At 42.7% G+C, this 237,279-nt stretch overlaps 9 protein-coding genes across 11 annotated transcripts; 3 read left to right on the top strand and 6 right to left on the bottom strand.

Moving 5' to 3' along the window:
• Window positions 1–3,306: 3,306 nt before the first annotated feature.
• Window positions 3,307–35,013, top strand: LOC138603416 (ras-related protein Rap-2a-like). Of its 2 annotated transcripts, XM_069675179.1 has the most exons (3): window positions 3,307–4,011; window positions 33,849–34,025; window positions 34,451–35,013. In XM_069675179.1, the coding sequence occupies exons 1-3, from the start codon at window positions 3,698–3,700 to the stop codon at window positions 34,620–34,622; spliced, it is 663 nt and encodes a 220-aa protein (XP_069531280.1). In that variant the 5' UTR covers window positions 3,307–3,697; the 3' UTR covers window positions 34,623–35,013. The 2 variants fall into 2 exon arrangements, with proteins under 2 accessions (XP_069531280.1, XP_069531279.1); XM_069675178.1 differs by having other exon boundaries at window positions 33,849–34,574.
• A 1,832-nt stretch (window positions 35,014–36,845) lies between these two features.
• mrpl39 (mitochondrial ribosomal protein L39) lies at window positions 36,846–50,527 on the top strand. Its single transcript, XM_069675388.1, has 10 exons — window positions 36,846–37,000; window positions 39,018–39,224; window positions 39,310–39,449; window positions 41,397–41,496; window positions 41,604–41,671; window positions 42,245–42,357; window positions 42,437–42,502; window positions 42,585–42,738; window positions 44,588–44,635; window positions 50,367–50,527. Exons 1-10 carry the CDS (start codon window positions 36,964–36,966, stop codon window positions 50,439–50,441), a joined length of 1,008 nt encoding a protein of 335 aa, XP_069531489.1. The 5' UTR covers window positions 36,846–36,963; the 3' UTR covers window positions 50,442–50,527.
• A 6,228-nt stretch (window positions 50,528–56,755) lies between these two features.
• On the top strand, window positions 56,756–80,599 carry jam2a (junctional adhesion molecule 2a). Its single transcript, XM_069675266.1, has 11 exons — window positions 56,756–57,165; window positions 64,538–64,603; window positions 64,767–64,877; window positions 66,343–66,492; window positions 66,573–66,760; window positions 66,928–67,030; window positions 67,388–67,495; window positions 67,660–67,675; window positions 69,655–69,726; window positions 79,214–79,247; window positions 80,228–80,599. The coding sequence occupies exons 1-11, from the start codon at window positions 57,117–57,119 to the stop codon at window positions 80,264–80,266; spliced, it is 936 nt and encodes a 311-aa protein (XP_069531367.1). The 5' UTR covers window positions 56,756–57,116; the 3' UTR covers window positions 80,267–80,599.
• Window positions 80,600–87,511: 6,912 nt separating this feature from the next.
• atp5pf (ATP synthase peripheral stalk subunit F6) lies at window positions 87,512–91,489 on the bottom strand. Its single transcript, XM_069675502.1, has 4 exons — window positions 91,412–91,489; window positions 89,984–90,153; window positions 89,418–89,542; window positions 87,512–87,613 (listed from the first exon to the last, which is right to left on the bottom strand). The coding sequence occupies exons 2-4, from the start codon at window positions 90,151–90,153 to the stop codon at window positions 87,585–87,587; spliced, it is 324 nt and encodes a 107-aa protein (XP_069531603.1). The 5' UTR covers window positions 91,412–91,489; the 3' UTR covers window positions 87,512–87,584.
• Window positions 91,490–92,542: 1,053 nt separating this feature from the next.
• appa (amyloid beta (A4) precursor protein a) lies at window positions 92,543–147,688 on the bottom strand. Of its 2 annotated transcripts, XM_069675596.1 has the most exons (17): window positions 147,480–147,688; window positions 121,035–121,202; window positions 116,249–116,378; window positions 115,998–116,110; window positions 115,673–115,863; window positions 115,071–115,402; window positions 114,392–114,559; window positions 108,596–108,729; window positions 106,290–106,364; window positions 106,035–106,193; window positions 104,440–104,568; window positions 104,219–104,318; window positions 101,320–101,532; window positions 101,131–101,184; window positions 99,282–99,373; window positions 96,394–96,540; window positions 92,543–94,875 (listed from the first exon to the last, which is right to left on the bottom strand). In XM_069675596.1, the coding sequence occupies exons 1-17, from the start codon at window positions 147,537–147,539 to the stop codon at window positions 94,774–94,776; spliced, it is 2,367 nt and encodes a 788-aa protein (XP_069531697.1). In that variant the 5' UTR covers window positions 147,540–147,688; the 3' UTR covers window positions 92,543–94,773. The 2 variants fall into 2 exon arrangements, with proteins under 2 accessions (XP_069531697.1, XP_069531698.1); XM_069675597.1 differs by lacking the exon at window positions 114,392–114,559 and having other exon boundaries at window positions 147,480–147,686.
• A 289-nt stretch (window positions 147,689–147,977) lies between these two features.
• On the bottom strand, window positions 147,978–160,128 carry cyyr1 (cysteine/tyrosine-rich 1). The gene is made up of 4 exons (XM_069675533.1): window positions 159,754–160,128; window positions 155,831–155,930; window positions 152,556–152,716; window positions 147,978–149,438 (listed from the first exon to the last, which is right to left on the bottom strand). Exons 1-4 carry the CDS (start codon window positions 159,839–159,841, stop codon window positions 149,305–149,307), a joined length of 483 nt encoding a protein of 160 aa, XP_069531634.1. The 5' UTR covers window positions 159,842–160,128; the 3' UTR covers window positions 147,978–149,304.
• A 4,434-nt stretch (window positions 160,129–164,562) lies between these two features.
• On the bottom strand, window positions 164,563–170,664 carry adamts1 (ADAM metallopeptidase with thrombospondin type 1 motif, 1). Its single transcript, XM_069675205.1, has 8 exons — window positions 169,674–170,664; window positions 168,539–168,879; window positions 168,277–168,409; window positions 167,719–168,176; window positions 167,374–167,560; window positions 166,980–167,158; window positions 166,553–166,728; window positions 164,563–166,448 (listed from the first exon to the last, which is right to left on the bottom strand). The coding sequence occupies exons 1-8, from the start codon at window positions 170,293–170,295 to the stop codon at window positions 165,707–165,709; spliced, it is 2,838 nt and encodes a 945-aa protein (XP_069531306.1). The 5' UTR covers window positions 170,296–170,664; the 3' UTR covers window positions 164,563–165,706.
• A 3,514-nt stretch (window positions 170,665–174,178) lies between these two features.
• Window positions 174,179–194,610, bottom strand: LOC138603527 (A disintegrin and metalloproteinase with thrombospondin motifs 5). Its single transcript, XM_069675355.1, has 8 exons — window positions 193,328–194,610; window positions 183,291–183,423; window positions 182,882–183,049; window positions 182,102–182,385; window positions 179,725–179,908; window positions 179,464–179,639; window positions 179,201–179,376; window positions 174,179–178,126 (listed from the first exon to the last, which is right to left on the bottom strand). Exons 1-8 carry the CDS (start codon window positions 194,423–194,425, stop codon window positions 177,433–177,435), a joined length of 2,913 nt encoding a protein of 970 aa, XP_069531456.1. The 5' UTR covers window positions 194,426–194,610; the 3' UTR covers window positions 174,179–177,432.
• Window positions 194,611–199,301: 4,691 nt separating this feature from the next.
• Window positions 199,302–236,090, bottom strand: LOC138603737 (sodium- and chloride-dependent GABA transporter 2-like). The gene is made up of 15 exons (XM_069675634.1): window positions 236,050–236,090; window positions 222,074–222,309; window positions 221,569–221,703; window positions 217,176–217,316; window positions 216,004–216,094; window positions 215,786–215,918; window positions 214,182–214,316; window positions 212,555–212,658; window positions 211,991–212,115; window positions 210,302–210,414; window positions 210,081–210,218; window positions 209,889–209,991; window positions 205,384–205,484; window positions 203,918–204,088; window positions 199,302–203,837 (listed from the first exon to the last, which is right to left on the bottom strand). The coding sequence occupies exons 2-15, from the start codon at window positions 222,276–222,278 to the stop codon at window positions 203,682–203,684; spliced, it is 1,851 nt and encodes a 616-aa protein (XP_069531735.1). The 5' UTR covers window positions 222,279–222,309; window positions 236,050–236,090; the 3' UTR covers window positions 199,302–203,681.
• Between the last annotated feature and the right edge of the window lie 1,189 nt (window positions 236,091–237,279).

Here is a 237,279-nt window from a genome sequence, read left to right as displayed (position 1 = left end):
CAGCCTGTATAGTGCTGTGACTGTAACACTTCAATAGATTTAAAGTCATCAATGTTACATAGATTATATATAAATATATATATAAATATATATATAAGAACTAAATAATCTATAAATTAATAAGTTGAGATGTACAACTCTCCCCCCGACAGCGGACCTTTAGGTTCCACATTGAGACATTTTATTGGTATGTATCACTAGAGTTAAGATTGCACTTTTCATATTGTTTAAAGATGTGATCTGTTTTGTTTCCTTTCAAGGTTTCTGCCCCGTAATCAATCAAAACGACCGGTAAATCCAACATGTTGCATGAGAACATTTTCTTTTCTTACTAAACGATAACGTGCTGAATGTTTCTAGTGAAAAAAAAAAAAAAAAGAAGTCTGTACACAAAATGTCCTTATTTGGTTACCCACAATGCCCTTGTGTACGTACGGCATCCTCTTGAGATGTAATGTTTTTTCTTTATAGGAAATGTGTCGGCAATGATTGACTGATGGTTTAAAAAAAAAATGTAAGCACTTTCTGAGCAGTTGGTCAACTGAGCAGACTCAGCTTATCCAAACACTTTGCCTTATCTTGAGTCCATCGTGCTTAAGGTTTTATGTTTTTAAGAGCTCTTGTGAAATTTTACTAAAGAGGCCTGAACGCGTCTCTTTTCTCGAACCCCTTCTCAGTTTCATTTCAAATATCTTTATATTAAAAGATCATTTTTTAAGGTTTTAATATGCGCATTACACGGCCAAACGGGGGCGGCTGCAACAGAGGAATCAGTCATAACTCTTTACCTCTCGTCTCCTGAATGTGTAGTGAGATTCGTCCCATTGCCTTACAATGGAACTGTTTGGATCATTCACAGCTTTAGCCAGCAGATGGCGCCACACTTGGAGACTGCAGGTTATGGAAAGTGACTGCCTGTGCCATCATTTTTGCAGTGTACACCCTACAAAGTAAAGTTATAATTGACAAAAAGCAACCCTCTGGATTTATAGTTTCAATGTAATCATTTTTAAATGTATTCGTTTTTTTTTTTGCATATATTTTATGTTTCTATAGTCAAATGTTTCTTTGGTTCCAGCAAGATAGTGTAAAATCTATTGAAAGAAAGAAATAAAGAAAATCAAATGAAATGTTTCCGCCTGGATCTTTTATTTACAACATGGACAATTTGTGTGGAAACAAATAGTGCACACATCTTTTGGGTTTAACGTCTGTGCTCCCTAGTTTTTCCTCTAGGTTCCCCAAAGACCCCTACTTGTGCCATTTTTGGAGCCACTGCTAAAAGGTAAATAAACAGATCACACGCTAATGTAGCGCTGTTGATCCTTAAAGGCGCTGCAATAACACGACACAAAGATTTTAATGCTGCGTTCATTAAAAGTCTGAGACGATAGATGTGATGATAAGGCCTCAGAGTGGAACAAACAAACTATCACATTTGTTTCTTTGTCATTTCCTGTTACTGCAGTGGAGCATTTTTAAAGCTAAAAAAAAAACATCTATATGAGGGGTCGCTAATACCACTATTTAATGTGACTGTGTTAATATTTAAGCTAACTTTTATATGTGTGAAAAGAGCCATTTCTTATGTTGACAGCAGGGAGCATGAACGGACTACTACGACCTGCAAGGTGAGTGTCACACACACACTTTATATAATCGATATACCTACCATGACGTCTACTACCGTTTTTGAAGCCTTCAAATTTGGCAGTTGGGCGTGGCCACCTTGATTTTTCTCTATTCTGATGCAAGAAAGCCCCGCCCTAAAGCATACTTCCATACATTATCTATGCCGCTTACCCTGTTCAGGGGAGCTGGAGCCAATCACGGCTTTCACAGGGCGAGAAGCGGGGTTACACCTGGACTGATCGCCTGTCAATCACAGGGCTGATAGACAGCGACAGACAACCTTTCACACTAGCATCTACGGGCAATTTTATAGTCACCAGTGAACCTAACGAGCACAGTCTTTGGACTGTGGGAGGAAGCTGGAGGGAACCCATGCATACACGGGGAGCACATGCAAACTCCACACAGGAACCGGGATTCGAACTAGGAACCTTCTAGCTAAATGGGAACATAATTTATATCATAATTTAAATCAAGTGAAAATTAGGCTCGTTTTCTCATAGACTTGTTTTTGCAACCAGTAAAGTCGCCCCCTGCTGGCCATTTGAAAGAATGCAGGTTGAAGGCACTTGGCTTCACCTGTAAAACAAAGATCCACTTCTTGACTGGTTGCAGATAGAAGTCAGATTGCAAAGAAGTCAATGACAAAATTAGCTCACTTGATGTATTACCTCAGGAAACATTTTTTCTTATTAGTTTATTGCATTAATTTCTAGTTTTAAGTCTTCCTTAAATTCCTTAATGTTTTTAGCAACTACTATCCATGAAAAACGCCACTAAGAGGCTAAGTGGGCTCTTTACTGTGACGTGTTGAAGAAAATCCATAAGTCAAGGTGCGTTTTAAGGTGTTTATTAAAGAAAATAACTTGAATAATCAAAGAAAGAACTGACCCCGCTGCCAAGTGAACCAGTAAATAACATGAAAATCACACCCATGTGACAATTAACGCAAGTGATGGTCATCAAAAGAGCGTGGACAGCCAAAACAAATAAACATTTTGGCTCCTACAATGTTATTTTTCTTTAAATTAAGGTCACGTCTAGAGTAAAATAGGGCGTGGCTACCTTATGATTGACATTTCATCACAACTGCAACCTGAGAAATCTGTTCTGCATTCAGCTGTACTAAAAGACACTCAAAGAAGTCGGCTGTACATCTTTCTGGTAATCATATTTTTGTCTTAAGACTGTTTTTATGCTAGCCAAAGCATAGCCATAGCTAGCATTTAGTAATATCCCACTTAATTGTATTTCCAGATGCACCGCCAGCCAAGCTAACGTTTGCTTACCCCTCTCCTCTACAGTTCCCCTCCTGTCCATATGGTCACACATTTGGAGGAAGTTTGTAACTGTGCTTCATCTTGTAGTATAATTTCCCTCTCTGGTAGGTGTGGTGTCTTCATTTTTATTGTAATTTTCCAAAATGAGGAAAAATATGAAGATAATTTTCTTAAATGTTAGTTTAATTTCTCTCGTAAAAAGGTTGCTTCTTTTACAGCTTTGTCACAAACCTCCTTTATTATTTTATTCTTCTTCTCTTCCTTTGTGGCACTAATCACTCTCCATATATTCCAGGAAACAGCAACATCCAGTGGATGCACCGACTCCAGAGGCGTGGATTCCCAGCACTGAAGCCTCCTTCAGGATAAATAGGCTCTTTGCCTTTAACTCGCCTGTACCCCACTGTGCAGAGAAATGTGTTAGTGTTAGCCTTCTGTTTTGTCGGCGCATAAAAAGATGTGCCGTCTAGTTGTTTCTAATAATAGCCAATCTTATTTTTACCACACCGACGCCTTATTGCATTATGGATGCCTCTGGAATGGTGTCCCTGCAAGATAGCGTGGGAATATTTCAGTAGAGGCTGTGGCTTTGTATCTCAGGGCTAAATGCTACAGCATCTTGTCAATCTGCCCGCCTTTGTAGCTGCAGGAGCATCTCATTTATTGTAAGCTGTTACTGTGTCATGGCTGTAGCGTAGTGTGAGTCCTGGATACAGAGCACGGGGATGCGTTTCCTTTATCCGCTGCTGTAGACTTTATTCTCTGCATGCATCCAAAGGAGCGCTATGCGGGAGTATAAGGTGGTGGTGCTCGGCAGCGGAGGGGTGGGGAAGTCCGCCCTGACGGTCCAGTTTGTCACCGGGACATTTATAGAGAAGTACGACCCGACCATTGAAGATTTCTACAGGAAGGAGATCGAGGTGGACTCCTCGCCGTCGGTGCTGGAGATCCTGGACACAGCCGGGACCGAGCAGTTCGCCTCAATGAGGGATCTTTACATCAGGAACGGCCAGGGCTTCATTCTGGTCTACAGTCTGGTCAACCAGCAAAGTTTTCAGGACATCAAGCCCATGAGGGATCAGATCATCAGGGTGAAACGGTGAGTCACCATTATAACCCACCATTGTTTTTGTGAAGGTATTCTGATGCAATAGGAAAGAGCTTATTCATTATTTTAAGGCCTCTTAAGGGCAATATGGACACCAAAAGTTGAGTGTTCGGTAAAAGGGAAAGTTCTAATTAGCTTAATCATCCTTTAACACCCTCTAATTGATTTATAGTAAGACAAAATGTGAATCGAACTACTCCTGATGCAGCAGGGGTACCCCCTGGAACCTCCCTAGGGCCCCTAAAATTTCATAATCGCACCTAAAAGAACCACAAAAAAAATTTGATTTATTTCACAATCCAGCCCTGGAATCGTCTCAGACTCGCATCCTCTGCTCTTCCTCTCCGTCTTGATCTTTTCCAGCGCTTCCGTGAGAAGCCGCAACCAGCTCATATGTTCTTCATAAGAGGCCCAGCTGCGGCTCGCTTGTCATATATCAACCCGGCTGACCTCTCACTGTCTCTCACACATGACTAACTCTGGATGGCTTTGATCACTTCAGTCCATTACTCAACAAATCCACTGAGCTCATCTCACGGCTGGGAGAGAAAGAGAGAGAGAGAGAGTGGGAGAAAAACTGTGATCTCTCTTTTCGTAGTGACATATTGGTGCTTTTGGCTTCGAGCCTCGCTTAATTTGTTTAATGACACTGATAGAATCCAGATATGACTACAGCCTGCAAGTTAAGAATGTAGGCTTGACTGGATTATGTGGAGTAGTTCCTGTGCCACGTCAGGACACTTATTAGACAGATATGATCACACCACATGAATGACAAAGGATATTTGGTTAAGACCTCACATTAGAGGCATTTCAATCAGCAATTTTGAAGATATATTTGAGATATTCTGAGGGGTTTACAAGACCCTTTTTTGAGTCCTCTTTGGGCCCTGTGTTGAGGCTCGGGCTGGTTAGGTGCTATTTGCACCACCTGCACAATGGGCCGGTCCATCTAGTGGGCCACAACACCACGACCAAGCTGTCTCCTCCCCTCACCCCTTCCAGTGGATCCTTTAATTTTATGTCAGAGATTAGAATAATAATCTTGAAGATTTTCATTTAAATAAATGTGTGTTAAAGGTATAATAAGTAGGATGTTTCCTTGCATTTTGTCAACAACACATTCAAGCTAGGCTCCTCCTCCTGGGCTCGTCATCACCAGAAGCTCACTCTCACTCTCTTGTGCGAGAACACGCCCACACCACCGAGCTAACACAGACAGCATCACGGTTACCTTTGCGCTAGCATGCTAACCACCAGTTAGCTTGTCCTGCCCGGTTTGAGGCATCTACCTGTCCAACAGAAAGAAGGCCAGCTCTACATCACTCTTTCGCCATGTTCGTCGGTCTGATTGGGGCCCAGTTGCTAATTGGAACCACTCCCACACTCACCTATACGCTGTGATTGGCTCAGGGAACCACAACAGCGCCCCTCCTGTAAACGTCTCGTGCAAAGCAAAACAACAGAACAGATGCAGAGGGAAGGGTCTCACAAGGGTCTGCACACACACTCACCAACACATATGTACAAAGGCCCTTAAATGATGATTTATATTGTATTGTATTTGGTACTTATTATACCTTTAAGCAAGAAGTTAGATAAAGACACAAAGAGTGGAGTTGAATGAAACTAAAGGAAAGGATCTTTATGGCCCAAAAAAGCGAATAGAGTTGCATAAAAGTTAACGAGGGCAGGGGGCGATTGGTTCTGGCCAGTCCAGACAAGAACCCTAGCAAGGGGCAAAGTTGAATCCCAGTCCGACCCAGCCCTCTATTATCACAATAAAAGCAAAGATAGAAGATTTAAGTATTTAGGAGCCCTTCTGTTAATATTTTATATCCACAACGCTTTCAATTACTTTATGTTTCAGTTTTCCATGTGGAGATGCAGGACAGTTATCATATTATGACTATTTTGGGGCCCTGTATTCCCTATTTTATTCATCCAGCAAAAGTGCTAAATTCCTGCTTTGTAGAGTTTAAATTCTCTTCTCATTTGTGAAATATGTAAAAGAGTTTTCAGTTTTAGCACACCTTGGATTTTATCTGTGTATTTTTATTTACATGTAAGTCGTTGAAAGTTTAACCTGAATAGAAATCGGTCTGCAAAATAAGACCACGCCCACATATCACTTTTATTCATGCAGTTGCAGCCAGAAGGGTAGCTTAGCTTAGCATAAAAACAGAAGCAGTGGGAAACAGCTAGCCTGGCTCTGCTTAATTATGAACATGTTTAGATGGACTTCAGTAAAAGAAATGTTGTGATAGCACAGCTCTGATTTTGGAAATAGAGGCTGAATTTTGCAAGCTCTTTGTCCCTTGCTGTGCTACTCTGATTAGCCGTCTGTCTTGTGCCATTTGCAGCTTTTCATCAGTTACATAGCACAAAAACAGAACGTTTAAACACCTTTATTTGTCTAACAGCATCTTGTGTAAAAATGATTCATAATTTAACCCCGTGTAGCTTGGTGCAGTGCTTTTCACCTCCATCCTCGGAGTGAACTGAATGCTCCCGTAGCTCAGACGTCACAGGCCGACTTGGAAGCAGCAGAGCGTCACGGCTGACGCGGCGCAGCGGGGACGAGTGCATGAGGGAACTCCTTTGAAATGAGGAAAATAACGATGGGTTAAAAAAAAAACGGAGCTCTGCTGCCTCTAGACAGCCGCCACCCAACGCAGCTGCCTACACTGCACCAGCCATCCCTGTCCTCAAGTGTATGCCTATGAATATTTCATAGTGTTATTTTACCCTGCTCTGGGCCTGAAGCAGGGACTGTTACTGTATGTCCAGTGCTGCAACGAAGCTCTTGAATTCTCACAATGACCAAAACCCCTGTAATAAATGTAGGTTTGATGTGTTTGATATCTTGATTGATGGTAGTTTATTCATTTTTACCTTATGTCCAAGCAAAAAGGGCCCAAAATATAATGTTTTATGCTTCTGTAGAGTGAAGATTTGCTTCTTTTCTGTGTTGTGTAGTCACAAATTATATGTAATTTAAAAACTTACCCTTTTGTGCTACACTTCTGAGCATGCAAGGAGACATTTGAAACAGTAATCACACTTTTTAAAGACATTTCTATCACGTAGTTTGAGTTTGAGCATAGACCATAGACTGTATAAAAAGATGGCCGACATGACAGCGCCCTAAAAGTGAAGCCAAACCCTCTCTGTCGCCCCCTGCTGACTGGCTGCAGTATAGCTCATAAAGCCCGCCTCCTCCATGTTAACAGGTGGGACATGAGTCAAACTATAAAATCAAAAGGCACACCAAATACAATTTTTCTCAAACATGGTTTCTGTCATTATAGTTAGTTCTTATCATGCTGATTTATGTCCAAGTGAGAAGTTAAGTTTTAATTAGTTATTTCATGCTGTAAAAAGGGGGTGTGACCTCATGATTGACATCTCTGTTGACAAATGGGGCTCCTGCAGCCGATCTGTTCTGGATCAGCAGAGTAGAGGAGGAACGGCGAAAGGAGATGTAACTAACACTAACACTAATCATTGAAGTTCCCATAACAGTGAATGTCTGCTTCAGACCAACACAAGAAGCTGTTCTGCTGTTAAACACGCCGACATGCAGGATCCTTTCTGTTTTTTTCCGGTAATTTAAGTGTGTTTTGGTTAGCAGAAGTGGCTACATCCTCGCCGTCTCTGCACCAGATGGCAGGGCCCGCCTCGGAGGTATTTTGGCTTCAATTTTGGACAATGAGAGTACATGAAGAAGCGTCGTCCATCTTTATGTACAGTCATTGGTGTAGACTGTTTAAAAGAAGTGGGCGTAACCATGGCGACTTCACCCATTGCTTACCTGACTGTTGTTCTGAAGGCTTGATTTGGAATTATGGCTGCGGGAATCTTGTTTTTTTGTTTTGGAGCCAGAAGTGATGGATTTGGAGGAGAAGGTGGAGAGGAGTGAGAGGTTGCAGACTTTCGGACTTTACTCTGAAAGTCTGGTTCGTTTGGACAGGAGTGAAGACATATTCGAACTCTGGTGCGGACCAAACTACAGAACCATGGTCCGCCAGAAAAAAGAGACTCGGCCCGTTTCCAAATGAGTGTGATTGAGGAGTGTGCTGTCTCTCTCTTTGTTTACTTCAGGGAGTTTTCCCACGTGGAAATTCTGACCAATCAGAAAGCAGTTTCCAACACTGTAACAATTTGGTCTTTGATTCAGATTAAACAAACAGACTTTAGGTGTGAAAGCAAATGCTAGTGCTAGCTTCGTTAGCAAGGTGCCTTTGTAGTTTATGGTTACTGTGATATTATGTTGGATGCTTTTGGATGCCTTTTGTAGCCATAGCAACTTGGTAGCCACGCCCTAAATCATATCTGCTTTGTGAACTATTTTACTGTAAATGGGCCCATAATTTACTAAATGAACATCATGCTGTATTATAGAAGGCTTGAAATTAGAGATTGAGACCATAAACTGTTTAGGAAAATGCTTACTGAGCTGATGAATCAACAGTAGTAGGCTAATTTTCTCTTAGACTACTATTGGCCATTAGTAAGGATGCCGGTTTAACACCCCTCCACACCGGGTGCACTTTTCACAGCAGCTGTAGGCTACGTCCACTTCTTACATACAATCTATACAGCAACATTCATCTATTCTGTGCTCAATATCATACAATAAATATAGTGCAGGACTCATATAGTGCAGAGTTAGGACTTCCCGCACTCATGTACTCACCCCTTGACCATCTGAGGATGAGTCAGTCTCCTGACACAATTGGCGATGTCACTCAGAAGAAATGGAGGAGTAATCAAAATGACACAGCTGACATGTATCTCATAGTTCTAACTGTGGTGTAGTTTATATAAAATATCCAGTAATTTTCCTTTAGACCAAATAATTATTTGACAAAAAAAAGCTGATGTTTAGAGATATTGTTGAGGCTTTATTTCTATACCCCATGGATGGGGGACAGTTTATGTAAGGGCAGGCTGGGCTGGTCATTTAAACATATACAGACATCCACTGCGTGTCCATTTTAAGCAAAAAAAAAAACCTCCTGGTCTCCATTAGTGGTCTCCAGGAGATCAGCCTCCCTCCTCCCAAACTTCTTGCTGAGGCAGCAGCAGCACCACACGGAGATATAGTATGTGCCCACTCACCAGAACGTAATGGGATTGTGTTGGGTTGGAAGCCAAGAAGACATCAGGCCTCCATTAGGGAGACATATAAACCAGAATGCTTATGCAGGGCTCTCTGTGGGGGAAGCATGGGAAGGGACCTATATCTTACTGCTCTGTGGGGTGCAGGTGCTAGAAACCATTGGCCGCTTGCTGTGATATTCCAGCAGTCCACATATCACTTACACTGTGTTGACGTACATTCATGAGGAGGTGCAGCGAGAAGCAGGAAGCACACTTAGAGCAGAGTGATACTTGGACATTATGGGAAATACACTTAAGAGTTAGATGAGATGATTGATACCACTCTCATGCCTGTACTGTAAATATTTTATTGGAGTTTGTGGCCACTTAGCTTAGCCTAGCTTAAAGACTCTAAACAGAGGGAGACAGCTAGCTTCCCAATATGTGTTCAAAAACTAAACGTTAACACTGACAATAACCAGTTTGAAAAGGGGTTATGTGCATGACGACAGCATTTCTTGGCTAGGAAATAGTCAGGCTCGTGTTTTAGCTAAGTTAAGTTTAGATAACCAGATGTTGTTTCAGCAGTTAATGGCAGAGTGTTGTGATAAAGGTGTGAAATATTCACGCTAAATACAGACTAAAAAAACATGTGTTTTGGTGCTGCTCCCATCCACAGAAGTACATAGCTTAGCGTCCAAACTCCCAGGCCAAGTCCAGACCAAAGCAAATGCTAGTGCTAGCTTGGTTAGCAAGGTGCCTTTGTAGTTCATGGTTACTGGGATATTATTTTGGATGCCTTTTGTAGTCATAGCAACTTTGTAACCACGCCCTAAGTCATCTATTTTATTGTAAATGGGACCATAATTGACTAAATGAACATCATGCTGTATTGATGAAGTTAGGAAAATGTTTACTGAGGTAAAATTATTGAGTGAGAAGTAGGCTAAATTGGACTTCAATCTGCAGCCAGTGGAAGACACTTCCACATTGGCTGCACTCTTTTTGGTACAGAGAAACTCCAGTAATTCTGTCCTTGAATTCTCTTTGACAAACAAAAATCAATGTTCACGCTTAATTTCTTCACCCCATGGATAGCCTTTCCTGCACATTATGATAAACCTGAGCGTGTAAAGCCCATTTAATGCATCTCAGAGAACAGTTTATGTAAGGACAGGCTGGGTCCTTACTTAGCGTCCAAACTTTGGACAAGTACCTACTAGAACCCCACCTCAAAAACGCTGAACTATGCCTTTAATTTTTTTCATCCAATAGCAAGACTATTTAAAGAAATCTGTACCAGACGCTCTGCCATGATGATTTGATGTGCTTTTCCTTTCATATGTGCATAATTGATGCATGTTTAAGCCAGAACACACTGTCTCTGACATACTTTCTCCTCTGCAGGCTCTCTGTAGACCAAAGCGCCTCTCACACTAACCAAATAAAGCCTATGTCAGTTGCTATCTGTGAAAACAACATCTGGGTGTAGCCCTCCTCACAATCTAATAATCTCCTGGCTTGCATGTAAAGGTTTATAGTTCTGTTTGCCCGGGAGGAGGAAGACAGTTCAAAGCAGGCGAGCTGCGTTTTCACGCTGCACTGATGCTGTGTCTAATAGCAGGAGGTGAGCATCACGCACCGTTGAGTGGGAATAGGCTAGAGAGACCAAAACTACGTATCCCAGGGGGCACTTTGGTGTAGGTACAAAGCAACTTCCTGACCTCAGGCTTTTAGTGTTTGGCATCAGGAAGGAGAGATATGCTAAAGCAGGCAGCTCGGTTTAAAATGTGAGTTAAGGAGAGACAGTAAAGTGCTCATTGTGTGTGTGTGTGTGTGTGTGTGTGTGTGTGTGTGTGTGTGTGTAAAGTGATGGAGCTTAACATATTTACTGCACTGTGCTTGTGTAAGTGTTTTCTCCTTTCTCCGCCATTTATCATATTCAGAATTGATTTGTAGCTTTCTGGCAGCTCTCAGATATCTGTCAACACATCTGTGCGTTGTTTCAACACAATCTAAGACACTGTGGGACAAATGTGTCCAACTTTTTAGGGGTATTTAAAATAAGGAGATCATACATGCAACCCGTAACTGTTTTATAGTATTACAAGACAAATATATCCCTCTAAATACGCAGAAAAAAGTGCAAAAAAATCTGAATTTCTGCAGGAAAAAGTTCTGTCGCTATGATCTGATTATCACCTTCAGCCACGGACGGAAAAAACAGAGATTCCTTGTGATTCAAGATCCTCAGGGAATGTTTACAGAGTCATCATAGTCATCATTGCCTGGTTTATGACGACTTTTTTCCAACTGTCCAAGTTGTAAGTTAAGTTACAGAAATCCAACAGACCTTAAAAGACACGACTGTGGTGTTTTTTTCTGCTAGTTCCCAACAAGAAGCATCTTCAGATCTTGTTAAAATAATGTCTCTCCATCGTTGTGACCTGCTCTGAAATCCACTTTCTATTGTTTTGAGTGAGTTGGAGTGTAGGCATTACTAACAGTAGAGGCCTCCCTCCAACACTTCTTCCTACTACTAGTGGAAACTGCACTCCCTAACACTACTGTTTCCTGGGGTTAATAATAGTATTACAGTAACTTGTCTCGCTTAACTGCCAAACACAGGAAGTAAGACACACTCTTCTAATTATTGACAATTGGTGGCAGTAATGAGCCAAGAAGAGTACAGAGCAACTGGACAGATAAGGAGGAAGAAGAATGTAAACACTGCAGGTTCCAAACGTAGAGGCCCAATCTCGAAATCAACACTCACGGACTCACAGACTTTGAACCGCTAAGTGTGCGAGAGCTTAGGGCTGTCCCACTGTCAAATCATTAAGCGCATGAGAGCTCTCTTGCAGACTTCCTGAGCCCTTTTTCGGACTTTCCGTAAGTCCGCATTTCTGCAGACTTTAGCTGTGTCACGATCCAGCGGCCGCAGCCTCTGAAGGCCGATTGCGTCAGAGAAGTGCGTTGAAAGCTGTCCCAATTCGAAGGCTCCTTCAGATGCGGCCAACAAATGTGTCCTCCCCATCCCCGCGGGTGCATTCTTCACGGCCCATCTTATCCCAAGATGCATTGCATGCTAATTCAAACAAAATGGCCTTTAAAATTTAAAAGTTTTTGGTTTCAACTCAATTGAATAGCCAGTGTTGCACATGTTTAAGAAAGCGAAAGGGCCCTTGAAACAAATTATCTTTATGATAATAGGTTAACTTACTCACTGACGTTAGTTATGCTAGCTAGTTAGCCCGCTAGCTACCTGTTGCTCGGCGACAGGAGCGGCGTTTGGTGATACAAGGGTAGACCAGACTGTCTCATTTCAGTTCGGGTTTAATGGTCTAAGCAGGCTCTGAATGGAGCATCCTCCATGGACCGCCTCCTTCAAAGGCTGCAGCCCCTGGATTGGGACACAGCTTTTTCCTGAGGGAATTACCCAGAGTTCATGACTGACTTTTGATAGTTTGTCAAAATATGTAAACACTGTAACACACACACATGCTGGAGATCGGCTTTTTTTCTGATTAGATTTAATGGCCCATCTGGTTTCCAGGCAACATGTGTTGCCATGATCGTGCGTCCCATTCCTCATTCTTATGCGGCGCCTATCACTGGGGCTATTTGGCTTCAATTTTGTGCAATGAGAGCAGATGGAGACGTGTCGTCCTTCTTTATAAACAGTCATTGCTCTCAACACAGACTGTTGAGACTGATACATGATTGGTCAATACTACTTGGACTACAAACGTAAACATTTATTTGAAACAAGCCCAAAAGCCAACTCTTTATTTACCTGCTATGGGAATATGGATGTTAATAAGCATTCTTGCTAACTACTACATACCTGTGTTTTTATAGTGACGTTCATTACCGTTCTCACTCCGTATAAAACAAATAAATAAACTTAAATCTCACATTAAGTTCCTGTTTATTTACTGCACAGAACAACAGCAGTAATAAAAACTAATGAGGACTTGTCTTGTGACTCCCATACTGCCTATACTGTCTGTGCATCTGCATTAAAACAAAATAAGATTATGGAGCAGCGCTGAGCTCAAACATTAAAGATGGAAATTAAGCTTGGGGTTTGAACATAAAAAAGACTCCAAAGACTCGTCTCCATCTGCCGCGCAGGCCCTCTCTTTGTCTGTTTATCACAGGAATGTTTGCGGTTATGTTGTTTTCTCCTTTATGTAGCCAAGGTGCTACAAAACATTAGCAATAACTTTGTTTTCCCGCTAAGACACCCTTTGGGAGTTTAGAAAGTGTAGGCGCTGTATGTTCTATGTCCATTTCAACAACAGATACATGCGTTAGCCGGGCTGTCACACGGTGTAGCTGCTCCAACTGCTAATTAAGAGCAGATGCAGAGAGCAAAGAGGCGGCTGCAGGCTTCATGTGGGAGACTCTTTTGTGTGTTGCATGTGTTTGTTTGCTCTGTGAGGCTCGTGAAAATGCTTTTGTGACGTCACTGCAGCTATTTAGCACAGCAGGTAGCTTTAATAAGGCTGTTGTACCTCGAGGCAAAGTGGAAAATGTAGAGTCTATCTCCTTTTTTTTGAGGAGATATAAACACTGATTCTGCGTGTGTGGGTGGGTTTGTGTTTCCCAACAGTTGGAAAAACACCCTGCAGAGGCAGATGGCGGTTGTGTGAGCTCTAAAGGTCAAATGTGTATCAGCAAAAGTTATTCGAGACGCCTCGTACATTTATGAGGATGCAGCATTTCGACCTGTGGCTTTCTCACAAATGATGCCTTCCAAAATCTGGAGCTCAGCACTTTACCATCTTTTTTTTTGTTACACCAAGTTCGAATCAATTCAGCTTTTACCGTCCATGATATCATCGCATAACTTCATAAGCTGTCGGCCACCTGCTGTTGTCTGTTCCATAAATCCGACACAACTCCTCTCCCACTGACTTTTCGAAAACACAAAAGCCGCATATTCACACAGCTGGTAGTGTCAGCCGAGCAATCCAAACACATTCCAACTGTGCCGATAATTCCCATAATGCACGGGTGCCAGCTCTCATGCTGGACGAGGAACAAGATAGCTGTGTTTGTTATTTTCTCCTACTTTATATTCATTCAGTATGTAGAGTAAAAACACTCCAGGCAGAAAACAAACAGTAACCCGAGAATAAAGCTGTGATGATCATGAAGAACTGCTTTATTGAGACTGTGGGAATAACAGTGTCTGTTAAATGTTGTACTTATATTATTAGTATATTGTTCTCAGTCACTTTTTGTACTTAAACCTACACAAAGCAGTTCCTTTGTGAGCCAATTTAGAGGTCTTACCTGAGGCGTAGTAAGGCGGACTGTTTCTGCACTGCAGAAGACTTGGGTTGTCTTATTTAACAAGTAGTTTTTAGCCTGAACCAAACCAGACTTTTCATGTTAACATCGGTAAGAAATTAAGCCATAAAACAGGCACCAAAAGGTACCTTGAAACAGACTCTAGACAGCTGCAACCTTGTGCGTCAAAGAGATGCCAAAGAGGGTCTCTGACCTTGAATGAGACAGCCTTGGATGTTCATAGGGTTACGCAGAGAAAGAAATGTGGATAGCTTTTTCTAAAATACGACATGAAACCTTGTATGAGTTGCTAGGGACAGCGGTGGTTAAAGGGACGCTACGGCATTGCGCACTTCCTATCGTTGTAGCCCAGTTGTCTACTCCTGCCATAGTCAGTACAATGTCAGAGTGTAAGCAGGTAATATACGTTTTTCATCGTATTTGTCATTTTGTTTATATTCTACCTTTAGTAGTTGTATGGATTATTAATATATTTCTTAAAGATTTGTTTGTTGTAGTCATGTGATCCGTTGCCAGCAGCAGTCAGGAACAAATCGTAGCTTAGTGACATTAGATTTCTATCACTATGGCAACCTGTTGGAGTGTTTCACAGGCTGTAGCCGTCCCTCAGCCGTCGCTGCTTAAAGTCCCTAATATGGAAGCCCTAAGCGGACATGCATCCATACATTTTATTGGCTCTGTTTTCCTGTGATAACAAGTAATTCCCGGTTGTTTTCTAGAGATCACGACTTATTTATCTCGAGATAACAATGCTGCTCCACCGTAACGTCAGATGGTAACTCATATTCCCAGAGTTTCAAAAGCACAAAACAAACATAGAGACAGGCTTAACTTGCGTCATCAGTGTGGGCAATGGCAGCATGGCATGTCCTGCTCTGTAATATCACAGTGACCAGTTGCCATCTGTTATCACGAGAAAACCAGCTTTGTTATCCTGAGGTAATGAGACAAATAAGTCTAGAGAAATAACTCATTATGACTGGAAAACGAAGTAAATAAAATATGTGAATGCATGTCTGCTTAGATCTTCTGTATGTTAAGGGCCTGTGTCCACTAACGGCTTTCTTTGCTCTGGCAGTGCCTGTTTTTTTATACAAAATCAATGCGTTTGCAGCATTTAGCACAGAAACGCACTGGGCGTTGGCTGTTTTTTGTCTCTGTGCTCTCAGTTGAAAAAAGTTCAACTTTTGGAACACCGCCGCGCTCATCAATGTCACTTCTCCCTCATCGACCAATCAAAATCAAGAAGGGGCGGGACTTACGATATCATCTTTGTAAACAACAATGGCAGAGGAGAAGCTAATCCTTTCTTTTTTCCGAGGGTACAATTTCCAAGTGTAGAGCTGCTGCTAACGCCAGGACACGATTCCTTTACCCTTTTTTAATGTTTTCTTTGTAATAAAAGCAAATATGAGGCATACAGAGCAATTTAAAACAGACTTAACAGTCACTACCAAGGAAGCCGAGGTGCCGTGAGACTACCTTTGTAACCTAGCAACAGTAAGCATCAGTGAGAAGTACTCTGAAATTGAAGTTGTGGGTGCTGCTGTTAGTGGACACAGGCCCTAATGTAGTTAAAGCTGCAATTTTGTTTGGCTAGTTTAAGTGGAACAAGCTAAAAACATTAGCATTAGTTGTGTTTCTGTCTTACCTACAAATCCGGTCTTTACTCTTAGTTAAGCTCTATTTCGTCCCCACAATTTCCTGAGGAAAATATCCGCTTATTAATTTTGCTGCTAACTGCTAATGCTAATTTTGTCTATCTGCTGTTTGTAGCTGTACAGGTAGCTTTTACCGCTGGAATCAGGGTTAATGAGAGCAACCAAAACAGTTACGTTTCAAGCCATAACACCAAAACAATTAGCCAAAAAAGGCTAACAGGCTAATTCTTAAAGCTTCATGAAGTCAGGTGAAACTTTTCATTTTACACATTGTCATTTGTTTCATTGCAATGCAGAATTTAGGCATGTGCAGCTTTAAACTTTCAAAATAAAAGCACTCCAGCTAGCAAAACTGTAATGTAGAAACAGTAAAACCCAAAACAGTGACTGACATTTACCACAATATTACATGATATTAGCCAGGGGGAACATCTCTTCCTGCTGTTTTGAGTAGTTTCAGTTTCTCCTCATCTGGCGTGGAGGCAGGTGGTAGTTTGATGCTGCAACAAACAATCTGTACACAAACTCCCCACCCATTGCACCCCACCCCAGAGAAGCTGGCTCTCCCTGTGTCTTTGTAGTTATATATAGAGTTTCTCCTGCAAACCTGTCAGATTGCATTTGTCTGCATGGTGCTCTCCTTGTTCACACTTCACACCCTCTAGACTCTAGCTTTCCAAACACACAGGCCATGCAAGATGCTTGTCCTGCTGAGGTCAGCTGCTGTCTGTGTGTGTTTGTGTGTGGATGTGTGTGTGTGTTGCACAGCGCAGTGGCTCAGGGGGGAAAATGTCAAGCTGTGGGGAAGTCATTGGCATTTCAAGCGAGTTTCCTCTGCAAAGAAGCCTGAAAGCATGTTGACCATATTCACACAGCGGCCATTTTTCTCTGATATGTTATGCTACAATGTTGTACTGCTCTGTTCCTAGTTGTTAGTTTTATAGATTCAATGTTTCTGACTTCCGGTTACGCAATGGCGAGGTAGGCTGCACGACACCAGAGCTCCCAACAGACCAACGAGAAAATATCCCCAAAACTCAAAATTGTTAAAGTTGTGCAACTATTTTGTTGGAATGAGTGGGGAACAGAGACAGAAGGGTCAGAAAACTTGGAGTACTTTCAACAAAAACACGGAGAAAGATGAGGTGGACGACACTGTTGTTACTGCCGAACAAGAAGAAGATGGCTACCGTGACAATACCGTCCTAGCTAGCTGTGACACAGGAATCCACTCTGGGCTAGAAAACATCAGCAAAGAGACCAGAGGCCTGAAATCAGAAATGAGGGATGATTTCAACGCATTTGGGCAAGCTCTGAGGAGCAATGTGAAAAAGGACTTAGATGATCTTAAACACGATATTCATCAGAGACTCGCTTCCCTTGTCACCGAACAGCAGCGTCAGGGTGCAAGAGTGGAGGAAGCAGAAACGCGCTTGGAGAAGCTGGAAAACTGCTCTGGAAGCTAATGACGCTCTTATCCTCTCCCTTGAACACCAAAAAAATCTACAAGAAAAGCTCACAGATCTGGAATCTAGATCGAGGAGAAATAATATCCGACTCTACGGTGTGGCAGAAGGGCAGGAGGGGGAGTCCGTTGTTAACTTTGTTGAAAACCTTGTTAAACGTGAACTTAAACTACCGATTGACTTTAATCTGCACATTCAGAGAGCGCACCAATCTCTGGCACCGAAATCTGCAGTTGGAGCCATGCCAAGACCAATTATTCGGAACTTCCTTGAATTTTCCACCAAGGAGAGGATCTTGAGAGAGGCTTGGAGCAAGAAAATCTCCATGGGAAACAAAACTCTCTCTTTTGACCATGACTATGCTACTGAGATTGTCCAAAAGAGTCTTAAAAGAAAAAGGCATCCGGTTCCAGACACCCTTTACCAAGATGCAGATTTTTTGGGATTCGGGAAACCCGACCTACAGCACTGCGAAGGAGGTAAAGGAGGAATTGGTGGTACGCGGGCTTATGGAGGCGGCTCCAGCTACCACAGCGGAGGATTCGACACCGGAGTCTCGGCTCCGCACAGCGATAGAGTAGCGGCGCAAGGAGGGGACCAGGAGATGCAACACAGCAGTGGCACTTCGAGCAAAGGGAAAGTTACAAGAATTTCAACGATCCTCTGATAAATAACTGATGAAGCAGATTTTTTGAGTTACAAAACCGGTAGGGCTATTATTTCTTTTTTCTCCTGTGTTCTCTTCATACCGAATTTAATGTGATGACCCGCTATAAGTTTTTGTCTATTGGAGTTCTGTGTTTGTTAGTTTTATCCCGAAGAAAAAACGTTGGACTCATTTAGGATGACTGGGAAAGTCATTCCTATATTAGGGCCCTCTTTATTTAAGAGGCTTTTCCCCTGATCTCCCAACGGGAGCAATATAGAGGAGGGTAAGAAAACTCCCTTTTTTTTGGAGGTCAACTGTTCATTTTGTTCTTCCTATTCTATACCAATGTTCTGGTAACGCTTGTGGGGTCACTGGTTTTATTATTTTTCTTGGTCCATTAAGATAACACAATACAACAGTGTGAAGTTGGCGTCCCTTAATGTCAATGGTTTAAATAACCCTATCAAAAGAGGGGTAGATTAATATCAAGAATGGCATACCAAAAAAAATCAAAGAGGAAAACTACAAGGAGCTGGTCAGTAAATTAAGAACACTTGAACAACAACATAAAAACAACAAAGATAAGGCAACTTTACAAAATATCTCAATGATAAGAAAGAAATAGATAACATTCTTGCTAATAAGATTGAGAAGAAACTAAGATTCACGAAGCAAACCTATTACGAGTCGGGATCAGCTTTTAATTGGGACTTCTGTACTCGCATGGAGGTAATTAAGATGAACCTGTTGCCAAGACTGTTATACTTATTTCAATCTATCCCTAACATGGTTCCAGAGTCACAGTTCAGATACTGGGACAAATTGATATCAAGATTTGTTTGGGCTGGTAAGAGACCAAGGGTGAGGTATAAAACGCTCTTGGTAAATAAAAATGAGGGTGGGTTATGTCTGCCTAACTTGAGGCAGTATTTTTATGCAGCTCAAGTGAGATTCCTGGTCTGTGCATGTTGCCCTTTTTACCAGGCAAGATGGAAGGACATAGAAATTAATATTGAATCTTCCCTACTTCAATCATCACTAGGGGACAAAATGAATAGGTTGTGCCAAAACTGTAAGAATTCAATTATCAAACATCTGGAGCAAGATTGTAAAAGAGTATCATTTGGAGGGGGACATCAAATTATTAACCTGGCCTGCCTTGGATCCTCAGTTTAAACCCGGTCTCTGTGATTCTGGATTCAAGCAGTGGTGGGATAAAGGTGTTACAGCTGTATGTACCTTAACTCGGGGTAAACAATTCAAAAGTTTTGGCGAACCATCGAGGGAATCTAAACTCCAAAACAAAGATTTTTTCAGATACCTTCAAATAAGAGACTATTATGAAAAAAAGATCAAACCAGAAATAAGTGAGGAGGGCAATCCAGTTGTAGATATTTTGGTAGAAGCATACAGAGAGAATAATAAGAAAGTCATTTCGAAGCTATACCAGAGTTTTCAGACACAGAAAAGGAACAACACAGTTTAACACATCGAAATGGGAAAAAGAACTCAATCTGGAAATACCAAGGGAGGACTGGTGTTCATTGTGGGACACACAGCATTCATTCACAAGTTCAAAGAAGTGGAGAGAATTTGGATGGAAGAATCTAGTTTCTTATTTTATAACACCACACATTAAAAGCCGACAATCTCAATCTCATCAACAATGCTGGAGACAGTGTGGGCACGTTGACGCCAATCACTCCCACATCTTTTGGACGTGTCCAAAAATTCAAACATTTTGGGTTAATTTTTGTGTAACGCTGGAAAAGATTTTTGGTTATGGAATACCTAATGATGTAAAGTTTCTGTATTTTGGTTTGATAAGCGAGAATTTTATTATGCAAAAAGACTTTGTAAGATACTGCTCATTGCCTCTAAAAAATGTATAACAAGGAGATGGTATTTACCTGAGCCTGATAGTAAAAGGAATATACAAAATGGAAAAGATGACTTTTTCTCTAAAACTTAAAGGAGTATCCCTTAAGAAGAAGTGGGAGAAATGGACGGACTTTGTCTCAAAGGGGGATGACGCTATCTTCTTGTGACTGTTGAACATTAATGGACTTCAACTGGAAATGTATTATCTTCAATCTTGATGTGCCCCAACTATGTTTTATTTCTTGTTTTTGTCTTTGTTCTGTCATGGTGTTTTTTTTCTTTTTTTTCTTTATAAATTTAAAATTTGACTAAATAAAGAGTATTATAAAAAAGAAATAGATTTAAAATCATAATCTGTAGTTTAACTCTGGAAAACACAGGTCCTGTGTGGTTTAAAAACAGAGTATAACAACGGAGTGAGACCTCCCATTTGTAGAAGCATCTTACTATTTAAATAATGTACCCTTTACATGGGGCGTAAGATAAACTTAGACTTTATTCTGTACATTTTAACATTGTTGTGGGTTGTTCAAGTTTATTCATTACATTTCAACTTTTTTTTTTTACATAACTTTATACGTTACATTTTGACTTAATTGTCAGCATTGCAAACGAATTCGCAAGATGCTAAAGAAAAAAAAATCTCTTTTCTCCTGATTTTTATTCATTTTTATTCAACAAATGATACAGTCTTTTCATATCTTCTTATAAAATATGAATTAAAATAAAAAAAAACTATCTTCTTATAAAATAGTTTTTTAAAATTTTTTCTATAACAATTATAATAATTTGTAGTTACACATACTAATTATATTTACATAAATATTCACATATACAGTCTTTGTACTATCACTAAATTAACAAAATCAGAATTCACACTTAAAATACAAATGTAAAAATACAAATTAAAATTCAATAATAAAAACATAAAGTTAATTTGTTTATTGTGAAGTTTTGTGCAGTTGTTCTAGTGCACATGATGCAAAACAGCCAAGTAAAATCCGTTAATGTTCAGTTCCAAATAAAGTTATTAGAGTGTGCAGCACAGAAGACAAAATCGTGATGATAACTTTATTTCTACAGCACATAAAAAACTATGTTTACGCTTTCCACACACACATATGGACCATATATGAAGTACACGCGCATCATTCAGAGACACAAATTCAGAACCGATCAAAACTATAAATACAGGTATAAAGTAAAGGGTAACACAAGACAGCACCAGGAAATACAATATACTACTTGGGTCACCTTGTTGAGTAGGCTGCCACCGCGACCCAGCCCCGGATAAGCGGGAGATAATGGATGGATGAATGAAAAGTTTTTTACCTCGACCTGTTGATACCTATGTTTAATCAACCAAAAGTGAAGGCTGCAGTTTTAATCTGTACTGACCTATACCTCAACTTATCTGTTTGACATCTTTTAGTTTTAGTTTGACACATAAATACACATAAAACAAGCATAAGTGTTTTTAAATCAGATACAATCAAATCAAATAATTTTTTTTTTTTTTATTAAGAAAGGAAGGAAGGAGAAAGAGTGGATTTAAAGGACTTGAGTTGAATGAACTGAGTGCGGCCAGAGAGGTAAGATGTGAACCAGTCTAATGGAGTGTGGGGGAGTGGGCGGAAACCGGACTGGAACTGTTCATACAGGTTATTGTGGGATAGGTGAGAATGGAGTTGGGAGGCAACTGTTTTTTCGAGGATTTTGGAGATGAAGGGTAGAATGGAGATAGGACGGAAGTTGTTGAAGTTGGAGGGGTCGGCGCCATGTTTTTTCAGAATTGGGGTAATGGCAGCAGTTTTGAAGGATGTAGGGACAGTTCCAGTGGTGAGAGAGGAGTGGATGATGGCAGAAATGAGGGGGACCAGAGAGGGGAGGCAGGTTTTAACAAGTTGTGTAGGGAGGGGGTCCAGTTGACAGGTGGATGGCTTGGATTTCTGGACGAGTTCTGAGATTTCTGAGAGAGTGGGGACCTGGAAGAAGGTGAATGGGTGTGTGGATGGGTGAAAGTCGGCTGAGATGCTGAGGTGAGGGTTTGAACGAGGGTGCTGGTGGATATTCTTGATTTTTGAATTGAAAAAGGACATAAGGGAGTTGCAGAAGGTGGTTGTGTACAAGTGAGGGCGGAGAGAGTCCTGGGGTTGGGTGATATTGTTAAGCAGGGAGAACAGTGACTTTGCGGTGATTATACTGTAGTAGTAGTAGTAGTGGGTTTTAGTGCTGGCAATGGAGTCCTTGTAACGTAATATGTGGTTATTGTACATTTCTTTGTGAATAGTGAGACCAGTTTTTCTGTGTAGTCGTTCGAGTCGCCGACCTTCGGCTTTCATGAGGCGAAGATCGGGGGTGAACCAAGGGGTGGAGACGGAAAAGGAAACAGATCTGGTTTTAAGCGGAGCAAGAGAGTTGAGAATATTATGAAGTCCAGCGTATGAGAAACCAGATTGTCAGGGGTGGATAGATTGGGAATGTCAGGGAGGCAGGAGGAGTGGGTACTTGAAGTGAGAGTGACGGGGTTAATGTTCTTTATATTCCGGAATTAAATGAGACGTGGCATCTTGGAGATGGAGAGAGTGAGTTTCGCTGTAAATGAGAGGAGAAAGTGGTCTGCTACGGGGAGTTCATCAGCTGTAAGGTCAAGGGGGGTGACACCAGAGCAGCAGATTAAGTCCAGAATGTGAATGAAAGAAATCAATAAAGAAAGAAAGAAAGAAAGAAAGAAATCAATAAAGAAATAAAACATGAATAATAATAACAACAATAGTTGTTATTATTATTATTATTATTAGGGGAGGGGGTCTAATTAGACCAGGTTTGTTAAACACTTGGTAAAGCAGGAACAGATAAAGCAGTTTTTTTCTGCTTTCTGGCACGTCTTCTTTTAGGCTTCACGCGTTGGCGTCTAGGAAAAGCAGGACGACGACTTTGAGAGGGTTGAATGACATGGTGCCGCCGGTCATTCCCCACGGAACGAGACCCAACATTTCTTATATTTTGGGACTGCTGGTGGGGGTTTCCAAAGTTACGAAGAGGTGGAGCAGGAGGATAATGCCCTGGCAGTCTGACCACGCGCGGCTGCTGGTCTGTTCTTTTTTGGTGATATCCATTAGGGATGTAAGGACGCCCTGTGTTCTTCCTCTGCTGGTGGGTGTTTCCAAAGTTACGAAGAGGTGGAGCAGGAGGATAATGCCCTGGCAGTCTGACCACGCGCGGCTGCTGGTCTGTTCTTTTTTGGCGATATCCATTAGGGATGTAAGGACGCCCTGTGTTCTTCCTCTGCTGGTGGGTGTTTCCAAAGTTACGAAGAGGTGGAGCAGGAGGATAATGCCCTGGCAGTCTGACCATGCGCGGCCGCTGGTCTGTTCTTTTTCGGCGATATCCATTAGGGATGTAAGGACGCCCTGTGTTCTTCCTCTGCTGGTGGGTGTTTCCAAAGTTATGAAGAGGTGGAGCAGGAGGATAATGCCCTGGCAGTCTGACCACGCGCGGCCGCTGGTCTGTTCTTTTTCGGCGATATCCATTAGGGATGTAAGGACGCCCTGTGTTCTTCCTCTGCTGGTGGGTGTTTCCAAAGTTACGAAGAGGTGGAGCAGGAGGATAATGCCCTGGCAGTCTGACCACGTGCGGCCGCTGGTCTATTCTTTTTCGGCGATATCCATTAGGGATGTAAGGACGCCCTGTGTTCTTCCTCTGCTGGTGGGTGTTTCCAAAGTGATGAGGAGCCCCTGAAGCAGGTGGGTGACCCGTGGTCACCCGTCGCCGCTTGTATGAATTTTTCGGGCCATTGTCATAATCGAAGGAAGGGGACCCGTTTTTACTCCTATGTAGGGACTTCCTTTTCCTGTCCGTGTTTCCAGAATTAGGTACAGCCCCCGGAGTAGGAGGATGGCGCTGTGCAAGGCAAGCCACCCGGGACCGCTTGTTGCAATTTTTGCGGCCATCTGAGAAAGGAGATCCAACGTCACTCATACATTGGAACTTCCTCTTGTTGTTGGTGCCTCCTAAAGCTCCTACAGCAGGGGGATGAGGCCAAGGTGATGGAACCGACCTGGAATGGTTGTTGTTAACATTTACACAATTACGCTGAGGCCCTGCAGTTGAAGGGTAAGGCTGAGGCAATGCAAACACCTGTTGAATCACCGTCCGAGTCAAAACCAAAGAAAAACTAGGGTACTGCGGGGGGAACAAAGGAGGAGGATGTGAAATGTCCCCATTATTCATATAAGGGGATTGTATGTCCATAGTGTCATCATCCATCCGATGAAACAGAGCCACAGCAGAACAATTACTCGCAGGCTGAGGCAGCAACAACGGAGGATCTGAAATGTCCTCATCATTCATAGACAGAGAATCAGTGTACCTAATGTAATCAGCCATAGTCGGAGAATTAATGTCCATAATGTCATCATCCATAGGAGACTGAATGTTCTTCTTCTTACAAGTGCACTTCCTGTGCTGAGTGTCTTTCCTATCGGACAGAGCCTCAGCAGGAGGTTCACGTGAAGACGATGGAACCTCCTTGGGCAACTGGTTTGTGTCCTCTTTACCGCTGTCGTCATCCAAAGACAGAATTCCAACATTGCTTAAATCTGCATTCTTCTCATCAGTGTGCCCAGTGTCCAACACGGCATCAACTGGTGGATGGCTTGAGGGTGATGGAACCTCCTTGGGCAACTGGTTTGTGTCCTCTTTACCGCTGTCGTCATCCAAAGACAGAATTCCAACATTGCTTGAATCTGCATTCTTCTCATCAGTGTGCCCAGTGTCCAACACGGCGTCAACTGGTGGATGGCTTGAGGGTGATGGAACCTCCTTGGGCAGCTGGTTTGTGTCCTCTTTACCGCTGTCGTCATCCAAAGACAGAATTCCAACATTGCTTAAATCTGCATTCTTCTCATCAGTGTGCCCAGTGTCCAACACGGCATCAACTGGTGGATGGCTTGAGGGTGATGGAACCTCCTTGGGCAACTGGTTTGTGTCCTCTTTACCGCTGTCGTCATCCAAAGACAGAATTCCAACATTGCTTGAATCTGCATTCTTCTCATCAGTGTGCCCAGTGTCCAACACGGCGTCAACTGGTGGATGGCTTGAGGGTGATGGAACCTCCTTGGGCAGCTGGTTTGTGTCCTCTTTACCGCTGTCGTCATCCAAAGACAGAATTCCAACATTGCTTAAATCTGCATTCTTCTCATCAGTGTGCCCAGTGTCCAACACGGCGTCAACTGGTGGATGGCTTGAGGGTGATGGAACCTCCTTGGGCAGCTTGTTTGTGTCCTCTTGGAGGTTGGAAGGAAATGCATCTTCTGGGATAATGTCTGGATGCTTTGTATCAGTGCTGTCATCCAGAGAAGGAAACCTGGTATTTGTCATGTCAGGGTACAGCTTCTCATCAGACCCCATGTCCAGCACGTCATCAGCGGGTGTAGGACTTGGAGGCAGAGGAATCTCTGCTAGCAGACTGAGGGGCATCAGACCAGGCACTTCTTCTTTCACAGCAGGAAACAGGCAAGGCAAATCTGCAGGTTCAAGACGTCGAACCTCAGAAGCCCTGATGTTTACATGCCGGGACATGAAAAAGGCCTCTTCATCATCCACTGATGGAAACCATACATAACATGTATGCAGGCGCAGTTCTTCAATCGGCGGAGGTGGCGGATTTGGAGGCCAGACCTCATCTGGCAGGTCATCTGGCAGGTCATCAAGGTCGCTGTCTTCTGGCAGTGGAACCTCCTCAGCAGGGAAGTAGCGATACATCCTTGGTGCAGTCGTGTCTGCCGTTTCATAAAAAAAAACGTTCACAGCAGGAAACGGGCAAGGCAAATCTGCAGGTTCATGTCGTCGAACCTCAGAATCCCTGATGTTTAACTGGGACATAAGAAAGGCCAGTTCATCGTCCACTGACGGAAACCCTACATTGGATAAATGTGGGCGCTGTAATTCAAACGGCGGAGGTGGCGAATTTGGAGGCCAGACCTCATCTGGCAGGTCATACTCAGCAGGCAAGTGGCGATACATGCTTGATGCAGGAGTTGTCATGGCTGCCTTTTTAAAAAAAAAACTGCTAAATTTTCTGGCTTTTGTCAGACCAAAGATCCTTGCTGGATTCAGTTTGACAATTGCTATTAAATTTCAGTTTTTAGAACTATTCTTACAGTTTCTTGAAACAATTGACTGCTCTGAGTGAAGTGACGTGTGCGCTCGAGAATAGACTCAGGTGAACTGACACAGCTCTAGTTTATAAGCTTTTAAGTTGATCCTATGACATTTCAAAGCCCAAACAGATCAAAGCCAAAACAGATCAAAGCCCAAACAGATCAAAGCCCAAAGTTCCAGAATGCACAGAACTTTGTTTAAAATTCAAATTCAAACAATAACAAAACCATTTCTGAGGAATATGAGCTGATGTTTCACTTAAAAATGTGACTAAATGTTTTGTAATAGCCCGAGTGATTACACAACACATCTGTACACTGTATGTTGTTCATAAATACACGACAATGCAAAATCAAGTAGCATAAAGTGCAAGGAATACATACAATATCATTCATACCAGCAATATAACACAATGCCTACATGAGTGCAAACATTAAGGCCCACAAAGAAAACGGTTGAATAAATCCACATTTAAATCATCTCTAAAGGCTGTTTCAAGAGGTTTTAACTTCTGTGTTTCATCAAATCACGAAAATATTTTTACTTAATTCTCAGCATTGCAAATTAATCGACAAAAAAAGCAGCAGTTACCTGACAGTTCAACATCCAGTTTACCGTTCATTGTGTAGTTTTTTGCAGTTGTCCTTGAGGTAACGACCAAGTAAAATCCATTAATGCTCAGTTACAAATAAAGTTATTATATTGTGCAGCTCCAAAGGCAAAATCATAATGATAATAACTTTATTTGTACACACAATAAGACAACAGCACTGCAACAGTAAATTAAATGATGGGTCATATAGGAAGTACACACTTTATTTAGAGACACAAATTAAGAGCAGATCAAAACTATGAATACAGGTTTAAAGTAAGAGTAAAGGGTAGAGCTGCAGGAAATACAATATACTACTTACTACATGCTGAGGATCTAAGCCTACCAATCCAAACCACCTGTTGACTTCAGTAGTTTATAGTCAGGTCTATGAAAGAGCAGTGTATCAGGGAAATAAAGCAATTATGATCTTGTAATCAAACTGTAAACAGCTGACACCAGTCAATAAAACACGACTACCTTCATACTCATGCTTCAAACATGTGACAGAACTGCCACAAGGCCTGTGTTCTTAGGCAACCCTCTTCTAAGTTTCGGTCGACAGAGTGCCAAAACTTTATTGACAGTCAGTCTTGAAACCCAAATGTTGTAGTAAAACAACACAGCCAGGGTGCTCTGATTACATAACAGACACAGAAACAGCTGATAGCTGTGTGTCTAAGGCGCAGACTACAATTAAGATCAAATCTGGCACAGCCCTCCAATTAGGTTGGCTGAGAAGTTTGATGGACAATATCTGTAGGAGACTTATCCAATTCTATTTTATTCATAAAGCAAATTTAAAAGCAACAGGTGACAAAAGTTAAAATATCAGATACAAGCAGGAAATAGGCGTTGGTGTATTAAGTAGTAATCGTAATAGGTGTTTTAAGACAGGCAGTGTAGGGGGCATCCTTAAGATGCAGAGGCAACACATTCCCGAACTGCAAAAGAGCATTTCTACACCATAATATAATGAACTTTTTATTATATGACGACAGCTGTGCTACCAAAATATGAAGGAGAGAAGAAACTAATCCCACGTCTCTCCCTTAGTTTCTAACTCTAATCTAGGAAACATGGCTGCCGTTAAATGCTTGTCGACTGGACATGTTCTTACTTCTAAGCCGGTTACCCTCCTACAACTGAAACAGTTAGGAGCCAAATTGCAGAATCATCTTGCAGATTGTGACATTTTTTCTAATTGACCTGATTAATCAAGAGCAGAGACTGTCTCAAAGAATTAGACGTAGCCACTGTGACGGTCCATTTGATGACTGTTTGCAAGCTCAAGTTTGTCATTTTGGCGGTTGCTATCTTGGATTTTTTGGAGCTTGAAGAGGCCATATTTGGAGAAGAATTTGGATGCACATTACTAGAACTGTTATTAATCTATAATAAATTCTGATCACGATTAAATAATAATAATATTTTTTTATTAAGAAAGAGACCCAACATGAATCCACCATGAGCAGCGGTGAGGAAAAACCTCCTTCAACAGGCAGAAACCTCGAACAGAACCAGTCATGGTGAACAGCAGTCTGCCTTGGCTGGATGGGCAACTACAACAACAACATGTAATACATCAATCAATCAATCAATTTATTTCAATTGTCTTTGTGTACCGCCAAATCATAACCAGAGTTATCTCGAGACACTTTACAAAAAGAGCAGGTCTAGACCGACTCTTTGTCTTTGTTTTGTTATTTAAAGAGAGGCCCAACATGAATCCACCATGAGTAGCACTTAGCAATATTCGGCACATTGGCAGAAAAACTTCCTTTTAACAGGCAGAAACCTCGAGCAGAACCAGACTCATGTTGAACAGCCATCTGCCTCGACTGGATGGGCCGAAAATGGGATAGAAGGAGATGCAGGACAGAGACAGGCAAAGAGAGCAACAACAACATATGTCCTTGTTACATGAACAACAACAGGTCATACATACTTACGGTTACAATGCTAATAATAGTGGTACACTAGTGTGAAGATTAGCAAAAAATTAATTAGCGCGAGAAGCAGAGTAATGATAAAGGCTGTAGTAATGGTAATTGTAACAGTTGTAATACATATTTACAAAAATTATAAAATAAATGAATAAATAAAGAAATAAATTAATTAATAAATGAAATAAATAAAGAAATAAATGAAATATATATATATGTAACATATATAATACAATATATGTCATATATTACATTTAAAACGTTTGTCATAGTCATAGTAGTTATTTATACATGCAGAAGCTGCACTAAAGTCAGCATCTTTGTCGTCCCGACCGTGTTCTAACTCACAGCGGAGCACCCCTCTCGCCCGGAGGCTTACTAGCTAAGAAAGTGCTTGAAAGCTAGCATAAGCTGTTGTCTAAGGCTAGCTTATGGGTTATGAAATATGTTGTTTTACTTTGATATATGGCCAGATTTCAACTATTAATTGTCTTTTCAGTTGGTCATTTATCCATTGAAGATTTTTCAGTTACGCTACATTTACAGTACGACCTGCAACCTGGAATACACTAGTAGGACATTATAACAGCATTGAATTTCTCCTCTGGGATTAATAAAGTATATCTTCTTCTTCTTTCTTTCTTCTTCATCGAGCTTCCCACCCTGAGTGTAACTTAAGCGGAAAGTGGCTGCAGTGTGAATATAGTGAGTTAGGAAGAAACTGCAGACATCATTTGTAATTATTTCCCATTTTCACTTGTTGGAAGCCATTTTTTTCTCTCTTCAATTCCTAAAACTTGTAGGGTGTCCAGCTTGAGGAGACATCGCTCAAGCGTCCTCCACCTTATTCCTCCTCCCTGCTTCCTGCACTCATTTCCTGCAGCTTTCCTCTGGCCCTGCTTCTCTCACTGAGACGGTTGCCAGCTCTTTTCCACGCCTCAGCTCTTCTCCCAGTCGACTGGCGTGGCAGCAGGCCACCAATTTGTAGATAAGAGCCCATTTCTCAATAGCACCAGCAGATCAATAAGCCGGGCTCGGGATGCACTTAGAAATGACTGATGGTGGAGGCCATTACACGGTCTGTGCCATTACCTGTTGTGAGAATATATTTGCTCTGTAATAGACGTTCTGTAGTTATTTAATCAGAGAAAACATGAAGGGCGTCTCACTGAAATAAAATATCTCGTACCTGAACAAAAGTATTTGTAATAGCTTTATTGCGCTAACATGTTAGCGAGACATCTGTTGAAAGCACACTAGTGTTTGAATATTTTTTTATGTGAAGAAATATAACCAATGGACTGTGTCAAAGACGTAGATGTAGAACCATGTGCCGAACGGTGACGCCGCCTGTATTCTCTTTAATGGCCAGCAGGGGGCAATTTAACAGGTCGCAGAAAGAAATCTGATTTTATAATATTTAACACTTGATTTATAACCTCAGCAGTTAATTTGCTAATAAGTTTATGGTCTGAAGTGTTTGTTTTTAAGTCTCCTTAAAAACAACATGATGTTTATTTTGTAATTTTGGGTCCATTTTAGAGACAAATAGATGATAAAGCAGGGTATGCCTTTGTGCATGGCTCCCTTATGATTGAACATTAGCTGCCGCAGAGGCCTGAAAAAGTCTGTTGTAACACTTTGTTTTTCATTTTAGTTGTACACCATCACAGATGAGGACAAAAAGATGCTGATTAAGAAAAAGACAATCACATAGTTGCCAACTCCACATCCTGTATTTCAACGACAAGACATATTACAGGGGACTCTTTACATCCTAAATACACAGGTGTGGGAATGTATAGCAGGGGATCATGGCAGCAATACACATAACTAAACAATATCTTCAAACAGGGTTCTCACACGTTCTGGAAAACCTGGAAATTTAGAAACTAGTTTTCCAGTCCTGGAAACACCTGGAAATTGATTAAAATGACCAAATATCCTGGAAATGTTTTATTTACTTTAGCCCCTCACTCGTACATAAACCTAGGTGCTTATTTTTGTTTGAAACTTGACTGTTGGTAGCATCAGCTGTGCGGTAAGACAGGTTTGCCCTCACCTGGCGCGCAGTGTCTCCTCCTAGTGATGGCTGTATTTTTAACTCATTGCAATTCTGAGTTTTGACCCTTTGAGGTTGCTGTACCTGGTTATTGTGCAGTACTGAAGCAGCAGATTGTTAGCAGTGTAAAGTGAGCAGCTAATAGTTATACTCAGTATGAGCACACACGTAATTTTATGCAGCATGTGAAGTAAAATGGATTGTTTGTGAAGTTAATTTATCGCGATGCTATTATTTATAAGAATGTCCCCTTAAAGTTTAAGACTAGATCCTGGTAAAAATACAAGTTATTCAGAAAGCATCTCAGCCCTCAAGAGAGCTCTTAAGGTGAGAAACAGGAGTAGTGAGGAGGACTTTTAAGAGGCTTAAGAGTTTCTCAAGCAGAAGAGAAAATGGCGGCAAGACGGAGAGATAGGAGAAAAGTTCTACAAAAACTGAATGACAGTGAGCTTATTAAACACTACAGATTGGATCTCATTAGAGATGTGTCCTCCCAACGTGATATCGCCAGAAATGAAATTGATCACAACTTTAAGATATTTAAAAATGCAAAGTGCAACAGTGATGACTTGGGTCGATTAGGCCGATCGATTTCACTGTCCTTCTATGCCCATTATCACTAAGAGAGCTTTTTTTTGGATCAACCAATCACAGCTTTTGAAAGAATGTGTCACACCTAGCAACGGGGTCAACCACGCCTCCTCACTAAGATAAAAGTTTCTGTCCCTTCCTTGCGATTTTAAAGGGAATGATAATTTTTACGTCATTATTCTCATTTTAATTGAAAACCATATTAAAATGGTGTGATTTTTGGGATCTGTACCAAACAAAGATGTTTACGTCTGTGTATGATGTGTAGGCCAGAACATCTCTGCAGCACAATATTTAAAGTGCTAATCTCGAAGTTTCGTTCTCTTTGGCGGCACCTATGGCGATAAGCGGTAATAGCAGGAGCACACTTCCCAGATATCCTGACAGTGTTGCATGTGTGACGTCCACGGTTGGCTCCGGTTGTAACTCTTGATTTTCCTGGCTGACGGTCGCTTTCCTTTTAAGACTGTTTGCTTCATCTGAGCGTCGAGTTTGTTTCTTTTTCTTTGGATTTTCACTTCTTGTTGAAGTTGTATCTGTAGTCATCCATCTTTTCTTTGTTTGTTCAGCCATAGTAGATTACTGTTTACTCGCAACACTTGCAGAGAGCGGAAAAGCAGCTGCTTAGCTCCGCCTACCCTCTCTGGCAGACCAACCACTGCTGGCTGATGGAGAACGTGTCACTAACTGGGCGCTGCTTGGGATTTTTTTTCCAAAGTCGCCACACACACCCAGTGTGTAATACTGCAAATGCAAAGGCTTTCATCAGTGGGCCATAGGCTTACTCACCATTGTGTTACCTCATTTGATGATAGATAGATAGATGGATTATTTAAATGAAAATCTTCGAGATTATTACTTCAAACCCCTCAGCTGTGACCTGAAAGCTACTAATAAGCTCCATAAAGTAAAAGATGCACTGTTCATGTAAAAAAATATATTGATTAAAGACCCTTTAATATTTCCATAATAGGAGTTTTCCAAAATTTGTTACACATAGATAACAAACATAAATAACAAAACATAACATAACAAAGGCAAATACTACAACATATATTACATCAGACAACACCCCGTGCTCAGTCCACACATGAACCCTGCGGCCTACTTAGAGCCCAAACGCTGATTTAATAACTTGACAGACTGAGGGCAGACTTCTGTTTGATGGCAGAAGCTGATAGTCGTCAAATAATAGGGGGTCAGATGTAATATTACTTGCCAGAGGCAGCGTTCTTTTAGTATATGCTGCTTGGATTCAAGCATTTGACCCACTGTCTTTGAGCAGATACGTAACAGTCGAGTAAGTTGGGCTTTAAGTTGAGCAGAAAGACAGCTACACCAAGCACTGATTCCAAACTGCATTACACTCTGTGTTATAGACTGGAAAAATAATCTATATGTCAAGTCAAGTTTATTTATAGAGCACATTTAAAAACAACTCAACTCAACAATATAATACAAAGAATGAAATTAATAAGATAGAAGAATAAAACAATTAGGAGCAGCGATAAAACCGAAGAATTGCTGGATGTTTTAAGATAAAATAGGACCGGGACTTTTCTATAAACTTTATCCTCATTGTTAAGTTACATTATTTAAAAACACATTATATATATTCCATAATTAATTAAAACTGTATTTGTTTATTTTTATGCACACTCTCCGACACCAGGAGCATTAAAGCTGTAAACTTTCAAATAAAGGGGCACACAAGATCTAAAGCTCCGTATATTAAGTGGAAAATAGTTGTTTTGGATGCACAAGGCCGACGCTCATGTCCCCCCGTGTGAGAGCAGCACATTAGCTTTATTCAATTATTCAATAACCTATACCACTACTCTGCCCAGCCTGGTTTCCTTGTATTGATGGCTCAGAGGGAAAAAGGACTGGGATCGTCAGCCGCACGCTGGGGAAGAAAGCTTTTGATCCGTTAAGACATGATGGAAACGATGCAAAGTGGAGCGCTAACGATTTTAAACAAGAATTGGAGGCCATTAAACGTACAGCTTGCATGCCACGCAGACGCATATATAATGTATCGAGGAATAAATAGAGCATTACGGCGTTGTTACTTTTTCAGCGATGACGGTTTTGTAAAGGGACCGCCTACTGATATTAGACACCCGCGGAGTGATGGAGGCCTCCTGGGAAGCTGCGGCTGAATGTAGCTGTTTATCCCTCTCCTCTTGCTCCATTGTGCATTGTTCAAAACCTTTATTGTTCCAGCATCTAACAAATACAGTATGTAGGGCAACAATGCACGCACACACACGCTGTAGCAGAGTTTAGTCTCCCTAAGGATGTTCCTGACAATAAAACACTCCCAGAGGAGGAGAAGAAGGCAGTAAATTCCTCTGTTCTCATATTACTTCCTGTTTCATTCCCAGGTATCAGCAGGTGCCGGTGGTGCTGGTGGGGAACAAGGTGGACCTGGAGGAGGAGCGGGAGGTGTCTCCAAGCGAGGGCCAAGCGCTGGCAGAGGACTGGGGCTGCCCCTTCATGGAGACGTCGGCTAAAAGCAAGACGATGGTGGACGAGCTGTTCGCCGAGATCGTGAGGCAGATGGACTTCTGCCCTCTGCCGGACCGGAGGGAGGCGTGCTGCCCCGCCTGCAGTGTGCAGTAGCAACCGATGCCTCTGCTGGAGGGTTGATGGATGTATGGGAGGAAGTTAGAAATATAAAAAAGAATAAATGTTAGATAGATTGAAGATGGAAAGGGAAAAATCACTCTTTCTTTTTTTAAAACTATTTCTGCCCGGTCTAGCAATGCTTTCTGGGAAATGTAGGAAGCAGAGATAGAGGTTAAAGGAGTTTCAAACACTCCTCGGACACTGAGTGGATTTTCCCTTAAAAGAAAAAAACAACACTCAACCTCCCACTTGCATCACCCTCCTCCTGATCGACGGGCAAATTTCCGAGGTTTCCCAAAGGCAGCACGGTGCCAAAACCATCTTAAAAAGCCATCGATGAAGAGGATCGTATTGCGAAACGCTCCTGGGAAACCAGCCATAGGTCCAAGCAGGGATGGAAGAGGAATCTGCAGTGTAATCTGTCCTGTTTGATGGTCTTCTGTTTTTCTTTTTGCACTTTTAGGACTTTTAAAAAGGTGCAAAATAAAATCACAAAGTATCAGAATGGATGTCAAGTAACACCACTGTGAAGGAGTAATTCAAAAAAACAGGCCCGCCTATCTATGAATGAATGATAAAGATGATCGAATGTTTCAAAAGGAAACCGCACCTTTGGGGAAATTCATCCAGAAAATCCCAAATGTTGACATACTGTGGATGACGCGTGCATGAAGTTGTACTGCCACACTGACATTGAGTACAATCAATCTCACCCAAAGAGACAGTGTCAATGAATCAATCAAATCAGTCATTAATACATGTGCGGACACTTGTCTTTACACTTTACAGATGATACAAATGCCTTGTTACATTGTATGACGTGAACATCAGTGTCAGTGTGTAGTTCATTTATCTTAAGTCACACCAGATATGTTAGTGGTGCAACGTCAGAAACACTTATTTTCAACAAAAAATAAATCTTTATGCACAAACGTGTCGAGCGTCTTTATTGATCGTATTGTGTTATTGTGTTTCTTGAATGACAAAGAACTTCTTATGTTTTTCTTTTATCCTTTTTAGCGTGGCGGCTACGACACTGGTCAGATATTTGGAAGCCATGTTTAACCATTCAAGTTGTTTGATCAGGTCCAAACCAACAACAAGCAGACACCAAAAGTGTTGACTACATTTCCATGTAGGTTTATTATTTGTATGTTTTTGTAATTTTGAGAAATGTCATCCTAAATCCAAAATGGCGGAAAGAGGAGCTGCACCACATAGCCTACACTCAGGAATAAGACAAAAAGCCAGGAAAGGTTCAGGTCCAATTAATATTTTTCTTGTACATTTATTTCTTTAAATAAAAATAAATCTGTTCAATCCTGTAGGAGGTATGCACCTAGGGGTGTATACTGCATTTTTGCACCTTTATAAGACACATCTTACCTTGTTTGTTCAATTTAAAATCATGATAAAATCAACACTTTTGTTTCGTCGTTCTCAGTTTCGTTCTATATGGCGATAAACGATGACGGTCGCTTTCCTCTTTTAGACTGTTTGCTTCATCTGAGTGTTGAGTTTGTTTCTTTTTTTCACTTATTGTTGAAGTTGTATCTGTAGTCATCCATCTTTTCTTCGTTTGTTCAGCCATAGTAGATTACTGTTTACTCGCAACACTTGCAGAGAGTGGAAAAGCAGCCGCTTAGCTCCGCCTACCCTCTCTGGCAGACCAACCACTGCTGGCTGATGGAAAACGGGTCACTAACTGGGCCCGGCTTGTGATTTTTTCCACCAAAGTTGCCACAGACACCCAGTGTGAGAAACTGCAAATGCAAAGGCTTTCATCAGTGGGCCATAGGCTCAATCACCATTGTGTTACCTCATTCAGCGATATAGACTTAGCAAATATTAATTTACATGAAAATCTTCGAGATTATTAATTTAAGAAAAACAGTTTTATTAAACAGCATAATCAAATAGACTTTTTTGCAGTGTAATTAAACAGGCTTTAGATTTCACAATGCTTACAGTCATTATTTATAAGCTTACCAGTACGTTGATGCATGTGTGTCTGTGTCTTCTACAGTGGACGATAACTGACATAAGAGGGGTTTTAACAAAACCCCTTTTAAATTAAAGTTACCTCTATTCTTTTACTTTAACCTCCAGAGGTCATTATGAAAACACCCTTCCAGCTTTCCTATTCAGCACTAATCTGGCTCCATCACGGCCTGCGTCGAGATGATTTATGATGTTTTGGTTCTGCGGCTGCGTTTCCTGGCCCAAAGTCCTGCCACTCCCGCTGCTGCCATTAGTGCCAACACTTACTGCCGATTCTGGTCCTGAAAAATACAACAAGCATTTGTCAAATTCTGAGTGCCATTAGAGTCCATTAGGGGATGAAACCGGGGACATGTGAGACTTTAGAGCCAAGATCCTAACTTTGGATGTCATCCAATCAGCATAAGAGGACAGTCTTTCAACACTCTGGAGACAGAGACTCAGGTAATTGAGAAATTAATTGTAGAGTGATGCGATAAATATCCAAACTTTAGTGCAAGTGAATAAAGGAATATCAAATAATATACAGAGCTAATTTATGTTGTTAGGGATGTTGTTGTGGTCTTAGTTTAATTTCCCTTTCTTTCCAAAGACTACAGTAATTATTTCAGGGTTTCCTTTACATAAGCTCCCTTTTAAGTATTACCAACAGCGACACCTGCTGTCATAAACAGGAACAGCATCTCGTCCTCTAGGTCACATGGAACTTTCCAGACACTGACTACAGTTCCTACCCGGACCCAAATGTTCGCTGCGCATGATACAGGCATGGCGTCCTTCAGCCACAGGCACCAGTAACAAACATTTCAATTGCCTTCATGTGTCTACTTTAAGTTATTTTTTTATGTAGTTGTGGAAATATTCTTCACAATGGCGACCAAGACCGTGTGTCAAGTTCTACAGCGCCGTGAGTAGCTAACTGTTAGCTAACGTAACCGATAGCATTAACATGTTAGCTAGCTAGGTAGGTTGACAAGTTGTAGCTGCATGCTACACCTAATAAATACACCTGGATAAATACACCTTTTCAAATCATACATTTTGGCTTGACATATCAAGAAAAGCTCATGTGTGTTTCAAACGTTAGTTATGTGTCCAAGGAAGCCGCAGAATAACGTTAGCTAACGTAGCTCCCATACATCTCCCCTTGAATTGAAGGCAGCCATCATTGACTAATTAAATACACCTGTTTGTCCTGCTACAATAATAAATGGCTGACTTATAAAAGTTCGTTAGAGGTTGTAGTATATCTCAACATATATAAATTCGTCTTTTATACTCAACACCTCAAAGTAAGCAGTTACTTTAAATTAAATAATCTCAGTTATAAGGCTGCTGTGAGTGTGAAGCTATATATATTCACTTATATTAGTCGTATTTTTTTTGCATTTCTCTAATTTATACTGTATTTTTTGGGCTCTCTGGCGCCGTAATTTCCTTCGGGATTAATGAAGTTCTATCTTATCTTAAGTGCAGATGAAAGTTAGTCAAAAGCCTCAACTTAATTTTCACTACTTTTATATTACAAGCATGACCTTTGAAAGTCTAAATGTTTAAGTATAATAGTTTGTAGTCACATTAACATAATTTCCCAAAGCAAGTTTTCTATCCTGCACTTCGGTAATAGAATTCTTGTGTATAATACAGAACAACAGAAAGCCTATGTATTAAAACAATATGCATTCAGAAAAAAATTGCAAGTGGAACTTAATCTAATTGGAATCTAACATTTAAAACAGCAGCTCAAATATAGCAATATAATAATCGTACAGTCATTAAATAAATCTATATACCTAATAAAAAGTTGTTGTTGTAGTTAAGGAAAAGGAGAAAATGAGAACTTTATGAGTCTACCATTTGTACCTTGCAGCAAAAAAAATGTGTTTGTGTTTATTTGCCTTACTTTACATCTGATGTATTTCAATGTGACTATTGCACATGCAAACATTGCATTCTACATGCTAAAGCAATATATTTTGCAGCACCAGAAGACATGTACATGTCCTAAACAAATAAATATAAAGAATGTCAAGTAATTAAATTAATTAATTAAAGCAACTAAAATAATATGTATTGGGTTTTTTTTTGCTGATATGGACATATGTGTCTGAAATAAAAGATTAGTAATAGTAAGGGTGGTAAAAGAAGTAATTAATTGTATTCATCAGGCTTTGTGGTTTATTCGTTAAATTATTGCAATGCATATACCAATAATATTTGTCAGAAGCATAGCATCACATGTAGACTTACTCAATCTGCATCACCTTATTTCTATGTGGTTATTTCTTTCTTCCACATTTTATTTTATTGAATGCGTTATTTTGAGAGCCCCAGTAAATACTGCGCTTTGTACAGGTACAAACAGTTAGTAATTCTATTATAGTATGCACTGTAAGGTAAACTGTGTAAATGAGCATAGGAAGCCAGTGCAGTAGTGTATGTATGCTTATTGCACAGTACCAGTAAGTATATTATAAGTATGGCAGGAGTAAAGGAGTAGGGTGACATCCATGTGAGAAAAGTAACATTGTGATGAGCCCAAGAGTTCAATATACGGCCTGATGAGTCTTCCTTGAGCCTGGAGGTGCAGAAACGGATGCTGTCTGGGGTGATCATGTTGGTCTTCCTCCTTCACCGCTGGGCGTAGAGAAAGTCCTCCGTGGATGCTAATGCCTTACAGGGTTAATTTTTAGACTTCACAGAGCTCATAGGACTGTTTTAATAAGCTGGATGGTACTCCTTAAGACTCTGGGGTGTAAAATTGCTGGAGGACCCCTTTGAGTAATAGTATAACCAATAACAAAGTGGTGTCAACATGATATAAGCTTCCCAAGATTCCCAAGTTCAGCGATCAGTTAATTTAATGGTTTCTTGTGTTGCACCTCTTTTCTGATCCATCCATCCATTCTCTTTCCCCTCCGCAGGCTTTGCATCTGCAGCAGCAGCTCTGCGTCCACCAGCCGCTGAGGTCCGCAGCCAACGCAATGCCGTCTTCTCCAGGGAGCAGGCGCGGCAGAGAGCTCTGTACCCCCGCATCGAGAAGATCGAGGTGTCCATGGAGGCCCCGGGGCTGGAGGGTACACTGCTCGTCATGAACAGAGGACTGTCCACTCCGCTGAGCTGTGCCAGACGTGAGTGAAAGGGAGGGTGGATGATGTGATTCCCGTGAATGTAGGAGTTTAAACCCTGAGATGAACTCCTCCGTGTTTCCCTCAGACCTGACGGAGCATCATGTGACCAACTCCGTACTGGCCCTGGTGGACGGAGAACCATGGCATCTCCATCAGCCCCTCACCCGGTCCTGCTCCCTGACTCTGCTCACGTTCAAAGACAGTGACCCAACGCTGGTCAACCAGGTACTGGTACAGCAACAACATGTAAAATATTTAAAAAGGACATTACATCTTTATTAGGTTAAAGCTTATTTCACAATTTAATTGTGCTTTTTTTCCTCCATGTTTAACTTTGCTTCCCTCCAGTCTTTTTTTCCCACACACACACACCTGCACCTTTTGTCTCTGCACGCAGCGGCTTGTACCACCTCTTTCTCTCTGTACGCTTCCACTCTGTTGACTTTAATCATCATCAATATGATTTCTAAAGTCGCCAAAATAAAACACAACAGTTTGTGCTGTGCGTGGACGAGGCTTGTTGTTAATTATGTACAAAAGGCACAAACCAGATAGACTGCAAAGCTTTTAAAACATTGTGTAAGAAGGTTCATTTTAAACAGGAGACATTTCAGCTCAATTGATGCATTTAGGGAGGGACACAGCAGGAGACGTCTCTTTCTCTTGTATGTTTGTGTGTTTCTCTGCAGAGCGGTGGTGAAGATCCTTGTTGCAATAGATCCGGGTAGTGAGAGCGAGGGGAGGTTGTCAACAAGTTAATCAATTGCGGATGGCAATGTTGGACTGAAAAAAAACTAAAGTTGTTCAGATAGGTCAGAAAATAAACTTGATTTACCTGTGCGACCCACCAATCTACAGTCTTCTTCTGGGAAACCCAGGGGCTTCTACTACGGAGCGAGTTCTACATACCCAGGGTCTCTCTTCCTGATCTGGCTTCACTTAACCTGACAAAAGCAATCACGCTAAGCGGTCACACAACGCTGGTTATCAACCCCATAAATCAACCCAGGGTTTCTATGAGCTGGTTCATATTAAAAGGGCGGAGTCTGCAGCGTATGGCCAATCACGCATAGGTACAAGTCTGCCGTCAGCTGATTGCCGTCAGAGCAAACTATGATTTTAGAAAGATATGAAGAAGTTAGTCCAGACTGAAATCCACTCAGCAGCTGAATGCAGGAAGGACAACAGACTGTGTGAGTGAGGCCTGTAATATCACTGCTCCATCATTATGTGTTACGTATTGATTATAATAACACCTGTGTAATTACATTAGAATAATAAGTTGCACTGATGTATTATTATGGTGTTAATGACAGATTTAGACTTAACTGTATCAAACTATGGAGCAAATTTAACCACATTTTAAAGCTTACTTTCATGAGTACAAAAGTACTTCAGGATATCAGTAAAGCACGACAAATATCTGTCATTATATTTAATAAAATCAGACGATAAAGTGGAAGTGTTTCACTGCTCTCTCGCCCCTCTCACCATCTGCTCTCAAAGCTCCTGAATCAAGAGACCTGATTGGTCAGTAGGTGGTGTTTAGTTCAGGTTGATCTCTTATCTCGGACATAACCTTCTCCAGAGCAGGTTAGGTGTTCAGCATAAGTCACCATGGCGATCTACCCCGGTAAGAAGTGAACCACCTTCGTAGTAGTGAAAACCTGGAGTTAACCCTGAAGTTACCTCGACAACCGTGAATCCTGCTTCGTAGTATACCCCCAAGGAATTGCCTATACACAACAAACTCAAATTGATATCTTGAATAAAAGTGGGTCAGGTTGGCTTACCTCGAAATTTAGACATTGTGTATCAAGATGAATAACTTTGACGTCTCCATGATTTCATATCTCAGGCTGCCAGAGGGCTTATTTACATTGGCTCAACTTTAGAATTAAATTTGTCACCATCACTTTCATTAAAACTGCTTTTAGAGTGGATATCTTCGCAGTTGGTTTGAACAACCATAACAATAACCAGTATTACTGCACCAACCCAATAAATGTGCTATGAAACTGATTCATACCTCGACTGTCTCTTCAGAAGTCCTTCCTGCCAGCTTTTACAGCGACATGACTTCATGATTCGTGTAAACGTAGTGAAAAATATAAATAAGTGATGTAATAAAAACAGTATTTGGACAGTCTGTGTTCTTGTTTCCCCGATCAGGCGTATTGGCGTTCCTGTGCCGCCTTGCTCGGTCAGGTGCTGGAGACGGCGTTCAAGGACGACTTCACTGTGGAGCTGCTCAGCACGCCTGAGGTGCCAGGTAGACAAGCTTTATACAGTCTTATTTTTGCCTGTTGTAATGTCGGCTCCTTTAAAAACATTTGTAGTTTTGTCTCGAGTTTACGGTTGTGTTGTTTTCCCCTGCAGTCACTTCAGGAGCCTTCTGCTGTGATGTGGTGCTCGACCCTCAGCTTGACTCATGGACTCCCTCTGAGGTGTGTGTGGATGTGTGTTTGTGTTTGTGTGGTGAAAACATCAGTTCTGTCTCTGCAGTCGTGCTTGTTTGCATCGTCAACATTTTCACAAAGGGTGTTGTTTTCATCGGCTGCATGAGCTTTGTTTTACGATCCAAATGTATTTTAAATGTTAAGTCTGTGTCACGTGTAATCGTCGACATCCCTGCAGCAAGATGAGAATTTTAACCATCAGAGGTCAGCAAAACGGCCAAATTTAGCTTCTCTTTAAAGCCACATTTCACCCAGAATCCATCAAATGCTTCGGCTCTCCTGAGTTCCTGCTGTGCTAACACCCTCGTTTGAACTTTCCTCTCACTTCAGCCACATTTTCTCTAAAAACGGGGGAGTTAGAGTCTTGTGGGGTCTATTTTTAAACGTGTATTTGCGAGACGGAGAGATAGTGTGTGAATTTTAATTATCACCTTTGAAGCGAAGCCTCTGTTTATTGTTCTTCAGTTGCAGGGAAGGAATGATTAGCAGCTTTGATTGGTTGCCCTGTACGTGACCCTTTGTGAGTGTAAAACACATGTATTTACCTGTTTTTCCTTCCAGGAGTCGTTGCGGTCTCTGACCAGAGGAGCCCAGCAGATCATCCACCAGGACCTGGCCTGGGAGCCTCTGGAGGTGACGCCCTCTGTGGCACTAGAGGTCTTCTCACACAGCAGGTAGACTGACCTTTTACTTGCCTGTTATTTTGTCACTTTCTATATCATCTGGTGTTGAGCGTTTCAATGTCTCTTTTAGGTGTAAACAGGAAGAGGTGGAACAGAATGCATCACAAAGTCCCAAAGGCACAGTGACGCTCTACAGGTGATGTTTAAAGCACTCACTCTGGTTTAAACCTTCACCCACCAAACCTGCAATACTCATATACCCTCTTCTTCTTCTGTAGATGTGGTGACCATGTGCTGCTGAGTGGGGGCCCCCTAGTGGCCAGGACAGGCCTGTGCTCGCAGTACGAGGTGACAGCCGTCCACAGCCTGGGGCAGGGACCATTGGGCCTCCACCGTCGAGCACAGGGCCTCTCTCTGCCTCTGCAGCTGCAGGTAGGAGCAGGGGGGATATGGGAACTTGAATACAATAAATAAGTTTCACTGATAAGTTGAACCACTGCTTTCCTATGGATGTCAGTTTTAAGCTTTTATGGAACAGGAGCTTAATTTAGTCCTATGATTGCCTTCATTTTTAAGGGAATATACCAAGATTTCTGTGCGTTAAAAAATTGTTGTGTGTTAATTTATTTAAACTTAATTTTAGGCAAATACAAGTTTCTGCTTCACAAAGAAAAATGTTAATTTTTTTACTTACAAAAAGAGAGTTATGAAAGGATCAATTTTGCTTTTTGTTAACCTGTTCAAAACTTTTAGAAGTGATCCTCTTGATCGTCGCTGTCATTACAGCTGCTAAAAAGGCTTTAATGACTGTAAGGTATTGGGGCAAATTTGCAGCATGAACATATGTCATCTAAAAGTTCTTGTTTCTGCCACTAACAGGCTCAGATTGTTACTTTATCTGTCTTGCAGCATTACAGAAAAGATCCCTACAGAAATAGACCTTATTGTTAAAGGAGCAGTCCGCCCCTGGAAAAAGCAGTCAAAGCTGGTGTTCTCTGTAATCAATAGAAGCAATAATATTTGAAATTGGCGCCATAGCTGTGGAGAAAGTTGTACAAACATCTCGTGGTTTCGCCCATTCTACATTCCTACAACACCCAGCATGCATTGCGCCCCTCCCTCTGAAAGGAACGGCCCAGCGAGAGACGCTGGAGTGAAATAGTACCGTTTTGCTGCAGGCGACGGCCCAGAATGGTACAGAATCTGAAATATGACGAGAGTATACCGGTGGATCGTCTAAAAAATCTTCAGGTCTGCAGTCTACATTTCAAACCTGACGATTCTGAACGAGACATGACATCGGAGGCGGCGTCCTAGATTGAGGAAGTGTAGTTAAGCGAGCGCCCTGGCCTCCGCCAGATGACGCGTTTTACGTATTCTGGCGGAGGTTTTCCAGGGCCCATTGGAGAAGCAGATAGAGTCCTCCAAAGACACAGAGTGAAATTGCATTTCTTTCTACCATAATGGCATTAGCTCCTCATAATAGCATGACAGGACTGAGGTCGAACTGGCCCTTTAATGTACGATTAAATCGCTTTCTTCAAAGCCACCAGACTCCATTGACAAAAATAGCAATTTAACCTCACAGAACACACAAGATGCTGGTCTACCGCTGCCTTGAGTTGTTAGTTTTGATGTGTTTTTTTTTCTGTGCTTTTGTCTTTATTTGAAAAATTACTTTAAAACCAACTCACTTATAAACAAAATAGGCTAATCGAGTGATGCAGCAGAACACCAGCAACACCTGTGTTCTGCGAGGTAAAATGACTGCTTTTGTCAATGGGGTTTGGTGGATTTGTAGAGATGCATGTAACGTCTGTTTCTGGCTTCAAAATAAGCATCTCTCTCCGTAACAAACAAAGATATTTTTGGAAACGTTCTTGCTGTAATGTTGTCAGACAGTTTTAATATCAATGTGAGTCTGTCAGTTGCAAAAACAAACACTTTTAGCGGACGTATTTTGATCAGGCGCATTTGCCCTGAAAGGTTACATTGCTGCCTTTGCAATATACCTGCCTGCCTGCTGGAGCAATTCCTAAATCTAATACTCACAAACCCAAAAAATGAACAAAACTTGAATTCCCCTTTAAGCCGTCTGCAGCAGTTTCCCTTAAGACTATAAATAGAACGGGCGTTGCCAGGGGACAGATAATATATGATATTTATTTGTTCTTTAAAGATCAAAGCTTGTCCCATAAAATCGCACAGACGTATGCGGCGCAGTAAAAGTACTATCAGTGTCTACATGAGCCTGTTGGTCACGTTGTCCTCCTCTCTGCAGGCTCACCACACAGTCTGGAGGAAACTGAGGCAGCGGGCACAGAAACTGGTAAGAACAACAAGTATGTCTGCTTCCAAGCTCTCACAGGCGTCCAACAGCAGGGACATCAAAGCTGCAGCTCGGGGCCAGCTCAGGGAAGGAGGGCCCTCGGTGTTTTGGGGCAGTGGTCTGGTCTAGATGCTGGATGCCGGAGCCAGCCCGCTCCCTGGCTGCAGCATCACTTCACATTTCAGAGAGTAGCCAGAGGATAAGATTTAACGCGGCTATTTTTACTGCTTTGCATTTATATTTTGGTATAAACAGGGAGAGGAGCGGCGTTACAAAAGCATCCTCGTTATGAAGGACAAACTTCTGTTTTCTGAGCCGACATCAAAGACGCAGACACTTAACTCGAGATCCAAGCAGGAAGTATTTTTAAATCTCTCAGGTTCATTGTAGACGTTGTGCTTCATGACACTTGCGCTGTTAAATCTTTCTCCCTCTGAGCGCTGCTTTGACTCAAAGACGAAGCATCAAATCTTCAAGTTAAAACTAGGCTGCGAGTTAATTTTGGATGGAGCCCGTCTAGTCGGAAATATAGTTTGCTGCAGCTTTTCTGGCATTCTCTGAGCATCACTGATTGCGTAATGAAAGGGAAAAAAGTCGCACTCATTAATAGACACGCTCGATTTGGCGGCTGATGACATACTGTGCACTGTGGCCTACATTTATCTGCACAGATTGAGTCCACACACTTTATTAAAGACAAAAGTCTGGACGTCACACAGGAAAGTGGACGATATTTGGATCACGTCTTTGGAGTTTTACAAGCACAGTTGGCATTCAGAGCGGCTGCAGGACGTCAGGTTTATGATCTTAGAGGACGCTGTTCCATATTATCACCTGATGCACTAATGTGTGTGTGTGATGCGTATAGACGTCCTGTCCTTTTTGTCCTGTGTATTAACAGAGCATCACCGCCGCTCATCAGGAGAGCAGCTATAAACTGAAACAGGCCCGGGACGTCTCTGAAGGACGTTTATACTGCAGGATGTTTACTGTATGTTGGCACATAAAGCCTGATGCACAAATACGCTTCTCTTTAACAGCTCAGACTGGTAGACAGAGATCATTTAAGACCAAATGATGTTTCTGTTCTTCCTATAACACAGCACAAAGATGGTTTGGCTTGTCGTACTTGATGTTGGATAAAGCTGTTGTTATAGATATCAAACTAAATTAACAAACATCCGAGGACCGACCCCCTTAAAGTCGACGATTCCAAGAATCATAGTCGACTCGCTTTTTGTTAGTAAATCTCTGCGCTTTTAATTTGAAGCTTCGTCATTGTAAGCAGAGCGATCCAGGAGTGTTTGTCCTTCATGTGCTTAATGGGAGCCGATTTCTTTCTCTTAAAGGGATAGTTTAGGTTTTTTAAAGTGGGGTTGTATGAGGTATTTGCGTGTTGGCGCAGGTTATTTAGAAAAAGACCCACTTGCCGATTGTCCCATTGCCAGTGAAGTATCCTCCTGTCGGTCTCTTTTCTGCTGCATCACCGTCTGACGTCATACATGCACGGGAGAAAGGGTTAGTAAACAGTGAAGATGTTACGGTGGTTAGGTCTTTATTGTATCAATTACTCATTCAGTCTGTTTATCAAACTCAGCGCCAAATTTGGAACGATGTTCGAGTGCTGCTCGGATGGAGACAGGCGGAATTTGTAGCAGAGATGACAAGGAGTCTCAGAAGTTACCGACGGAGCATAGCATCGGGCCAGAGAGCGGGTGGAGATTAGCGTGTCGACACAGGTTTTGTGTTCCCATCAATGCCGATCGGAGCCGAGGCGATAATTACCCGGGTCTACTGCAGAGTCATGTGACCCAGGTCTGAATGCTGATTGTAACCTTTCCAATCAGCACGGTCCCTGTTAGGAGAAGCTGGACGGAGTTTCTACACAGAAGCTGAGCTTAGCAGCACTGCGGATGGCATCACAAGTATCACGTACTTTAGCCACTTAAAAAATCGTACAAATAACCAAACATTTCAGTTTAAGTAAACGCTGGAGTTTAGTCACAGCTTCACATTGGCCTCAGACAGCCCTTTCCCTCAGCACTGTGTCTCACTCTGCACAACGGCCCTGTGCACCTACACATGAAGCACATGGTATCAGATCAGCTGTTTGGAGCTGCGGTTTGTAGAAGAGACAACAAATAGAAGAAAATAAATTATGTAAACGAAATCACGATACACAGCACACTTGCTATTGATAACCTGAACTATCCCTGTGATTAAAACCAGTGAAATTACTGAATGAAGCAGTTTCATGTTAGAATCAGTGTTTCAGCTGCAGTAAAACATATTCAGTTAAAAATGATGATATGAAACAATAAGTGGTTGCCTGGAAATGTTTTAATTGATAAATTAAAGAAGCACCTGCCAGATACAGGTCAGGTGTTGGCTGTGGCAGGTAAAAAGTTAAGACCTACCACAACACGAAGTAGGCTTTTCCTATATTAATAGATATTATTTTTATAAAGCAGGGATTATAAGATATATTTCATATTTATTCTGTCAGTTACCAAAAGCTTAATAATTATATTCCTGAAACGTTGTACTCTTGTTTACGACGGCGTGTTAGGGCCATTGTAAAAAGAAACAGAGCCGGAGGAGAAGAGAAATACTCAGAGAATTCTGAGATTAAAGTCGTAAATTTGCCAGAAAAAAATGGCAAAGTCATGAGATTTGAAAGTCATACATTTGTGAGAAACAAAAACTAGTAAAAAAGTGTTTATAGGAACATTTTTGAGCCTCCAAAAAGTGTGTTGTGGTTCACGGCCCCCTCCCTCTGATTCACCTGTGTCCCTCCTCTGCCCTGTTGGCTCTGCCGCTCACACAGGCGTGCATGGCACGGAGCTCTGAGTTTTCTCTGCACACAAGAAGCAGACTTCTTAGAGGAGACCCTCTGCTGCAGAGACGCACGTTTCTATGCTCCCCGTTTACCCCAGGGGTTACATCACACATCTCAGTTAACCTACGACCTCATGATGGATACTGAAAGGAAACAAACCTGCATTACAGACAAAAAACAAACTACCTTAAACACTATTATACTAGCTTAAGTTTCTCACAAATTTATGACTTTATAATCTCAGGATTTTCCATTTGTTTCTTGGAATATTACTCTTCTCGTCTGGCTCCGTGTTTGGAGGCTGATCCAGAAAAGTTGGAAAGAAAAGGAGCAAATAGATGCATCTTTGTTTGAAACAGCCAGATCTGATTCAGAGTGGGTTAAACCCTTTAAATTCAAAGGAGTTATTGGCAGGAAAGATTCATAAAAAGCATTAAAGCAAAAAATAAATGGACAATATATGGATTTACAGTTTTACAGCGTGTACCGTTTTCATTTATAAAGCCTCTGTTGGCAGACTCCTCCAGAATCTGTTCTTAACTTGGACAGAAAACATTTCGGTCCTGCTCGCCCAGAGCTTTGAGCAATTTATTATAAGATAAACTTTATTAAGGAGGCTGCTTTCATATCTTATCGTATCAACACCACGTTCCAAGAAAGTTTGCTAAGTCCTCAGCTCAGAGTGTAACAGCCTGTACGAGTAGGTGCTCGCTCAGTGTTTCGTTGCTGCCTCTAATGTACAACATGTTTGACTTTCAACTGTTGGGAAATTTGTCCTCAATCCAGGGAAAACATACAAGATATTATGGTTGTCAACATTTTTTAAAACGTTCAATAGTGCCACCCAAAACCTGCCACGAGCAAAAGAGAGAGAGCAGCTGTGGTCGAGCAACATAAACAGGAAATTAAGAGAACGAGCGCCGTTAATGTAAATAAAGCAGTGAAACAGAAATAAGACGTCAGATTGTTTCACAGCAGTTAAACAACAAACTAACACGCCTACACCTCCGTACGACCCCGCACGAGGGTACAGGGTTTACTTTCTATACGCCGAAGTCGACTGTGCGTCTGTCTGCTCCGCCCTCCGTCACACCTGGAGCTCAGCAACGACACAGCGGACTGTTCTCATACACAGAACGGCACATGTAGACATTTCGTGAACACTCCTGGCGTCTCATAAAGATGCAAACGATGCAGACAGACAGAGAGCAGAACAGAGAGACAGCCACGTCCAGAAACGTCCCAAATACAGCAGAATAATAAGAACAACAGAAACACAGACGAAGGGCAGACACCAGCTCACACTTCTCCTGAATGATGAGTGATGATTAAGCCTCTGCTTATCAAGCCTTTCATTACTATCAACAGTCTGTCAGATGAGCTCTTCTGTGTTTCGTGACTTGTTTCTGCACCAGCGCCGTGTGAAGGTGGGAAATCAAAACAAGAAAATTACCTCATTTTTTGTTCCTAGGACTTCTATTTCTGTTGCTGTGGTAACGAAAAAGGTATCGAGCATGGTTTATTTTTTACTAGCATCGTATTGAGGTTTAAAATTCTGGTATCGAGACAAAGGCACACAGACTGAAGTACAGAAGCTAACAGACATAAAGTGACATCAGGAAACCGAGACTGGAGCCCCTTTCACACATCGATCCTCACATTTTCCTGACAATTTCAGGACCGTCTGACCCCGACGTTACCCAGAGTTGCCCTTTAACACATGTCTCTCACAGCGGGAGATTATTCCCTGTCGGAGGCGGGGAGTGGGGCCAAGTATATTTGCCGACTAATTGTCATCGTCATCCACGATCGATTAACTTCCTGAACACTCTCCCCTCACGTTCTGTCTCTCCCATACCTGGAGCAGCGTCTCCCACATGCTCATCAGAAAAACGCACGCACACACATTCACTCGTCTTCTCTTAAATATGTGGGTGAAAAAATACCAAACCCAGTTGTATTTTTTGGGGCGATTTTGTCAAACGTGCAGCTCATGATGGATGTAAACAGCAGACGGATAGGGAGGGGGATACAGAGAGAGCTGCTGTGTGCAGTTAGGTGAAGGTGTGTGTGGGGGGAAATAACAGTCGTTTTGTGAACAAACACTAACATATGGTGGAGAAGAGTGAAGCTGCAGTACCCACTGCACCCTCCCTCCCCCCATCACTCGAGTATTTCCTGCTGCGTTCACCACACATCAGGCAACCCGGACTTTCTCCCGACATGATGCTCGCCTGCTGGCAGGAGAAAGTCAGGGTCGAATTTTGGCCGTTTGCATTCACACATGCAGCCCACCGGGGTAATGTCCGGACATGTTCAGGAGTGCAGTGCATGTGTGAAAGGGGCTTATGATAAACCTGTTTTTAAATTTAAATAAAGGTAATTAAGGCTGCATGATAAACCTCTTTTTTCAGCGTCATTGCAGTTTGCACACGTTTATTAAATGTATCACAAAAGACTCTCTGGATAGCGATGAATAAATACCGGCTACAACAGGACTTTGTTTTCTTTTTATAATTAGTTTGGAAGAACGAGAGGTCAAATAAATGTGTAATAGTGGATAACCTTAAAGGTTTCATCAGCCCTACAAAACATCTACTTTCTATTCTACCTTTTGTTTGTGCTGCGGTACACAACTCTCCAGAAACATGTTTATTAAAGCAGCGATGCGTGGGCGGCATTTTGTGAGCCGGCTGCAGGCGGCAGGGAAGCATCTCCCCCGTCTGCCTCCAGCTGGCGCTCCAAACACGGCCACCCACGCTCCAAACAGATGCCCCCACACCCCCCTAACATCTCTGTAGAAATGCGCTTCTGCACATTTGCAACAAGTATTTAAAGAAATGTCGACATAATCCTTCAATGTATTTAACTTTTGCTTGTTTTTTCTCTCAGGTCGAGGTGCCGAGACCTAAAGAAGTGACTCCTCCCTCTCCTCCTGACTCAACTCCACCACCGACCAGCCAGTAAAGACCTCTGCGTAACCTTCCACACACACATACACACTTTGACATGTGTCTAATTGTATTTTTTGTTCAATAAATGTGTAAAAAATATGTCACAAAACACTTCAACCTATCTCTTTCTTCAACCACGGGAAAACACGGGCGTCTTTGAACACCTCAGGGAGGGTGGAGGGCTGCTCGGGTTAATAACTGTCGAGCTGATTGTGGGCGTGAAGGAGCGAGAGTGAAAATGGAAACCTGTGGATGTGCGCTTGTGTGTGTGTGTGTCAGCAGTTTGCTTAACAACAAAAGCGGAGTGTGTGCGTGTCTGTGCGTGTATCCTGAAGGTCAGGCAGCAGTGCAGCTGTTGCGTCTGTCACTCGTCAAACAGGTGGCCCTCAATCCTCAGAGTGTGTTTTGCAGAAGTGTGAGAAAGTGCGAGCAGGCCGGAGGATTGGAGGCCATGAGGCGGGTTTCTTTTGACTTCTCCTTCCCAGGATTCCAGGCGTTTTCACACATTAGACACAAACTCCTCGTTGCTGCAGGAGAGCGCTCTTTTGTCATCAAACAACGCCCCTGCAGCTCTTCATCATCACTGCGAACAGAGGCTCTGAAGCACAGGCTAAAATAGTTTGGCACCACTTTTTATAGAAGCTTTATTATAAGATCTAATTATTATATGTGATCAAATACTACAGATATGCTATACATTCTACTTAAACATAGCTTATAATTTCTCACTTCCTGTTGACACTGCCAGAGAGGTTATAACGTTACTTCTCCTGTGTAAAATCTGGGTTAAGACGTTTTAGAAGTTCCGTTTAACACAGCTTTAAACTATATCCTAAATTTTAAAGACTTACATGTATATGTGTCTCCGACAGCATCAATCAAAACTGACTAATTGTTATATTTGTAAAGAGAAAATTCAACTCAGAGCTCTAGTGCTGTATGGCAACAGATTCCACAGTTGTGCAGGACTTAATTCAGTCGTTTCAAATGGTTTCAAGTAATTGGGAAGAGCTAAGACCGTTATATATGACTAGATTGACAATCAATAAATTTGCAACCATTTTGCTGACAGAAATAGACGTTTTTGTTGAGCTGAAATCCTTCATTTTTATTATAAAAACCACCAATTACATCGCTCTTTTCAAAGCCACCAAACTCCATAGACAAAAACAGTAATTTTACTTCACAGAAAACAGGGGTTGTAAGTTTGTTTGTGTGATTGTTTTTCTACTCCTGTGTCATAAATAGTTAGTCCCGTCACAGCCATAATATGTGTGCAACACACACTTACTGAACAAACAACTTTTTTATGTTGTATGTTTCACCAGCGTCTCCTATATTCTTCAAGGTTAAATAACTGTTTTTGTGAATGGAGTCTGGTGGTGTTTAAAGAGAGCGATGTAACAGCTGGTTTTAAGGTTTTCTGGTTTAAAGTAAAGCATCTTACGGCATAGTAAAAAGGTCTATCTCTGTAGGGATACTTTCTGTAATGTTATCAGACACTGAGACAAACTGTCTGAGCCTGTCGGTGGCAAAACAAGAGCTTTTAGGGGGCGTACTTTGATCAAGGACCAAGGATTAGTTGCAGCCATTACAGCCCCGTCCAGACTGAAGAAGCCAACTGGAGCAAGTGAAAACTTTTTGTTCCTGTTAGTCCTTCAAACCCCAACATACATTTAAAAATACTAGCATTACATCGCTCTCTTTAAATCCACCAAACTCCATAGGCAAAAACTGTCCCTTTGCCTTACAGAACACAGGAGTTGTTAGTGTGTTTGTGTGATTGTTTTTTTACTTTTGTGTCTTAAATGGTTAGTGCATCACAGCCACAATATTTCTGCAACACACACTTACTGAAAAAACAACTTTGTATGTAGCATGTTTCACCAGCGTTTCTTGTGTTCTGCGAGGTTAAATGACACGTTTTTTGAATGGAGTTTGGTGGCATTTTAAGAGAGCGATGTAAAGGCTGTTTCTGGCCCAAAAAAAGCATCTTACTCTTTAATTAAAAGGACCAACTCTGTAGGGCTCCTTTCTGTAATGTTATCAGACACTTAGAATAACAATCTGGGCCCATAAAAAGAACTTTTGGTGGTCGTACTTTGATCGGGGACCAAGGATTAGTTGCAGCGATTACTGCCAGTCTAACAGCTGCTGAGTGAAGAAATCTACTGGAGCAATTCCAAAACTTTTTGTACCTTTTAAAACACATTTTTAAAAAACCTCATTATCCTTTAACCCTTTCATCGAGCATTAGTTACACTTTGTAAAGGACGCCTTATTAGAGAGCAGTACCAATAGTGTAAATATCATGGTTCTGTGCGCCCACCATTTGTGTAACAGTACAGGTGGTTACAGACAGCTGATGATTTTTAATGACCACCAATGACAAGGAGAAAATTGAGCAGCCCCCCCTTAACTTTTTCCCCTTTCCCCCTCCCCCAATGTACATTACAGATCCCTGTTTTTATCGGAGCTTCTTACACTTTGATAAATAGCAAAAAAACCTCTTTGTTGAGATAATTCACAGAGTAGTTTTACTTTCTTCAAGCATTTAAATCAGAGTCCAACTGTATCATCCCCACCAGGAGACGGCTGAAGGAAACTTTGCAGCTGTTGCTCCCACTCAAGCATCCCACTCCTGCAACCCCCACACCAGCACAAACCGACAATGTGTGAGACACACCCTGGGACATATGCCTCGGACTTACACCCAGTCCTCCACCGAGTGAGATGCTTGAGTCGGTGCCCTGAATTCCTCGCCGCTCCTGAGTTATTAGGAACGACTGATGTGTCCGTGACGCTGCTGCTGAAACATGATTAAATTTAAATCACGGCTAAAACAGTCTGGAATAATGCATCCCTGAAAATGAATATTTTATGTGTTCTTGTTCTCTAACTGACTTAAAGCTGTGCAAGCGTTTGCCAGGCGGTGTCTTGCTGTTGGCCAGTGCGGCCTTAACACATGTTTAGTCAATAGTAATTCACTGGGGAGTCATTGATCTGCAGGACTACAGTTAATGAAACCGTCTGATCTCTAATCTCTGCACTGAGAAACTGCAACAATTAGTGTAACTAACCTGTTTCGAATCAGAGGTTTTTACCAAGACATGTTCTCGATCTTCATGCTTGTCTCTTGTATTTTTAGAATACCAGAATATACAAGAGTTGTGTCCCAATTCGCGGGCTGCGGAGGATGGGTCATCCTATGTAGACGCTAAGGCTGACCTGAAATGAGACGGTCTGCTCTACGGAGGATTTTCTGTTTGCGTCACCAGCTGTTGCCACCCTTACTCTTGTGTCACCAAATGCTGCTCCTGTCGCCTAGCAACAGGCAGCCAGCGGGCTGACTAGCTAGCATAACTAACTTCACGTAACTATTATTTTAAAGATAATATTTCAAGGCCCCTTTCGTTATTTTCTAACATGTGTAACGCTAGCTATTCGATTGAGTTAAAACTTTTACATTTAGAGTCGGCCATCTCGCTTGAATTGGCGCGCAGTGAATCTTGGGATACTGCACCCGATGGATCCTTGGTTGCCCGGGAAAAGGAGGACGCATTTGATGGAGCCTTCGAATTGGGACAGCCTCCGATGCGCCGCTGTGAAGCAATCGGCCTTCAAATACGCCCTCCAAAGGATGCAGCCCCCTGGATTGGGACACAACTAACATGTCTCAGCTATTTCAAAGCTTTTGGTCATGTTTCATCTTCATATTGTACAAAACGAAAACAGTTTAAAGACCCACAATCAAATCAGAAAGTCTCCACGTGTTCAGAAACGTTTATCTCATCAATGTGGGTTTTAAATTTAAAGCTGTATTGGCATGAAATGTTCAGAAATTATTTGTACAAAGCATAAAATTAGCGACGATTACAATTATTAATGTACAAGACATGTTATCCTCCATATGATGCAAAATGGTTAGTGCTGTCGCCTCACAGCTAGAGGGTTTTTGGTTGGAAACCCAGTTCAGACGTAGGAGGCCTTTCTGTGTGCAGCTTGCATGTTCTCCCCGTGCATGCTCCAGCTTCCTCCCACAGTCCAAAGACATGCTCGTTAGGCTCATTGGTGACTCTTAAATTGCCCGTAGGCGTGAATGTGAGCGTGTAAGGTTGTCTGCCTGTGTGATTGACTGGTGATCAGTCCAGGTGTAACCCCGCATCTCGCCCAGTGACTGTTGGGATAGGCTCCAGTCCTCCCGTGACCATAATCAGGATGAATGAATGAAACCTTACAGATATATACATAAGAAGAATAATAATATAGCATTCATTAATCCTTCCAATGCACCCAACCCCCCATTTAAAAGTAGGAAATTAAAGCGACACATACCAAACAATGGAGTACAAACCAAACAACAAACAGCACCCTCCTCACAGCTTGATAAATCCACACGCCGTCCCAACTGAACAGTTTCTAAAAATAGAATAAAAGGCGATCAAAAGCACACCACAGTTTTGCTTCTCCTGAGTTAACAGAACAATAATTTATTATCGCTGATGAAGAGATAACCGTAAAGCGAATGTCAGAGGAGCTTCGTGCTTCCATGGTGTAAAAGAATCCTTTTTGCAGAGCAGGTTATCGCAGTGTTTATGTTATCTGGAGACAAAAACAGCATCTTGTTTTGGCCTTAAGAGAGCGTCAAACCTTCGTCTCATAAGCCTTTAATTCTTTCTGGGCTGCACCTCTCTCTGATTTCGCTTTGAGCGCAGCATCTCGATCCAAAGGTAGACCTATTTTTGGCATCTTTTACCTCTTTGGATCAAAATACTTCAACCTTGAGAATGTTGTGCAATGAAGAGGCTTTCTTAAGTGCCAACTATCGCTTCATATGCAGCGAATATTAATAACCTTTGTTTGCAGCTTCTGCTGTATATACCTACTGTGCACATGTCTGCTTTATGCATACATCATTGTGCACCCTTTATAGAGTTGTTACAGTATAACCATTATTAAGAACAAACTTATGGGTTGCCAGGTTTTAAAAAAAAAGTTTTTTCTGGTATTTCTGCTGCTATAAATGTTGATAGTGCATGTATAAATGTTATTAATACACTGATCTCTCTACAGATCATGTGCAGCATTTTTCCAGCAGGTAAGTGGACATATTGCACATACATTATATATCATGTTTAAAGGGATCTTTGGTGGCACTTTCAATGCAATGTAAGCACGTTCATATGACATTATAATGTATCCATAATGCCCCATTAAGCTCCTAATGCATGTTTCTATTCATGCCTGATGACTGATAGTAAGGTCTATACAGTGGATGTTTATGTATTATAGGTTTCAGCATTCAGAAACTGGAACCAGCACACAAACCTCATTGGCCAGTGGTACAAAGCTGTGGTAGTATTGGAGCGTCTCCCAGGACAGGTGTGATTGTGCAACAGAAGCAGAGTGTAGGTGAGAACGAGCGCTCTGCCAACAGTATGAAACAAAGTCTCTGTAGAAATCCCAGTGAGAGGCTGTCATCCACCTCGAGCTGTCATGCGTGCTTACAATGTATTATAGACATGATCTTCACTCAAGGTGTTTTTTATTACAACAAGAAGGTTGCCTTTTAAGTTGTACCTTTATTACTTTGGACTGTTTCTAATAACTTGTAGGTAAATCTGTAAACTATGACTGTTTAGAGGGACGTTTGTGTCGACCATTTTTAGGGACAGGTATAAGAGGAAAAAAGGAGAAGGATGATTGCGGTATTATTTCATATTTGGAAATTAAAGCTGAAATAGAGAGAATAAAGTTGATATTTTCAAAATAAAGTCAAAATGTCGAGAATACAGTCCAAACATCTTGTCAATATGTTGAGAATAAAGTCAAGCTGTAACTGAAAGGGTCTAATATATATATATATCAAACATCAAAGGAGGAAGCTATTACATTTTTATAAACCCTTCAAAATAAAAGCTTCTCCTCTGATTTAAACCATATTTCTCCTCTTGTGTTCTTTCATACAAGACTTTTACAGCAAACAGCATTTCGACTTAACTCTAGATATGGACTTAAACTCATCCTCCTCTGATTAATTTTCACATATGCCTGGCACGAAAGCTCTTCCGGTTGGGATTTAAACGTGTTCCAAATAATCTGTGGACTCAATCTTTGCCTTCCAGTAATATTAAAAAACTTTCGGGTCAAACCGGGTCCCACTCGCGCTAAGGTATGATTGGTGCCACACCTTGATGCCATACCCAGTTGCCTCTCGTTATGTGAACAGTTGGCGGTGCAGTGCGCGTCTTGGACACGGCGCTGCGCTCTCGGCGCTCCGCCGCTCTGCTCGTCTGTAAAGAACACCCCGCCCTCCCTCCACCTCCATCTCCACCTCAGCCAGCGCCGAGACCGCACAACAGGAGGAGAGAGGACGTTCACATCGCGTCTTTCGTAGTAACAGAGGCACTCTGATCCCAGACAGACCTCTCACCCAGGACGCCGGCGTCTCTCAACGAGCAGTCCCGGAGGTGCGCCCCGCTCTCTCCCGCTATCCGTGCCAGAACCTCCGCGCCGCGCTGTTCCGCGACGGTCCGGTCCGCTCGCTTCCCCCCCTTGGAGAACAGTTTATTCCCTGGAAGCTGGATGAATAATTGGAGAGTTGCGAACAAGTGCGAGAAGAAAGCTGAGGCTCGGGATCTGCCTCCTCGCTGCGCCCAGGGAAGAGAAGCCGGAGTTGTGGACGAACATGGAGGGGACGTCCCTGTATCTTCCCATTGTCATTTTACTGATGCAATGTAAGTCGCATGGAAACTATTCATCCTCATCGACCAACTGTTTACTGTTTGTGTTTCTCTGCTGCCCTGCACGAGATAAAGCTTTGGGAATAGTAGGCCAAGCAGCTTTAGAGTATTTGATTTGATCTTCTTACTTTTTTATTTCGATTGATTTGTTTTACAGTAGCTGCCCCTGGATTTCCTGGGATAACTTCTTTGCAGAAAAATCTAATTATTTAGAGCTCTGGGCAAGTGGAGAGAGTTTGTTCTTGTAGTTGTGCTTTTATGAAGTGACATTTTTTTAAAAGTTAATCTGTTTTTTCTCTTTTCAGTTTCTTTAACAACAAAGTCATTAAAAAAATCAGATATTTTATTTAACAATTTAAAAAAATACGTTTTAGAACAGAAATCTCCATTTTGCCTGCTTTTTGTTGTTATTCCGCAGTCCCACAAAGCCCCTCTGTGAGAATGGGCAAAGGTGACGGTGCAGCCAGGCTGGGTTCCTACAAGTTGGCCCTTAAGTTGCCCTTGGCCGGGTGCCACCTAAGGGTGTGGGCGGCATGCCGGTGGCGGGTGGGCACCAGTTTGGCAGAGGAGGCGGCAGATCTGTGCATGAGGTCAGCTGTTGGAGTGCCACCAGACATATCAAACTGTTTGTCCTCGTGACGAGGTGTTTTCCTAGCGGGGAAACAAAACAGGACGACAGAAGTAGAAATGAGCAATGTCTGTGTCTTCCTTCCCCTGCGTGGAAACCTGTGAGACATGCAGGAAAAGAGAAAGCAGTTTACGTGCTGTTAGAGCTTCAGGGGAGCTTGAGATGGATGTGATAAGACAGTGAGAGTGAGTGACGCACGTTTTACTCCGTGTTGTCCACATTTTGCCACCTGTCAGCCTGCCGGGTCACGAGTTCACAGAGGTGTGTGTGTGTGTGCCGTCCTGCTGTGGACAGCCTGACAGACATCACTCATTGTGGCACGCAGACAGCGTCAACAGTTTAAGAGAGCAGCATCAAATCTACCTCGGCTCTAATAACCGCCTGTGGAGGGTATTGTTTAAAAATCCAGGAGGAAATGTTTTGGGTGGGACTCTGTGGCGAGAGACCCAACATCCCCCCCATCTCAACCTTACACACACACACTCACACCGGCCTGACTGAGACAGCTGTTGCTCACAGTCATACAGAGAGGCTTTGTTCAATGGAGAACACACACACACACACACACACACACACACAGACAGAGAGTCCTCCCCCTGTTGTCGTCTGTACCCCCACAGCCTTGAAACGTGTCTGCCGTCCACATTCACCTTATCTATATCACACAGCCAGACAGGATACGTCCTATGAGTCCATCTCCTTCCTCTCTCATTTGTTAATTTGAATAAGTGCCTTAATTATTACTGCGCCATGCTTTTGACCTCGCCACAGCCCTGGCAACACCCACCCCGGTCTCTGTAACACTCTGTGCGGACCACGTAATGAGAGGAAAGCTGCGTGCCAAGGAGCGAGCGTGCCATCTTTCTATTTTTGCTCAAGCAAGAGGGTGGCTGTCCCTCTGTGAGTTTGAGCTGTCGCACTGTTTGGTTGATGTTAACGCCACACACAAATTATGTGTATGTGTGTGTGAGCTTGATTGTGTTTGACGCCTTTGTTTGGATGTTTTTTTGCTTCCGAGCCAAAAAAAAGGCCCATAGCAGCCGTGTTTTAATTACAGTCGCCATATCTGATGCCATGTTGGAGGAACATCAGAGACCTGCTGCTTCAAAGCACATGAAACACTTTATTTTGAAAGAGTCTATACGAGCGGTTTCCTGACTCTCGTTTCACTTTTAATTAATACTCGATAAAATGATCTTGTGTGACTTCATGAGGACACCAACTTGGCGAGCGACTGTGGAGGAGTCTAAGTCTGACTTACCTGTTGGTTGGCAGCGTTCCTGAGTTGTGACGCAGCTCAGTGCTATCACTGACCCAGGTGCTGCCACCTGGAACTGACTCTCAGCCTTAATCAGTCAATGCTGCCAGTGCCTGACCGACTCTGGCAGCTACTGATGAACCTGAGTGAACTCATGATTGGTCCTCCAACGTCAAGCGTGCCAAACGTGAGCTACAATCAGTCTAACTCAGCGGGTGAAGGGATCGTGCTGGATAAAGTAGCTCTACTAGCAAATGTTTTATACTCAGTGTAAGTTTTGCTTGCTACCCAATGCTTGGGTCATAATTAGCTTAAGTCTTGTGAGCACGTTCCAAAGAGGATCCAAACTGGCTTAGGTGGAGCTGATTCTGAGCCCAAATTGGTCAGCTACCTTCATCTTCAACTGGTGCATTTTAGTGCAGACGTATGTTGGCAAGGGACAAGATTTTTGGTCTGGTTTCCATCTATAGTTTGGGTAGTATTTACCAATCAACATGCACGATACCAGAATACATGGCGTATTTAACTCTTCATGGACAGCAACTAACCACGTTTCTGGGCAATATGGTCGTCCAATTTGCAAGTCATACACTTACAGTATATTTTCTTTTTGACTTGTTCCAACTTTAGGGGATGTTAATGTTAGTTTTCCCAGTGTGGAACTCATTACTACAATTACCCCAACATCACACAAGTTGTAGAGCAGATATCACTAGTCTGGGGCAGCTGTGGCTCAGTGGGAGTTGATTGTCTCTCGATCGGAAGGTTGGGCATTTGATCCCTGACTGCGGCAGTCAACATGTCGAAGTGTCACTGAACCCCAAATTGCTCCTGGTGGTGTAGCCATAAGGTATGAGTGCATAGATCCTGATTGGAGACTTGGGCCTTTGCCATCAGTGTGTGAATGGGTGAATGTGGCATGTCGGGTAAAAGCCCTTTAAGTGGTCGCAAGACTAGAAAAGCGCTAAGTACAGTCCATTTACCGTTCTTGCATCTCACATTGCTAGCTGGACAGTAAACTATGACCAGGTCACGGAAGAGTAAGTCTTGGCCCAGATGTCAACTGGCTGCACCAGAAGCCCAGAAATATAGTCAATTTCCCCGAAATTGTCATTAGAAGTTGGTCCATTGGTTCCCATATTTTATATAGGTTTATATTTGTTTAAAAATCTCTAACAATGAGCTATTTTACGCTTTTTCTCGACCAAAATAAGCCTTGAAATAGAGCACATTGTGCTAGATTTCCCATGTCTCCTTCCCTATCATGACTTTTTTACATGTTTCTTCTTCTTACATTACGATCCCACCTGCCAGCAGTAATTAGATCAGCCAAGCAGCTTAACAGTCAGCTCCACATAATGCATTGATCAGATTTGGGAGTCGTACCAATCAGCAGGGTGAGGAGCTCAGACATTTGGTGGGAGCTTGGGAGCAGAGCTGCTGCTCCTCCGCTCAAGAGGAGCCAGCTGAGGTGGTTTGGGCATCTGATGAGGACGCCTCCCTTGGACGTTTTTGGGTACATCCAGCTAGGAGAGGACCCTAGGGTAGACCCAGAACTCGCTGGAGGGAATATGTCATCTGGCCAGGCAACACCATTGGATCTCCCAGGAGGGGCTTGATTGAGAGAGTTGTGTCTGGAATACTTTGCTCAGCATGCTGCGACCGAAACTGGAACAGGATAAGCGAAAGATAACGGCACATCTACGTCAACCCAAATCCAGCCTTTATTCCAGCCTTACACTCTTCATCTTGTTGGAATATATTTGCATTCCCGTTCTCCTGCATTATTAATTTGGTGCTAAAAGCTGTTTATGCATGTTTTAAGTCCCTGTAATTACTGGGCAGTTCAGCCCAAAAAAAACCTCTTGTGCTACGTGTGAGCAACAACAGAAGTGACGTCCAGAGCTCGGCGGGTACATTCCTGCAAGCTTGCAGACATTTGTCTCTAAACGTGTCGAACATTTCTCGTTGACTTCTTGAACAACAAAGCTTTTTATCCAGAGAGCTACACCGTGTTAAGATTACCCACCATGCAGTTGTGAAATGATCTGAACGGGCCATGTGTTCATTGTCTGCCTGAACGCCTTCGTGGTTAATTGAGGCCATTGAAGATGACAGTGCTGTAGTAGTGGAGCTCGCAGTGCAGCACGACACCAGGGCAGCGGGAGCTCGCACTGCAAAGCCTCTTTGCTCTCTTTTGGCTGTGCGTGCGTGCGTGTGTGTCAGTCAGGGCAGCAGTACAGTGCGGGCGTGTTGTCAACCCTGCTACATCTCTCTTTTCTCAAAGAGACACCCTTCAAGGTGGCGGCCGGCCTGGTCTCACACTATGTGACAAGAGCTTCTCCCATTCACAGTCCCACTGTCTGAGAGGATCTCCCTCGCCTTCAATCCCGCTCCCTCTTTTATTCATGCTTCTGCGGGTCTCTGGCCCCCCCCACCACTCCACCAGCCACCCTCCACCCGCTTCCAACCTCCTCTCTCTCCTCCACTCCACTTCATTTGTATTCTATTCTTAGGGCCGCTCATCTCTCCTTTGTCGTTCCTCCTCGTCCTTTTTTTAATCTCATTGTATCTCCCTCCCTCGTCTTGTTCATCCTTCAGTGACACAATGCTCCGCAGAGGGTGTCAAGGTGCGCGAGCCAAGGCTACGATGATAATCCTGTTACAGTGCTTCAAGTCAACACATGGCGAAGCGAGGGGGGAAGAGGGAGGCGTCTGCAGGGAGAGCGTGCAGTTTTAATTTGCTTAGCTCAAAGTTTGACCGAGTGAGGCTGGTGTGAATTGAGCCAACTTCAGGAAAAGCTTTTAAAAAGTTGAGTGCGAGTTTGCAGACGACATTATTATTGTATAGGCTGTTGTTTATTTAAAAGCTCATTTAAAAATAGCTGTTGTCGTAGAAATTTTGATTAACAAACCTCTGCAGAGAAGCGGCCTTCCCCTTCTGTACGTCCACCCAACATGGCCACCTTCCTGTGTTTCTTTTCCCACTTCCTGCTCTTTTGTCTCCGCTCGACCTCCATTCTTCCATGTCAGCCCTCCCTCAACAGGAGAAACGACTCATAGTAATCCAGTAACAATGAGCCCACGCAGGAATTCACTGACAAACAGGAAACTGGACAGCTGTCTAATTTAGGTAAACATGCTTTAGAGTGCAGAATGGTCATATTATAATCTCCTGCCGTGCCATTTGCAGAAACAATGACAGGAAAGGTAACCGTGTGCTGGTCTCAAGGATATGTGAAGGTGACATTTAAGTGATGCTTTTAGAAATTTCAAGTTTCTTAGAAGTTTCTCACAGCCCTAAATGTTCAGAGTAAGTACCCCTGAGGCCCGTTCTATATTTATTATGTAATTCCAGAAAAAAGCAAAGCCTTCAGTCTTAAATCCTTTTTCCCTCTTGCAGACTTCTGGGAGATGTTTCGAGGCTTTCATGCAGCAGCAAAGACTGTTAACGGTTCTTGGTGTTTGCATGTTTCTAACAGGGTTTGTATGCAGTGTGGAAGAGAAAGGAATAAGGAAACAAAGAGGAATAAAGAGTATGGGAAAATGTGGTTTTGGAGCAGACAGCCAAATGTTTAGCACCGTGCGAGAGAGCTTAGATCACAGCAAGCTGTGTGTTAATGGTGAACACTTTGATGTTTTCTGGGATGTTCACAATCTAAAGATTGTTTCTTTGCGAGTTATTGTCCCAGTAATCCACTTTTTGGCTCAGCTGGTCATCTTGAGATTCAAGCTTCTTCTGATTTTTCCAGATTGGATAGTGTGTGGCTTCTACATCTGGCTGGTAAGAGAAGCTAGTTCAGACTCGATTCTTGTGGTTGTAGCTTCTATCATCGGAAGGTGAATGCTAATATTTTCTTGAACAGAGGAATTATTTTATTTTATCTTACTATTTTCTTGATCTCCTGTATGATCTTATGGGCCAAGGTTCTTCTTCAGATTGGTCATTTTCGTCGTCTTCCAACGAATATCCGGGCACGCCATCTTTGCTATGCGACCTGCTAGCTATCTTGATGCAAGTTTGGTTTTGTTTTGGTGCTCTTCTTGATGAGCGTTCGTTGTTCGCTATGTTCCTAATCACAGTTATGCTAATAAATTTGGTAAAGCTGTTTAAGTAACAAGTTGAAAGGGCTTTGTTAGATATATTTAGCCGAAATTGGAGAGCTTGTTCGAGACGCGTCCTACGCCACCAAAGTCATCACGGGACTCCACAGCAAGCTGTATGTCCTGTCACAGTTCTGCATCGAGCTTTCACCGAACCAAATCCAGACATCTGTGACCAAATTAGTTTAAAAGAAGAGTGCACATATTAGGCCTGTAAGCTATGAGGAAAACCAGCAATGTGCAATATTGCCATGACGATATGACTTGCATTTCCCGCACTCTTCTTATCTCCTTCCTGTCTCCATCTCTCGTTTTAGAGCAGAGAAGAAGGAGAATGTAACGCTGGGCAAAGCTGGCAGATGTTAGCAGACACTCACATTTTAAAGGAGCAGTTCACCCCCGGAGAAAGCAGCTGTCAGTGAAAGCTGGTGTTCTTGGTAATCGATAGAAGCAATAATGTTTCAAATTGGCGCCATAGCTGTGGAGAAAGTTGTACGAACAGCTCGTGGTTTCATTCATTCTACATTCCTACAACACCTTACATTTTTTAAATGTAATATTAAGACGATTAAATGGGTTAAAACAGTTAAAATCAGGGTCTGATGCTCCTTGATGGACACTTTACATCAGTAGGAGCTGCAAGCAATATATATATATTTTTGTTTTGCACTCTGGGTAGTTGGTGTAGGATAACACTCAGAGTCTAGGTATGGGAACGTCTCTTACTGTAACATACATGTTGAGAGTTAGATATGTATGAAATCTAATCAGAAGTCCTAAAATGGAAAATGTTTGGGAACCCTGCTCAAACCTGTTTTTCCCTCAGCTAACCTCCACACACATTAAACCTGTATTTAACAACAGGATGACCTGACAGTAATCCTGCCACGTAAACCAATCAGCGCACAGGAAAAGGCAGCTCCTGCTTCCTCTTCCTGTTTGGCTGGAGGGTATCGGTGTCACACAAACAAAGACAAGAGCACCATCTCCCTCTTTGGAATGCTTCCCAACACACGGGGTTAATCTGGACAAGCCGCCAGTGAGATGCCTAGTGACCTTGTTGTAACCTGCGCTTAAATAAACATACGGCTGGCTGCTTCTTAACCTGGCAGGATTAACGTGGAGGAGGAAGTAATCCTTCTCTTACCTCAGATGTCCTGTAAAGAGACTCCTGGCTGCTGTGTCTGCCTCAGACAGTAGAGCAAGAGGGACCAAAGGCAGCCATTAAATATTCTCCTCTTGTAGTTGGCGGGCAATGTGGAGCACTTTACCCAATTCACCTTGCCCCCTAATGGATGACAAGCGATATTGCTTCCTGAACTGCTCTCACCCCTCTTATTTTATCTCCTTCCCCTTGTCTTCCTCCCCATCACCAGGTTCCCCCTCTGCTCCTGTTACCGTGACATCCAACAGACCCAAGGTGGAGGTGCGCGAGTTCTCAGGTGAGCCAGAAAAAGCAGCTCCAGTCGTTCCAGTCCCAGGAGCAACTGCTTCATCACGTTTTCTCAGAATAAACCGTAAAGCTATAAATAGACCGAGCAGTTAAAAATGCCACTGATTGAAGGCTTTGCTGTTCTGCCATAAATATCTCATCCCCTCCCTCAGATGCGGAGCTGTCCTGCATGTTCCGCACAGAGAAAGACCAGAACCCACGCATCGAGTGGAAGAAGAAGGGGAACGATGTTTCCTTTGTCTACTTTCAAGGACACTTCAAAGGTGAGAGAGCGGGCCTGTTGCTCTTCCGCCCTCGGGTGACAAACAGGGCAGTTATAATCAGCTTTGCGCAACAAGCTGGGCGGCGTTTGCACATACTGTAAGGGGAGAAAAAGCTCAACCTGGATGTGGTGAGACAGGATTGATTGATAAACTGGAAGAGCTATTTTAGCCCAGCCTGTGTCAGTGGTGTCAAGGCTTCAAATGTTATCCCTCAGGCTTCTCCTCTGTGCTTTATGATGTGCATTAAAAAGGGGGGGTTAGAAAATACATCACACACCTGGGCCGGCCATTTGACAGAATGTGTAGATACTGTAGCTTAACAGTTTTTTATAATACGTCAAGGCTTTGAAATGCCTCTGACCCGCAGCCCTCTCTTCTTTGGTGGTTTAAGTTAATTAGGTTGCCAGAGGATTTCTTAGAAAGAGCCACTGGCAACAAGCAGCTCGGGAGATCATGAAAAGCAAACCAGAGACTGAACAGGAAAAGTGTGTGTGCAGCCGCTGTGGGAGAAGCTGGAGAGGAGCGATGGGTTTGCAATAGTGTATGTGTACGTATGTAGGTCAGTGACTGTATATAAAGATGGACAGCGCGTCTCCATCTGCTCTCATTGTACGAAAGTGATGTCAAAATAGCCCCTGTGATAGGCACTGCCATTTTGGGATGGTGACGTCGTTTGGAGCCAGAGTCGGGTGGCGCCGCCGTAGCCACTTCCGCTAACCCAAACACACACTTAACTTACCGAAAAACAGCAAGGATCCCGCACGCCGGCGTGTTTAACAAAACAGCTTCTTTGTGTTGGTCTGAGGTTAACGTTCACAGGTATGGAAACTTCAATGACTGTAGTGATTGTTTTAGTTACATCTCCTCTCACCGTTCGTCCTCCAGTCTGCTAATCCGGAACTGATCGGCTGCAGGAGCCGAATTTGTCACCAGAGCTGTCAATCATCATTTTGACAGCATCAAATAACTAATTAAAAGTAAACTTCTCACTTGGACATAAATCAGCATGATAATAACTAGCTATAATGACAGAAACCATGTTTGAGAAAAATGTATCTATATATTTTATAGTTTGACTCATGTCCCATCTGTTAACATGGAGGAGGCGGGCTTTATGACCTATACTGCAGCCAGTCAGCAGGGGGCGATAGAGAGGGTTTGGCTTCACTTTAAGGGGGCTGTCATGTCATCCATTTTTTTATGCAGTCTATGATGTATGTATGGTTTGTTTTGTATTTATGTACGTTGGTGTGTGTATGTATTTGTGTATGTTGATGTGTTTATATATCTATGTTGGTTTGTGTGTACATATTGTTCAAAGTAGCTTCATTTCATTGCCATAAAATCTTTAATGTATATTAATGAAGCAGAAAGGTAAATATTGGATCAATTCATGCACAAAGTGGCTTCAGCTTGCGCACCACGACGACTTTTCATCTTCCTGGCCTTCTGTCATTTTTCTCAGAACCCTTTGAGGGCCGGGCGACCATTGAAGGGGCCACTGTGACGCTACAAAGGGTGACCCAGGAGGACGCTGGGGAATACCGCTGTGAGATCAGTGCTCCTCTTGACTCAGTCAGTCTGGGCGAGACCAACATCACACTCAAAGTCCTGGGTAAGACTCAAAGAGAATATTGGCTTGTTTACGAGGTTTCTTTTATTTGTATTTAACTCTTACCTTGTCTTGTCCTCCAGTGCCCCCACACACTCCGTCATGTGAAATCCCTAGTGGGGCAGTGACGGGCTCAGTGGTGCAGCTGCGCTGCAGGGACCAACAGAGCATCCCGCCGGCTACTTACTCATGGTTCAAGGACAGCCAGCCAATCAGCACGCCACGCTACGCCAACGCCACCTATGTAATCAACTCACACACGGGGATACTGGTGAGTGTTTCTCTGTAGATAAGCAATACAGGGAAGGATGGTGTATTTGGAAATAGTTTACAATGTCTCCTTGCTGCTTTGTGTTCTGGTTTAAAGCATGTCAGCAGAACAGGTGCTTTAATTTAAGGTACAGCCATTAGAAAGGTTTTCATCTGTCTCTTCTGCAGGAGTTTAAGGCTGTAGCCAAAGAGGACACTGGTCGATACAGCTGCCGCGCTTTCAACGGAGTTGGACCGGCAAAGACGTGCGAGGGCAAGCACATGACGATAGGTGTGTATGTGTGTGTGTGTGTGTTTCCACACTTCTTCCTGCCTCTTCGCCCACACCTTTCAGAACTGGAGAAAATCAGGAGTGCAGTGGAGAGGAAAAGCCCACTAAACTTGTTTCACCCTGCTTCTGAAATCTGACACACCTTTATAGTCTGGCTTCAAATTCCAAGGGCTGCTAATGACTAACATTGCGCTTTTTGGAAAGCTCTTGGGCTTGTTAATACATGATTTAACATGCTGTAGGTTATAGCGGGATTCAGGTGTATTTAAAATAATATGACCCTTTTCATTTAAAGAAATTTAAAGTGAAGCATTTGTTCTAACTCAGTCTTTGTTCTCATCTCCGTCTCACCTCCAGAGGACGTCAACGTCTCCGCTGTTGTGGCTGCAGTGGTGGTGGTCTGCCTGATCATCGTCATCTGCGGCTGCGGGGGATTCCTCTTACACCGCAACGGATTCTTCAGTCGTGAGTTTTCCCCTTAAGTTCACTTGTTTGCTGAGTTGTATTTATAATCGAATAACCACTTTGTCTGCTTGCATGAACAGTACATCAATTAGATCTGATTCCCTCCAAAAAAAGTGACATTAAATCTGTTTTCTGTTACATGGTCGTCCCGACTCATCCATCAGCAGGACACAGAGGAAGGTAAGAGCTCTGTGATTGCATTAACATTGATGTGAACAAACAAGCTAATAACCTAAACACTGAGGACTGAGGGAGCAGGGGGGGGGTTGCACTTAGGCTGCGTGTTTGCTGAGTCAGGACTGTACAGAGTGACAGCTGTGGCTGTGTGTGTCTATATGTGTGTGCTTTGGAGCCACAACAGCGCCTGTGTTTCTACTCATCCGGTGATTGGTGCCAACAGATGTAAAACCACAGGGAATAGGTTGTTCTTTTCTAAATCGATTGCCACTTCCAGGCAGATGTACATCTGTTGGAATTATGTCAAAATGTAGCAAGAGAGATGATCTAAAAATACAGAAAATTAAGGAGCGGAAATAATCTGTGCAACGTAATTATGGAATAATTACAGGCTGTTAATCAGCAAGGAGGAAAATATTGGCAGAAGAAAGAATTGCAAGCAATTAAACTGATTGGATGGGTAATTTGAAATGGATTTGTTAGATATTGCAAAGATTGAAGAGTGAGACTGTGGCGTAACAGAGGGCTGCGAGTGCACAGTCTTTACACACAATTTGCCCTGTCCTGCAAACACACCAGAGTGGGCGTAAGGCCGTTTTGATGCTTGACTGGCCGTTGAGACATAAATGCATGTCCTCGTGTGACTGGCCTTATTCGCTTGACTTTATGTTATTTGATTACTGGCTTGTTACTGAGCAGAATTTGATGGAGAGCCACTGTGGAGCTCTCCTTGAAGCTGATGCGAAAGCTCTTTGTCTAGGTTAAAGTCTGATGCTTATCCCACTGAGCTAACTGGAGCTGTCAGTGTCAACTCCCTATTTATAGAACGGGCTTCTTCACATAGACTCAGAGACAATGTGACATGATATCTGATGCACCAATCTTAGGCACTAGTTATCAGAGTAGAGATGCAGATCAGGGATTTATGCCTGCCTTTTGGAGAAAACTGGTCTTGGACACCGATGATGGATGAATGTTATATTGTTTTTAACGCTGACCAGGGTCCAGTTTTTTTTCTCATATGATTTTGTTAAGGAGGAAATGTACGATTTACGAGATAAGGAGATTTACGATTTTAATTTCCCTAAAAAAATGTAATGGTATGAAACAGCAAGTTTATTATAAATTACTTCAAAGACAATGTAGATAAACCGTTAAAAAAATAGATTTATTAAAGTCATGGTAGGAAATGTGCGATAATGAATAAATAAATAGATCTACAAGGGGCCTAAACGGGAGCCTAGGGGAACACCAAACATTAAAACATAAAGTGTTACATGTTTTGCTGAGGGACACTTTCCCACCTGTAATAAAAACCTGGAAGAAAAGGAAGTCAGACAATAGTTGGATTTTGGGGTTCTTGACTGCTGCATGTGATTTGCGCACCACTTGACCTGCTCAGCCCAGCATTTCGTTCAGCTCCGCTGCATCACGATTGGCTGCATGTCTGTGAAACATTTTACGCTAATATATGTAATTTTGAATCATTCATAAAGGTGTGCTTGAACAAAGAGGTTGGTTGATGTACATTTAATTTATGCGTTGGATATTTGTTTGCCTAAATATTTGGATTTCTGCCTGTAAACTAGGATTTGCTAGTTCAGTGACCCATGCTTTCCAGCTTAAAAAAAGTAATGTACGCATGTAGACAGAACTAACCGGTTAGTGTAAGCTCAGAAAGTGTTCCAGGTGTCCGATTGGTTTGTGATACTCTTTGCTGTGTATTGCTACCTTAGTGAAGGTCATAGAGGTTTGAAAGACTTGACTATTATTCAGTTTGCCTGAGTAACACTTAACTGTTGGGCGCAGGCTGAAACCTCTGAAATGACAGAAACTAAAGTCTTTCTCAAGCACTACTTTATAAATGATTTAATATTCCATACAAATAACCACCACCTCCAGACAAGCATGGTGTGCAGTGCGAGTCCCAAATGCCCCCCCTGTTGTTGCCCCTTTTAAAGCAAACACACTGACCCCCACAGGTCATTTTGGATCTCCGAGTGTCATGGTGCGTCCCACATCAGCAGCCAAACCCTGCACAGAACTGAGGACACGTGAGTGTGACCCTTAGGCAGAAAGACAGATATGGAGGCAATTAACAGTCAGAATAGTCTCATACACAACTGCGATAGATCAACCGCACCTGGCCGAGAAATAATTTACTAAATAAAATGTTAAACTGTCAAATTTCACCACTGTTTTAAATATTTTAGCATGCGATATTGTAGTAACTCATAAAATAAAGTCATGCTATGTCAAAGAATGCATGCCATACTATAGTAATTCATAGTATAGCATGTCATACTATCATTATTCATAAAATAAAACTCAAACAAGTAGCATGCAATAATTAAGTGAGTCATGAAATAAAAAGTCATAGTATAGCATGTCATAAAAAAGTCATAGCATGTCGAAAAATGCCATAAAAGTCATAGTATAGCAAGAAGTGCTATACTACGACATTTTTTGACATGCTATACTATGATATTTTTCGACATGCTATACTATGACTTTTTTTTTGACATGCTATACATGCTATACTATGACTTTTTTATGACATGCTATACTATGACTTATTTTATGACATGCTACACTATGCCTTTTTTGGACCTGCTATACTATTGACAATTTTTCGACATGCTATACTATGACTTATTTTATGACATGCTATACTATGCCTTTTTTCGACCTGCTATACTATGACTTATCTTATGACATGCTATACTATGCCTTTTTTTCGACATGCTATACTATGCCTTTTTTCGACCTGCTATACTATGACTTATCTTATGACATGCTATACTATGCCTTTTTTTCGACATGCTATACTATGACTTATTTTATGACATGCTATACTATGCCTTTTTTCGACCTGCTATACTATGACTTATCTTATGACATGCTATACTATGCCTTTTTTCGACCTGCTATACTATGACTTATCTTATGACATGCTATACTATGCTTTTTTTTCGACATGCTATACTATGCCTTTTTTTCGACATGCTATACTATGACTTATTTTATGACATGCTATACTATGACTTTTTTTCGACATGCTATACTATGACTTTTTTTATGACATGCTATACTATGACTTATTTTATGACATGCTATACTATGACTTTTTTTCGACATGCTATACTATGACGTATATTTTGACATGCTATACTATGACTTATTTTATGACATGCTATACTATGACTTTTTTTCGACATGCTATACTATGACTTATTTTATGACATGCTATACTATGACTTTTTTTCGACATGCTATACTATGACTTTTTTTCGACATGCTATACTATAATGTTTCTTCAACATGCTATACATGCTATACTATGACTTATTTTATGACATGCTATACTATAATGTTTCTTCAACATGCTATACATGCTATACTATGCCTTTTTTTCGACCTGCTATACTATGACTTATTTTATGACATGCTATACTATGACTTATTTTATGACATGCTATACTATGCCTTTTTTTCGACATGCTATACTATGACTTTTTTATGACATGCTATACTATGACTTTTTTTCGACATGCTATACTATGACTTATTTTATGACATGCTATACTATGCCTTTTTTGGACCTGCTATACTATAATGTTTCTTCAACATGCTATACATGCTATACTATGACTTATTTTATGACGTGCTATACTATGACTTATTTTATGACATGCTATACTATGCCTTTTTTTCGACATGCTATACTATGACTTATTTTATGACATGCTATACTATGCCTTTTTTTCGACATGCTATACTATGACTTATTTTATGACATGCTATACTATGCCTTTTTTTCGACATGCTATACTATGACTTATTTTATGACATGCTATACTATGACTTATTTTATGACATGCTATACTATGCCTTTTTTTCGACATGCTATACTATGACTTATTTTATGACATGCTATACTATGCCTTTTTTTCGACATGCTATACTATGACTTATTTTATGACATGCTATACTATGCCTTTTTTTCGACATGCTATACTATGACTTATTTTATGACATGCTATACTATGACTTATTTTCGACCTGCTATACTATGACTTATTTTATGACATGCTATACTATGCCTTTTTTTCGACATGCTATACTATGACTTATTTTATGACATGCTATACTATGACTTATTTTATGACATGCTATACTATGCCTTTTTTTCGACATGCTATACTATGACTTACTTTATGACATGCTATACTATGCCTTTTTTTCGACATGCTATACTATGACTTATTTTATGACATGCTATACTATGACTTATTTTCGACCTGCTATACTATGACTTATTTTATGACATGCTATACTATGCCTTTTTTTCGACATGCTATACTATGACTTATTTTATGACATGCTATACTATGACTTATTTTATGACATGCTATACTATGCCTTTTTTTCGACATGCTATACTATGACTTATTTTATGACATGCTATACTATGCCTTTTTTTCGACATGCTATACTATGACTTATTTTATGACATGCTATACTATGCCTTTTTTTCGACATGCTATACTATGACTTATTTTATGACATGCTATACTATGACTTATTTTCGACCTGCTATACTATGACTTATTTTATGACATGCTATACTATGCCTTTTTTTCGACATGCTATACTATGACTTATTTTATGACATGCTATACTATGACTTATTTTATGACATGCTATACTATGCCTTTTTTTCGACATGCTATACTATGACTTATTTTATGACATGCTATACTATGCCTTTTTTTCGACATGCTATACTATGACTTATTTTATGACATGCTATACTATGACTTATTTTATGACATGCTATACTATGCCTTTTTTTCGACATGCTATACTATGACTTATTTTATGACATGCTATACTATAATGTTTCTTCAACATGCTATACATGCTATACTATGACGTTTTTTCGACATGCTATACTATGACGTATATTTTGACATGCTATACTATGACTTATTTTATGACATGCTATACTATGACTTTTTTATGACATGCTATACTATGACTTTTTTTCGACATGCTATACATGCTATACTATGACGTTTTTTCGACATGCTATACTATGACGTATATTTTGACATGCTATACTATGACTTATTTTATGACATGCTATACTATGACTTTTTTATGACATGCTATACTATGACTTATTTTATGACATGCTATACAATGACTTTTTTTCGACATGCTATACTATGACGTATATTTTGACATGCTATACTATGACTTATTTTATGACATGCTATACTATGACTTATTTTATAACATGCTATACTATGCCTTTTTTCGACCTGCTATACTATGACTTATCTTATGACATGCTATACTATGCCTTTTTTTCGACATGCTATACTATGCCTTTTTTTCGACATGCTATACTATGACTTATTTTATGACATGCTATACTATGACTTTTTTTCGACATGCTATACTATGACTTTTTTTATGACATGCTATACTATGACTTATTTTATGACATGCTATACTATGCCTTTTTTGGACCTGCTATACTATAATGTTTCTTCAACATGCTATACTATGATGTATATTTTGACATGCTATACAATGACTTTTTTTATGACATGCTATACTATGCCTTTTTTTCGACATGCTATACTATGACTTATCTTATGACATGCTATACTATGCTTTTTTTTCGACATGCTATACTATGCCTTTTTTTCGACCTGCTATACTATGACTTATCTTATGACATGCTATACTATGCCTTTTTTTCGACATGCTATACTATGACTTATTTTATGACATGCTATACTATGCCTTTTTTCGACCTGCTATACTATGACTTATCTTATGACATGCTATACTATGCCTTTTTTCGACCTGCTATACTATGACTTATCTTATGACATGCTATACTATGCTTTTTTTTCGACATGCTATACTATGCCTTTTTTTCGACATGCTATACTATGACTTATTTTATGACATGCTATACTATGCCTTTTTTTCGACATGCTATACTATGACTTTTTTTATGACATGCTATACTATGCCTTTTTTGGACCTGCTATACTATAATGTTTCTTCAACATGCTATACTATGATGTATATTTTGACATGCTATACAATGACTTTTTTTATGACATGCTATACTATGCCTTTTTTCGACCTGCTATACTATGACTTATCTTATGACATGCTATACTATGCCTTTTTTTCGACATGCTATACTATGCCTTTTTTCGACCTGCTATACTATGACTTATCTTATGACATGCTATACTATGCCTTTTTTTCGACATGCTATACTATGACTTATTTTATGACATGCTATACTATGCCTTTTTTCGACCTGCTATACTATGACTTATCTTATGACATGCTATACTATGCCTTTTTTCGACCTGCTATACTATGACTTATCTTATGACATGCTATACTATGCTTTTTTTCGACCTGCTATACTATGACTTATCTTATGACATGCTATACTATGCCTTTTTTCGACCTGCTATACTATGACTTATCTTATGACATGCTATACTATGCTTTTTTTTCGACATGCTATACTATGCCTTTTTTTCGACATGCTATACTATGACTTATTTTATGACATGCTATACTATGACTTTTTTTCGACATGCTATACTATGACTTTTTTTATGACATGCTATACTATGACTTATTTTATGACATGCTATACTATGACTTTTTTTCGACATGCTATACTATGACGTATATTTTGACATGCTATACTATGACTTTTTTTCGACATGCTATACTATGACTTTTTTTCGACATGCTATACTATAATGTTTCTTCAACATGCTATACATGCTATACTATGACTTATTTTATGACATGCTATACTATAATGTTTCTTCAACATGCTATACATGCTATACTATGCCTTTTTTTCGACCTGCTATACTATGACTTATTTTATGACATGCTATACTATGACTTATTTTATGACATGCTATACTATGCCTTTTTTTCGACATGCTATACTATGACTTATTTTATGACATGCTATACTATAATGTTTCTTCAACATGCTATACATGCTATACTATGACGTTTTTTCGACATGCTATACTATGACGTATATTTTGACATGCTATACTATGACTTATTTTATGACATGCTATACTATGACTTTTTTATGACATGCTATACTATGACTTTTTTTCGACATGCTATACTATGACTTATTTTATGACATGCTATACTATGCCTTTTTTGGACCTGCTATACTATAATGTTTCTTCAACATGCTATACATGCTATACTATGACTTATTTTATGACGTGCTATACTATGACTTATTTTATGACATGCTATACTATGCCTTTTTTTCGACATGCTATACTATGACTTATTTTATGACATGCTATACTATGCCTTTTTTTCGACATGCTATACTATGACTTATTTTATGACATGCTATACTATGACTTATTTTCGACCTGCTATACTATGACTTATTTTATGACATGCTATACTATGCCTTTTTTTCGACATGCTATACTATGACTTATTTTATGACATGCTATACTATGACTTATTTTATGACATGCTATACTATGCCTTTTTTTCGACATGCTATACTATGACTTATTTTATGACATGCTATACTATGCCTTTTTTTCGACATGCTATACTATGACTTATTTTATGACATGCTATACTATGACTTATTTTCGACCTGCTATACTATGACTTATTTTATGACATGCTATACTATGCCTTTTTTTCGACATGCTATACTATGACTTATTTTATGACATGCTATACTATGACTTATTTTATGACATGCTATACTATGCCTTTTTTTCGACATGCTATACTATGACTTATTTTATGACATGCTATACTATGCCTTTTTTGGACCTGCTATACTATAATGTTTCTTCAACATGCTATACATGCTATACTATGACTTATTTTATGACGTGCTATACTATGACTTATTTTATGACATGCTATACTATGCCTTTTTTTCGACATGCTATACTATGACTTATTTTATGACATGCTATACTATGCCTTTTTTTCGACATGCTATACTATGACTTATTTTATGACATGCTATACTATGACTTATTTTCGACCTGCTATACTATGACTTATTTTATGACATGCTATACTATGCCTTTTTTTCGACATGCTATACTATGACTTATTTTATGACATGCTATACTATGACTTATTTTATGACATGCTATACTATGCCTTTTTTTCGACATGCTATACTATGACTTATTTTATGACATGCTATACTATGCCTTTTTTTCGACATGCTATACTATGACTTATTTTATGACATGCTATACTATGCCTTTTTTTATGACATGCTATACTATGACTTATTTTCGACCTGCTATACTATGACTTATTTTATGACATGCTATACTATGCCTTTTTTTCGACATGCTATACTATGACTTATTTTATGACATGCTATACTATGACTTATTTTATGACATGCTATACTATGCCTTTTTTTCGACATGCTATACTATGACTTATTTTATGACATGCTATACTATAATGTTTCTTCAACATGCTATACATGCTATACTATGACGTTTTTTCGACATGCTATACTATGACGTATATTTTGACATGCTATACTATGACTTATTTTATGACATGCTATACTATGACTTTTTTATGACATGCTATACTATGACTTTTTTTCGACATGCTATACATGCTATACTATGACGTTTTTTCGACATGCTATACTATGACGTATATTTTGACATGCTATACTATGACTTATTTTATGACATGCTATACTATGACTTTTTTATGACATGCTATACTATGACTTTTTTTCGACATGCTATACTATGCCTTTTTTGGACCTGCTATACTATAATGTTTCTTCAACATGCTATACATGCTATACTATGACTTTTTTATGACATGCTATACTATGACTTTTTTTCGACATGCTATACTATGACTTATTTTATGACATGCTATACTATGCCTTTTTTGGACCTGCTATACTATAATGTTTCTTCAACATGCTATACATGCTATACTATGACTTATTTTATGACATGCTATACTATAATGTTTCTTCAACATGCTATACATGCTATACTATGACGTTTTTTCGACATGCTATACTATGACGTATATTTTGACATGCTATACTATGACTTTTTTTATGACATGCTATACTATGACTTTTTTTCGACATGCTATACATGCTATACTATGACGTTTTTTCGACATGCTATACTATGACGTATATTTTGACATGCTATACTATGACTTATTTTATGACATGCTATACTATGACTTTTTTATGACATGCTATACTATGACTTTTTTTCGACATGCTATACTATGACTTATTTTATGACATGCTATACTATGCCTTTTTTTCGACATGCTATACTATGACTTATTTTATGACATGCTATACTATGCCTTTTTTTCGACATGCTATACTATGACTTATTTTATGACATGCTATACTATAATGTTTCTTCAACATGCTATACATGCTATACTATGACGTTTTTTCGACATGCTATACTATGACGTATATTTTGACATGCTATACTATGACTTATTTTCTGACATGCTATACTATGACTTTTTTATGACATGCTATACTATGACTTTTTTTCGACATGCTATACTATGCCTTTTTTGGACCTGCTATACTATAATGTTTCTTCAACATGCTATACATGCTATACTATGACTTTTTTATGACATGCTATACTATGACTTTTTTTCGACATGCTATACTATGACTTATTTTATGACATGCTATACTATGCCTTTTTTGGACCTGCTATACTATAATGTTTCTTCAACATGCTATACATGCTATACTATGACTTATTTTATGACATGCTATACTATGACGTTTTTTCGACATGCTATACTATGACGTATATTTTGACATGCTATACTATGACTTTTTTTATGACATGCTATACTATGACTTTTTTTCGACATGCTATACATGCTATACTATGACGTTTTTTCGACATGCTATACTATGACGTATATTTTGACATGCTATACTATGACTTATTTTATGACATGCTATACTATGACTTTTTTATGACATGCTATACTATGACTTTTTTTCGACATGCTATACTATGACTTATTTTATGACATGCTATACTATGCCTTTTTTTCGACATGCTATACTATGACTTATTTTATGACATGCTATACTATGCCTTTTTTTCGACATGCTATACTATGACTTATTTTATGACATGCTATACTATAATGTTTCTTCAACATGCTATACATGCTATACTATGACGTTTTTTCGACATGCTATACTATGACGTATATTTTGACATGCTATACTATGACTTATTTTATGACATGCTATACTATGACTTTTTTATGACATGCTATACTATGACTTTTTTTCGACATGCTATACTATGCCTTTTTTGGACCTGCTATACTATAATGTTTCTTCAACATGCTATACATGCTATACTATGACTTTTTTATGACATGCTATACTATGACTTTTTTTCGACATGCTATACTATGACTTATTTTATGACATGCTATACTATGCCTTTTTTGGACCTGCTATACTATAATGTTTCTTCAACATGCTATACATGCTATACTATGACTTTTTTATGACATGCTATACTATGACTTATTTTATGACATGCTATACTATGACTTTTTTTATGACATGCTAAGCTATGACGTATATTTTGTCATGCTATACTATGACTTATTTTATGACCTGCTATACCCTGTCCTAAAAAGTCATAGTATAGCATGTCGAAAAAAGTGATAAAAAAGTCAGAGTATAGCCTGTCGAAAAAAGTGATAAAAAAGTGATTAAAAAGTCATAAGAAGTCATAGCATAGCATGTCCTAAAAAGTGATAATAAAAAAAAAGTCAGCGTATAGCATATCTGTCAGGGCTTGGGGAGTAACAAATTAGAACCCAGGAAAAAAAAGGGCGGAACAACAGATAGGCAAATTTAAGACAAGTTTATTCACAACCTAAACACAAAGTGAGCTGTCAAAAACAAACAAAAGAACTGCTTTAAAAGTCTAAATACCCTCCTTCCACAAAAGGGGTAAAACTAGCGACTAGTTGACTTCCAACACACACTGTGGCACGTAACAATGTCATAAAAAAGTCATAGAATAGCATCATAATGTCACATTGTTAATGGTTAAACTGTCTAATTTGGTTTTCAACTGGAATCAAATTAATTTTGGCAGCTAGGTGTTACAAATGAACTGGTAACTGCATGTATTTGTGTCCAGAATAGGACTGTTAAGTTCAAGTGCCCTTACACAGTCCTCTCTCCAGCTTCATACCGTCCTGCTCAGTCATTGCGGGGTCAGAGTCAGACTTTCTTTTACCCAATGGGATGTTTGCCATGTATGATGTGCATTATTTATGCAGGGCAAGATATGACTCAGGATACAGCTGTCTGCCCCGAGTGTCTTCTCTTCTTTGTGACTATGTCAAACTGTCCGATGTGCTTACCATGCCTTTGTCTTTCAGGTCCAATGTCAACTACATCCCTCCGCCCCAAGAAGTAAGTGACTTTTTCAATTTTGTTTATCCTCATCCTCCCTCGATCTCCCCGCTGTCCTCACATGTTTGGCTCTGACTGGTAACATGAGCAAAGTGCTGACTTAAAGGGGAATTCTGTATTTCTTAAACTTGCGCCCGTCTTTCCCCTACATATTTTGACCTCTAAATGTCAAGTAGATACATAAAGATTTGGAATTGCAAGCAGGCTGCAACGTAATCTTTCATGGCAAGGTCCAAATCAAAGTGCTTGTTTTTGCCACTGACAGGCTCAGATTAATATTAAAACTTTCTGACAACAATACAGAGAGGATTGCAACAGAAATAGACCTTTTTGTAAAGGTTACAGCCTTTATTTTCCAACCAGAAACAGATTTTAACATCACGCCACCAGACTCCATTTAGAAAATGAGTAATTTTACATTGCATAACAAGGGATCTGCTGGTCTACTGCTGCATCGATTGGTGAATTTATTTGTGTTATTGTGTGATTTCTGAGATTTAGAAGAGTTAGTTCTGATCCGACATAATATTTGCGTAACACACAATAACACAAAAAAGTAACTGATTGTGGCAGCAGTACACCAGTAGCTCCTGTGTTCAGCAAGGTCAAAATCGCTGTTTTTGTCAATGGAGTTTGGTGGATTTGGTGGAAAGACCCATATTACAGCTGTTTCTGGTTACCTTAATAATAAGGATTATTTCTGTTATGTTGTAATACACCAGTCTAAGCCTGTCAGTGGGCGTACTTGATCGGGGGCATTTGCCAGAGATAACGTTGAAGCCAGTTTTGCAAATTGTCTACAGGAGTACATCCAAAACTTTTTGTACCGTTCAGTCAGTTAGACCCCTAGATATGTTAACAACAGTGCCCAGGTTTAAATACACCAGAACTCCCCTTTAAACATGAGGGAAAACAAACTTACCTAGTAACTGTTGCTGGTGCAAAATCAATACTTAAACCTTCTTTTCTGTGTCCCTCAGTCCCAGGATTTCAAACACACCCAGTCATTCATGCTCTGAGAAGCTGGCCTTCCTGTGAAAGAACACATCACACTCAAGATAAGGTGCCAACACTTGATCCTCTGATTTCTTTTTGGACTCTAAATGAACTCTTGATCTTCCAATATTTGCTAATTTCAATCTTCCTCCTCTCCTTTCGGATTGGGTTTTGACGTGCAAGGCTTGTTTTAACTCTCTTGCTTTGCCGTGTTGGTCTTCTGCTCTTAAGTACAGTTTGACGGCCCTCTACTTCCCCCTGGTGGTCAGACGTTGAAATTCCAATATTTTGTCTGACTGATCCAGAGACAAGTAGAGCTTACTACAGACTTTGTTTCCCCCCTCTGCAGGCCAATCGTTTTTACTACCTTTGTTTTTTTGTTTTACCAAAGACTGTTTAGTTTGTTTGAAATCATCACAAGAGTCCTCCTTAAAGCCATGTTCTCAATCTCAAACATAAATGCAGTTTACCTCAGCTTCTGCCACATGCCAATGTTTTGTCTTCTGTTACACTGAGGCCCCAGCTTCCCACAGTGCCACACGAGATCCTTAATGATCTTAGTAATAACATTGAACCAGACCAAGACAACAGGAAGCCAATTATACTGAGACCAACCCCCCTTCCATCCTAATGTGCCTGCATGGTCTTTTTATATTATACGATATAAATATATACCTTGTGCCTTTTTAAGTTGTCTGTCATATTTATCTATGGATCACAGTTTTTTGTAAAGAACTTGCCTTACTTTTCTCTGTCTTTATATTTTTGTGCCACTGTTTGTCATTGTTTTTTCAAAACGGAGTGTCTGTTTTTAGACAGTGTGTGAATGGATTGTTCAGAGTTTTATTTGAATGGTGTATCAGTAATAAAAGGTTTTTCTATTCAGAACAAAGTGTCTTTATTGACATTACAACTACACATTGGTTAAAATAAGGTTTAAGTGTGAGGTACTTTACACTTCTACATTTTATTTAATACATATTGATTATAAGTGGGGGGTTTTTTAATTTAAATTAGCACAAAAACATCTTTTAACTTAATATATTATTACATTATCAGACTGTTTTGAGTCCTAATGGTGATATTCACAGGCTATTTATCAGCTGCAACAATCAAGTGAAGAATACATCATTACTCCTAACACAATATATAACACTTATTATTCTTGAATAGGCAGATTTATGGCAAACTCTTATAACATTTACATGTTAAATTAAATGTTATAACCATTAATAAAATATTTTAAACATAAAAAAATATAATTTGACTGTTTTCAGCCCTACAGGGGATACTCACAAGCTAGGCTGTAATTGGCTGTTCTATGGCAAACTCTTTTAACATTTACCACGGATGCTGACTGGGAGGGATTAAGTTTTTACTTACTGTAAGTAATTACATTTTAACATGGAAATTAAGATATATTTAATACAGTTATTCAGTGTTAAAAATATTATATTATCAGACTATTTTGAGACCTGTAATCACAAGTTATTTATTATTATTAATTATTATAAGAATACATATAATACATATTATATTAATATTATTACAAGACGTTTTAACACCTAACCACAGATATTGACTTGGAGGGATTTAGTTTTTACTTTATTAACAATATTTTTTTAAACTTAAATTAATTTCAGTACAGATTTAAATAATTCCTTTTTCACTAGAAAATATTTCAGATATCTAAACGTATCTACATATTTAGACAAGTGGAGATTACGTTAAGTATCTAAAAACTAAACTATCAAATATAACTTATTTATAGAAGTATGATTTTTTACCTATAAAAATATGATTTGAGATACATGCAATACAGTCGAGCCTGCAGAATAATTTTATCACTGAAATCAATAATACAAATTGTAAATATTGAGTCGTAGTATGGTTGATGAGTTTTAGTTGTTACAGACATCTACAATTAACATTTCCACTATTAAGAAATGAATTCACATTTTATTTTAGTTAGAAAAAATGTATTGTAGATATTTTTAGTTCATCTTTTGTTAATCACAGGACCAAAACAGCTTTGTGGAATCTCTTCTTCTCCTACATGAAAACTTTTGAACTCACTGATTGTCTAATTTGCGTCAGGCGGTGTGTCACTTACCTCAAATGTATCCCATTATTTGGAGAACCAGTGTTGACGGCAGGTTTTGGATCCCAGATTTTGCAGAACGTTGAATCTTATCTGAAAATAGTTTAATCAAAAACAGGATGTTTTTAGAAATTTGACGTGTTACATGACAAAAGTAAAAGTAAGACAGCCAATGAAGATTTAAAAACTAAATCATGCAAACATTGACTCTGAATTCTGACAAGTTAAAAGCAGATGTTGATATCTACTATGAACATTTTTGTGTAAGATTTAAATTGTTAGCAATAATAACACTGTGAGAAGTCAGTATTGAGTATAACATATCATTCATTTCAGAATTGAACATTAGATATTTTATTGTGTTTGAGTAGAAGTCAACGGTAAAAGTGAAATTTTTGTACTTCAGTTACATTTAACATTTCCAAAAGTTGTTAATATGAAGAGTAAATATTTTGACTTTTAATAAATAAATAAATGATATATTTACATAGAATTACTAGTCTTCATATCAAAGTATGGATAGAATTAAAACTAGTCAAAAAGCAGTTGTTTAAATATTAACAGCTAGGATTACAGTTACTTACATGTTAGAAGAGCTAGCCATATGCTAACAGGTTACAATTCCAAGCAGACACATCGAAATGATTTTCACTCTTCATAATTAGGTTAATTGTTTATCAATAATTAACACTGTGACAAGTGAGAATTGAGTTGTAGCTTTAATTAGTATTGATTCAAATTGCAACTACAGTCAAAATAACATGATGGATGTCGACTTGTCGAACTATAACGTGAAAACACTGAATTATAGTAGGCCTAAAGGGTTAAGTTGACTAGTTTTAGTTGTCACAGACATATACAATTAACATTTCCACTGATATCAAATTAATCTACAACTCCATTTGTGATCTCTGTAATGTAACAACAGTTGTAGATCTCAAAATGTTCATTTCCAATTGCAAGAATTTACTTGTTTATCACTTATTAATATTGTGACAAGCGAGAATTGAGTTGTAGATTTTTGATGTTAGAATTATTACTTGTCAGAATTAATCATTTGATATGTTGGCTCTGAATTCTGTCAAGTTAAAAACAGATGTTGATATCTGCTATGAACATTTACACATGTAAGATATTTTTGATTATAAACATTGTGACTAGTCAGTATTGAGTTCTAAATATCATTAATTTAAACTGCAACTAGTCAAAATCACATTTTATGTTGACTTTGGAATAGAAAATTGAATTTCATTTGTCTTTTATTGTGTTTGAGTAGAAGTCGCTGGTAAAAGCAGACTAGTTGTCAGTAATTTATATTAACCATTTCCACTAGTAAGGTGTTAATATGAAGAATAAACACTGTGACTTTTAATAAATTATTAGATATATTTAACTGGTGTTACTACTTTTCATATCAAACTATGGATATGTTGAAGTTGTTGAGTTACTCAAATGTTTGAAGAGCTAGCCATATGCTAACAAGTTAAAATGAAAAAGTTTTGTTTGTTAAAAATTTGCATCTTGGCTAGTGAAAATTGAGCTGTCGCTTTCGTTAGCATTGCTTAAAATTGCAACTATAGTCAATATAATATGATGGATATAGATATGGATATAAGTACCATTCAAAGTACATTATTGACATGTTAGCTTAGAATTCTAACAAGTGAAAATCATGTGTTTATCATCGCTTTTAACGATTATTGATTGAAACATTACAAGGGCTAGCCATAGCCGTTTAGCATAATTACTGTATCATGCTCCTCTGCCTGGTGTAATAATAACAGGCCAACCTTATTATGTTTAGCATTAATAAAACACAATAAAGTTGGTTAATGGTTTGTTTTCTGACCCTGCTGCATCCTAAAACAAACTGCATCTTTTTTCGTCACACACATGCTGAAGGTCTGTTCTGTATTCCAGCAGAGGGACATTCAAAGGCACAGCGGCTCAGCTAGCAGGACAATACATTAATCTGTCATGTGCGTTTACTGCAGACAGGCATGTAGCATTATACAGTTTGACAGACAGATTTAGTTCAGTGCACAAGAGCAGCTTCAGTTCTTACTTCATAATAAATATCAGGTTTTAATTAGCTAAATACAAGGCTTAAATCAGACTCCACATGCAGCCACAGTGTTTGCATGTGTAGAATTTTAATATCGACTCTGCAAATGAGTGAGACAAATTAAAAGAAATTAAAGCTGGCCTGCACAATCTGTAAATTTAAAGCATCAGGTCAGACGGAAACTTGGCCTTTCTGGCACTGTTTTAGAGGTTGAAAATATTCATCCTTTAGTGGCTTAAATCAATTTTCTGACCTTGTCATAATACAGCAGCACTGAAGAGCAGTGCAGAGCTACAGCCAATTTACACCTAGGTCAGCCAGCACTAGACTCACTGTAATTTATCACCAGGTTATTTCACATGTCTGCCTATAAATTACATTTAATTATAATGTTAAATCAGCTTTGTTCATTTTACGTTCTCAAGCTACTGATCACCTACAATAACATTTTGAAACCCCCGATGTTTTCTATATTTTTGTCAGGCACTGTGATCACTTACCTCAAATCTGTCACTTGATTTTAAGGACCAGTGTGTTTACAGCAAGTTTTGGATCCCAGATTTTCCAGAACACTGAATAATATCTGAAATAATTTGATGATAAACAGGAAATTGTTTCAAATGTTTGACAAATAATATTACAACATACTGCGGGGTCCTAATGTCTGAGAATCACGTTAAAAATCGCAAATATCTTCACGTTAACGTGGAAATGATCGGGATTTTTTGGGATTCAGAAATACATTTTAAAAGACATGACGTTTTAACATGTAAATTGAAGATTACATATTTAAAACTGTGCTGTTATTCTACTTAAAACTCACCTTTGTGACTTTATCCCTTCCACCGTAGCTTGGGTTCCGTAAACGCTCAGGTGGGTTTGATAAACTCATCAGGGGCTCGTTCAAGAACCTCAACCTGCAGCCAGTTGTTATCTGTTTAAAAATGGCTGTGTCTTAAGTTTCCCCCAGATAAATGCCAACTAAGGGGCATTGTGAAAGTAGCAAACACGATATCAGAGCTGAATTAAAAAAAAGCGAGGGGCTAAATGTTTAGTCAAAGCAAGGACTAGGCTAATCCCGCTTTCATGTGGTGCAGGGGCGGATCCAGACTTTTTTGACTGGGGTGGCCCAACTGTGGCACTGACTTATGCAGGGGTGGCATGAAGTATGTATCCACACACACACGCAAATGAATAGCATTTAATTAACCCCTCCTTCTAAGCTTAATTCTTTAAGGACTCAAACAGAAGATGTGTGGTCACAGTAACAATTTAAAGTACTAAAGTGTGTATAAAATCTTCAGGTGTTTTTATGTTTCCTTGTTGGACCTCCTCTCAGGTCTGTGGGGGCATGAACAAAACGTGCTTGACTGACAGCTCTTTCATCCTTCTGCTGACTTTGTTTTACTTTCTTTGTACAAACTGGTGAAGTCACATCCTGCCTTTAACACCTGACCAGAGGCCTCTTTTGAAGACGCTTAACCTGCACAAATGAGACAACAGAAACTGACTGAAAAGAGATGCACCCCAGACTGTGCTGCAGGTGAAACAGCATCTCTGTTGGATTGAAACTCACTTTGTCTTATTTAAGCATTTAATATTATTTTCTATCTAAATAACTCATCATGCAGACGTTTGAGCCTCATGGCAATAAAACACCAAACACCAGCGCTAACAGCCGTCTGCAGAGAGCTGGTGGAAACTGCAGTGGCGTATTTATAAGAGGTGTCACGCTCAGACTTTCCAACCATCATGGGAACAATTCCACCTCTGTGTGACCTACGAATCACAATCCTGTGTAAATAATAGTTTGACATTAATATATGTAAAATCAGGGGCTACACTCGCCCCGGACAGTCACACTTTCCCCGATGCTTGGGGACAGTATGGAGCCGTTACAAAGAGTCCCAGTTTCCGACAGGCAGCCCCGCGTCCAGTGTCAAGGTGCAAGGAGGAGCGTCATGCCATCATCTTGTGTTGCATTTACTTGCACTCGGACATTGGAGTTTCACTTTCCGACCAGCCTCAAATACATGCATATCTACAGTACGTTTGTTTTGGATGATGTTTAATGTGATCATTCAAAATTGGGGCAGCTGCAACCCCATGCCGCTCTGGTAGATCCGCCCCTGCTGTGGTGTCTGAATAATCGGTCAAAATATGCTGCATTCAGGTGCCCCTCGGATGCTCGGAGTTCCCAGGTTGAAAATTATTTCTACCGAGTTCGATGTGTTCACAAGCGTTAAATCGTAATGTTAAAACAACATAAGCGTTATAAAAAGTAGATGTATTGTATTTAATTACCAAAAACTAAACTAGTCATTTACGCGAATGGCAATTTACAGTTGCAGCCTCATATCATCCTGATTGGGAGCTAATTTTTCCCGATTATCTCGACACCACTTGAAAGGGTCAGTCCCCAATCACAAAGTATTTAGGAAAAGAAACAACAACAAATTAGATGATAACAGTGATATGGTGCTGGAAATATTACAGTCTGAGGGTGTTTTTTTGTTGCCTATTCTGGAATGTGACACCTTCACCTCTACACCCTGTGCAATGAAGTAAACCACTGTGTCTTTATGCTAAATGGTTCATATTGCAGCAGGTAAATGACCCCAAACTCACCTTCAAGTTTTGCTTGGACTTTTGTGGACCAAAGATGACAAAGTAGCCCTGACCGTCTAGACTTTCCTCCACAGTCACCTTACCATAACCCCCTTTAACATTTGCACACCTGAAGCACAGCTTGAAGATTTTGAAGCATCATGTGACATCAGGAGAAGCTCTTTGGGACTCAAATCTTGCTGAGATGTGGAGTCCACGCTAAGAAAAGGAGGGACATACCAGATACATAGATATGTACATTCAATAAAAACGCTAAACAAAGGCATCTTGACTAGTCTTCCCAAATGTTTGTACCCCCTGTATCTGTGAATGTATTATGATGACACATAAGTTAAAATACATATTTTGTCCATTAAAGTGTAAGTACTACAAAATTATTCTGTATAGTATAATTTGTTTATTGATTTTGTACAGTTATATTCAAAGACTGGTAACCAGCAGGAGCAGCGTAATTGACGACCAGTGCATCATGGGTCAATCCACTATCTTTTTATTAAATACAACATATTGATGGTGACATGTAGGAGATTTACAACACGGGCAGCATTTACTTGGCGCCGTCTTCAAGCTTGGGCTCTGGAAAAAAAAAGACAGAAGAGAACAATTAGTGAAGGCGTTTCTGCAGGTACACATGCAGCTGTACAACACATCACATACTTGGAAAACCGACCACATAAACATGCAGCAAGCTGATCGTTGCTGCTTCATCAAAACGGTAGTGCGGCAGAGAAACTAAAAGCTTCCTGATTTCAAACGGAATGAGAAAACCTTCCTGCTTTGATGAGTGTCACTATATTTAGACTGAGACAAAGCCAAGAATCAAAGTGCGTCTCTCCAGTGGCAAAGGAATAAATATTTATGAGGAGGAAGTCTTTAAAGTTTCACTGAAAAAACAGTTGATTGTCATTCCAACACTGCAGCTGATGTTAACGACTTTTCTTTGACATAACGGCCATTTTTAACACCCTCCATTAATGTCACTGGCACCTTTTAGCTTGAAATAAAACAATTAATATTGGCCGCATTCCAATACGCATTCTGTCCTACTATTTAGTATCAACTGAGCTGCCATTTGTGTCTCTTACAAGTTCAGTTTATTCATCCATATTTAAACTTTGCATGACAGAATGCGACACATTTATGATCAAGAGGGTCAGAGTTTAAAGTGTAATGTTATAATACTGCAGGCAAAGTATGTACTTAGTAAGAGCAGCTGCAGTTTGGGTCACTTTCGACCTTCAAAAGCTCCTTTCTACATCAGTAAGCCAAGGTCAATGCTACAACGTTTTCTGTAATAATCACATTATTATTTCTTACTAGGGCTGTGCCATATCATATCAGATTATACAACTAGTACAACTTTTTCTCGTGATAAGAAAGTGTCACATCGCCATATCAAAGATGTAAATTTGCAAGAAAATGGTTGCGGCTAACAAGTTGTGTCTTGCTTTTCATGTTCATTATAGAAGCACTCGCCCCCGCTTTAAATCAATAAGAGCATGAGAGATGCCCGTCTGTCTGTGTAAGCCCGCCCCTGCATGCTCGGAGCGTGTAAGCGTGGAGAGGCGGGGGCGCTCAGCTGAGAGCAGAGAGCGCATTTGGCCTTCAGTGTTTGATAGATATTAGCAACAGAATTGAAGACAAGAAGAACAGTTGCATTTTAATGCAAAGAGAGCGGCCAGCGTCATGACGTGCTGCTTCAGAAAACACAGGTGGCAGCGATGTGACGCCTTCACAGTAAGCACTGAAAGTGTTCCCAAAACGCCACGCAGACGTTAATGGGCTTAATGAATGAACAAATCAACGAATTACCTTTAATAAAGCCGACATTTGGCTTTTCTTTTTTATTTCTCTTCAGATTACTATCCAATTGATATTTGTAGCATAGCCATATATAGAGTAATAAAGCAGGCAGCTTCGCTATTTACTGATTTAAAGATAAACATACAGGGACGGTTGATGCAGAGGCAAAAACCTTCTATTAATAAGTAAGAAGAGACTGGAAGCGTCTCACAGCTTGTAGTAGATCCAAACTAGATCTAATTTAATTTTTAGCTATTATGTATAATCTATTGTTGTCTGTGTTCTTCCTGTCTATTATGTACAAGCTGCTCCAAATCAATGGCCCCTAGAGATTAATAAAGTTGTTTTGAATTTGAATTGAATATTAGCAATGTCTGATATTAAAACTGATTTTCTACAGTTCAATAAAATGTCAAAATTAATAACTCCTGTCTCAATTCATCTGTTATTTTGATCAATTCTAACCGCTTAAAGCAACACATTTGTTAGGTCTTTCTCATTCAATGATAAGAGGCAACAATAACAACAGGTAACAAAAACAAACCTCAGCATGTGTGCAGCATAAGCTGTAACTAACCTGTGAATTTGTAGTCGGGGAACTTGGCGAGGTCTCCTCCTCCATATAGCCTCTGCAGTTTGGTGACCTCTTCAGACACGTTCTTCTGATAAGCAGGACCCGCGTCCACAATGCCGCCAGAAGTCCTGGGAGAGCCAAGGCATCGAATAATGTTCAGGAGAGGAGTGTGACGGTAATGAGTGGATGCGATGCCAGGTAAATACCGCGTACAAAGGACTGAAATTAATTCAGCTTGTAGAGGATTTAAAAAAATGTTAAGCTTCTTTTTTTGGCTTTTTGCCGAAGAGAAACAGGAAATGTGGGGAGTAGAGAGTGGGGGGTGACATGCACCAAATGATCGGCAGACCGGAAGTCAGACCTGCGATCAGTGAGTCGAGGACTGTAGCCTCTGTACATTGGGCGCCTGCTCCACTAGCTGATCTAAACCAGGCTTTAATGTTTTCTTTTTACAGGTAACTAGCTCGGAGCAGGGAGCCTACTTAGTGATGTAAAATCTAAACAATATTTCAGGAGACAGTCGGGACATTTCATATAGGCATGACATGAGTTGTGGATTTATAACCTACTTGCTCTTGTTGGCGTAGTCCCGGATCTTGTCCAGGAACAGTTTCTGGATGGGGTCGAGATCCTTGGTCTTGCTGAAGAGGACAGCGGAGATGCCGATGTTCCTGCGCAGGGTCAGGCTCACGGCAGAGCGCAGCAGGGAGGACAAGCGGTATAACCGGTTAAGTGCCATCTGAGGATACAAAGCAGTGTAACGTTGTTATCAGGGCAGTATGTTTTACATTAGTAGGAAATGTGTAGCCTGGAATTTCATTTGGGGATCATGGTCATGTATTTGTCTTTTTCAACACAGGGTTGCACAGTAATATAGAGTTGTGCTACAAACATATTAATAACATATGGATTATTTATATTTGTAGCAGAAAACATAAAACATTGAAGCACACCAATATATATTCGCAGCTTTATAAATAAATGCATCTATGATGAGGTGATTCCGTTCATTTCTTAAAATGTATGTATAGTGGCATGTAAACAGCAACATAATATCTAATAAGGCATTGATTAGACGGTAGCTCAGTCTTCAGGGACTTGACTTGGAAACTGGGGGGTTACTGGTTCAAGTCCAGCTACAAACCAAGCATGGAATTGGGGCTGCGAGCTGGAGAGGTGCCAGTTCCTTTCCTAGGCACTGTCGAGGTGTCCTTGAGCAAGGCACCGGATCTCCAACTACATGTCCATGTGCAGCCCCATCACTCTGACATCTCTTGTTAAACGTTAAATTCGTTATTATTTTAATTAACATGACCTAAATGACTCCCGAGGATAACGTGAAACACCTGATATCAGAATTACTGCTAGTAAGGCCATATAAACATTTGAACTAGCTAGCATTAATGTTAGCGGACGTTTGCTGCTGACACGCACTCTTAACAAAGTTAGCTTTTACGAAAGTGTTTAAAATAATTTGATTTAGCTGGGTGTCTCTCTACGTGAGCAGCAAGAGCCAAATAGACGTTATATACATGGTCTATCTCGTTCTGGCTTCCTGTTAGCAAGCTGGACCAATCAAACATTTGCACTAGCTAGCATTAAAGCTAGCGGACGTTAGCTGAGGACACCAACAGCGCATTATTAGCTAAATCAAAGGACATTGAGTTGGCGACACATTAACCTGATGTATTATTTTAAACTCTTTTGTAAAAGCCAACTTAGTCTCTTTTTATGAGCAACAAGAGCCAAACTCAAGTTATACAGATAGCCCGTCTCGTTCTGGCTTACTGTTAGCAAGCTAAATGTTTGCTAAACTGCTAGCTCTAATTCACGCGACTCGTCTTTCTAACATTGTCCTCTGTCGTTTTTGTACTACAGCTACTCATGATGAAGTTATGCACGTCGAAAGGGGAAACGTGATTATTGTGATGCACAACAGCAACAAACAGGCTGAAGTAAAATGTTTGGTAGCATTTATTTTCAAACAAAGTACTCACCTTGGATTGACACTAAAAGCTCAGGATCCAAATGTGGAGCACCGCGGTGGATTGTGGGATGGCTGTGGTGAGAAGGAGGCGTTCCCGGAAGTCAATGTAGCGCCTACTTTGCGCATGTCTGCGCATATTTAGGTTGACCTCACATAATCCCAAAAGGACCGAAGTATCATGTCCGTAAAATGCCTTTTATTACTTAATATAAGCATTTGGCTTAAAATGACTTAACTGATACAGGCTTTTAGACTTTGCTTTGCACTCAAGCACTGCTACACTTTATTTAAAGTGTTGTTTTTACCAGATTTTACACGTTTCATTTACTGTAAGTTTAATTATATAATCATAATTCTTTTTTAGGATTTATTTTCCTTATAATAAACATTTCTATCCTATTTTTAACAGTTGGGTTATTTCCCATCATGTTTTGCATTTCACTTAAATCTTAATACTTAGTCTTATTTTTACTTTAATTATCAATTTACTTATATTTTTTCATCATGGTACTCCATTTTCATTTCTATTCTGCCTATTTCATCTGCATCAGTTTTCCTTATGTTAATACACTTTTAGCTGCATTACATATGTGAAATGTACAAATAATATTGATCATTACTACAATTATTACTTGTTACTTGTTATACACAAAATTGTATAGGAATTATACATTAATTGGAAGACCGAGCTTGTATTTTTTTACTTAAAACATTGCAATTGTAGATTTCTTAGACATGTTACCTTTATTGTATGTTATTTAACCTACGTTCAGTTTAAAACATGCACTGTCATCAACCCTAATAATAATGCTTTAAAAAAGGCATAATTAGTTATACAAATGTGTAAACAACTCATGCTGCTTTGCAAGTTTCTTACACATGGTTCATTTGACTTTGGCTGTCATGTGGATTGTAGCTGGTTTCAGTTTAATTCAAAATAATTTCACCTTTAGCCAGGTGTCCTTGATCCTTGAACGGCACTATAACTCACGCTCGGCTTCAGTCAGCTGCTTTCTGTCTGACACTGACCTCTGACCTGCTCACATGAAAGGAAGAACAAGAAAATGTACCTTCAATACCATGCATGAGGAAGCCAGGTGTGCATTAAACACCATAAAGAAGCACACAAAGACGCAGCATCTGTATGTACATTCAAAACTTTATTATGGAATACAGTGTAGAAAGCGTTTTCCCAGTCAATGCAAATGGCCTGCACAATATTACACAGTGGAAAACAAAACCAATATATAATCCACAGAAAAAAGATAGAAAGAAAATCCTGCTTCCTCTTCTACTCTACTGCCCTCTGTTGGGCTTCTAATGAGCACCCTCTGAAAACCAAGGACCCACCCCACTGCAGCCTCCATATGTACATTTCACTCTGCATTCCCTCGTAGATCTTACTGCCATTGGATTTAACAACAGAGTGAGAGGTCACGCTGTAGCTCTTTCGGTGACACATCTTAACCTCGAGGATGAACGGGGGATTCTTGTTAGCTTTACCTCAGACTTCACATCCCAGACTCGCTCTCAGCCCTCTCGATGGTACACGCATCATATCATCTATGTACAGACTACAGTGCTCTGCCTCTGAGGAGTCAAGTGTGCGTTGTTGGCAGAGAGGTGAGCATGCCTGAAGGGAAAAGGGAGGCGAGAGGGAGGGAGGTGCTGTGGGGGGAGTGAAAAATCCATTATATATACAGACTGCCTGCCTGGCTGGCTATCCATCCGGAACTGCAAGTCATTTCCTCTCTACCTCGCCCGCCTTCCTCCTCCTTCCTCCTCTCAGCTCTCCACCTGGTCTATCAGCAGACAGCGAAATGATTACAAAAAACAAAAAAGAGACGTCGTCGGCTTACAACTGGACGAAACACCAGACTGAAAATGACAAAACACACACACATACGCAGAGATAATCCTAACCCACCCCCCCCTCCATGCCGGATTCCTCCTTCCCGCTCCGTGTAACCTTCACGCCCACGTCATGCCCTTTTCAAAAAACACACAGTAACATGAATCGAACAGAAAGAGCAGAAATTAAAAGGGGGGGGGGATTTTTAACATTTCAGTGAATGATATACAAACAGAGACGAAGCCACCCCCCCTCCTGCAGCTTCAGGAACATGGTTTAAAAAATAACATGAAACACACTTAAATTCCAAAATCACAGATCTCTTTTAAATGTGTATTTTACATCATATCAAAGCAGAGCCCGTTCATCTAGATTTATATATATTTTTCATCATTGTTTGAAGTCACGTGATCACGAGAAGATACTAAATGTACAATCTTGCTAGAATGACAATCTATAACGTGAGAAAGGATCTCGAGAGAGAGAGAGAGAGAGAGAGAGAGAGAGAGAGAGAGAGAGAGAGCAGCGATAAGATCTTTTTTTTCTGTTTTTTTCTCCAAATCCTGTCGTCTTTGTTGTCATGCACTACATAGGAACAGCTAAGACTTCGGCATTACTTCAGTTAACATTACACGCAATTTAAAAAAAGGACTTTACATTAGTTTGACTCGTTTTTTTCTTTGTTTTTTTTTTACCGTGTTTTCATTCTTTTTTGAAAAACAAAACTGGAAAACGAAAAGAGAAAGAAATAAAAACAGCTCGTTCAGAATACATCAACATATTCACTTATCATCTCCGGATATCTGTAAGAGCCTCGTGTGACGTAGCACAGCCCAGCTGTCGTAAGAATGCGCAAAGAAAAGAGGATGGAGGGAGGGATGGAGGAGGAGGAGGAGGAAGAGGAGGCTCACTTGTACTCCAGTGTAGACTGAGTGCAGTAGTGGCGCCGTTTGTGGGGGACAAACTGGGCTTCATTTATAAGAATCATGTCGAGAAACAAATGATATGACTACGTCCACGTGTTGAATAATGCTTTGATGATTGTTGTAAATGAAGCCCAGTTAAGCGTTTAATCCTGCTGATCAGAGGTCAGATTTGCTGACACACCTAAAACCATCCCAAGCCAAATAAACCCGACTAAACTCCGACCCTGATCGGCGGAGAGAAAGCGCCTTTCCCCCACAGAGTGCGGGTTTGTTTCCATGCACTGGGCGGGGCCGTTTTTCCCCACACATCAGCAGGCCCAGACGGAGCAACGCATTTAAAAGACGCCTTTCTTTAATTAAGAAAGGCGTCTCGCTCCGATTGTGAACAAACTTGGTGCAAAAGTCCGCCCAGAAAACCCTCGCTACAGTCCGCACGCTCGACTATGTCAGCCATCAATCGTCTAAACCTCACACTGCATTTATGGGGAGGCAAAGGGAGAGGAGGGGGAGGAGGAGGGGAGGTGCATAATGTGTAGGGAGGAGATGTTTGTGTGTGTTTTTTTTTTATGTGTGTGTGTACATGTGACATTCCCCTCAGTTCTGCATCTGCTCGAAGAACTTGTAGGTGGGGTTCTCGTAGCCGTTCTGCTGCATCTTGGACAGGTGGCGCTCCTCGGGGGTGACGGCGGCGTCCACCTGGAGGAGAGCCAGAGAGAGAGGAGAGGGCGAGGGACGGGGTTAGAGATATGCACGTAATCATATGGTGTGTACATATGTACAGACAACCTTTATTCTGAGACCTATTTTAATGCTTCCTGGGCGTGATAGGTGCAAAATTAATGTGCAACAATGAAGACATGAGGCCAGGAAACTCACGGTCATGGGGCTTCATTTCTCTGCCTAAAATTTGATTATACATTTTTTTAAGGTTAATTTTTTTACTTGAGTCCATCTGGTCATTAAGTGCATGAATATTTTTGAACATGTAATTATAGGAAGCTTCATTATTTTTGTGATAAATAAAGAAATGAGTACGTGTAGAGAAAGGTCACAGAAACGGCCGTGCCTCCAGAACTACAAGGAGTCAAATTAAATGCATTGGATTTTAATAACTTACAATTTAATAATATGTTATTTGATCCTGCGTAAATTGGATATTCAGCTTTGTCTACAAATTTAGGCATGATAAACATGAACAACTTTATTGAGTAGGTCAGTGGGTAGAGTCAGAAATGAGGGAAGAGAGAGGTGCCGGTGTAGCTCTGCGGTTAAATCGTGCGACCCATGTGCAGAGGCTTGTGTCGTCCCCTCCCTCTCCTCTTTCTGACACTATCCACCGTGCTCTCTCTCTCTCTCTCTCTCAATAAAGGCATAAAAGGTCCAAAAAAATCTTTGAAAAAAAGAGGGAAGAGAGAGGGGATGACATGCAGCAAAGGGCCAAGGATCAGAGTTGAACACAGGCTGCTGCGTCAAAGGCTGTGCCTCTATACATGGGGCGTGCGCTTTAACCTCTGAGCTAAACCTGCGCCCTGAAATTCAAAATTGTGACAATTTTAATTTTGAAATGTGTAGCAAAATTTCTGAACAGTTTCCACATAAAATTTGGTGTTTCCACATCTTACAGGAAATCAATCGTGGGACTTTTTCTGAACAGTCATAAATCATTAATGGATTAAACAGCTCAAAGGGGCGCAATGCACGCTGGGTGTTGTAGTAATGTAGAATGGGCGAAACCACGAGCTGTTTGAACAACTTTCTCCACAGCTATGGCGCCAATTTCAAATATTATTGCTTCTATAGATTACAGAGAACACCAGCTTTGACTGACAGTCATTTTCTGCAAATAATATATTCCTATTTCTCTGTATATTGTGTTGTACACTTGTATATTTAATTAACACAGTTTACATATATCTTACTTCTACTCATATATCCTATATTTCTTCATGCTTCTTGTCTGTAAAAGATTAGATCTAATTATATTAATTAAACAGATATCATTTAGAGTGTACAGTAACATGAACACTCTCTATTTAACAGCACATACAGTGTGATACATGCATCCACACATATGCAGAGTGCTATACTTAGGAACAGCTTGCACTGACACGTGCACGCACAGCATCACCCCCCCCACTCACCAGATTGACCGCCGCATAGAACAGCTTGTACGCACACACACACACACAAACCCACAGGTCAGCTGTTTCTCACCTCGATGACTCCGTGGTGGATGGAGGTGTACTGCTTCTTCCTCAGCATCACCAGGGTGATAACGATCACGGTCGCTATGACGACGCCGCCGACCATCAGGCCGATGATGGCGCCCTTGTTGGAGCTCACGTCCTCTGCGAAGAAGACCTAAAGGGGAGGCGGAGGAGGAGAGAGCGGTCAGGTGAGCTGAGAGGAGAAGTAACAGTCTCTCTTATTGTGAGCGTGTGACGCTGCTGAGTAATGAGCTTTGAGTTCAGCAGGACCGAGAGCTGGCTGTGCTTCACATCACGTCTCTCATCCGGAGAGCTCCAACAGCTGCTGCTACCTTCACTCCACACTGCAACAAGTGAAGTCTAATTATGATGGGACATCTCTTTTTATGACGGCTATTTCTCTAAGCCGGCAGTTTTTATGTCCGAGCGTTTTAGTCAAGTCAAGATTTTTTCTGTCCTCACTTCTTGAAGATGTTAAAACTTGTAACTGAGATTTTCTTGCTAGTTCTAAGTGACTTAATGCCTGAAAACAGAATTAGCAGAGTCTTAAAGCTGTTTGACTAAGCAGTTTCGTACTTGTCAGTGATGATCAAAGTCAGGATTTCTTCATTCTTTATATTTTATCTTTACATTTGAGGAGCAGATAAATGACCAAATGGAAGTACAACCCAGCACATCAATCAGATTCCTATCAACGTAACGGAAACTTCAGCACACTAAGCCTTTTTTCCTCTGTGAACTCCAGGGAATAATAGCTTTGGACTAGAGCTGCACAATTCATCGAACATTAATCCCTCCCCCAGGGGGCGATGGAGAGGCGTCACTTTTGGGGGAGCTGGCATGTCATGTCATGAGCGTCTACCTTGCAGCAGTTTAGAGTGGAAGAGTAAACAACAGAGTTCAACGGTTCAATAAGTGACCGTGTTAACTGGTGACTTACAGATGAATGCGTCTGTGGTTGTCATAGTTACAGCAGCTGTCCTCCTGAATGCCTCTTTGTTGTTTTGATTACAATCTCAACACAATAATATCTGTGACGTCTTTGAAGGCTGCGAACGCTCAGTCGTGTTTTGAACGCTGCTTGAAGAGAGCGAGTCACTCGTTAACACCGGTTCCCCCGAAACGGCTCGCCATCGCTTGTTTGGAGGTGTTTCAGCTTTAGGGCGAGTGATGTTAAGCAAGAAAAAATGTATATGCAAAGAGGTAATGAAGCCTGCGTCTGCGCCACAAAGCAACACGACTAATTTGTTCAAACATCCAGAACAGACACGCTGTACAGCGAAGACACCCCAAAGACATAACCCATGCAATCCTATTCCATTGGCATATGATTTTATGTTATTTCCTCGAGGAGATGCACTGAAATCAGCCTAATTGTATGTCTTAATTTGATCCAAGATTTGTACACGATACTTAATTTAAAGCTACAGTAGCAACATTATTTCAGAATAAATCATTTTCAGTATTAAATTGAAATGTCTGATCTGTGACTGTGAGCGCCCACCCCTTTGTATTTTCACATAACTAGCTTTCCACATAACTGGCCAATCACAGCAACTCATCATCCAGCTTCCACGTGACTTGTGTCAGCAGCGCGCACGCAGAGGCTGTGTCAGTCGGGAGCTATGGCAACTTGCAGTCAATTTCCTGTACCTTTCTTTGCCGACAACGGCATGTACTGCTAAAGAAGCAAAAAGCAGGAAGAGCTTGGAGGAGAAAAAAGCTACAAAAAAAGAGGGATCAGAGTGTGAGGGGCTGAAGAGCAAGACAATGCAGAGGTTGCCCTGTTCCTTCTTGCTGTTGCTCTTTCTTCTCGTTTTTGAAGCTGACTTTTTACAGTGCTTTGTGCAACAACATTACCTAACATTAACTTATTCTTGTCACTTTAAAAATAGTCTCTTCACAGAGACGAATTTAACTTAAAAATAGCTGCCGGGCACCAAAGACTGGGCTCACATGCACACGTGTAAATAAGAATGAGGGAAGATTTCCTGGAGGAGAGTTCCTTCCCGTGTCTGTCAGGTGATTTTAGAAAAAGCAGAGTACGACATGAACTGATGCAGTATGACTCAGCTCGACGACACATGATTAAAAAAACATTCAAAGAACAAATGAAGGCTTCAGACTCTCGCTGTGGAGAACAAAAATAAATGAAAGGCGATGACGTCTTACGAAGGCACAAAAAGCTCCTGATGTTTGCACCTTTGACGACGGCAGCGGGAGCGCAGTCAGCCGGGACAAACTCTGAAACACCTCTAAAGTGCAGATAATCTCACAGAGACACATCTCGACATCTCCGCTCTGCTGCTGAGAGAGGGGGCTCTAATCCTGCGGAGCGCTGATTGGGGTTACGCTGAATATCGAATTAAGGAGGCGAGCTAAGGAGGACACACCGACTGCTCATTGTGAACGCGGGAAATGTGATATGTAATAAAATGTAGGGATTAAGAGATTAAAGGCGTGAGGTGAGAGGAATAAGGTACGCGGATTTGGATTTGACTGAGGACGGATTGAGGGGTTTTTGTGCCCGTGTTACAATACCGCACGGGATTAACGCATGAATGCAGAGCTGGGTTAGAGTCTTACAGTGTTTAGAGCGAGAACCTGTGGCCGACCGGGAACATATGTGCGGAAACACACGGAGAGAAAGATCAGAGGACAGTGGGTTTGAGAGAGGAGCAGACAGGCGTGACGCATGCATTATTGCAGACGTCTCGACGGACACTTGTCTCCATGGCGACAACCTTGGGAGGACAAAGTGGAGACATGGACTTTGCTGTATGTGTGCGCCTGCAGGAGTCACTAAATGCATTCTGTCGTCTCTGTTTATGTCTGCACATATCCATAATTCAGTCTCCGCGGAGCTTCTCTCTGTGTCTGTGTGTGTTTGTTTACCAGCTTCTGGTGGTGAACTTCATATTCAGTGCTCTGTCTGTCCTCCGTCTCCATCCGCAGCTCAGGCATAGCTTCCATCTTCATTCCAGTCACTGCCAAGGGAAGGAGGAGAAGTACAATCTATTATAGATGGTGACACTCAGACGCTTTCTCTTCTCACACACACACACACACTCGCTGGAATCAAACTGGCTCGCTCGAGCAGGACCGACAGCTTAACAGCGGCATGAATTGAATATAGCACATACATAGTGCAGCATATACGGCACAGAGCGCATAGGAGATGCAGCTGCAGCCCAGCTGGCAACTCGACGGAGGTCAAGTGGAGTTGGCTGTGTGCAAACAATCGGAGGCAGTGGAAAAATACAGTCCGGATTTACTTGTCTTTACTTCCGAATGATGTTATGATGTATTTTAAGAGGAGGCCTTACTTCACCTGCACATTTCTGTTAGCCAGGAAGCTACGAGCTAAAGAGCAGCTAATTTATGAGACAGGAGGAGAAGGAGAAGGCACGCACACGCGTCCGAAACCTCAATCAGACGATGTGTTTGCACGCTTCTTGTGGTCTGAAAAAGTAGTACAAGAAGCACAGTAACTCTTTCTGTATCCCTGAATAGTTAAACTAAATGAGTAGACTACATCTGTGTTAAATAAAAGTTTAACTCCCCAATTAAAAGCTGATCTGCATTCCCAAAATATATGGTCTGCGTTTGTAGCTGAATCTCCGGGGACATACGGCATAAATAAATAAATGAACCCTTCATAATAAATACAACAAAGACTCTCCAATGAAACAGGACATCAGTGTATACATTAAGGCTGCATACATTAAATTTAATAGGCTTCTATTTGTAGATGTATGAATGTTAGAGAGTGTGAGGGAGAAGCGAACAAAGAGATGAATGTGACTACACTTATATAGTCACATTCATCCATTCACACACTGATGGCAAAGGCCTACGTGCCAATCACCAATCACATCTATGCCCATTCATACCCGATAGCTATGCTACCGGGAGGGGGGTTCAGTGTCTTGCCCAAGGACACTTCGACATGTGATTGTAGCAGTCAGGGATCGAACCCCCAACCTTCTGATTGAGAGATGACCGACTCTACCGCTGAGCCACAGCTGCCTTTTGCACTGCCAGTTCAGGGTGGGATTATTACGCCTCTGATGGGGCGAAGTCGTCCCGCCTCTGAGCTGGCATCAGAGGTAGTAACAGAGGTGAAGCGGCGTCTGTGTAAACAGCGGCGCCGGCAGGGCGGAACACCTCGCACACGTTTTGCTTTTGCAATGCCGGAACGCTATTTAATAACACAGTGGGGTGGCTTTATGTCGGCGTTGCTTGGTCCAATGTTAAATGGCGAAGGCTGCATGACGGCACTGAAACGGAACCGCAGCGTAAACAACCTTTCATACTCACACGTACAGGCAATTTTAGAGTCACCAATGAACCTAACGAGCATGTCTTTGTACTGTGGGAGGAAGCCGGAAGCACCCCCTACGTCCGAACCATGAACCTTCTCGCTGTGAGGCGACAGCGCTAATCACGGCACCACCGTGCAGCCCTTATAATATTAATAATTAATCAAATTAAAAAATGTTAATAGAGCTACTCTTTTCTGAACTGGGCCTTAATTATTGCCACCAGAGGGGGCTTCATTAATCAACACAACTGAGCAAATTAGAGGCCTTTGAAAAAAGTGTTTAAAGGCACTTTTAGAGTTATTGGCTTAGCAAAGCGCCGGGCAGGGTGCGACAAAATCAACAGCATAATATCTGCAGGACTTAAACCGAACCAATCTGATGTTATACACTTAAAATCATAACTATAGAAGTGCACCAACCTGGCCGTGTGGGAATGCCTCTGTCGAGGTTGGGGCGAGAGTCCACTGGCTCAACTAAAGAGAGATGAAGACAACGATGACACAGTTAAAAAAAGTGGATTGCATCTTGCTTTACATCTGTTATATTTTGTTCAACTTTGAAGCAACCAAAATGTAGTAAACTGTTATTAGCCGGGATTCCATAAGTACCCTGGTTCTCAGTGTTGGGCTGGTTGAAGCTCTCGGGGTGGATGAAGCCGACTCCCCCCAGGCCCATTGTGTCCTCCTGGGGCAGCAGCTCGGTCTGGCCGTCTCCCAGCTCCTGGTCGGGCATCAGGGCGTCGTTTCCGTAGCTCATCCTCACGTCCGTCTGCAGGTTGGCCAGCTGCTGGGCCATCTCCGCCTGCTCCCTCTGGAGGAGCTCTGCATGGGCAGGAGATAATGATGGTTTCACTTCTTGTATCTTCAGTTAGTTTCATCATAATTCTGTTTCACATTTTAAGACATATAATGTTACAATGTTGGATGTCCAGACTAAACGTGGGTTAAGTTTTAGATCTGTAGGTAAAAGTATGTTGGAGTAATCGCCAGGCTTCTCAGCTCAGTCTGCCGGTTTCACACAGTTTTTTCTACATGCTGCACTTTGTGATGTCCTGCGAGCTGGCCAATTAGAGGAAAGCAGGTCTGTAGGGGCGGGGTTTCTTAAAAGGGACAGAGCTGACTGAGTTGTTTCAGGCAGAGGCTGTATGAGCACCACAGAGCACCAGTGTGAGAAAAATGTTTTTTAAGCCGTTAATTATGCAAAGCTACTCCACAAACACAGAGTGAAATATGAAGCTTGAAATAAGCATAATACCCCCCCTTTAATGATGAAAAAAAACTAACCGCACTCTGGTTTATGGACTGCTGTTTTAAACCTTAAAGGGCCAGTTCGCTGATTTTCAACCTCAGTCTTATCATGCTATCATGGGGAGCTAATGCCATTATGGTAAAAAAAATATTATTGCTTCTATCGATTACAGAGAACACCAGCTTTGACTGACAGTGGCTTTTTCCAGGGGAGAATTTGGCATTTTGTCCGTCGCCATCTTGTTTTCTTGGAGTCAGAAGTATGGGAACGAGAAGGTGGAGCACATGAGGAGCAAGATGTTCGCAAATGCTAAGTTACAGCTATCGCTATGGCTAGCTTGGTTAGCAAGATGTATCCATAATTTAAATCAACTGTGATATTAATAAGGATGCTAATTTTGGCTAGTAAAAAAGGCTACTTTAGAGGCTTTCCTCTAAAGGGAGAAGAAGAAGAGTAGGCTAATTTTCTCATAGACCTCTATATAACCAGACATCTTTTTTTGCACTGGCCCTCAGAAAGAATGCATCTTTAAGGCTCTTCCATGTCGGCTTCATCCTCTCCTTATATACAGTCTGTGCAATGACCCACACAAACGTTTCTATCAGAGGAGACAGCTTCCAACAAACGTAGCTTAGCTCAGCTCCTTCACAGACCTGGCACCTCGCAGTGACTGAGCCGCGCTCCTTCTTCTGTGTATGTTTGCTCCTGCGTGTGTGTTTTGCCGGTCGGCACAGACTGTGACAGTCTCCGAGACAGAGACACAGATGGCTGCGTGACGCACGCAACTCCAATAAACCCAAAAAACCCCACAGAAACTGAGCGAACGCAGGAGCAGGGAGGGAGGAGGGAGGGAGGGGATTTATCTTCCAGCGAACAGTTTCATTTGACTCTGAACAGAAGAATTAGGCCAAATGGCTCCCGTGTCCTTATCTATAAAAAATTGCATTTTTTTTGCAGGCTGGAATTTGGAGCATTCAATCTCTCTGTTACATGTCGCACAATCAGGACGCTTTGTCTTCTCTTATATCAGTCCTGCTGGGTCTGTAAGACGGCCATGTAATACTCTGCTACAAGACGAGGTTCAATTCACTCTGATGGATTTTCTGCTCTCTCAGCTGAAATGTCCTTCTGGTCTTTTTCAGCTGCACCTCTTCGCTTACTTTATGGATGTGTGGATATTATAAAGGCTCTGACTTGTTACTTTTTATCGACACTATAAATTAGATTCTGTTTTTATTGTAAAGCAGCAACAAAGAACTCATTTTATTGTGTTTTTTTGCAGGCCGAAGCAGTGCGCCCGGTGTCGTAAAGACCTGGATCGGGTAGGTGTCTTGCTTTTTTGGTGAAGCAAGTAAAAGAAAAGTGACTTTTTTTTTCTGTTCAGGCAGTCTAACGGAGCAGAACCCCTCCCACCCTGTTTCCTTCCACTTCTTCCTGTCCTTCCTTTTCTCTGTGGGGTCCTAAGGAGGTCCGCCTTCCCCCCACCCTATGGCGGAGGCCCGACCGAGGCTCCCCCACGTTGCAGAGGATCATTTGAAAGACTCCTTGCAAGTCCAAGCCTTGCAAAGCCACAATAGTCTTTATCATGAATAAATGAAGGATGCAGGATTGCAGGATGCAGTAAGGTATTTTTGTTGGTTATGTAAGACTACTAACTACTACACTGTAAAACTTCACCAGTGGACAATGTAAACGTACGCTGCATTCTGTGCATCAATTTATTGGGTCCAGACAATGACTGTATATAAAGATGGACGATGCATCTCCATCTGCTCCCATTGTACAAAACTGAAGTCAAAATAGCCCCGTGATAGGCGCTGCCATCTTGCGATGGTGACGTCTGCATAGTAGAAGTCGCCGGGTGGCGCCACTGTAGTTGACAAATGGGGCTCCTGCAGCGTTCTGTTCCTGAGTAGCAGAGTAGAGGAGGAACGGCGAGAGGAGACGTGACTAACACTAACACTACAGTCAGTGAACTTTCCATGAATATCTGCTTCAGACCGACACAAGTAGCTGTTCTGCTGCAGACTGAGCCCACCTGAGGGCTCCAACACGTCAAGGCCACGAGGTAAATGTGTGTTTTGGGTAGAGAAAGGGGCGGGACGTCGATACGGCGGCTACACCAGCCGATCTCTACTGCACACACTCTGGTTACAAAGAGGCATCAGAGCTAAATTTTAGAGTGTTTCATAACAAACTAAAGACTCCCCTCAGTAGGTTTAAGCTGAACCATGTAAAAGTCTTAAATGTCAAACTCACCAACTTGGTCCTGGATGTCGTCGGCCACACCGGGCACCTTGTAGAGAAGTCCAAGAGACTGGTTCATACGCTCCTCAATGACACGCAGGTGGGTCAGCACCTTTTACACACACACACACACACACAGAAATAATGCATAATGTATTTTGTAAAAGTGGCACCTCATTTAAAAGTAAAATCATTGCTGGATGCTGTCTCAAAGAGGAGCTGTGTGTGTCTACCTGAGGTCTGATCTGCGCAGCCTTCTTGGGATCCACCATGCGGACGTGTTCAAAGTGTTTGAGGGTGTGCTGCCTGTCCTTCTGCTCGGCACGCACGTACTTCTTCAGCAGGCTGAAGACGTGGCGAGGCTACAAAACGCAGACAGAGAGACCGAGACAGATGGTTATGAGCGGAGGAAGGACAGTGTGATATATTTATATCGAGTCTGGAGCAGGGAACTTATTTGTTAGACAGGATGTTGATTTACTAGTTTGCATTCATCTGACTTCTTACATGTTATTCTGTTTAACAGGCTCCTTTATTTAGATGTATAAAGACAGAACATAGCAGTTAGTCAGGTTTTGTAGCAGCTTTGACACCTTGACATCATTTTGAAAAGGGCTTTTTAGACTGCCAGTTCAAGGTGGGATTATTACGCCTCTGTTACATTCTGTCTTCTATGTAGAACGCACGGAGGAGGAATGGTGGGGCGAAGTCTTTCCACCTCTGAGCCGTGTGTGTATTTGAAGCCTGCGCTGTTTGTTTAAACCTCGCACACGTTTTGCTCCCGCAACGCCGGACACACACTGCGGCGACTTTACGCCGGCGTTGCGTAGTCCGATGTAGAATGACAAAGGTGGCATGAGGCAAAGCTTCGTTACGGCGCTGAGGCGGAACCGCAGTGTAAAAAAGGCTATAGTTTCATCTGCAATAGAAACAACACAATTTACCATTTCAAGCAGAGCATTTTACACGTCTTAAAACGTGACTGGAGCTGCTCTTTTAATAGCATTATGCTAGCATAGATTTCCCAGTGCCAGATTATGGCCACCTGCATGTTTTTGCTACATTCTCCTGCAGGTTATCTCTTCATTGAAATGTACCATCTGTAGGCAGGGACGTGGATTTCCGGGAAGGCAAGTGTTCTGTTTGAACTACGCTTGTAATCCGAGTAATATCGACCAATCATGTATCAGCAGGCTGCGGCGTAAGGAGAGCAAAAGCAGGCTGAACGTAACCCACCATAATCTTACGACGATTTAGCTTCTGATTAATCTCTATAAACAGACATCTGCATGCTAACAGCTAACAGTTTGTTCTAGATCTAAACTTTAACTTGAGATGAATTCCCTTGAGGCTGTGTCACGAAAGCCGTTTAGCGTTCAGATTTCCCGACTTCCTCGAATGCATCGGATCGATCCGACCTCCGTTCAACAAACGAGCATTTTCAAAGATTTCTCCTCCTCTTGGGGACATGATTTAATTGAACGCAACATAACTGTCTCATCCTCAAACATACAACATAAGGTCGGAAGTCTTAGCTCTTGACTGACTGCTATAACTATATTAGTTTAGTTTTAAATCAAGTTGAACAGGAAAGCAATCTCCTCTGGCCTCCTGCCTGGATGAGGGACTGGAGAAAGTTTCTCGCCTCAAATAAAAACAAGACATAACTTGTCTACAAGACGGAGAGAGAGGGCAGAACAACAGCAAACCACAGGGGATGTGAGTCTGATAGTTATTGTTCCTGTGTTATTAAATTCTGTCAATCATCTGCATCCTTTACAGGAAAGCTGAATGCGTGTACATATATACATATATATATATAACATACCCTGGGCGGGTCCTGCTGCAGTGCGGTCAGGTAGCTCTCCAACGCCAGGCGGCGGCGGTCGTTAAGCAGAGCCTCCACCCGAGCCATGTGCGTCTCCACCAGCTGCTGCCGCTCGCTGGCTGCCTCCTGCTCCAACGCCTCCACCTTCTCCTGGAAACGCTGCGTGCACACACACGGATTGCGACATATAAATCATTTACCGAAACACTCCGGGTGGTTTGGTTTACATCCAGTTTGTGCGCGCGCGTGTCTCACCTGGATGACAGCCTTCTTGTCGGCACGTGGGAGGTTCTTCGCTTCCCTCTCGGCCTCCTCCCACTCCCTCATCACCTGCGTACAACAAAAAGGGAAAACATCAATTACACCTGTCAGTCTTCTTTATCTTTCAGTTTCTGATCTTTTCACGGCTGTCTACAGGGAGGAAGATGTGACGTTTGACACGGCTGTGGTGAGATAAGATCATGGCTGCAGAGGGCGAATATCAGATGCTTCCTGTGTGTGTGCACAAACAGCATGATGACATGAGGGGGGTCTATATTTTGAGTCAATGTGCGGTGTGAAACGGCTGTAAATATCCAGTTTCTGTTCCCTTTTGTTCAGTTTCATCGTCTTAAAAAAGGATTGTACATCCTGCTTTAGTTCCTTCTCTCTGACTCACAGGGAGGACTCTTTAATTCAGCTTTAAGACATGACCGAACAGTATGTGTAAGGGTGAAGTCAACTGTGGTAAATGGGATGATGCAGCGCCTATAGCAACCCACGCAAAACAAAACAGAGCTATCAGGAGCGATGCACAAACTCTGGTCAAAAAGAAGGAGCACTTTTAAAGCAAGATGAGGTTTAGTGTTCTTATCTGCAGCCTTGAAAACTGTGGACCATCTGGCTCTCTTCCGGAGAGCGAGCCGCTTGATTAAAGAATACAATTAAAGCCGAATTGGCTCGGCCGCCTCACCCGGGGGGGATTAACAGCCGCACCTATTCGTTTTTCTTGACACACCTTTTCTTCCTCCATTTTCTATTCATAGAAATATCCTTGTCCTCGTCTCCTCTCCTCTGTTCTCACTGCGTACGCACACGCACGTGTATGTGACTGCTGATCAGTTTTCAGGCTACAGACTTAAAGGGGAATTCTGGTATATTAAACCAGGGCCCACCTTCTTTATTATTAGGGTACTTCATGACAAATAGGTACAATATGTTTTGGAATTGCTTCAATAGGTTGCTTCAGCCGGCTGCTGCGAGACGGGTTGTAATTGCTACATCATAATCCTAGGGGGCAATTACACCAAACCAAAGTACGTCCACTGAGAGGCCTTTTTTTGCCACTTGCAGGCTCGGATTGTTTTTCAAACTGTCTGAAAACATGACAGAAATCCCTGAAATATAAGACAGGCGGTAAAGTGTTCATTTCGTTAACGACAATTATGACTAGGACTTTTTTTTCAGTGACGAACACGAGATGCTGACGAACTAAAAATAGAGTGTTGATAATCAAAACTCTGACGTCATGTATGTTTTCGTTGTCGAGACAATATGCTCACAGAAAAAGGGGCGTTTTACGCGTCATGTGACACTTCTTCCACACAAAAAGGAGCGATCAGGCTGCATGCTTCAGTCAGACTGTTTCAATGAGAAGTGATGATGAATATATTAAAGTGTTTACGGTTCTGAGAACGTTACGGGCAATGTTCTGGTAATGTTTTGAGCGGGAAGTTTTTATTTGGTTCCCAGAATGTTCCTTTTAATAGTCGGAGAACGTTCTCTGAAAACATTTTCATAAAGTTGCAGTGAGAATGTTCAAATCACAGGGACGTTTTATAAATCACGTTCAAGATCCTCAGCATGTTGCAGTTAAAACTTTTAACTTTTAACGTTACAAGAACTTTATTTGAAATGATCATCCTTAAAACGTTCTTTGAATATTAGATTAAAACATTTTCTTTCAAACGTAATTAGAACTTGTAGGTAATGTTAGCCAATGTTAGGGGAACGTTCCCTGCTAGCTGGGAAGCTACACTGCTCTTTTCAAAGCCACCAATCCCCATTGACAAAAACAGCGATTTTACCTCGCAGATGTCTGGAGTTGCTGTTCTACCGCTGCCTTGATCGATTAGTCAGTTTGTGTTTTTGTGCTGTTTTGGGTCATAGTTAAGCCATTTAAACGCCCAAGTTACACAACTATATAAACATCTAACCTGTCGAGGTAACGAGAAGCTCCTGCAGCAACTCCTGCATTTAAGAGGTAAAATCACCGTTTTTGTAAATGGAGTCTGGTGGAATTGAAGGAAGAGCTGTTTCTGGTTAAAATAAGGATCTTATCTCAACAAAAGGAGCTCTATCTCTGTAGATATCTTTCTGCAATGCTGTCAGACACTTTGTCAAGCACTTAAGTAGATGTATTTTGATTGGGCACATTTGCGCTGAATGATAAAGTTGCAGCTGTTACAGCTTAACTTGCAGCTGCCAGGCTTCTGGATTAACTCCCATTTAGATCAAAGATTGTTGAAAACACAGCACGCAGCCTGTGCTTCTTTCCTCCCCTCCTCCCTCTGCGACAGTACCTGGGACATCCTCTCGCGGTGCTTTGCCTCCAGGCTCTCTTTAGCCTTCTGGAAGTGGGCGTGTTCGTTCTCATCGGCGGGCGTCTCCAGGTAGTGGTCCACGGCGTCGGGGGAGCTGGGCGTGGCTGTGGGGACTGCATGAAATGAAAGCAGAGCGACAACGAGAGATTAAGTGAGACACGTTTATTCGGCTGGATGGAGATTGGATGTGTCGCAGAGACAAAACACACTGGATTCAAATTGGGTTAACAGGGTTAGAGGGGAATCAAGAGTGAGAGGAAACAGTAGCTGGAAGCCAGAACCTTCCGTAAACAAACAAGTGGACGCCTCAGATGACCCGGAGTCTTTGTAACAGACAGAATAACTTCATTCAGAGCTCTGACGCTAGAATTCACCCTGTGGGCTCAGAAAAGCAAAGACTCTTAGCAGTAAGAAAGATAATTGGACCACATATTGCGTGAAACCTAAATTTAATCAGTGGAAAGTTGATTATCTTTCACAAGTGTGCTTTAAAAGTGTCCGGCTGTGTGTGTGTGAGCGCGTGTGGATGCGTGAAGGTCGCCCGTCATGTGAAATTGGTTATGTCTGGCGGCGGCGCATGACCGCACAAGACACAAAAACAACCGAGGTGTTATTCACTTTGACCTGAGACGAGCGTTTCGTTACCCTCTGTTCCTCAGAAGCATTTAAAGGTTCAGTTCACACAATTTAAAAAAGCTTTTACTGGAGGTGCCATGCAGATAGTTGTGGTTTTATTTACACCAGTTTAGAGGTGTGTGTGTGAGGTGTCTGCAGCGATATGGAGAGGGGAAGTTCAATAGGAACATCTATTTCTGTAACTAGTTCATTTGAATTTCCCTGTTATGCTGAATAATCCACAGAAAACACTGAGAACAGAATATATAGGGACTATTTTCTTCGGTGGAAGGTAGTTCCAAAGAAAGCTAATCAGGTCTGTATATTATTCAGAATAAATGGGACATTTCTTCGGGGAAGTGATACCCGAGTTAATAAAAACGTCTGCATTGTAAGATAACTCTAGAGGTTAATGACAAATCTGCAAGCTCTATTTGCTCTGGCAGGCGTGGCTGCTTCAGACAGACAACCGTCCATCCTGATTCATGTTGGTCTAGTCACCAAAATGTATTGAATGCAGTGCTTAAAGTGATAATCTCGAAGATTTTCATTTAAATAAATGTCTGTTAAGTCTCTATCTATCGCTGAATGAGGTAACACAATGGTGATTGAGCCTATGGCCCACTGATGAAAGCCTTTGCAGTATTACAGACTGGGTGTCTGTGGCGACTTTCATGGGAAAAAATCACAAGTGGCACCCAGTTCTACCCCTTTCCCACCAAAATTAGCGAGTTGACGCACCAGAAACAAATTTGGAACAATGTTTGAGCGCTGCTCGGACGGAAAAGGATGGAATTTGTAGCTGTGCCGAGGCGCTAACTACCCGGGTCTGAATGCCAGTTGTGACCTTTCCCACTTAGCAAAGAAGCCGGGTGATAGCGGGTTTTTTGCTGAGTGGGAAAGGGGCTTTAGTGACGCGTTTTCCATCAGCCAGCAGTGGTTGGTCTGCCAGAGAGGGTAGGCGGAGCTAAGCGGCTGCTTTGCCGCTCTCTGCAAGTGTTGCGAGCGAACAGTAATCTACTATGGCTGAACAAACAAAGAAAAGATGGATGACTACAGATACAACTTCAACAAGAAGTGAAAATCCAAAGAAAAAAAGAAACAAACTCGACCATCAGATGAAGGCAAACAGACCCAATACTAACGTTATAGTATTAACGCAGAAGAAGTGGGGTATGTCAGTGCGTCGTTGCTATGGAGACGGTCAGCTGCGTTGTGTTGCTTTGATGTGAACGACCCAGTTTAAGAACGTTTACGATCAGATGTCGAGGGATTCTTTTGGCGGTTGCATCCAGCCTCGGTGTGAATCATTGATCTGAATTGGCCTTAAGGGGCGGCAGTGGTAGGGTTGGTTGTCTCGTGGAAGTGGAAGGCTATCGATACGACGTGTCCTTGGGCAAGACAAGGCATAGATCCTGATTGGAGGTTGGCATAGCAGCCTTTGCCATGAGTGTGTGAATGTGACAGAAGCGCTTTGAGTGGACTAGCAGACTAGAAAAGTGCATCAATAACTGCAAACTTTGTGTATAAAAAGCCCTTTGATGAAACACTTTCTGCTCTGAGAATGATTTTTAATTAACACAGCTTCAGCGCTTGTGTGTGTGTGTGTGTGTGTGTGTGTGTTAGCGTGGGAGAGAACAAAGACACTGCAGCCATTCTCACCTCCACGATGCTCAGCAGAGCAGAACCGCAACACCAAAACACACACACACACTTTCACACCTAAACACACACCGTGGGTAAAATTAGATCAAAGTATAGGGAGATAGCTTGACTCCATTTTGCTGCAGGGCGGATCACGCCTTCATCGAGCAAGGTCAGTGAACCTTACACAACGCTGGAATCGGCATCAGAGCCTTAAAGCATCTTCTACACACGCTCTCACCTAGAAGAGGAAAATGAAATCTAATCAGTGTGTTTGTGAATGAGCGATCACGCCTCGCTAAAGAGGAAGTGGCGAGAAGTAATCGTCCCCATTATTGCTACATTTTAATGGCCAAACAATAACTCGGCGCTAAAATCAGCTCCTCGTTTCCACTGTTTCCACTTATAATCAATCATCACAATGTGTCATAGCAGGCAGGTGTGTGCAGGACTGTGTAATGATGTATTGATGAGTTTTTCCTGACTGCTACCTTGGAAACATTTCACATTTTCAGAGCTGCAGCGGGGTAATTCGACCCGATTTCGGTGAATGTAATGAATTAAGCAGATCTTATTTCCTCTGTGACACGGCTGGCAGAGCGTACGCAAGCGCGCCCGCCGCAACACATCAGGGATAATGTGCAGCGAGGTGGGGATTATTGTGAAGTAATTCCTGCCTGGATGATTTCACAGAGCGTGTTCATGTTAAAGGAATATATAAGGTGGCGCCCGTGAAACAGCTGTAATAATTGGAATTACAGCAGTTAGCATACGTCCCCCATAAGGCCGCTTACAGGGGAAACCTGGAGGATGTCGTTCAGCCTCTGAGGCAAATTGTGCGTGAAAATGAAGCCTCTGTTTGAAACCGTTGTTATGGGAGTGTATCGTTTTGTTTCACTTGGTCATTTAAATCTGGTGTTCATACAACACCATACACCTCTGAGTATCCTGCTCTCCAGCTCTGCTTCATCTTATTCCTCATACTGAACACCAGAAGGATTCAGGAAAGGATCAGTGGGAGCACAGACGGTCAGGTTTTAAGGCTCCACAAGGGATTAAGGGAAAGGTAAAGTCTGTGTTGAGTGCAAACACATTTATTTGTCTGACACACACACACACACACACACACACACACACACGGTGGGGGAAAAGGTAAAGGTTAGCCAGGAATGAAGCTGGAAGGGAGGGAACGTCTAGAAGAGAAGCACACCAAGCGAGGAACGTTTGAGTGGCGGTTAATAACTGACAGCTCGGGTACAAGAGGGACTCCCTGAAAACACGGCGTTTCAGAGTGTAAGAAAAACCATGAGCTTATAAGTTTATTTACCCCTTCTCTGGCTTAATTCAGAGATTAAATATCCAGGAGGCTCGCACCAAACTACAGCTGAAAAACAGTTGATTTTGTGTCTATTTAAGGTCTTATTTTGGGGTGTAATGATCTGTCAATCCAGAGTGATCCAATTTTATTGAGCGCAACTACTGATCCCAATTACAATCTTTGACATATACAGAACTCTTATTTTGAAATCCCGATGTGAGGTCACCATGTTAGGGTTAGCCACCATTCCCATTCCAATGGTGTTACATGGGGCTATAAGGGTGTCGGTTTAGCTTAGCGGTTAAATAGGCGGCCCACATACAGAGGCTCAGGCCTCAATGCGGCGGTGTTCGACTCCCACCCTCAGCCCTTCCTTCGGCGGTCCTAAATATACGGCGGTCAAAACAGATTTCCCAAAGCGTCATTATTTTATCTCAATTTGTGTCAAATTCTGTGACACCAAATTGAAGTGAATAAATACATTAACCCTCGGCTTCTTTCTGGTTGCAACAGACGACATCACATCACCCCAGTCCTGGCTTCGCTACATCGGCTTCCTGTCACTTTTAGAGTTGATTTTAAGATTTTACTGATCCCTTTGTCAGGTCCTCAGGTGGGAGGCCTTCTGGTCGTTCCAAAGTCAAGATCGCGCTTTTGCCATCAGGGCCCCTCGACTTTGGAACGACCTGCCTGAGGAGATAAGGCGTGCAGAGTCAGTGACATCTTTTAAATCGCTTTTATAGACTTGCTTTTATGTGATGTCATCTACTTATCGGCTTTTAATCATCTTTTAAATTTTATCTGACTTTATTCCTTCTTTTTATCTCTTTTATTGCGCTTATTTTTTGTATCCCTTTTTTTTATCTCTTTTATTGCTTTATTTCTCATCTTTTATCTCTTTTAGTTCTTTTATTGCTTTTATGTCTTTTATCTTCTTCCTGATTCATTTATTCTCTTTGACTGCTTTTTATTGCTCTTATTAGGGATGCACGATATTGATTTTTTTGGCCGATATCCGATATGCTGATATTTTCCAACCCTTTTTGCCGATTTGGATACCGATATATTCGGCACGTTTTTTTCCCACCTAATTGCAGAGTACATCAAGTTTCCTCTGTAGTGGAATTAATATCATGCCTACTCTTATTATAGTGGCCAAAAACATCTTGCACCCTTCTTCATGCTTGACGGAAGAGGCGTTGTACAAAAGGTCACTCACGTTTCTGAGCTCACCTGAAAGCAGCATCCCCCCCGAAACACGGCAGTGAGGGAGACACGCCCGGACTTGTTTACTGCACCTACTACGGAGACATCAGTGATCGTCGATGGACTCTTTTTATCGCGTGTGCATCCACGAATATGTAAGTTAGTTTTGCACTGATGTTTATGTTACTCTCTGTTGAGTGTATTGTCAGTGTGTTTGATGTTGTTAAGTCGGTAAAATGACGAGAATGTGAGCTAACTGTTGCTAGTTAAGAGTTGTGAAAGTTGTTTAACTTCATCGTTTCTGTGATTTTTTTGTCTTTATTTGAATATTGTTGATAACTTTGCGCAGGCAGTGTGCGCACAGTCGCAACAAGCTAATGTTGTAGCATTACCTCAGGCTGTTTTAGGGAATCACCGAGTGTTAAGGCAGAATATCGGCAGAAAAATGACATCTCTGCCGATGCAGATAACATGCCGATAACTTGGTGCATCTCGTGCAGCTCTTTCCCTTTTTCAATTATCGCAGAATCGCGATATTATCGTTATCGTGGGCGGCGTATCTTATCGTGACTTATCCTGTGATTCCTACCTCTACTTAATTGAGCTAAGATTGACAGATTGGTGGGTCTGTATTCTGATATAGATGGATTAGGCTTTTATACTTGATCTTTTTCTGCATCCTCTTGGTGCATAAAAAAACTTCAGGGACTTTGTAAGCAAAAACTAATAGTTAGGTTTAGAGAAGATCATCATGTGGGCTAAAATAATACCTCTATGTTGTGTTTTGGATTCACAGGGGACGCAGCAGCCTCCTTTGTAAGAGAGAAAGAGCTTCACCCATGGCTTAAATACACTCATCCATGTGAAATACTGTGCTTTTAGGGAGTCCAGAGTCAAAGTGAGGGTTAGAGACACACCGGAGACGGACAACAATTTGCAACCCGAGCCAGTGAGCTGCTGGTCGAGGTTGAGCTGCTGTCGGCAGGACTTACTGACGCTGCTGCAGACAGACAGGCAGTACTCCTCTGAGTCAAAGTTATTCCTGTTGCCTCCGCAGCCGCCGTAGATAAACTGAGCACAGCGGCCCTCCTGGCGGTCAAAGAACCAGCGGGGCAGCATGGCCCGGCAGGGACCTGTCTCTGCGTTGGCCCAGCACACATCTTGGAGAACACATACACACACACTTAAGCAGAAGTGCCAAAAAAAAGTCATGTTTTCTTCAGCTTCGTTAGAGGAAGTCACCTAAAAATACCCCCGTAAATTCAGGGACATGTCATGAAAATAAAAAGGAGCAGAGAGGCATGTTTGAGCATAATTAATGCAACTTTTAAGAGCAATTTTACACTAAAATGAAGAACAACCAATCGTGATTCTAATGGATCGCAGCTAATGAAAACTCTGAGATGATAAACGAGCGCAGGGGGAGAAATGACAGCAGGAAATTAATGCATGAGGAACATGATGTTCAATTGTGTTTAGCAAAGCAGAAAAAATGTAGGAAAAACATGTTTTTTATGTTGCGCTTTAGAGCTTGTCCAACATTAATCTAAATTTAAAGGAAGGTGGCGCTTGACTAATGTATTTCCTTTAAAGGGGCTTACATTTTCAGGGCTTTTCAAGGACCTTTAAATACCCTGATCAGTAAAGATAGAGCCACAGATCGTTCCTCACCCCTGACAACCTCCTCCACAGACTCGGTGGTGGTGGTGGTGGTAGTAGTCGTCATTGCAACATTGGTGGTTGGCTCGTCGGTGTCATCGTCAAGCGGGTCCACGATGTCGTCATCCCCCTCATCCTCCTCGTCCTCCTCTTCCTCCACCACCTCCTCGTCCTCCTCTCCGTCCCCGTCGCGGTCGTTGTCCAGCACGTCCTCTTCCTCCTCCTCTTCCTCGTCCTCTTCCTCGGCCACAGCTTCCTCCTCCTCCTCCTCCTGGTTGTCCTCCTCCACCACAGATGGCCTGGTTTCCTCTTGCTGCTCCGTTGGCTCGGGCTCACGCACCATACTGGGGAGAGGAGGAGGGATGGAGAGAGAAGGAAAGGAAGAGAAAGGTAAAGACATATGGAGAGATATGAGGGAGGGAAAGAGGGATGAGGAAATAAGGAGGACAAGAAGGATGGATGAGAAGGAAGGAAGGACAGACTTTAAATTATAACCAAGCTGCTTCCAAGGAGAGAAAATTTCACCCTCACGGCGAAATGAAAGGATCATCTGATGTATTACTCTGCTGCAGCCTTGCCCTCATTTATCTACGCGTGTGTGTGTGTGTGTGTACCTGTTGTCAGAATAGTCAGTCTCAGCTCCGCCCCACCAGACGTCGGAGTCATCAGCGTCTTGCTCGGTGCTGTCGGCGTCACGCTCGGCCTCGGCGGGACAGCACACGAACTCGACCCCGCGGAAGCGGTCGATGCCGCACGGCAGCAGCATGCCGTAGTCGTGGAGGTTCATGGTGCGGTCGCCACAGGACTGCAGAGGAAGAATAAGACACCAAACTCCAACACAAGCATCCGGAAGACGGGAAGATGCAAATACACAAAAGAATACGGAAGCAGCTGTTCCTGCTAGTCATTAGATTACTGTGCATTCGTGTGTGTGCGTACCTCCTTGGCGACAGTGTGCCAGTGCAGGTGGCTCTCACACTGGTCCATGCGCTCCTGGTGCAGGAACTTGCACTTGTCGGGAACGAGCAGGGCGTCGCTCACAAATTCTCCCACTGCAGCAACAAACAAATATGCACATTCATAATTCAGAGGGCCGCTTAATCCCAACCCCCTGACTGATTGCAAACAATGCTGATAATACCCATAAAGCACTAAAACTGTTAATGAGTAGGATCGTGCATGGGACTCACCCAGGCAGCGGTAGGGCACCACAATGTGCATGTGGCTGCGACACTGCTTGCGGCCCTTCTTGCACCAGTTCTGGATGCTGGCGGGCTGGTTGGCCTCGACCACATTGGTAATCTGGAGCTCGGGGTACACCTGCACACACAGAGAGATATGGATTATAATGACATCAGAAGGCCGGAGATACACTTGTTTATTAACCTTGCATTTGCATGCACAACCGCCTCAAACTTGTCTGTGCACTACTCGTGTTACTGGAGGATACCTCTAGAGGGCGCACCAGAGAGCTCAGGCCGTATGCAACTACTGTATGTGCAGGATGTAAACAACTGATATGGCGACACTCGAGGAGGTTACTGTGATGTTCATTCTGAGAGAGCAGAACAAGCGACAACGTCTGCACCGTCCCCGCTCCGTCTCTCCAACGTGTTCCACCGTGCTCGGACGTAACGGTCCCGGACTTGTTTTGTCCATTTAGTTTTGCAGGTTTCCAAGTCGACTTCTAAAATGTAACTTTAGTCTGCAGCTGTTTGACAGGCATGTTTGTCTCTGTGCGGTGGCAACGACACATCGTACAAATGTGTCTTGGTCTATCAGCTTGTCTTCAGAACTTTCTGCCATTGTTGTCCCTGCTGCTGTGTTGACCCCGTCGCATCCCCTCTGCCTCTACACTGCAACTACTGCTCATGTGCAGACTGCATCTCGCGACGATCCTGGACGCTCCAAACAGACGCAGGGAATGCAAGGCAGCTGTCATGCACACGTTCCTTTCAGAGCGAGGGGCGCAATGCACGCTGGGTGTTGTAGGAATGTAGAATGGGCGAAACCACGAGCTGTTTGTGCGACTTTCCCCACAGCTATGGCGCCAATTTCACATATTATTGCTTCTTTCGATTACAGAGAACACCAGCTTTGACCGACTGAGTTTCTCCTTTAACACAGCAAAGAAGAAACAGAAGCTCCTGCTCACAGTAAGACTTATAGTTAAACAGTTTCAGAGGGAAACACAATGTATCCTCTTCGTCTGACATGCACTTGTTCTTGTTCCAGATATTTCTGACCATTTTCTCCTCCTACACTATCCATTTCAGTGTTCTCGCCCCAGCAGCTCTTCCTCTTATAGTGGTAAAAGGTAAATGGACTGCACTTATATAGCGCCTTTCTAGTCTTCCAACCACTCAGAGTGCTTTAAACTTCGACCACTTACCCCATTTAGACACGTATTTATAGAGTGCTAACGGCAGCTTATCAGGGTCTTGTTTTAATGTACATTTACGCACTTACGGCGCAGCCTTCAGGAGCAATTCGGGGCTCTGTATTTTGCACCAATTACACTGCGGCGAGCAGAGAGGAAGAGCCAGAAATGGAGCGGCAGATCTTCCAATTAGTGGACGACCTGAGCCACAGCCTTGAGTGGTTTCGCCCCTTAACACAACATCCCCGAACAGATGAGGACTTTTCATTTGCACGTCTCGTTCTCGTTTAGTCGCAGGTTTCCGGGACTGTAATCCGACCTCGCCCGACCCTTTCGGAAAACAGCTCCTTCAACTTTAAGCCGCCGTGTCGGCCCGCGTGTCCACCACAAGGTTTCCTACAGGCTGCACTTTGGAGGGCGCAGGGTTTTATTCAGCTGAGACACTTTTGCTGCATCTGGTTGCTACGATATGGGATATAAGTGGTGGTGAAAGTGTGTGCACAAGGTAAAGCACTTGTTCTTGTCCTTGCTCAGCATGAAAGGCGGGTTGGTCCTCTTCCTTTAAAGCACTTAGGGTGAGGACAGACCTGCAGGTTTGTGGGAAACTCATTTACAAGACATAGTGGCACAAATTTAGAGGAACTTTTTTCAACATGGCGTCATATTACGTAACAAGAGGGACTCGCGGTGTCCCAGCCTGAGCTCAACGTGCAGAAGTAGGTGGTGGTGAGTCTGAGCGGCCGTATCGCTCCTATCAGTCGTATTGTGTAGATATTATTTGGGTAGCCTAACATTGCATTTCACCTTATGATGGTTCATTTTTGTGTTCGTGCCGGTCGCAGGACATCGAGCCGAGGACAGGAAGACGGACGAAGCTAGTTTTCGTGCCTGGGTGTGTTTTTGTGCAGGTGAAAGTATCAGTAAACTGTCACCTCTCTCTCTCTCCCTTTTTGTCTCTCTCTCACACACGTAGCTTAGATTTACCGTTACAAACTGTAACGGGTAAGTATTAATGCTCCCAATTTGTTTGTTACAGCCTTTTGTATGTGATGAACTTTACAGCGTTGTGGTGTGAGCACGGCGTTAGATATCGGTCACTCATCACGACGCCTGCCCAGCTCTCATCGCACTACAGCTGTGGCCTTTATTCATCCTCATCCCGGCCTGTTCTTGCTCTCTTTGACGCCAAACAGGCTCATAATTAGAAGCCTGTGGTTCGTCGGATGCATATGAATTAACAATGTCTTCATCTTCAATGACAAGGCTGGCATTTAGATCCATATTTATTCATGGTAAACCTGTCATTAATCGATGGGACTCCATCAGGTTTACCATTTTCCTACACATTGATTCGCTGGGGTCTTTAAGCTCAGCACATAGTGCGGCTGCCGGCGCTATAAGGACATGCGCAACTCGTAAGAACTTATCGCAGCTAGCTGCAAGATGATCATTTCTTTCTTTCTCCACTTTCTTCATGAGCTCATTCTGCTCTTTCACTTCCACAAATTTGCTCCAAGATATTTTGGTCTGAACGCCACTGCAGCGCTCCCTGATGCAGTTCGTGCCTGGCAGACCGCGCTCTGTTTACCTCCATGTTCCTCTCCGCCATGCATGACATCTGCCTCTGCATAATATTCAGAGTCGACGTGTCATCTCTCTCCAAATGCATCTCCTCTCATTCTTTTTCACGACATCTCCCTCCTCTGTTTCTCCCGTCTCCTCGCCTCTCCGGATGCAGATAATAGTTGGTCTCACACATGCCGGGCTGCTTCTTTAAATCAGCTTGTGGTAGAAACATTCTCCGTATCTCTTTGATATTTGAGTTCATAATGTTTAAAGCTGCAGCCCGAGGCCGCCTGTTTGTTATCAGTGGGTTTGCAACAATGGAAAGATGAACTTATCTCCCTCTCAGTCTGTCTTGCGGGCTTTTCAGAGAAATCTCATTATGCATCACCTCCTCTTATCAGACAACTTGTCTTCGCACAGTGCACTTACGCAGCGATAGCCTACAGAGCACTGCTGGAATACTCCCCCGAGAAAAGTGCTCTTATGTTTGGAGGAGACTGCAGCAACTCAAGAGTCAAACAACGGAGTCCTTCAGCATGTTGTCTTAGCTTGATTAGCATTACGTCTTTGCCTAATTAAAAGCCACGCAGAGCTTTTAAAGTGAAGTCACATGGACGTAAGCAGCTTGTTGGCATCGTGTCAGCCTGCCAAATTGGGGATTTTGGTTGAACAAAAACAAATCTGTTGCAGACTAACCCACTCACTTTTCTGGGACGTTATACTCTCGCAAACCGGGGAAAACAAATACCTGAGCATCAGCACACTTTATGTTGTTCTGTCGTTTTATTTTCAGGCTTCCTGCGTGCATTTTTTGCTTCCTCACAGCAAAATACATAAATCTTCTCGAAAATAGAAAGAGGGGGGCGCTGTTTAGCTCAGTCGGTAGAGCAGGCGCCCCATGTACAGAGGCTACAGTCCTCGTCGCACTGATCGCAGGTTCGACTCCCGGTCTGTCGATCATTTGTGCATGTCATCCCCCACTCTCTACTCCCAACATTTCCTGTCTATCTTCAGCTGTCCTGTCAATAAAAGCCAAAAGGCCAAAAAAATAATCTTTAAAAAAAAAAAGATAAAGAAAATAGAAAGAGGAAGATATCTCGGGGTCTTGTTCACGTGTGGATCGGTGCAGCATCAGCAGTGTTGCAGGCGTGGTGAAGACGGAGCTGTCGATCCAACCCTCACCTGTGGTCATGAGATTTGGGTAGTGACTGACACCCGCTAACACCTGGCGTTTTCGCTTAGTAGGAAAGGCTACAAACGGCATTCAGACACGGGTAATTATCGCCTCGGCTCTGATCTGCATTGTTGGGAACACAAAACCCGTGTCGACATCTCATTAGGATGCCTTCTGACCGCCTCCCTTTGGAGGTTTTCCGGGCACGTCCAACTAGGAGGAGACCCCGGGGTACGCCAAGAGCTCACTGGAGGGATTACATATCCCGTCTGGTTTGGGAACGCCTTAAGATCCGACAGGAGGAGCTGGATAATGTTGCTGAGGAGAGGGACGTCTGGGTCACCCTGCTTAGGAGGAGCGGAGGACAATTGGACGGATGGAAAACGGAAATAAAGACACCAAATATTGCTTTCTGTGAACTCTCCTATTAAAGCAGCTCCGCTGCTACCTGCTCCATCATTGTAATTTGCTCTGAGAGTCAGCTTAATGGCGCAACTTTAAATTACCCAACCCCAAAAATTCTGACTAAAATGTCGCAACCATAAAGATTTATCATCCTGCGTTATTGCTCGCTCAAAACTAAATAAACAGTGGGTAATTACAGTTTAAGCATTCCATAAATCATCGCATACATGGCCAAACGGGAGCCGTTTCCCAGGCGTGACAGGCGCTGAGGATGATGATTACAAACGGCGAGAAAATGACCTCCCCGTTTATTCCATTTTATATCTTCATTTCCCACCTTTATGCGCCGCTTTAGGCTTTATTGCAACACTCACAGTAAAGATTCATATCAGGATTATCATTTAATATGAAGTTTGTTAGTTTAACCTCCCTGGCCGCACCCACACTTTACCTCCTGGCAGTACTGCAGGATGCCCTCCTTGGTGCCGATGCAGCTCTTGGTACCCGAGGGGTCCGGCTCCCACTTCCCGCTCTGCACGTTGATGTGCATGTTGAGTTTACCGCAGAACATGGCCACCTGGGGCTCCGCCAGCAGACCCATAGAAACATCTGTCGGCACCTAGGGGAGGGGAGGGGGGGAGAGCAAACGAGAGAGAGAGACGCAGACAAGATTTAATGAGATATACCACTCATGTTAAACTCTGCGAGCACTTGCGCTGGAAAAACGCAAGACGGATGCAATTAAATTTTATTACTTAGATAGAGAGAGGGAGGGGAGGGGAGGGGGGGCAGGAGGAGAGGAGATTAGCGTGCGAGATGAAAAGTAAGATGAGGTGAGCTGGTTTAAGATTAGAAGCGAGGACGGGGGGAGAGAGGAGGGAGAGAAGAATAGGAGGGAAGCCAAAGATGAGGTGTTAGCGAAAGTAGGGTAGGAAGTAATTTTCCTCTCCCGGTTTCATTAAAGCCTCGGCAAATTTGGCTTGAAATAGTAAAAATGCTAATTTGATATTAAGTTCGTCGTCTCATTAAGCGTCCACAGAAGTCTGAGTGAGAAGAAAACTTTCAGAAAAATAACAGCTCGGACCGTTTGACAAGTGTTGGCGTCGCGGGCCGCGCTTTGATTGACACCTGCCTGGCTGAGGACAACATCACCGGCAGACAGATTATCTGCTCAGTCTCGCCCTTTATGTTTGAGTCGTCTGAGTCAGCATCAGAGGAGGGAGAAGACGCGCTGCCAACTGGAAATTAATTCCTTTCAAATAGTGACTCATGTAATGTAAGCTATGGCTGTCCTTATTTGTTCTTAAAGCGATTAATGCAAGGCTAACCGAGCGTCAGCGGGAGCTGCATTATTACACAAACTTAACGCCCTCAGATGAAGCTCAACAGCAATGAGAAAAAAACATCATCAAAACCAGACAACAGTTGAGTCACCTGCAGACGACGCTCAGGCTTCTGTGACTTTTCTTATGATTGGTTCGCGGAATTAATCGCAACATTACCAACTTTTCCCATTGCCAGTGAAGTATACTCCTTTCGGTCTCTTTCTGCTGCAGCCTGGTGTTAGCTGTTTTTTTTTACCAGTGGGAAAGGGGCTCAAGTTAGCTGTGATGCTTTGCAGCGCAGACGCAGATTTCATGCACGCTTTGCATATTAATTTTGTTACTTAACATCACTCGCCCTAAACCTGAAACACCTCCAAACGACCGATCTGCGTCTGCTGTTCCAGACATCAAACTTTTGTTTCTCCTGACCGTCTCGAGCTTGATTCCTACTGGTCTAAAAACCCCACTAACACCCGGCTAACACATCCACACGCTGATCTCCGCCCCCTTTCCGGCGCAATGCTATGAAGTTCCGGTTACTGTCGGGTAAATACAGAAGAACATACAACCGCGAATCTGTTCTTTGTTTCGTGCAAGATGTGGCAACACTGGCAAGACAGCTTGGTGAGAGAGCTTCTTCGTATCCGAGGGGAAGTTTGTCCGACGGTGACGCAGCAGAAAAGAGACCGACAGGAGGATACTTCACTGGCAATGGGAAAAGAGACAATCGGCATGTATTAGCAGGTTTTCCCGTGTCTGAAAAACCTGCATCAATGCGCTAATTTTGGTGGCTAAAGGGGTCTCTGCTGCTTACTCTTCCACTCTTAACTGCCGCTGCGAGATAGGCACTCATGACACGACATGCCAGCTCCTGCAAAAGTGAAGCCAGAACGTCTCCATCGCCCCCTGGGGGAGCGGCTGGTAGTTTAGGGAGCGCTTGATTTGAGTTTTCTACGTGTGGAGCATTTAAGACGTCAATATCAGCGTCAATTTATTATTTTAGACAAAAACGTGATCGATATCCGATGAATTGTGCAGCCCTAATTTTGATTGATACACATCGATAACAACTTACAATAACACCCCAGCAGAATAAATGATAAACTGTATTAGTAGGATCGATCCTTTCGCTCTATATCGATTGATATATTGATCCATATCAATGGATGGCACCTTTACTTGCTATGAAATAAACAAGGCCCTACATTACATAGCCTAGCTGGAAGGCTATCGTGCATTTGGAGTCAACGGGCTTCAACAATTACAACACTATAATTCAACTCTAATCCTGTGCAACACAAAGCCTGCACAATGCCTCCGTTCACACTGGGAGTTGTCAAATCTCGCTGTAAAACAGAACAAAATGAGCACAAAAGCAGTGATGGACACAAAAATCAATAGCTCTAAAGGCCTGAAACAACAGGCCCGGAGCAATCAAACGCACCCTCTGTTGTCTATAGTGCTCAAGAACACACACCCACACAACCGCCCCGCGCAGCACCATTTATGGGGAAAGTGTACATCTCTGGGTCCGTGCGGGCTTTCCAGGACAGCATTGTGTTTATATAACCCTGTGTTGATTCATTTCTCTCTGCTCAAAAGCAGGTTCGCTGGAGGGAAGAGGAGCGCGTGTTCGCAAACATGAATTTATTAATTCTTGTGTTAATTCAAGCTCCTGTGTGAGTGTGTGCGATTCTGCCTGCATGCATGAGGAGGATTTGTGCAGAACTTCCCTCAGGAGAGGAGGTGCAGACAAACCACTGAATGTCTGCATTGTACTGGCAAATGAGCTAGAACAAAATGGGAGGGAATAAGGGAGGGGGGGAAAGGGAAGGAGACAGAGGGAGGGAGGAGAGGGACCGCTGCCATTGTGTTCTCCCTAATCTTGTTAATGGTTTTGAAGGCCCTGGCAGGCAAACAAATGTCGTTTTGTGAGATGGATAGCATATTTTTCTCCTCCAGACTTGGTTCTCTCCAAGCAGCCGGGGGCTTCAAGACCTCTTCCAGTGTGAGAGGAGCCGGTGGGGGGCATCAATTTGGATGGATTTGAAGCCGAATTTTTTCGAGGCGTCTTCTTGGTGTGTCAGGGGAAAGATGAACTTTATCTACTTTTATTATAAACCGTGCATACACAGCGACTGTATTTATACACCTGGCAGAAGAGGGGGCTCTCTGGAGCGGTTACTTCCTCTTCTGTTGCAGAAGAGGACGCTTGCCAGGTACATTGAATGCAATAAAATCAACACCTGTACAACGGGATGCAATCCAATGCTTTAGTGCACCAGGAAGCAGACACTGACGATTGAAAGACATTAAATCAGACTTGTTATTGTTTTCTGCTTTTATAAGAACACGCCTTAGATTTAGTTTCGCCTCCACAGGGGAGAGGGAGGAGGCCGCTGCACAAACAGAATCTGTTGCAGAGATTTTATAATCGTGCGTTTGAGGATTCACACCTTAGCCATTAATGACATAACGGATATTACACTGCATTATGGGTAGTAGCTTTTAGACTGTCTGCGTAGTATATCAAGTACAATCAGTAAACAAGGTCAAAGTCCTTTCCTGTCAATCAGCACAGATCACATTATGTAAATGATTTTCATACAGGGTTGAAAACATGCAGGCTGCGTTAGTCCACCACGCTATCTGTCAGTTAGCATTCCCTGCACGCTGTACAGCCTTTAGCGAATGTCAGTTTATTTGGAAGACGGCTGCGGACTCACGCGAAGAGGGAAAACAGATAAGATGATTAAGAGACAAAGTTCATGGAGTGGAGTCATACTTTTGGTTTTGGGGCGGGATGATCTACAGCCTGTAAAGTCAGACGCAGCCAAATGCCATATCTCTCAGGCATTATGGGGAAGAGTTAATGGTTTATTGGAGCTGCGTCAGAGTTAGATAATGTTTGGATCTGCTAATAATTATGATCGTCGCACGTTGTTGTCAGATGATATCGCCCTTTATCTAGTCCCAGTGAAGACAGTCCAGTTGTGTGTTGGGTGGACCTTGGAGCTTGTAGGGAAATCAGTTAGAGCTGTAAAACTGTATTTGTCACTTGATTATGGCTTACTGGGGGTAAGAGATGCTATTCTAAAGTAATGGCAAAATATTAAGAGATCTTCCATTAAGTGTTAATTATAAGAAAAGTTGGGGTGCGGGTTAAGCTCAGCCCTTTGCGGCGTGTCCTCCCCACTCTCCTCCCTGTTTCCGACACTATCCACTGTCCTCTCTCTCTAATAAAAAATATATATAAAAAAGACAAGTTAAACTATACTACTCAAAAAAACTAAAAGCATCCATCAATCACAAACCATGTTTTTGTGTGAACTGTGATCGCTGGTTGACTCCCGTCTTACATTTAACAAATACAACCCTACACTTCATAATTTTAACCATATCATTTTGAAAATAAAAATATTTTAATTACATATATTAACTTATAATTTTTACATTCACTTCATTATGAAACTATGGCAGAGCAAAACAAAAAGTGCTAGCTGTCCAAACCGCGTGGCTTATGCACAGGGGTGCCTCAGGGCTCAGTGCTTGGTCCTCTTGTGTTCTCAATATACCTCTATGCTATGCAGACGATACCCAACTCTTCCTTATCATTCCCACCAGATGACACTACAGGCTCGGCACGGACTGTCATGCCTTGCCGATATCTCCAAATGGGTGAAAGAATGCCACATTCGGGAGAATGTCGATGTGGGATGAGAGATTAGATCAACAAAACAAGAGAGATTTACTGGTGTCTGCGTGTTCTACCTGTTTAACTCATTTATTCTCTTGAATTTGATTTATTTATAATTATTCTTAACCTCTAACATGATTTTACTTTTTTTGCCTATTGTTATGTACAAAATCTGCAAGTAATAATTATTATTATTATTATGATTGTATGTTCTTTTATACAAATATAATATATAGCCTGGAAAAAAGGCTATGTAATTTTGCTACGCTACCAGGAGAACTCTAACTCAGAACTGATTTCCACTAAAGGGAACAAATCTGAGTCACTTTAACATTTGACTGTAACTTGCAGCCATTAATCCCTGAGGATAAATGAATAGTAGTAAGCATCATTTACTGCAGTCAAATGTGTGTAAAACCAGCACAGATCAGGTTTCACTTCCCATGATGGGTCAAACAGACCGGCAAAGTTCACATCCCTCCCAGGCCGGCATCATGAGCCGCGAGCTGTAGCAGCACGGAGATGAGTAAATCCCTCACACACACACAAAGTAGCTACAATCCCCTCCTCCACCCCCCAGCCCTCCTTAGCTCCAACACATGGCAACTTAACACTGGTGGCCGTCACGTCTTGACACTGGACCATCTGCCCCACACCGGGTTATTTAGGGGTTGGTTTCTCTATTCCCACACTGCCACCTGTGAGTTGGTGGCCATCAGATCCCAACGCTGCTCATTAAGAGCAAAACCTGAGGAAAAGTGGGAGCAAAAAGTTTCAAATCATCTTTAAAAAGTCGTCTGCATGTGTGCTATCTTTTAATTAACTCACTTTCTGGGTGCCCAGTTTCATTTTGACCGTATCTGCCCACCCGCAGGCCCCTCCCTGTCCCTTATTGAAAGAGATAAACCAGCTTCCTCTCTGCTTCAGGCATAGGTAGGCAAATGTGTGCCAACTGCTCGCTGACATTCAAATTCTTTGTGTCATCCTCTTTTGGCTGGCAAATTATATCCTCGCCAATCTCTCTTCCTGCCTCTCGAATCCTATCTTTCCACCGCTCTGTCTTCCGCTGAAGGAGGAGGAGGAGGGGGGAGGGATCGGCCAAGGCTTTGCTACGAGCTTATAAATCAGAGTCCTTGGATGATGGCGGAGGCTGGAGCGGGGAGGAGAAAGTGAGGAGGAGGAACAATAACCACAATGGCGAGAGACGGGGAGAGATTGGAGAACAGATGAATTGGACAATAAGCCTTGGGGGCTCGAGCAGAAGGTCAAGCGCTCTGTAAAACGGAAAGGATGTGAGGATGGAGGGCTGGAGATGGAAGAGAGGGAGGCTGATGGGAAGCAGAGGGAAGATGGGAAATTCTGGTGTCGGAAAGAGGTAGTTGAGAGAGAAAGAATGACTGCAGCTTTTGTCAGATTCAGTTCCTGTTTCAACTAAATTATGAAGGATTCCTGGCAATCACAGTTGCGCCACTGTGTACGAGAAAGAAAAGAAATGAGGGACTGCATTCGATCAGCGTTCTAGAGAAAAAAGGGGTGTTTTTTTGTTGCCTATGACACAGTGGGAACAAACACAACAAAAGAAAGTCAGTTTTCCAGTTCTGAGCTTCAACGACAGCCTTTAAAAACATTCCAAGGGGACTACTTTCTTCTGTGCAAGACATGTTAAAGTCACCTTAAGATCTGCGTCCTTTCATCAGATCATTTTTAGTCCTAAGATGCCAGGAAGTGACTAGAGAAACAACCGGAGCTAAAGCTAACAGCAGCTCAGCTCACAGCCCAATAAAAACCACCAAAGTGCATAAGAGAAACACAGATTTTAAACATAAAACTGCTTTATTTAGTGTTTTACTGGTTTAAATCAACATATCTGTTTGTTTTTGAGAGGAGGAGACCTCTGCGGATAATTCGGCTAATGCTCGAAACCATGTGAACAAAACCTGAGCTAGCTTCGTTAGCGACATCTCGCGCACAGCCTCTCCTTTAGTCGTGTCTGGCAAAGAGTGCTGGAGAATTATTACATTAAACTTGTTTATGGCATGTTTTTACTATTTTTGGTTATCTTAACTTCATTAGAAAAATAATACCACAACTTTAGCACACCTTAATTAACATATAATATTCTGAAGTCTCTGGTTTCAGCAGGCCTCTGAAGCTCTTTAAACTGGCGGCATTACCCAATTAGATGTTGTGTTAAGTATCTATATTGACCAATCTACAAAAAATGTTGCTGACTAAATAAATAGAACGATATCAAAGCGTTAAACTAAACGTGTATTAAAGAAGGAGACCTTAGCCTTCCCTCCTCTCCTTCCTCCTCTCCTTCTTTATCCGATCTCGACTCTGGTTGTGCCAGTCTGCCAGCCGGTCATCCTGCAGGGAGGGAGGGAGCAGTAATCTGGGCACTGAGGATTAGGACGGCAGCCTGGTCAGGAGAAATATCCCCCTTTGGTCTCAATCTGGCATGATAGCCATCACTGCAGCGACAGGGAGTAAGCCTGAGGGGAAAAGGAGGCTGATGCTATACGAGATTGACCCGCAGATGATGGTTCAATTGAAGTCAGCAGAAACCCCGGGCACATACTGCTTGGTGAGCTAATTCTCTCCCCCCTAACAGAATTTACAAGTGATGCAACTAAAGCAGTGATCCATCAAAAGTGTTTTCCAGCTTCTGGCTGCTTTTATTAATCACACTTATCTGATGAAATACTGCTATAGTTGGCTAAAAATGAGAGCAACAGACCTAAACGATGCAGCCGAGGAAGCTGGCAAATCATAACATATTCCACAGAGAAGATTTATAGCAGGGGAAAATCTGTGACTGTGTATTTTATGTGTCCAGATTTGAGCCAGTCATTGGAAGAAACCAGGCTTAAAGGGGAATTCGGCTATTTCATAATCTGGGTCCTATTTTTGTGCGTAAATGACGAGTGGGTTAACTGTTTTAATTGCCCCAGCAGACTTCGTCAGCCGGCGGCAATGACACATGGCTGCAAAGTAGGCTAATCCTTGTCACTGACAGACTCAGACTGATATTTAAAGTGTCCATCAAACATCACAGGAAGGATCCTTAATGTAATAGACCTTTTTGTTTAACCAAAAACAGCAGCTTCTTCGCAGCCACCAGACTCCATTGACAAAAACAGTAATTTTACCCAGCAGAAAAAGCCAGTAGTTTCTCTACCGTAGCCTCAATCAATGTTATTGTGTGTTTCAAAACTATTGTGTTGGATGTGACCTATCTATTTTAAACACCAAAGTGACACAACAATAACAAGCAAACTAACTTTTCAGGGTAGTGGTGGACCAGCAATCACTAGGTTCTGCAAGGTAAAATTACGGATTTTGTCAATGGAGTTTGGTGCCTTTCAAGAGAGCGACGTAACGGCTGTTTCTGCTTAAGAAAAAGGGTTTTACCAGAACAAAAAGGTCTGTATATGTTGGGATCCTTTCCGTAAAGTTGTCAGACACTTAGAATAACAATCTGAGCCTGTCAGTGGCAGAATAAGCACTTTAATAAGCTGCGATTCCCCTGAAAGATTGCATTGCAGCCTTTGCAACAGCGTCGTGGCTTAAGCAATCTACTGCAGCAATTCTAAACTCTTTAAACCTAATTCTTATTTATTCACCAAAACAGGCTAAAGGTTCAAAATAACCAGAATTCCACTTAAAGCTGCTGGGTTGCACATGTCCTAGTTGTTAAAGCCCTGCATGCGACTCTGGTTTATAAAGCATTCAGCATCCGCATAATAATTGAAGGAGGAAATGGAATTAGTTTTACCCGGAGGGAGGCTCCTAAAAGACAGAAATTCACTAAAAAACACAGAACAGGCGCAGCAACAATCGAATAATGTAATGCAATAATATATAAGTTTGAGGTAGTAAAGCGATTACAGCGAGATTATTTGCTACGTCAATTTGGGAGAGTGGTTTGCTACCCCAAGGAGGGTTCTGATGAGGATGACAAGCTCACTGCAGCAGTTCACATGTCCTCATCTGTCTGCGTGTGTGTGTGCGTGTGTGAATTTGCTCTGCCGTGATTCAAAATCACAGTCCCCATCTCGGGCAGGTGACCTATTTCTACAGCTGGAAACCGCGACCCAAATCACATCCAAGCAAACACAAGACACATGCAACGTGATCGGTGCTCCGTCGTCATGTGTCATATGTTCTGCCTTAAAGGATCAGCGCCATTTATTATGAAGCTCGATCATTACTTGTATAAGAGATTTGAGTTCTGTTTGGAACCAACAAATCCTTCATAAAGCAGCATTTTATTTGGTTTCTTTGGGACACGTCTTTGCACATTGGTTTTCTCTGTTTACCTTGTTGTAAAACTAACCGCAAAAAAGTCTATTGTTTTGTAGTCTTTATATTTCAAACTGTTCTAACGACCCAGGCTTAATTTTGACTTTAGGAAACTGTTAATAGGAAACTTTATTACTATTTTCTGACGTTTCATGACCAAGAACTAATTTATTAATAAATATACTGCGGACTGTGTGTGGATGGCAGAGCTAATTCAGAGCCGGAGCCCAAGTCATGGGGAACAGCTGTGTTGCTAACCATTGGTGTTTATCCCACCTGTCGGTTTCTTGCTCCAAAACACTTCATTGTTTGCCGGTGTCATAAAATATTAAACAGCATTTTGTCTGTTTAAAAAAATAATCAATCCAACTAGCATTGAGGGGCACTAAAGATTAGCCAATCAGCTCCATGGGGGGGACTAACACCATTGTGAAGCTCGGGTCTGGAACCAAGGCGGAGTCGTAACAACAATGGCGACGCTTTAGGCTTAAAGAGCAGCTGCAGTCATGTTTTAATAAAATGCTCTGCTTGAAATAATAATTTGTGTCTGATGTGTTTTTTCTGTAAAATACGTTTAATTACCTTGTAAGGTATCTCCTCCCTCTCCCTCATTAAAAATTCCTGAATCTGCATAGGCCCCGCCCACTATGCACATTTCCCACCGCCCCCTCTGAGAACAAAACATGTCTCTGCCATCGTTTAGCGGCAACATGTTAAACTTAGCTAGCTTGAAATGTAGTAATTAGTAGTAGTAATGTTAACGTAAGTAGTCAGTAGTGACGATTACAGCTGGCTCGCACCATCGCCGAAGCGGTTGCCATAGGTTGCACATAACGATATTGGGGCTGGGTTTAAAAAAATCAATGTTTCCGATTCTCATTTGAATGACTCGTGGAAAAACGTGTCTGATCACTCACGTTTCTGAGCGCTCCTGAACGCAGCACGACTCAGCGCATCCTCTCAAACACGGCAGTGAGGGAGACACGCCCGGACTTGTTTACTGCACCTACTACGGAGACGTCAGTGATCGCAGATGGACTCTTTTTATCGTGTGTACGGCCGTGAATATGTAAGTTAGTTTTGCACTGACGTTTATGTTACTCTCTGTTAGTGTCGGCTTTGGCTGCGAGTGTATTTTCGGCGTGTTGTTGTGCAGTATGCCTTTCCCTATAACTCTTGTAAACTCTGGTTTTGTTCTTCCCGCTAAGAGATCTCCTGGCCAAATCTCAAGTTGAACCCCAGTTCGTTTAATCAAAACCATGAGCCAGATGTTCAGACTAAATATCTGGACAAAAAACCTTGTGAATCGAATTGAAAACCCAAATAAGCTGCAAAACATTCAGCCAGAAAAACTAACAGCGCTTGAGAAACGAAGGAAAGAAATTCACCATCATCCATCTTTGCAACTGCAGAGAACTCCACATGTGTGGGAGCAATAACTCTTCTTCCTCCTATATGTAAATGGCCCAACCGTTCCCGTCTTAGACTCATTGTGTAGAGACACTTAAATCAACTGAAATGTGTGAGCGAGCCCGCTTATGGCCGCCACGTTCACAGATGTGATCAGCAGCACTAAAGAGCAGCGGAAAAAGGTTTATTACGCGTTAAATGTAAATGAAGGGCTGTCAGGAGAAGAAATATTGCATCACACATTTACAAATGAGTACACAGAAGCTGAACACACACGCACACACAAACTTTGAAGTGTCCCCATGGGCGCCGGTCCTGCGGTGCCATTAATTGTACAGTCTTATCTGAGTGGCCCAGACCCGCCGAGGGGAGCTGGGTGAAGGTGGTGGAGGAGGGGGATAAGGAGGGGGGAGGGCGTCTTAGATCAGCTCTCATCCCAGGGGGGAGGCTCCCTGGAGAGCAAGATGTGTCACAGCAACACACAAATACACACGCATGCACTCTCTCTGGCGCTGGTGCACATCTTTTTCGGGTATCGGTGGCTACGTCCGAGCGAGAGGCTAACAAGACAGGGCTGTGTTGTCCAGGCTGGGACATCATGTACCACAGCAGAGATAATGTCAAGTGGAAACAAAGGCTCAGACATACAGAAGAGACAGAAAAGACACCTCCTATAAATAAAGCAGGGATGTAACAATAGTGATACCTCGTGAGACAGGAAGGGGCACTATCTACCTATGAGGTCATTATGTCATGTGCATCAGGAGCTGGATTGAGGCGTTGGCGGCTGCAGGGGAAGGTGAGGAGGCATGTTTTGAATTGGAGGTGTGGCAGATTTTTTGGCTCCACAGAACTCCAAAAAATGAAAAAGGTGAGGGATAAGGAAACCAAACAGTGTGCAAATATTTAAAGAGGCTTATAAAACACACCAAACAAGATGAAACACGTGAAGAGACACCTCTGTGAGGAGGCCAAACCCAGCCTACGAGCGGATTTGCAACCCGCACGAGTGAAAGAGGTACACAAGTGTTTCATCACAAAAAATAATACAAGTCCATTCTGTGTTTAGTTTAAGAGGCTGGTTTAGCTCAGTCAGTAGGGCAGGCGCCCCATATACAGAGGTCCTCAAAGCAGCGCTCGCAGGCTTGATTGACCCTTGCCCTCGGCCCTTTGCTGCATGACATCTAGGGCTGCACGAGGATGGATAAAATGAAAATCATTGATTTTTTATTAATATTAGAGACACAGAGCAACTCTTTCAGCTCCGTTTTGTGCTATGTTCCAGCTCATGTACAATGACAAGACTTAAAATCAGGTTCTTTACCTGAATTTGGGGCATCATGGGTAATTTCAGCCTGTCTTTGGGAGTTGGGTCGATAGTGTAGCTGTGTTACAAATGCCATGCTGTACTAGCAGTGCGTTCTGATTGGCCCAAAATGTAGCGTAAAACTTGTAGTATTCCAAAAATGCCTGGATGTTGTACCGATTCAGAAATAAATCTACCACGCCTACTGTATCCCACAATGCAAAGCATCCTCTCGGCCTTCATTCACTCATCATGCTGCACTTTGTGCTGTTTTTTCAGTTGCTTCAACAAGTTAGTCGTGTTGCTTTGTGGCGCAGACGCAGGTTTCATGCGCAGTTTGCTCATTGTTTATCCTTCTTAACATCGCTCGCCCTAAAGCTGACATACCTCCAAACAAGTGATGACGAGCCGTTTTAGGTTGGACCGGTGTTTCGGTTTAACACTGGCTCTCTTCCTGTTTTAGCAGCGTTCATATCGCGACTGAGCGTTAGCAGGCTACATGAAGCACAAACACTTCAAAGCTGTCACAGATCAATATATTCTGAGATTGTAATGAACAACAACGAAGAGGAAGTCATGAGGACGGCTACGTCTTCTCTTCCTGTTTTCAACATCTGCTGTAACCACGACAACCACAGACGCATTCGGCTAAAAGCCACCGGTTAACATGGTCGCTCATTGAACCAAAACACCGCTCTCTGTTGTTTACTTTTACACTTTTAACTGCTGCTGCGAGGTAGTTGCTCATCACATGACATGCCAGCTCCACTAAAAGTGAAGCCAGAACCTCTCCATCGCCCGCTGGGGGAGTGGCTATTAGTTTAGGGAGCGCTTGATTTGGTATGCAGCAGAGTTTTCTACGGGTGGAGCGCAAATTTTAAATCAATTAATTAATCGTGAGGAACCCAAAATCGTGATAAGAACTAATATTCGATTATTTGTGGAGCCCTAATGTCACCTCCAACTCTCTATTTCCCATGTTTCCTGCCTCTCTTCAACTGTCCCATAAATAAAGGCTGCTGTAACCACGACAACCACAGACACATTCGGCTGAAAATCGCACAATAAAATGCATCCAATCCGTTTTGCTAATGCACGACACAACAATAATCCTGAGTCGAGTTTCTTTACATCCGTAACACAAAGATTTAATTGCGTTTTTCTCGGTGGCCGTTAAACATTAATGGCGAGGATAACACGCTATGTGATGAAATAAACTCACGCCGCTTCCCTCTGACTCAGTGATCAATCACTTGCGGTGGGATGGAGCAGGAGCGCGCCTGTCTGTGGGTTGTTTACAAGCTGCATCACTGTGGGAATCTGTCTGCTGAGCCGGGGAGGATGTGTGACGGCGGAATAAGATAAGACTGGCGAGGTGACAGGAATGCAAGACGCTGCACACACACACACCTTGGCAAGCAGGCCCTGCTGTTTCTTAAACCCTTCAGATCATCTTCGACTGGACTTTAAGAGTGGGTGCGGAGCTGTCCCACTCTGCTGTAAAGCTATCTGCGCCAAATGTTTGGGAATCTAGTGGGAAGTGTGTTTCAGTGATTAGAGGGCAGGCTCGGTTCAATTACAGAGCAGATTTAAAGCCAAACTCAAAAAATACACGAGCAGAACTGACGCCGTGTATGTGTGAAAGAAAAGATTAAAGCAGGGCCTGGATCCTCTCTGCAGCGCTGCCAACGTTTCAGGCTGAAGTAAAGCGAGGTGAATGAGGTTATGATGAAACCCGAGCACCTTGAGGAAAGCGGCGTGCATCCCATCATGCTCGTCCAGGCGTGTCTTATACCAACAGATCGAAGGCGGTCTGGGATAAATATCGATCTGCTAACTTGATGGGTTTAAAAAGGTCGAGCTGACATGATGGAAGGTTTCCTTCACGTCAAACGCCTTCAAACTATATTTTTATCGAGTTCTGCGAGTATTTCAAACACATAGGAGGCAAGTGTTTAATATTTAAACAGCAAAACTTGTAGACTTAGTTTGCACAATCATCAAAGGAGAAGAAAGTTAGAATTTCATGCATAATTAAAAAAGAAATAAGATAAAACACAACAAACAGCAATTTCAAAATGACAGAAAGAGGAATAAATGTCTTCCTGTTTCCTCTGGTTAAAGAAGTCAATCTCTCCAATACAACAGAAGATGCCATCTTCACCCACACAGGTATCGAAGGTTGTCCATTTCTCTCCACAATAAAGCTTTCATCCTCTGCCCTGCAGGAGTCCAATTTCGATAAAGGATAACAGTTTTGAGCTAACGGGAAAGTTTTCAGGAAATACCGAGCTTGCTCGAGGCTCTAAACTTCAACACCTTCAGATAACGTCTGAAGCTGAGCCTGACTGATATATCAGTTGGCCGATATTAGCCTGTAACAGATATATTGGTATCGGCCTTTAATGCTTTCTGTTATGCACCGATATGAAAGTATATACTGCAATAGGGGTGCAACAATTAGTCGGCATTGTTGACAACTTAAATTGTCAATAATTAGCTATCGTAAAATCCAGAATGTAAGTCGCAGTCAGTTTTTGGGGGTATTCTAAGGTTTTCTGTATCTATTTATTAATAAAAATGTGTTATTTTAACACTATCTCAATTTATTTTAATTTAAAACACATTCAAAACTCACAATTTACAGCCTACCATCTGTTTTCGCCATGTCGAGTTTTGCAATCCTGCTAGCTACCGGTGCGGTGAGGGCGGCGGCTGCAATGGCGATCACGGCGGTGCATCTCCGTGACGAAGCGTTAGCAACAATCAAGTTAGCGAGGAAAACACAAAACAGAACTGCGGCAATTGTTTCAATAATCAATGATTAGTTGTTGCAGCTATAATGCAAAAAAAACAGCTTGAGGTGGTTTAGAAATGGTGTCATCTAGTAGTTTGTCCACGCTGTGACTCCATAGTTTACCTCCCAGCACCGTCTGCAGCACATGTAGCTTAGCATCACAGCTGAGCAGACTGTGGGCCTCTATAATATTACATGATGGTGTGTATAAATGTTATATATTCTTTAATAAAGCAGCCTTCTGAGTACCTTTGTAAAGTCAAAACGGCGCAGATATTGACGTAGAAAGTGTAGTGTATCGGCCGCGCTAAGTGTGCAAATCCCCAATGAGTCTCCTGTATGCCTCTAACCTGTCAGCGCCAACGCCTTGCAGCAGCGAACATGCCTGCCATGTTGATGAAACTCCTCACGTTTCTGATCAACCACACCCCTCTGCTACAGGCTCCCTTCATGTGTCGCTGTGTCTTCTTTCTCTTACTCATCTTAAAAAGTTTCCACCGAGTCTGCGAGGAAAATTTAAGTTTGTCTGACACTTTGTCTTCATTCATATTCAACGCGATTAAGCTTGTCTCGGGGGGGGTTCCTCGGGAATTAGCATCTCAGACAAATCTGTCCCAAATCTGATTAGAAGTGTGTAAAGAAAAAGAGTTCTGACTTCTGCCCACTTAATTTGTCTAGACGTGATGGAGGGACTTCTGGTTCCCTTAGTTATAATCACCATGGAGACACTGCCTGCTCGCAACCCTGAGGGAGCAGCCTGTTATAACCTCCCTCTGTCAACGCTGTGGCAACCTGAGGCAACGCCATTATCCGAGTCTGCTGGGAGCGGGAATTTCATCACCAGGTTGGTTTTGTGAAGAAGCGTGTGTGTGTGCGTGTTTCTGTGTGCCTTAAGTGAACATTAAATCACAGTAATGGCCGCCACTTTCTGCTTAACTGGCTCTGACCTCACTAGCGTCCAGCTGGGAGGCCTCCCGCAGAGGACCGCCAACGTACACAGATGGAGACGTGATCCACAAACACACACACACGCGCCCAACGATCACACTCTGAACTGTGGTTATTCAGATCAGGAATTACGCAAATGTGTTTACAATCTTTACCCACAAATATGCAGCAATGCTCTGCATCATAACATAGCGCTATGATTGATTAGTCAGGGCTTTTCCGTGTAATTAGCTTTTTATTGCAAGTTTAAGCTGAAATCATTGTGATGCAATGAATGCGCATGTGTTCATTTTCATTAGTGCACCTGTCTCCACCTGAAATCTAAATATCCCATTAAAACTTCAGTGTCCCTCCACTGCGTCCTTTTTGCATCAGGTTACATCATATTTTTTTCAATACACCCAGCAGGGTGCCTCCTGGTCGCATGCATACATATCACTGTAAGAGAAGGATTCACTATCTGTAGCACCGGCATCATCATTCTCCGCTCATAACTGTGTTGACTCTCCCAACAGGAAGTGAGTAATTATGTTTCCTCATAATTAGCCATCTGCGTCAGACTCACATGCTGGAAAAACATAAACAACAACAGCGTTTGTTTTTTTTATCCTAATGTAATCACAAGCGAGAGGCCTTGCAGAACTTCATTTAAAAAAGGCTGACTTTAAGAAGCCAGATGCCATCTTAAAATGTTTACAGCTACATTAAACGTATTACACAACGAAATGTGATTTGAGGTTACTCAGTGTGAGTCATTGTGAAAGCCAGGCCCTGGGGTGCTGATGGGTGTGTGTATCTGGGATCATTATGGAGCATTCAGATGGATTCAGGCAGATGGAAGACGGCAAGCTGGATGTAATTTCAGCGGACGGGAACTGGTTGGTTGGATTAGATAAGACTGGGAGAGAACACAAGCAACTGTAGGGGTAGATGGCAATAAAAGATTATAATAATAATAACTTCACCCACTGGTTTCTGAAGAAGCGTTTTAAAGCCCCAATTGCGTCTGCGCTGGCGGTCGCCATATTGGAAATGCCAGAGCCGGCTAATCCAGAGGCAGGCTAGCGCGACCGAGCTCTATGGGCGGGCCGCATGAATCAGCCAGCTACGGCTATGAAGCTAGGCTAAATGCTTCTTAGTGTAGCTAGCGGTTATTATCTATAGACTGTATAAGTAATGAATGAGCTAGTTTAACTTTCCCAGGAGGAGATTCTGTTTGTGACGGTGACTGACTGCAGGTGTTTATTTATCAGAGTAAATAAGTAGCAAGACACGTAACTGGGAACTTCTCATCATTACAGTCCGCTGTAATCTCTCTGAGGAAAAGCTGACTCCTATTTACTGGCGGACGATTAAATAAATGTTTGATAAGCAGGCTAACCAGCCAGGTATGGCAGAACATTATACCTGCTACTTAGTGCTAAAAATATCAATACAATAACACTTGCATTTAAGTCACCGAAAAGCTGGAGCTCAGACTTCTTGCACGGACGGAAAGTTCCAGAAATCCCACAGAGAGATTATTTGTCCTCTAAAGTCTCAACAACACAAACAGGTGAAGTTAAGTTCAGTGACAGTGTGTGTGTGTGTGTCCAGCAGGATTCACCTGTCACTCAAGTGAGCCCCTCCCCTTTAATTTAAGGCTTAATAATTAAAATGGGTGTGTTATAAAAAAGCTATTTATAACAAAAGCGTTTTTGTATCAGGCTGTAAACATGTTTATCTCTGCTGTTTTCCCATCTGCTGTAATGTTATTTATTGTTTTCTGGAGCCTCCAGAGGCCACTCGAGGAACTGCAGTTTTTTTGCACCTCAGCATTGGCTTCATTTTTCAACACAGGAGGCTGCTGCTTGGGGGGGTTTTTTTCCTGCCATTCTGTCAGACTGTTTGTTTTTCTCATGTCGCAAAGGAAGTTAAATCCGCCTGCTGTCGATTGTTTGCCTGAACAGTTGTGATTGTGGAAACCACCTTGACGCAGAGCCAGCAGATAAACTAGAGGAACACAGTTAACCAAAAGGAAAACAACAACCAATGGAAGAACAACCAACCTAAACTTTGACCCTGACTAGCTCCTATCTATTTACTTTAGCTTAGTTATAAATTAACCTTCTTTAATTATTACATGCACACACACACTTCTCGATCTGCATCCCTCCTGACGACTGTATAAACACAGGAAGTCCGCCTCTATCACCGAGACCAAACAGGAAGCAGATCCAGAAATAGCACGGCAAAGTCAAGAATACCCGTCCACTTTCTGACGCAAATCTGTCTCTCTACTCTCTCATTTACACCCACACCCTCACACACAAACACACACACACACACACACACTAACTACTTGGCATTTCAAACAAGTGTTCCAATTTCACAGTTGGACTCCGAGAGGACTCGTCATCTACAATTGATGGTGTGTCGCCCGACACGACAGAGGCACTATAAACCCTCTGAACTGTGAATCTCAAGCTAAGGGCATGCCGCACATCAGTAACACACTGTACGGATGACACAGCGTTTCAAAGGGAGGTGGAAAATGGTGAGAAAAGGAGGGAGATAGGAAGGAGTGGGTGGGAATAACACACAGCGGCCTAATTATAGTCCAAGCACCTGGGGAAGACTGCATAGCTATAGCAACCCTGAACACCCAGGAGGGAGAGTGGCACCCCGGGGAGAGCGAAGCGAGAGGACGAGGGCGATGAGATCATTTCTGTAAGTGGGGGAATATAAGCATCAAAAACAAGGACGAGTGATGGAGGTGATGAAACGGAAGAACTTTAAGAGGAAACTTTCTCAAAAGGATTCTTTACCATAATGAGTCGGCAACATCTGCAGGACTCAAAGACGCACGGGGGGAAGCAGTTTCTGAGTTTGCATGCAATGCATGAAAAAAAATGCTCGCTTTAAATATGCAATTTAGATTTATAAATGATCATTAATGGTAGAAAATCTCTTTAAAAGCCAAAGCAGATGGAAAGGAATGACATATGTCTGTGGCACTCATCTCGTTCCATCGGCATATTTGAGTCTTTGTATAAACAGCTCATTGGTGGAAAAGAAACATGGTGGAGAGAAGGTGCAACCAGAGTTTAAGCTAGACGTTTGGCCAGATATCAAGTATAGTATAAGTAAAGTGACGCGTTTTACGTAGTCTGGTGGAGGTTTTCCGGGGCCCATTAGAGAAGCGGATAGCGTCCTCCAAAGGCACAGAGCCAAAGTGCATTTTTTCCCACCATAATGGCATCAGCTCCCCATGATAGCATGATAGGACTGAGGTTGAAAATCGGCGAAATGGCCCTTTAACGTTGAATAAAATGCATGAAGACACCATACAGGCCTCATCAGTCTAAAGTCGCGTCTGTCAAACTGCCGTTCAGGTCAGTTTGCGGCCTCGTTGAACAGAACTGCTCCGCTGCTTTTGCAAAGTTGAAATCATCCGACCCATTGGGACAACTTGCGAGTTATTAACCATTCTCCTCAGAGAGGCGGCTGCTCATGGCTGTTTTTATGCAGCTCTGCAGCGAGAAGCCACGCTCTGCAGCCATGCTCTGCAGCCACGCTCTGCAGCCACGCTCGACACGGGAACTGTGCTGGCATTCTTTGCCAGATTTGTCCAGTCGGAGTAGATTTCCCAGAAATCCCGGATGATAGTTTCACAGACTGTGTGGAATTTCATCCCGCCATAGCCCCGCATGATGAGCTGTCATCATCTGCACTGCGCCTCACCGAATACCGAGATGCACTGTGCCATTGATCGTCTGCACCTGTCCATCTCTCGACGTTTTAACAGTGGAGGCAAAGGCTGCATACGTTTACATCTAAGTTCTCTTGGCAACACGTCTTTTAATTAAACCAATATTAATCATTTATTTATTTATTTGACACGGACATTTTGGAACTACATGTGATGCAGCTGGGTGCTACCACACACATCTTATACCTTACAATAAACAAGTGATGCACACAATGGTCAAATGTTCGGACACATTGTTAGGGCATCTTTAGTTAGCTCCAATAAACCTGTAAAAGACTATCAAGGAATGAAACGCCTTACTGACAGCCTGCTAGCTACTGATGCTAAATATGCTAATGTCAAATTTCCCCCAGGAGCATGATGGGAAATCTCCATTGGTATCTAGATCCTGCAAGATACCCAGTCTATGCAAAACCTCAGCGTTAGTGACTAAAGTGTCAGACTTCACTCTTTTCTTGTTAACCTACTTTGCTGCGAGGACAGAAACACCACATACGCTGGAAGCCGACTCTGGTTGTCAGAGTTACCTCAAGGCCGACTGAATTTGTGAAGCATCTTCATAAGAGCCTTAAAGCACTCGACCCCAGAATGCCTCGCAGAGAAGAATGTGGCGGCTCGACGACGTCTCCTGGTTTCTCTCTTTCAAGTGGGAGCATCGAGGTGAGCTGGTACGCTACACAATAGGACACAAGCAGCCGGTTGGATTGTCTGCAGTGTTAATAAAACACCTCAGTGCTAAACAGGACAGAGTCATATAACGTGTGACGACGAGCAAGTACACCTGACGTGTAATGATATATAATGATTGCATCGTTAATCTACACATACTAAATTAACCGCACACCCTCACTCATCCATCATGTGCTGATAATGTTGCCTTATTGTGACCAAAGCCTTGATTAAATCTAGATTACATCGGCCTTGGGCCGATTACTAAAGCCGAGGTCACGCCTCAGGTCAGCTGGAAGGTCACACATAACACATCACAGCCTTGACTGGCGCGTATAATAGAGGTGTGGCTATAAAAGCACTGCAGCACACACAGGAGTAGGAAGACACTCTGAGATGGAGGCTGTGTGTGTTCATCTTCCTCCCTGATGAAGTGAAGGATGGGTGTAGCGCTCCGTGCTGCTGCTGAGTAATCGCGCAGGTCAGGACGGCTCGTTTCTCGGCTTATTATTCAGATTGGGCACCAACAGCTGCTTACTCAGCAGCGGTGAAGTGAAGAGTGTGTCTTGGTGGCCCGCTGCTGATATTTACAGATGGAAATAGCGGCCCGATGGTGATGAATGGGGCTGCCTGGTGGGAGATTCGCTCTAATGTGAGATGTGGGAGGGAGAATGTCGTGTTCCCTGAAGACTATCAGGCAGTAAAGCTGAGGGGGGGTGTAGATGTACGAACTATTAGAGCCAATTATGAGGCAGGCATGAAGAGGAAGAGGTGAGCAGGTTGAAGAGGCTTTTCAAAGGACTGACGTCTAACTTTAATTGAGTGACTTTTAATATTTTAACAGAAGCTGTTTTTTTAACGACACGACGTTGGTCAGAGGCCCGGCTTTTCAAAATAAAACGATCTAGGTACCCGTGTAGAATCAGGTTTGGTCGGGCAGGGCTACAATAAATATTCTGTTTCTTGCCTGCAGAGAAACTGAAGTATTTCACTCCAGTGTCTCTCGCTGGGCCGTTCCTGTCAGAGTGTTGCAATGCATGCTGGGTGTTGTAGGAATGTAGACAGGGTGAAACCACTAGCTGTTTGTACAGCTTTCTCCACAGCTATGGCGCCAATTTCAAATATTATTGCTTCTATAGATTACAGAGATCACCAGCTTTGACTGACGGTGGCTTTTTCCAGGGGCGAACTGCTCCTTTAAAGCAGACTTAACGGTCACTACCACTGACGGACAACTTTTGTAACCTAGCAACGGTAAGCGCCGGTGAAATGCGCTCTGAAATTGAGGTCGTGGACGCTGCCAGCACAAAAAATAAAATGCTGTTAGTGGACACAGGCCCTTATGCAGCAAAACATCAGCTCATTCTGGAAACCCCTGTAAAAGCCATCCTTTAAATCTTGGTAATACTGTATCACTATAGCACCATGTCACTCTTTATGATAGAGAGAATTGGGCTCTTGACCCCATCCCTAAACTTTCTAAAACTCATTCTCCAAACACCTAAGTGCCCTCAAGACCTCCTTAGTGGCCAGAATTTCATGCTTGAAGTGCATCGTCACATCTCCAACCACTTCGCTGCAATCCAACATGTTCTCTCTAGTCAGGGAACTCTGTTTCTTCTGCTATCAGGTGCTTGTTGGATCTAATCAAACCTTGTGCCATTCATCTACCGTATCTCATTCAGAGGCCAGGTCGCACTGTGCACAAAGTAGGCCTTTGAGCGGAGCAGTGGCCTGTTACCACTGAGATCAGCACTGCCAGATTCCTAACATGCTTCAAAGGGGGGGATGCAGCCTTTCAGGAGGAACACACATCAGGAACACACAGAGATGACGCAGGACTGTGTGAATAACAGGTAAACAGCTGATTCACGTCACTACCAGGGGAACAGGAGAGGAGGAGCATCGGACACAGCTCCAACAGACAGCAAACACATCAGCGTCATCCCCATTTCCAGGACACATAACAACAGAAACAACAGTATCAAAAGGTCAGGAATTCTTTTCTCCAGGACAGACAGAGGGGGAAACAGGGGGGACATTAATTGGGAGCGCCGCGGTGTCGTTGTCGCTGTTGACACGGCCAAGATGGACAATGTGCGCTGTTTGAACAGGGAGTATTTACAGTGAACTCTTTGCAGCGCTGTTTGGAAATGAAGGATTAAAACAAAAGGAAAATGAGAGACAGAAAAAAACAGGGAGCGCTCGAGACAAAATCCTTTCATGTCTCATTATGAAGAGGACATCCAGTCCTGTTATATGATCATGTCCACTGTTTACAGAGATGAGGGATGACAGGCACAAGAAGAGCATGACAAACATCACTGCAGGGAGTGGTATGACTGGTGCCTACTTCTCTTATTTCTGTGGGGACAACTACTGATCACTGTCGTCATTGTTTTAAAAGATAAATGAACAAAGCTCTTAAAGGAGTGATTCGCCTGTGGAGCAAGCCACCGTCAGTCAAAGCTCTCTAGTTCTCTGGAAGCAATAATATTTGAAATTGGCACCATAGCTGTGGAGAAAGTTGCACAAACAGCTCGTGGTTTCGCCCATTCTACATTCCTACAACACCCAGCATGCATTGCGCCCTTTAAGCCAAATACAGCTTGTTTAATTCCACCGCCTCATCCAGGAACTGTGTTTGGTTTCACTTTACTACCGCTTTAATCGACTTGAAATTGACCAGTGCCCTTTGAACCAGGATTTTTCGGATGGACACACAGCAGTTAGTTACACATCAGCTCAGACCTGGCTTACTTCTGCCCAAACAATAAACAGATTTAGATGCAACTCAATTGAAATAAACAGGTCAAACGGATGCAGAAATTATCATCTTGATGAGGATTTGTAGAAGTAAAAATTCCTGCTTTGTCAGATGGTTTACAAGACAATACAAGCAAGGAACCTTTTAAACTGCTTGTTTTTTTAAATGGAGTTTGGTTGACCATGTCCGATGCCACGCAGGCCGTCAGGAGATTCCTCCTCCCTCGCTAAACTACACTTCCTCGATGTAGGATGCCCGCCTCCGATGTCATGTCTCGTTCACAATCGTCAGGTTTGAAATGTTTGAAGAATATTTTTTTAGACGATCCACCGGTATATTCTCGTCGTATTTTGGATTCTGCGCAATGCATGCTGGGTGTTGTAGGAATGTAGAATGGGCGAAACCACGAGCAACTTTCTCCACAGCTATGGCGGCAATTTCAAATATTATTGCTTTTATTGATTACAGAGAACACCAGCTTTGACTGACAGCGGCTTTTTCCAGGGGTGAACTGCTCCTTTAAATGAACATTACATGATGTGTCCAGTGCAGACATTTCTCTTTTACCATGTCAGTTCAACAATCAGAAATAAATCCCAAGATTGGGAAACACAATAGCTCGGACATGAGCCTCAGCTGACCTGAATACAGCACAGCACATTGATAAAGAGCTTTCTTATTCGTAAAAACATGCTCATTTTCCAACCTACAAGCACACAGAAGCCCTGGATTAAAGGCACAGAGTTCACTCTCTCTCTCTTTAGTGGTTGTTTGGAAAATGTAAATTACAAACTGAAGTAGAAGTTAACAGGCGAGGTGATGAAAGCGGCAACAATAAAAAGAAAAGGAGAAAATGGAAAGCAGGAGGAGATATTTTAGTGCTGGTGGATTTCTCCTTCAAAGACTTGAGACTGCAGCGTGAGCAGCAGAGAAGGTGCCAGAGAGAAACACTGGCAACGCCAACAGGCATAATGGCATTAAACTCACTAATAAGGGGAGAGGGCTGGTCCGCCCCGAGCTGAAAGACTGCAGTATGCACACAAACAGACTGCCTGCACCCATCCAAGAGCCATTTCCCAAGGAATTACAAATACACAAAGGCTGGCATCCAACTCCCACGCTCCGCACTGTGGGCCAGTCAGAGAAAGCAGCTTCTGAGTGCTGTGCCTTTAGAAGTGTGTGTGAAGGCTATAAATAAGCCCTAACAAGATCAAAAACTTGCAACATCTCATTTTCAAGTCCGATTTAATCTCGCTTGTTTTAGTCCTGAAATTTAAACAACTTCTTCTATCGCATTTCATCGCTGCTGCCTTTGAAGCTCGTAATGTAAACACAGGACTCCAAGGGTAAAGATTATTTTAAGTTATCTAAGCAATGGATTATGAACAAAGCCAAAGCTTTGCTTGCTGAGGGGCCCAAACTATTCATTTCAAGTACACTGATTAAAGCCTACATGCAGGAAACAGCGAAGGTCAGCTGCCACAATCCACCTGATTCATCTGAGCAAGACATAAAGAAGCAAACGCTGAGCAGAAATGGCAGAGACAGCAGGAACAAGAGGAGTATAATAGCCATTGTTTGGCTGTATCGACCTGTTACAAGTAACATATTTATCATGCATTCAAGCTGTAATTGTTACAAGAGATCCCACAGACAGCATTGAGCTGCAGCTGATCCTCAACCACAATTGCAGGTCCCGTCTGACACAATGTGGCTACTGGTGGTGACAGGAATGTGTAATTTGTCTCACAACAAAGCCACAGTGCAAATAGTGTCCACCTTTTCAAAATGCACGTCGTTTGTGTTAAAATCGCACTTTATAATAGGTGAAAAGACCTTAGCCATGATTGAGTGACAGTATTAGGAGGGACTGCTAACCCCTCGTGGCCAAGATGTTGAAAACATGGCTGCTCTGGGATCGATTATTCGGCCTTATATGTCTGAGCCAGAATTGCCAGTAGGTATCAGAATGGTAAGTTGAAATCTTGACAACGATTTGACTACAAGCTAGTGTGAGTAGGCAGCCTGAGGTGAATGACGATTGGTCGATATCAGCGATAGCAAGGTTCTACGTAGAAACCTGCAGCTGTTCTGAACAGCCCATTTCAGAGGCAACCTTTGTAAAAATGTAATTCTGGAAAAACACAGAATTATGCCGTTTTCACTTTTTCACTGTGAAGAATAAACACACAAAAAAATGTGAAACCCATGCCAATATATGAGAATATCCATTCAAAAGACATGGCCCCTTTAAAAAGCACAATTACGTGTCCTACACTGAAAAGGGGAAGTAGAGCCAAGAAAAGAAAGAACGAAATTACACAACCGATAATGATGACATGACGTTTTTTCCAATCAATTTCTGCTAAAATGGCTACATTTGATTAAATCAATATGATTCTCGCATTTTTGGAAACATATTTACACTGCTAGAAGTGTTAAAAATAGGTATTTTTTTCACAGTGTACATTCACAAAAGGATATTTTTGGCATTAAAAATGTATGGGCAGTGATTATGTGACACGTCAATTCTGAAGACATTACAAAACAATAATATATATATCAACTGTTACTTTAATCACACAAAAACCACACGTCGAATAACAAAAGAGGTTGAAAGGCAACAATAGTCAAAGCTCCTGTTGGCTTTCCAGTTTCCCCGACCCTCTCCATAAATGCTGCAGTGCACCGCCGCCATCTTGCTTCTCTATTCTCCTCTCTACTCTACCTCCTGACTGAAATATGTGGGATAGCGTCAATGTTTGTTTTTTAATGATAGTGTCATCGTCACACGTTCATTTACTTTGCTTAAAATCAGAAACCTGGCGTCAAGTCTAAATTATAAAGGCAGCAAGACATTATTTAGTCATTTTAATTCCCAAAACACGCCCACTCCCTTAAAATCAGCCCTCGGGATATGGAAAATGAGACAATACGCTTTTCATTTATTCATTGTAACGAGTTTAGCTTAATTAAACAGGCGTGTTTAAGAGTAAAATAGGCAGCAATTTGCGCAGAATTTTTAAAGGGGGATATATTCTTGACAAACCCCAACTATTTATAACATTTACATTAGAAAACAAGCAGTTTCTTTAGCTTGGGAAGGACTAAATATGGTTAAATCTGTAAAGTAAATATATCGGACATTCTCCTCATAGTTACAATGTCTCAATAAATCAGTTACCACAGGCTTAAAGGGAGAGTTCACATGGGAAAAATTATGGATTATGGATCACGGTACCGGTTTCTTTATTTTATTTTTTTTACGAATAAATATGCGTTTTTGTTTGTATTTCTCGCTTCCGTTAAGGTTAATTACAAACAGAAACAACGACTGGCAAAATAGCTCGATGGTTACGAGGTATTGTACAAAACAGTAAGCAGCCTCTGATTTAGAAATATCCAAGTATTCACAATCACTGGCAAAATTCTTACACAACACTTCCGGTTAAGTCCTTCAACATAAAACGATAGACAAAAGGCCTGCTTATGGGGGGTTGAAATATATTATTTAAAGCGTTAATGATGAAATTCAAACAGGCTTCACTATACATGAAAATGACGTAGATGCTTTTGCGTGATTAATTTTCGCTTCATAAATTGAAACGGCATAAATGTTGATAATTAAATTGAACTGAGTGAAGGTACAATTAACCGCACGTCAGAGCCGATAGCTGCACAAATCTCATAAATACTGTATTGTCGTTGTTAGATACAATTTAAGTAATTCATTTTAAATAATTTAAAGTGTCTGTTTTATAATCCTCCCACTTCAAACACATCCTACGCTTTAACTCTGAAAGTCCAACCACTCAGCTTCCGGTCTAACGGTTGCTAACTCCAGCTAGCTGCCTGAGCCGACAGCTACAATATGGTGGCAAATAGTACCAATTCAACACACAAAAAAACTGATTTTCTTACCTCGGCAGCCAGAGCCGAAGCCGCTACAGCCAGCAGCAGTAAAGCTACTCGGTCCCCCATGTCGTTTCACTGACACCACGCTCCTAAAGGCAGCGTTTCTCCGAACAGTTTAAGGTTTTAGTCGGGTGAGAAACTGAGTGTGTGTTCAGCGCCGGTGACTCCCGTTGTCTGATGGTGAGCGATACCGAGGCTGCACAGCTGCTCAGCGCCGGATCACCTGACCACAGCGGAGTGGGATTAACACACACATACACACACACGTTATCTGTCTGACACACACATTTTTTTTATCTCCTACGTACGCTGAAATCAGACTCACACACGCACTTAGCCTACATCTACAATTCTCGTGCACACAAATTCCCCCTTCTTAATACAGAAAACGCATTTTAACAGTCATCGTGACACATGCGAACAAATGAGAAATACGTAGAAATACAGTTTTATAATAAAAAAACGTCACGTTTTTACATATTTTCTTTAATTTAAAAACACAGCCATAATTACATTATATAATTACATTTTAATCCCGTCCATCATTCACATCCGTTAATTGAATCAGTACGGAAAACGATTAGGGCCATACAAAAAAAATCTTGAATCAATCAGGTTTTTTATTACTTCAGCAAAAAAAAATCTTAAAGTCAAAATACAGTCAAAACTGACTTTTAAATCATTGTTTTCAGATTTTTGAGTTTAGAGTAGCCTAACAATTCTGTAAATACAGTTTTATGGAGGGTAATATTGTTTAAAGTCAGTAGCATGGGATGAAATTCGGAAATTCTGACCTTTGTTTTACTGGAAAAATACACATAAAAATGTGTCTAAGTAAGATATCCGAGTTGTAAATCAGGGTTCTGACTTTTTTCAGCAGAAGACAAAAATTATCCAAGTTAAAAAAAAAGTAAAACTTCTGAGATAAGTCAGAATTTTGCATTTAAAGAGAGAATTCTGACACTAACCAGTGATTTAAGTAACATTTCCCATCTCATCAAATCAGTCATAGTTCACTGAGGTCCATTCACTCCCCATATTAAACCTTTATTTTTAAAAAGGCAGAAGATTTACAATTTTTTCCATTTAAAGAGAATCCACTTCGGTTCAACTGAATATGGTGTGACCCCCAAGTTCACTTTACACCCTCATATTGTTTCAAGTAAGGCAAAAAAATAATAATTCATCATTTCAAGTCATCCATACTATTAAAATCGCTTTTATGCTTTCAAGTCTTTGTGTGTACACATGACAGGTCCAGACCTGACTTGCATAACACCGCTTGAGTCATCAACTTCCACCTGACATAACTCAAGTTTAAAAAAAAAAAAAGTGGTGTAACTTTCCATAAAATCAGAGTCTACATTGAGTCCTGGAAAGACCTCTCTCCTCCAGTGATGTAAGTTTCTCCTACACGCTGACAAGAGTGGTCTTCACCTTCATCAAAGCAGCGCGGTGCCTTTGATGTGCACAGGCGGGGACGGTAAGGATATTGGTTATTATTAGCGTGGAAAAAGTAGTAGCTGCAGGCTAGCTGGGCTGCTAACAGTAACAGCTACCAGAATTAGACCCTGTTGGGGTGTTCTCTTAACCACCATTGTGGGAAATTATCTTTATTTCCAGACAGTTTGGTCCAGACTGAGCTGTTGTGCAGAAGAAATGCAGAGACATGTACACCCTGCAGGCACTGCCTGTGGAAATATATTGCACTGGGACTTCCTTTTTTATTTGTGGGCCCCTTAAACTGTCTTTAACCCAGTTAGCAACAGCCATCTCCAGGCCAGCAGAGTTTCCTGTAAGCTGGCAGGTAGATTATCTGTGCTGCAAGAGTTCACTTGCGCGTGCAGCCAGGGTAAGGAGGCGGTGGGGAGTAGTTCGCCGGCCTTGGCTGAGTTGGGGTGTACGGCGGGGGGTGCAGCGCGGGAGGGTACATCTCGTAGTCGTAGGTGTATGGAGGTGGAGGACCTGAGAACAAGACAGATAAAGAAAAAGTGGGATTAGCTCAGGAGGAAGGTCACGAGCATAATTAGAAACTTCAAATGGAAAAGGTGAACAAGGCCCTCATTTTGCAAGGTTTAATGGGGCGATGGCACCATCTAGTGGCCAAGCGGAGGAACTGCACCCTCCACAGAGTGGGGTTTGATTTAACGCTGTAGAAGCTCAAAATTATGGCAGTAAGGAGCAGTTTGTTGACCACAATGCATCAGTGGCACCACGGGGGGTTACATTATTCACTGTAACATCAAAGCAGCAGAGATGAAAGAGAAGATGAATGGAGTCGGTCACTCCAATAGAAAAAGAGTTGCATCACATTTATGACGCTATTATTTTTAATAACTCACAGACTTGGCATGTTTTATTGAGGAGCTTTATTTTGAAATTACCTAAAACTTCAGACAGGAAGTAACTTAATAAATTTTATCTTTAAGCTTAAAAACAAACTAGTGTAGAATATCATCTTTGTGGCAGTGGAGCCGGAAAATAAAAGCACAACAATAACTAACATGCTTTATGGCGACAGGAAATAATTCCCACCACTGTAGCTACATACATATGCATCCATATTACATGGCTTTGTGTGTCTGAGCATCATGTTTATGAAACATGATCAGAGCTGCAGGGCAGAGCGAACAGCGCCCGTCCAGTGTAGCATGAAGGCGATACACAGAGGAGACTGAAACGTGATAAATAAATTATGAGCCCCAGAAAAAACAGCATTCCTGCAGGCTGGAGAGTGTCACAGAGTACAGACTGATACGCAGACAATGTACCTGCGAGTACAATGTGGGAACAGGATGTAACAGAGTGGATAAAAAAAATCATGCTCATGTAGGAGTTAGTAGGTACGACGTGTATTTATGTGAATTTCAAAGGCAGTTAAAAGAGCTCACGGTTAAGTGTGCATGTTTTGAAGCCTTTACGCGTTGATAGCAGCTGCTCGTTCTTTGTGTCTAGTCAGGAATGGTGCTCAAGGCCAAGGTGGATCCCGTAACATAATACACCTTTCATTTTTTTCCACATCTGCTGTTTTCTTTTCATAACTGGACGCCCGAGGACAGGAGATAAGGTATCACCGTGGCAGGATCTTTAACAGACCATCATAAAGGAGCTGGAATCACTGCTGTTATTTGTCATATAAGTTAAGTTGTAAATAATGCTTTGTAAATATTAATAAAACTTGATAGATAAGGCAGGACCATATAAGCAAAATGTTATTAACTTAAGTATAGGAAAAATATATTGTGGCCGGTGCATGTCCTTTAAAAGTTTGCATAGTAAATTGGTACTAGTTAAACTTCTACTAGGCTTTAAGTTTTAACTAATAATTTACCCACATAAATAAATGACGGTAACAGGAAATCATTAACAACTTTTATTGTGAAATAGTGGAGTGACTGCGATAGTGAAGTTTTGGCGCATGGGTAATCAATTTGTTCACTTTCAATTGTTTATAACTATCGTTTATTTACACACATAATTACATTATACATAGAGATGAGTGAAGATGGCAAGATGGCGCCGTTCTAGTGGCAGCCTGTTACAGCAGCTCTCGCCTGTCGTTTTTTTTCTCTGATTTTATTCTTTTAACTTTATACTGTACACTAGCATGTCCACTTCTGTGCACTACCAAGTCCACTTTCTGCACACTATAATGTCCACTTTGTGCGCACTAGCATGTCCACTTCAGTGCACTAGAATGTCCACTTTGTGCGCACTAGCATGTCCATTTCTGTGCACTAGCATGTCCATTTTTATGTGCATTCCCAAGTCCACTTTCTGTGCACTAGCACATCCACTTTCTGCGCACTAGCATGTCCACTTTCTGCGCGCTAACATGTCCACTTAAGTGCACTAGCACGTCCACTTTCTGCGCACTATAATGTCCACTTTCTGCGCACTAACATGTCCACTTTCTGCGCACTAACATGTCCACTTAAGTGCACTAGCATGTCCACTTTCTGCGCACTAGCATGTCCACTTTCTGCGCACTAACATGTCCACTTAAGTGCACTAGCACGTCCACTTTCTGCGCACTAGCATGTCCACTTTCTGCGCACTAGCATGTCCACTTTCTGCGCACTCACATGTCCACTTCAGTGCACTAGCAAATCCACTTTCTGCACACTATAATGTCCACTTTCTGCGCACTAGCATGTCCACTTTCTGCGCACTAACATGTCCACTTAAGTGCACTAGCACGTCCACTTTCTGCGCACTAGCATGTCCACTTTCTGCGCACTAGCATGTCCACTTTCTGCGCACTCACATGTCCACTTCAGTGCACTAGCAAATCCACTTTCTGCGCACTACCATGTCCACTTTCTGCGCACTATAATGTCCACTTTCTGCGCACTACCATGTCCACTTTCTGCGCACTATAATGTCCACTTTCTGCGTACTAACATGTCCACTTTCTCCGCACTAACATGTCCACTTCAGTGCACTTGCAAATCCACTTTCTGCACAATATAATGTTCACTTTCTGCGCACTAGCATGTCCACTACCATGTCCACTTTCTGCGCACTAGCATGTCCACTAGCATGTCCACTTTCTGCGCACTAGCATGTCCACTACCATGTCCACTTTCTGCGCACAATAAGGTCCACTTTCTGCACACTAGCATCTCCACTAACATGTCCACTTTCTGCGCACTATAATGTCCACTTTCTGCGCACAAGCATGTCCACTACCATGTCCACTTTCTGTGCACTAGCATGTCCACTACCATGTCCACTTTCTGCGCACTATAATGTCCACTTTCTGCGCACTAGCATGTCCACTTTTCTGTCCGCTATAGGTTGATCTTATCTTAAAAAGATAAGATAAACTTATCCTTTACAATTGTGTGTTTTATTAAAAGGTCGGGGCCACTTCCTGTTTTGTCTTATTTAAGAGTTTATAGTTGTAGAAACTGCTTAATCAATATTAATAGATGCTTTATGTATGCTTAATTTATCAGGAAATAATTGTTGAGGAGTGTTTTAGGATGTTTTGCTGTGTAAAACCTTTTTTGCTCCTTCAAAAGTGTGTATCAGTGTGTGTGTGTGTGTCGGTGTGTGTGTTACCCCCTGTAGACCCACCTGGGTATCCCTGTGTCACAGTGTTGATGTAGGAGGTGCTGAACACTCCGACCCGGGCTCCTCTCCCGTTCTTCATGCACATACACACGCACAGGAACAAGGCCGCCACCGCCCCCATCAGAAACACAACACCGAACACGATACCGGAGATCGCAGTGCCTCTGAAACACACAAACAAACACACACACACAAACTGTGAGCCACCCAGTGAAGTGTGAGGGGAGGCAGCTGTCTCCAACAGACATGCTAGCAATACTCCTAAGTAGCTGCCATGGAGATGGACTGCAGCATCTGATGTAACTCAGCTGTGTGATTTGTTTGTGTGCAGAGTGTGTGACAGTGTGACAGAGTGTGTGCACATTGGTGTGTGTGCTGTGTTCACTGCAGAGGAGTCTGTGAACTGGCACTTTAAAATAGAGAAACACTCATCATTAACGGGTTTGTTGCGTCTTCAGAGTCAGCGTTTGTCAGCATGTCAGAGTCAGAGTCCTGTGTGCGCTCAGGAGCAGAAAATCATGACTTATCCAGAGTCAGGCAACCTTTCACATTATGAATATTAATAATACAGATCATTCACATCGCTCTTAAAATAAACGGAAGTCTCAGAATGAGGTGAAAGTGTTAAAGCAGCTGTGCTAAATCAGGGCAGGGAGGGGTCAAAGGTCAGATCCTTTGAAGGGTCTTCTGACACTACTTAAAAGACAGCTGGTATGAGAGTTATTTGTTCTGTCTCATTTCAATCAAAACGCCAGAACTGCATCGAACCTACGCGTCTGTTAGCAGATACTCACTTCTCCCTCACCGACCAATCAAAATCAAAAAGGGGCGGGACTTTGAGGGTACAATTTCCAGGTGTGGAGCCGCTGCTAACGCCAGGACATGATTGCCAATTGTTTTCACGTTTTCTTTTTAAAATTTCCAAAGCAAATATTAAGCACACAGAGTGATTGAAAACAGTCACCACCGAGGGAAGCGGAAGTGCCGCCAGACAACGTTTGTAACCTAGCAACAGAAAGCGGCGGTGACAAGTGCTCTGAAATTGATGTTGTTAGTGGACACAGGCCCTAACAGAAGATGAAGTTTGATGATATAATTAGCAGTGGATCGTGGAAGTCATTGTTTTCAGTGTTTAAAAACAGAAGTTTTATTCAAGTTTTTATCAGTTGTGAGCAAACGTTCGCTAACTTCCGTCCTCGTTTTCTGACATATATTCTCCCTGATAATCGACCAAATAAAATGTGGAGTAATGTAAGAGCACAGCTCATCTAAATATATAACATAGGTCTTGAGTTATAAAGACATTTTAAGGTGGAAATGTTACATATTATAATCTTAATAGTGATTGCAAAAAAACGTCTTACAGCGGCCATTTTTGACATTTCTATGTTACGTATAAAAAACTGTGATTCTGAGAGATATTTTAAGCTCCCTGACAACCAAGACCGATAATGCCTGAACAGCTGCAGGCCTTGAGTCAGTCTCTATTTCATCTTCATGAAGGTCCCTGACAACAAAGAGATTTGTCAATGACAGCCTCGTGTTATGTGATCAGCTATATATAGATACAAATAGTGATCAGAGAAAGAGCTGACGGATGGAGTCTCAGCCTGCAAGACAAAACAAGCTAAGGCTAAATAATTGACCCTAGTACACCTGCTTGCTCTCTCCTATTTCCTGTTTCTTGTCAGCTGTACGATCTAATAAAAGGCAAAATGGCGAAAAATAAAAGTTTTTAAATAAGCCTAATTAGAAAACATATTCGCCAATACTGATATGTCCTGGTTATATCGGCCACTGATATCAGCTGACTGATATATCTGTCGTGCTTTAAAGAGTTCAATTTTGATCCTGCTAAAACCTCCTTCCACATGAAGTTACTTCAGTTCAAATTAACTTGAGCAATGTCATATATTTTTTTATAATTGTTTTCTTTTAGTGTCAATGCTGACAAGTGGGGAACGATACACTTAGAATATTTGAGAAAAACAAACACCAATACTGAGATATCTGTGATAGGCCCTTATCAGCCCGATATCACCAGCCAATATATCTGTCAGGCTCGAAATCCTATGTCAACATGTTATTTAAAGTTTCGTTCTCTTTTGCAACACCTATGGCGATAAACGGTAATTGCGGGAGCACGCTTCTCAGGTATCCAGACAGTCCCAATCCAGGGGCTGCAGCCTTCGCAGGAGGTGGTCCACGGAGGATGCTCCATTCAGAGCCTGCATAGACCGTTAAAGCTGAACTGAAATGAGACGGTCTGGTCTACCCTTGCGTCACCAAATGCTGCTCCTGTCGCCTAGCAACAGGTAGCTAGCAGGCTAACTAGCTAGCATAACTAACATTGTGTAAATTAACCTCTTATTTTAAAGATAATTTGTTTCAAGGGCCCTTTCGTTTTGTTAAACACGTGTAGCACTAGCTAATCAATTGAGCTGAAACCAAAAACGTTTTAAAGTGTATTCCTCAGCCGTTTAAAAGTCGGCCATCTTGTTTGAATTAGTGCGCAATGCATCTCAGGATACGATGGGCCAATATATCTGTCATGGGAAACGGAGGACGCATTTGTCGGCCGCATCTGAAGGAGGCTTCGAATTGGGACAGCCTTCGACGTGCTTCTGTGAAGGCAATCGGCCTTCGAAGCCTGCGGCCACAGTAAGTGCTGCATGTGTGACGTCCACGGTTGGCTCCGGTTGTGACTCCTGATTTTCCTGGCTGACGGTCGCTTTCCTTTTTAGACTGTTTGCTTCATCTGAGCGTCGAGTTTGTTTCTTTTTCTTTGGATTTTCACTTATTTTTGAAATTGTATCTGTAGTCATCCATCTTTTCTTTGTTTGTTCAGCCATAGTAGATTACTGTTTACTCGCAACACTTGCAGAGAGCGGAAAAGCAGCCGCTAGCTCCGCCTACCCTCTCTGGCAGACCAACCACTGCTGGCTGATGGAAAACGCGTCGCTTGTGATTTTTTCTGTGAAAGTCGCCACAGACACCCAGTCTGTAATACTGCAAATGCAAAGGCTTTCATCAGTGGGTCATAGGCTCAATCACCATTGTGTTACCTCATTCAGCGATAGATAGAGACTTAACAGAGATTTATTTAATGAAAATCTTCCAGATTATCACTTTAAGAAAAACAAACCCAGTGTTTCAAAAAGGGTGGCATTTAAGTGTCTTCAATCGTAGCTTTGTGTCGATAAGACAAAAAGAGTTCCATCAAGTCAAACGTATTCACACTGTTGCATGTTGTTTGGTGTGTCTGTGCTTGAACTTACGAGAGGACGTCGCCCACGTAGGCGTAGTAGGAGCAGCAGAAAGGCGGGGATCCATCGCAGCAGTACTCTATACAGCCTTCACACTGGGCTTCAGTGCTTCCTGCAACACAAACACACACATGCTATTAAGAATCCGCTAAAGCAGGGCGTTAAATGTTGCGGTAGGAGAAATCATTTGCAACTCCAAGAGAATAAAAGCCAGAGGGAAGTCATTAGCAGAGATAAAACCTGTGCCAAAGACTTTTAGTTGCTCTTGTATAAAAAGGTGTTAAAAGTCCACTTATAACAAAAATAGGCGATAAAAGACGCTCTTAACTCAGGTTGAGATATCCAGGAAACTTTTTATAACAGTCCCCGAAGAAAAAATAACTTGAACCTATAATGAACCCTTTCACGAACCAACCTCAGAGCACACAACCTCGACCAGCAGCCTCTATTTCAGCCTTCACGGACAGATTTAAAACAGTCGATTTATTATGAGCCCGCAGGACCGGAGAAGCACTTACCTGTTTTAAAAGAGAACCAATCAATACCTGCGGAGCGAGCGGGGGGAACAGAACTCGCCCCGCTGGCATGTATTATTGTGCTCAAGATTTTTTTAATCTCGGTTGGATTATGAAGCAGAATAAAACCATGGGAGATTTAAATAAGTCTGCAGCTACAGCAGAGAGGAAGCTCTGGAGGTTTGATTTTATCTTTATCTCAGTTTGCTCCTATTTCTGATTCATTTCACAATAAAAGCTCAAAGGAAACTCGTCGCATTCAACGTCTATTACAATGTAACAACAACCCCGAAGTCCGAACAACGATTCGAACCAGGAAGCTTCTAGCTAATTTTACAAACGCATGCGTGTTTACAGCTATATGTTCATAGATAGTAATATTTTTAAGGCCTGCAAACACAAACCTATAAGGCCTATAAGTGGCTTTTGGTTAGGCATTAGACTTATTTTTCAGCGTGACTCAATCTCTTAAAATGCTGCTTGTTTCAAATTCCTCATAAATGCAGTACCAAGACATAGACTCCACAGGAAGTGGACGTAGCCACAAAACGTCGCCCATTGGTTTGTGGACGGCTGTTTTGAAGTGCCGAGTTTAGCATTGTGGCCGACGCCATGTTTGTTTAGTGACTATGTTTGGACAAGAAGGTCGGGCTGGAGAGGAGGGAGAGGTTGGCAGAGTTATCAGAGTTATACAGTTCACCAATACCTATTAATAATAACAGACATCTGCATGCTAACAGCTAACAATCTGTTCCAGATCAAGAATTCAACTTGAGATAAATTCCCTTGACGCTGTGTCACGTTCAGCTTTCAGATTTCCCAACTTCCTCAAATGCATCACAAGTGATCGATTCGACCTCCGTTCAACAAACTTCTCATTTTAAAGTAGTGTTCTTCTCCTCGTGAGGACAGACCTGACGAAGCTTCATTTTGACTTGTTACTAATCTGCATCATGATGTTATTTCAGCAAACTTAAGAGCCGTTAATTAAAGTCAATTACAAGACAAAAAAATCACACGTGAAAAGAGAGTCTTGGCTTGAAGTCGTTTATCGCTAACCCCGGCTACACGCCATTCATGTTCACCGTTGTCCCCAGAGGCTATATGGTCGTCACACTTTAGCCGATGGGATCCGAGATTGACCGAACTAGCAGGTATATTGCTGTCTTTGCTCACCATACCTGGCTTGTTAGCTTGTTAGCTTGTTTATTGGTCATACTTTGATGCATTTGTGGCGTACCGTGTATAGGAGTCGAGATTGTCGTTAGCCTTTCTCGCAGAGCAGATTGCGAGCAAAGTGATTGGAAGACCGGCTACTTCCCCCCCCCACTGATAAACAACTCATGTCCGTCACCACAAATTAGTTAGCTAATGAGTTAGCATGTCTACAAAGGCACCGTCATTCGTAGACAGTGTAGACGCTAAAGCCGAACTGAAATGCGACGGTCTGCTCTATGGAGGATTTCCTGTTTGCGTCACCAGCTGTTTCTGCCCATCTCGTGTCACCAAATGTGGCTCCTGTCGCCCAGCAACAGGTAGCTAGTGGGCTAACTAGCTAGCATAACGTCACGGAACGTAACGTATTATCTTAAAGATTATTTGTTTCAAAAGCCCCCTTTTGTTTTGTTTTTTAATGTATACCTCTTAAACTTTTACATTTAAAGTGTATTCCTCGGCCAAGTAAGAGTCCGCCATCTTGTTTGAATTGGCGCGCAAAGAATCTTGGGATACGTCCGGGTGCGAAGGATGCACTAGATGGATCCTTCGCTGGCCGGGAAAAGGAGGCCACATCTGAAAGAGCCTTCAAAAAAGGGTAAGCCTTCAACGCGCCGCTGTGACGCAATCGGCCTTCAAATACGTCCTTCAAAAGGATGCAGCCCCTGGATTGGCAGACCGCTAACCTCTTCCTCTCCAACTCGACCTTCTTGCCCAAATATGGTCACTCCGTGGCACCAAAACAAACATGGCGTCGGCCACAATGCGTCACTCCATCCACAAACAAGTGGGTGACATCCTGTGGCTACATCCACTTCCTATAGGGAAAGTTGTTGACAGGAAGCATTTAAGGTGTCAAGTTTAAGAGGCATGGTGCATTATGGGAAGCTTGATTCATGCTGAAAATCAGAAGTCGGGATATCCGATAGTTGCTTCTTTCATCCTCACATCACTGGAGTTCCCCTTTGATAGCAGCACCGAGACATGTTGAGGGATAGATGGAAGCGACTCTAAAACCGTGGCCGGAGACAGGAAGTGCTAAAACTGTGCATGATGGACGCAGAATCGTGAGCCACCAGCTGAATTAATGAGTTTTAAGTGGGAGTTCGTTACACAACTCATGATGCAGCATGACAACTTTACATCCAACATGCTTTTTCCTGCTACGAGCAAACATGTCCTCCGCAGGATAAATTACATGCTTTTGTGTGTGTGATTAATGTGGTTCTCTCCCCCTCCCTCAACCTTTATAGCTCAGCCAAAGCCTCCATATTGAAAAGCATTGTACACACAGCTGTGCCTCTGTGTGTGTACTCGTCTCAACCTGCTGCCACGACACGAGACTCTCTCTCTCATCTGAAGGCTTCCCCCCCCCCTTGTGAGCTGTGGGTTTCTCCGAGTGTTTGGAGTCTTGAAAACACTTAAAAAAAATGAAGGAGTCTGCAAAAGCAAGCGAGCTCTGTGCACATGTGTGTGGATCTGCTTTCTCTCAGCAATCACTCACTCTTAAATGATGTGCGCCTGGAGGCATGTGTGCACATTTCCAGGTCACATACTGTCTTTAAATCACTGCTGGAGGATGCTTTTTTTTGCTGCAGAAAACTCTTAAAAATAAAGTGCATTTATAAGACAGAAAACATGCTTCTCAGTACTCAAATCAAGTTTTAATGGATGTGCCCTTAATTATGGAGGTCACAGTAAACCCGCCTTTTAATTTAACACAACGCCCCCCCTGCATAAAAGCTGCTATATTCCCATGCAAATGCCTCCAGGAGGTCCCACCACCAGCAGCAGCAGCCTTCTGGTGCTGCTCCGTCTGGGTGGTCCTCAAGAGGTCCTGGCTCCTGTCTCTCCACACGCTGGGAGACAATAGTGCTATGTCCTTTACCCCCACCACCCAACCCCTTTTCACACACACTGCAACTCCACCAGATAGTCCTAGTTCCCCCTGCCCCCCTCGTAACAAGACTGTACTAAAGAATTAAAAGTTTGCAGCAGTTTTTCTGCTTAATTAGGCCTTCAAAATAAAATATTTTAATATAAAATCTATCAAAGGTTTTTCTTAAATGTCTTCAGTTTCAGTCATTTCCCAGCTTATTTTTAAGGCTTGAATACTCAAATCCTTAATTTAAAAAAAGCGGGAGTTGATTTATGGACATGTAGCAGCTGGAAAAGTGGACTTTCAATGATTAATTAAAAACTCACCGGTGAATAAACAAAGCAGCAACGAGCTCCTCAGCAATTTCCATCTCACCGCCTGCGTCCTCCTCCTTCTCCTCCAGAGGTTTTCCATGACCCTTCTCTCCTCTTAGTCCACCTTCCGGGAAGCTTTTATTTTCTTAATCAATGACAGTGGATTAGACAAAAAGCGCGTCTATCAGTCACCTATCTGGCTCTTCCCGCAGCATTGTTGAACCCCCTCCTCTCAACAAACCGCTCCATTTGAGTTTGGGTTTATTGAAGTATTTCCCCTCCAAAGTAAAAGTTCCGTTTGTTCCTCCACGTGTGAGCGAGCGTCTTCTCTGCCGTTGTGTCCTCCTGTAGTGTTTCCACACCTCCGACCGACCGCCGAGGTTTTTGTTCCCCTCCCCCGCAGTCCCCCCGTCGCTCCCCAGTTTGCTCAAATTACCCTGTTGAGTTTACACTGAGGAGAGAGAGAGCGCGAGAGGGTGAGAGAGAGAGCAGTAGTCAGCCGTAATATTAAAACAGGACTTCCGGTCTATATTTTCAAAATAATATTGTATTTTTTACTTGTATAGAAATACTTAAAATTAATAGTTTATAATCGTTTTTTTATTTACTCCTTTATATTTTTATTTCCATATATCCATTACTGATATTTGTAATAAAATACATTTGTTATTTAGTGTTTAGTCTTTTTTAATTGTATCTTTTTCTCAAAATAACAATGTATTAATATGTAGCTAATTGTCTATGGGTATGTGGATACACACATATATAAATGCATAAGAATAACATATATTCATATATTTAAATATAAAAAGATAACTAGTCAACATGTTTGAAATAAATTTCAATCAATTTAAATTACAATATTTACTTGTTAATATTTATATTTTATTTGTGTTCATCCTTAACTCACAGGTTTGTGTTTTTATTAATATGAGTTGACTTTATACCTTAAAAAAATGTTTTCATTTGTTTAAATGTTTTTATTATAATATCATAATACTAGGAAATTAAGTAACTATATAGTTTTAGGTTTGTATTATCAAAATAACATAGTGCATGGTTGTTTTTTGTTCAATTTAGGATTGGTGACATCTAGCAAACCCAATCAATACATCAAACATAACTCCAATAAATCTCACTTTTATGTGTGCCAAAAAATCTCTTCCTTTTTCTCATTTGAATATTAGACCTAATTAGATTTTTTGTGGTTACTTGTTCAGCTTTGCTGTTCTCATTCTTAGCTGTTAATTGGGGGCATTAGGAGCATTAGGACCTAATTTGTCCTGGATGTGTAATTAAATCTCATTCTGATAAAAAAAAAACACATCCTTGTTTGCTATTCACTAATCCTGAAGTGACCTTTACGTGTAAAAGACAAAACCTAAAGACGTTTTTCTGTCAGATAGATTTAAAGTTAACAGGCTTTACAAACAAATGATTATAAAATACTACCTCCTAATAGGTCCAGTGCTGTGCTGTAAAGGTGACTAGCTTATATAGTCCCAGTATTAGTGATAAGTAAAGTTGTATTAAGTCATAGTCACAGTCATATCTAATGGCGATTAAACGCTTTTGTGCTTTTATTTTGAAGTCAAAATTACTTTCCCGGTCTCCTGCTTTGAAGCTTGACGGAGCAATGGAAAACTGTATGCGTTGACTTCTGACAGTATAAAATGTCTTTTTAAACAGTCAATCATTTCTACATAATGTGCGCGTGTGCACGTGCACTCTTTGAAGTCAGCCTGCTCTTCCCCGCTTCCTGGCAGTGCCCCCTACTTCACGCGCTGCCGTGACATCATGACCCGTATCAAGATGAAAGAGGAATCAGACCGTAATGACCCAAAGGCGGGTACAACGTGCTGCTTTGCACCTGTGTGAGAATCGACTCAGGGAGTTTTCACACACTTTTACATGAACCGCCATGTTTCTTTCTTTGTAAGGTTTAAGGCTGTCACTGAGGCGTTATGTCACACTCAAACAGATATATTTCACATGTAATTTCCCGTCCTTTTTTGGCCATTATTTAACTACGCAAAACATAGGGAAGAAAGTTATTTAACTTTCATGTAGGTGAACAACCAGCAGGCTTCTGCTAAAAGTAGTTTCCTTCTCTAATCCTTAAAAGTGCTTGTTGTTGCCAGGAGCTTGGCACTGCACAGCGGGCACTTTTTTCTCTAAAGTGGTTGGACACGATATTTTCTTCATGCAGCATGTAAGAAGGAAAAAGAAGCTTAGATTTACAGCTTAAATATTACCCTTGTTGAGAATAAGAGAAGGGGTAGACCACCAACCCCCACACATCTCCCTCTTATGCTTGTGCTAACCTGCAGGGACCAAACTACAGTCATAAAAGTGATAATTAAAGAGCTTAATTATAGTTCTGGAAAGGCTCCTGGTAGGCTGGGAACACTAACAACTATAAAAGCGGAAAAACATGATCACAGTATGCATATTTAATATTCTGGCATCATTTTAAGGTAAAAGTAGCAGCAACACGGCAGCAACTCCTTCCTTTATATGCTATGATGCATGAGGAAAATTGTTATGTTTCCTGATATGATTTAATTAGTATATTCAACATATTAAAGCTTTTGGCGACAATGGATTAAACATGTATGCCGCTTCCTTTGATGATTAAAAACTGCATTTAATCTGCCATAATTTACACAAACTTTTATGGGAAACCAAGGGTGGCAAAAGGAGGAAGATAATTTACTTCTCGGAAATGCCACCCACATGGAGCAGCGATGATTCATAACGCCTTCCAGATGTTTCTTTTAAAGCGGTAATGATGTCTTGGGACATGAACAAATAAGCAGCCAAGAAAGTAGGCATAGGTTTCATTCAAAGCGTGCGTATTAAAGATGGCGTTTTGTGTGTTTTTCTTTGTCAATCATGAAATCAAAGAAGAAACATGCGGTCTGCTTCCTCGCCTGCAGCACTTGTTTAGGCGGACAGATTCTGGTACCACATTATGCAGATTACAGAGATGGCCAATCTTCTTTTTAACCAGCCATAATTACAGGATAATGATTTCCTTTGTGCGGCGGTGGGAGCCGACAAGGCGGGAGAGCATCTTCCTCAGGGCCCGACAGGAAGTGCCACACAGGCAAGGCTGCAGATTTAAGGGACAGTGCTGATGTGTTTTCTGTTCACAGCTGGAGTCAGGACGGTTAAGGGGGGGGATCCCTGACCACAGCGATCAAAGGAGCAGAAAGATAAAAGTTGGGTAGGGATGCAATCAAAAGCAAAAAACACTGCATGTATATTTTAACATAATTATTGATTAAAAAACACTTAAATATCTTATTTTTCAAAGTGCATTTTAAGTTGATGTATCTCGACACAAAAGTCTTGTTTTTTTTACTATATGATTAATGATACATGAGTTGCACCCCTCCTTACCTCGCAGTCAGCCATGCTTGCTGTTTAAGGGGGTCGTGGCTCAACTGCAGTCCATTTTAGATGATGCGGAAAACTGTGATTGGCTAATAGACAACTGAATGAAATTGAACAGATTTCTAAGCTTTAAATATTGTATAAATGTTTTATATGCGCTGAAAAATAAATGATTTCTTAATTAAAAGTCAAATAAAGACTCAAGGTTGGATTCCTTTTTGCCCTCCAGCAGTTTAACCCATGTTAAAAAGGCTGCTGGGAGATTGAGTTTGTGTGTAAACACTCCCACCTAGTGGACGAGACAAGAATTACAAACAAATGTACTTTCCACATCTACTGTATATTAAGTCTCAGAAGGATGCCAAACTGCGAGTAACTTCACAGGAGTCTCAACAACTGCAGTGAGGACATTCCTGCTTTGTGAGGACCTCTCTTCACTACTTCAAAGGACAGTTTAAAGTTAATTCTTGGTTGTAAGGGTAAGGTAAGTTTAGATGAGAGTTAAGGTTGTGGTTGGGCGATTTTTAGGGTGAGACGCTGGAGAATGCATAGTTTGATTAAGTGTCCTCATAAGTACAGAAAGACAAACATGTATGTGTGACTTTTTGCTGACTACGGAAGCCCTTAGCGGACATGCATCCACACATTTTATGCCTGTGATAAAGACTTATTTCCGACTTATTTATCTCGTTAGCTCAAGATAACAAAGCTAATTTCTCGTGATAACAACAGGCTGGTCACTGTGATATTGCAGACCATGCTAATGAGGTGCAGTAAGTTTGTTTGTGCCTTTGCAACTCTGGGGATACGAGTGATCACCTGACGTAACGGTGGTGCCTCGTCATTATCTCATGTTAATGAGATCTCCAGAAAACAACCAGAAATAAGTCGTTTTCACAGGAATAAAATGTATGGATGCATGTCTGCTAAGGGCTTCCGTAGCTAATCTCATTCCACTTAAAAGGTGTAGTACACTTGGAATTAGTTGCTCATACTGTAAATGGTTTCGAGGCTCATAAAGAGGTCTATAATGCACGACCATAATGTAAATTCATTGCCTCTGCTGTGATGTAATCATGCACAAATATTTCTGTATTATGTCAGGATGGTTAAATGTCTTCAACGTGGTCTTTTCAAATACTTCTGATTGTGTTTTTCTGAATAAAATCTACAAATTGTTGTTTTACAGAAATGAATAAGGTGAAAAATCATGTACCAGACAATTGTAGCAAACCTAAGAGCACTGGGATGCATATATATTTAGTGATATATGGCAGCCTTGGACATGTCAGCATACTATAATAAGGGTACAATTGGCAGGCGAGGTAACGAGTGTCACTGTTGTAGACATTGTTAAAGTAAGTGGTTGATAAAGTGTGTGTTTGTGCACCTTCCAACAACAAACACTCTGGAGACATGAGCTGCACAAGTCAATGTGATACTTTATTCATGAACCTAGGACCATATATATATATATTCTTATATATAAAACACTGTATAAATACTCTATATATTCTACTCCCTTCTGTGATCTCAATAACAAATAAAAAATAATATTAAAAAAAGCCACATGATTATATTTAACAGGCTGTACAAAAATAAATAATGTTTGGATATTCTGTACAAAAGGAAAAAGACATGATAGAAAAAAAACAAGGTGCCTTCGCAGAAGGCAGGAGAGACTTACTTATGAAGTAGTAGCAGGAGACAAGTCCCTCTTTAGGTCTCCACACACGCACACTGATACACATACGCTCACACACACGCACTCCTCTTTGGTCTTTGAAGAGTTCCCTCATTATAGGCTGTGTACATGAGGGCAAGATATGGCTAAAGGACAAAGTACTGTGTACTGAGGCATTTAGAGACAACTGGGTGTTAACATGTGCCGCTGGCAAAAACAAAGATGAAGTGCTACAGGTCTGTGATAAATAAACTGGCAGTTTGAACATAAACACTATGACTATTTGCTATCTTATATTCCATACCTGATGGGCTGAGCAAGTACAATATGAGCTCTTCTCTTTCATATGTTAATAAACTCTGCAGTAACCTTCCCCCACCCGACCCCTACGTCTGTCCAGCCCAGCTTGGACAAACATCATACACATGCATTAAAATATACACACAATCCCACTCACGCACTCACACACACAAGCATGACATTGGCACAGTAAGCAGCATGCTCCTTTAGGAAATCAGGAATGTCCATGCTTTCTTCCCCTTGATGGGAGGTAAAATGTGCCACTGCTGCACCGAGGCAAGACAGGCAGCGAGCTGTAATCAGTCTTTGTTACTGCTGCTACATGCTAGCGCCAATTGGACAGATGTCTGCCTTAGAAATGGATGGAGGTCATGGGTAAAAACTTGCCTTGCAGACCCATAGACATGCAGGGACTCCAGGGAACCAGTGAAAACTTGCAGCACTCTGGCTCTGGATGTAAACATTCACCTGCCTCTTCAGATTGTCCGTTGGCAAAAAGGAGGCAATGAAGATCAGAGTTTTTATCTGATGTCCTTCTGAAAGCTTGGTTTACGAAAGGAGGTTAGATCTTGGAAGCAGTCCTTAACAGGCACCCTGATTGCACAGTTCCAGCAGGGGTCGCGGCCGGTCTTTGGAGTCACAGCTGTCGTGTGTTAGCGTGCGCCCATCGTGCCCGATGCAGCGCAGTTGGCGTTTGCGGAAGCCTCTGCCACAGGTTTTGGAGCATGCCGACCATTCTCCGAGAAGCCAGGAGGGACACTGTTGGACAGAGCAGGATCTTGAAGCCAAGGGGCGCAGCTCCTCTGGACAATCTCTTGAGGGACGACCCTGAGGATCTAGACACACCACCTCTCTTTGCTGCATACCTCCTCCACAAGTCTGCGAGCATGGACCCCACTCCCTCAGGGTCCATTCAGCTCCACCGACCTCTCTGATGGCATTGATGGACTGGCGGCGGCCTCCGTCTTTGTTGGAGACTGAAGCAGCGTTTTTAGGTCTTGGTGCAAAGTAGCTGTACTTAACCCGGGGCCTAGGCGCCTCCCCAACAGACAGCACCTGGATGGTGAGGGGCTCAGGGAGTGGGGCGAAGCTTCGGAGGCGCTCCAGGGTGGCAGAGGAGCCGCTGTATCGCAACAGTGACCCTTGCAAGGCGATGTCAGTCTCCATGGTCATCAGCTTGTAATCACCATTTAGCAGGTAGTTTCCATCTTGGCGACGGACTGCTAAGTAGCTGTTATCATGACGGCCGTTGCCTGGGGCACGTTGCTTGACATCCACGTGGGTGGCACCAGCAGGGATGACTACAACGTCCTGATAACCAGGCCTGAAACAGAGAAAGACAGAGGTTAGATTTGGACATAGGACATCTATGTTTTGGTTCAGTGTGCATTATGTTTGTGGACAACCAAAAATCAGTTTGATTTTTACCTTGCACGCTCCAGAGAGCCAGACACTTTCTTGCACGTAGAACCGTCTCCACCGCATATACCACACTTATCAAAGCGCTTGTTGGAGCCGATGACACGATCACACCCAGCCTTGACACACTGGCCTTGAACGCAAACTGAGGTGGAGTCTGGACTGCAGGGTGTGCCGTCAGCCACCTTGGGGCAGCAGAGAAACACAAAAAGAATTTAGAGCCTTGTCTTGTAAAGCTGTTACATAAGAGTCTGAGTCAAAGGTAAAGAGTAAAAGTCTCTTCTGCAGCAAGACAGTGGCCTAAGGGCTGAGAGAAATTACAATGGCTGATCCTTAAACTTGCAGGTCTGCACAAGTAGCAGGCCTGTTATAAGATAAACTAAGGCCCTGAGAATGTTGTAACACCATTCTAAAACTAGCATGTAGCAAATCTCACCTTGGATTTGAGGACAAAGAAGTATCCAGTCCCCTTGGCCCGGCACACCAGCTTGCAGCGGTCTTTGGGTGAAACTCCAGCATACTTGGGCACCCACTCAACACCCTCGCCTGAACCCAGTGACACTTGGGCTGACATGTCGTTGTGGGCCAGGCACTGTTCCTCGCGGAATGACAGGCCTGAGAAAGAGGCAGAGAGAGGTCAGATTTACTGCTTGTGTAGCATGACCTGCATGCTAACTTTCACACCAATGTGCAAACACATCAAACATCAAGACTTTTACTTTCAAGCAAAGAACACATTGCTTTCAAGCTGCAGAACAACCACAGTAAACTGAAGTGTTTAGAACATTTCTCAAATTTTATCCCAGATTAATTATTCAAAGATCTCGTACCATTGGTGTCAGGGCAGGCCTCCGTGTTACAGGACCGGTACTGGATCCTCTTGCCCTCACAGTACTTGCCCCCGTTCTTGGGCAAAGGGTTGTCGCAGGATCGGAAGGAGTACTGCACACCTCCACCGCAGGTCCGAGAGCAGTCGCCCCAAGGACCCCACAGTCCCCAGCCACCATTGACAGGAGTCTGAAAGCACCAAGGACATGACGATTACAAGTCTGAACAGGGTTTGAGTTAGCTAATGATTCCAAGCTTGGTTTCAACCAAAGGCGAATGAATTACTTTTGGATTGTGCAGAGTTTTTGGGTGTTTCAAAGAGTAATTATAATGGGTTTGGTTCCTACCTGGTGTTTGGCAGCCTGGATCTTCGTGAGACACTGCCCAGCCAAGCAGTAGCTGTCATGCCCACATGGCGTTCCATCGGCCCAGGGGAAGTTCTTGGTCTGGCACACCAGCAAACCATTGGACGTCGTCACAGTGCACCAAAGAGCTGCACATGTGGTGCTCAGATCTGGGCAGTGCTGGGAATCTTCACCAAAGGTCAGCCTACACTGATGGTCGGCATCATAGACTGTCCCGGGTAGAGGCTGGGGGAGCACCTGAGGTTTGACTGGCTTATCCAGCAGGCACTGACCATGGCCGTTGTCCAGGAAGGTGGTGACCATAAGGGCGGAGCAAGGAGACCAAGGCTCCTGCTGATCCAGGTTGGACAAGGTGGAAGCCATCATGTGGGAGCCCCAGTGGGCGCCGTTGACGCCGGAGCACAGCTGGGCATCATCATGAGGCATGTTAAAGACGTGGCCTGGAGGAAGGAAAAGAAATAACATCTTTGAGCATCTCGCGTGTGGTTAGATCGGTTTTTTACACAAAGAACAGGGATTATTTTTCCTATTCCCACTTACCAAGCTCATGAGCCACAGTAAATGCCGCTTGCAGCCCGTCATCCTCAATGATTGAGCAGCTTCGGTCAGGGTCGCAAACTGTTCCAACATCAGCCATGCCAAGGGTGTCACAGGAGTGGGCACCACACAGGTCCTACACAGACAACAGAGCAACAGACATCTTTGAATACTCTTAAATGATAGTTCCTTTCCATTTATTTTCTATAAGTGAACCATTTTCAGCCTTAACACACTTCCTCCTTCTTCTACTATTCCAACGTACCGTCCTTGTGAAGAGCACAGCAGTGTCATAATGCTCAGGATGGCGGTCACTGGGCGGGTTGTGCTGCCGCTGCCACTGGCAGAAGTTGCGGAGGGTCATGGCGGCGTTTGATGACACCTGAGGGCCCCGCTCCTCCTCATACACCACCAGCAGCTTCACCACCGCCAGGCTGATGGAGTTGTGGATGCTGGGGTGGCGGTAGAGGCGAGATGCCACTGCCATGATGGTCAGCAGGTAGGGTTTCAGCCCGGCACCGTGGAACTCGGCCATGGACTGGTCGGCCACTATCATTATCTCCAGGTAGCGAGGGGTGGAAACAAAACGGCGGGCTCTGTGGTGAGCTGAGGGGAGAGAAGAGAAAAAGAGAGGTCAGATCAAGCTAGGTTCAAGGGTCATGTGAGCTGATATCAGGTTTCACTCCTAGTTTTACTGCACTCTAACTTTGAAGTAATTTTTGATAGAAATTATTCTGTTTCTCTGGAACTATTTGCACACTGCAAAGCTCAGCCAATGCTCTAAATAGCAGACACAAAGGCTCGTTTTTTCCGGATGTGCCTGGAGGAGCCTGGCTGTGACTCAGCGTCACACCACCGACGGCTCCTCCTCCTCAGGGTCCGCATTCCTACTATGACCTTCTCTGGTTGGAAAGTTATGCGAGTGAGAAAGGCTGAGAGGAGAGAAAATCCTTTCTGGGGAAACATTTCTGCCGGAGAGAGTTGTACCAGGAGGCGAGTTTACACGTCTCAGTACTGCCGGGCTCTGGCTGGCTCCAACCCCGCTGCACCCCTCCCCTTCCTCCGTCACTCCTCCTACTCTTTCCCCTTGGAGAAGTTTCCCCCCTCTCTCCTCTCCACCCCTCCTCATCTTGCTGTCAAAGAGGTAGCTGAGTCCACTGCGCATGCTGTGCAACCTGGCACATTTTCAACTCCAGCTGACAGCAGTTTGATCTGCACAATAACCGCAGCTACTGAATTTACTTCTTTTTATTACTCTTTTACCTAACTCTAGAGAGTAGAAAAACCAAACCTTTCGTTTTGTTTGCAACTTTAAACTTTGCTGGTCTAATAATTCCAATGTAGTCTTTTATTAAGTTAGTAAAGTGCGTAAAATGCGCACTGGATTTCTGCTGAAGTACCTGTCTGGTCTGCGTTAGCGGCTCCTTTCCCTGCTTCTTTCTCCAGATTCTTTGGCACCCTCTCCTCGTCCTCGTTGACCCCACACTTGGAGCTCCCCTCCTCAGCCAAAGTTGCCCGTCCTCTCCGGCGGATGATGTGGACATCCTCCTCGGTGCCCAGGAAGCCACTGGAGTTAAGGGGCTGAATAAAATACTCTTCACCCTGAAAGTAGAATCCGCCCCTGAGTCCGTGGCACAGGTTGAGCGCAGCGGCGGAGTGCTCCTCTCCGTTCACCGTGCCTGAGAAGAAACAACCCGGTTCGGCTCCACTCTTGGGTTCCTGTGTGGGTTCGGATTCGGGACTCCCCACCAAGTGGAAGACAAAACCCGGAGCCAAGAAGGTCTGGTCAGGCTCTAGCTGCAAGACCAGCTCCTTGCCAAATACGTCCAATCGGTACTCCCTCATCTCCGCCTCCTTCTCCTTCTCCTCCGGGGAGAGAGTCCGCCACGGTTCGGATTCGCTCTCCGACCGGGCCGTTGGGTCTAGTCTGACGGGCACCACGGTGCTCTCCTCCCAGGCGCTGTGCGCCGTGCTGACGCACAGAGCGGCAATAAAACCAATGGAAACGTGTAAAAGCAACATCGTATTACTGAAATCCGACAAATGGAAGAATTAATTGATAATAAAGTCACTACGAGGAAGCAAGTAAATCCTTTTAAAGGTTTTCCACTATAAGCTACAAACCCAAAGTCTTTGAACTTCCACAAAACTGTCCCCAAAATTACGCACAAGCATAAAAATCTAAAAAAGGATCAAATCCAGTGCAAAACTTTAAAGTTATGTGCCGGTCTGACTTGTTGCAAAAAGTCCTTTCATTAAATGAAAATAAAATGTGGATCTCGGCAGTAAATTCCAACAGGTCTTTTTCTCTCCAAAACTCAGCAGATGTCTCAGTTTCTCTCTTTGAGTTCGGGGGCAGGTTTTTCCTCTGCTGGCCCGTTTAGTCTGTTCGCTGCTCTTGCCTTGCAGTCAGAACAGAGCCGGTCCCTCCTATATATCCCCCTGCCCCGGGACCACCCCTTTCCTGAGGGCCCTTTGATCTGAGAGGGGCCAAATCCCGTGCGCAACGAAAACGCACCAGGAACCTGGAGCATTGCCATAATAATCAATCATTGTGGAGGGAAGGGAGCTTTGGGCAGAGGAGTGTTTTCTTCTTCTCACTGTGTTTGTGTCTCACAAGATGTACACTTACAGTTATAACCAGCAAATATTAGAACTACATGCCTTCTAGAAATATAATCTTACAGTCTGATGCATCTATTTACCCAAAGTTTCAGGATAAAAGTGGCCAAAACAAAAACCTAAAACTTCTGGGAAAGTTTCTGTGCTTTACTTTCTAACTTTTTTTACTCAGTTATATTGTTAACTCAGGCTGACAGGCATCAGTAGATGATTAGGAGCAGTGTTGTAGTGTTAGTGCAACAGGAGAGGGGAGGTGGCAGCAGATTGGGGATGGTAACCGTATCGAGGTGGCCAAGGCTCCGGGAGCCGTACTCACCTCCTCCGTGCCAAGCCGGCTGTGGTGCGCCGTGGCCGGGTTCCGCAGCTCCGCTCCCCGGGGAGAGGGAGCAGAGAGGGGCCGCTGAGGTCTTAAGGTGGAGCGGCTCCTCCACAGGGCTGCTTCTGCGATCACAACAAGGCGAGGAGAGCCCCTGTCCTCCGGGTTCTCCCCCCGCCCGCCCGGGCTGTTCCCTCCATCTCCAACACACATGAAGAGTTTACGCTGGTTTCATTAGAAATCACTGGAGAAGCTTAGAATCAGTGCGCAGAGAGACATCACAAATAAGTTGTTTTCACAGAACATTTTTTTAACCATAATCAAGAACAGAAACTTAACTAATTCCGCAATATTGTTTATAATGCAGCAAATATTTAGAAATAAGCGCTTTAATCAGAAATGACATGGAAAAATACCAGTGATGTGTGGTGTTTAGACTAAGTGTGGTGATTAAGCAAATACAACTTTAAATGGACCCAAGAGGTGTTTGTGGCACAGTTTCCACTACAGTGTTAAAGTTGTGCTCACTGGAAACGTCACTGATTACTTTTTGACGGCGAAAATTACGCAAGTCCACCTTAAAAGCAACAGGTCAAAAAAAATGAAAAGTCGTAATGTCATAATTTCCCAGAAGATGGCAATCACGAGTTGAGGAAAACTCCCCCGGGTTTTCCATGACTTCAAAGTACAATGATGTAATTAGCCGGCAGGTGGCGCCTGTGCGTCATTTATGGTAACTCATAACGGTGCAACGTGCGAGTCATTAACCAGAAGGAGGCAGCCCTGCCACACTTATGATCAATGCTGACGCTTAAGAGCCGTCCTGACCCATGTTAACTTTGTCATGAGGCTATGACAGGAAACCAAAAACCACAGAGAAATCACAACAGGAACATTTTTCTTATGATGTTACAGATTTTAAAAATGTGTTCTGCTGCTTGGCTTTCATTCATCTTCTGGCCGTTGGTGGAATGTAGCCTCCTTAGTGAATTAACAGCCACAGTTCATCAATAACAACATCAAGTTCTAAAACACTGCTAGAGGATCCACTGCGCATATTGAGTGCTTTTAATCTGATACATAAATATATATACTGCTCAAAAAAACCTGGACCAACCAGGTCTACCATAAAAATGTGATTTTGTAAGGTTAGAAGATGAGTCTATATCACCCTTTTCACACATGCACACCTGACAATTTCAGGAAAATTTCAAAACAGTCTGCCGCTGAAATTTTCAAGAGTTGCCCTTTCACACATCCCTCATGAGACAGGACATGACGTAAAAAATACGCTGCTGTCGCTGCAACTGGCGGACAATTTCAGCGTCGGCCCTCATCTCTTCATCTCTCATGTCTTCAGACATCTCTGCTGTCGTCTTGTAAACGATCCTTCTTCGTCAACCTCGGATGTTTTCAATCACCCTGTCATGTGTCGCTCTTCTGATTTTGCACCGGTCGCATGATATAAACGTCATCATCCTTCCCACTCGCTCACAGTGAATGTTCCGGACTATCACACATCGGCTCACCCCGACTTGTTGCAGACGTTTTACTCGGAGGCTGGAAGGAAGAAGTCTGCATGAAGTCTTTGGACAATGTTAGTTAGGGTTAGGGTTATGGGGTTTGTTTTGGGATGTCTGCTGTCTTTCATTGAACAAATATAACCAGCATTTTAGTAATAGATACCTATCAAATTATATGTGCTCTTTATACGTGCTCTAACTAAGTGATCATAGTGAAAAGTTGCAATGCTCTTCACTTGTAATGAACATGTATTTCACGTTATTACTTTTACCTGAGTAAAGACTTTTTAAGTAAAGACATTGCCCTCCTCCAAATGGATTAAGATCAGCGCTGCGGCCACAAAGTCCAAAGAATGACCCCCTCACTCTTTTCCTAAACACTTTTAAAAACGTCATGAGGTCAAGGAAAGGTGTGAGGAGAAGTCAAAAGGCGACCGCGGTGCCCAGACAATCTGACCGCACTTACACTGGGCGGATGTGACTGACGTGTAAAAAAAACTACAATTTACCAAGATGGACTACAAAGATAAAAAAATAAAGGAATATAAGCAACGAAATGTGGAGTGAAATGGTTGTCACATTCCTCTTATATCGATTCACATGAATAATACGTTTGATTGTATAAAAGTAACTTTTTAATTGTGTAAAGATGGCTCTGAAATCTAGTCACATGTTGATCGTGTTTTCATGAACGGCCGAGATGTGCGTCACTTTAAATGCTGCCACACAGAATTGTGGGTCGTTATTTTCTCCTCACCTTTGGTAAAGGATGGTCCAGTGTTTCCTATGCTTAAGGAAACAATAAAGGAAGCTCCTTTCCTTATCATTCAGAATGCGAAGCACTCCTATCATGGCTGACACTTACGGGTAGTTTCACTCGGAGGAACCTTCTTGAGAAAAACCCAGATTAACGATGAACTACATAAAATCCACCTGATCACGGCCTTAGTAATGATATTCAGAGATGACTTACTGAAGATGAGAGCCGTCATGCTCGTGTTTTAGCCCTGTACAAAAGCATTGCATTTCTTCTTGTACAAGTTGTATTCCTTTTGAAACATGGTGTGCAGGTGTTGTTGAAAGGATGATAAAGGAACCAAAGCTCAAAGAAAGTGTTTCTGAGAGAGCACAAGGGTGGAGGCTTTTATAGTGACTGGGAGCACTGCGCCCAGGTGCCCCTAATCACCCAGAGCGGACAGCCCGCCCACCAATTACATGAACCTGCAGACAAAAGCAAACAAGGCACGAGCAGACAGGCCATAGGGCTGAAGTTATCTTCAATCTCATGACTTTATTGACACTATCTGTTCCCTTTAGTTTATATAAAGCCTCCACTTAAACTCTTCAGTGTATGATGATAGTTATAGATAAATATGAACCGACAAAATGAACAACACAGACACAAAGATATTTAAATATATAGATTTTATGTACATATATTCATGTGGATGACTAGAAAAGAAACACTATATTCTTACAAAGGAATGCATCTGCACAGTCATATTCCTAAGTTAAATAGTAATTTGATACAAAATTACTATAATAAATAAAACTCATCTCATTGTTTTTTTATTCACACATACCAGTTGTACAAACAATAAATTACAAGTTCAGTGCTGTGTTTTTCTGTCGTTCAGCGAGAGGGGTTTCCCCACTGGAAGAGTCAGAGTAGGTTGAGTGTACGTGTTTGCGTGTGTGGTAGATGATGGATTTTTTCAATGGTGTGTGTACATTACCGTGTAAATATGGTTGAATACTAACACATATATGAAGAGCTATTAATTGTAATAAAAATGTCTATATTGTGTAAATAAATCTGAATGTGTGAGTTAGGAAGAGAGAACATGTGAGTGGTATGTTGACCCGGGTCATGTAGAATCTGAGAACTGTTCTCAGGTTTTGTTTCCATCTGCATAGGTGCCAGGTGGGTGAGGTTTGCCAAACAGGAAACTGTAGCAGGTGCCAGAAATGTAAAAACAATTACAGGAAAGTATTTTTAAAAAGCCGTTAGGTATGTAATCTACATCACCATGATTTCCATTCTGGAGAGATGAGGTAATGTTCTCACAATTGTTTTCTCCCAATCACCTATTTACTCAAATATGACTGTACTTTTTCCTGTTTTGTTATTGACAATTCTATACGTAATGCATCTATTGTGAAATTTGGTTGAGTATCTATCCTCATCAAAACCTTGTGGTCTTACTTTAAGGAACTGTTTGACATTATTATTCACACTCTTGAGATTCAGACAAGAAGAATGATACCCCACTCATGTGTGTCAGCTCAATATGAAGCTAAAGCTAGCAGCCTGTTAGCTTAGCATTAAGACTGAAAAAATGGGCCGTCTATTATTTTCTAACTTAAGAGGTCATGGTTGGCATGTATTTGTTGCTGAAGGAGCCAAATTTGCTTTCCCCTTAGCTTCCAGTCTTTATGCTAAGCTATGCTAACTAATTCCTGGCTTTAGCTTTATATTTAAAGGACAGACATGAGTGTGGTATCAAACTTCTTGTCTATTTCTATGTTTATTTCTCAAAGTCTTCTAATCTCAGAGATTATTTAGTCAGAAAATGTTGACAGTGAGGTCTAGGATTATTTTTAGTTACCCCGGCATTGTTTATGGAGTTTGGCCTATGTAATTTTTCAAAGCTGTGATCACAAATGAAATACCATTTATTTACTGGAGGAGGCACCTGGTACGTGAATTGCTGCAATGTGGCAAACACCATCCAACAGGGTTGAAACAGGCTAAAACAATAGTTTGGCAATGCGGGATGTAAAGTAGTAGTACGGAACGAGTGATGAAAAAGAAACTGAAGAAAGTGTTGAGTTGCAAAAGGACATTAACGGCTGCATTAATATCTCTCTTGCTGTCGTTGCGAGTATCCAGGGCACACATTGTCATATTAGCATAGCTTTCAAAACAGACAAACAGACAAACAGATATTTACTGCCACAAATAAAAAGTGAGGACCATAAACCTCCCAGCACCAGCATAATGATTGATATAAATGGAACTGAGAGTGAGGAAGCATCAAGATCACGGTACATACTGTATGTGCTTCAAACACAGGCCTGGGTACATGAATGTGCTAGCACACGGCATGCCCACACAAAAACATACACACAAAACACTCACACATAAAAATCAAGCATTGCCCCAAACTTGTGAGTCATAATTAACCTCCATAAATGTTGAGGAGTGTCATAGTTACTTTGCCCTTTTGTCAATTTAACTTTGTCCTCGAAGGTTCCCTTTGGAATCAAATCTCACCAGGCTGCTGTTTTAACATTGTACAGGTGATAAACTCTTTTAAACTTCCAAAGAACCTGATGCTACAGTCTGAACCTTTCTGGCTTTCAGTTGAACAAATCAGTCAAATAAAGACAAAGAAGGGCTTATAGTCAGAACACATGGGTCGCCCTCATCCGGGACTGTCATTAGAATCTCCATCTCAAGAAACTTGGGCATTTTAGTCACTGGTTGGATTGTTAATTGTTTACTGGAGAACACTTGTAGGCAATCTTCTAGGTGGCAAGAAGATAAGGAATCACACTCAAATATCCCTTTTGACCATTTGTAGCACCACTGACACAGCTGCCAAGGACCAGGCATGTTGGTTGCGAAATTCTACTAAATATTTAGTCTTGCATCGACTGCAGGTCCAAATCCCTTTCTGGGCATATTCTGATTGTACCCAGATTGATTTGTAGAAAGTCTGGACACTAAAGAACCAGATGAAATTCAATTTCCAAGCCACCTTTGGAGTTGGTTTATCTTGCGCAGCAGAGGAGATCTGCACCTCGACTGCACAACTATTTGGAAGGTGAAAGCTACATAGCCAGTGTAAGCAAGTTTCTGATGCTAATGTCACGGCCGCCAATGCAGATAGGTTGGTGATGTCTGGAAACCCAAATTGGATCTGATCACTTTCAAATAACGCTGCAGTCTTGGGACCTTTTTTGGTTGGAGAGTTTCTTGCTTAGCGGTTGCGAAGGAGATTGCAACAAGAAAGAAAGAGTTATCATTTTCAGCATCTTCCTTGTAAGGAACTCTACGAACCTTTCAGTGACTGGAATGTACAAGTTACAGGAGATCGTGGACTACAGTATGACAGTCGTGGGACTGGGCTACAATACAGGACGACAATGTGAATAACGAGTGCTTCCCAATATTGGGGTTCTTGTCTCGGACACACTCACGACAAAAGACAAAGGGGTAAGACTTCCAGATCCCCACAGTGATTAGAACACATGGAATACCATTAAAAAACATGACACGCATGCCATTACAGGGCAACACATACTAAGCCTCCAGGACTTGGAGACTGAAGTAAAGACAATCAGTTACTGTCCATGTGGAAGTGACATGCAATTGAGGTCCTTGCCAGGGCCGGACTTGTCACTGTCATACAGACACCGTCCTTGGTCCTACTTGCTCAGCATAGCCTCAATGATTCAAGGACATTCCTCAGGCATATAATCAGGTACATCCATGCTTAACTGTCTCTGAGTCTCTGTGTATCTGGTCCAGGCTCTTGAAGCCAACATTCACGGTCCTGTTTAAGGTTCTACGTCTTAAATTCATTGGTCCATAGTCCATCCAGCACTTGAGACCTTTATCGGAGGTACAGATTGAACTTCTTCCTAGGAGTTGTTTCTTGTCTAACAGATCATGTCTTCTCTCCCGTCAGCTCAACATTTCTTCACCAGACAGTGTTTGAAGGCAGAAGGCCGGACACCAAGCGTGCAGCCCTTGGACAGTTTCCCGTCCGGGTCCTTACACTGAACTGTCCGACTCTGCCAGCCAGTGTCACAAGTCCTGGAACAAGTCATCCAGGATCCCGTTACCCATTGGGGTCCTGGGGTTGGGGTGGATAGAAGCGGAGCTGTGGGTGGCTCTGGGATCAGGACAGGGGGATCTGGGGAAGATGTAGTGGTGCTTCTGGTGGTGGTCGTGGTTCTTGTCGTAGTTGATACAGTTGTTGGGATCTGCACGGGGATCGACTTTGGGTTGGGGATGAGCGGAGCTACAGGCTGTTGTGGGCTTGTCCGTCGGGGCATGTAGAAGCTATAACGAACGTCCAGCGGCTTTTTAGCATCTGTTGCAAGAATCTGGATCACCAAGGCTTCTTGGAGAGCTCCTGGACCCATACTGTGAAGCCACTCATCCTTTTGGCTCCAACCACTGTAGTTGAGCACAGAGCCATTGAGTGGGATGATTGTCTCAGAGGTGGAGATCATGAACTTGCCGTTCAAGAGGTACTCGCTGTTAGGCCGTCGTAGGGCAAGGTAGGCGGTGTAGCGGGTCTGGTCCTTGGCTTTGTGCTGACGAACCTTGACGTGGGTGGAGCCTGAAGGGATCTTCACTACATCAGTGTAGCCCTTACTGTTCGGCAAGAGAGAATGGAGAAGCAAGGTCAGATCAGTACGAAATACAGTGTGTTCTTTCATCCCTGGCTTTACGTTAAAGACTTTACTAGAGGTCTTCAAAAGTGTTCAAATAACCAACTGGACCCGGTCGTTTTAAAATACCTGCCAAAGCGATGACAGACCCAACCTTGTGCATGTCAAAGAGGAGAGAGGCCTGACAATCAGAACTGTTGGGTCCATAAAACAGGCCAACAAATCCAGTATTTATAAATCCTACTGAGAAAGCCTTTCTACTGTTAAAAACTGGACCCAGCGTAATAGAATAGGACCCACCCCGACTCAGGTCTTGGGGTCCTTGGGTCTGGGCAGACCCTTGAAGACCGGACTGGAACTGGGCTTCAAATCAAATTAGAAGCCAATACTGACACTACCACCACTGATTCAACCGATAAAATGTCAGTATTTGTTTAGATATGCTATCACTTGTTAGCAAACTTTAGCAAATCTCATTACTTAGCCATCTCTGTTTGGGATTAAGCCATGTGGGTTGAATTTTAAGACGTTTTCTTGTCATTTGTGCAAACCATAGACTGTATAAAAAGATGGATGACATGACAGCCCCCTGCTGACTGGCTGCAGTGTAGGTCATAAAGCCCGCCTCCTCCATGTTAACAGATGGGACATGAGTCAAACTATAAAATCAAATTACACTTTTTCTCAAATAGGTTTTCTGTCATTATACAGCTCTGGTTCGAAATGACGTCACCTGCGCAGGATGGCAGCGCCCTCTCACTGGGGGTATTTTGGCTTTAGTTTCGTACAATGAGAGCAGATGGCGACGCGTTGTATATCTTTTTATACAGTCATTGGTTGAGTTTTTGCCATAGAAAATAAGGCTAATTTCGGCTACATCTCTGTTTAGTCAGTGTGACTTCAAGGCCTGCAAAAGGTGTAACCATCTTACAATATTGTTTTTGTTTGCAAGCGTTCTATCACAAAACTCCCCTCTCATGCATGCATGCAAGTGTCTGTATCTTTGTTGCCATAAAGGCGTATAATTCACAGCATAAGTCTTTCCCCCTTTTCTTACCTCTTCTTGGTAAAGTTGCCCACAACTCGTATACATCCTGTGCTGTCGCCTCCACATATACCGCACTTGTCAAACTGGAGCTTGGAGCCAATGATGCCGTCACATCCTGTTCTTATACATTTCCCTTTCACACACACCGAGCTGCTGTATGGACGACATTCTGTGCCGTCTACCACCTGCAGAAAAAACAAAATCACGTCATCTCCCACAGTTTTTTCCCCCCTTAAATACACTGCACCTTTTTTTTTTTTTAACTAACTCACCCTCTGAGAGAACACCACATAGTATCCCGTTCCTTTGGCTCTGCAGGTCAGCTTGCACACATCTTTAGGGAGGACTCCTGCGTACTTAGGCACCCACTCGACAAAGGTCTTCACCCCTTTAGGATCCGTCTGTGGGCCGTTGCGCACCTCACATTGCTCCTGACGGTAACTCTTATCTGGGGACCAATAAAAGAGGTGTGAAATTAAGGATTGTGCCATGCTGTTTCTTATGCATTACAAAGAGCAGAGAGTCACACTCACTTGATGCTGGACACGGTGTGACGTTGCAGGACCGATAGATGGCTCTCTTCCCCGTGCAGTAGCGCCCGTTGTTCCGAGGTGGCGGGTTGTTGCACAGGCGCTGGGCAAACTGCACCCCGCCTCCGCAAGTCCTGGAGCAAGCACCCCAAGGACCCCAGGAACTCCAGCTGCCATGGTTGGACGCCTGGGAGATGAGAGGGAAGATGAGAGGAGATGAAAGTTGGGGGGGAATATGAATGAGATCAGAAGAAAGAGAAGACAATTAATGCTGATCAGACACGAGCGGTTGCTACACAGCCACGTGTCACAGCAGAAGCCAGGAAAAGACACAGACAGAAAAGGAGCACGGCTATTCTCATGTGATGGAGCTGCTTATTAAGACAGCATGACTGGATCTGTGATCTAACAGCTCACATGCTTCCCCTGGGAAAAAGCCTGGATGGAATTCTTAAAGTAATGTACTTATTTTTGTGTTTTTCCCATCAGGCCTGCATGCGTCATCGGTGATAAAAATGACTGGACAGGTGGCGTTAAACATTTTATGAGATAAATTTGATTTTATAACCCTGAAGTTCTTTGGAAACTGCTTTTCCAGTTAGTTCTTTACAGCACTTCTTTCCACAGTAAAAGACACATAATCTGCAATCAGGCTGCAGGAAATATAAAGAGGGTAGAAGACTCTCAAATGGAGGAGCTAAACGGCACTCTGAGATGTAAACTGGTCGTCATACGAGGCAGTAAAGATGAAGTAAAAGTTATTAGAAAGCATCCCGATATGAAAAGACCTTTTTGTTAAAAAGGAGGAATCTTTTCTGAAACAGTCACACCCTCCCTTCATCCATCCATCATCTTCCGCTTATCCGGGGTCAGGTCGCGGTGGAAGCAGGATAAGCAAGGTCACCCAGACATCCCACAACCCAGCAACCTTCTCAGGCCAGACGGGATATATAATCCCTCCAGCCAGCTCTGGGTCAGCCCCGGGATCTCCTCATAGTTGGACATGCCTGGAAAACCTCCACAGGGAGGCGACCAGGAGGCATTCTAAACAGATGTCCGAACCGCCTCAACTGGCTCCTTTCGATGCGAAGGAGTACTGACTCTACTCCAAGCTTCCTCCAGATGTCTGAGCTCCTTACCCTCTCTCTAAGGCTGAGCCCAGACACCCTGTGGAGTAAAACTCATTTCGGCCGCTTGTATCCGCGACCTCTTTCTTTCGGTCACTACCCAAAGCTCATGAAGGGTTGGAACGTAAATCGAAAGCTTTGCTTCAGGCTCCGTTCCTTCTTCACCACGACTGGTACGACATCTGCAGTACTGCTGAAGCTGCACCAAGCGGTCTGTCAATCTCACGATCCGAAAAACAAAGCCTTGCAGAAAACGGGAGACGCTTCTCTACCGGTGCCCTGATGACGGAGTCAGTAGAGTCTGGTGGCTTTGAGAAGAGTGATGCAACGCCTGTTTCCAGGTTTAAAAAAAAAGCATCTTATTTTAAAGGGCCAGTTCGCCGATTTTCAACCTCAGTCCATGCTTTTACGGGGAGCTAATGCCATTATGCAATTTGGCTCTGTGCCTTTGGAGGACGCTATCCGCTTCTCCAATGGGCCCTGGAAAACCTCCGCCAGCCAGGGAGCTCGCTAAACAACACTTCCTCAATCTAGGACGCCGCCTCCGATGTCATGTCTCGTTCAAAATCGTCAGGTTTGAAATGTAGACTGCAGACCTGAAGATTTTTTAGACGATCCACCGGTATATTCTCGTCGTATTTCAGATTCTGTACCGCTCTGAGCCGTTGCCTGCAGAGAAACGGTAGTATTTCACTCATTCCGTTCAGAGGGAGGGGCGCAATGCATGCTGGGTGTTGTAGGAATGTAGAATGGGCGAAACCACGAGCTGTTTGTATGAGTTTCTCCACAGCTATGGCGCCAATTTCAAGTATTATTGCTTCTATGGATTGCAGAGAACACCAGCTTTGACTGACAGTGGCTTTTTCCAGGGGTGGACTGCTCCTTTAACAAAGAGGTCGATCTCTGAAGGGATCCTTCCTGTTATGTTGTCAGAAACTCAATCTGAGTGGCTGAAAAAAGCACTTTTAGAGGACATACTGTGATTGAGGATTATGTTTCAGTTCTTACAGCCTCGAAACTTTTTGTTCCTTTTACACATTTAGACCCGAGAATGTGTAAAAATAGTGCCCCGGTTTAATAATACCGGTATTCCCCTTTAATAGCTGCCATGTGAACTTTGTTACCTTTATTTGCCTTTATTAAACAAGTTTGTTCAATGTGGAAGTGATAAAATGTTTGCACCATAATAAGGAGTCTATTTTTGTCTCCTCCTCTCTCTCCACTTCTCCTCATGCACCGCCCACCCGTCTTACCGAGTAGTGTCTCTTGCGTGTCTTGTCCACACACTTCCCCTGCAGGCAGATGCGTCCCTTCCCGCAGGGCGTCCCCTCCACGGCCGGCAGCTTCTTTGTAAGACAGACCATCTGCCCCTGGCGGATCACGGCGCACCACAGCCGGGAGCAGACATCCATGCCGGGGCAGACTGTGTACTCGGGCCCGAAGGCGAGGCGACACTGGCGGACGGCGTCGTAGCTCTGGCCCGGGAGCTCCTCGGGGCCTAAGAGGGGCTGGCGGGGGGAGTCGAGGAGACACTCGGCTGCGGTAGGAAAGATAGAGGCGAGAGTTTAAACCTGCAGAAAATCTATTTCAGACAATAAAAGTGCTGGAGGAGCAGAAAATAGTGTCAAGCTTAAACAATGCTGCTGCTGTTGCTGCATGATTTATGCTGAAAGTGATGAACAAAATGTCAACCCACAATGCTTCCAGGCTGCAGTGAATGAAACTATTTGATGAAGCGGGAATGCAAAGTATGACTCATCTTGACTTCCTGCCAGCGATCTGTCTTTGGCTGCGCTGCAACTACAGTCTTTAAGAAGTTAATAGGATTCTAAATGACTCTCTATTAACACGGATTAAAGCTTTGTTTGTCGGTAAACAGCGCTCAGTGTTCGGCGCTGTGGGAGAAAGTCAAATTCACATGGTTGCAATTTGTAGAGTGAGATAATAAAACTTCTCCTGGCTGGGAAAAAGTTCTCACTGTTAGAAGAACTGCTGACGTTTGCAGAAGCATGCACTCTGTCTCACGCGCTCACCGTTCCCGTCGTCAAAGAAGTCGGTGATGGTGGCCGACGTGCAGCGGCTCCACGGTTTGGAGGCGTCGATGGAGGTGAGGATGGAGGACATGAGCCGCTTGTCGCTGTTCACGCCGAAGCGCTCCTCGCAGAACTTGGAGTCGTCGTGGGACAAACCGAGCAGGTGACCTGGAGCACAGAGAGAGAGAGAGAGGACATGATGTACAGAATGATGGAAACAGGGAGATGAGGAGACTTGTTAGGAGCTCGCGCGTGCAGCAGGAATGAGAAAAGAAAACAGGCGCTCAGGTATCAGGTGCATGACATCACACGATGCTCCCATGATATTAATCAGCAGGGGGGGGGAGACGCGCTGACAGACGCGCCTGCCCCGGCGTGTTGATGTCTTTGTTTGTGTATCCCTGCCTACCTATCTCATGCGCGACGGTAAATGCGGCGTGAAGCCCGTCGTCCTCGATGACGGCGCAGCTCCTCTCCGGGGAGCAGATGGTGCCGACGTCTGCCATGCCGAGGGTGTCGCAGGAGTGGTGGCCACAGAGGTCCTGCAGGAAAGAGAAGTTTGAATCAGCAATTCATCAAAGTAAGAAGGAGAAACTTTTTTTAATTCAGTAGGTTTGTTTAAATAAGTCGCCTGGTTCATGAAAGCGTCTCTCAAACAGTTCAAATGTGAAACTGAAGATTTGACGAATGAATGCCAACATTAAGATTATTAGAAACTCATTTACTGAAGGCAGCCCTTCTTACATGTAATGAAGCTCCGCCCTCATGCAGCGTTTGTCATTTTACTTTGGACCACGCAACGCCGCCATGAAGCCGCCCTAGCGTGTGTTTTTACACAGACGCTGTTTTTCCTCTGTTACTACCTTCGATGCCGGCTCAGAGGCGTAATGACGCAACAAGTGCAGCCGTCTCAGCTCCACTCCGCTGAGCTCCGTCTGTGTAAGAGCAGCGACTGAGCCCACAGTGCAACACTGCAGGCCACAAACACAACAAAACACAGTAAGGGAATGGCCTTTAATGCCTTTATTGATAGAGAGGATAGTGGATAGTGTTGGAAACGGGGGAAGAGAGAGACATGCGTTAAAGGGTCACATCAGCTGTCACATCGTGGACTACAGCCCTACACATGGGACGCTGATTTAACGGCTGAGCTAAACCAGCACCCAGTGTGTGAGCGTGTTGCTTCTATTGCTCTGCAGTGTTTCACTGCTATTTGTAACATGTTCTTAAAACTGTATTCTTGTTCAAATATCTTGGACTTTATTACCATATTTGGTAACTACTATCAATGAAGGATGTGGTGAATCACCCTCTTTTCTTTGGGCATCATGGAAATATAGTGTTGGACCTTCCAGCTATCCAGCTCCTCCTTGTTCGGCATGCTAATGTCATTTTTTGTATGTTTCTCATACTTTTTTGGGGTTTTGACTGCAGCCTAAGCGCCTCAAAAGCTGCAGAAGACGGTATACAGAAGTTTTCACATGCTGAGCAGTACTTCCTGGGACTAGAGATTTTAATATGTACATATTAGAGGTCACCACCCTGCAGCCAAACATTGTCCGCGTGTCTGAGTCCACCAAGCAAGCCGCGCTGCTGGAGCTGACAGTCCCGCAGGAAGAGGCCTTTGAAAGGAAGCTCCCCAAGTACGCAGGACTGGTCAGCGACTGCCAACAAGCTGGATGGAGAGCGAGACGTTTCCCAGTGGAGGTTGGATGCTGGGGTTTTGCAGCCCGTTCTCTAGCCAGAGCCTACACCAGCTCGGGCAACAAGGGAGAGAGGAAGAGGAGAGCCATCCACAGTGCAAGCAATGCGGCGGACAAGGCCTCTAAAGAGGAGAGCCTTGGAGTCAGCGTAGCTCGCTGTTGAAAGACCCTAAACACCTAATGATTCCAGGAACATCACTGAAGATGTGTCCAGAAGCATCTGTAGATGTATGTCCACACTGTTCTTCCTGTGACTAGCGATCTAAATATGTAAATTACGTGTAGCGCCCCTTTAATTCAATGCTTTTAACACCAGCTTCCTTCCTCTGCATCCACCATCTGTCCTTCTGTCTGCATGACAGGGCGCCAGAGTACACAGTATCGATCTTTGTTTTGATTCCCACACATGTCCATGCAGATGAGGCCTCGGGGCGCTCTGCCTGACCCTGCTGAGTGCAGAGATCAATCAGTCCATCGCTCTGAGTGCAAACGCCTGCACGCGGGCCTGCGTGCGCGTGCGTACACACTCGCAATGTATGCATGTGCACATCCAATAAAAAACACACACACACACGTCCCGTGGAGAGGATGAATCGTCATGTTAAGTGGTGCTGACAGGCCTGCTGGGTCGTGTGAGAGAAGCTCTCTGGGGAGGGTGTTTACCCGTTCTGGGCTTTGGAACAAACTGCCTTGTGTTCGGCGCTCGCACACATTACTGACAGGGTGGGACAACCTCACACACACACACACATGCAAGGACACAAACTAGAAGAAAAAACATGTAAACAAATAGGCACATACAGATCATATATGAATGCAAGCATGTAGACTATAGACTGTGGAAAATGCAGGAAAACACCCACATATAGAGAACAGGAAGTGAGTGCATGCTCCTGCCAGATGACTGCACGAGATGCAAGTTAAGCACACTCTGCATGGATGGCTGCAAAAGCAGAAATGTGCTGATGTTTCTCTGAACTTTTCCCCGCGCAGACAAGCCGGAAAACAACCATCGAAAGCTCCGAGAACGTATAGAGGATTGTCTGTTTCTCTTTCCCCATTTCCCACACTCTTTCACCCCGACGTCCTTTAAACCTCCCTCTATTTTAATTTATTTATTCACTCACACCCTCCCCGGCTCTCGTACTAGAGCTGTTTTTGTTCCCATGTATCTTGTACACACCACTTGCTTTGTTTTAAGAGGAAACACGTGGGTGAAAAATAGAAAAATGGGAATCTCCTCTTAGAAAACACCGAGACTTAAAGCGTATCTACGCCAAGCCTCTTCCCATCGTTGTTTTCTTTCTCTCACAAGAGCTTAAAAAGAGGGAGGGAAAGAGAAATAAGTGCAGGAATCAGACGCCGGAGGGAAAGGATGGAAGGCTGTTACGGGAGTTACAGAAATATTGGCAGAAAAAACAGGAGAACAGGTGGCGAGCTGGTTGCAGAGGTCAGGAGACGATCAGAGCTGTGTGTATGTGTGTGTTTTACAGGATCACTTGCAATCTAAGCCAAGGCTCGTGTTAAACAAACAGCCAGCCAGACCCAGACACACACACACTGAAATCCGTCCTGCAGGAGGAGCTCAGAGTGAGTTGAGCTGAAAACACACTGCAGGCTGATTGTAACAAATCAAATGGCACGAAAAACAGCTCTAAATTATTACGTGGACAGGTTATGACTTGTACCCTGTGGCTGACAGGTTGTTTTACAGTTTAATTGTCATGCCACTATAGACTTGAAATACTGTACCTCTGAGCCATGCTAGCTAAAGAGCCCTTAAGTGTTAATAATAACGAGGATTGGATGCATCGTCATAAAATCCGTTACCGCAGTCCTTTTAATAACTTTGATTCCTTCACTTTGCTTGAAGTTAGATACTTTTGACCTGAAGAAATATTCTGTCCAATATTTTCGTTTATGACCAAATACCTGTAAAGCTAACAACATTTACCGTAAAATCCGGAATATAAGTCGCACCGGAATTTAAAACGCCGTCTGATTCGGGGGGTATCACAGAGGGGGAAAGCTATTTAAACGTGTATTCAAGTTATTTCAACACTATGTTAAGTTATTTCCATATGAAACACATTCAAAACACACACACATCATAGCCTACCATCTGTTTTCGCCATGACGAGTTGTTAATCCTGCTAGCTACCGTTACAACGTTGATTGTTGTGAGGATGACGGCTGCACTGGCGATCATGACTGCGCATGTCCGTGACGAAGCTTTAGCGAGATTATAGCGCCATCGTCTGGGTAAAATACCGTAACACAATAACATACCTCTCTGTATTTTATACTGGTACATTGGATATTGGACGCAGCCCATTTTTTGATGAAAATACATGTATTAAACGTGCGTCTTATACACCGATTTTAAGTATTAGCCTGACACTACTTTGTGTTTGGTACCAATTAGTAAATGTTAGAATGTTAATAATGTTAAACATTACATCTTCTAAACATAAGCATGTGAGCATTGTCATTAAGAGCCTGTTACTATGCTCACATTATTGTTAGCTTAAGAGTTAAACCTCAAGTACCACTAATGGTACAGTAAACATGTCCCAATTCCTACCCTTGGCCCTACCACTTGGTGATACCTCTCTGCTCCTAGTTCAGATTAACTCTTACTCTTATTACTTACTTCTTATTTAGAGTAAGTAAAAAGAGTAAAAGTAGAGTAGTAGAGTCGGGTAAAAATCTGTGAATAGTTGGATGTCTGGACTGACCAATGAGCAACAATTTAGTGTTTATGGTATTCAAAAGAGGGAACTGGACTACCTACAAGAAGTTTTCATGTTACAAGAGCTAGGAGTCATAAGCGGCTACAAGAAGATATATTTGTGTGTCTTCATCATTAACAACTTATATCTATGTTGCATTTTTTACAGGTGAGATGAAAAGGCAATGTGTTCATAAGGATTCAAGTGGTCCCAGTGATGCTCCCTGTGGAATGCCATATATAATCTTACAACAAGAAGATGTAACATTGTCATAAAGAAAAGTTTGTGTTCTAAAAATTAAATTAAGTATGTCATTTTTCTTCGTATGAAAACAAGAACCAGTCTAAGGTTAGCGCCCAAAGAAAAACTTCTGACCATGACTGAAAACAGAAGTAAGGTTTAAAGTTACTGATGCATCACAGTGTGAAAAGAGGGAGTTTCAAATGTTCAAAATCTTGCCAGTTGTGTATGTCGACAGACCGGGGGCTGGGGTCGAGGGTTTGGGATCCAACGGCTGTCTGCAGGTTGTCAACATATGCCAGCCGATGTATAGCACGTGTGAAATATCAAGAACAGTTAAAACAAATAGAGGGTCTAGCTGCGACGGGGCGAGGGCTGGGAAATGTACACGTTAATGTACAGACACACAAACACATGGAGCAGGAGGAGACGTATGACATATGTATGTGTTTAACACGTGGGGGAAATGGATTGCGTGTAAGTTTATGCTACGTCTCCATCAGTGTGCATCTTACATCAATCACCATTACATAAGCATCTCTGCAAGTTATTTTGATTTAGCATTTCTTAAGCTATACAATTAACTAGGGGCGTAGCTGCTTTGAGTGACAGATGGGCGCTGCTAGCTGTCTGCTAACTGTGTAAGCCAATTCAAGTCACTGAACATAACTAGCTGTGTTTAAGGTGTTGCTGCCTTTGGGAAAGTTTTACCACAAGCTCTCTAAGCCTTTGGTCCAAAAAACAAACAACTAACGTCAGCTACAACCACAAATAAACTCTCATTTCAACCCTAACCTACAAGCTAGTGAAGTAGCCTTTCGCATAAGCTTGATACCTTTTCATTTGCTAACCCCTAGCTTCTCTCCAGCTGCAACTTCTCTTCCAAATATGGTCACTTCTGGCTCCAGAGAACCAAGATGGCGACGGCCAAACACAGGGCTTCGATGGGAAACTATGGAAAAGGTTAGTGTTTCAACATCACTGACATCACTTTCTAGCAATGCCTATCCAAATATTTGAGCGACTGCTGCAAGAAGCAATTCAAAAACTCCAACTAGCATCAGAACACACATGTATGCACCCTGCAGCTCTCCGTCCACCTACAGTAGGTCTTTGTCTGCCGTCCCAGCTCGCAACAAGCGAACACAGCCATGCATAACATCCACGGACACACACTCAGGACTGTCCCGAGTCCCCTCAATGTGCCCGTTGTTTTGTTCCGGTGCTGGTATGTGTGGAACAGGGTGACACCGCCACACGGGTCAGCTCACTGCGGGGACGGGGTGTTGGAGTAATTGGACCTGACCACAAAGAGACGAGTCCCCCCCACCGCCACCTCCCATGTGGGAACAATGGAGTGGTCTGACTTCACGGTCACGAAGTCTTCAATGAACTTCAGTTCTGGTTCACGATCGACTCCAAATACACAGATTTTAAGGTTCTTTCTTTTTTCTTGTAACTTGACACCTCCGTCCCTCTGTACAGTGGAACAAGAGAAAGTCTAAACACATAAGCTACTTCTTTCTTTTATTCTCTTTTCCAACCAAAGGTTTAAGGTACCTTAGCCAAAGACAGCTTATTTCCTGGCTGGCATCCTGCAAATGGAAACTGTAATTGCTGCATCCTGTTTGTAATATGACGAATTCTGTGCAACTCTAGACATTGTGTGGGGACTTTTTGTGACAGCAGAATGATTAATGGCAAAATCAAAGTGTGGTTTTCATAAAGAATTTCTTTTTTTCTACACGTCAGCACTTAAACTTTCCACATTTTTGCCCCTGTAACCCAGACACATTGCTTAAGCAGAATTATGGTATTTTCCAACTTTGGCCCTATTTTAATAAAGTCCAGAGGGCATGTTTTTGCCCTTAATGCCTCCAGTTGTTATTCAAAGTGTCTGACAACATTACAGAAATAAGCACTGCAGGGATAAACCTATTTGCTAAAGAGTAAGATGCTTTTTTCAAACTAGAAACACCGCTGTCTCCAAAGCCACCAGACTCCATTCACAAAACGAGCAATTTTAGCTTAGCAAAACACGGGAGTTAGTGGTCCACTGCTACCTGGATTGGTGAGTTTGTTTGTGTTATTAAGTGACGTCGGTGTTGTAAATTGTAAGTTCAGATGCCACACAATATTTGTATGACACGCACTAACATAAACAGCTTGCAGATTGAGGCAGCTGTAGACAGGCAACTAAAGGTAAAATTAGCACTTTTGTAAATGGAGTCTGGTGGCTTTGAAGAGAGTGATGTAGCAGCCATTTCTGGTTAAAAAAAGTATCTTTTTTCATAACAAATGGTCTTTTTCTGTAGGGATCCTTTTCATAATGCAGTCAGACACATAATCTGAGCCTGTCAGGGGCAAAGACAAGAACTTTAAGAGGACGTACTTGGATCGGCTTTAATTGCCCTGAAGGGATAAGTTGCAGCCATTACAGCTTGTTCACGGCGCCGTCTGAAACACTCAGCAGGAGCAATTCCAAACTGTTTCGTACCTAAAGGGACACTGTGTTGTCAGATGTAGGCTCTGCTGTCTGGCTGCTATAATGATAGAAAAGGTAAAGTAACCTGCAATTTAAGCACTCAGCCTAAACACAAAAATAGCTTTAATAGGCAGAAAGTGCAAAGGTCAAAGTTAAAGTAAGGCGTCGGCTGCTTTCTTCAGCTTATGTAAGGTCACGACCCCTAAGAGAAGTCATGCATTAGCTATGTGCTTATTCTGCAAGCTAAATTAGCAGCTTGTTCGTGCTGCAGAGACACAGCAGATTGGGATCAGGGAGCCTGCTCATGTTTAATAGAAGTCTGTGCTGTGTTGCAGAGGGGGGTCACCTGCTTCTGCTGCCGACAGGTAACATCTACAGTACGGTCTCCGGGGGGGGAAAGGGAAAGTGAGACGTGTGCGAGGAAGGTCAGGAGATGGGTTTTTGAATAATGCAAATGCTGAAGCAGGTGAGGCAGACATTCAGTGCTGACTTCTATCCTGCTAAGAGTTATCTTGAGCTTATATTGGAGAATTAAAGACTTAATCAAAACTGCTCATTTTGCTCGTAAGGCCTTTTTTAAGACTGCAGACTCGCAGCGGATCAAGTCTTGATTGAAACCTGTCTGGTGCATGTGACATGCAAAGCTAACCAGCATGTTTGAAAGTAATTCCCCTGGAAAAAGCCACTGTCAGTCAAAGCTGGTGTTCTCTGTAATCTATAGAAGCAATAATATTTGAAATTGGCGCCATAGCTGTGCAGAAAGTCGTACAAACAGCTTGTGGTTTCACCCATTCTACATTCCTACAACATCCAGCGTGCATTGCGCCCCTCCCTCTGAAAGGAACGGCCCAGCGAGAGACGCTGGAGTGAAATACTACCGTTTCTACCGGCTCAGAGCGGTACAGAATCCGAAATACGCTGAGAATATACCGGTGGATCGTCTAAAAAATCTTCAGGTCTGCAGTCTACATTTCAAACCTGACGATTTTGAACGAGACATGACATCGGAGGCGGGCGTCCTAGATTGAGGAAGTGTAGTTTAGTGAGCTCCCTGGCCTCGGCCAGATGACTCGTTTTACGTAGTCTGGCGGAGGTTTTCCAGGGCCCATTGGAGAAGCAGATAGCGTCCTCCAAAGGCACAGAGAGAAACTGCATTTTTTTCCTACCATAATGTCATTAGCTCCCCATGATAGCATGATAGGACAAAGGTTGAAAATCAGTGAACTGGCTCTTTAAGATCAGTTACCATGCACAGTTAGCGTTAGCTGAGTTGCCCCTATTTGATCCCAAAGCCATGACTGCATTCCTTAATGGCTGCTCTCTAACACTATATACTTACAGAGCTAAACTCCCTCCGTTGTTGCAAAACATCCGGTGCCAAAAAAACAAAGATCAACTGCCGTCACTGCAGCCCTGCTGCCAAAAATAGACAAATACAGCCGACACCCGACACCTGCAGAGGTCAACATGAGGCCAGAGGACGACTCTAAGGCTGGATGTAAACAGCCGAATAGCTGTCACGTGACTTTGGCTATGATTGGAACGTGGAATTTACTACGGAACAAATATATCAGGTGAGTTGAAACTTGTTTTTGATTACTATTATGTACTTAAGACCCTAAATTACACAGGATTAAACTGGATTTGGCTTTCCAGTAGCTTTAGTGTTTGGTGTGATGGGAGTTTCCGCTCTAGTCACAGCAACACAACACAGTCTAAACTAGTGTAATTCATCTTAAGGCCGATAAATGTATCTGTGCTCATTGCAGTAATGATCACGTTGGGCTAAACTGTATTTACTTGGTTCTGCATACAGTTTCAGAGGCTTCCCTCGCCCCAAAACATCAACTAAAATCATGAGGAAACTCCACAAGTGCAGGCCGTCGCACAGACTGCTTGGAGAGGCAAAAATATCATGTAAATAATGAGGGTGGATTGTTTTTTTCCAGGGGTATCATGGGTATTTTAACAGGATCAAAGCCCAAGTAGAATCGAGAACATCCACAGTACGCCACCTGTCATGTTTCATTAGCTTCCTGTCCATTTTGAGGCTCACTTCCTGTCCTGAAGCTTCCTTTCAGTTGTCTTTATATCTTGTTTCCATGCCCTCCTGACCCTGCCCGCCCTGCCAAACCCAAACACCTCACGATGGCACCGTCTTCCGCTTGCTTTCGCCCTTCCAGGTGTAGTGGCAACAGAGGTTAGTAAGAGTTGCCAGCCTTCTGACCTCAGGTATGCACTACCAGCTGCTTTGCCAATGTAGACAGCGCCAAGCTACTCATGATGCCAGGAGATCCCAGGTAATACCCCTGCTGCTTGCGCGTTCCGCCTCGAGCTACGACAAGACCCTGCATGAGTCCAACACAACCGCAATCCAAGGTGAGCTCTCTGACATGTTAACTAGAGCTAACCACCGTGAAGCCACACCCGGTGGAGGGGGAAAGAAGCGTGTAGATCTGCTGCTGCTGCCCTGCGGGTTTCCAAAGAGGAGCAGGCAGGGGAGGAGAGGGATGGTGAGAGACCGGCTAAATGAGTGTGGTCTCGGTAAACGCACGGCCTCTCACAAGGGTGGATGTGTTTGTTTTTCTGACAGCTCCCAACCCCAGCTGACAGACGCTGGAGAGTAACTGGGGAAAAATGTGCAGACTGAAGTGATGAGAGAGAGAGAGAGAGAGAGAGCGGATGGGAGGACTGCCTAATTAACTGCAGTTTCAAGGGGAGTTTTTGGGATATTTCTGCACTGCACCCAGCAGATGATTTCAAACCTCCTCCTACCATGGGGAGAATGTTTCCTGCACAGGGGGCGCATCAGATCACACAGACTTCGAGGTTTTTGAGGCTGTCAAGGGACTGGGAGGGGTGGAGACAGAAGGAGCATGCCTAGAAAAACACCAGGCGCAGGAAATACAGATTTTATGAGGGTTTCACAGACGCGGCGAAGCGTTACGCGCGAGACTCAACGAAGAAGCAGCAGAGACTCTGTGACGTGAATTCTTAACAAGGAGCTTAAATGAGCACTTCATATTTCGCTTACTGCTATAACATAAAAAGAAAATGCGTAATTTCTAGGTTATTTTACATTACAGAGTGCGTTTTCCCTGACTAAGCCAACCAGCTGTAACCGCGTGCACCATCAAAATAATAACAAACCGTTGCGTCACTGAGCCTTGGCATCGCACCGGCGCGCTAATCCGCCTCTCCTCCGCTCTGCCGGGGCGGAAGAGAGGCGGACCCGCGCGCCTCGAACAGGTGGAGGTGCAGAAAAAGCGAGTGAACTTTTGTTTACCTGCCTGGTGAAGAGGATGGCCGCGTCGTGGTGGTGCTGGTGGTCGTCGTCCAGCGGGTTCTGCTGGTTCTGCCACTTGCAGAAGCTCTTCAGAGTCGCCGCCGCGTTCTTGGACACCTCGAGCCCCTTCTCTTTCTCTGTCACCGTGGTCACTTTCACCACCGTCAGCCGGATGGGGTTCTCGATGCTCGCGTGCCCGTACAGCTTGGAGGCGATGGAGGCCAGTGTGAGCAGGTAGTGGTTCAAGTCCTTGCCGTACTTCTTGGTCATTGTGTCGTCAGCCACCAGGAGCAGCTCCACGTGCCTGGCGCGAGACACTGACCTCTTGTTCCGCGCGCCATGCTCCGGAGCGGCAGCTCTGGCGAGCCGGCTCCACCATCTCCTCCCGCGCGCGCCGTGTTCATCTGCGTCCTCCGCTGCAGCGTCCCGTCCCCCCCTCTTCCCGCGACCCTTGTTCCGGCGTTTCCCCAGCGCATCCCTGCGTCCTCTGCGCCCGTCGCGCGTCCCGCAGCTTTCTCGACCCTCGCGCATAGCCTCGAAGCTGAAACTCTCGCGCGTGAACACGTGGAGCGCGCTGTCCGCGTCCTTGTCCTGCAGGGCGCGCGCGTCGTGCTCGTGTCCCTTCGCCCTGATGATTGGCGTGATGGTGTAGCGCGTGTGCTTCACAGCGAAGAAGCCCTCGAGACCCCCGCCGCAGAGGTTGAAGACGGCCAGAGACTCCGGGTTGGAGTCCACCGTCCCGCGGTACACGCAGTCCCGCTGCAGAGGCGGAGGGCTCTCCCCCATCAGCGCGAGCACATACTGGGGGCTGAAGTGATGCGACAGCACCGACTCGTCCCGCTCCATGTCCAGCTGAAACCGGCTGCCATCCAGGTACACCAGGTAGCCCACCTTCCCTCCTCCGTGGTAAATCCGGTCAATGGTCCGCACGACCCCGTCTGTCCTCCGGGCAGGTGTGAGAAGCGACCCGTTCGCAGGTGGGAGATAAAAACCCTGGAAAGTAGAGACCCCGGCTGCAAGCTCCAACTCCACGACGCACAGCAACAGTAGCCGAAAGCAGAGCATGCCCTCGGCCAGAGCTCCAAGCAGCCGCACCATTGTTCATTCCAACCCGAAACACATCAATGTATCCACTAAAAGAGCCCCGGAGCGCCCGCAGAGACAACTTTGAGTAACTGTTCCTCCAGAAAGCGCATCCTCCCGGTGTCCGAATCCCCCATGAAAACACACACAGTAGTAACCAACAGGCGAGCAAACAAAACCATTGAGGAAAAAACGGGAAAAAGAGCAGCAGAGAGGAAGTGTGTGCAGGCTGGAGAGCACTGAGCTGAACTTGGAGAACAAAAACACAAAGTTTGCTCTTAATAGGACCCGGAGAGAAAAAGTCCTGCCCCCTTTGCGCTCAATCACCACTCCTCCACCCCCCTCTTCTCTTCTCTCCCTCTCTCTCTCCCTCTCTCTCTCTCTCTCTCTCTGCCTCTCTTCCTCAAATCAGAGTAAAGTCAAGTGCTGGAGGAGAGGAGAGGAGAGGAGCCTGAACAATGCTGTCACTGGAGTATTTCCTGTTGCCTCAGCAGAGGAGAGAGGAGTCCATCAAACTGTGTGTGAAGCTCGAGGCAGAGAAAGTTCTCCGAGCAGGAAGTCACTTAAATATTCCTCATTAGTGATGCTTCTTATGTTTTCATCAGTAACAAGATATGAACTTTTACCTCGTCTTTAATAATAGGAGATTTTAACACATAATTCCGACTTTATTTCCAGATTTAAGGCTTTAAAACAGAATTCAGGTTGTGATTCCAACTTCAAAGAGAAAAACGACCTTAAACCGGAATTCTGATCTAAACCCAGATTTTAATCCCAGAATTTCAAAGTCATGAAATTCACAATTCCCACTTTCCTTTTTTAACTTTCTTGGCCTTTCGCTCTTATTTGATAGGACAACGAAGATCGACAGGAAATGCGGGAAGGAGAGATAGGGATAGAAATGCACCAACAAGCCGGCTGCAGGTGTTGTACCTGCATCGAACTTTGCCTCTGTATATCGGCCGCCTGCTCTAGATTCGATTCGATTCGTTTCGATAAACCTTTATTGATCCCACAACCGGGAAATGTTCATCGCAGCAAATAGGAAAAAACCCAGCGACGGGCGAGAGCTGCTGTAACAGGCTGCCACTAGAGCGGTGCCATCTAGGTATACCCACTGAGCCAAACTTACACCCCATAATTCCGACTTTTAACTCTAATTCCAACTTCATCCCCAGAATTCTGTCAGGAAATGTTCCTCATTGGTCACCCCATCTTATGTTTTCATTAACAGCTGGATATTAAAATCATCCGCTGAAAGAAAACACATTTCTTAATCGCCCAGGAGCGACAACGTTGACCCTAACTCAAAAATGTCTCTAATGAACAATTATTTTTACACCTTTACCACTTTGTCTCAGTTAATAAGATTATTAAAAGTCAGAATTCTGACTTCTGGATTTAAAGTCAAACGAATTTAACATTTCTGACTTTAAACCAAAATTCAGAATTGAAACCCAGAATTCAGAATGTAATCGCAAAACTGACTTTAATCTCAGATTTCTGACTCTAACCCCAAAATCCAGACCTGAAATTAGAAATCTGATTTCTGATTCTGATTGAAATCTGAATTCTGGATTTAGGCTGCACGGTGGTGCAGTGGTTAGTGCTGTTGCCTCACAGCTAGAAGGTCACTGGTTCAAACCCTCTGTGTGGAGTTTGCATGTTCTCCCCGTGCATGTGTGGGTTCTCTCCGGGTACTCCGGCTTCCTCCCACAGTCCAAAGACCTGCTCATTAGGTTCATTGGTGACTCTAAATTGCCCATGTGGGTGTGAGTGCAAAAGGTTGACTGTCTCTATGTGTCAGCCCTGAGACCAGTCCAGGTGTAACCCTGCCTCTCGCCCAATGACAGCTGGGATAGGCTCCAGTGATCCTGAACAGGATAAGCTGATAGATAATGGATGGAATTCTGAATTTAATATTTCGGTTCTGAGCTTAAACTCAAAAGACTTTATACCTAGAATCCTGACTTAATCCCCATCCATCATCTTCCTCTTATCCGCGGTCAGGTCGCGGTGGCAGCAGGCTCAGCAAGGTGACCCAGGCATCAATCTCCCCAGCAACATTTTCCAGTTCCTCCTGGGGGGATTCCAACGCGTTCCCAGGCCAGACGGGATATATAATCCCTCCAGTCGCTCTGGGTCAGCCCCGGGATCTCCTTCCAGTTGGACGTACCCAGGATGCATCCTAAACAACTGCCACCTCAACTGGCTCCTCTTGATGTAATCCCCAGCATTCAGAATTTAATCTGGGAATTCTGAATTTTGACTCAGAAGTCCAGCTTTAGGGCTGCACGGTGCTGCCTCGCAGCCAGAAGGTTCCTGGTTTGAATCCCTGTGTGGAGTTTGCATGTTCTCCCTGTGCATGCGTGGGTTCCCTCCCACAGTCCAATGACATGCTCGTTAGGTTCATTGGTGACTCTAAATTCAGTGTGAGCGTGAAATGTTGTCCGTCTCAAAGTGTCAGCCCTGTGATTGGGTGTAACCCCGACTCTCGCCCAATGACAGCTGGGATAGGCTCCAGCCCCCTTGCAGGACCCTGAACAGGACAAGCGGTATAGATAATGGATGGATTGAAGTTTTACAGTTATGTAATCTTCCTCTCCGTATGCTTTCATCGCCCTCAGACAGAAAAGTTCCTCAACAGCCGCACGCTGTCGCTACCCGGACCAACACCATTCATCTGAACTCCAACACGCCTCCATTAAACACCAGTTATTTTTACACTTTCACCACTTTGACTCGGTTAATAATTGAAGGTCCGACAGGGTTTGACTGGAGAGTTTCAGCAAACTGGATAATTTATGGCGCTCCCCCGGAATTAGAGTTGTGGGAACTCACCGTTCCCGTGTGGAACATTTAATGGTGTGTCAGCAGGAGATGGAGGAGACCTGTGAGCATGCACATGGTAGGTGCTGGAAGGCTGCTGCCACTTGCTTGTCTGCAGGTGTGTTACGGGGCCTGGAACTGCCCTGGGAGCCGTCTTGATTATTTATTGTAGCTTTGGGGAGATTTGTGTGTGTGCGGCGGTGCCAGTGGGACGTCATGCTTGTGTGCTGAGAGGGATTTAACCATGCATACCTCACACAAACACTCTCAGAGGGGCTCAGTCTTAAAAGTTCCAACACACTGCTCATTTGCTGAGTCACCTAACAGCTACTACCTTTGCACACAGAACAGGGAAGGGCGGGGGGGGTCTGCACTTTTGAGAGCGGATATTACAACTGAAGCAGCGAGAGGCCATGTCGGCTCTTCTTAAGCGTCATGCTAATCCCAAAGCCCCCTCTCGGTGGCCGTGGGTGGTACGATGCAGCCAGGGAGTGGGCGGAAGCGTGGCCAAAACACGGAACACAGTGTGCTACCACCGTAAGCCTCGCCTCCCCCCTCTCCTGTCTGATCACAGCGTGGTACGATCCACACACACATGAAGCACCACACGCTGCACTCGAGTACGCCTTCAGAGAACTGTGACCGTTAGATTAGCTTCAAATGCGGGGTGGGGCTGCGCTGGGGGGCCGTTTACTCATCACCTGAGGATACCTTAGCTCTTTGCTCCGGCCCTGCTGCCCTCATCACTTCCACACAGTGACCGCTGCAGAGCGGATCCAGTATCGAGCTCACGTCCAAAACACCCAACCTGTTATGCAACGAACCTCCCACCCCCACCAGCCGCTTCTCTTTCTCTCTGTCCTCAAGTCTCGTCTCCAGCCGCCCCCCCTCCGCTGCCGCCTGCTCCTTCCTTTACACCCAACTGTCAAGTGTATTACCTGCAGTAAAAAGACGGCCCGTAAAGACAAGAGCAAACCCCGAGGTGCGTGTGAGAGAGGATGTTTGATCAGGACAGTGTGATGTTAAGATGGACCTCGTCTCCTCATGTGTTTTCTTTAACGGTGTTTTTCCTGCTCTTGCATGAGCGCGGCTGCAGATATTTTGAACGTCTCCTGACACAAGCATGTCGAGTTGTCCGTGCACAAAAAAGATTGCTAATACATGCGGGGGACATGTGTTGCAGCTGCAAACTTGTGGCAACGAGCCTGAGCAACAAATTTGACAACTTTCCACGGCTTCTTCTTTGAATGCTCTGCTGAAACGACACGCGCACACACACACACACACACACACACACGCACGCTTTGGCTCCCACAATCTCCCTCCCTCTTCCTCTCTCCTCTTTGAATCTCACACACTCAGCGCCATTGGATCATTTTTAATCCCTATCATCTGAAAGCGAGATGTGTGCCAAAGCAACCATATGGACATAAACCGCCCCCATTATCCACACACACACACACGCGCACACACAATTACACCGTAACCCGGATCACACGTGCTAAAGCAGGCTGCATACAGTATTGAGCGTCACCAAAACAAGTTGTGTGTGTGAACCCCCGCGTGCCGAGCCACGTGTGCGCCGGACCAGCCCACTTCCTACGGTGGCTGGGAGGGGGAATCCAATACGGTTAATTGACAACCCGAGCCTTTTACATAACCGCTAGGCTCTATCTAAGTGGTGGTGTCACAATCCCCCCCCCCCCCCCCCCGCCTCCGGCTGCAACTCCCTCTCCTCCTCTGCACACACACACTCCATCCTTCCCTCCTCTTCTATCCCTTCATGGATGTTAAACCAGTAATTCCCATCAGGATGAAGGGGAACGGCAATCACAAGCGCTTGTTCCTGTGACGGTTGAATGGCTGATGGAGTGTGTGTGTGCATCCCTCCTTCCTTTCCTCTCTTTGCATAGAAACCGGGCGTGTTCTCAGCATCCGTCTCCCAGGCGACCACAGGTAAACACACACAAGGCTTCTCACCTTACCGTGCAAGAAATGAACACAACACAAACTCCACAATGTATATTATATATTCATTTAAAAATAATGATACACATACAAAAGAAGGCCATATTAAAACAAAGAGGCACATCTATACAGCTGTAAACAGAGATAACACTAGGGTCAATTTCAAGCACATGAGAGATGCTTGAAGATTTACCAGATGGGTTTGTTAGATTAACCTCAGAAGAGCATCAAAAAACCTGCAAAGAAAAACACAGAGGCTGTATATAAAGATGGACGACGTGCTCCATCTGCTCTCATTAGCTTGTCCCGATCCAGGGGCTGCAGCCTTCAGAGGACGTATGAAGGCCGAGTGCATCCCAGCGTATCACGAGATGCGTGGAGCGCCAATTCAAACGAGACGGCTTACGCGGCCGAAAGAATTAACTCTTAAAAGTTTTAGGTTTCAACTCAATCGAAAACCAAAGTGCCTTTAAAACAAATTATTAGGAATGCACGATATTATCGGCACGGTATCGGTATCGTCATTTTGCTGCCGATATTTTCTCCTGATAAAACAACGCTTTAATTTTGCCTAAATGCTCGATGATTTCCCTAAAAAAGAAAATGTTAAAAACAAATTAATATGAGAAACTTGATGTTTCCTGCAATTAGGTGGAAAAAAACGTGCCCAATATATCAGAATCCAAATCGGCAAAACGCGTTGGAAAATATCGGCATATCGGACAAATTATCTTTAAAATAAAAGGTTAAGTTACGTGACGTTAGTTATGCTAGCTAGTTAGTTAGCCCGCTAGCTACCAAGGTTAAGGGCGGGAACAGCTGGTGACGCAAACAGGAAATGCTCCTTGACCAGACCGTCTCATTTCAGTTTGGCTTTAGCGTCTACAAATGGAGCATCCTCCGTAAACCGCATCCTTCAAAGGCTGCACCCCCTGGATTGGGACACAGCCATTGTACGAAATTGATGCCAAAATAGCCCCCGTGACGGGCGCTGCCATCTTGCGATAGTGATGTCATTTGGAGCCAGAGCTGCCCAGTAGGGATCGGCGGGTGGAGCCGCTGTAGCCACTTACACACTTAAGGCCATGTGTACACGTATACGAGTTTTTCCTTCCTTCGTTTCCGAAACAAAAAACCCCCGTGCACACAAGCACGGTTATAAAAAAATCCCAAACAAAAACGCAGAAACACAACAGAAACGCTGTCATCAGAATGCCACACCAACATGCGGCGATATAACCCGGTGGTCATACAAACATACTGCCAGAAGTAGAGCAACCCAACGCCTCTGTTCCTCAATAAAGTGGACGAGTAACTGTACATTTGTAAACATGTAAAAAGTCCTGTTAGCGAGGTTAAAAGCATCACTGTATTTGTCACGGCCGTCATTTTGCAAGGCATGTCTGTTAACATGGAGGAGGCGGGCTTTATGACCTATACTGCAGCCGATCAGCAGGGGGCAACAGAGAGAGTTTGGCCGTCCATCTTTTTATACAGTCTGTGGAAAAAACACTTTCAATTTATCTTTGAACAGATTTCACATTCCTCATCCTGATGGTTACTTTGTAGTTTTCCCAGTGCAGAGAACACTCTCTCCCAGACTTGAAGTACAGAAAATGAATGGAGTTTTTTTTTGGAAAGGAAGCATGGTGACAAAAACAGCTAGATCTTCATTAATGATTCAAAAAGTCTCAAAGTGATATATGAAAAGCAGCATGATAAATTTAAGTCACCTCATCCAACAGGATGCGTTGCACGTGGAGGAAGGTGTACAGATGACTAGTCGTCTTTTATTTGAATAAAACGAATGTTCAATGAAGGAAAAAGACAATCGTCAGAACATTTCTACAAAACTGTAATCATTATTTTACATTTACATACTGCATTCGCTTCGGAAAAATATAAACATCCCCCTCACTGCTTACAGGTGATTCTCCACCTGGAAGCTCTACTGCATATTCACGTTACAGTCAAAGACACTGATGTCCTCCAGTGGAGTGGCATGGGCTGTTCTGCAGTTAGTCAAAACCTACTTAAATATTTTGGGCATAGAATAAAGAATAATTTGCCGTTTTGTCGACAGCAGCAGCAACATTTTGTGTTCGCCCACGCTGATTCAGGTGTGATGATTGCATGTTTCCCAACTGCATTAGTGACGGTTGTTTTTGGTACAGTGCAAAGACGTGCAAGTAATGTTCATTAGCAGAGACTGCACGTGAAAATGTGTGCGTTTGTACGGAAAAGGATCAGGGCCACATGATTTATCTGAGGTCTGATTTTAGACTCAGAATTCAGACTTATTATAAGAGCACTCTTCCCAATTTAGCCAGACGTCTACGGCTGGCTCCCTTTGCTCCGGTTGTAACTCTTGATTTTCCTGGCTGACGGTTGCTTTCCTTTTCAGTTTGCCTTCATCTGAGCGTCGAGTTCTTTTTCTTTGGATTTTCACTTATTGTTGAAGTTGAAGCTTGAATCTCAGATTTCTGATTGTAAACTTAAAATTCCGACTTTAAACTCAAAATTTAATTTTAAATGTCAGATTTAGGACTTTAAAACTCCCAGAGTTCCGAATTCCGAATTCAAACTCAGATTTGATGATTTATTCTCACAATTCCAACTTATTCAAAATATTTAAACTTTAAACTCCGACTCTAAACTTAACTCGACTTCAAACTTCCGATTTACGTCAGATTTTAGACTTTGTCTCAGAACTTTCACTATCTGTCAGAATCCAGATTTCAAACTCAGAATGTGTACCATAAAAATCAAGAATTCAAACTTTGAAGACAAAATTCCAACTTTTTTGAAATTTGATTGCTTACTTTAAAATCAGAATAATGATTTTAATATCAGATATTAGAGTTTATTCTCAGAATTCTGACTATAAACTAAAGCCCAGTTCAGATTAATGATTCGCAACGTAACAAAACAGCTTTAGAAAGTTGCAGAGAAAGTTGCAGCGGTGTGAGCTGGTTAGTTGCAGAGCGTCTGAAGCCGTTGCGTGGAGTTGGAAAAGATTTGACTCGTCAAATCTCCAAATGCAGTTTTAGAACTGAATGATGATATTTCACTTCAGCCAATCGGGAAACAGCATAAGTTGGCGTAGGCACCCTGTCTCTGGCGCTGCAGTAGCCAAAGACGGCTCCAGATCCGTTTATTTATCAATGTTACAGCTAACACTGTGAGCATTTCATCCACTTCTTAATTGAGGTAGTTAATTCATGTAACCTGGGCCTAATACTAACATTATAGTATTAACGCAGAAGTAGTGGGGTATTACAGTGCGTCGTTGCTATGGAGACGGTCAGCTGCGTTGCTTTGATGTGAACGACCCAGTTTTAGAACGTTTACGATCAGATGTCAGGGGATTCTTTTGGCGGTTGCATCCAGCCTCGGTGTGAATCATTGACCTGAAGTGGCCTTAACAATTTAAATTTAAACTAAATTACAAATTCAATCTCAAAATACCAACTTGAGTCTCAACTTCTGACGTTAATCTCAGAATTACAACTTCTCAGAATCCTGACTTTAAACTTCCGTATCTTTTACATTATATTTGTAGTTCCTTTTTTCTGCAGTCAGAACTGCTAACATTTAGAAATGTGGCCCTCATCCTCTTCCTGAATCTCAGACAAAAAACTAACAACTACAAAAATCTCTCCCGCCCTCTCCTCTTCAGCGATGGATATGCAGAATGAAAGCAGGTACTACACATTTCAATGATTCTGTCAGTGTTGAAGAGCAAGACATCAAGTGAGGCGCTTCATGTGTAATGGCAGTAAACAGTCATATTTGGATAATGCACCACTTGGTCTGGGCTTAAGGCATGTCATGAGCAAATAAAAATCAAAGTAAGACCCGACACATCCCTGTATAAAAAATGTCTGACACATGAGTCGTTCGGATGATGCCGGAAACAAAGAGAGTCGAAGCTAACACGAGCAGTGACCTCTCATAGAGAGTAAAGATGAAGTTATTCTGAAAAACTGGGCGGCTAGGCGCTATGATTTAATGGTCCACGAGTACAGTGATTCAGTTAGTAAATAAACAAAAGCTATAGAGTTCAAGCAGATACTGTTGCAGAGACTGAGGAGTGTGTGCTGTTTAAGAACAACCAAGTCCGGTAGCCAGTAACGAGGGGGGGTTAGGGCAGGTCTTAACGGTAGAGGGAGCTGTGTCGCGATTCAGGGCTGGACCTTCAGAAAGGAGCCACCATCATGGGCGCTGGACTGCACTGACCGCTTCTATAAATGAGACCTTCTAACGCTGTGAATGGACCAGTTCGCAGGGGACTGTGGGAAACCAATGGCGTCCTCCAAGGCTACATCTGCAGGAACGTCTCGCCTCTGGGCTCCGTTAAGACACTCCCCGAACGAGGATCCAGCCGCTGAATCGTGACCCAGCAGCTGACCTGGACCCTCCCCTTTGGCCACACCTGCTTGGCTGACCAATGGTTCATTGTCACTGACCATTATCAGGTCATATGATCCTGGATGATGTCTGTGATTGGCTCCTTTTGCTTGTCAGTCAGCGGCAGTGCGGAGCTGTAGGGCAGCGATGAGCTGTTGGAGGGGAAGTGTCGGAGGGAAAGTGGTAGTTTTTTGGTGGGGCTGCACAGATGCTGGAAGCGCTGAGGGGTAAACAATCATAGTTAGCAGACAGATTTATCAATTATGTCAACTTAATTAGTTAAAAGAGTGCTGGTGTTACCTGTGCCAGGGTTCCCGGGGTGGTGGCTAGGGAGTAGATGGCCCAGATGGGAAGCAGGGAGACGGAGGAGAGTGTAAGGATCCAGCCGAGCGTGCTGGCCCAGGCCGGAGCCACCAGGCCTTTCCCCAACTTCAGTGGAGACCAGTGCACCAAGGAAAACATGAAGGTAGCCTGCAGGAGACAGAACGCAGGGGGACTGGGTTGAATTTGTTGGAGGAATGGCTGGAGCTGAATCCACCTACCTAATAAAGACCTTACAGCTTGTTCCATCTTGGTACCTGTCTGCTTTTATTTGCGTACCATCTTACCTCTCGAGGCGACGGCAAATAATTCAGGCTTTGGTGCTGCGAGCGTTTATTTGAATAAATGGAGAGCCCATGCAAATCCTTCCTCATGTGCTGGATATTCTTTACAGTCGAACAAGAATCTATATTAAGGTTGTTAACTACACTCACAGGCGACAACGTCAGACTCAGTTGGTAGAGTGGGTGCACCATGTACAGAGGCTATAGTCCTCGTCGCACTGATCGCAGGTTTGACTCCCGGTGTGCTGATATTTTGGTGCCCCGCTCTCTATTCCCAACATTTCCTGTCGATCTTCAGCTGTCCTATGAATAACGGCAAAAGCCAAAAAAATAATCTTAAAAAAAAAAAATATATAACATTTGTGTCGCAGCTATTCGATTGAATTGAAACCATAAACGTTTATTCCTCGGCCGCTTAAGAGTCCGTAATCTTGATCAAATTTGCGTGCAATGAAACTTGGGAGGTTTTGGGCCACGAAGGTTTCACCCGATGGATCCTTCGTGGCCCTGGAAGAGGAGGACACATTCGTCCGCTGCACCTGAAGGAGCCTTTGATCAATCGACCTTCAAACACAGCCTTCGAAGGATGCAGCCCCTGGCTTAGTACACAGCTATTGTCTAGAGCACTTTGGTTTTGGAGGCTAGCGAGTAGCTACCTTGAGGCTAGCTGTTGTTGAGAGTAATAAAAGTCTTGATCATGTGCTCTAGCTACTTCTTAAAGCATATGACGTTTAAAGTCTCCTGAACTACTGTCATTCAATAAAGAAGATATTAAACAAGCGACCTGTAACATGTACATTACACATTGTAAGTATGCAGTTAATTTACAACATATTAATGTGGGTTAAATAACTAAAATAAGCAGATTGAAATGCACCTCAAGGCAGTGATAACTTTGCCTCTCCCTGATGGAAAAAGTGAGACATTTTTGGGTAAGAAAAGAAAGTTCAAATATAATATTTTTGCAGGATTAAAATAATCTCAATGTCATAAACACAAGCTCAACATGATTTTAGACACATGGAGAGGCAGAGTATGTCGACTTATTGACAGGCAGGAAGAGGAATTTGTACGTTATCCAAAACATGACTTTATGTGTTTCCTATTTCATAACAGACGCTGAGCAGCGTGACAGCAGCTCAGCAGGGAGGAGTCACTCACGGTGCACACAGCCGGGGTCAAGTATTTCCAGCACAGTCTGAAGACAGGCAGGGGGTTGTAGCCGGTCATGTCCCGGATGTTGTCGCTGAAGCGCTCGGCTCCTGTGGGCCGAAACAAGAACAACTTCAGCAGAAGCGGTTGTGGTTTGGTTTGGTTTGAACTTAAGGTTTGGTTAATGGTCGGCTTGGTGTTTTGGCTGACTTTAGTTTGAATCCTTTTTTTTTGCCAGTTTCTACCACCTCAGAGGAAGGCCCGAGAAAAAGGCCTTAAAGAGGAAGTGCTTACAACCACAGAGGAATAGAATTTTTTATCATTAATATAATAAAAACATTATCAAGCTGCTGATAAAAACCATGAGATGCAGTTGGAAGCGGTTTATAAAAAGCAATCGTTGAGCAAAGCTCTTCTGATATAATAAACTGTATCTACATGAGCAGTTAAAACAGGAAGCAGCTCTGAAACACAATATCTGAAGGCAATTTGTCATAAAGCGATAACATTTAACAGCTGGGATTAGCATCTTTGGAGAAACCAGCAACAGTAAGATGGAAGCACAGATACGATTTATGCTTCATCTTCCATCTGCATTACATATTGTGCAGAATGAGGCCAGGACTACAGGGGCAATCGCGCTGCAACGCTTCCATTAGAAGAAACAGGCTGCAAATTCAGACACAATGCCAAGTCAAAAAAAGTCCAAAACACACTAAGCCAGAAAACACACGTCACGGCCTTCATGCTTTGTGTTTCCTTGTTTCTGGTTCTTTCTTTTGTGTTGCAGGTTCCTGGTAGGCGTGACTTCCGTGAACCTGGGAGTATTTCAGCCCTGTCCTTCCCCACATGTGGCTCTATCTCATCATCGTTGCTCTCCATGCTTCGGGCACCGTGTTATTGTTTGGTTGGCTTTAGCCGTCTTTGTTGTTTTGTTTCACGCCATACGACACTTAACAGTCACTCACGCACCATCAGCAGACACCCTGATATTAACCCTGATTAACACACTCCATGACCTTTGTGTTTAACTCCTGTAACTGTCAAGAGCCGGGTCATGACACATGCAAAAGAAATAAGGCTGCAAATCCAGTCATCACAGCGGAAGTGCTCCAGGCCTGCAGGAGTGCCCGGTGTAACAGCTAAAAGCATGAGCTAAGTGTTGCTTCTGTTGGCTACAGATCTAAGCTAGCCATGCAGCTAGCTGTGTTGCAGCTCGATTGCCCTCGTCGGCGACTTTACGAAATGTACATTTCTCTGTCTTTCTTTTGCATTCTCATGCACAATGAGTGGATGCGCACATTAAATTTATAATTATACTGAGTGTGACAGTTGGATAGTCTTTTACAATAATGTTCCTGACTGCTTTATTTCTTATGACACACATTGTTACTTGTGTCATATTCTTAAGTGCAGCTAACAGCCTTCCTGTATGTGATATTTGTGATCAAGTTTTCACATTCTGTTGACTCATTCAGTAAAAGAAGGTGTCCCTTTTCTAAGACAACTGTACCTGAACAGTGAAATTCCTCGACGACCACATAACGGGCAGCAGTGTATGCTTGAGTGCTTAAAAACTGTAAAATCCCACAGTCATAAAAAGGGGCAGGAAAGGTGCACTCGAGTCCTGACCGCTGTGTTACCCAGTCCACTTAAAACCCCTCTCCTCAAGTCTGCTGCTCCACTTACCTACTGCTGAGAGAGCCATAAAAACAGGCTTCCTTGGTATTCATATTCACCCACACACACACACACTAACACACTTTCTGCTAACCTTCTTGACTTCTTTGTTATCACCTGTGATGGTACTGCTGTGTTTTAACATTTCAAAACTTTTCTGAGTCTTATGTCTTTTTAAAATACAATGTTTTTTCACCATTTTCACATAGGCACAAGATAATGTGGGAATTTGACAACGGATAGTGATAGTGAGTGGCCGTATTTCATGCTAATACAACATATTTGATGAAGCTTGTTAGCATTTAACCACTCACTAGCTAAAATTACATAACCAAAGATTTTACACCTGTACTTTCGAATTGTCTAACACTATGAAATGTTTATGTTAGCTAGGAAGGCTAGCTCAAATGCTAGTTTTAATATGTGATAGTTTACGATTATATTGATAGTGTCACAGTAATGTTGGCTAGCTAATGGTGAAAATAACTTGGAAAAGGTTTAATACTGTAAGCAGTTAGCTTCTAATGAGTTATCAAATGTTGTTTGGAAAACTCATTAACTACCATTAGACAACAGCTAATGTTAGCATTCAACAAAACAATGAATTCCTATCCAAGGGTAATGTTAGCTAGAGGTGGTTGAATGCTAACGTTGCTGTTTGATATGTTCCACACAACAATAAATTCTTATTGCCAACTGGGATGTCAGCTTGCCAAAGGTAATGTTAGCTAGGAAGTGGTTGAATGCTAGCGTTAGCTTTTATGACTTAGCTGTCGGTAAGTAATGAATGATCAAATTTGTTGTTTTAACGACTCAATAGCTACATTTGGACAACAGTTAACATTAGCATTCAATATTAGCTAATGTTATATATATTAGCATAAATTCCTATCTTAGATTAGCAGGAGGTGGTTGAATGCTAATATTATTGTTTGATAGTGTAACACAAAATGTTTTTAGCCAACAGTGATGTAAGCTAGCTAAAGGTAATGTTGAATGCTAACATTAGCTTTTATGACTATAAGTTATGAGTTATCATATTTGTTGTTTCGATGACTCATTAGCTACTTTTAGACAACCACTTCCCAGCTAACTAATTACCGTCTGATAATCTTACACCAGGAATTCCAAGTTAATATTAATGTTAGCAAGTGGAAGTGGTTGAATGCTAACTAAAGTTATTATGACAACATATTTGGTGAATGTAGCAGGACAACAGGATTTGTGCTTCCGATCCTGAGTGTGATGGCAGAGGAAAAAAAGGCCGCCATGTGATGTCATTGCATTCACTGTTCTATCCTGATAGGTACGTGTTACATTCCACCCATCTCACTCTTAAACAAACAATGTTTTCTTAATGATCTAAAGCCCCAGGTCTGGCTGGGATAGGGGCTCCCTGGGGCCGCCAGACTGAGACTGAGAGGCGACGGGGCCCGGGGGCTGATTTAGGGCCCGGAGGAGACAGACAGGGGCCTGGCTCGGAGCCAGTCTCCTTACAACAGTGGGTAGCTGCAGTCATGCTAATATACTGTCTACTGACTCGCACTGGAATGTAGAAGGAGGGGAGAAGTGGACCCTGTTGACTGTGTGTATTTATCAGATTCTAGGAACTACTTTCATTAGTGGAGGCATAAAAAAGTGTTTAACTCCTGGCGCTGTTCCTACGTTTTATTTTCTGTTTTTTCGGCCTTTTTAATTTGGCAGAATGTGGATTCCTACTGTCAGACTAATGAGGTCCAAAAGAATTTAATTAAATTCAGACACGGAATGATGGATGGATATTTTGTACAAATAAAATGAGTCTTAGATTAAAGGAACAAAAGGATTCAGGGTAAAACAACAAAAAGAGAAAGCTGAAGGCTGTAACAGAGAGGAGAGGAGACAGAAGGAGAAGAGAGGAGAGAAGAAGAACGGGAAATTGGAAGAGGAAAAGAGAAAAACAAAAAAAGAGGAAAAATAAAAAACTAGACAATAACAGTAAAGAGAGGAGCCAGAGGAGAGGGTAGAAAAGGAAAGAAAAGGATAAAAGCGAAGAGGTAGAAGAGAATGGACATGAATATGGAAAAAAGAAAAGGAATGAAGAGGAAAGGATAGATGACAAAAGGAAAGGAGGGGTGGGATGGCAAGGAGACACAAGATATGGAAGAGATATGGAGAAGAAAGCAGAGGAGAAAAGAAGAGAGGGCGAAAGAAAAAGAAAGGACTAGGGAAGGAATGAGAGTAAAGGAGATGTTAGATGAGAAAAGGAAAGGAAAAAGGAAAGGAGTGAAGAGGGGGCAAGAGCCAAGGCGAAGGCAAGGGGAGAGGAGAGGAGGAAAGGAAAAGGAAAAGAATAGAGAACAAAGGTAAAGAAAGGAGAGAGGACAGTGGAGAGGCAAGAAGAAAGAAAGAAAAGGATGAAAGCAAAGAGGTAGAGGGGAAAGGACATGGCAAAAAAGAAGGAGGATTGGCAAGGAGACATGCGATAGGACAAGAAAGATGGGGAGAAGAATGGAAAGGAGATAAGGAGAAGAAAGAGGAGAGGAATAGTAAGAAAAGGAGAAAAGAGATAAAGAAATGTGAAAGGAGAAGACGAAGAAAGAAAAGAAAGGACTTGGGAAGGAATGAGAGGAAAGGAGATGTTGGATGAGGAAAGGAAAAAACGGTTAGGAACGGGGAGAAGAGGCGATGACAGATGAGAAAGAAAGGCGTGAAGAGAGGGCAAGAGCCAAATAAAGCAAAGGAAAAAGGAGAGGAGAGGAGAGAAGGAAAGGAAAGGAAAGGAAAAGAAGAGAAAGAAAGGAAAAGAAAGAAAAGGGAGAAGGTAGACAGAGGAGAGGGGTTGGGATTCGTACCGTAGACCCAGCCGATGGCCAGAGACTGAAAGATGGAGAGAAGTAGTAGGCTGGCTCCGCTGCAGGAGAAATGATCGTAGATCTGGAACACGTACAGACCCCCCTGCAACAAAAGAGAGAGGAGCACTCCATTTTTCTGTATCATAAATCCCCTAGAGTGAACATCATCTCATCATCCTGAGTGTGACGTACCGGCGTGACCATGACCAGCCCGACCAGGAAGCAGACGATGCAGACAAACAGCAGCAGCAGCTCTCTGCGGTGCCCCCGTCTGATCACGTGAGGGTACAGGTCAGCCACCGACGTCATCAGGGCCTCCAGACTCACAAACTGGGCGACAGAGGGCGGGCAGGGTCAGTTTTACATGATGCAACATATAATACATCAATGCCATTAAAAGTGTGTGTGTCTACCTGCGTGTCCAGCCCCAGCATGATGATCATGAGGAAGAAGCAGACGGCCCACAGCTGGGGAAAAGGCATCATGGATACAGCTCGGGGGTAGGCGATGAAGGCGAGGCCGGGCCCTGAGAGGAAAAACATGATGAAGACAGTTAAAATGAAAGACACAAACCATCTGCTCATCCAGTGCAGCTATTATCCACAAAAAGGTTGCGTAAATATAATAACAAGCTGAGCATTTTTACTGTCAATAAATACCACAAAAAAACCCAAACTGAATATCTATTGGCGTGTCAATTCTTTCCAACTTCCTCCCTTATCTGTGGCACTCAGCTCCAAGCCCATTCATCCCTATTTAAGGTGTAAATCTTTAAGAACAGGTCACACATTTAATTATATATTTTTAAAATGCTTTACATAGTTATAAAAAGCAGCTGGGGAATGTAGTTTTTACCAAACACAGATCGAACAGGACTAAACAGTGCATTTTGTAGGGACTATTTTCACTCGCGGGTGGATAGAGATTTATAGTTTTGATAACAATTGAGCAGGCTGTGGCTACACAGACAAAAAAGCCCTTGAAAAACTAAAACCAATGATAAACTATTGACAATAAGAAAAATCTAGACTTTTATTAGGTGTATCTTTTAAGATGCCTGGTCGAACCAGGAAGTGTCTCAGTGATTACCTGTCCTCACAAATGATGCGGTGCTAAGCTTGAGGAACTAGAGAAAAGTTTTGTCCAATTTCGTTTATTCTAAAAGAGAATATTTCTAAAGGTGTTGGTTTTCATTCATCAAAATGAGCTTAAAGTTGATAATTGAAGAAAAAAAGTGCACTGATTTAACACACTTAAATGCAATCTTAGATCCCATCGATATGGTCTGATGATGATATAGTCTCTGGGGACAATGGTGAACATGCCAGGTGTGCAGCAAGCGGTAAGAGACAAACGAGTTCCAGTCAGGACTTCCTTTTCCGCGTGCCGCACCGTTTACAGAAAAAGACCCTGTTTTTCTTGTGACTGACTTCGCCGAAATGTCAACATCATGATGCATATCAGTAAAAAGTAAAAATGAAACTTGGTCAGGTCTGTCCTCAAGAGGAAAAGAAAACTTTTAAAATGAGAAGTTTGTTGAATGGAGGTCGGATTGATTATTTCTGATGCATTCGAGGAATTGAATTGCTGAACAGCTTTCATGACAGTGTCAGGGAATTTATCTCAGATTAAATTTTTGACCTAGAACCTAATAAAAAACCTAATAAGAAGCTAAATCATCGTCAGATCACGCTGATGAGAGCCTACATTTCTATGTAGAATCTGTAACTTGGTCTTTAATTAAGTTAAACATGCTAGAATTAGCTGTTTTTGAGGCGTTATGTCCATAACAGGGCTGTTAAAACTACCTTCAGCAACATTTTAATGTAGGATTTCTATTAAAAAAATACTATAGCTAGCACAAACTCAGCCCCCATGCCTCACATGCACCCCAGGAAACCCTTTTTCAAGATTGCTTTTACATGCAAGATCACCTTCAACTAAGCCTTACAACGTTTAATGTAACCTCTCCACAAACTTTGAGGTGAAATGTAAAGGAAAGCATACTACAGTTGGTTTAATCATGAGCTAAAAGTTTAGATACTTTTCAAAAACAAGATGTCATCACCTCTCGTGAGGAAAAAATGCATGTCCCGTCTCACCTGACTGGGCTACTGTGGCTATGTCCACGCCCTGCTCCTCAGCCATGAAGCCCAGCACCGAGAAGATGGCAAAACCTGCCAGGAAACTGGTGCTGCTGTTCAGGAGGCACAGCAGGAAAGAGTCCCTGGAAGAACAAAGCTAATTTAGCGTCATAGCGGGACACAATTCTAGGAATACTTAGAGAACAAATGTGACACAAAAGCCAGAAGTGTGTTTAGTAAAACTGGCACACCGACGAGGTCTTAATCCGTCTTTTTGGCCTTGTACTGTGCAGCTCTGGCCTGTTACTGTAAATACCAGCCAGGAGTTAAGTGCCTGGCTCTTTCTCTGTGTGTGTGGTAGTTGTGGAGTGTGGGAAACATGGCAGCGAGGGCTTTCTTTAAGGTGTGGCTGTATCAGCCTGTTTTCTCTGTCCATTCCAGCCATTCCTTGTGGAAGCCATCTGACCAGAGGGAGCGTACATCTTACGTTTCAGTGAGTGTGCTTTCGTCTGAACTGGAAGGAGACGCCGTGTGGCTACAAGTGCTGTTTTGTGTTTCAATGTGTGTGACAAAGTGTCTCACTTATAGCAGTCATTGTTGTATTTGTTGTAACTGCCGAGCGCTGTGAGACTTCCCAAACAGATTCCGTACGAGAAAAATATCTGGGTACCTGCATCCATCCATACCTGGGGAAACAGAGGGAGAGAGAAAAGGGACAGGCAACAAGAGCTTATCAGAACCGCTCTATGGAATATATCAGAATCTCTGCAACAAACAACGCAAATCTGTTAAGCTTTTACACAACATAAAAATAGGCCAACAATCTAGGACGTGTCAAATAAGGGCCCAATGACACGCATATCCGGTCGTTAGGAAGAGCAGATTCAAAGAACTCTTTCTTACATGTAGCTGTAGTTAGCTAGGTAGCTGTTCAGCTAGCCTACTACTTGTGTGGGTGTTTGGAGCTTCCACGTTCATTGCTAATGATTCAGATTTGGCTCTCCTAATTAATTTCAATTCTTTAAATTCAATTTCAATTTACTGAGACACTTATCTGGCTGTGAGGAAGAGTAATCGAGTGCAGATTCACAGAACTCTTTCTTACATGTAGCTGCAGTTTGCTAGTTAGCTGTTCAGCTAGCCTCCTGCTGGTTACTGTTCTTCAAACTTCCACATTCAGTTCTAATGATTCAGCTTTGATTTTTGTTTTCAATTTGCTAATATACTTATACAGCTGTAAGGACAAGCAACTGAGTCCAGATTCACAGAACTCTTTTTCAACTGGGGCTGCAGTTAGCTAGTTAGCTGCTCAGCTAGCCTACTACTGGTATAGGTGCTTGGAGCTTCCACATTCAGTTATTATAATTCAGATTTGGTTGTCACAATTTATTTCACTTCTTACAATTTAATTCCGATTTACTGATTTGACTTACTTATCTGGCTGTGAGGAAGAGTAATCGAAATGTAGCTGCAATTAGCTAGTTATCTCAGTTAGCCGTTCAGCTAGCTGACTTCCTGTCTGGGAGTTCAGAGCTTCCACATTTAGTTCTGACAAGTTTTATTTACATTTAATTTCACCTCTTGCAATTCAATGTGAATTTACCGAGACACATATGCGGTCCAAATAACAAGTCCTTTTCAGGTGTAGCAGTAAGCTAGTTAGCTCAGTGGGCTGTTAAGCTAGCTGACTACCAGTCTTGTAGCTGGTACTATTAGCTATTTTCAAAAAAGAAAGGCGCCTTTTACTGGAGCATCAGCGCCTTTTTTGTTGTTGTTCCCATCTAATTATTCTGCCTAGAGAAAAATTTAAAGCGCTGTGACTTTTTTGCCCCTTCTCCAAGTGCTTCTAGTAATAAAAAAGCTGCTGGTGTCACAGAAGGTCTACTGTGTGCATCTGGGATTTGTAAAGAGTCATTGTAGAACTAAGCCAGACTTTATCTTCCTAAAATAACGTCTGCCTCAGAAGACACATAGCAAAGTTGCAGACAAGAATTCTACACACATAAAATCCTCATCCTTACAACATTAACAGTCCTGCCTGCCACTGCTGTATCAATGTACCTACTCACTTGACATCTTAGGCCCCCTACCTGTAGCTGCTTTACCCTCTGTAAGTGGCTGGAAGCATTTCTGTAGACTCCAGCAGACTTTTTAATTTTGTGTGTAGTCTAAATGCATCTAAAGTAAAGGTGTCTGTGTGTGTTTGTACCTGAGGGTCTGCCAGGCGGGTGTGGTTGGGTTTGAGGTAGTAGATGATGCCCTGTGTCGCTCCAGGCAGGGTGGCACCGCGCACCAGCAGCACAAACAGCATGACATATGGGAAGGTGGCTGTCAGGTACACCACCTAGAATGTACACAGCAAGCAGGGGGGATGTGGTCAGGAGGGCACGGGGACAGAGAAAACAGGAGGGTCTGTGATGTCCTCAAACAGAGCTGAGATGCTAAAGGAGGGAACCCCTGGAAAGTTGGAGTCTGAAAAGCTGTTGACGGACGGTGGAAGTGACAAAGCAAACAAGCCCTGCAAAATGAAAGCAGTGACATTTGCCAGTCGTATGAAAGAAGCAGACTTATGGTCTGTTTCTAGCTGTGCCACCACTCAGGGGAATGTTGTTAAAAAATGCAAGTCACTGCTACGTGACGTGGCCTAGCTAAAAGAAAATCAAAGATCTAATGGTTTAAAGGTACAGCATTTAAAATGTCATTCCCTCATATAAAGGAAGGGGCATGGCTCTGTACGAACTCTCTGCTTTGTTACCTAAAATAGCATTTAAGCTAGCTTACACTCTGCTCAACAGTGTCTGGGACCCTTACATCTTTATGGACACTGCTGTTTATCTGACCTCCAAACAAACAAAGAGATTCAACCATAGCATGGGTATAAGCATCCCCCTTAAAGTTTTAGAACTGCACTTCCCATAATTCTTTGGGGGAAAATGCTCTGTAATCAATGAGATAGCTCTGGGCAACAACAAAAGCCCTATTTTTTGTGTTACTTTTGACATTTTGGCTAACTATCTACATATGAATTAGGCCAAATAAGCTATTAGCTGTACCTGGTCATAATGTACCCATGGATGTACCGGCAACTATCACTGGATTACTTTAATACTGATGAAAAGTTAAAACGTGATTATTTTAAGGCAGGTTTTGAATATACGGATTGTCTTATATGATTTATGAATTCTAAATGGCTGTGTGGCCCCTTAAACACTGTGTCCTCGGAAAGTGTGAGTCACACTGAATGTAAAAATATGTGTAGCATGTCTGTGTCTTCAGATTGTAAAGAGTAATGTCTTGTAAAGCAGCAAAGGGGGCATACAGGAAGAACTACTCCTTTTCAACTGCCAAACAACATTTCTGTTTTCTTTTTTTTCTAGGTTTAAAGAAAGATCACACAGAATGCCAAGGCAAGATAACAATGACTCAAGATTACAGATAAAAGTCAAGTTATATAGAGCAACTGAGTGGCTAAGAACATCGCAAAGAATGCATATTTTCAATATGTTCTTCTCCATATTGTATCAGCCTGAAGCAGAAAATGGATGTTCTTGTCAGGAGGTGGGGTCCTAGATTGAGGAAGTGTAGTTTAGCGAGCTCCCTGGCCCTCGCCAGATGATGTTTTACGTAGTCTGGCGGAGGTTTTCCAGGGCCCATTTGATAAGCTGAAAGCGTCTTCCAAAGGCACAGAGCCAAATTTTTGCATGATAGGACTGAGGTTGAAAATTGACAAACTGGCCCTTTAATGCCCTTACACATGTAGAGTAAGCAGTCGACTTTGTGTGGAGCGATGATGCTGCTGTGTTTCCTGCTCACCTTTCCGGTGGACTTGACTCCCTTCCAGACGCAGAAGTAACAGACGAGCCAGACGACCGCCAGACACAGGGCCAGCCTCCAGCTGACCGGACCCAGCTCGTCTAAACTGCTGGAGAGTCGGAGCACCTCCCGCCTAGAACACACAAACACACAATGCTGTTAATGGCTGATATGGCAGCACAAATTCACTAGTACGAAAGCAATGAGGCTACACATACTCCCAAAACTCCATTACAGGGGAAGTGGCATTCTCTGGCATGCTGCTCCCATTGGCTGACTGGTTGTGGCTGTCAAATAGGAAACACGCCTCTGCAGGAGAAAACACACATTAGATGCTTGTAACCCTTGAAGGATAACACAACAGCCATCCTCCCTGTACAATTGTGCCTTGCAAACGAAGTTAGCTCTAATGCTAGCTGATAATTAGCATTTGATAACCCCTTTCACCTCCAAATATGGTCACTTAGGCCGGAGATATACTTGCTTTTTAACCTTGCGTTCGCGTACACAACCGTCGGCGTCATGAACGTAATTGATACTTGTCTATGCACTACGTGTGTTACCTCTAGAGGACGCACCAGAGAGCTCAGGCTGTATGCAACTACCGTATGTGCAGGATGTAAACAACACTTGAGGACGTTACTATTATGTTAATTCTGAGATCACGGCAGAAAAAGTGACAGCTTTTTGACACTCTGTTTCTGCAACATGTTCCTCGTGCACGGACGTAACGGTCCCGGGCATGATTTATCTGTCTCCAGCTGTTCTGACAGGCATGTTTGTCGCTGTGCAGCAGCAATGACACATCGCACAGATGTGGATAATTGTGGACTTGGTCCATAAGCTTGTCTTCAGAACTTTCGTTGTCCCTGCTGCTGTGTTGACCCTGTCACTTCCCATCTGCCTCTACACTGCCCGTGTGCATACTGCATCTCGCATACGCGTAGTGTTTATTTTAAAGGACGTGCACAGCGGACGCTCCAAACAGCTGAGGGCACGCTTGGTAGCCATCATGCACACGTGAACGCGCAGTTGAAAGCAAGAATATCTCCGGCCTTATAGCTCCAAAAATAAAAGATGTTCGAAGCCAAAATTCCAAATTCAGGGCTCAGGAGCGGCAGCTAAAAAAATAGTGGCTAGGGTTCCAACTAAAGATTCACTTGCAATACATTGAATAAACGTTTAGTATAAAAACATGTTACCATCTCGATTTAACAGATCCCAAAGTTCATATTGCTTCTATTGTTGAACCAACAGTTCAAAATCCAAAATTATTAATTTACAAATTGACAAAAAGCGACAAATCTTGACAAATGTTTGACATATTAGCTTAAAAAACGGAACCACTTTCGATCATAAATATCTGACACAGTCTTTGGTCGTTACTGACCGGTGTTCCACGTGTTGTTGCAGTGCGACCAGGGCAGCTCCGCCTGGAAGCTGTAGCACAGGTAGAAGAGAGCCCAGGCCAGGATGACGATGTAGTACACGCAGCCGTGCAGGATCATCACCTGGCTGGCGTAGCCCAGACCTGCAGAGACATTGAAAGATATAGGGTGTGATGGTTGTCACAAGCTAAGATTACAGAGGCGCAGTAACACAAATAAATCATCTTCAAAGCAAATAAAGCAGCTTCATGCACCATTAATCTGTTATACATGAGCTTCAGATGAAAGCAGCCATTGACTGAGACTCTCGACTTGCAGCCCACATCGAGTTTATCTACATTAAGATTGAATGAGGCTCTTATGAGGCCTTGAGTGGGTTAGAAGGCAGACAAAGTCGCCGTTTGTGGTCTCCGCTAATGAGATTCAGGCCTTTATCTGATGCACGCAAATTAAACGCACCAACAAGTGAGGAATTCCTGCAGAAGCATTGCTTTGTCTGCGTCTGTATACAAACACATGTTTACACAAGGTCTGTGTGAGCAGAGTTTGTCCTCGTGCTCAACACATGGCCTTCACATTACTAACTGTCAACAAAGCACGGGTGCGTGCGTTTGTGTGTGTGTGTGTATCTGCAGGCCATATGGACCCGGCTGCACATGTTCTCACACTCTACATATTTGACATTGAGCAGGGTAGAAAAGAAAGAACGCCACGGTCTGCTTTACAACAGCTTTGAATTGAACAGTAATTAGTTTAACAGGAACATTTTGTCTTTTATAACCTCTCTGAGCCTTTTCAAAGGCTTCCCTATGGTTACTGAGCGTTGCTAGGCTCACTGCGAGGTTGGTAAATTAACTTTACTCTGCTTGTTGAGTTACATTCTGCCTTTAGGAAACTGTAAAGCTGACATGTGACACGAGTTGTATTTATGTGCACTAAAGGCAAATTTTAAGTGTCTCAGAAACACTGACACAGCTACAGGGCTGTTCTTGTAAGAGGTTATTATGTAAAAAATATGTTCAACGAGACAATCGCACTGCTGTTCTGTTGATCTGAATCCTTTCCACACGATTTTAACCAGAAGATAATTTTAGCCCAGTTGTCAAGTTTAAGATCATGTGATACAACCAGAAGCTCTAATACAGGGATTAAACAGATCTGGTGGAAAGATTGAAAGCTTCTGATGGGAAAACAAAGTGAAGACAAACGTTTATCATAATCTACCTTCTGGGAAAGATCATGTAACATCATTGAAAGCAGCCCCGAAAGAGACTTTGTGTTGAAGTTTATTTCTGGACTTCTTTAGCTGCATGTTTCTAAATTCAACTTGTAAAAATTCTCAGTTCAATAAATGTCTGCTAAGTTTTTAGCCAAACGAGTTAACACAATGGTGATCGAGCCTATGACCCACTTCTGAAGGCACGTCGCAGTCTCTTGTGATTTTTCCTGGGAGTGTCGGCTCAACTCCCGCTTCAAAATACCACCCAGCATTGGATGCTCCACCAGAGACGGCTGAACGAATGAAAAAGGTCGATGACTGCAGACTATGAAACATCCAAAACAAAGGCACCCTTTATAACTCCGCCTGTTTCCTAAGCCTGTGTTCTTTTCGTTTAGGCTAGCTATACTTCTTCCTGTCTCAGTTCCAGTTGTTACGTTGGATTAAAATAGCTAAAGACAGATTACAGTGGCTTTTTCCAGGGGAGAACTGCTCCTTTAAAGGCAAAACAGTATACCAGAAATAACTGGCCACATTGCACAGAGGGTAGTAAGTTGGAGGGCCAATGGGGGGCCAACTACATATATTAAGCCCAGGGCCCCCAAGCAGGTAAGTCAGGCCATGTTTGACCCATAGACTGTATAAAAAGATGTTTCTTTCCTGCAAGTTAATGGTTAGCGTATATGGCTCCAAATGACATCACCATCACAAGATAGCAGCTCCCGTCATGGGGGTATTTAGGCTTCAGTTTTGTACGATGAGAGTACATAGAGACACGTCCATCTTTAAATAGTCATTGGTTTGACATAATGAAAAGTACAATGCCCTTTTCTGCTGCCTGAGAGCGGGTTTTGCACTTTAATCGATAATTCAACAATGGTAGAGTAAGGCAGCAGGAGGTGTCGTGGATATCAATACTTCCTCCCTGAAGTGATTAAGACTGACGCAGATCAAGCTGAAACTGTAAAGTTGGTTTGCCTGTGCCAGATCGGCCATGAGGGGACACTAAGCGAGGCGGTGTGTCATTTTCAAGGACTTTCCAAGAGGCCAAGCCAAGGATGTGCTTGAGGAATATGAAGGGTTTACGTCCTCCTGGATCTTATGTAAGCCCTGAATAACCTGTTTTCTGTCTCTTAAAAGGCACCTCAGTTAATCATTAACTGCGATACTGTTTGAATAACAGGATACCATCAAAACAAGATGTCCAACCTCAAGTGTGTTGTTATTGGCAGCCAGCATGTCGCCTTCTGCACCCTTGAGTTGTTTTCATACGAAAGCTGAGACTCAATACAATGTGCACACGCATGCAGCTGGCACGGCATGACAAACTTTCCGATTGCAGACAGATTGTTAATATGTGTTTCGTACTGACGTGGAAGTAGGAATGCTTTGAGCGCTCGTGCCAGTACGGAGAATGATTAGGGAAAATACAACGGAAAGTCGACAGAGAGGCAGAGGGGAGAGAAAACATCTACGAGCCATTATTAATCTGCAGTCAAATACTGTCAATCTATCCAATCAAATGGAGGAAGTAGTTAAATGCAGCCATTGCACTTGACCAGTAATAGCTCCTGGGTTGTAGCTAGCAAAGCCATATCATGGGTTAAAGGAATGCATCAGGGTTAAACACTCCTAATCCCATCTTCCACATTCAAGGACTCTTGGAATTTGCTGTGCATCCTCGGTAAGTGCACGTGGGCTCAGGACTGTTCCACGGACAAATCGTCAAGTGCATGAAGGCCCTTTGCAGACACACGTATCTGCGTACTTTCCTGAAAGAGTTGCCCATTGTTCACAGCCAAATGTGTAACTCGCAAAACCTGTTTTTCCTGCCAGCCCAACATAGTGTACACACGGAAGTGTTAGAAAAAGGAAGTCGGTGTGTTCAAACGCCCATGAAGGATTTGCATATAGTGATGGCTTTCCTGACTTTCCTGATCAAACACTCAAAACACTAGCACGTGGTGCCGGTTCAGCTCAGCGTGAGAGTGGGGTGGTAGAGCGAGTTATGTGAAATGTTGGAGAAGAGTGATCAGTATCTGTGTAAACAACAGAGCTAACGTACCGTAACAAAGCCTAAGGCTCCTCAAGACTCAAGCCGCGCTCCCGTGTCTTGCTTGCTACTTGCTGCTGGTGTATTCAAGTGACAGGAGTTAGCCCTGAAGCTAGCTACAGCTTCGGTACTGGAGCTGAACAACAATAAGTCTCCCCTGTGCTTTCTGGTTACGGTCGGGACGCTGAAGTTCGACTCCCACCCTCGGCCGTTTGCTGCATGTCATACCCCATTATCTCATTATCCCCTGTTTCCAACACTATCCACTTTCCTCTCATTTAATAAAAGGCCAAAAATACGATGTAGGATAAAACACTAGCACATTCAGTATACGCCCTTTTTACACTGCCAGTTCAAGGCGGGATTATTTCGCTTCTGTTACGTTTCGTCTTCTATGTAGAACGCACGGAGGCGTAATGGTGGCATGAGGACGGAGCTTCATTACGGCGCTGAGGTGGAACCGCAGAGTCAAGACTGGCAATCCCCAACAGGCTGTAGCAGCTAGCTACAAACTAGCAACAAGCACAGTGTCCTACATTTTTCTGTTGAGAAGCTGAAGCAGATTAATGAGTATCTGCAGCAACATGTAGATACATTTCTGGTGAGGTGCACATCACGCTACGGTGTAGGGTCTGCAGCTACGCCTTACCTATGGCACACAAAAGTAGGAACCAGGCTTTAGGAAGTGATACTTATTATGGCCACTCCTTTCCCTTGCTGTGCTTTGCTTGGTGTATCTTCACCACTTCCTGAAGATGCTGTAGATTAACTTTAATGTCCATTTCACATGAGTCGTTAGACTCAAATATATTTGGTTTTGGTGATGACAATAGTAGCAATAATAAAACGATTAGTCGACAAATGAATCAATTAATCAGCAAAGATTTTGATACTCGTTTTTTGTTTTATTCCAATCCTTTGTTCCAGCTTCACTTTGTGTTTTACTTTGACAAATCTGAATTTAAACTGAATATCTTTGGACTTTGGAATCCTATAATTGACACTATTAATTCATTAGGTAAGCAGATAAATTAGTACTGGTGCATGTATCAACACAAAAAGTAACCACAACCCTAAATGAAGCCTAAAATAGCCCACTGATGACACAATTAGATTAGCGTACCTCCAAATAACGGGCAGATAGTCCTCCAGGCGCTGACCCCTCCCAGGCTCGTATACTGTCCCAGTGAGGTCTCCAGGAGGAAGAGGGGGATGCCGCACAGCACCAGGAACAGCAGGTAGGGTACAAAAAACACACCTGGACACACACGCAGGAAGCTGTGATTACACCTAGCCCATTACTAGCCCAAATTAAAACCCATAGAAGTTTTTAATATTACTACTAAATTATATTACTGGTCTCTTAATCGACTGGACAAAGCAGTGTTATGGACACACTTTGGAGCACTTCTGTCCATCTTCAAGGGGATATCTTGTACGTTATCATAGATGTGAAAATACAATTACACTTATCCCGAGCCCAAACAAACAATTTCAATTGTGGTTCCTAGTTTAAGATTTTGGAAAAGAGATGGAAGACAAACAGAGGAAAAGATAAGGCCAGGTGTCAGACAGAGCCATGATGACATTTTCCCACATTTTATATCTCAAGCGTCCCCTCTTCTCACCTCCTCCGTTCTTGTAGCAGAGGTAAGGAAACCTCCAGACGTTGCCCAGCCCGATAATCTGCCCCGCTACAGCCAGGAGGAACTCTGCCTTGCTGGCCCACTGGCCCCTCGCCTGCAGGCCGTCTTTGGTGGCTTCTTTCCCATTTGGGAGGCCCCCGTGGTGGAGGAGTGGGTTCTCTTGCTCGGGAGGTATTTTGTCGGCCATTACTGGTTCTGGCAGAGACACCAACACGCCCCTGAGGAAAGAGAAACCAAAGAAAGCGACACAATGTTAACAATTCCTGAAAATGTGGAAATACAGTTCACTTCAAGACAAAGCAAGGTTCCCTCACATCTTCACAGCTGGGATTGAGTAACAAGTATCAGGGTGTATTTTCTGACAGTTAGCCACCTCACTTATCTGTGATGTGTCTGTCTCAAGGACAGAAGCTTGTGGGGGTGTGTCTGTTATCTGTGCTTTGCAGCACACTCAAGGACCAAATCTGCAGTTTCGGCTTGTGCATCTGGCCAGGGACTTTTTCTCTCACACTGTTCACCATCATCAAACATTTGTGTGCAAAGTTTAATAAAGCCTTTATTTATAGCTACTTGGTTTCAGAATGAATTTATTGATAGTCAGACCTAAACCAGATTAATAGATTCACCTAGTTTACAGAGGAATAGCTGAGTTAAAAGGGCTACGTTTTTACATATCATGTGAACTAATAGGTTCAGAAAGTTTTGGAACTGCTCCAGCAGAGTGCTTCAGCTGCACCAGCAAATTTAGTTGCATATTAGTTAACCCTTGGAGGCGGAGGTGCACGTTCAAGGAAATCCCCTAAGAGTGCTTGTTTTTGCCACCGACAGGCTCAGATTCAAATTAAAACTGTCCCTACAGAGATCGACCTTTTTGTTTACATACAGACGTAGCCAAGAAACAGCCAATTTCTCGACAAAAGCCACCAAACTCCATTGACAAAAATAAGTCATTTTAAACACTAAAAGTGCAGAATAACACAAACAAACAAGCCAATCGGGCCAGCAACTCCTTTGTCTGTCTGATTAAGGTAAACGCATCTTAACTGAATAATCTATCTTTGCAGGGATCCTTTCTGTAATGTTGTCCGACACTTAGAAACACAATCTGAGCCTGTCCGTTACAAAAACAAGCACTTTAAGTGGAGCTAGAGGATCTGATCGGTCGCATTTCCCCAAAAGAATATATTGCAGCCTTTAAGGCACGTGTAGCATGTGCCAGCTTTTAAAAATCATTTAGAAGCCAAAATATGTATAAAAATGGGGCTTATTGTGTCAGAAATGTCTATCATAATTCGGAAATGTTCTATAGTGAGCTTTGGGTATTGTAGTCATACAATGCTGTCATTTCATGTGGTATCATGGGAGGAAGGTTTATGGTGTATTTCGAACAAAACCGGCATGTTTTGATTAGTTATTTCTTTTCCACACATATCAATATTAGAAGCAGGTGTTTCAGCATTTGATCTAGGATATAAAAAGAGTATGCGCATAATTACGGAAGAACTTATTTGCTTTGTTTCTGTGAACGCCATATGACCTCGGTTAACTCTTCCGTTCCCCCCCACATTGTCCCCTGTTGTGCCATGTGACCATGTAATGCTGCCATAACGGACAGACACAACAAGGTAACCACCTCTCGTTATCACGGTCACACTAATGAAATGAAAATAAAGTGAAGAGAAAATGACATTTTACAACCCCATGGGCTCATTTGTGCCTGTACTGAAGGATACATATGTAACCGCTTCATGTCAACGTTCGCTAACTGAAGGCAGCTCAACAGTACAGGCGTGGTTTAAGTCAAACGATGCTCTTTAATTAATGCCTAAGGTAAATACAGTAAACCTGTACATTAAGCTTCGCCGGGTTTTTCGTATGAAAGGATAAATTGCAGAGAATTCGACATCACGCTTCCTACCTCTACGTTTCCTGTCGGTTCCTACAACGCGACCACCCCCGTCCGGGTGGTCAAATGGTTTGTTCCGGGCAGGGGTAGCTCTGTGTGGAGCTGCTGCTAGTCGGTGCACCGCCGCAATCCAAATTTGCAGAGGGGAGCACAATATGTTCAGCTCTAGTCTGCCTGGCGCGTGGAGTTTTACTAGCAGTAACTGTAAAAGGTTACGAAACGACCACCACGTAAGTGATGTAATGATGAAATATAACAAAATTATCCACCCCTTTTTTCAAATATTGATGTTAAAATGTTATATACAAGGCAGGAAAAAGTAAACTAGTAGCGCTTCTATTATTAAAATCCTAGCATCCTGCTGCCACACTGTGCTCTCCTTAAATTATGATGTCATCAGGCTGAGGACACACCTCCCCGACCCCATCCCACTAGCTGAACAGGTTAATCCCTTTTCTATAGCATTTATAGGAAAGAATACCCTGAAGTAAATACTTCTGAAAACTATCAGAAATACCTTATAATAAATATTTTAAAGTTATGTTTATTTGATTCGACTTTATTATATTATTATCTTTTTAGAATCAGAATCAGCTTTATTGGCCAAGCATGTGTACACATACAAGGAATTTGGCTCTGGTCTACAAGGCTTTCTATGTACAGACAAAATACACAATAAGGCAATAAGAAAGTGCAGTGTTAAGGAGTGCAAAAGATGAAGATAAAAAAACTCTCAGATAAACAGTACGTCGCTTTGGACAAAAGCATCTGCTAAATGAAATTGTAACATTGTAAATATAACAGCTATACAGACTATACACATGATAATATTATATATAAATATATAATATCATTCTACAAAATATTACTCTTTGTTTTGAATAGAGAATAAAACCAATTCATTAAGTGTCTCTGCGAGTGTTACATCGTGTACACTTTTTTCTCCAGTTCGACAGCAACACCCGCCTTTAACTCCCTATTGTGGACTCTGTCCTGTAAATGCACTCGGCGTCTTAACCATTTATGCCACCTTAAGCAGCTCTCAGCACATTTTAATGGACTGTGTCATTGCCTGTGCTCGTTCAGCTGAGCATTTATAGCCACTGTAAAAAGTCCTGGCTCCAGCTGACACTCTGCACCTTGGACTTCATTCAGAAAATTGCATTAGGCATATTAGGTTATATTAGTAGGTTTATAAATCACGTGCAAAAAGTGGAGCTCATTGTAGTCTCAATTGTGGATACAAGCACACGTGCGTACCTGTGTTTCAGCTAGGAGGATTTGAATACACAAAGATGTTTTCCTAAGTGAATTAAACTCCTTAAACAATCTGAAAGCTCCAGACTTTCAAGAAATCAACCAAGCTTGAAATCCAGCATAGGAATGGCTTCCAGTTATTGAATCACTCCTGGCTACAACCGGGAAACTTTTGGAAACAAGGTTATAGAATGACTGCTCAGTTAATTCTTCCTTAAAATCATGAGAATAAATGCGCTACCACCCTGCTCATCTGACACAGATTACCCTGATTTCAGACAGTATTTGGCTTAAAGTTAAAACCACATCAATTAGACAAACATAACAAAACTGTGTAGCACGATGCCACAGCGTAGCGCCTGGTGCTCTCATCTATTCACTTGATGCATGTATTCAACCCCACATGTACATGTACTGCCACTAAATCCAAATGTTTCAAACTGCAGCAAGGGCTCACAAAAAAAGCCACCTGGCTTAATTTATCAGAGATAAGAACTTCAACAACTTAAGTTCAAATTCAAGATACGCCTCTATGCAGATGACATGTTTCTTTAACCACAGTTTCCTCAAAGCAACCCAGGCTCTGTAAACTGGATACAAAGTGGAACAGACCGAACCACACACTAGACATAGCTTACTTTCTTGTCTGCCAAGACATGCTGCTGTTGTGATGTTAGCTACATTAGCATGTTAGCTTTGCAGCAGCAACTGTAGAGACAGTTTCCTAACCTACAAACTAGCTAACGTTAACAACATTATCTAGCTTGTAACATTGTTTGCTCACACATCACATCATTCTATTTGTCCGTACAATGTTTGCTCAGTGCTTTTTAAACTCTATCTTAACCACAATGTACACAATTTCACCAATGTTTCTCCGGAACCTCACACCCAGCCTTTAGAAGAGTTGCAACCAAGTCCGTTCTTGGTTGTCACTTATTTTTATCTTTCTTTGTTCAAGTCAAGTAAGAAAGGAAGTCTATATTTGTTCATCAGTCAGTTCTTTGATTAACTGAGCCATTAGGTGTTGAAATTTTGATTAATTTTTACCCCTGAATAATCTTTTTTACAAGTAGTCAAGTCTCTTCAGGCTTTTGTTGTTTCCTGGCAGGTCTGATTTGATCTGTTGACACAATTTATGAGGACAAGATGGTTTTACTAAAAAATGACAGCCTATCCTTGGAGATACAGTGCGTTCAGGAAATCATGTCTCCTGGTTATCCTACGTTTCCAGTTATTAAAACTGAGACAGAGCGCTGCTGCCAGTGACATTCCTCCTAGAGAAGACTATACAGAATGTACCAATTACAGAAGACAAATGGAAATGTAATATTCTGAGTGACACGAAAACATGCCCTCCAATGTGATTGTTTTTGTTCTTGCAGTTCATCTAAGGACAACGGGTTGCTTTTGACCCTTTTTATGGTTTTGTTGATAAAGGTTTATGACTAGACTAACCCTTATCACCCACAGACCTACTTCTGTTGGTAACAACAGCTAGTTCCACTTTGGATTTAGCTGACTAGAGCACAAAACAGCAGGTCATTTCCACAGATAATACCACGGAAATAATAAAATATTCAATAAATTATTTTTAAAAAATGAAATTGCTGCAAATTCGTATCATTAAAAGTAGTAAATTAATAGAATCCACAATGATACGGCCCAAACTTAATAAAAGATTTACTCAGTTGTTAAAGTATTTCAATCAAGTCCTTATAAGAATGAATGTCAAATTTACTTAGGCTCCCTCATTAGAAGACAAAATTCCTCCAATGAAACTTAAAGTCAAGGGTCAAGAGACAGGAAGTGCTAAAAAGTCTTGCAATCATATACAATGCACAAATTCCTCATCCACACATGTGCCTGCATATCCTCTCACCAAATGCAGTCTCTGCTGTGCTTCCCAGGGGCCAAATAAAATCCCAGCAGTAAGGGTCCTTCAATACAGTCGTCTTTGTTCAGTCCTGACAAACCTGCAGCCCAGTAAATGTGGTGCCACGGTGTGGAACTCAGGCGTACACAATTTCTGCATGCTTTACAGCGTCTTTTATTGGTGTCTGGCAGGCAGGCAGGACAAAGGCAGTGGGTCACTGATATACAGTGGTACGCATTGTGAAACCCTCCCAGACTGCCGCGATCCTCTTGTATAACTGAGAAGGTTTCAAAACTTTTAATAGGTGGCAACAATGCAGCAGGTTAAGGGGGGGAAAAAAGTTTGATTAAGACATCTGCTCCCAGTTCTTCCTATAAACACAAAGCGAGTGCTCATACTGTGTATGCAATTACTTTGCAAACCGCATGCAAATATGCAACTACATCATCCAGCAGAATAGTTTCTGCACATGCAGAAAAGGCAACAACAAAAACACACTGCCAAATGCAAATGAAATCTCAAGTTTGAATAGGCAAAATACAACATAAATATATTTACCCCACATTTTTTAGGTCGGGTGTTAGATATGAGAAGATTAGGTAAAGCAAGACTATGCCCTGTACTGTTATTAGGGTAATGTTAAGGAAATTGTGGTTACTGAAGTCCCTAAACTGCACCTTCTTTCCATAGTGTGTGAAACTCATATCTGTGTGTTTTTGGGTTTCGTTAACTAAAGCATCTGATAAACAGAAGGTCTCAGGTTAACAACGGCGTCTAACACTGATGAGTCTTGACGCAGAATAGATACCCAACACCTCTCTACACATTCATTGTAAGAAAACCTGGGTGCTAGCCACATGTCTAAGGTGACAGGGTTACACAAACACACCCCTGTTGTAGCCATGCAGACCTGGCAAACATGCCTGTCTACTACTACCAGAGCTGCTTTGATCAATTGTGTTCTTTGAGTGGGCCTAACAAAGCTGTATTGCACAAAGGATAAAGACAGCACCACAAGTCTGCCACAAGCGACTTAAGGACACTATAACAAAGGAGATGCTAGCCAACACGATCGGAAAAAGAAGTTAATGGAATACTTCAACCTTAGGAGAAATCTGCTTATTAGCTTTATTTCTACAAATTAGATACACCAATCCCATTTCTGCGTGTGAACAAAAGAGCTAGTCAGGAACTGCTTGGCCTAGTTTCGCAGTAAAACCTTAAAGAAAGGTGGAAACCGATAGCTTGGCTTGCTCCAAAGTTCAAAATATGTCTGCAAACACCTCTGAATTTTAGCATGTTGTTTTATTTTGTTAAACACTGTGAATAAACTGTTGATCCTTAAATAAACAGAAATGTTTAAAAGTCGACATTCAGTTTTACAGGTAGTTTGTGCACGAAATATTCTTCACACTTAACACTTGTTTACCGGCTCATCATGTAGCTCAGGTTACAAGATAGGCCCATTATTTTGTGGGAAGAAGCCGTAATCAGCCTGGAATTGTCCCTGTGGCTCTGGGAAGCTGTTTGCAGACACTGAATCTTGTTGTTCCTTCTTACTTCCCCTTAAACCAGAGATTGTACATATTTGTTTGGATACAAGTCAAACAATAATGATACAGTATTCTTTAAAGGTGAATAACCTAGCCAAAGAGTAGCTAGCTTTTCCCCATGCTTACAGTCGTTATGCTAAAGAAGGGTTACCACATCTTTGCTCCTGCTTACAGCGCAAACATGAGATTATCGAACTTTTAATCTAATTCTCTAAAAGAAAAGAAATCGTGTATTTGCTAAAAAAATGGTTGAAGAATTTCTTTAACAAAATAGACCGTCACCTGTTTTTTTATGTGCTACTATCTAGATATCCATCCATCCAATATCTTCAGCTTATCCGAGGTGATGTTGTGGTGGTTCCCCAGTTGTCCTGCTCCCCAGCAACGTTCCAAGGCCAGATGAGATGTTCCTCAAACAAGTTCTAAGTCTACCTCCAGATATTCTCCCTGCTGGATGTGCCCAGAAAACCTCTAAAGGAAGTCATCCAGGAGCCATTCTAATGAGAAGCCCATGGTACCTTAGCTGGTTCCTTTCAATATGAAGGAGCAGCAGCTCTTCTCCAACCTACCTACCCACTTTAACTTGGTGGAGAGGTTCCTGTGTCCCTGTGAACCTGGGAGCTGTGATGTCTGGGGCAATACACCCTGGTAGGGTCTCCCAAGGCATACTGGTTCCAAGGAAGGGACCGGGCTAAAACACTTTGAAGACCTACATGAATCTGCCAAAAAGGTGCTGCAGCATCTTGCCAAGTAAAGGGAAACTCCTTAAGCAATACCTTGGAGGGGATTTCGTCCAACCTCTGGTGGCGCCTCCGCCCTGTGGACCCACCACGTGGGCAAAGGCGGGGACCTACGCGTGCTGAACTCTGGCATCGCAGATTAACGAGCTAGTTGAAGCCAATCAGAAACAAAGATTAACGGAGGATTTCAAATCTTGAATTAAGTTCAATAATGATTATGAGGGAGGCTTGAACAAGGTAACGCTTGGGAGTCAGAATTGTGGAACTACCTTGCAGGATAATTGGTTAAAAGCACCTCAACAACGTGAGTGTTTGACAACACTGTGCCATCTATTTGATTATAGTCTACCAACTATCCGACCAGAAAGATAATTCAATATTTAGAGGATTATTCTGTTTTTTTGTACAGTCTGACAAGACAAATTAATTTGCTGCTTCAACTTTCAGGTCGGGCAAACTGTATGAAATTGAAGTTGTCTTCTTGCCTTGTTTGAACCCTTTGAAAGTGGAGGTCCTGATGCGGTCAACATCAGACTTCTAACACTTTGTCTCGGTGCCATACTCTACTTCCCATGTCCTAAATAGGTAAACATTCCTGTGGCTTTACCCCTTTCCTCTTCAACCTGCGTGAAAAGCATGCCCTGTGAAAGAGGAGTCATTTAAACATTAACCTCTGGCCTTATGTCCACACTGTGCAGGGCTCCCCCGAGGCTCGTGGTAAGCCAGATATTTGGTTCTGATAATCTTTCCTGCAGATTTTATGGGAATGTTTTGAGGAGCAATTCTTTACAAGAGTCTTGTAACCGCAGTGTGTTGTTCTGTGATGTGTTAGAGCTGCTTTCACTTTTTTTGTCCTCCTCTCCCTTTTGATTTCTAACCAGCATGTACTGATCGTGTGTTCAAACTGGGTTACCTTGAAATATCCAAATCCCCGCACCAGTCTGCAACAGTTGTTAAATCCTTTGGCAAATAAAGGTTGTAGTAACGTCTAGGTGTAAGTCTGATATGCGTTGTATGTGTCAATGTCCATTTTACAATCTCTCACAAACTATATATTCAGAGGTAACCTCTCTAACTATGCTGCTGAGACGGACCAATACTTGTAGCCCTACTCAGGTTAGTAAGTTGGTAAGTCCTCCGTTAGGTAGCTTACTTAACTTAGTCTAAAAACAGTAGGAGACGGTTAGCTTTGCTCTTTCACATTCTAAATAGAAATCTGCCAACCAACAAGAGCAAGGGTAGCTGGTTCCCACTGGTTCCAGAGTTCCAAAAGGTACCCACCTTCTCATTTAAGCCAGCAAATAAGCATATATTTCCAATACTAAGCAATTCCGTTGGTTTGTTTGAATATTATACCACATTGTCTAACATATTATCCATGCAAGTAAGTGAAAAAGCAACAAAATAGAGCCGTTGCTGTTCGACGATCAATCTACTGGTGGACTTAGTACTTTCAATCCCCCCCAATGGATACAGACTTAGGTGATTTTATTAGTAGCATATTAATGAAAACAACTGCACATTCAGTACGCAAAGAGTACATATGTCCTAATTTCTACAGACCAAAGGTTAATTCGATGGCTGTTTAACAACCCTATTAAAAGTGCTTGTATTGAGTGCATTTGAAGATCTACTAGAAGGGTCCTGGTACGGCAAGCTAATCGATCATAAAACAAAACTCGTAAAGCTAATATGATCACACATTCAAGTAAAATAAATTATGTAGTTTACGGCTAATCATGCAAAAAGATGTTTTGAGAATGGGATTCCCAAGAAAGACTTGTTCTTCACTTGACTTGAAAGCTTGTACGCATGTCCTGGAGCTGAACTTACCTCTATTTATGAGGATGTGGATACTCACTAAGCCTTCAATGTAGCCCCTTAATGAGATGGATTAATTAAGACCCTGTTCGTCCGGATCATTTGACAGAAAAGTGAGTCCAACCCTGACTCTCCCTTGTCTGAACAGCCTTTGACTGTGAGGCTCTCAGGCAAAACGAGACAAGCTAAACAAACCCAAATTCCTGTTGCTCACTGGGCATAAGGCAAAGGGAGAAATGATCATATCGTGGGATTTGTTCGGGATGAGGGACTAATAAAGTCGCATCAACCCTAAAGCAACTTGTACAGTGGTCGTTTGTGCAAACCAAACAAAGTTAAGAAAGTTCAACATCCAGCTTTGCCAGTGCGACGGACAGGAAGCTTCATTTAACAATGCTTTAACAAGGATATATTGTACATTATACAAAGGGTCCAAGTATTAATACTACACAATTTAGCTTTAGTTTATGTACTCCTGGGGTTGGTTTGTAAAAGGAGGATAAAGTAAGCGTGGAAGTCCGTCCTGCCGCCAGCAAGTCAGCCATACAGTCATAAAACCACCTAATTTGGGTGGGGCTCCGAAACCCTCACACTATGGACCAAGGTTGCCCGAGGGAGGAATGCAGCGCTGGATTATCTCAAAGCATCAAATCATAAGCTCCCAATCCGCCACCACTGACAGAGAATATAAAGTTGCCCCTCCCCATTGATGATTAAAGACATGAAGAAAACTGTGGGAATCCAACTTTGAAGCCAACCTGATGGATTGACTGAATGAAAGCTTCTATTTTAAGATAATTTGATTAATTTTCAGTGACTAGCGCTCCATGTATCCCCATTGTTGTGCACATGACAACTTCCCAGGGTACCTGCGAAGTAATTATATCATCACAGGCCATCGCTTCCATTAAAACATGATTTGATTATTTCATTACTGTGCTCTTTGCTGACTTGGCAGCTCTCTCTGGCAGGGCTTTGCATTCCATAGCCACCCGTTACACACGCTTGGATGCGGAGAGACTTAATAGAGGTTAAGCACCTCGGTCAAGGGGGTCTAGGGGCCACACTGCCCCGCTGGAGGCTTGTAAAGGGGCCCTTGATTCTCTGATTTACAGGAAAACATGGTAGAGAACATTTGTGCTCGTATTGTGACACCTAAAAAACGAAGCAACAACTAACGTCATGTCCTCTTTCCTGTATGAGGAAACATGAGTGTTTGAACAACGATGACACATTCTACTGTTACACACAAATTATTCATGGTCAACACAAGGACGGCTTTTTGAATATACCAGAGACAGATTGGGCCTTTAACTAACTTCAATACAAACCCATTTGTGGAAATATTTGATCCTCAGAGCTACTGCTCAGCAATCAAGTATTGGGTGGCCAGGGGTGTTGATCCTCCCCTTATCCATGGCAAGTCATTATTACATCTCTGTGGGACCTTTTCACATTAGGACCCTGTGTACTCACTCCCCCTTTTCTGCCTGGTTCGACACCCTTGGGGATGGCAGTCATGGGCAATATAAAGGTCAAACAATGACTTTCACCAAGGACAAAAACTGTACGTTGAGTTATTATTTCAACCCAATGAGCCTTAACTTTTCCAAAAGCAACCATTTTCCTAACCAAAAACACACTAAACTAACTTGAGAAGCAAAGTGGGGCCTTGGCGAAGCGATGGTATTGGACAATCTTGGATGAGAAAGTGTTGGACATTCATAGGGTTGGGAGATTGGGCATAACGTTTCGTAACATATCATACATCTGTTATATAAGGATATATATACATGGATTATGATTTCTAAAGATATTTTGTTGTATAAATCACGTACCAACGGCGGATACTTTGCAACTCTCCAAGTACGTTTGATTTCTCCTCTCTTGTTAGTATTTTGTCCCCCATAGTTTTGTTTTCTTCCACTGTACCAACATGTAAGCACCAGGAGGAACCTGAAAGTATCTATTTTTACCTGATTCATACAGTCAAATCATCCTGTACTGTAAATCTAAATGGTTTTGGCTGCTTGGGTGTGGTTGGACTGGGTTAACTCTGGCCTCTAGTCTTACCTCCTCTGTGTAGATGCAGCCTATTGTTAGCAATGAAGTGTTTTTGCAATCAGTTATTCTGCCCTGATACAAGAAAAATCAAACACAACTAAATATAAAGATAATCCAGCTGGAGTTACACTGAGATATGATAGAGTGCTTGGTAGATTACCAAACCACAAACATAATCACGTAAACTTAAGTAGATAGCATCTTGGACACACATGTTTCCATTCACGTAATCACAAAAGACTTCCCTAATAGCAGGATGACTGAGAACAAATACAGAACTGTAAACACAGCCGCTGTTGCTATGCTAATTAATTTGTACACAGTTTTTTCTATTAACACAACATTATCCAGTGACATACAGTTGAACTGCAAGGATTTTGGCGACCGTTCATTGCTGTTTGGGGGAAAACTGGACCCATATTAGTGGTTTCAGTTATTCTGTTCAATTCTCCAGCCAACAAATCATCAAAAGGGGGGCAGATTGCTAAACACAGGCCAAACACTCGCCACCAGTGATGACAGAAAACTGCTTTGGCCAAATCCAAGGAGCTGCCTCAGCACTGTGGTCGGATCAAACGAAAGGGTTGGAAACATCCGTGGTCTAACTTTGGCAGGCGTTCCAAAGTCCATGTAGCTAAATAGGGACCACAAATAAAACACACATGCTGTAACACATAGTGACATCACGCTATAGTGGCACAGAGAGGTGAAGTAGGTCTTTAGGTGAGCTACTTACTTTGTGTGTATCTAAACTATGTTTATTAACAGAACAACTACTTTTAAAAGTGTTCAATTTTTAACAGAATTTTTGATTAAGCGTACACCCAATGACACAGAAAATGTGTGTAGGGTTAAATCTAAACACAGAACATAAGAACAATACAACTGCTGAATTTACAATATAACTGGTCCATGAAATTACTTTGTCTTTAATGCAAGCCTTATTTATTTATTTTTATTTATCTTTATTTTAAGACTCAAAGTAATGCTCAAGTTTGGAGAACAGATGGCAGCTTATTCTGTCGACCATCAGCTAATATTAGACACTTTCAGCTTTAATGATTAACTGATGCTTCTGACATTGTAAGCTGATGATCAACAGAAATCAGTGAAGTACACTAGCTAAGCGAATGGGAAGTTAGTCTGTCTTTTAGCCTGTAAATGTCTGCTGAACTACAAATCAACAATGGACAGCAGTTGACGCAGGTTTTTCACACCCAGGGAGACCCGCTAATAAATGCCAATTGTCTCTTTTCCCATTGCCAGTGAAGTATCCTCCTGTCGGTCTCTTTTCTGCTGTCTGCCAGCAGTCTGCCGTCTGACGTCACAAACGTGCTGGAGACAGGGTTAGTAAACAGTGAAGATGTTACAGTGGTTAGGTCTTTATTGTATCTATTACTCATTCAGTCTGTGTATTAAACTCGGCGCTGATAAATGTGGAGCGATGTTCGAGCGCTGCTCGGACGAACACGGGTGGAATTTGTAGCTGAGATGACAAGCAATTGCAGAAGTTACTAACAGAGCATAGCATCACGGTGAAAGGGGGCGGAAGGGGCGGATATTAACGTGTCGATCCGTTCCCATCCTTGCCAATCGGAGCCGAGGCGATAATTACCCGGTCTGAATGCCGATTGTAAACTTTCCCACTAAAGTGTTAGCGGGTTTTTGGACCAGTGGGAAAGCGGCTTTAAAGGTCCAACTCTGTGGCTGGTTCTGATGAGTTTTATTGGCCTGACTTGTGTAGCACATAGTTAGTTTCAACAAAAGACGAGGACAGGGCCAAGCTAATTCACAAAGAACCCCACGTGTGAGACTAAATAGTGGTCATTAAAGAGGATGGAAATGACAGATGTGTTATATCTGTTTTCAATTACAGTTTATGTGGTGTAAAGCTGTTTATAGGCATTATAATCTACAAAGCAATTGTCTTTGTTAAATGGGTCAGTTTGTACAGTATGAAGAGCATGTCTGATCTTTGAACTTATTTTGTGGTTGAATTCTGATTACTCTAGTTTTATGTTTGCATTCATTAACCAAGTGTCTTCTGCGCATAGTTAAGGATTCAAGCATGGCAAACAGCCGACACTAGGTGTTGACATCTATCAAATGACATCTCATATCAGCCTTGTCATTCTATGTGTGTAACGTGTAACTATCACATTCCCATTGTTTACTGTTCGACTCGTGATAGCTTCGAATTTTGCTGTGTCATGCAGGTGTGCGGTTTTGGTTATGGGGCAAGTTCCTTTACAATGGAGCACACAGGAGATTAGAAAACCAGGATGTGCATTAAAACCTGCTTAACGTGTTGTCACAGGTCAGTAAAAGACTGATATTTCCACACGTGACATGTGCAATGCATGGGATGCTAAGTTTATGATAGTTCAGCTGTGTTGACTAGCTGCAAGGCAATGTTAAGCACCTTGGGCTACAAGGCGGTTTTAAATCACTATGTGAAAAGAGTTTAACCATCACTTTTCTGTTGTCGTGGATTAGGAATGCTAAGTCTCGCACCTGGACTGTTATCATTACTATATCCATTAACTTGTATATACTATACTATTCAATTATTTCATCATATTATACTACATAAAAAACGCAGCAAAGCAAACACAAGTCATGCCTGACTTTACATGAATCTCCCTGTGTTGAAATCCAGAACAGTTATGCTACCGTTATAATCTTATACATGATAAAGATGCACTCATACACGGTTACATATATAATTATCTCACACCTACCAGTAGAAATTTGACGCTGTCCTCTCTGAAGTCCTCTCAGGTGTTGGATCAAATCAGACAGTGCAGGAGGAGCTATAAAACCACACAAGACAGGTGGGAGGAGCAGATAAGCTCCCAACAGTCAGGTGTGCTGGGTTTGTTTTTTTCCGTTTTAAATGTGAAAGCATGGACACACAGTCATGAGGGAGGGCTGGAGTGCAGACATCGCAGGTGTGTTTGAGAAAGGAGGAGGAGCTGACAGCTTTGAGGATATTCAGCCCACGACATTCACAAGGCGGCCTTAATCTTCTGACATCACTCTTGGGGTTGGAAACTTAAATGATTTTACAGTGTCTTAATGCCGTTTGCAAATTGTATAAACATAGATTTAAAGATTATGAATAGTGAAAATCCGGAAGGACGCTTGCCTGCATTTCAAGTTAAAACAACATATTAAATAAGCCATTACAGCTACACGTTAGCATTCAACCACTTTAAAGCTAACGTAACTGTTGTATGGTAGGCTACACAATGTGATAGGAAAGGCGTAAATTCCTAACTAAACATACTGTTAGCTACGCAAGAGTAGCTAACTGTTAGCTAACTAAAAGTAGCTTATTGTTAGCTAAGTTAGAGGAGCTTACTGTTAGCTAACTATCAGTAGCTTATTGTTAGCTAAGTTAGAGTAGGTTATTGTTAGCTAACTAAAAGTAGCTTATTGTTAGCTAAGTAAGAGTAGGTTACTGTTCGATAACTAACAGTAGCTTATTGTTAGCTAAGTAAGAGTAGGTTATTGTTAACTAACTAAAAGTAGCTTATTGTTAGCTAAGTTAAAGTAGCTTACTGTTAGCTAACTATCAGTAGCTTATTGTTAGCTAAGTTAGGGTAGCTTACTGTTAGCTAACTATCAGTAGCTTATTGTTAGCTAACTAACAGTAGCTTATTGTTAGCTAAGTAAGAGTAGGTGAGCTAACTAACAGTAGCTTATTGTTTGCTATTGATTAGCGTTAGCTGTTGTCACTTAGTTGATAGTACCTAATGAGTTATTAAATACGCATTTAGCACGATTTGGAAATTTGGCCAACTTTCCTTCAGGATTTTACTTTCCATTGTCTTGTGATCAAACGAGTATATTTGTGGGTACAACATTATACCAGTAAAATGGCCGCCATGTCAACAGTATGAACTGAACAGCTTAAGCAAGGTTATTGAACTTTTAGTGCATGAAGGATGACTTTAAGGAGTGCAAGT

Source organism: Semicossyphus pulcher, unplaced genomic scaffold (assembly GCF_022749685.1).
Source record: "Semicossyphus pulcher isolate SPU_LCO1_2020_fin unplaced genomic scaffold, fSemPul1.0.p SCAF_24, whole genome shotgun sequence".
In the NCBI taxonomy this organism is placed as follows: Eukaryota; Metazoa; Chordata; class Actinopteri; order Labriformes; family Labridae; genus Semicossyphus; species Semicossyphus pulcher.
Note: the sequence above shows the minus strand (reverse complement) of the source record. Positions and strands in the feature narration are given on the sequence as shown.

What these genes read in the sequence shown, in the direction of transcription:
- LOC138603416 (XM_069675179.1), top strand. Translation starts at nt 3,698, where the DNA reads ATGCGGGAGTATAAGGTGGTGGTGCTCGGCAGCGGAGGGGTGGGGAAG. An exon ending in CAGATCATCAGGGTGAAACG is followed by an intron (nt 4,012 to 33,848) that starts GTGAGTCACCAT and finishes TTTCATTCCCAG; the next exon opens with GTATCAGCAGGTGCCGGTGG. An exon ending in GCCGAGATCGTGAGGCAGAT is followed by an intron (nt 34,026 to 34,450) that starts GGACTTCTGCCC and finishes TCGTATTGCGAA; the next exon opens with ACGCTCCTGGGAAACCAGCC.
- mrpl39 (XM_069675388.1), top strand. Translation starts at nt 36,964, where the DNA reads ATGGCGACCAAGACCGTGTGTCAAGTTCTACAGCGCC. An exon ending in ACCCAACGCTGGTCAACCAG is followed by an intron (nt 39,450 to 41,396) that starts GTACTGGTACAG and finishes TTCCCCGATCAG; the next exon opens with GCGTATTGGCGTTCCTGTGC. An exon ending in GAGGTCTTCTCACACAGCAG is followed by an intron (nt 42,358 to 42,436) that starts GTAGACTGACCT and finishes TGTCTCTTTTAG; the next exon opens with GTGTAAACAGGAAGAGGTGG.
- jam2a (XM_069675266.1), top strand. Translation starts at nt 57,117, where the DNA reads ATGGAGGGGACGTCCCTGTATCTTCCCATTGTCATTTTACTGATGCAA. An exon ending in GGAGGTGCGCGAGTTCTCAG is followed by an intron (nt 64,604 to 64,766) that starts GTGAGCCAGAAA and finishes CCCCTCCCTCAG; the next exon opens with ATGCGGAGCTGTCCTGCATG. An exon ending in CTTTCAAGGACACTTCAAAG is followed by an intron (nt 64,878 to 66,342) that starts GTGAGAGAGCGG and finishes CATTTTTCTCAG; the next exon opens with AACCCTTTGAGGGCCGGGCG.
- atp5pf (XM_069675502.1), bottom strand. Translation starts at nt 90,153, where the DNA reads ATGGCACTTAACCGGTTATACCGCTTGTCCTCCCTGCTGCGCTCTGCC. An exon ending in GACTACGCCAACAAGAGCAA is followed by an intron (nt 89,543 to 89,983) that starts GTAGGTTATAAA and finishes TGGCTCTCCCAG; the next exon opens with GACTTCTGGCGGCATTGTGG. An exon ending in CCCCGACTACAAATTCACAG is followed by an intron (nt 87,614 to 89,417) that starts GTTAGTTACAGC and finishes TTTTTTTTCCAG; the next exon opens with AGCCCAAGCTTGAAGACGGC.
- appa (XM_069675596.1), bottom strand. Translation starts at nt 147,539, where the DNA reads ATGGGGGACCGAGTAGCTTTACTGCTGCTGGCTGTAGCGGCTTCGGCT. An exon ending in GGTGCCCTACCGCTGCCTGG is followed by an intron (nt 116,111 to 116,248) that starts GTGAGTCCCATG and finishes TTGTTGCTGCAG; the next exon opens with TGGGAGAATTTGTGAGCGAC. An exon ending in GCCCAACACTGAGAACCAGG is followed by an intron (nt 101,185 to 101,319) that starts GTACTTATGGAA and finishes ATCTCTCTTTAG; the next exon opens with TTGAGCCAGTGGACTCTCGC.
- cyyr1 (XM_069675533.1), bottom strand. Translation starts at nt 159,841, where the DNA reads ATGGAAAACCTCTGGAGGAGAAGGAGGAGGACGCAGGCGGTGAGATGG. An exon ending in TACGTGGGCGACGTCCTCTC is followed by an intron (nt 152,717 to 155,830) that starts GTAAGTTCAAGC and finishes TGTGTGTTTCAG; the next exon opens with AGGCACTGCGATCTCCGGTA. An exon ending in TGTGACACAGGGATACCCAG is followed by an intron (nt 149,439 to 152,555) that starts GTGGGTCTACAG and finishes TCTTGTTCTCAG; the next exon opens with GTCCTCCACCTCCATACACC.
- adamts1 (XM_069675205.1), bottom strand. Translation starts at nt 170,295, where the DNA reads ATGTTGCTTTTACACGTTTCCATTGGTTTTATTGCCGCTCTGTGCGTC. An exon ending in TCTTTGTCCTCAAATCCAAG is followed by an intron (nt 166,729 to 166,979) that starts GTGAGATTTGCT and finishes TGCTGCCCCAAG; the next exon opens with GTGGCTGACGGCACACCCTG. An exon ending in GGCTCTCTGGAGCGTGCAAG is followed by an intron (nt 166,449 to 166,552) that starts GTAAAAATCAAA and finishes TCTCTGTTTCAG; the next exon opens with GCCTGGTTATCAGGACGTTG.
- LOC138603527 (XM_069675355.1), bottom strand. Translation starts at nt 194,425, where the DNA reads ATGGTGCGGCTGCTTGGAGCTCTGGCCGAGGGCATGCTCTGCTTTCGG. An exon ending in CCATCCTCTTCACCAGGCAG is followed by an intron (nt 183,424 to 193,327) that starts GTAAACAAAAGT and finishes TCTTTCCTGCAG; the next exon opens with GACCTCTGTGGCCACCACTC. An exon ending in CACACCGTGTCCAGCATCAA is followed by an intron (nt 179,640 to 179,724) that starts GTGAGTGTGACT and finishes ATTGGTCCCCAG; the next exon opens with ATAAGAGTTACCGTCAGGAG.
- LOC138603737 (XM_069675634.1), bottom strand. Translation starts at nt 222,278, where the DNA reads ATGGCCGACAAAATACCTCCCGAGCAAGAGAACCCACTCCTCCACCAC. An exon ending in CCTGTAATGGAGTTTTGGGA is followed by an intron (nt 215,919 to 216,003) that starts GTATGTGTAGCC and finishes TGTGTGTTCTAG; the next exon opens with GCGGGAGGTGCTCCGACTCT. An exon ending in CCCGCCTGGCAGACCCTCAG is followed by an intron (nt 212,659 to 214,181) that starts GTACAAACACAC and finishes CTGTTTCCCCAG; the next exon opens with GTATGGATGGATGCAGGTAC.